Genomic DNA, 250098 nt, shown 5'->3' on the forward strand with positions numbered 1-250098 from the left:
GAGATCTAGGATTGAATATGATTAACAGGAATTAAACACATACTCATAGCATTTCCTATGACTCAGTAAGGCACTCCTAGGTATATGCCCCACTGAAATATGTACATATGTTCACCAAAGACATGTATTCTAGAACGTTCACTGCAGCCCCAATTTTAAGACCTAAAAGCTAGAAACAACCTAAATGTCCCTCAGCAATAAAATGGGTAAATGTATTGTGGTATATCCATACAGTGGAATTCTGTTCAGTAACAAAAAGGAACAACGCTGATACACACAGAAACTTGGATCAATGCTGCAGTTACAATATTGAATACAAGAAGTCAGATACAAGAGGATGCCTATTGTGTGATTCCATTTGTGTAAAGTGCAGAAATAGGCAAAATTAGTGTTTGCGGTTAGAAATCAGGATAATGATCACCCTTAGGTGGGGGCTCTGAAATGGTCTGTGTTTGGATCTGGAAGCTGGGTACACGCATGGGTCCACACGGGGAAGATCCATTGAGCTGTATACCTATGCTGTGTGCACTTTCCTGTATATGGATATTTCACTGGGAAGAAAAGACATAAAACGATGAGATGCATAAATAAGGATAGACATTAACCACATTGGGGTGAGGGCTATGAGAAGTGGGGTGGAATGGATGTGGGGAGCCAGGATGAAGGCAGAGAATAAAACGCAATGCAGACCTTGAAAGGACTGACAGCAATCTCGTCCTAAGAACCGGGAAGCGTGATTAGTTACTGCTCTACACCTGAGTTTCAAGATGCAAGGAAGAAACGGGTCCCCATCATCTGTATGTCCCTCACCAACCCATGAGAGATTCAGCAAGGTGAGCTTGATGACCAGCCCCATTCGGCATGAGAGGACTGAGGCCTGGCTTGGGTAAAGCAGCCCAGGCAGCCCCAACTCCTACCCCAGTTCTCTCTCCTTCACAGCCTACTGACCCCCCACCCACCAGTTTCTCTGAGGAGCCATCTTCCTCCCTGGCCACCTCCAACCTCCAGGGCTCCAAGGGCTGGGGCCTGTGAGGCAGGAACCTGGTGACAGCTGTAAAAATAAAAACTCACCTGCCCACAGGTGTGTGGGAGTCTGTAGGAGTCTCTGGCCTACAGACTCACCTCGCAGAGATCCCAGCTGGGCAGGCCCCAGGCAGGCTGGCCAAGTGCCTCCCAAGCACCGGTAGGCCAAGGGCTCAGCAGAGCAGAGGAGTTATTTGGGGTGGTGTGGGGTATCTGGTCCCAGCGCAGCTGTCAACACGCTCTGTGAGCTGCAGCAGGGGCTGACCGCCTGTTTTCAAACTGAGGGCCTCCTTGGTGGAGCACATATGGAAAGTGCGGAACAGGATTTGAGCTCACTGGGGTTAGCAGAAGAGATTCTGTCCATTCCAAGCACCTGATTCAAGCCTGCCCTAACAGGCACTGAGATTCAGTCTCAGAGGAGACACCTGAGGACAGGCAGAAAACTTTCATGACAGATATCTTCATGCATTACTTCTGTAATTAAAATGAATTGAAAGAAATCCTTCCACCACATCTGATGGGAATTATTCTTCCTAAGCAAAGAGCGAGCCCCTCGTTTTGAGCTTATGTGCAATTGTATCAGTAGAACATTCTCAGACAAGGAAGCACTGGGGCATCACCAAGAAACGCAGGTCACAAAATAGCTCACATAGGTTGATTCTGTTTTGGCAAATACATCAGTTAGAAATAGATTCAGCTGCCAGTAACAGGAAGCCAAAATGTCAGAGACCTCAATAAGCACAGATTTATTTTCCTATCATGTAAACTAGTCCAGAGCAAGGAAGACGAGGACTGGTATTGCTGTTCCATCACCATCAAGAACCCAAATGCCTCTTATCTTTTGGTTTCACCACTCTCTCCATGTTTCAATGTCTGCCTAATGTTCAAAATGGTCCTTGAAGCTCCAGCCATCACATTCCAGGCAGGAAGCAGAAAGAGTGGGGACTGGGGGGATTGCAGAGGAAGGAGGCAAAAGGGAATGTATCTCACAGCTGAGTCAGCCCATTTTAAGGAACGTTCCTGGAAACCTCACCTACGACCTCTATTTATATCTTATTGGTCACCCCTAGCTGCAAGAGAAGCTGGGAAATGTAGTCTTAGTAGGGCACTTGCCCCCAACAATAGAGAGGTCCCATTGTTAAGGAGGAAAGGGGGGTGGTGTGTGAGTATCAAACAGACGTTAGCTACCCTGAAGAAAAAGTACACATAGAACAAAAATTCTGGAAGGAAATAACTGCTGCATACAGAGGTCTCTCTCTCTCTACAGTCACCCTGCATGAATTAACCTGTCAAAACTCTACCAAACACTATAAAGAATTTTACTCTCTTCTTGTTACAGATGGGGAAACTGAGACACAGCGAGATACAGTCACTTGCCCCGAACCACACAGCCAGGAAATGGTAACTTCAGAACTAGAATACAAGCAGCCAATTCTTCTAGCATCTGAGCTCTCAACCCACCAAGATGCTAATGACATTATTAATAACAATGATGATGGCTAATTCTTACTGTGTGCTGGCACTGGTCGAAATATGTTGCATGGATTAACTCATTTAATCCTCACAACAACTTTATGAGGCAGGTACGATCATTATTCCATTTCAGAAACAAGGACATTAAGGCACAGAAGAAACGTGAACTGACTTGCCCAAGGCCACACAGCAAGTGTTAACAGGGTTTATTTCTGGGTAGTAGAATTATGGGTGCTTTTTATTCCCTTCTTTTATTGATACTCTGTATTATCTAACCATCCCACCATGATCGTACACTACTTAGGAAATCAAATAAAAAGAAAACACCCCTCCTGGAGTCCAGCCTCCTGCCTTCCCCCTAGCCACCTACTACCCCACCCAGAGGCCTCAGGGAGGCCTGGCCCCGCCTCCCTCCCCAGCCTCCCCTCTCCCCTCCTCAGTGCCCTCTCCCCTGCAGTCCCCGCTTCCCAAAGAACTCTCCCTCTCTTGGCTCCCAGCCTTTGCTCCTCCCTTACCCGTATCCTGGCATGCCCTTCCCCTCATTCCTGCCTGGTGAACAGCTCCCTATGGCTCCAGGCCCTGGGTCAGAGGATCCTCACCCACAAGGTCTCCCGGGCCCAGGCAGGCAGGCTCCTTCCGCTCTTCACCCACTGCACTTTGCCTAATCCAGAGGCCGAAGGACATGTTTCATCCCATCGATAAACTTGTCAAGGGCTTTCTGGGTGCCAAGCCCTGGCAGGGACACCTGCTCATTCATCCTCATAACCACCTCTCTGAGCCTCACCCTGGCCTCCATGGCCCTGCAAGAAAGACCCTGCACCCCTCTGTCCTCCTTTCCCCACTCGACCCCTGGCTGCCTCTACTCTAGCCATACTGGCTCCTCACTCTTCCCCTGACACACTGACCTTGGTCCTGTCTCAGGGCCTTTGCACCTGCTGCTCCTTCTGCCTGGAATGCTCTCTAAACACTCTCCCCAGTCACCCTCTACCACTTTCTCCAAGGCCTTAATACAGTCTGAAATTAGCCTGCTAATCCATCATCCATCTCCCCCAGCAGGATGTCAGCCCCAGGGATACAGGGACTGTCTTGGGCTCACTTGACGCTAGCTGAATATGTAAATGGAAGCTGGTACTGCTCTTTGTTCATGGGTGGGGAAGCCCAGGCCCAAATTTGTCAAGAATCTTGCTGGAGGTCACCCAGCAAATAAGGGGCAAAACTCAGAGGTGTTTTTTTCCCCTGCCTCTTACTCAAAGATGGGCCAAAGAGTGCAAAACTGAGGTTTGCCCACCTGTTCCCCCACATGCAGTAACTAGCCGACAGGAAAGTGGCTTCGCCTGGGTCCAGACAGACATGGATTCAAATCCCAACTTTTCTGCTTTCTGGGAAAGTGATGTCCCTTCTCAGAGCCTTAGGTCTCCACTCTTTGAAACGGGACTCCTACTTCTTGTTCTCAGAGGGCACCTGGGAGGGGCTCAAACTCCAACCCCCAATTCCCCAGCCCACCCTGGCCTGCCTCACCCCCTGCACATGGCTTCGGTCAATACAAGGTTGAAAACCCCCAAGGAGGGGCGGCCAGCCGGCCAGCCAGCTGGGGCCTCTGGGGCTCCATCACTAGTCACCCAGGTGGTCAGCCAGGCCGAGAAAGGACTAAGGGGGTGGGGGGCAGGAGAGGAAAGCAGAGCAGATGAGAGGTTTGGGGCCATGGAGGGGGAGGTAGGAGGAGAAGGCCTCGTGCTAGTCACTCACCAGTCGTTGGGCCAGTGCCTTCATCTCTCTGTGCCTCAGTTTCCCCAACTAGGGAAGGAGGATGATAAACAGCGTCCGAGTCATTGGATTATCACAAGGATAAAAGGCACGTAAGGCACACACGGTAACACCTGGCGTAGAGTGTGTGCTCAGGAAACCGAGGCTCTTCCCCCCTCACACCTCACCTGGCTCAGGCCTCTGCTCAGACGCCACCCACTAGGAGAGGCCTTCTTGGACCTCCCCACCCCTCCCTGCCCTACTTTCCTTCCCTCAGAGCCCTCGTCCCCACCTGTCATTACCTTGTTCTAGTTACTAGATACTGTCTGTCTCTCCCCATAAGTTGTCACCTCCATCTTGGTCACCACATGTCCCTAGCACCCAGCATAGGGCCTGACACAGAGCAGGTGCTCAATAAATGTTTACTGAATAAGTAAAAAAAAGAAAAAAACTGGACAAATAAATATCTCAGAAACAAGGACAAAACAGTCCCAGGGAGGTCTAGACATGCTTTGGGTGGAGGAGGACACACTCTTTAGGTATTTAGACGGGTAAGTCCCGCTTCTCTTTCCTACCCACAAATTCCACCATTCTTAGCTGTGCAACCTTAGACAGGTCACTTCCCCTCTCTGAGCCTGCTGGCTTGGCAGGAAAATGCCAGCAACAAAAGCCATGGCCTCCAAGAGCACACGGCCCGGCACCCAGCAGTGTCTCCAGCTTTCATTTCTGACACCCACTTCTATGCTTGGTAAGATCACCAGGCTGTGGGGCAACTACACAAGATTATGAGGTGTAAATGTGTTGTCAACTCTCCTGTCCTGAGCAAACATTGGTTGGGCTTCCCAGCTAGCCTCAGTGGTCAACCCCACTAAATGGGTCTGTGGTTAACATGACCAGCCTTCCTGGGCAGTTGGAAGAAACCAGCAAATCCATCTATGCCAAGGTCTAGGCGTGCTATTTTGCACATCATAAACACTGAACTTGCATCCACTATTATTCCTGTTCCTCAAGGCATGTCCCTGGCCTCCTCATGCTTCACCCCATCCAGCTCTCTTTCTTGTTTCCCAGCTTTTGAACGGACTGGCCCCTCCTCCCTGCAAGCCTTTAGCTATCCTAGCCTAGTGATCCATAGGGTAGGTGTCCCCCCATTTATGACATGAGTTCCTCAAGTCCTTTGGGCACAGCTCTGGCCACAGTGCTCCCACAGGCCACCAGGACCACCATCAGAGCCCTCAACCTGTTAACTAGTTCTCCAAGCCCTCCTCAGGGGTAGTCAGATGGGATTGGGTTCAAACTCCCTTAATGTTGCTTCCAAACTGTGAAACCATAAGCAAGTCACTTAACTCTGGCACTTGGGGTGCCTAAGCCCGGGGTGGGGCAAGGAGCCCTCCAGGAAGGGCCCAAGATTTGGGGTGGGGGCTGGGATGACCAGCCAGGCTCTCAGCCCTAAGCTTTCCCCAGAGACTTGGGAGTCGGACTTAGCTTCCTAACTGGCTCCACCCTTGCTCTACCTGAGCACTAACCCCGCTACTGTAGGCCTCAGTTCACTTTTGTAAAACCAGTGTAGCACCTTCCCTGGGTGCTTATTCAGATTATAGGGAGGGTGTGAGTGTGTAAAGAGCTGCACTCAACACTTGTTCTCAGGCAGCACTCAGGAAGGGAGAGGCTGGGGGTCACTCTTTGACCAGGCTGCTCCCCTCTCACCACCTCTGCGTCCTCTGGTGACAAAAATGGGTGAGCAGCACGCATCAGCCAGCTCTCCATGACCAAAGGAGTGGGGATTAGAGGTTCGTTCCTAAATGGCAACTCGCCCCCCACCAAAAGACTGAGCTACCTCCTTCCCTAGGTCCAGCCCCCAGGCTCTGCCCTTCAGCAGGTAAATCCTAGAGGCAGTTGAGCCGATGTGCTCGTGCTGACACTGGACTGACTTGGAGGTTCCAGGTTCCCATCAGTCATCAGGCCGCTCAGGATAAGACCTGTCCGGGGCCACACTGGAGGCCCAGGACCAAAGTGAGGTTATTTGTGCCCAGTGCTCTGTACAGCCCTCAGGCCACGAGCAGGAGACACTAGGGTTAGAGGGATGGTGTTTGCCTTGATCCTCAGCTCCATAACGGTGGGGGCTGAGTGTCTCTGTTTCCCATATCCTGGCCTCCCACAGGGAAGGAACATCCAGGCCTCCAAAGGGAAAGGGAGGGCAAAAGCATTTCCCCTTCTCAAACCACAAAATCAGCAGCTGCTCCCAAGATCCCAGGCTGCCCCAGGCCCTCAGCAAACTAAGCTATGAAGCCCCCATTCCACCCTCCCTCCACCCCCGAATTCCTAGAGCAGGGGGCCCCCAAACCAGTTTCTCACCCTTTTGGATTTGACAGCCAAAAGGCTGTTCCACAGCTCTAAAAGCAGGCCTTGTAATGGTAGCAACCTCTCCAAAGGTTGCTGTGAGGTTTAAATGAGATGGGGCAGGTCCAGGGTTTACTGGACACTGGCCCCTGGCAAGCGCTGGCCATGCTCGCGCTGCGCTTTAGACTCAAGTGCCAAATGCCAGGAGCCTCCCAGAGAAAAATAATAACAAGAGCAAATGCTTATATAACACCTCCTGCGTGCCAGGCACCGTGGGACACTGTACGTGTATCCACCAACCCCTCCGTCTACATCCTCAACTCTCAGGAATGCTGTCCAGGGCTGGAATAGGGGTGGAGGTGCAGTGCGAACGGGTGGGTGGGAGGGTATCAAGGGGTAGGGAAGAAGCCTCGCCTGGGGCCATTTCTGTCCCAAGCAATCAGGGACTGCAGCCCTGGGTTCACACCTGGGCTCAGCCGCCTTGAGCAGGTGAGGTTGGGCCTCAGTGTCCACAACTGGGCAAAGAGGACAAATGGCACATCTCCCACTCCTAGGAAGAGGAGTGGAAGTACAGGAACCCTTCCCCCCACTTCCCCTACCTGGCCCGGATTCTCCCCTCCCGCTGGCCAGGGACACAAACCCAAGCTTGCCACCCAGGCCACTCTCTTAAAAATACACATACACACACACACACACAATTTTCTAAACAGCCGGCCCCACTTCACTTTCCAAAAGAATCTGCCCCATCTTGGGCTCAGCAGGACCAAGACCCGTATCCCCTCCCCTTTCAGAGTCACAGTTCTGCTGGCTGGGTCCCCAAGCACTGCGCAGAGGTCACAGCCCTCCAGTCCCGTCTAGACCCCAGCCTAGCACTCAGGACCAGCCAGAGTCCCTGAAGGCCCTCCCCAAGCAAGGTTCCGAGTCACTCCTCCCCAGCACCCAGCAGCACTGAGTCACCCTGAAAGCCTGGCCCAGCACTCCTCTGCCCCTCCCCCGCCCCAGCCTGGTACCCCCATCTCCAAGCACAGGCCCTGGGGGAGTAGCAGAGGAGAAAAAGCAGCTGCAACCCCCCCCACCCAACCACCTAAAGAGCCAAAAATAATAGCAGCTCACACACACACAACAACCCCACACACGCCAGAAAAGCAAATATAAAATCATAAATCCAAAATAAAGGGGAAAAAAAAAATCAAAGCCAACTACTGCCCCCAAAAGGCTCTTTAACCATTCTCAAAAAACAAAAAAAAAAAAGTTTATTAAAAGTGTTCTTAATGCTTGAACGGAAAAGATTCCCAAATATACAGATGCCTCTTTTCTCATAGAAATAGATTATTTTTTTATAATACAAAAAAAAAGACCAAAAAAACAACAACAAAAACAAAAACAACAGCAAGAGCAACAACCCCGTAGGAACATCTTTAAGCGATTACTCAGGGCCCGGCTGACAGTTACACGTGGGTTGCGTCAGTCCCGTGTACACACGCGTTCAGCCATGTTTAAACCGATTGCATCAACTTCGAAACCGGCCCGCCCGCCAGCGCCTGGAGAGGGGTCAGAAGGAGAGGCAGAGTTTATCATTCATCTGTACACATAGACATCTCTTCTTTAAATAACACCACGGGCGGGCGGCCCATCTGCATGTGCGGTTGGTGTGGACAAAAATATAGATATATATATATAATAAAATATTAAAATTACCGACGAGCTCCCCGCGCTGCCAAGTGCCCCAGTGCCAAAGTTTTGCCGGCGCCACCAGGGGCGGGGGCGGGAGCGCGGGCGCTTCCCGGAGTCTCGGTGGCCGCGGCGCGCCCGGCAGCGCGGAGGCCGGCCGGCAGGGGGACGCGCGCGGGGGCCGCGCTAGCAGTGGCCGGAGGAGGTGAGCAGGGGTTCTGGCAGCTGCTTGAACAAGTTCCGCAGGGTGCTGAGCTCGCGCGACAGCTGTTCCACCTTCTTCTGGAGCCGCTCGTTCTCGGCCGTGAGCTCCAGGACCTTGTGCTGCGTCTCCAGGTTGCGCATCTTGGCCTTGTCGCGGCTCTTGCGCACCGCGATGTTGTTGCGCTCACGCCGGATCTTGTACTCGTCGCTGTGCTTGTCCACGGTCTTCTTGGCCTTGCTCTTGACCTGCGATGGCGCCGGCGCCGCCCCCACATAGCAGGCGGCCGGGGGTGCCTTGGCGTCTGCTGGGCTTGGCGTGCCGGGCGGGCTGGACGACGAGGACGTGGAGAGGCTCCCGCTGCTGCCGCTCGGCACCGCCTGGTAGCCGAGGTAGGCGCGCAGCGCGTACGGGAAACCAGCCGCCATGCCTGCGGTGCCGCCGCCCGGCGCTCCGGCCTCCTCCTTCCGCTTGCAGTCCGCGGGCTCGAAGCCCGGCTCCGCCTTGAGCTCGGCCGGCTGCGGTGGTGGCGGCGGCGGCGGCGGCGGGGGCGGCGGGTGTAAGGGCGCGAAGCAGCCCGGGTGCAGCGCGCCCTTGGCGGCCCCCAGACGACCCAGGCTCACGTAGCCGTATTCGGCCGCCTTCTTGCAGTTCTTGCCCCCGTAGTCGTCAGAGAAGAGGTCGGAGAGGAAGTCGTGGTGCTGCCCGGAGGAGGCGGGAGCGGGGGCGGGCGCGGGCGGAGCCGCCTCGAAGGTGTCCGTGGCCGGCGCCGGGGCCTGCGGCGCGCCCAGCGGCTCCAGGTATGGACTGAAGTCGATGGCGCGCTCGTGGTCACCGATGCTACCCAGCTCGCCGGCGGGGGGGCGCGGCCCGGGTCTGGCCGCGGGGGGCGCCGCGGGGGCCGCCTTGCCGCCGTACGCAGCAGCCAAGCAGTCCGCCTCGTAGTAGAAGTTGGCCACTTCCATGGATTTAAAGGCAGGCGGCGGCGGCAGGGGGAGACATGCTGGGTCCCAGGCCACCAGGCGTTGCATGAACGCGGGTGCCCGGGGAGGGGGCCTGGGGCTGCCCGCTCCGGCCGGCCCGCAGGTGGCGCGGCCTCCCAGCTCCGAACTGTCGCTGCTGTGTCCCTGATGCTGTTGCCGCTCCCTCCGGCGTGGCCGCTATTAGCGCGGGGGCTGGCGGCTGGCGGCTGGACCCTCGGGTGGGTCCCCTTCCCGGTCCCGTGCGCGGCTCTGACTCGCTAAAGTTTCTCCTGAGCCCGGTTATTTATAAGGCGGGCCATGGCAACGGCTGCGTCACAACTGGAGGCCGCCCCAGCCCCTCCCCAGGCACGCAGAGGACACGCTGTGGCCGCCCGAGACCCCCGGGAGGGCGGCGGTGGGGCGTAGTGGCCAGACTGGAGACCCAGAGCGCGCCCTCGGGGGTCCCTCGGCCTGGTGGGGGGCGGCATCGCCCCCTGCCCACTCCCACCCGGCGGCCCCGGGATTGGGAGCGAGAGAAGGCGCTAACCCGCCCCCGGACCGCCCCCTCTGGGCTGGAGGCTATACTAGAAGGGAGGGGAGAAACCGGGGAGGGGGCAACGTGATCTTCTTCTCCCACCCCAAACACGGCCGCGGCCCGCCCCCTGCTGGAGGAGGCGCTGGCTTCAGGATCGGCTGCAACCAGTCCCGACTCCCCACCGAAGGGACGCGCTCCAGGCGGGATGCTGGAGACCCCAGCTCTGGCTCCCGGAGAGGTGACCCATCTCCACGGCCCTTCCCTGGGTCCAGCCTCGCACCTAAACTTGCCCCCATCCCCAGATCTTGGAAGGAGGGAATTTCACACCTATGGCGACTTCCTGTCTTAAATACGAAGGCCTGGGTTTGGGGGCCTGCAGGTCAGGGGCGAGCTCCACTTGGGCCTGTGCCAAGGTCGACCGCGCCCCTCCCCTAGCCCCGCCCACCGCACCTGCCCGCCCCTCAGACCACACCCGGGTCATCTCCAGCCCCACCACAGCCCGACATGGGCCCCGGGAGGGTGGAAGGGGACAGGGATGCTTGTCTCCAACACACTGTGTGACCTTGGGCAAGCCACTTCACTTCTCCAAGCTTCAGTCCGTGAAGGTGTCGTTACTGTTATTATTATTAGTTGTATTACTGTCTCCACCACAGACTCCCAAACATAAGGCTTATTGGCTCTGGGACGCACATCATAAAGAAGGGCCTTCTCCCAGGGTACAAAGAGGCCCAGAGGCCCACAGCACACCCAAGATCACATGGCCTCATGTCCCCCACTGTTCTCAGAAGGAAAGCCCTTGTCCAGGCACCCTCAGACCTATTTGCACCCGAGGCCAAAACACCTGTTTCTGAGGCTGGTGGGGTGGGGGACCAGCCAGGCTCAGGAGGGGCCATGCAGGAGAGAAAAGGGAATGCCCCTATTTTCACCAGGTCCCTACTGGGCAGTGAGGGTGGGCCTGGACCCAGAGTTTGCTTTTTCACCCTGCCAGAAGCATGCCCTTGCTGCCCCCCTGGTTCACAGATGGGGAAACAAGATGGCCCACCTAGATCTGAATTTAGGCCTGAGGCCCTCCCTGCAGAGTGGGCTCCAGTGGCCCCTTACCCTCTCCTGAGCCATTCCGAGGCCATTTGGGCAGCTCCTGGGCCTACCCCTCTGCCACCCCCGGCCCAGGCCGCCCAGGCAGGCGCTCCCAGCCTGCCTGGTTGCTGACCCCCAGCCCACTGACCCCAGCCCTGGCCCTGGCGGGCAGGTGGACATTGCTCAACCTTCAGCATTATCTGCTGAGCTGGGGTGACCTCCGCCCTGGAGAGCTGGAGAAATGACATCTCTTGAGTGCCCTTGGGGGGGTGGGGGGCAGGGAGGAACAGGATGAAACACTGGCCCAGCCTGCTGGCTTTCTAGGCCTTCCCAGAAGCCTCTGGGCCAGGGAGGGATCCAAGGCCCCAGGGCCACCCAGCCAGGCCTCCCAAGCTGCAAAATGGGACACTCAGGGCTCAGCTTGAGGGCCACTGCCTCCAGGAGGCCCTCCCTGCCCCACCTGCTGGTGAACTTCCTTCCCAGCCCTTATCTCCAGCCACCGTTATCCTAGTTGTCTTGTCTGCCTCAGTCCCACTCCAGACTAACCCCTCCATGAGTGCCAGCCCTCAAATATGGGAACTCCTGGATCAGGCGTGCTCAAAATGTACCAGGGGACGAATGCATTTGCTGTTACCTCTGGACCAAGACCGCTGTTTCCCCAGCTCTGCCCAAGGCAGCTCCTCAGGGCTCAGCCCAAAGGTTACCTCCTCTGAGAAGGCCTCCCTGACCTCCCCATCCTAGGCCCTTGATCACTCCTTTCGCATCCCCCTGCTTCATCTCCTTCACCATTCTCAATTACAATCAACATTATCTCACCTACGCATCTTGATTTCTGTTCCCACTGCCCTCTCCCATTGTCAGCTCCAACAGGGCCAGGATTTTTGTTTGTTTTATTCACTGCGGTTCCCCCAGTGCCTAGAACAGTGCCTGGTACACAGGAGGTGCTCAATAAATGGAGGAGGCTGAGAAGAAGGTGAGGTTCCCCCCACCATTAGCTGGGCTGTGTGACCTCAGACAAGACGGCTCCCCTCTCTGAGCTTCAGCACCCACCCCCACCTCTCAGGACTCTGGGGAGATGCTGTGAGACCTGGGGAGTCTGCAGCTAATTTGTGTGTGTCCTCACACAATCTTTCACCCTCTCTGAGCCATATTTTAAGCTCTTTACATATATTAACTCATTTAATCCTCCCGATAATTGGTAGGAAGCAGGTACTATTATTATCTCCGCTTTATGAATGAGGAAACTGAGGCCCAGCAGAGCTAAGTGTGTCCCAGGTCACATTCAAGGGGTGGGAGGAATTAAAGTCTTTCCAGCCCGACCTCCTGCTTTGGGTTTGTAACAAATCATAACGGGTCTGGCCACAGGGGCCCCATTTTCTAAATGGAAAAGCTGAGGCTCAGATAAGGGCAGTTGGGGTCACACAACAAGTCAAGGGGCAACCCAGACCCTGGGAACCAGCCCCCAAGGACCCGACTCGGTCCCATTGGGGTCTTGCCCTTCTGACCTCACCTAACAAATACTGAGCCTTTTGCTTCCCACTCTGCCCTGGCCTGACAGTGAAATCAGTGGCCGTTCCCACCCCAGTGCCACCCTAGGTGTCCTGCAGGGAGGCTGCGTGCACGGGTGACGTAAGCCCTTGTTTTCACAAGGCTCGTTGCTCAACAGGCCCTGCCTGCTGCCCCACCATTAATGCCCAGCCTTTCCCCGAGGAGGGCGGGGATGTGAGCTGAACCACTATGGCCCAGAGGCCTGGAACACGCCCCAGCGGGCCTGCAGGCAGCAAGGGCCAAGAAACCAGGATCCACCTGACACCACCCACAGTGACTTCTCCCAGTTACCGTCTGGCATAGGTGTCTGTAGGAACCTGGGGCGGGGAAGGGTCTCAAAATGGCAGCCAGCAGCCCTATCCAACCCAGAGACGTGTTCAGCTTGACCCCATAGTGTTTTGCTCCAGATTTTTTGTTTGTTTTGTTCTTTAATGAATGTATTGCCAACATTTAAAAAGCAAGACACTTCACATCAAAATTCAAACTTCCAGCTTCTCTTGTAAGACCGGAAGCCGTGGGCCGGGACCACATGGCTAGGAGTGGTGGGCAGGAGCCTGGCGGGGACTGTGGAAGAACAGGCACTTCCTACCCAGATACATGCCCCTCCTCTGCCCCCAAACTGCTTTAAGAATTCCTTCTCCCAGTCTCTGCAGCTTTTCTTTAGCCCCATTTGCAGGAGGAAACCAAGGCACCTTGCCCAAAGGGAGTGCCATTGTTGCTTCCTTGACAGAGGGAGGTGAAAGGGCTTAGAAATCAGCCAGCAGGTCGAAAAATAAGGCTGAAGGGGGAACCAGCAGAGATGGTCCATGGAGATTGTCTCTAGTGGATTTGGAGTTGGGGGTTGCAAGGAAGGACTTTTGTTTCTGCTCTGTACCCTCCTGGCTGTGGCACCCCTCTAGACCTCAATCCCTGGTCTATTAAATGCGGGTAATTATATCCCCTCTCTCTTGGGCGTCTGGGCCTACTGTTCCCCCTCACACTGACCCACCTCAACACATGAGAGTGAATTACCTCCCCTTAGCCCCACAGAGGGCCTGACCTCGCAAGTCAAGATAACCTCACAAATCAGGCAGGTGGGAAACAGGCCCAGAGTGGGTTAGGACTTCCCCGACCCAGGATCACAGTGAACTGGTAGAAGAGCCAAACTTAAAAGCCGGATTTCCCCTGATTCCTATGTCCGAGATTTTTCCCACCATGCCTCCTCTTTGAGACCTCACTCAGGTCCAGTGTCCTGGGATCCGGAATTTTGGAATCCTAGGATACCCTTGGTGCTGGCTAGTGAAACTTGCCTGAGCATATGCTGCCACCACGTGGCAAGCTCTGGGAATGCAGGAGTGATTTAAATGAATTTTTTTGATGGAGGACCTACTGGGTACTTTGCTTATGGGATATAGAGGTCAGCACTATGGATATAATAGATGCTCACAGGATAAGAGCAAGCCATCGCTGAAAGAAATAAAAATGTCCAACAAACAGACGAAAGGTACTCACTTTAATTTAGTCATTCATCAAATATTTTTTGGCACCTGAGCAACGTGGTTAAAAATATTTAAAAGATGCATTCTCTTTGACTCACAATTCCATTTCTGGAAAATTTGCCTAAATAAACATTCATAAATGTGTGTAAAAAAACATTTTTGGCACTTACTGTGGCTCATGCCCTAGACACATATTCATGAACAAGACAGAAGTGATTCCTATTCTCATGAAGTTGATATTCCTCTTGGGGAAGACAAACAATAACCAAGATAAATGAGTCAACTATAAAAAGTGTTATATTCTGGTAAGCACCATGGAGAGAAACACAGCAGAGGAGGAGCATGGGGAGTGTTGGGGGATTTTATTTTAACTTTAGACTGGTCCAGGGAGGCCTCATTGAAGTGACAGGCGAGCAAAAATATGAATGCAGTGAGGGAGTGGGCCATGCAGATAGCAGCAGCGAGAAGAGCAAGTGCAGAAGCCCTGAGGTAGAAGCATGCCTGGCCCATGTAGTCGCTGTGGGTGGAGTACAGGGGAAGTAGCGGGAAATTATCTCACAGAAATAGTGGAGGCCATATCACACAAGGGTTTGTGGGCCACTGTAAAGACTTGGGCTTTTACTTTGGGTTAGTGGGAGCCATGGAGAGTTCTGAGCAGAGGAGGGACAGTATCTGACTTCAGTTCTAATGGAATCCCTCTGGCTGCCTATGACGGATGGACTGTCCTGGAGGCAAGGGCAGAAGCAGGGATCTCAGTGAGAAGGTAACTGGAGTCATGAAAGCAGATGACAGGGGACTCCACCAAGTCATGGAGGTGGTGAGAAATAGTTTGGATCTATTTTAAAAGTAGAACCTGGGACTTTCCTGGTGGTCCAGTGGTTAAGACAACACACTCCCAATGCAGGGGGCCGGGGTCTGATTCCTGATCAGGGAACTAGATCCTGCATGCCACAACTAAGGATCCCGCATGTTGCAACGAAGATCCTGCACGTGGCAACGAAGATCCCACGTACTGCAACTAAGACCCGGCGCAGCCAACAGCCAAATTAAATAAATATTTTAAAAAAATTAAAAGTAGAACCTTCAGGATTTGCTGCTCGATCCAGTTACAGAACAACCACACAATGGACCACTCTATAGTCATTTAAAGTGACAAGGTATATGACACAAAAAGTACTAGCAACCAACAGGAAAAAAGGAGATATATTTGATACATTCAAAATTAAAACTTCTGGTCAGTAAAGGACAAAATCAACAGAGTGGAAAGACAGCCTACAAGATAGGGGAAAATATTTGCAAGTCACATATCAGATAAGAGGTTAATATCCAGAAAATATAAAGAACTCCTACAACTCAAAAACAGAAAGGGCTTCCCTGGTGGCGCAGTGGTTAAGAATCCACCTGCCAATGTAGGGGACACGGGTTCGATCCCTGGTCCGGGAAGATCCCACTAAGCCGCGGAGCAACTAAGCCGTGTGCCACAGCTACTGAGCCTGTGCTCTAGAGCCCACGAGCCACAACTACTGAAGCCCGTGTGCCTAGAGCCTGTGCTCCACAACAAGAGAAGCCACCTCAGTGAGAAGCCTGCACACTGCAATGAAGAGTAGCCCCTGCTCACCGCAACTAAAGAAAGCCTGCGCACAGCAACAAAGACCCAACACTGCCAAAAATAAATATTAGGAAAAAAAAAAACAACAGAAAAACGACTCAAATAAAATTGGGCAAAGGCTTAGAAATAGACATTTCTCCAAAGAAGATACATGAATGGCCAATAAGCACACGAAAAGATGTTCACAATCACTAATTATTATGGAAATGCACAAAACCACAATGATAAACTACCTCATACCCACAAGGATGGCTACCGTCAAAAAAAAGAAAAACAGAAACAAAATAACAAGTGTTGGTGATGACATGGAGAAATTGGAACCCTTTTGCATTGTTGGTGGGAATGTCAAATGGTACAACCACTGTGAGAAACAGTAAGGCGGTTCCTCAAAAAATTAAAAATAAAATTACCATACAATCCAGCAATTCCACTTCTAGGCATATATCCAAAAGAACTGAAAGCAGGGTTTTGAAAATACATTTGTACAACTATGTTCATAGCAGCAATTATTCACAATAGCTAAAAGGTGGAAACAACACGTGTCCACTGATGTATGAATGGATAAACAAAATGTGGTCTATACATACAAGGGGATGTTATTCAGCCTTTAAAAGGAAAGAAGTTCTGACACAGGCTACAACATGGATGAACCTTGAGGACATTATGCTAAGTGAAATAAACCAGACACAAAAGGACAAATATTGTCCGATTCTACTTATATGAGGTACCTAGAGCAGTTAAACTCACAGAGACGGAAAGTAGAATGGTGGTTTCCAGGGGCTGGGGAGAGGGGAAAGGGGAGTTGTTTAATGGGTACAGAGTTTCAATTTGGGAAGATGAAAAGTCCTAGAGATGGATGGTGGTGATGGTTGCACAACGGTGTGAATACATAATACTTAATGTCAGTGAACTGTAGTTAAGATGGTAAATTTTTTTGAACTTTTTTAAATTGCCGATTGATTTTAACTGTTTACTTTGTAACATTTTTAGGTTACAGAAGAGTTGTAAAGACAGTACAGCATTCCCATAAGGTCTTTGTGCAGCCTCCTCTAATAATAGCATCTTACATAAACATGATACATTTATCAAAACTATTGGATTATAAGATGGTAAATGTTACAGAGCTACTATATGATCCAGCAATCTCACTCCTGGACTTGTATCTGGAAAAGACAAAAACTCAATTCAAAAAGATACATGCACCCCAATGTTTACAGCAGCACTATTTACAATAGCCAAGGTATGGAAGCAACCTAAATATCTATCGATAGATGAATGGATAAAGAAGATGTGGCATATATATATATATATATATATATGACTATTAGTCAGAAAACAAAAGAATGAAATAATGCCATTTGCAGCAACATGGATGGACCTAGAGAATATTATACTTAGTGAAGCAAGTCAGACAGAGAAAGACAAATACTATATGATATCACTTATATGTGGAATCTAAAAAATAATATAAATAAATCTATATACAAAAGAGAAACAGACTCACAGACATAGAAAACAAACTTATGGTTACCAAAGGGGAAAGAGAGGGGGAGAAGGATAAGTTAGGAGTATGGGATTGACAGATACAAACTACTATACATAAAATAGATAAGCAACAGGATTTACTGTATAGCACAGGGAACTATATTCAACATCTTGTAATAACCTATAATGGAAAATAACCTGAAAAATATATATATGTATATATAAAACTGAATCACTTTCTTCACTGTATACCTGAAACTAACACAATATAGTAAATCAACTATACTTCAGGGACTTCCCTGGTAGTGCAGTGGTTAAGAATCCACCTGCCAATGCAGGGGACACAGGTTCAATCCCTGGTCCAGGAACTGGTCCGGAGCAACTAAGCTGGTGCGCCACAACCACTGAGCCTGCGCTCTAGAGCCCATGCGCCACAACTACTGAAGCCCACGCACCCTAGAGCCCACAAGCCAAAACTACTGAGCCTACACATCACATCTACTGAAGCCTGTGCACCTAGAGCCCATGCTCTGCAACAAGAGAAGCTGCCACAATGAGAATAGTAGCCCCCGCTCGCCACAACTAGAGAAAGCCCACGCGCAGCAACGAAGACCAACGCAGCCAAAAAATAATAATAAATTAATTAATTTTAAAAAAGAATAACGTCATCTTAAAAATATATATATACTTCAATTTTTTTCACTGGTAAATTTTATGCTATGTGAATTTTACCACAATTTTTTTTAAAGGACAAGGTAGATCTTCATATGTCAGCATGGAGAGATGCCCAGTGGCATTGTGAGGTCAAAGAAAGGCATGGCAGAGTAGTATCCTGATAGAATCATGTTTATCTTGAAAACCTTCGCCATTAGCTAAAAAAAGTTTTAATTGTGAATTCACACAGTGTTGATGAAGGTTCGGGGAAACTGGCACACTTACACACTTTTAGTGGCTTTGCAAAGTGGTTCAACCTCTCGTTGTACTTTGACCATAGCTATCAAAATGGGAAACATCATTGGGCCAGAAATGCTGGGCACTTATACTACAAAGACACTCACACCTGCACAAGCACAATGAACACTGCAATAGCAAATCTTGTGACATAACATCAGGGGCTGTTGTTTCCAGGAACTACTCTCCAGCTGCCAAAAAGAATGGGGCAGGGGCTTCCCTGGTGGTCCAGCAGTTAAGACTCCACACTCCCGATGCAGGGGACCCGGGTTCGGTCCCTGGTCAGGGAACTAGGTCCCGCATGCCGCAACTAAGACCCAGGGCAGCCAAATAAATATTTAAAAAGAATGGGGCAGCTCTACGGGAGAGGATCCAGACCAGCACTGTCCCGCAGGACTTTCTGGGATGACTGGCATATTCCACATCTGTGCTGTGCCATGTGGGAGCTGCCAGCCACATGAGGCCACTAAGCACTTGAGGTGTGGCTCATGTGACTCAGGAACTGAATTGTTTACTTCATTCAATTTCAATTAAATTTAAGTAGCCTCCTGTGGCTAGTGATGACTGTATTGAACCGCACACATCTGGGACCATCTCCAAGGTCTATCGTTAAGAGGAAAAGGCCAAGTGCAGGCCAGGATGTGTGGTGTGCAAACCCCACGTAAATGAGGGGAGATACGGAATTGTCCTCGTGTGTTTTAGGAGGATGGAGTCTCCTACTGCAAGAGCCACAAGAAACTGGCTGCACTGGCCGCGTAGACTTCAGGGTGCTCGGAACGTTGTGTAATAACACACCCCAAAACTTAGCGGCTAACAACAACCTCCATTTTGTTTGCTCACGATCCTGCGGGTCAGGAATTGGGACAGGGCACGAGGGGACAGCTTGTCTCTGCTCCAGGGCTGGCTGCAGGCTGGAACATCCAAGGTGACTTCTCCATTCCCATGTGCGGCACCTCAGCTAGGCTGGCCTGAAGAGCTGATGGTTGCTGGAGCACGTCTGCCAGTGAGTTCTTCGTTTCCCCCGTTCTCCATTATGTAGTTTCTCCCTCCACGTGTGGCCTCTGCGTGTGTGTTATTCTCGTGTGGCTCCTGCATGTGGTCCAAGCTGTCTCTGCTGGAGTTCTCTCCTGTGGCCCCTCCAGGCGGCCTCTCCTCATGGTCTCCCCACCACAGTAGCTGCACTCCTTACACAGCAGCCGGCTTCCCCCATGGCACAGAAGTGAAAGCTGCTAGGCCTTCTTAGGCTGAAGCCCCAAACTGGCTCACCACCATTTCTGTCACATTCTACTGGAAAGGCCAGATGCAAGGGCTGGGGACTGCACAAGGGCATGCCTACCAGGAGGCTGGTTCACTGGGAGCCCCTAGAGGAAGTCCACTGCAGGAGGACGGCGAGGGTCCTGAGGTGGGAGGTGGAAGACCCACCTCCTTTTCTAACTTTAAAATGTTCACCATGGGTATGTATTACCTTATTACCATTTGTTGGAGCTTAGAAAGCCATGCATGGCATGGTCCTGCCTCCATGCCTTTGCTCCTGCTGTCCCCTCTGCCTCTACACCCTTCCCTCCCACCTCCAGCTGAGAAACGCCCTGAGAAACTTTCCCTGAATGCCCAAGTCAAATTACTCTCCACTTCCTCTGTGCTCCCTACACCTGGTGACCCTAGGATCTTATTCTGCCCCGGCTGGAGTTAGTTTTGTGTAATCTCCCTCTCCTTGGAGCCCCTCAAGGTCAGCCCAATATAGGTCATCTCTTTACACACACACACAGAGGACTCATGCAGGTGCTGAGGAGGTGCTCAGTGATTTGGGGGCACAACCCAGGAAAATACACACTAGCCTAACCCACAATCTCCCCACCCGGCTGGGCGCAATGCTGGCATCTCTGGTTGCATTTGTCTAGAGTCACCGACAGGTGACGACAGAGCCCAACCTCCAACCTCTGCAGCTGCTATGAGTAGAGAAAGCAGGTGTAGGTGGTGAACTTGAGATGTCAGACACCCCAGGGCAGGAAGCTCCAGGCCCAGCTTTGAAGAGAAATTTCCCATCCTTATTGCCCAACCCCCTCCTCCTCAACTTCAAAATTTGCTTCCCCGTCAAGCAATTGACTTTAATCATAGGCGTGACAACCATTCATAGGTGCAGCGACCTGGTTACCTCTAAAATCTTGTGCCAAGCGAAAAGCACGAGACACAAAAGAATACTCACTTATATCAGTATGGATTCATGGATTTTACTTTATTCCAGGGGTTATAAATCCATCATTACCATCATTTGTTTTGATGCTCAGATTGGCCCTGATTTGGCTAGTGTCAGCCCTTTTCAGCTGGCTCCTGTGTCCTTTTATCACGTCCCCATCATTCTTGGAGCATGTCCTTATTTTCTGACACAACAAGATGTTCCAGGCTCAACTTCTACTTTTCTTACCCCAGTCCTCGTTCCTTTCAGTGGTGAAAATCTGGGTGCTGTCCAACATTAATCGTTACCAATCTAATAGGTGTAAAGTGATAGCCCCTGGTTGTCTGCATTCGCATTTCCTATTACTAGTGAGTTTGAGCCTTCCTCCCATGCTTGTGGTTTCCTCTTCTGTAAATTGCTCTTCACGTCCATTGCCCTTTTTCCATTGGGGCAGCTGTCTTTTCTGTTGTTTGCAGGAGTTTCTCATATATTCTAAGCACTGCAGTCTTAGACACTGCAATGTCTTCACACTTAACGTCTGCCTATTAACTTTGTCTATAGGGTCCTTTGGTCAGAATTCCTTCATTTTGATATAATCAAAATGGGTTTTTTTTTTGCTTTTTATACATTTGTGCTTTTTTATTGTGGTAAAAAATAGATAACATAAAATTTACCATTTTAGTTACTTTAAGGGTACAATTTAGTGGCGTTAAATACATTCCCCATGTTGTGCAACCATCACCACTGTCCACATCCAGAAATGTTTCATTATCCCAAACGGAAACCCTGTTCCCATTAGACAGTAATCCTCCTTCCAGCCTCTTCCCCACAGCCTCTGGAAACCTCTACTTTGCTTTCTATCTCTATGAATTTGCTCAGGTATAAGTGAAATCATAGAATATTTTTCCTTTTGTGACTGGCTTATTCCCCTTAGCATAATATTTTCAAGGTCCATCCATATTGTAGCACATGTCAAAATTTCATTTCTTTTTTTTCTAAATTTATTTATTTTATTTATTTATTTTGGGCTGCATTGGGTCTTCGTTGCTGCGCACAGGCTTTCTCTAGTTGTGGCGAGCGGGGGCTACTCTGTTGCGGTGCGCGAGCTTCCCACTGAGGTGGCTTCTCTTGTTGTGGAGCATGGGCTCTAGGTGCGCAGCCTCAGTAGTTGTGGTGTGTGGGCTCAGTAGTTGTGGCTCGCGGGCTCTAGAGTGCAGGCTCAGTAGCTGTGGTGCACGGCCTTAATTGCTTCACGGCATGTGGGATCTTCCTGGACCAGGGCTCAAACCCGTGTCCCCTGCAATTGGCAGGCGGATTCTTAACCACTGCGCCACCAGGGAAGTCCAAAATTTCATTTCTTTTCATGGCTGAATAGCATTCCATCGTGTATATATAACTTCTACTAATTTTTATAATTTTGCACCTCATGTGAAGCCTTTAATCCATCTAGAATCCGCCTTTGTGGATCTCTCACTGGCCGATGGAAGTCAGCTGACCTGGAGCCTGGGAAATGCAGCCTGCAGAGGCCAGCCCCTCTGTAACTCAGAACAGAACCAGGGAAGGGCAGAACAAGCATCTGAGGGCAAGGAGGACCAATCCCTCCCAAAAATTCAGTATGAATTAAAGATCCAGTTTATTTGGGGCCACTTTCCCAGCACCATCTTCTGAACAGTCTCTCCTGGGCGGCGGGGCTGCCGTTCTTGTGTTGTTACTTCTCAGGTATCCACGGACTACTCCACCGTCACTGCTCTGCCTCGCTGGTCTATCTGTCCGTGCACCAGCACCCACACAGCTTCTACTATAATGGCATACGTCTTTCAACTGCTGATGGGGAAGCTCCCCCTTTACTCTTCTTTTCTAAGGTTGTGGCTAAGTTCTTTCCACGCCACATCTCATCAAATCCTCAAAACAGCCCCGTGTCAAGGGGTACAATCCTTATCCTCACAGGACAGGTGAGGAAACCGAGGCCTCAGGGAGGGAAAGTGACTTGATGACGTTTACAGAGCTGACAAATGGCAGAACTAGGACGAAGCAAGGCGTATCTGACTCTAGGGCTGCCCTTTGATCCCCAGCACCCAGCTGCCTCTCCCATTTGCAGTCTGCCAGGCTCTTATCTGTAAGAAGGGGGAAAGGGCTGGAAAAGCCTGCTGGGCTGGCCACTTGCCAGTTTGCTTGCATATCAGGAAGGAAAAGCACTCATATCAGGAAAGGAAACCACTGAGCATTTAAACAGAGAGACTTTCCAACAGGGAATTGGTTACAAAGATGATGCAGGAGCCCAGAAGCCAACCAAGCAATTGTGAAGAACCTCAGAATCCGCAGCAGCAGAGTCACTGCCACTGCTAAGCTGGAGGGCCTGAGGGAGGAAGCAACACTACAGTAGCCCGGGGCCTGTGGTCACTCAGCAAAGCGGGAAACACAGTGGACTGTCCTGTGGGAGTTGAAGCCGTCGAGAAGACTCATTTGCTGATGGAGATGCAGCCCAAGGTGTAAGGAGACAGGGAAAAATACTTCTCCCTTCCTCAAACCTCCAGTCTCCCACCAGGATCTCTCACTGGCCGATGGAAGTCAGCTGACCTGGAGCCTGGGAAATGCAGCCTGCAGAGGCCAGCCCCTCTGCAACTCAGAACAGAACTAGGGAAGGGCAGAACAAGCATCTGAGGGCAAGGAGGACCAGTCCCTCCCCAAGAGGACCTCCCTTCCTGGTCCCAGTTCCCACCAGGCAGTCCCCACCATGGTTCCAGCCCTGGCTTCTTGGATCTAGTGATACCACATCCTCCTGTCCCTCTGACCTTCCGCTGTAGCTCATCCTGGGGTGCCTCCTCCTGCCCTTTTGGCATCTCAGCTCTTCCATCATCTGTGTAAGCAATTCCTTGTATTTCATCTTCTGTTTGAAATGCCTAGAGTGGTCTCCATTTTCCAGACTGGATCCTCGCTAATACAGCCATGCCATAATTCAGAGAATGGCCACAGTGCTACATGCTAAGTTTGTGGACTGAGTAAAGAACCAGAGGGGAGGGCAGAAATTAGGTGTGCTGAGTCCCCAAGGCAGGGCCAATCCCAGGCACACTGTGGACCAAGCTGCAGAGGAACCACAGCAATCCCAAGGCTGACTCTGGGTCTACACAGATGCTGGGGATTCCCAAATCAGGACCCAGGCACAGCTGAGAGGCTCCATGTGGTTCTGGCCAAGGAAATCAGCTTCTATTAAGGGCCTCCTGTGTGCCTGTCTGTATTCATATATCACCCCATGTTAGTTTTCTAGGGCTGCCATAACTAAGTACCACAGACTGGGTGGCTTAAACCACAGACATTTATTTTCTCACAGTTCTGGAGGCTGGAAGTCTGAGATCAAGGTGTCCGCAGGGTTGTTTTCTTCTGAGGTCTCTCTCTCAGCTCAGAGATGGCCGTCTTCTCCCTGTGTCCTCATACCCTCTTTGCTCTGTGCATCTGTGTGTCCTAATCCCCTCTTCTTATAAGGACACCAGTCATATTGGATTAGGACCCACCCTAGTGACCTTGTTTTAATTTAATCATCGCTTTGAAGACTCATCTCCAAATACAGTCACACTTTGAGATGCTGGGGGCCAAGACTTCAACATATGACTGGAGGGGGTGAGCACAATTCAGCCCATGATAACCCCCAATCTCACAACGTGGACACTATCAGCCCTGTTTTCCAAATGAGGAAATGGAGGCCCAGACAGTGATTTGCCCAAGGCCACCCAGAGCTGGGTCAACTCAGGTCCAGGCTCTTCACCTGTCAGGCCCCAAAAAATCTCTCACTCTCTGTGATTTCCTCAGACCCTGGGAAATGGATTCCAGTCTTCCCTTTAATTCTTTTCCTTTGTGTCATAAGACAGTGATCCACCATGTATTGAGCATGTATTATGGACCAGGCTCTTCCATTAGCATTTGGTATGTTTTCTAAATACACAAGATGCCTCTTCTTCAAGCCTCTGCTCAAACCTCCTCAGGGACGCCCCCCCTCTCCGAGCCCCTTATTTGTAACAGTGCCTCCACCCACACAGATCCATCTCTTGCTTTATTTTCCTTTACAGAGTTATCAGTACCTGAAAATATCTTATATGTGTGTTTATTTTTTTACAGTCTTCCCCCAACGAGACTCTATGAGGACAGGACTCAGGTCTTGGTGTATCCCTAGCACCGCGATGAGATTCATTATAGGTGCTTAATGTTAGTTCAATAAATAATCAAATGAAAAAAAATAATTAAACAAATGAATGCTCTCATCAAATCTTCACCAGACATCTGTATGATGAGGGCCCTGGGATCATCATTTTATTAAAGAAACTAAGCCTCAGAGAAAGTCCCAAGCTCACCCAGCTAGTAGATAGTGAAGCTGGAATTTGAACCCAGGTCTGTATTCTCAACCTCCACACCCAGGCCCATCTCCTTGCCTTGGCCTTCCTTCTAAATCTCTCCCTGCTCTGTGGCTTCCCAAATGACCCTCACAGCTACCCTGAACCTCTTGTTCTGGAAATTCCAATTCCTCACTAAGCTGGGCTGCAGTATCATTTTGTGCCAGCAGGTGTCACCAGAGAATTCCTCATGGCCACAATCAGCTGTCCAGCACTCCAGAGCATGAACCTGCCAGAGTTTATTCAATCACCTTTAAGGATATTTCCAAGTTTTTGCTCCACAAACCAGTCTGAAGCTACATCCTTGCACCTGTGTTCATGGGCTATGGGGTGCGAATTTCTCTGGGAATGGATTCCTAGAAATGGAATTCCAGAGAGCAATGAACATCTTTAAATTGCATAGATTCCATGAACTTGCTAGCCTGGTTTACAACCCAGGAGTGTGGGGCCCAGAGAGGGCACGTGGCTTACCCAGGGGCATACAGCAAGCTAGTACAAGGGCCAGGTTTGAAACTGGCTCCACTGGCCATGAATTTTTCCATGCACTTGGAAGATACTTCCACCTAGGCTGAAGTGCCGTCTTTGTGCATTTTTTACATGTTTGTGGGGCTGGATCTGATTACTCCTTCTGTCATTCAATCACCTACTTGTTCATTTAACAGATGCATTGGTGAGATACAGGCTCAATGCTGTAAGAATGGCTCAAATAACAAATGTCTACAAGACAAGAAAATAGTTTACTTTCCTCTCTCACATCAATCTGAATGAAAGCAGACTTGGATGGTGGCTTTATGGTATCAGGGACCCAGACTCTTTTCTGTCTTATAGCTCTTCCATCTTCAACCAGCAGTTTCCATCTCATGGTCCAAGATGGCTGCTCTAGCATTGCCATCACATCTACATTCCTGCCAGTGGGTAGTAGAGAAAAGGAAGTAGAAGTCAACTTCTTTAAGGGCACAAACCAGATGTTTTGTGCCACTTCCACTCTCATCCTATTGGCTGGAATTAGTCATATGTCCTATATTGCTGCAAGGGAGGCTGGGAACAGTAGTCATTAGGTAACATAGCTGGGCAGCCATCATATTTTCTTCTAAAACTCGGTGATCTATTACCAATGAATATACTGTCCAGTTTCTGATGCTCATACATTTTCTGGGCACCTACTATGTGTGGGAGAAGGTGCAGCAGACTGGAAATAGCACAAACTTTGGAATTTGACTCGTCTTGGGTTTGAATCCCAATTTTGCCTTTCCCAGCTATGTGTCATGATCTCTCTGAGCCTCAGTTTCCTCATTTAAAAAATGGAGACAAAAGGGACATCCCTGGTGGTCCAGTGGTTAAGAATCTGCCTGCCAATGCAGGGGACACGGGTTTGAGCCCTGGTCCAGGAAGATCCCACATGCCGTGGAGCAACTAAGCCCATGTGCCACAACTACTGAGCCTGTGCTCTAGAGCCCACGAGCCACAACTACTGAGCCCGCATGCCACAACTACTGAAGCCCACATGCCTAGAGCCCATGCTCCACAACAAGAGAAGCCACCACAACGAGAAACCTGTGTGCCGCAATGAAGAGTGGCCCCCGCTCACTGCAACTAGAGAAGGCCCATGCGCAGCAGTGAAGACCCAACGCAGGCAAAAATAAATAAATAAACAAATAAATAATTTTAAAAAAAGAAAAAAAATGGCAGCTGCTTTTAAAATGAGCCATACCCTGAGCCACACTCCCAAGGGCCAGAGGTGACTCAGCAGAGGCCCTGCCCTCGATTCCAGTGGAAAGACATTCCAGGGCAGCCTTCTGTCGATAAAAGCTCAGAGACATGTCTGTGCATAATCCCAATGCATCAATCATGCATGAGTCAGAGCAGTTATGCCCATAAGTCATAAAGCAGCAGCTGGGCCCAGGATTCTTGGCATCCTTCCAAGCCCATCTCCCCAACCCCATTTTACAGAGGAGCAAACAGAAGCGCTGTGAGCACAGCATGACTACACTGTTTCATTTTATCAGTCTCCTCCTAATTAGGCATGGGGGTTGGTTCCACTTTGGAGCCATCGTAAACAGACTTGGCTGGGCCTCCCTATGCCTATAGGAGCAGGGTTTTCTGGGGTAGCTGGGGAAAAAGAATCGCTGGGGTGAATTGTGGATCCAGGGAGTGTGCTCCAACTGCAACAGAGGGAGGCGTCTCTCCCCAATTTACTTATAGCTCACAGTTTTTCAACCTCAGCACTACGGACATTTTGGGGCAGAGAATTCTCTGCTGGCGGGGGCTGTTCTGTGCCTGGTAGGATGTTTGGCAGCATTCCCGGCATCTACCCACAAGATGCCAGTAGCATATCACCACACCCAGTTGTGACAACCACAAATGCCTCTAGACATTGCCAAATGTCCCCTGGGGGGCAAAATCATTCCCAGTTGAGAATCACTGCTCTCAATGCACAGAGCCTGTGGCAGGGTTTATAAGCACAGATTCTTTAAGCAGATTTATAGATGTTACTGATTTTCTTCTCTTCGGACAGGTGCATGTGTTTTATCTCTTTGGAAGGGGTCCATGACTTTGGTAGTCACTGGTTTAAGAATAAAGATTTCAGGGACTTCCCTGGTGGCACAGCGGTTAAGAGTCCTCCTGCCAATGCAGGGGACATGGGTTCAAGCCCTGGTCCAGTAAGACCCCACATGCCGCGGAGCAACTAAGCCGTGTGCCACAACTACTTAGCCTGCGCTCTAGAGCCCACAAGCCACAACTACTGAGCCCGCATGCCTAGAGCCCATGCTCTACAACAAGAAAAGCCACGGCAATGAGAAGCCTGCGCACCACAATGAAGAGTAGCCCCCGCTCGCCGCAACTAGAGAAAGCCCACGCACAGCAACGAAGACCCAACGCAGCCAAAAATAAATTAATTAATAACAAAAATAATTAAGTTAAAAAAAGATTATTAAAAAAAGAATAAGGGGCTTCCCTGGTGGCGCAGTGGTTGAGAGTCCGCCTGCCGATGCAGGGGACACGGGTTCGTGCCCCGGTCCGGGAAGATCCCACATGCCGCGGAGCGGCTGGGCCTGTGAGCCATGGCCGCTGAGCCTGCACGTCCGGAGCCTGTGCTCCGCAACGGGAGAGGCCACAACAGTGAGAGGCCCGCGTACTGAAAAAAAAAAAAAAAAAAAAAAAAGAATAAGGATTTCAGGTTATTATTGGGATAATTAGTGGGATTTGAATATGGGGAATAAGAATGATATTATAACATTGTATCTGCATTGAATTTCCTGGTTTTGAAAACTATACAATGGTCATGTAAGAGAATGTCCTTGTTTTTACGAGATGCACACTAAAGTAATTAGGAGTCAAAGGACATTGTATCTTTTTTTGTGTAACTGACTCTCAAATGGCTCAGAAAAATTACACACACAGAGAAAAAGAATGATAAATCAAATGGAGCAAAATGTTGCCAACTGGGGGATCTGAGCGAGGGAGGTATATGGAAAGTTGCTGCACTATTCTTGCAACTTTTCTGTAAATTTGAAATTATTTTTTAGAAATTATTATTTTAAAAGGGTTTTTAGAAATCACCATCTCGTTTTTTTTTTTTTTGCGGTACACAGGCCTCTCACCGCTGTGGCTTCGCCCGTTGCGGAGCACAGGCTCCGGACGCGCAGGCTCAGCGGCCATGGCTCACGGGCCCAGCCACTCCGCGGCATGTGGGATCTTCCCGTACCGGGGCACGAACCCGTGTCCCCTGCATCGGCAGGCGGACTCTCAACCACTGCGCCACCAGGGAAGCCCACCATCTCGTTTTTAAAACATGGTTTTAATCTGTTATTCCCCCTGCTCCCAAGAAAAAAGTGCATGATTGTGCCCAGGAGCTGGGAGCCATTCAGGTCACAGTCCCAAGAATCTCCCAGAAAGGGTTCTCTTTGCTTTTATTTGGGTCTGTAAAATGCCCAGAAAGAAGCTCCACCCAGCATTAACAGTGGTTAGTAATGGCCCCTACCTAGCCCCAGTTTTGTTCAAATGTCCACGCCTCCCCCAGGAGCCCAGTTGGCTCAGGAAAGTGACCCCATCCCCAGATCCTTAGAAGGGCCTGAGGGGTCTAAAGGGAATCTTTTCCCCCTGCTAGTGACTGGTCCAGGAACAGGCATGGGATGCAAGGGAGCCAATGAGGAACAAGGAGCCTCCAGGATGCTTTTTTACTTGTTTTGATGAATAAAATGAACGAAGTGACTTATGAGATATCTGACCCTAGCACTCTTGGATGCTGCCCTGATAACACCATGTGAAGAAGCCCATCTAGCCTTCTGGAAGATGAGAGACCACTAACAGAACTGAGACGCCCCAGCCAACAACCAGCACACACTGCTGGATGTATGAATGAGCACAGCTGGAAGCTGAATGAAGCTGCAAGAGTGAGACCAGGTGAGACCAGCAGTGGAACCACTAGCCAATCCACAGAGTTGTAAGGAGTAATAACACGGTTTTAAGCAACTGTTTGGGGATGATGTGAAGATTCGGTGAGGTTATAACATGACACAGAAAGTGCTCAGACAGATGCTGGTCATTATTGCTGACCACGTATTACTGTTCTCATCCCCATGCCGATCACCCCCTCTGTCTTCCTCCACCTAATGAAGCTCTCCCTATCATCCTCCACCCATCTCTTACCCTGCTTCATTTCTCCACATCACCTGTCCCTACCTGACATTAGATTATCTTTTTACCTGTTTATTGTCTGTCTCTCTTGCAACTGGGAGGGTAGGGACCACTGCTGTATGGCCAGTATCTTACACAGCATCCGGCCCACAGCAGGTCTCAGTAAAGATTTGGTGAATAAGTGAATGGAGCAATCCTGATCAACATGATTTGAGGCAAGTCATGGGGCGCTCCATCCCCCAACACTGTGACACCTTGGGGTGTCCAGGTTGGGCGGCTTTGCAGCCTGCGTCTCAGAGCTAGCAGAAACTGGAGAACAGAGACCTGAAGGAGAGTCAGGGGCCAGCCACCTGACTCTCTGGGGAGCTCATGCACCAGGAAGCAGGTACAGTGATGCAAAGGCCCAGCAGTGGATGCCAGCGCGAGATGTCAGGAGACAAGGCTGGAGAGTCAGCAAGGCCTCGACTGTCAGGTGAGGGTGTGGATCTCACCCCACCGCCCCCATAGTCAAGTGTAACAAACGTTTCTGCAGGGTATCCTGCCTGGCAGGTACCCCACCTCTCACTGTGCTCACTGTGAACCTTACAACAAGCCTATGCAGTGCTGTTCTTTCCATTTCACGGAAGGAAAATAGACCCACAGAGGCTCAGAAACACAGCTGTGAGACTCCAAGCTTCAAAGGCCAGGCTCCTTCCACTGCCCATTGCTGCCCTTGGCCTTTGTCCCCATCTTAGGTGTGTAATTCTGCCTCTTCCCTCTCTTCTGACTTTGCTCTAACTTGATGACCAAAATTATATGTCATTCTCTAGGCCAGAAAAACTACTTGAAGCCATTGGACATCTCAGCTTGGGACGTCCAACCTGCACCTTACACGCAGCATGCCCAAAACAGAACTCCTGGTCTCCCCGGCTCCCCAAACCTGCTCCCACCTTCTTCACCAGCTCAGTCAATGGCGCCTCCATCCTTCCAGTGGTTCAGGCTAGAAACCTGAGAGTCATCCTCAACTTCTCTCTCCCTCACCCCACATGCCATCAACCAGCAAGTCCTGGCCACGCCACCCTCAAAATGCAACCAGAATCCACCACTTCTCCCACCTCCACAATCACCCTGGTCTGACCCTCCATCCCCTCCTACCTGGACTATTGCAGTCACCTCCTCTCTGGTCTCCTGCTTCTGGACGGTCTCTGAGTCCACCTCTCACATGCAGCCCGAGGATCCTATTAAAATATAAAGTCAAGATCACTGTACAATTCTTTACCAGAATTGCCCAATAGAACTTTCTGCAAAGGTGGAAATGTTCTAAATCTGCACTAATTCATTACCCACCAGCCACATGTGACTATTGAGCACTTGAAATGTGCAGAGTATAACTGAAAGACTGAAATGTTAATTTTACTTACTTTATTAGCTACCCTCTGTTTATTAGCTTCCCTCTGTGGGAAACAGGCACTCTTGAACACAGATGGTGGGAGTATAAATTAGAATATGATTCTAATGGCTACCTACCGACCGATAGGTTTATCTATATCTAGCAAAATGACAAAGCAGTTAACATTTGTCAAAACAACCCCACTTCAGGAGTCCAACACATCTACCTTCATATGCAAAAATGACATTAAGTAAACCATCTATAACATCCAAAGATAGGAAATGACCCAAGTGTCCATCAATAAACAGCTAGTTAAATGAATTATGGTCCAGCCACACAGTGGAATACAATGAAGTTATAAAAAATGAATGAGGAAATAATGACCCCCTAAAGCACAAAGAAAAAAATAAATTAGACTTCATCAAAAGTAAAAACATTTTTGTGCATCAAAGGACACTATCAAGAAAGTGAAGACAACCAACAGAATGAGAGAAAATATTTGCAAACTATGTCTCTGATAAGGGTCTAGTGTCCAGAATATATCAAGAACTTTTACAATTCAACAATAAAAAGACAACCCAATTGTTAAATGGGCAAAGGATTTGAATAAATTTGGATTTATTTCTCCGAAGATATATACAAATGGCCAATAAGCACATGAAAAGATGCTCAACATCACTAGTCATTAGGGAAATGTAAATCAAAACCACAGTGAGATACCAGTTCATATCCATTAGGATGGTTACAACCAAAAACAGAAAATAACAAATGTTGGCGAGGAGGTAGAACAACTGGACCACTCGCACATTGCTGGTGGGGATGTAGACTAGTACACCTGCCATGGAAAACAGCTTGGCATTCCTCAAAAGGTTAAAGTTACCATTTGACCCAGCAATTCCACTTCTAGGCATATACCCAAGAGAAATAAAAACATATGTCCACACAAAAATCTGTACATGAATGTTCATGGCAGCACTATTTAGTATAACAGCCAAAGGTGGAAACAACCCAAATGTTCATCAACTGAATGTGTAAACAAAATGAAGACTATTCATCCAATGGAATGTTGATGGCCATAAAAAGGAATGAAGTCCTACAAAATGAATGAAACTTGAAAACATTATGCAGTGAAAGACCAAAAAAGGCCACATATTGTATGATTCCATTATATTATATGATTCCATTATATTATATGAATATATATTTTTTTACTTTCAAAGCATGTGAATGTCCTACATATTAAAAATAAAATTATTTTCTTAAATATAAATCAGGTTACGTAATTCCTCTATTCAAAACCTTAGAATTCCCCGGCAGTCCAGTGGTTAGGACTCCATGCTTTCACTACTGAGGGCACGGGTTTGATCCTTGATCGGGGAACTAGGATCCTGCAAGCTGCTCAGTACGGCCAAAAACAAAAACAAAAATTAAAAGGGAATTCCCTGGCGGTCCAGTGGTTAGGGCTCTGGGCTTCCACTGCAAAGGGCATGGGTTCGATCCCTGGTCGGGGAACTAAGATCCCGCATGCTGTGCAGCATGGCCGAAAAAAACCACAAACAAACCTTAGAGAGAAGAGATTTCTCAGTTCATTTTAAGTAAAAACCAAAACCCTCTATATCCTTTCAAGACCCTACCCTATCTGCCCCGCTCCCTTCCTCTCTGATCTCACCTCTCTCACCTCCCCCTCTCTCACCTACTTCATGTCTCACTGGCCAATGTGCTGTTCCTGGACATGGCAAGCATGTTCCTGCCTCAGGACCTTTGCACTTGCTGTTCCCTTGGCTTGGAACAATTTGCCCCCAGATATTTGCACAGCTGGCTCCATCTCCTTTAGGTCTTGGCTCAAATGTCACTTTCTTGAACAGGCCTCCTCTGACTCACACCCTCACCTCCCAGGAGACTCTGTCATGTTCCCTGCTGTTTCCCTAGAACAACCTGGGCCAGATTGGTGCTTAATAAATGTGTTCAATGAATGAATGACCTCTTTGTCCATCACCCACCCTAGTGCTGGCCACTAGGGGATCTTCAGACACCAGCAGTAACCAGCCCATCTCAGCCTGCTTGGAGTTCTGGGACACATGCAGAGAGCTTAGAAAGGTGTTTCCCTGAAATCTGAAATCCAGCCCTCACCAAGGCAAGCCACCTTCATCTCCTGGATTGAAAAATTGAACTAAGCTAAAAATAAGGCAAGGCCAGCCAGTTTTGCCAGAATTCACCAGGATTTGGGCTGCAACCTGTCCCTGCCATGGAAGCACACTTTTCTTTCCTGAAGGTATAGAAGGAAACAGGGAAGGAGCATGGACCTGGCTGGGGATGGTGGCCTCCCAGGGCATGAACACCCAGGAAACACACCTGGGATGACCAGCTTTTCCTAGCAGCAGAAGAATCCAGGGCTGAAAACCTCAGAGAACCAGAACAAGGGTGGAGCCTCCAAAAGACATTCTAGAAGGGTTCTCACCTCCCCACCCTGCTCCCCCTGGGCACCTCTTGGGTCCTTCCACGGCCTCTAAAACAGCTCCCACTTGGTGACACCAGACGGAATTTATGTGAGCAATTACTGTGTACTTTGTAGTGAGCTTGACCGGTCATTTACCTGCTGAGGAAGTCAAGTCATTTGGCTGAGACTTCATTCATTCATCAAGCATTTACTGAGCCCTACGCTGATCCAGACATGGAGGTTCAGCTGTGAAGCAAGCAAGTCCCAGCCCTCAGGAGCTTGTTTTTTGGTGGCGGAGACACAAACTGTAAGTTCACTGCCTACGACAAGCACTGAGAAGACGGGGTGATGTCGCAGTGACTGGAGGAGTAGGCACCTCTCAGCGACGTGGTGAGGGGGGGCCTCTGAGGAGGCAACACCACTCGTTATCATGAGTAAAAGTATGCTGCGGTCTAGCTTGGCACGGCGCCTAACAGATATTAAGCGCTCACCAAATCTTACAGTGACTCTCATCAGTCTACTGTCTTCTCCCTCAAGAGAACAGGCGCTCCCGAGCACACAGCACGAGCTGTCACACAGTAGGGGTACGCTCGGTCCTCGTAACCTCTGCACGCGGTAGGGCTCAGAAGTCGGTCCAGTGTGAATCGGCCCCAGCCAGGGACACTGTTCAAAGTGCCCACCAAGCCCTGGCTCCCCCGCCCCGCCCAGGCGCCCTCCACTCGAGTTCCTTGCACACAATAGGCGCTTGGCTGTGCGTGCTGAAGAGACGCCCGCTTCTGGGTCCGCTGGCGCAAGACCTCGGCCCTTTGCACCGGTGAGTAAACCGAGCCCGAGGTGGGCAACGACGCTGCCCGAGTTTCCGTGCGGCTGACGACCAGGCCGGAGGCGGAGGCGGAGGTGGAGGCGGAGGCGTAGCGTGACTGGCACTGAGGCGCCACCACCCCACAACTTCCGCACCCAGCTGCGCCAGCTGCGGACCTGACCCCCGCGCGCCGCGGTTGGTTGCGGCTCGGAGGTCGCTGATTGGCTGACGTGGCCCCGGCGCGGGCCCCGATTGGCTGTGACGCGCGGCCGGGCGAGGCCCCCGCCGCCGCCGCAGCCGCGCCTGGACTGGGCGGTCATTGGGCGGCGTGATAACGCCGCGGTTCCGCGGACCCACAGCTGCTGCCGCCGCCGCTGCCGCCAGCAGAGCGCACCGGGCTGGCCGGGCGAGTGGCTATGGCGGGCGCCGAAGACGGGCCGGGCCAGCAGCCGGAGGTCGACGAGGACGAGGCGGCGTATAGCCGGCGCTGGGGCGCGCAGCATGCCGGGGCCCGCGAGCTGGCCGCGCTCTACTCACCAGGTAGGACCTCCGGGCTCCCCTCCGGGCCTGCAGTCATCAGCCTGGGCCGCGGACAGTAACCCCGGGTCCCCAATATCGGAGCCCCAGCCTCCGGCCCCGATGCAGAACTCCATCTGCGGCTTCTAACTTGCAAATAGCTCCCCTAAGTCCGGGGACCCCACCCCAGCGCCCCTTCCAAGCCCAAGGCAGAATCCCAGCCCCGGGGCTTTCTAGACAGCTCACATCACACAGCCAGGTCCGGATCCTAGCTCGGGGTACCTGCGGCTGCAAAGAGCATCCCTAGCCTTAGGGACCCCCCACCCCAGGACCCTGTCCAAGCCGAAGGCAGCCCCTCAGCCACATGCACTGACCCCTAAAAGTCACACCCTATCCCGGGTTCCCCAGATCCAAAATTCGCACTCTAGGGCCCCATCTGCACCCCAGCCAGAACCCAGAGGTAGTGACCTCAGATCTGGGCATGTCAGGCCCCCTGCTCTGGGAACCCCAACTCAGGGGCCCCCAGCTAGAGTGCCCCAGAGGCACTTCCTCCAAAGCCCCATCTTAGATTTATAGTTTCAGTCTACAGACCACCATTCCCCCACTGCATTAACTCTCATCCTATATTTTGGAATCCCCGGTGGTGAGGGCACTGCAAATCTTCCAGTTTAAGCTCCTCTCATATACAAGCCCCAATTCCAGCCATTTCCTTCCCCCATGTAGATATATTAGCCCCCTCCATTGGGACTTGGGGGTCCCCAGACTGGACCACAACTCAGAGACCCTTGCTCTGGTTCTGCCCCAGGACAAGGTCTCTGGTTTCTTCCTGCTGGGCCTACCATTTCTTTTCCAGCAAGCACCAGCCTCCACCCCCTTCTCTGACTTCCACTTGAGCCTCAAGAATCTCATTGCCAGACCCCAGCAGGGCAAAGTGTCCCCAGGGGTTAAAGGAAGTGCCTTTGAGAACTCCAGAGTCAAGTGACTGGGAGGCCCCTCTGCCTGGGTGTTGCCATCACATCAAGCTTTGTTTGTCAAACATTCTGACATCTTTCCTTTTGCTAGAGGGCAACCACCATGCACAGCCTTTGCCTGGGGTGGGCATGGGTCCACTACCACCTTTGGCTTTTTTCCCTAACTGGCCTGGGTTTGCATACCATCTCTGCCATAACTATCTGTGTGACCTTGGGCCATTTGCTTTCTTGTTGAGTCCTAGATCACCAGAGGCCTTTCTGGACTTGCAATTCCATGTTCTGGGTGTGACTTTTTTCATACCTGACTTGGGCACCTGGCCCAGGATACCATGGTTTCTTCAGCCTGTTCCCCCAACACCCAGCTTGTGGACTTAAAACCTCCTGTGCTCCCTGGGGCAGGCTGGACTTGGCATCCTGACTATTCTTCTTAGCTGTGTAACCTGGGCCAAGGCACTTTCCCTTTCTGAGCCTCAGTTTCCTCACCTCTAAATTGGGTACAAGATAAAGTTTATCAGTTCCTTAGTGTCGCTGGGAGGAGGAAATGAGATCGTCTACCTTGGTGCAGTGCCTGTGATACAGTAGGCAATCCCTATTATTAATCCAATAGTCTGACCCTCCCTGTGAGTCTTGGGGTAAGCTCTCTCACCTCTCTGCTTCTCAGACTTACCACCTGGGAATCAAGGGTAAGGATTCAAAGCCTGCCTCCTTTGGTGTCCAGCTATGCCCACTCAAGTGAACCCTGCCCACCTTCAACCAAATCATAACCTGGGCATTCTGAGCTTCCTCAATGGACTGCCATCTTCTCATTCCACCATGATTGCATCTTTGCCCAATTCTGGTATCCCCAAGTGCCCCTCACTCTCTGAAGAGCAGCCACTGCAGGGATTTAAGGCTGCAGACAGTCTCCTGGTGCCCCAAGCCTGCAATCAGAGGCCTTATCTCCTCTTACCCTAGAGTTGGGGCAGGGCAGGGGGAGTGCCTGGAGAGGGGGAGTGAAGGAGGAAGAGACTAGTTTCTCCAAATTCCATAGACCTCCCTCTGCCCGTCTGTGTCCCTTGGCCTTGAGGAAGAACCTCAGTCTCTGGGCCTGACCTATAAAATAAGGGGCCAGGCTGAATACATATTGAACACCCTCATCCCATGCCCTGTTCTAGGATTTGGGGGCAAAGCGATGAATGAAACAGGAAAAATGGAGCTGGCCTTTTTAGTAAACCCAGTAAATACGGGAAATATCTTACTTGCCCAGTGGTGGCAAGTGCTGTGGAACAGACATACAGCAGAAAAGGGAAAAGTGAAATGTTGGGGACACATTTTAGAGAGGGGGCAGTTAAGGCCTCACTGAGCAGGTGACAATTGAACAGCGACCAGAAGGGAGGGACTCCTGAAGATATTTGAGGAAGGATTGGTCCAGACCAGGGACACAGCAAGTGCAAAGGCCCTACGGTGGGAGCAAGCCTGAAGTATTTGCAGGACACCAAAGAGGCCTGTGGGCTGGAACAGAGTGAGCTGGGGGAGAGTAGGGAATGTTTCTGGGTTCCAGGACTGAATTCTTGAGATTCCTGGGGCCAGTGATGGGTTGGCACCATGACAACTGGCAGCAATAATACGGCAGTTAACAGAGTTGACATTTATTGAGCACTGACTATGTGCTGGGCACTTCCCTTATGTGCTCTCATTTCATCCTCACTACAGTTGTCTCAGGGGCATCCTGGTATTAACTCCATTTTACAGGGGAGGAAACCGAGACCCCTATAGCCTCCTCGTAGCCCACCCCCGACATGTGTTCTTCCTAACGTTTGTCATGCCTGGGATTAGGCTTGTGTCTGCCCCCACCAGAGGGGAAGGTCAGCAAGGCCAGGGGCGGCATCTGTTTGGCTTGCCTGAAGTGCCTGCACCCTGTCCACCTTTAAGACTTTCCCTGGGGCTTAGCAAAGAGTGGTGACCTGCCCACAGTCACACAGACAGTTAGCAGGACCAGAATGAGAACACTGGTCGGGGCGTTCTAGGTTCTGTGTTCCGAATCTTTGCTGTGGAAGTGAGCCAGCCCAAGTGCGTGTGCAGCAGGGGCACCAGTGTTCCAGGTCAGCAGAGCAGCACGTGTGCAGGGCTAGCGGCAGAGACAGTGGACCTAGCGTCGGCCGAGAGCTGTGAGTTGTCTGATCAGGGCAGCCTCAGCCTGATCCCATGGACCCTGAGTGTCTGGCCAAGGAGTGTCTGACCCAAGCACTCCCCCAGGTCCAGGGAGCCACAGAGGGTCCAGGTTAGGGGTTTGCAGCACCACCCCACCCTCTGCCAGGTGCCGATGTTTGTGAAGGGTGGGTGGACTTGGCAGGTCTACTCCAGTCTCACGGGCAAGCCTGGAGGCAAGGCAGGTGTCCAGCTTCCCGGCAGGTGCCAACTGACCTCTGGCTATGTGGGTCCCACTTCTCAGGTACCTAGACTCCAGGGGTGGATCTTGGGGGGTCACCAGAGCCCCTGTTCACCCACCCTGGCTAACTATGGATGCCCCTGCCCTGTGGGACACAGGGACTCTTAGCGTGTGGTGGGGGGAAGGTGGAGGGTGTCAGGAGTGCTGGGTGGGGGTCCTGGCCTATAGTCCCAGAGCTGAGCCTGGATTCTGTCCCCCAAGACAGGCCTCCCTGAGGCCCCTTCCCTGGCCGGGCCTGGTCCCTGTCATGCTCCTGGCCCAGCTTTCCCTCTGTCTCCTTCAGTCAGTCTTGTTCATTTTCCATTTCTTTGTCTCTCCTTCTCTCTGGCCATACTCATGTTCTCTTTGTTACCTTATAATCACTCCCTGTCTCTGTCTTCCTCTTCTCTCTGTTTCTCATCGATTTTTTTTTAATTTTTATTTTCTTTATTTATTTTTTATACAACAGGTTCTTTTTAATGATCTATTTTATACATATTAGTGTATGTATGTCAATCCCAATCTCCCAATTCCTCCCACCACTACCACCCCGCTGTTTCTCATCTTTCTGTGTCTCTGATTCCTGTTCTCTCCCATCTCTCTCTCTCTCTTCCTCTGTGTCTCTCTGGTCTCTCTACCTCCTGTCCCCCCACCTCCCTGAAGCCGAGTGTCTCCTAGTGGTGGCCAAGGACCATCAGAAGTGCAGGTTCCAGGGCTTGTCTGACTGAAACCAGAAGAGTCGGGCCTGATACCAAGCCTTTGGCTGTGGCCTGTCCCCAGGCAAGCAGAGATGGCCTGCCCTGCACCTCCCAGCCCTCCCAGCCCTCCACACACAAGCCTGGCCCGCTCCCCAGGCCAACAGGCAGTCACTACTGTCACTCAGCCCAGATCATGGACCCTGGCCAGGCCAGGGGCTGGCTCAGGGAAACAAGGCTCAGCACTCTGCCAGAGGTGGCCTGAGCCCTTCTGTCCTGAGGAAAGTCCTTCCCCTCCCTGGGCCTCAGTCTGCACATCTGTGAAGCGACACCATTTAGACCACCTGACCACGCAGTCCCTGCCAAGCAGACTGTCCATGCTGTGACTCTGGTGATTCTCGAGGGACTTTGGACAACACACTTCATCTCTCCAGGCCTACTTTCTCCTTCTGAAAGATGGGGCAAATAGCCCCCAGCCCATGGCGTACGGCAGGCAAGGGCTTGTTGGGATCGTCCCTGACACTGTCCCTGGTATGTAGTAGGTGCTCCATGAAGGCCGCTTATTATAATAGATGTAGTTTTTATGGGTCATAGTTGAGGCACTTGTTCTGCAGAAGGATACCGAGGCCAGAGAGAGAGTTTAGATGGGAAAATATTCAGATTTTGGGACATTCTTTGTGGCAAGGGGAGAGAGCTGGGCTATCTTTGGAATCAGGACAGCCCCAAACATCCAGGCTAACGAGCTCAGGATCCAAACCCAGTTTTCATTTTTACCCGCAGAGCCTCAGTTTCCTCATCTAGGAAATTGGGATCACACAGTAGCTCCCTGGAGGGACTGAGACTTGAATGAGAGACTGAGAGACTATGCCTTGGGCTTGAAACCTCAGGTGACTGCAGGGACTTGGCCAGGACTGCCACCAAGGGAAGCCACCCAGTATGAGGCTGCAGGGAGGGGAGAGGACTGGGGTCAACAAGGAGCTCTTGCTCCGTCTGATGGAGGCAGGCTTGGGCTGGCCAGAGCCCTATGTTCTCAAAGGAGGTAGTTTCGTGTGATTTATTTTTTTTTTTTAAGTGTAGCTGATTTTTTCAAAACTAAGAGCAAAATATGACAGAGGGAGTGGGTCTGCAGCATCTCTGATGCGGGCTGCACCCTGTACCCCAGCCCATAATAGGCCTCAGTGGGTGTTAGCCATTGTTGTTGTTGCTGTCCCTACAGGCTGGGTGGCAGCAGATCAGTACTGAAGAATCACCTGTCCCTTACCACCACCCCTCCTGGCTTCCTGCTTCTGAGCCCCAGGTCCTGGCCACACACAGGAGCTGCAAAAGGGAAGGCCCTTCTGGGCCTGGTCATGGTGACCCCAGGTGGGGGCCCCTGGGGTAGCATAGCCCCGTGGCCCAAGGGAAACAGCCCCTGACTGCGAAGTAAGCAGCAAGGGGCTTCTGCATCTGCGGCTGTGTGATGCTGTTGGGATCCTGGCCCTTTCTGGGCCTCGGGGTCCTCATCTGTATGGGAGGGGCTGAGGGATGTGACCCTGGGCATGTCCTTTCCCTCTCTGAGCCTTGGTCTTTTCACAGGGCAGCTGTCCGGATTCTGGCTCAGGGCGCAGTCTGCTGCTCTACAGCCCAGACAAGGCCCTTTCCCTCTGAGCCTGTTTCCTGTCAGGAACAGTGGGACGCCTCATACTTCCTTCTCACAGTGCTTCAGTGAGGGGTGCCCAGAGACAAAGCCTGGCAGTCTTTCTCTAGGGTCGTGGTTGGGAATTTGTTCATTCCACAAGCATTTATTAAGCAACAACTGTGTGCCAGGACCCTGGTGAGCAGGCCAGGCGTGGCCCTAGGCCTCCTGAGCTCACATGTAGGGAGGGGAAGACAGATGTTAGACAGGCAGTGACAGTCCCTCATGATATGGGTCCCATGTTGGGGGAGCCTGGGGGTTAAAGGAGGCATCATGGATGGCTTCCTGGAGGTGGAGGTTACAGGTAGAGATATGTAAGAGCAGATTTGTCCTTGGGACCAGCTGCCTGAGAAAACAGTATTCCCAGGGGCCCTGTCACACGTTATATCACCCACGTGGTCTTTTTATTTCCTTTTGCTTTAATAGTCTTTTATTTACTTATTTATTTATTTATTTTTGGCTATGTTGAGTCTTCGTTGCTGCACGCGGGCTTTCTCTAGTTGCGGCAAGCGGGGGCTACTCTTCATTGGGGTTCGCGGGCTACTCATTGCTGTGGCTTCTCTTTTTTGTTTTTATTAGTGTATTTGTTTTATTTATTTATTTTTGGCTGCGTTGGGTCTTCGTTGCTGCACGCGGGCTTTCTCTAGTTGCGGCGAGCGAGGGCTAGTCTTCATTGCGGTGCGTGGGCTTTTCATTGCGGTGGATTCTCTTGCTGCAGAGCACGGGCTCTAGGCACGCAGGCTTTAGTAGTCGTGGCACACGGGCTCAGCAGTTATGGCTCACGGGCTTAGTTGCTCCGTGGCATGTGGGATCTTCCTGGACCAGGGATCGAACCTGTGTCCCCTGCATGCAGGCAGGCGGATTCTTAACCACCGCGCCACCAGGGAAGTCCTGCATTCACAAATTTTAAGTTCAAAAGGGAGTACGTGAAAAAGTCTCGACCGTATAGGTTTTTTTCCCTTTTTTCACATAAATGGCTGTTTAGCACTTTGCTGTTTGCACTTACCAGTTTGTCCTGGATGTCCCTCCATAGCCACACATTAACAGTCACCCAGGCTTTTTTCCTAGCTACAGAGATGCCATAAACCAAATTAATTTGTCTGAGTCCCCCGGCAATGGACACAAAGGTTATTTTCAAAATTTCTATACCTGCAACAAAGCTGCAGTGAGTGGATCAGCTCGTCTGAGCTCACGTGCTATTAAAACAGGGGCCAAGATTTAAAGAGACGATCTCACACCCACATCCTGATTGCTGGCTTCTCTTGAGAATTAGAAGGTCTGGCCTCCCTGGGCCCACACTCCCCCTTGGCAATAGTCAGCCAGTTAGTGGCTACTGCTTTAGAAAGGGCACATGTGCTGTGGTGTTCCACTGTCCCCACCCAGCCCACCTCACTCCTTCAAATCACCTGCCTGGCCCCTGGAGTTTGAGACCCTTCATCGGCACTGCCTCTTCTCCCTGTGGCTGGAGCCCTAGAGGGGATAACCAAGGCCTTATTTCTCCTGAATTCCTGACTCATTGCCTGGAGCCCTGCTTGATGGAGGTTGGGCGGGGTCTGAACCTCCATGATTAAAAGCTGTCTGTAGCCTCTGCCTCCAAATAATTACCTACAAAAGGGGACAGGTGATGGGATGATGACAGTTAAAAAAAGAAGCTCATTAAAATTCCTTCACATGTCTCCAGAGAGAGCCCAAAGGGGCCCAAGAGACCAGTAGTCTGGTCCTGTCTGCCAAAGAATCAGCATGTGCAAGGCCAGCTTCATGGGCATCAGACCTGTGCACAGGCGGCCTGCGCTCAGAAGGGCCCCACCAGAAGCGCTTGGTTTAACACACCCGGCCCTGAGTGTCTGACCTTCAGCAGGCCCCTCCCCTTCTCCAGGCCTCGGTGACATCATCTGTGAAATGGGCAGGCAATCCCTGCGTTCAGCCTGTAGTCAGCACTGCAGACTCAGAAGACAGTCGAAGAGCCCCCATGGGCCCAGCTCTGCCTGGCTTTGATCCTTGATCCCTCAGCCTTTGCCACCCGCCCTGCACTCACCTCTCGCCTCCTCTCCCTGCAGGCAAGCGCTTCCAGGAGTGGTGCTGTGTGGTGCTGTGCTTCAGCCTCATCGCCCACAACACGGTCCACCTCCTGCTGCTGGCTCACTGGGAGCACACACCTCTCGTAATGCTGGGAGTCGGTGAGTGCCCGCAGCCCTGCTGCCTGCCTCGGTTTCCCCAGGGGTCAGGGACCTACCTAGTGTCTGCGCCACTCTGATGGCGACTTACACGTGTGTGTGTGTGTGTGTGTGTGTGTGTGTGCTTGTGTGCACACGAATGGGGTACAGGTTGTGGGAACCCTGGCTCCCATCTCAGTCGGTGGCACCTGTGTCCTTCCTGTCACTTCCAAAAACCTGGGTGTCATCCTCAGTTCCTTTCTCTCACATTCCACTCCAGAGCATCAGCAAATGCTCTTGGCTGTCCTTTCAAGATGCATCCAGCATCCATTACTGTCCACCTCTACATCCCCTCCCTGGTCCAGCACCACCCTCCAGCCTGGACTATGGTGGAAGCCTCCTCCCTGGTCTCCCCGCCTCCACCTCTGCCCCGCACTGTCCATTCTCCACAGGCAGCTGGGAGAATCCCATTGGATCCTCCGTGAGGTCACGCCACTGGCCTGTTGTCCCCTGTATACTTAGAATAAAACACCAACTCCTCAGCACGGCCTGACCCCAGCCCCGCCTCCCATCATTTCCTTCCTCTCCTCTGGCTCACCCTGCTGCCGCCACAGTGGCCTCTCGCTGTGCCTCCACCAGGTGCTGTCAGGCACACCGCTAGCTCAGGGCCTTTGCGCATGCTGTTCCTGTGCCTGGAACTCTCTTCCAGCAGGTACCTGCGTGGTTCCCTGCCTCGTCTAGGTCACCTCCTCGGGGAGGCTCTCCCTCAACAATAGCAGCCCTGCCATACACCATCCCTCACCCCACTCTGTTATACAGTCTGTTTCTTTGTTTGTTACCTGTCTCCCCCACTCAAATATCAGCTCCCTGAGAGTAGGGATTTTTGTCTGCTGCTGTGTCCCCAGCCCCAAGCACAAAGCCTCACACAGTAGGTGCTCGGTAAATATTTATTGAATCAGTGAATGAATGAGCTGCAGTGTATTAGTACCTGTTGAGTGTTTTCCATCGGTCAGTCCTCACCCATCCACAGACTGGGGGGGTGGAGGCCGCAGTTGCCATCATTTTCCAGACGAGGAGACCGAACCTCAGAGAAGGGACCGGCCAGAGTCACACCTCAAAACAGAGAGTACGACATAGTTCTTAATTCACTGTCTCCACTCCCAGGTCCTGGAGTGACTCAGTTCCTTCCTCTCCGCACACCGCCCCTCCCCTCTTCCCTCTAATTCAGGTGTTCATCCCTTCCCCCACCCCGGGCTCCCAGGCTGACAGGGCAGCGGCTGTGCCCTTGGTCCGCCTAGCCAGCCCCAAGTGTTCAGCTTCCACAGTCGCATTAAAAGCATTCTGGTCGCCTAAGCCAGTAGCGCTCAGGCCAGCTAATTGAGCCATCTGGGTCTGGGGTGGGGATAAGCGTGTGCTGGGGGCGGACCAGCTGAAGGGGAAGGAGGTTAAGCCATCTAGTGCCAGGGAGCCTGGGCCCCGCCCACAGGAGCCAGACATGTCCCCTCTGCCCAGGGGTGAGAAGGACCTGCACCTCCAGCCTCTCTGCCTTGGAGCAGCACATTCAAGGGCAGGGATGTAGACAGTGTGAGCCCCGACGCCCCATCTGGGGGTGGTCACAAGCAGGCCCCTACAGTCCTGGGTTCAAGTCCCAGCTCTGCCACTTCCTGGCTGTGTGGCCTTGGGCAAGTGTCAGTGCACCTCTGAGCCTTGTCTTCCACATCTGGAAAGTGAGACTGCTCACAGCCCCTGCCTCCTAGGGCCTTTGTGAGGGCAAAATGCAGGTGTGCATAACTGCTGAGAGGGCAGCAACTGAGTAGAGGTGAGGAGGGGACACCACCCAACATTCACTCCCCAGGGCTCAGACCTTCTGCCTCGACGGTCAGTTTAACAGTGGATATTTCCCAAGCCTACCGTGTGCAAGACCCACGCTGGGCTCTTTTAACTCTTGGCGGCAACTGAGTGAGGAAGGTCTGATCCCTGTGCTGTGAGAGGCCAGGTGACTTGCCCATCGACCCTAACCTGGGCAGCAGCAGAGTCTGGGATTTTATATCCAGACCTGGCCGGGGACTACGCAGCCTCCAGTTGGCACTAGGAGGAAAGGGTGTTCTAGGCAGTGGGCCCAGTCTGGGCAGAGGATCAGTAGCACCAGAGCCCCAGGTGTACGTTGTGTGAACCAGGAGGGTGGGCACCCCAGGCAGGTCGCTGCCTCCCTGGTCGGTTGGGACCAGACCCAAGAGACTTCGCTCCTGCCTGTGATAGCAGCCCTTCCACCCAGCACCTTTGCCTCTGGGCTGATAAGGGCAGACAATCCCCTGATAGTAGTGTTTGCACAGTTCCTAATGGATTTAAGTAGCTGCCCTGATTTGTGTGTTGACATGCCAGAAGTAAGGGCACCGTGCCAGCCTACACAGCCCACCTGCTGCTGTCTCCCAAGAGGTTCTGGTGCCCCTGGCAGGCCCCAGAAACCAAGGGAGCCAGAAGCCCTGAAAAGGTGCCCAGTTAATAAATACAGACAGATGATACAATCCTGGGTAGCAGAGTCAAGATAGGGGAGCTGGCGGCGAAGAGGAGAGGTAAGAGGTCAGGGAAGGCTCTCTGGAAAAGTGACATTTGCACAGAGACCTGAAGGAGGTGAGGGAGGGGAGGCAAACAGTTGTCCCTGGGGTGTCCCAGGCAGAGGGAACAGCAAGTGCTGCAAAGGCCTTGAGGCTGGGGTGAGCCCTGAGCATTTGGAGGATAGAGAGGAGGCCCGTGTGGCCTGAGAAAACTGACCAAAGGAAAAGTAGTTGGTGGCAGCTGAGGGACAGCTGGGGGCAGTGGGGGCAGGTCGTGTAGGGCCTTGAAGGCCATGGTCTGGATTGGGGGTTTTATTCTACAGGCCGTGAGAAGCCACTGGCGATTTTCCCACAGGGAGCTGACATCACCTCATGCTGCAGGGAGGACGGATGGGGGCAGGGAGGGCCAGAGAGGAGGTGAAGGTGGTGGCCCAGAACCCTGCAGGGCAGTGGAGGTGGTGAAAAGTCGTCAGATTCTGGGTGAGCTGTGAAAGATGAGCACCAGAATGTGCTGTCAGGTTGGCTGTGGAGGGGAGGGGGGAGGGGTCAGTGGCCTGAACTACGGAAGAAGGGACCGGGAGGAGGTTAGAGGACCCGCGTGAGGGCAGATGCTTGGGATGCCTGCCTGAGGGCCAAGGGAAGGTGTCGAGCAGGAAATTGGAAATCCGGAAATCTGGGTGTCCTGAGAGTAGAGATGGTGTTTGAAGCCCAGATGCTGGCAGAGGGCCCCGGGGTGGGGCGGAGGGACTGTGTGCGAGCACAGGAGAGGCCCCCCGAGGCCTCCCGTGCTTGGGACGGGGAGAGGAGGAGGAGCCAGCCAAGGGGGAGAAAGGGGAACTGGGCAGGCTTGCACAGGCCGAGAGGAGAATGTGTTTCCAGAAGACTCGGGGATCAACTGGGAGCAGCCAGCTGAGCAGAGCAGCAAGATGGGGCAGCGAGGGGACCACCGGATTTGGCCCCGTGGAGGTCATTAGTGACCTTGACAAGGACAGTGTGAATGAGTAATACATGAGTGGCCCCGGGAGCCCAGAGCTATTTGCCGCACTTGGGGAAACTGGAGGGAAAGTGTGAGGGCTCTGAGCCAGTGCCTAAAGGAGTGAGTGGGAGTTTCTGGCAGACAAATGGGTGGGTGGGGGGCAGGGGTTCCAGGCAGGGGGCACAGTGAATGCAAAGGTCAGCACTCGCAGGGCCCCAGGTCATGGCCAGCCTTGTAGGTCAGGTGCGAAGTCTCCACGGATCCGAGCTGAAAGGTGGTAAAGACAGGCTTTGGCCCCAGGACTGTAGGGACCAGCCTTCAGCAGTGTCTGCCTCTGTCTCAGCCCCTCTGCCTCCACACCAGGCCTTGAGGTGGGCAGGGCGCGAAGAAGTCCTAGCCAGGTGACCTGTGGGGAGATGGAGGCCCCAAGGGGCCCAGGGACTGTCTCAAGGTCACCTGGTGAGTCAGGGTAGCCTGGAGTGAATCATCATCTCCTATGCTGTCCCAGTGTCCTGCAGGCAGGGTGGTAACTAGGCCCAAGCTGCCCCCAGAGTGAGCCAGCCACCAGGCGCTGACACCAGCATTGGGACAAAGAAGCTTCTGTGTGCCCGCCTCCGCCACCTCTACCCCCATTAAAGAGGACTTGGGCAGCAGGCCTGAAGGCCTGGAGTTGCTCCTCTAGAAACAGCCACCGCCCATAGATCACAGAGCCATTTCCTCCCTTAGGTGGGGGGGGGGGGTGGGGGGGGTTGGGGGGGTGGGCTCTGTCCCTCCAAAAAAAATTCCTGATGTCTGCCTAAAGCCCACATCCCTCCCTGCTCAGCAGCCTGACAAGGCCAGGGGCTTGAGGCTCAGAGAGAGGAATAATATTTAACTACTAACTGTAGCTACATTCGGGGAGCACTTGCTATGTCCCAAGGATTAGCCCACTGTTATTAACTGACTGCAGTTAAGTAAGTACCATTAATGTCCCCATTTCCCAGATGTGGACGTGAAGGCTCAGCATCATCATGAATGGCCCTCGCCTTGGTCTCTGGCCACTCGCCAGCAGCCCTGACCACGCAGCCCTCACCCTTCAGGTCTCTTTTCCTCCTCTGGCACGTGGGGTGTGGTGGGGCCTATCACAATGGACGTGATGTGAGATAATACACGGTTTTTTTTGTTTGTTTGTTTGTTTTGCCACATCTAGTGGCACGCGGGATCCTAGTTCCCCGACCAGGGATCGAACACGTGCCCCCTGCAGCGGGGGCACGCAGTCCTAACCACTGGACCTCCGGGGAAGTCCCGATACACGTTTTTTTTTAATGGACTTTATTTTTTAGGACAGCTTTAGATTTATGGAAGACGAGCAGATAGTACATCGAGTTCCCATATATGCCCTGCCCCCAATTTCCCTTATTATTAACATCTTATCTTACTGTCATACGTTTGTTACAATTAATACACCAATATGGATACATTATTATGAACTAAAGTCCATAGTTTATTCAGATGTCCTTAGTTTTTAGCTAATGTGCTTTTTCTGTTCCAGGATCCCATGCAGGATTCCACATCACGTTTAGTTGTCACGTCCCTTGAGGCTCCTTAGCTGTGAGAGTTTCTCAGGTTTTCCCTGTTTTCAGTGATCTGAACAGTTTGGAGGAGTGCTCGTAGGATGCACATCTGCTGGAATTCGTCTGGTATTTTTCTTAGTGGGTTATGTGTCTTGGGGAGGAAGCGCTCAGAGGTCAAGTGCCATTTTCATCACCTCGTAGCAAGGGTATGTACCGTCAGCATGACTTATCCCCATGATGTTGACCTTGACCACCTGGCCCAAGTGGTATTTGTCAGGTTTCTCCCCCACCCCCGCCCCGCTTCTGTACTGTATTCCCCTTGGAGAGAAGTCACTGTGTACAGCCCATATTTAATCTGTGGGGAGTTATACACCTGATGATGCACTTTTTAACACCTTTGACAAAGCACCCAGCACACAGGAAGCACCCCAATGTTAACCGTGATCACAAAACGTTTTTCTAATATTGTTTTTATTATCACTGTTATCATCTGTAAGGATTAAATGCTTAGGACTGCTTAGGATTAAGGAGATAAGATGTATAACCAGCTTAGGACTGGCCTGGGTACAGTTTAGGGATTAAGGGAGATAAAACGTTTAAGGTTCTGGCACAGAGCCTGGTAACTATAAATGCTCAATAAATGTCCAGTAAAAATAAATAAATAAATGGATGGATGGATGGATAGATAGATAGCTGACATCTCTACCCTAAGAAGATGAGGGCATAGATCTTCACACAGGCTTGTGAATGCATGTTCACAGGAGCCTGAGTCATACCAGCCCCAACCTGGAAACAACCTAGTCATCCAAGAGCAAAACGGACAAATGTCCTGTGGTACATCCAGATGGTGGAATACTACTCGGCAATAAAAAGGATGAACTCCTGAGACACACAACCACATGGATGACTCTAGAAGCATTATGCCAGGGAAGGAAGCTAGACCCAAAAAAGCACATACCATGAGAATCAATTTGTATAAAGTTCTAGAATTGGCCAAACCAAAGTATAATTATGGGAAGCGGATTGGTGGTTGCATGGAACAGGGGTGGGGAGGCACTAGGGGGACTGCTGGGGGGCTGCGTTCTCCTGAAGGCAGCATTTAGGGGCAGGATTAGTCCAAGCTGTTGGGACAGGGGCTCAAGAGGCACCTTAGCTGACCCTTCGCTGTGCAAGTGAAGATGCTGAGGCCCAGAGGGGGCAAAGGGCTTGCCCAGGGTCACACAGCAATATGGTAGCAAGAGATGAGGCCCCCGACCCTTGATCTAGCTCCCCCTTAGCTCTTGGCCACAGTGCCTCTAGTCCCTCCTGGTAGACGCAAGGCAGTGTGTCCACAGCATCCTGTGTAGTTTGCAGTAGGAGCTCTATTAATGCCCCTGGACCTACTGAGGTACGGATTAAGGGCGTGAAAGCATGCTGGTTTTGGAGGCTGGTAGACTCACCTCTTCCCATCCCATGGCTGCCACTTCCAAGCCATGGGACCAGGGGTGATGCTTCAACCTCCCTGAGCCCCTTTCCTCATCAGAGAAGTGGGGAAAATAAATGAGGCTGTCACCTCAGATGGTGACAAGTGCTGTGAAAGAAGTAAAGCAGGGAGATGTGACCGAGAGCACCTGCCTGGGAGGAGGGCTTCGCCAGGGGGTTGGTGATGTTTGCTCTGAGCTAGAAGGCTGAAGCGGAGCCAGCCACTCGGGGATCTTCAGGGAGAGGGTGGGGTGCCAGGTAGAGGAACAGCAAGTGCAAACGCCCTAGGCTTCGCCAGATTCCCCAACCCCTTCCCCAGCCCAGGTCCACCCTCCCAGCACCGTCACTAAGGAGCATGACTCCCTAGCCCTGGGCGGGGCCTTGTGTGCACTGGCCTTTGAGCCCTGCCAAGCCTTCCCCTCTCCCCAGCCCAGCCACCCATGCAGTGTCACCCCCTTCCCCGCCCTGTCCTTCGGCTTCTGCATGCCAGGAGGTGCTGTATGTCTCCACGTGGCGGCCCACTTGTCACCAGGAACTTGCAATGTATGCAGCTGTATCTCCCCTGCCCCCCGCCATCCCTCCCATGTTTGGCATATGTGGGGTGGATGCTCCAGGGCCTCTGGAAAGCCTTCATTCACAGCCACCCATGACTCGGGCCCACACACCAGAGCTGCACGTCCACAGTGACCCACACACTCACTCTTGCTCCCTCGCGCATGAGTCCTGCTCTCCAGGGAGGCATCTAGGGGATTTTCTTAGCCTTCACAGTACCTCAGGGCCCTGGTCCCCCGTCACCAAGGGGCTATGGGACCTAGCAGAATTCGAATAACCTTTAAATGGCCCAGCTGGCCCTTGGACAACCAGTTCACACCGAGAAACAGTCTGGGAGGGGAGGAGGGGGGGTTGCCTGAAGTCACGTGACCCAGTGGGCTGCATTTACCAGCACTTAAAACTGCATTTGTTTTGTGTATTTGTTTACAACTTCCTCCCCCCACCCCCACCCCCATATCTCTGTCCCAACGACATGAGCTCAATGTCTGATGCACCTCTGGCTCTAGAGCTTGGCACACAGTAAGTCCTCACAGAATGTCGCTTGATTGAATGACTGAATGACAACAATAATAATATGTATTGAGGGCTCACTATGTGCCCCACACTGTACTTAATGCTTCACATTGATTCATTCAACAAATGTTTACTTACTGAACCATATTATGTGTGAGTAATTGGAATGTAGCCAATGTAAATGCAAGACTAAAATCCCTGTCTTTGTGGAGCTGATATTCTTGTAGGGGAGACAGTAAACAAACAGAAATGAAGTCCAAGGTGATAGGTGCTTGGAAAAGAAGATAGGTGCTAGGAAATGCTGGAAGATGGGAATGGTTACAATTTTAGATCAGGTGTCCCCGGAGGACCTTTGAGGCAAAGATCTGAAGGAAGTGAGGGAGTGAGCTGTGTTACCTCTTGGGAAAGAATGTTCCAGCAGAGTGAAGAGCAAATGCAGAGACCCAGAGGCATGTAGGGGTGTGTAAGGGAAGGGGAATATGCCAGTAGGGCTGAGACACAGAGGGAGGGGAGCGTGATGGGGGTGGCACTGGTGTGTTACCTTGGGCAGCTTGCTGGCCACTCCACCTCGGTTTCCGCATGTGGACAGTATCGTGGTGCATCCTTCTGTGTTACATTTGGACCCCAAAGCAGGTTAAGAGCCCAGCTCTGCCACTTGCCATCTATGCGACCTCAGTCTAGTTATTTCTGTTCTCCAAGCCTCAGTTTCCGCCCCTATAAAGTAAGAGTAAAAATGGTACCAACTTCTAACAGATTGTGAGAATTCGTTAAGATCAAGCATGTAAAGCACTTGTGTCTGGCACTGAGAAAGTGCTCGATAAATGGTAGCTGCTGTGGTTTTTTTTTTTTTTTTTTTTTGCGGTACGCGGGCCTCTCACTGTTGTGGCCTCTCCCGTTGCGGAGCACAGGCTCCGGACGCGCAGGCTCAGCGGCCATGGCTCACGGGCCCAGCCGCTCCGCAGCACGTGGGATCTTCCCAGGCCGGGGCACGAACCCGTGTCCCCTGCATCGGCAAGCGGACTCTCAACCACTGCGCCACCAGGGAAGCCCTGCTGTGGTTTTTTTAATCATCATCATTCGTATCCATCTAGAGGAAACTGGGGCACAGAGAGGTTGAGTAACATGCCCAGTGTCACACAGCTAGTGAGTGACAGCTTGAATGTGAGTCCAGATGTAACAGCACGTAACCTCTGTATTATACTGAACCCTCAAGTGAGCGAATGGTTTGGGGGTCTCTGAGGGGACTCCACTCCAGTTCTGAACAAATTCAGAACGAAGACAAGGAAAAGGCTGCTGGAGGGCAAATTATCACACTTACTGTTGATAAAAGTTAGGTTGCGGGGAACGTGGCTTCCATGTGGACCTAAGGTACTTCCCGACACCAAACCCCAGAAGGACATTTTCATCTGGTTACCAGCAGCACTGGGGCAGAGTGGGCTTCCCTACATGGGGCGATTGGGGGTCAGAGAGAAAGGGACAGTTGGCTCTTAATAGGGAAAGGTTGGGCTGATCTGAGCATGCCCGGTTTACTCTCTCCAGACTCACCGAGCAAATGAGGCCCCACATCTCCCTGGGGAAGAGCAAGTAAAGGGACAGATTGAGGCCAGGAATGTTATTCCTGAGACTCCATTCACAGGGAACAAAGTGTCCCAAGTAGAGAAGGGACACCTTCTGCCCCAATAAATGAGTGAGCGAGCAAGTGAGTGACTTCCTGATTTGGGGTGGGGAGTGGGCACCCCCCCAGCTCATGCTCTTCTTGTCCACAGTTGCAGGGGCTCTCATTGCTGACTTCTTGTCTGGCCTGGTGCACTGGGGAGCCGACACCTGGGGCTCCGTGGAGCTGCCCATCGTGGGGAAGGTGCGTATGTTGACCCAGTCCCGAAGCCCAGCCCATGTCCTCCAGGAGGAGGTCGGGCTGTCTGACCTTGGGTGAGTCCCCTTTCCTCTCCGAGCCTGTTTCCCTATCTGAAAGATGGCAACTGTGGTTCCAGCCTGACCCCCATGCCCCTCCTCCAAGACTAGAACAAGAATCCCCTGGGGTTTTCTGGAAGCATCAGGCGTGGGACAGAGAGCTTTGATACATGTCCACCTCACCGGAACCCCTTGAGTTTGGGGACCACGCCACATTTTATTCTCCTTTGCCTTCCCTGCCACACCTCACTGTTTCCATTGAACTTTATCTTGAGTCAGTCTGACTTTTTTGATTGTGGTAGAAAATCTGGTACAGACTTAACCAAAGGAAGGTACTGACTCATGTAATGAAAATTTTAGGAGTAGAGCCAAATTAGGGCATGGCTGGGTCCAGTGAGACGGACAGACCATATTCTTTGGACTCAGTCCCTCTCCATGTCTGTCTCCACTGGCTCCACTCTCGTGTAGGCTTTCCCCTACAGTTCATACAGTTAAGGTGGGGAAAGGTGGCCAGGATGGCTCACAGCTGCCTAGACTTCCATCCTCCCAGCTCAGTGCCCCCAGTAGAAGAACTCCCCTTTCCCATAGTTTCGGCCAGAGTACCATGGCTCATTCCCATTGGCCCAGCTTGGATCACACACCCATCCTTCATCCAGTCACGGTGGCCAGAGGGATGGGGTGCTCTGATTGGCCAGGCCAGGGTCCCCGTGCTTACTCTTAACTAGGGGGCGGAGGAGTCAGCCCATTGGAACAACTGGTACTAAAAGAAGGGGAGGCTGTTACCAGAAGGAGGGGCCTGGACGTTGGAAAGAAAGAAAGGGTCCTGCCTGTCACTGGGAGGAGCCTCCTCAATTGTCTTAGGGTAGGAAAGGAGGGTGGAGATTGTCTCCAAACACCCCCATAGCCCAGGTCAGGAGACTGAGGCCCACAGGGGGGCAGTACCAGCCCAAGGTCCCCACCAGGTCATTTCGACCCATCTTGCACTAAAGCTGTTAGACCCAGACCCTGAAGGCTGGGTGGGATCTGCAGCAGTGACGTGGTGGGACAGCATCTCAAAGGCAAGGAGGTGAGCCCGTGCGGAGTGTGTGCAGGAAGTCAGGGAGAGTGGCTGACCACCATAGGCGGACTGGTCGGATGGATCCCCTCTCCCGCCCCCCCTACCCCACCCAGGCTTTCATCCGGCCATTCCGGGAGCATCACATTGACCCGACAGCCATTACGCGGCACGACTTCATCGAGACCAATGGGGACAACTGCCTGGTGACGCTGCTACCACTGTTAAACATGGCCTACAAGTTCCGCACCCAGAGCCCAGGTAAGAGTGCCCCCTGGTGGGCCTTCAGGGAGCCATTGGGGACAGGCACACACGCACCCCTCCCATGAGCCTCCTGTAGCTTGTGTGTGTGTTTGCCCCTCACTGTGTTAGAAAAATTTTTAGTTAGTTTCCATCATGTAAAATTGGGATATTTGACATAAAGATCTGTGTTTCCAGCTTCTCTTGAACAATCCGATCTGGCCACCCTGGGTCTTTGTTCCCACTTGGCTGTACTGGGCCAGAGCTGAGCCGCAGGGGCACCCCCTTAGACAGAGATGCACGCTTTCTACTTTGCCACAGTCCCCACTACTCCCTGCTGTCCAATGCCTGGCCTGCCTTGCTCATTTGAATTACCTCCCTGGCCCTGAGGGCTTCTGGTTTTGCTGTCTGGGCTTAGTGGAAAGAGTATATGTAGCCTGCCAACCCAGTCCTGAGTTCAGACCTCTGCCCTGACTACTATCTGGGGGAGGAAACTTGTGCCAGAGCAAGTCACTTCACCTCTCTGAACCTCAGCGACCTCGTCTGTCAGGTGGGGGATGAGTCCTTCCCCTGTGCCAGATCCTGTTCTAACCAGTTGACACGGTGCTGATCTTTAGAGCAGCCCCGCTGCGGGGAGATGTGATGAGTGTCTGTGGTGTTGGGGGTGCTGCCCCGCCCACCTCCTCTTCCCCAGTGGGGACACCCGTCCCCCAGCTGCTGTGAGCATCCAGCTGCCCCTTCTGAGAACTGCCAGGGCAGGTCCCGCCTCTTCCCTTGGGATAAGCCTGAAGCCAGTGACAGAAAAAAAAGCCTGCGAAAGCGAGCCCCCTGGCCTCTGAGTGGGACCAACTCTATGGAGTCATTAATATTTCAGACCCCCACCCCCACCCCAGGATCAGGCTGAGACAAGACTCCCCCCACCCCATCTTTGCTTAACTCTTCCCCTGCCCTGTCCTGCTTTCCTCACTCCCTCAGATGTTTTTCCAGAAGAGAGGATTTCCCGCCCCCCCCCCACCCCCACCAGTCAGATAACTCATGTGCACATGAATCCTTGTCTCAGGCTCTGCTTCTAGGGAATCTGGACAAAGACTTACTCTCATTTCGTTGTTGAGGAGCTTGAGACTCAAAGAGGTAGAGTCGTTGACCCAAGTTCATACAGTTAAGAAATGTCAGAGCAGGGGGTAATTCCCTGGTGGTCCAGGGGTTAGGACTCCGCGCTTTCACTGCCGAGGGCCCAGGTTCAATCCCTGGTCGGGGAACTAAGATCCCACAAGCCGCGTGGCATGACCGAAAAAGAAAAAGAAATGTCAGAGTAGGGATCTGCACCCAGCTCTGCCTCATTCCAGAGCCCGCATTCTTAACTATTACCTATGCTTATTCCATTCTGCCCACTGAGCAGAAGAGGAGACTGAGGCCCAGAGGGGAGTCTGAGCTTGCCTGTGTCCACTTGGGAGGTTGGAGAGAGGCCTGGGTGCTATCCTGGGAAGGGAGCTGGGCCAGGCTGGCAGTGGGCCCCCACCCTGTGGACAGCTCTATGGGGCCTATGGTCACCACCCCCCTCTACCCATGCTGCAGAAGTCCTGGAGCAGCTGTACCCCTGGGAATGCTTCGTCTTCTGCCTGATCATCTTCGGTACCTTCACCAACCAGATCCACAAGTGGTCACACACGTACTTTGGGCTGCCGCGCTGGGTCGTCCTCCTGCAGGACTGGCATGTCATCCTGCCTCGTAAACACCATCGCATCCACCACGTCTCACCCCACGAGACCTACTTCTGCATCACCACAGGTGCGGCTATAGGGTAGCGTGGAATGGGCTGCCCCCACTCTGACTGCAGCTCCATCCTTAGGATCAAGGGGCACAGGTCACAGTGGGAGGTGGTGCAGTCCTGCAGGAACATTCTCTCAGAACACACGTTTCTTGAGCATCTACTATGTGCCAGGCACTCTTCTAGGTGCCAAGGACACAGCAGTAAACAAGACAGACACACACACACACACACATACCCCCTTCATGGAGTTGTGATTCCAACCACCCATCCATCCAGCAGATATTTATTGAGCACCTACTATGTGCCATAGCACTGAACAAAACAGGCAAAAATCCCTACCTTTATAGCATTCACATTCTAAGAGGGGACATTCCAAGCACTAAAAAACAAGTACTATATCTGATTGTCCTAACTGCTATGGAGGAAAATAATGCAGAGGGTAGGAGAGGGAAATGGGGAGCTTCACCCTTTAAATAGGGTGGTCAGGGAAGGCCTCGCTGAGAAGGTGACATTTGAACTGAGGAAGAGAGTCATGCAGATCTGGAGGAAGAGCTCTCCAGGCAGCAGGAGCAGTAGGTGAAGGGCCTTGGAGGCAGGAACCACATGCCTGGTTTGTTTGAGGAGCAGCAAGGTGGCTAGTGTGGCTTCAGTGAGAGGCGTGAGGGGTAGAAGGGTCGGAGAGATGGCAGAGTCCAGGTGTGAGAAATGCTGTGAGGGCAAACAAAGCAGGGTGAAGGGCAGAGAGTCATGGGGGAAGGGGGCATAGCTGTTGATAAAGGAGATCAGAAATCTGGAAAAAGGGGGGGTTCCCTGCAGATAAATGGGGACAGATCAGTCCAGGCAGAGGGAACAGCAAGTACACAGAGGCCCTGCGGCAGGAACAGGTGACCCAGGAGTAGTAAGGAGGCCCACATGCTGTTGGTAGTTAATGGGCCAGTGCCAAAGAGGTGAGATGAGGTGAGGCGACCAGGTTTTCCAGGGGCAGCTGGGTATCTTTTTAAGGTTAAGTATACCACACGTGCTGTTAAGTCAGACCAACTTGGGTGTAGCCTTCAGCTCCTCCATATGTGACTTGCGGAGGCTTACAAGCCTCCCTGGTTATTGTTTTTCTCATTCACAAGATGGGGCTACAGCTACCTCCTTCACATACCAGCTCCCAGGGCTGGGGTGTGAGTGGTAAGGTGGCAGATGCAAAGTGCTTGGCACATAGTAGGTACCCAGTAAGCTACAGCTACTGGTTTGGGGGCAGGGGTTGGGGTGTTTGGTTTGGTTTTGGGGGGGTTTTGTTTTGTTTTTGTTTCTTGGGGACTTTTGCCTTTCTGGAAGCAGAACTGAGAGCCACAAAAAAACATTTTTTGTACACCCTAAAGTCATGCTTTCTAGGAGCAGTTGGAGGGGTTAGAATTTAGGCTGTTGTGGAGATCATTTAACTGCTCAACCAGAACTGGGATCAGTCTTGGCTTGGCCATATACTAATTGGGAAACTCTCTTCCAAGGCTCAGTCTTCTTTTTTTTTTTTTTAATTAATTAATTAATTAATTAATTTTAATTTTGGCCGTGTTGGGTCTTCGTTGCTTCGTGTGGGCTTTCTCTAGTTGCGGGCAAGCGGGGGTTACTCTGTTGTGGTGCGCAGGCTTCTCTTGTTGCAGAGCACGGGCTGTAGGTGCGCGGGCTTCAGTAGTTGTGGCTCGTGGGCTCTAGAGTGCAGGCTCAGTAGCTGTGGCGCACGGGCTTAGTTGCTCCACGGCATGTTCATCTTCCCAGACCAGGGCTCGAACCTGTGTCCCGTGCATTGGCAGGCAGATTCCTAACCACGGCGCCACCAGGGAAGTCCCCAAGACTCAGTCTTCTCATGTGGAAAGTGGGACTAATAATAGTATGTACTTCAAGGTTCAGGTGGTAGACTGTAATACAGATTAAATAAGATTATGAGCACTGTTCATTGAGCACCTACCATATGCCAGGCATCATCCTAGGCAGTGGGATCAACAGTGAAACAACATGGGGTTCTACTGTTTGGAGCTGACATTCTAGTTGGGAGTTGGAGATAAAAACCAACACAAAACAGGGAGGCGACGAATTAATGAGATTGGTTACAGGTTATCATAAAAGCTGTAAAGAAATAAGAAAGGGTGACGTGACAGGACAGGAGCACTGCTAAGCGGTAGTCAGGGAAGGCTTCCTGGAAGAGGTAGCATTAGAGCCAAATGATAAGAAACATTGCCTCCATGCCTGGCATATAGTAAGCACTCAATAAGAAGGTGAATGAGGGGATGAAAGCATATCTGAGCAGCCTCTAAACCCATTGGTGGGAAGCCCCTGTCCCAAAATTCCTCGGTCAGTCCTTGTCCCCTGCACCCTGCAGACTTACTCTGTTCCTCCCCTGCCCGAGGCAGGGCCAGCTCTCTCTCTACGTCTTCTCACTACTGCTCTCCCATTCAACCCCTCCGCACACCCCCCTGCCCTGTTTCCACTGCAGGCTGGCTCAACTACCCTCTCGAGAAGATGGGCTTCTGGAGACGCCTAGAGGACATTATCCAGGGCCTGACAGGCGAGAAGCCTCGGGCAGACGACATGAAATGGGCACAGAAGATCAAATAACTCCTCCGGGCCACCACCTCGTTGCCAACCTTACCCAGCTCCCCCAAACCGAAGCCATCTGCCAAATTCCAGCCTCCTTGCGCTGGCCCATCCAGGTGGAGAGGACAACTCCTGGGCTGGGCCCGGGCACCCCCAGCCCACCCCTTGTGACACAGAATACTTGAGCCACTGATTTTTTTCATTTCCTTTTTTTCGTTTTCTTTCCTTGACCCCTCCCCAGCCACCTGAACTGCTCTGTCTGCCAAACCTGACTCTGCAAAAAAAAAAAGAAAAGAAAAAGAGCCCCACCCTGCCAGCCATCCCTTGGGTTGAGGAGAAGTTCACCAACTCCCCACACTCCCACCACCCCTTGCCCCACTGGGCAGCCCTTCAGTGTGGCTGGTATTGGGGCACTGAGTCGTCTGTTCCTCTTTGCCCTCAGTGGTCTAGGAGCCCCCAGGCACACCTAAATGTCCCTGGAGCATTACCCTGCCATGGACCTGCAGACTGACCCCCAAGGCCTGGGTGGATAGACAGCCCCAGTCACCACCTTCAGCCTAGCTTGTCCACCCAAGGATGGCAAAGTGCAGCAAGGGTCTGGGGGCAGCTGGCCAGACGAGGCTGGAATTTCCTGATCAAGTCTGGATCCCCCTTCTTCCCCACCCCTCCCCCATCTGCCAATGTGATTTCAGCCAGAGCTGATGTTTCTAATCAGAGGATGTCTTCGAAGGGCACAGCCCCTGCAAAGGGTCTTTGTCATTTGGAAGGGGACACAGTGTCCTCTCTGGCCGGGGGTATGTCAGAGAAGGAAGAGTGGGGCTTTTTTGTTTCGGTTATTTTTTTTTTTTAACGGTGCTTGCTTGTTTAATGTAAATAATAGAAAGCCTTAATATCTTTTCTGTAACACGGAGTAATATTTTAATGTCATGTTTTGGATGTACATAATATATTTATAACAAAGCAGCAAGAGTCTACTTAACCTCGCTGCCTCGTATTTCCTGGTTGCCTGGGGGAAGGGAAGTAAGGAGCCTGGAGGGTGAGGGCCCACCCCTACCCTATTCCCAGCTTCCCTTGCAACGCTGGGCTAAGGATGAGGTCTTTGTCATCTAAGACAGTGAATCACTGTCGACATCTGCTCCAAACACTTTTGGAAGGGACCCGTGATTTGATGAGGAATGGTCTTCATGCAGAAAATCATGGTGATAGAGTAACAAAGGCTGATCCTTACGGGTGAATTCCTTTGGCAAATGTTTATCGGCACCTAATGTGTGCCAGGCTCTGGCCTGGATACCGGGGCATGGAAGTGAACAAACAAGGATTTACCCTGATGGAGCTGACCTCCTGGGGAGAGAGACAATAAACTTAAGTAAATGCACATGGACATTCAGACAGTGATTTGTAAAGAAAATTAAACATCTTGGGATTATATCAGAAAGGCAGGGTGAGGCTGCTTTGGCAGGGTGGTCAGGGAGGGCCTCTCTGAGGAGATGACATCTGAGCTGAGACCTGGAGGAGGAGATGGAAACAAATGGGGAAAGAACTGGAGGGAAAGCCTTCCTGGCTGGACAAGTGCAAAGGCCCTGAGGCAGGAACAATCCTGGGGTTTGTAAGAGAGTGTGGCTGGATGGGAGTGAGCAAGGGGAAAGTGGAAGATGAGGTTTGAAAAATAGGAACTAGTTGTATGGACCCTCACAGACAGGCAAGTCGGGAGACTGGACATTTTAAACAAGTATCTCATTCATTCATTGAACAAATATGAGGCATTTCCTATGTGCCAGGCACTGGGATTCAGTAGTGAACACAACAGATTTACAATCAATATCTAGTCTGGGCTAGATAGTTGCTATAATAGTAACCAGGAAAAACAAAAACTTGTTGGGGACAGAGAAATGATAAAAGACTCTTTAGAGCAGTCCCAGATAAAGTTTTTTTTAATGTGACCCATAACTTCATTTTAAAGTTTGCTCGCCACTAGACTTGATTTTTAACTGTCTGAGGGGACCACAAAAGGAAGGGGTATTAGAATTCTTCAACTCTAAATGACAGAAACCATAACTTAAGCAAAAAATTAATAGCTAAAGTAATTTTATGAACTCATATAACTGAAAAGGTCAGAGGTGTTTCTGACTTAAGGTTTGGCAGGACGCAGGGGCTCACGTGACTCATCAGAACCTGGTCTCTCTGTCTAGCTCTGTTTTTCTCTGAGTTGAGACTTGACATTGGACCAGCTCAGCTCCTCAGTAGAAAAAGTCTCCCTTCCCAGCAGCTGCAGCAAAAGCCCCAGGGCAGGCTCTTATTGGCCTGGATTGGGTCATGTGCCTGTCCCTGAACCAACTCTGTGGTGGTAGTGAAGTGTTCTGATTGGCCACGGCTGAAATATCCACCTGGAGTTGCAGAAGTGGGATCAACACTTCCCAAGTCACAGGATGAGAGGAGGGAGGGATGGTTCCCAAAAGAAAAGGTGCAGTGGGTGGGGCAGACAGCCAAAATCAGTACCAGGTAAGCAGCCTTGGGGCTGCAGGGTTTGCTTTCCTATTCCCAGGCTCTGCTGGGGGTATATTTCTAGGCCCTACCAATGTTTTAGTTCCCCCAGAAGCCAGCAAGAACAAACAGCGTGAGTCCAGAGAGGTGAAGTGACTTGTCCAAGACCACACAGCTAGTGAGGCAGAGCCAGGCCTCACACTCAGACCATCTTGCTGCTCCTGAATCCCAAGGACTGGAGAAATACTTTTCAAAACCAGAGGGACACATGTTTGGGGTCAGGTCTGGGAAAGTTGGGGTCATTTGTGAGATGGGAAGATTCCAAAAAGTCCCTATTGAGGGCCGGGGAGCAGGAAATGCTAATACCTACTGAACACTTACTACAGGCCAGATGCGGAGAGCTCCGTGCGTGGGTCCCCTTAAGCAGTCCCTGCAGCTCTGAGAGGTGAGTACACTTAGCCCCATTTTTTCCAAATGAGGAAACAGGCACAGAGGTCAAATAACATACCAAACGTCACACAGATGGTAGGTAGCAGGGCTGGAATCTGAGCCCTGATCTAACGCTGAGCTCTAGCAAGCTTTCACACGCACCTGCAGCCCCAGTGGAGGGAGGGAGGTGAGGAGGCAGGTGGCCAGTGAGAAACGTGTCTCCTATGAGAAAGCAGCAACACATCAGGATGAGAAACAGCAGCTAACACTGAGGACTGAGATGCCCTGGAGACATCAGGCCCCAGAGGGCAGCTGCTACTCAGATCAGTTGAGTAAAGAGGAGCCAGAAAATCCAGATTTGTTCAATGCTGGCTCCGTTCTTTAAACATACCGTGGGCAAAACAGAACAGGTATATAGGCCAGTTTCTGCCCGTAACTTCCCAGCTGGTGCAGGGACGGCCTGATTTGGGGCGGATTTGTGCTGCTATCTGGTGGTGGAGTGGGGCAGGTGGCAGTGCAGAGCAAATACATGGGTTTCCAGCTCCACTGGGAAACGTCACGCATCGCCCCCCCCCCTTTGCTGACTTGTCCTTAGAGGGGGTCTGGGCAGGGCGCCTGCTCCCAACATTAACCCCACCCTCTTCTGATAAATCTAAAAATTTCAAGCTAACCTTTCAAACATGATTTTGTAATAGGTAATGCATGCACAAGGTAAGGAATAATAAACAATACAGGGGTCAGCTGACTGGCCAGTAGACCAGATCTGTCCCACCTGTTTTTCTACTGTCCCCCATTAGCATTTTCTTTTTAATAGTGGGAGGAATAAAGAATATTTCCTAACACACGACATTCAAATTCAGTGTCAATCGTAAAGTTTTACTGACACACAGCCATTCATTTGCATATTGTCTATGGCTGCTTTTTCAATACAGCAGCAGAGTCGAGACCAAACGACTCACAAAACCTAAACTATTTACTATCTGGCCCTTTACAGAAAAAAATTTACCAACTCCAGGTCTAGAGTGCTCCCCATTCATGTTCCCCCAAGCCCTCATTTCTCTTCCCCATCATTTTGATAAGACCCTTGCAAGTCGCTTACATAGGCACAGAGTCATGTCTGTCCCCCCTCTTTTCACACAATAGGTAGAATGTTATATACACAGTTCTGCACCTTGCCTTTTTTCATTTAATATGTTTTGGGGATAGTATATATCAATGCTTCCTTATTCCTTTATACAGCTGTATAACATTCCAACTTCAGGATGGACCTTTCTTTTTTAACTCATCGCTCGTTGAATTTTGAGATAATTTTCATTTTGGGGTAATACAAACTGCTGTTTTGTGCATCAGAGAACTTAAGTGTTTGCTCATAAGGGCCAGTAGACCTGAGGGGTCAATTTCTGGGGATCGAATTGCTAGGTCAGGGATGTCTGTGTGCTGCATTTTGATAGCTCATGCCAAAGTTGCCTTCCACCAAGGCCGTGCCCATTTAAACTCTCAGAACTTTTGAGAGTGCCAGTTGCCTCACACCCTTGCCAACAAAGAGTGTTATCGAGTGTTTTGTTCTTTGCCAATCTGATAGGTGGTTTTAATTTGCATTTCTCTTACTGTATTTCATTGAATCTAAGATATCATTGATTGTACCATCCATCCTGATTTCAGAGATGTTTGAATATAAAAATTTGCGTCTTAGAATCACAGAAATACAATATGTTGAGTGAGATTGGGTATCTTATCACATTTCCTTTCTCTGTACATGTTCTTTTCTGATTTTGCGGGGGAAGCAGGACAGTAATGGTTAAGAGCTTACGGTTCAAATCCCAGCTCTGCCACTTACAAGCATGTGACTTTGGGCAAGTTACTTAATCTTTCTGTGTCTCAGTTTCCTCATCCGTGAGATGGGAACCTAACTCATAGGGTCATTGTGAAGATTAAATGAATTAATATACGCAAAACACTATGTTCCTGGAACATACTAAATGCTCCATACACGTTTGCTATGATTATCATCTTTCCTTTGGGATCTCTTTTTCTTAATGAGTTGCAAGGGCTCTTTATAAATTAAGGAAACATCCTTTTGGTTTTCCCCCCATCCCAGACCCCTGGTTTTTACTCCTTTTTCATTGACCACAAAACAGATGATACAAAATTCAGACATTATAGAAATAAATTGTATAGGAAGAAGCCAATGGAAATGACCCAGATGTCCATCAATATAGGAATAAATTAATTGTACCATTACCCCCCACCTACCCACTCCTATCCCTTTTTGGTTGTGTATTTTAGCAACTACATCAAACATTAAATATCTTAATGCTATACTTCAGACACACCCCAGGGGGGCATAACTCCATGTATGTGCCATGAAATGCCACGAATAAATGTGTCACACATCCCATCCACCACAGACCCCTCCCCAGGGATTCTCTGTCTTCTGGGTGCCCATGACCCTTCCCGTCAACAGTTCCTCAGCTTTACTTTCTGTAGTTTGTATTATAAAAACTATAGCATGAATTTGGGGTTTTTTCTTAACTATGAATTGGAAATATAAACATAAAACTTTATAATGTTATCCACAACCTCGCTACTCAAAGTGTGGTCTGTGCCTCAGCATCGGCGTCCCCTAGGAGGCTGTGGGAAATGCAGGATCTCAAGCACCCCTCACCCCTACAGAATCAGAATCTGCATTTAAACAAAACTGCTAGTGACTTACCTGCACATTAGAGTTTGAGAAGTATTGCTCTAAAAAATGATATTGTAGGTCTTGTAAAGTATATTGCATTTTTTACATTTTCAATATACTTTTTCAAGTTATTCATGCCTTTCACATCTCAGAGATTCCAGAACTCCCCGGATGTTTTCCCACCTTGTTGAGAACAGTGTTCTTGAGTGAATGCTGTGAACAGTCCAAGTCCATATATCTCTTTCCTGGAACACTGTGCCAGCTTCCTTGGCTGTAGATAACAACTTACTTTTAAGAGCAGTTTAAGCAGTAATGACGTTTATTATCACGTCTTAAGAAGCTTACAGGTAGGCAGCCCTGGGATTTGTTCAACTGCTCAACTACATCATCCAGGTCCTATCTAGCTCTTGCCATCTTTCTGTGCTGTCATCTTTGGTGTGTTGGCTTTTCAGCCTCAGGCTTGTGCCTCATGGTATCTATATGCTTGCCACAGCTCCAACCATCATAACCTCATATATAGAAAGGAGGAAAGGGGACAAAAAAGGCTTTCTCCCCAGCTATTTTCAGAAGAGGGAAACTTTCCAAACACCTCCTCCCCAACTCCACTGGCCAGAAAGAACTAGATCACAGGCACACCCCTGGACCAACCACTGACAAAAGGGAATGGCAGTGCCTGTGATTGGCTTGGATTCACACCTGGACGTTCAGCCTACTAAGCAAAATCAGGCTTCTGTGAGCACGGAAGGTCATGACTGGACTGGCAGTCAGTAGTGTCCAACACACCTCCCCTCTGGACCCCTCACCTCCAGTCTTGCTGCCGCCCAATTCAATTTCCTTGAGGCAAGAGGCTGCACTTTGTAAAAACGCAAACCCGCCTACGTTTTGCTTCAAACTTTCAAGGCTTCAGCTCCCTCACCACACAGGAAACATCAAGTGCCCCAGAGTTAAAAGAACTGGATTACAAACCTGAATTTACTCCTTTCTTGTGTGACCCTAGGAAGGCCATCTTACTCCACCGAGTCTCAGTTTCCACATCTGACAAATGTGGAGATAACAACAGCTACTTTGCAAGGGTCATTGAGGAAATAATAATATTGTAGTAATAATGGCAGCAGCTAATACTTATATAGCACTCGCTCTGTGTCAAGCCATTTTCTAAATTCTTTAGTTCTATTAGCCATTTTAATCTTCCCACGAATCCGATAAAACAGGACTCACATCCGCGACAGCTGAAGCTACCAGCTCAAGGGCAGAGAGGGAATGGGGCGCACGGGCCAGAAGAATCCCGCTCTGGGGACTGGTGGCGACCACCGGGGAGGGGGCGGAGCCTCTCCGAGAGCGCTTTAGTACGGGGAGGACTACAACTCCCAGCAGGCTCCGCAACCCTATAATTACATGCTGGCCTATAATTACCAGCATGCCTCGGGCTGCCGTGCTTAATCTAGTCTTCCTGCGAGGCGATCTGTGTAGAAATTCGCTTTATCGTCAATTTGCTTGACAGAAATTCCTCAGGGGAACCACGGAATCTACGCAAGTAAACATTTATGAGCATCTTGGATAAGAGGCTTGTGTTTTAATCGTCACTCCTCCACCTGTTATCTCTGAGTCTGTTTTCTCACCTCTAAATTGGGGATATTCCTAGGAGTTGTGGCACAGAGTTGTGAAGATTAAAAGGTGGATATGACAGCTTGGTAAATGTCAGCTCTTCTAGTGTCCCCTTCTCTCTCGGTGCCAAAGCGTTTATCAACGCATTTTATCCCCACAGCAACCCTATGAGGTTGATACCGTCATCCCCCTTTTCAGAAGGGGAAATTGATGCCAGGAGGGGTTCAAGTCCCTTGCCTCAAGTCACACAGCAAAGTGAGTGGTGAAGGAGGACTCGAACCCAGAAAATTTCACGCCAGAGGTGAGTCCACCTTAGGAGCCCAAATGCTTCCCACTTGCTGTATGACTTTTTACAGTGACCCAAAGTCCAGGGCAAATATCTTCTGTGCTCTTCAAGGTAAACTTGAATCACGTGATACACGGAATAATGTCAAGATGATTCCATGTGGCCAGTGCTGGGAAGAAGATACACGTGGCACTTGGAGCGTCAATTATGGCTGAATTTGACCTGGTGGGAGAAATCAAGGAAAGTTTCCCTGAGCGGGCAATGACTGGGAACAGCACAGGCAATGGCCGTGAGGAGGGAGAGGACATGTGTTTCAGAGGCCTTGAAAAGGGCCAGTGTAACTGGAGAGGTACAGCAAGTCTCAGAGGTGCAGGCAGTGCCAGGGAAGGGGGAAAGTGAGGCACCCAGGGTGCAGATTTTAGGGAGGCTCGCATTTGAAGGGTGGTGCAAGTGCAGAGCCTGGATCGGAGAGTGAAAGCCTCCTTAAATTTGGCGCCCTAGACCCCTCACTGACCCCATCCTAGTCCTGGCCTAGGTGCAGGGCATTGTGGGTAGGGTGGTTAACCATCCTGGTTTGCCCTGGAGATTCCTGGTTGTTGTCCCAGCAAGGTCATACTAGGCCCCCTTTCAATCTGCTGATTGTCATTGTTGGATGATAATTCTTTGGTCACTCAATTTGTAGAGTCTGTATTTTATCCCATGGGAATGGGGAGCTACTGAAAGGTTTAGGTGAATGGAACATGGGGGCAAGAATGGAGGCTACTGGGATCATCCAAGTGGGAGACAAGTGGATGGAGTAGAGAGATGCTTAGGAGGCATTCTGTAAGAACAAGGTGATGAATTGGATGCACTGGGTGAAGGCTTCCAGCTTCCTTGTTCCTCTGTATTGAAAGTCCTGGTCATTTCTCAGCCAGTGTTCAGCTGTGTTGCCTTGAGGCAATCCTTTCACCTCTCTCAGCCTGTTTCCATATCCATATAAGAGCTTCTCAGACCATTTGTCATAGAGGAGTCACTTCTTGGATTTAACATTTGCAAGTATATGTTTCCAGGGCCTTTGCACATGCCATTCCCTCTACCTCCTTCTCATCATTCAGGTCGCTGTTGAAATGTGACTTCCATAGGAGGCCCTCCCTGACCACTTCTTCTCTGGTTTACTCTCTATCCTATTATAGTTATGTTTTCCCCTATTTGTTTATTTGCTTCCTATCTCCGACTAAAATCTAAGCCCATGAGAGCAGGAGCTTGCTTCTTCAGGGATGTATATCCATCCCCAGCACCTATGACAGCATCTGGCACATAGTAGATGCTTAGTAAATATTTGTTCGATGGAATGAATGGATTGAGTGAAAGAGTGAACGAATGAATGAATGAGTGAATGCTTTCCCTGCCACCTTAATGCCCCAAATCATTTAGCTGCCCTTCTACAAGCCCCTTCTGGCCTGGGAGCATCGATCTTGGAAGCAAGACATCTGGCTTGGGTTCAAATTCTGACTCAATCATTTAACAGCTGAGTGTAGATAAATGGCTTAACCCCCCTGGCCTTCATGTTTCACTTTAAGCCCGACCTGGTAGAGATGTTGTTGTGAGGATCCAACTAGATAGGAAAATGCCCCAGGCAAAATAGGTGCTTTTTATTCATTTATTTTTGCAGTACGCGGGCCTCTCACTATTGTGGCCTCTCCTGTTGCGGAGCACAGGCTCCGGACGCGCAGGCTCAGCGGCCATGGCTCACGGGCCCAGCCGCTCCGTGGCATGTGGGATCTTCGCGGACCGGGGCACGAACCCGTGTCCCCTGCATCGGCAGGCGGATTCTCAACCACTGCGCCACCACGGAAGCCCGAAATAGGTGGTTTTTAAAAATATTATAAACTTGCATCTATTTATTTATTTATATTTATTGAAGTATAGTTGACTTACAATATTGTGTTAGTTTCAGGTGTACAGCATAGTGATTCAGGTTTTCGGTTTTTGGCGGGGATTTTTTTGCAGATTATATTCCATTATAGGTTGTGACAATAGGCGCTTTTTAAAAGCTTTCTTTTCTTTTTCTTTCACAGTCACACCCTTCCAAGTCTGATCCCCCTTGCCCTCCCCACCAAGCACCTCAATACCTCCCTCGCACCAGAGCCTGCAGGGCCTTGCAGGTTGCTGGGCCCTCACGCACGCAAACATTTCCTCTCTCTAAAAGGGCAGGAAAAAATACCTTCCCGGCAACGGGTCGCGCAGTCAGCGGAGCGGGCGTCAGCGGAGGCGTCTGCGTGTGCGCACACGCATGCGCGGAAGAGCCCGGAGAACGGGTGGGGGGTGAAGAAGGGGCCGGCCTTTGAGCGACAGCGACGCAAGATGGCAGCCACCACGGGCTCGGGTGAGCGGGGGCGCCGGACCCGGCCGGCCGAGGGGGCATGGGCTCGGGCCGGGGGCCGGGGACCCGCGAAGGCCCTTGCTGCGGGGCCAGGGCCTCTGCGATGCCTCTGTCCCCTGGGCCCCGTGGCGGCGACTCAGGCGGCCTGAGTGGGGAGGAGGAGCAGGCGGTGGCCGGAAGCACGGGCGGGGGCCTGAGGGGCCTGTGGGACCTGTGGGCGGCGCGGCGAGGCCCAGAGGCTCCCCCGGGCGGCGTGAGGGCCCTGCTGAGAGGAAGGGCCGGGTCCCGCGGCGCAGCGGAGCGGCCAGAGCGGGTGAGGGGCGAGCCCAGAGGCACTGCCGAGGAGATCGGGGCTGGCGGCTCTTTAGGGGAGATCGAGGGGTCCCCTTGAGAACGAGGAGGCGCCCCAAAATGGATGGAAGTCCTTTATTTGGGTGCTGGGTGTCCGGGTGGGGGGAGGAGCCTTGGGATGTCCGTTTGGCGGGGACTTCGGAGAAGCCCCTCAGGATGGATGAGGGAAGAAAACAGCATCCTGAGGGGTGACTGAGAGGATCCCCCATTGGTAAAGGGCAGGGCTTCAGTGTTAGTTTGGGGGATTGGGTTAGCTGAGGAAATTTTTATGTTGATTAGAAAGGAAGAGTCTTGGGGTGGCTACTTTGGGGGGAATGAAGGGCATCTCCATAGGATACGTGAGAAGAGGAAAGGGATTTCTCAGATTCCAGAGGGATTTGGTTGGAGCAGCTGAAAGTGAAATGACCCCATCGTTACCAGGCCCCTAGTTTTGGAGATAGATGTTAGGTTTTAGGAGGCAAGCTCCGAGTAGGGCGGTTAGTGGAAGCTTGCGATATTGGGTGAAGAACAGATGAGTTGGGAGCCCTGGAGGTGTCTGTCTGGGGAAGGGAGCCCCATGCAGTGGGTGAGAGTGGGAAAAGGTCAGGTTTCAGAGATGTTCTTTTTAGAGAAGAAAAATCTCCTTTGTTGGGTGAGGAAAGCGTACCCTAGGAGTGTCTGTTTTATGGAGACTGTCTCTCTCCCACTCTTTCGGGTGTTGGTAACATATGGGAGTTCAGCTCAGAAGTTCCCCAGTGGCTGGATGGGTTATGGGGAGAGGAACAAATAAAATGGGAAGTTTTGGGTGACTGGAGAAGAAAGCTGAGGTACAAGAGGGAAGGAGGGGGCTACGCTGTGGGCCAGGGGGAGTTCTTCCAGGCCCTGGTAGGTAAAGGGAAGGAGCATTGGTTTTGAGACTGGATTCAGTGTCCCTAAGATGCACCAGAGGATCAAATCCTGAAGGATCTGTTTCAGAGCTAACACTCACAGCTGGGCATCAGGGGGTGGACTCAGGTGGCCTTCTGAAAGAGGCAGGGTGATGATTGTCTGGGGAAGGTCCCGCAGAGGGGCTCATGAGGCAAGAGAGTCGGATTCTGGGAGTGCAGAATTTGGGAGTAACAGAGTGTCCCCCTTTTGGTGAGGAGGGTGTCCCCTGAGGTGCCTGGCAGTGAAATTGGCCAGTGAAGTCCTCCCAGATGAGGTGACAGTGGGTGACGGCTGATGGAGGAAACGAACAGGCCCACCTGCCTGGGTACTGAAATCCTCCAGCTGTTCAAGGCCGCAGCAGCACTGTTAGGAGAGGGTTGGTGACCCAAAGCGAGCAGGGTGAGGGGAGTCTGTCTTTCCAGGATGTTACTCCTCTAGTATCCCGAGGGGCCATCTTTGTTTGATTGTTAGAGTGGGAATTGAAGGAATTGGAAGTAGGGGATCTGACTGAAGTCACCTACCCCAAGCTGCCTTTTACACTCGAAGCAGTGGGGTCTTCCTGGAGGATGAGGAAACCACACATCTTTTTCCTAGGTTTGGTTTCAGTTGGAACAGTGCTGAGTCAGTTCATTTACAAAGAGACTGCTACAGACATTCTCAGAAGAGAGAGGCTGAGTCAGGCCAGACTGCTGTGGGAAACGTCTCATGAGAATAACACCCCTGCCAGGTTGCTCTGAGCTGGGGGTACACTGTGCCTGCAGCAGCCAGCGTTGTGATGGCTTTGCAGCTCAGCCCCTTGGCAATCACTTGAGATTGGCTACCTGTAATCCGGTTTAACAGCTCCTTAATTCTAACTTCTTGAAGCCCTGCCAGTTGAAGAGTGCTTCATAAATGCTGTGGTGGTCAGATAAACCATCGTCAGCTGCTGTCTAGTGGCATGCAAGAGCACTTGGCATGGTTTAGATAACATGGAAGAGGTTTTGAGGTGCCTTAAAATGGGCTTCCCAGGGGCTTCCCTGGTGGTGCAGTGGTTGGGAGTCTGCCTGCCGATGCAGGGGGCGCGGGTTCGTGCCCCGGTCCGGGAGGATCCCGTATGCCGCGGAGCAGCTGGGCCCGTGAGCCATGGCCACTGGGCCTGCGCGTCCGGAGCCTGTGCTTCGCAACGGGAGAGGCCACAACAGTGAGAGGCCTGCGTACCGCAAAAAAAAAAAATAAAAAAAGGGCTTCCCAGAACTCCTTTGTCTGTTTATTCAGCAGGTATTTATTAAGAATTTGCTGTGAATAGTGAACAAGATGGACATAACCCCTGTCCTTGAGGAGCTTCTATTCAAGTCAGAAGCCCATTAAAGGAGTAAATAATTAAGATTTCAGATAACAGTAAACGCTATGAAAGAAATTGTGTGATGTAGTATCTGGAGAGGTGGTCAGGGAAGGCTTCTCCAAGGGGGGGTATTTGAACTGAGACAAATGATGGAAGGCGCCAACAGTGTGTGTCACAGGCAGGGGATGGGGAGGCTGAGTGGAAAGGCCCTGTGGCAGGACTGAGCTTGGCATGTTGAAAGTACAAGCTAAAGTCCTCCGTGTGCAAGGGAGGCTTGTTAAAGAGATGAGTTGGAGAGAGAGATGAGTTTGGATTTTATTCAGTGTGGAAGAAAGCCATTGAACAAGTACCTGGTCTGAAGTAAACGTTCAGTAAATGTTTGTTGAATGAATGAATGAGAGTCTTAAAAAGAGAGGAATGACAAGATCTGACCATTGCTCCCAGGCAGTAAGAGGAGTGCAGAGTGCTAAGGGAGGGAGCAGAAAGATCATATTTGGGTTAAACTAAAATGAGTGTACAGGCCTCTCTGCTTTCTAACCCTGAGAAGTCTTTCAGGTGTGGTCAGGGGCCCTGAGGCCTTCCTTAGGTTTAGAACAAACCTCTTGATTAATCTGTGCCCCTGGTTGCCAGGAAACAGCTGTGAAGCCTTTGAGTTCCTGTAAGGGCTGAACTTAGTTTTTTGTGGTCACTGCTTTCAACACTTGGTGACAGCAGCTTCCCACCTCCTTTGCTTCTGCAGTGTGTGATTTCCCCATAGATCTTAGAGGGGTGGAACTGTGGAAAACCCACTGGAATCCTCAGGATGCTTGTGTTGTGACAGGTGACTTCCTCCTGCCTTGGCCAGGATTGCAGGGCCTCAAAGAGTAGCCCTTGGCTACCAGATCTTTCCTCTCACCCAGCATCCCACAGGCTGCCCTGACAGTAAACCAGAAACGGAGTGCCAGCAAAGTAAGCCCTTTACATTTTAAATTCGCATACGTTGGAGTGGCCGCATACACTCACTCCTCTTATGAACATTTAACCAGATGGGCAGTGGAGGTTAGTAGTCTTCCATTCCATTCAAGGGAGTTGCCTAGAAAGAACTGGAGCTGGCAGATGAGAACTGGTAGTCTCTTAGCTGGTCTCGTTCCCGTGTGTCTCACTGTGTGAGCATCTTCTTGTGCCAGTTGTAGCTAAGTGCCTTTTGTACAACATGGGCCCTGCTTTCGTGAGAACGTCTTCATGTTGTACGCAGCTGAAGAAACAGCAGTCTGCTCTAGTGATCGAGGGGAAACGCTTTGTTGGGCCACTACAATCTGTTGTTCCTCTTATGGATTGCCAGGGTCAATTTGATGATCATGATTTTCCCTTTCACAATAACTTTAAAACCACCCTCTTCCCCCCACTATATTCTCTTCCTCCCTCCCTCTCTCTCAGCTGAAGTGTAGCTCTACAGTAGTTTGATAAATGTAGAATAGAGAATATAAAGTCAGAAATCTTTTTTCTTTCTTTCTTTCTTTTTTTTTAAAGAGTAGACACCTTTATTTATTTATTTTGGGCTGCGTTGGGTCTTTGTTGCTGCGCTGGGCTTTCTCTAGTTGCAGTGCTCGGGCTTCTCATTGCAGTGGCTTCTCTCGTTGCAGAGCATGGGCTCTAGGCGCACGGGCTTCAGTAGTTGCAGCATGTGGGCTCAGTAGTTGCAGCATGCGGGCTCAGTAGTTGCAGCTCACGGGCTCTAGAGTGCAGGCTCAGTAGTTGTGGCTCACGGGCTTAGTTACTCCGCAGCATGTGGGATCTTCCCGGACTAGAGATCGAACCCTGCATTGGCAGGCGGATTCTTAACCACTGCGCCACCAGGGAAGTCCCAGGAATCCTCTCTTTCATTCTGAAAGGCCCTAGGGAAGTATAGAGCAGCACATTTGGTGAAGTAGAGATGTTAACACTGTTACTTTTATATTACGTAAAGTGGTTTAGAGGTTTCCTAGTACTTCGACTTAACCTGCTATGTCATCTCATCCAACTCTCCACAACCTAGTGAGCTCACCAGGGGAAGTATTGGCCTCCCAATATTCCTGAAGGAGATTGATGGCTGCCTGAGGAGTGGTGACACTCAGATTAGAGCCCAGGGGCTTTTGACTCCAGTTCCTTCCCCAACCTGCTCCAGTGCCTTAGGAAGGAAATGGAAAGGCATGGATTCAGGCATGTGCTCTTCCTCAGTCTTGGCATATTTAATCTTGATGAGAGAACAGGCTTTAATGAGAAGCGTCTGCCACCTGTAGCAGGAACTCTTTTTATAGCATCCCTGGCCACATTTTACCCATTTTGGGTAATGTGCTGTCTAATGAGAGTGAAGGCCACTTCTTGCTCTTGCTTATACTTTACACTCAATAACTCAACACTCGTTGGGCTTAGGGCCCCCTCATGTCATGTACAAAGTCAGTCCTTGTCTTCATTGACATGCAAGCCCTTCAGACTTCTTTTTAAGCTGCACTTCTAAGGCTAACTATGGGTAGACACTGTATTAAATACATCATCTCGTTTCTGACAGCAGCGTTTTGAAGCAGGTATCTATTGTGAAGGTGAGGAAACTGAGGCCCAGAGAGGAGAAATGACTTGCCTGCAGCTCAGAGCCAGTGACTTGCAAACCAGGGTACAGAACTGGGACAGCTCTGCTCCAGGACATATGCCCTTGTCCATATTAGCATTTTTCCAGCCCCCCGTTGCCTGTTCTCCAGCTAGGCATCTCAAGTTCCTTCAGCCATTGGCAGGTCTGTTGACATTCCTGCCTTGGCGGATTAGTTCTTTCATGGGTGGATAGTAATGACACCAAGTATGATTCTTTCTTCATTGTCACGTTCACCCCATACAAGTTCAGTAGGTGTAACCCCAGAATAGATGCCAAATCCTCCTCCTCTCCATCGGCATTATTGTCGTTCTTGTCCTACCAGTACCACCTTTCTCTTGCCTAAAAGACTTCAAAAGCCTCCTGCTTCCAGTCTTGCCCTTTTCTAATCCATTCTCTGTAGAGGAGGCAGAATGGTTTTTTACAGACAAGAAAACAGAAACTGCCACTCTCTGCAGAAAGCCCTTCCTGCTGCACTTAGAATAAAATCCATCTCTTTCCCATGGCCCACAAGGGCCTCCATGGCCTTGGCCTTGCCTACCCCTGAGCTCACGTGATGTGCACACCTGTGCCCTTGCTCTTCCCCTTTTAGGAATGCTCTGCCTGCCTGTGACTGCCTGCTTCTCCTTCTTCAGGTCTCAGCTCTCCAGAAAGTCCATCCCTGCCCACCCCTTTCAATATAGTCTTCTCACTCATTATCACATCTCTGTTCTGTTCTAAAGTGCATAACCTTATCTGAAGGTTCCTTGTTTGTTTTTCCACATTTCTGTGCCTTTGCAGTAGGGCAGGAATAATCCTTGTTCTCTGCTATGTCCCTAGCACCCACATAGTCCCTGACATAGAGTAGGTGCTCAATAAATATTGAATGTTGCAATGAATTAATCCAGGTTCTCATCTTGATGTAGCCAAATATATAAATTTGACATATTTGGAGAAACATTATATCTGATAGGGCAGAAGCAAAAGTGCCTGTTCAGCTTTTCAAAAAGGAAAGCTCTTGTCCTGATTAGTTGGCATTTATAGACGGACTTCAGCATAGAATTTACTCTTTCTCTCCTTCCCTGACTGTCCTGAGGCACTTACCACACCCTATTCTTTGTCTCCACCCCTTTCAGATAAAATTTGATCTTTGGCCTTGGTCACCCTAGCAGCAGAGAAACACAGGGTCTTGCATCTTGTCACCAGCTGTTTGTTGTCACATTGTCTAGACTGTAAAGAATGATGGATTGCCGCTGTTTTTTCTCCCAGATCAGTGATTCTCAAACTAGTATATATTAGTATCACCTGGGGGGCTTGTTAGATTGCTGGGCTCCACCCTCAGTTTCAGATTCGATAGTTCTATGGTGTAATGTATTGTAGTGTTCTGGTGTGTGGCCTGAGAATTTACATTTCTAGCCGGTACCCAGGTGATGTGTAGGCTGCAGGTCTGGGGACCATACTTGGAGAATCATTGTTGTGTAGAAGGAGAGAAGAAATATGCTCCTCTGGACAGGCCCTAACCAGGCACCCAGACTGCACTGCACTTGCCAGTTGCTCAGAAACAAAAGTTACCTGCCCCTGACTTCATGCCCACTTTTCGAGAACGTTTAATCCAGGTGCATCACCTTCCAGGCCTCCTTATTTTCAGAATGGTAGCAGCACCAGACTCCTAGCTCAGTTCACTGTCTTCCCTGAATGGGCAACCAGACCAGTTTCAACTAGCAGCTTTCTTTCCCGGAGAGACCTGTGAGGCTCTGCCATTTTAAATCAAGACCCAGGCCAGGCCAGGGTTTTCCAAGATTGGCATGCTGTAATAGCCACTGCTTTGTGACAATGCTTTTCCCAAAAAGATGTTTTAAAGGGCTTCAAAATCCTTTTTGTACCACAGATATTTTAATATGTTGCTGTGTTTCAAATTACTGCATTAAATGTTTTACTAGGACATGGTGTAAAACCCTATCAAATATTCATACTTTTTAAACCTGGTTGTCATATTTTCTTTGTAATATCCTGCAGCTGCTGACTTTTCAGTTTATATTTAGCCAGGAGAAAGACTGGCTGACTTTTGATACTGACACAAATCCAGGAAAAATCCTTCTGGAAAAAAGAATTCTGAAGTAACAGGAACAAATGTTTTCTTTTTAAAAATCTTGGGTTACTGCGTTATTTTAGCACCTTGGTAGAGTTATCTTAACATTTTCATAGCTAACCTTTTAATAGTTATAGTTTATTAAGATTAACAAGAGTCCATTTTTACATCCTCTATTGCCTCTTGAAGCTGTTCCTTCAGCTGCCTTTTAGGTGTCAGATTAACACACAAATTTTAGGAACCTTAAAATTTAGCTTGATTCAATGGATTAAAGTGCCATAGGAAGAAAATATGTTAGAGTATCACTGAGTTTTTTTGATCTGTTATGCTTCTGGTTTTTGACATATCTGGATTTAATTTTTAATATATTCACTGAAGTCTTTTGTTTAACGTGTCATGATTTTGAGCTTATTCTCTCCATTTGGGATGGAATGAAGTCCTCCCTGTGACTGATACACGTACAAGGTCTGCAGGAGCTCTGAACTCCACCAATATTTGGATTTATGTCCCTGGGGTAGCCCCTGAGGTTCTAGAACAAGGGTTATTTGGAGTCAAATGTTCTTGCTTTGTAGAAAATATTGGAGTTAGGCCATTTGGAGTTAAATGCTCTTGCTTTGTAGAAAATATTGATATATTAACTTTGTATGCAGTTTCTAAATGGTTTGAAATATCAGTAACATGCTTTCATATATATTTTATGAAACAAAGTTCAATTTGTAATGAAGAATCCTTGACTTGTGTGGTGTGGGGAAAAAAAACAGTTTTCCCTCATTAAAAAAAAGTTTCTCTAAAAGTCTTGATCACACTTCATTAAAAAATAAAACTACTGGGCTTCCCTGGTGGCACAGGGGTTGAGAGTCTGCCTGCCGATGCAGGGGACACGGGTTCGTGCCCCAGTCTGGGAAGATCCCACGTGCCGCGGAGCGGCTGGGCCCATGAGCCATGGCTGCTGAGCCTGTGCTCCGCGACGGGAGAGGCCACAACAGTGAGAGGCCCATGTAACGCAAAAAAAAAAAAAAAAAAAAAAAAAAAAAAAAAAAAAAAAAAAATAAAACTACTTATCAAATTTTAATTATCTCAAAACAAAGAACCTTATCTTTGTTAAGGTATCTCAGTTATATGGTATTTTGGCCACAGTAGACCATATGAGAGGTTACAGTAGGAAAGGAAGAGGTACTGCCTTTTCTTCAATCGGGAAACATTTATTGAGTACCATTACATGCCAGGTAGCATGCCAGATTCTGGGGAGGTAGAATTGAATGAGTCACAACTCTAACTTGAGAAGCTCCAAGAGTGAGTCAGACAACAAAAAAAGAAAGAAAATGAAATTTAAAGAAGAAGAAAAGGTACAGCACAGACATTGTGTGAACGTAAAGGAGCATGGGGCTGGGGGTAAGGGGGCTCTTAGAGGACCTCCGCAGACTGCCCAGCTCCGAGTTGAAGATTTGTGTTTCTTCTTAAGATCATCATGTTTAAAATTTAATGTATAACTTTTCTTGGGCTATTTGAAATCCATACTAAGCCCCTTTGATAATCTTTTTAATATTAGACTCCCTTTTAATAGTGCTATGAATGTTTCCCTGCTGTATTTCCAGAAATAAACCAGAGTTAGAATTTTGTGACGTTGAGCATTATTCATTCTGAAATAACATCCCTAGCTAACACCCGGCCACCATTCATTTATTCAGCAAGCGTTTGAGTGCATGCTTTGGCAAAGCACTCTTTGACGTATTGGAAATTCAGCAGTGAACAAAACAGATGAAGTTTTATTCTCAGGGAGTTTATGTTCACATGGGAGAGACAGACAGTAAACAACTAATGAAGTGGAAGAGAATACACTTAAAATGTCAAGTGGTAATGATGCTGTGAAGAAAAATAAAGCAAGTAAGGGAATGGGAAGTTGGAGCTTAGATGAAGAATAAGGGAGCCAGCCAGCCAGCCAGCCAGCCATTCCCAGCTCCGGGACAGAGAATTCTGGGGTGAGGCAACATCAGGTGCAAAAGCAAAGTCAGGTTGCCTCTTCAGGAACTTCAAAAAGGATGGTATGGCTGAAGGAGGGTGAGGAGCAAGGGAAAGGGTGGCAGGAAATGATGTTGGAGAAACAGGTAGGGCTCTGTAGGTGAGGTAAGGAGTTTGGATGCTAGTTGTAAGGGAAGGCCAGTGGAGGGTTTTGAGAAGGGGAGTGATGGGATCTAACTTAACAGTGGTTGCAGTGGGAATGGTGAAGATGATTGTATTGGGGATATATTTGGAAATGGGTTAGGTATGGGGTATAAGAGAAAGATCTCTTATCGTAACTCCAAGATTTCTAGCCAGAGAAATCTGTTTGTGCTATATACTGAGATCAAAGAGTGGGTACTTTTTGTTTTTTGAGGAGTGCAAGGGAGTTTTGTTTGGAATTGTTTTAAGTTGGAGAGGCCTATGAGGCATATAAACAGAGATGTGTAGAAGGCAGTTAGTTGGAAATATAAACTGGAGAGTTATTAAGCTTCCTTGGTCTGGGTAAAATCACTTGGGGAGTAGATAGGAAAGCAGCGGTCAGTGGGCTGTGCCCTGAGGCCTGGCAGCCAGTGTTTGGAAGTCAAGGGGGTGAGGCCGATCAACTAGTGAGGTAGGAAGAGAGCCTGAGGCTAAGGGAAGAGAGTTACAGGAGGGAGTTATGGGTGCTGCTGAGAGCTCCAGGAACTTGAGGTAGGGGCTGAGAACTGACCACAGAATTTGGCTAGAGGGTGCTGCTTGGTGCCCCTGACAAGAGCAGTTTGGGTGAGTGACTAGCTAGAAAAGCCTGATTGGAGTAGGTGCAAGTAGAGTGAAGAATTGCAAACAAGGGGTCTAGACAGCCCTTTTGAGATTTTTTGCTAAAAATGAACAAAGAAATGAGTTGGTAGCTAGAAGGGGATATGGGATCAAGTGAGGGTTTTTGTATTTTATACTACGGTGGATAGGACAGTGCCGATGAAGGTGATTCAGCCTCTGTCCCAGGTATTACACAAAGTGCTTTTATAGGTTTTACCTCATTGCTTCTTCCTCACCACTTGTAGAGGTAAAGAGTATCGGGATCCCTGTTACTCTGAGGGTCAAGGATAACTTGGCGTAGTCACCCAGCTAGATTGCTGGAAAGTTGCAGAGCATGGATTTGAGCCTAGGTTCCTGGTCTTAACCCTCTGCTGAGAGATTATAGAATTTTCTCTAAATTATATTCTGACTCTTATTTGTGGGAGGTAACTTCGCCATTCCTCTGACCAGCCTTTTTAAAATAGAGTAGTCGGGACTTCCCTGGCGGTCCAGTGGTTAAGACTTCACCTTCCAGTGCAGGGAGTGCGGGTTCGGTCCCTGGTCGGGGAGCTAAGATCCCACATGGCTTGCGGCCAAAAAAACCAAAACATAAAACAGAAGCAGTATAGTAACAAATTCAATAAAGACTTTTAAAATGGTCCACATCAAAAAAAAAATCTTAAAAAAAAATAATAAAAATAGAGTGGTCAACTAGGTATCCTTACATTTGTGATTCTACTTCCGTGGCATCTAAAGATCGTTTATGTGAGTATACACATACGGGGAAGCATGGGTTGACTTTGTGTTTATCTTTTATAAAATGGAGTGTACATACCTTTTTATCCTTTGCTCAGTTTTTTTATTTTTCAACGAATATTTATCTAAAGACTACCATGTAGAGGCCAGTTGTTTTAATGTTTTTTTTATAAAAATGGGAACTATCACCACAGTCATGCAAATTAATATGTGCTGCCTTAAATCTCTTTAACATCCCACCTACCTCAGCTTATAAGAAGTTTGATAACTTGTTCCGTTGTCACAAGTATTTGCTCTAAGCAAATGCTTCTGGCTTTGTATCCTGAGATGTTAGTAGTAACACATCCCTAACCTGGCCTCTAATCCTTCAGCCCATCCTGAACATTACCTGGGAGATTTGCCTTATTTCTTGCCCTGCTCAGAGCCTTTTGCAGCTCCCCACTAATTACCCTCAGGATAAAGTCCTCTTAGTAACATGGCCCCACCTCTTTAGCTTTCATCACATTCAGAGGGGTCTATGACCCCCTCAAAGATTAAGAAACGTTGCCCTATGATTATATTTCTCTCATACATTCTAATACTGTTTTGTTTTATTGAACTTTGTATGTGTATCTTGTTTCCATAGTGAGACTTTATACTCTGATTGGGAAGCTCCTGTTTTTATTTCTTTCATAGCCCCAATAAGGTCTAGCATGGTGTTGGATAAGTGTCTGATAATTATTGTACTGAAAGAAAGTGTGTGTACATATATATTACTAACAAATTTATGGGTAGGGAAATTTTGACAAACAGGTAACAAGCGTAGCTAACATTTAAAAAAATTGCAGTCCTGAAATGTGTGGATTTTGCTTGTAAAGGTGGAATGAGCTCAGTTTTACACATATTAAACATGGTGAACCCTAGATAGTTCCTTACTAGATAGAGTTCAGTATACCAGCTAACCAGATGGTTCCTTACTAGATAGAGTTCAGCTACCCAGGTGCTAATCAGCCACTTCTATTTAAATATTTAAAAAAGCTAAATGAATCACTGCATAATTTGTAAATTTTTGGAGTTCCTGATTTCTGCTAGCTGTAGTTATTCCCCAGACTTCACTTTTAATCAATTTTTGAGTGAAAATAAAAGTTTATGGCTTAGGAAAAATGAATTAAAAAGTAACAGTCCTCTTTAAAAGCTATCCAGGGACTTCCCTGGTGGCGCAGTGGTTAAGAATCTGCCTGCCAGTGCAGGGGACATGGGTTCGATCCCTGGTCCAGGAAGATCCCACATGCCATGGAGCAACTAAGCCCATGCGCCACAACTACTGAACCTGTGTGCTGCAACTACTGAAGCCTGTGTGCCTAGAGCCTGTGCTCCACAACAAGAGAAGCCACCACAATGAGAAACCTGCGCACCGCAACGAAGAGTAGCCCCCGCTCACCGCAACTAGAGAAAGCCCGCGTGCAGCAACAAAGACCCAATGAAGCCAAAAATAATAATAAACAAATAAATAATTTTTAAAAATAAAATGAAAAAAATAAAAGCTATCCACTTTGTGGACTTAAATTCTTCGAGATTTTGCTAAATAAAGGTTAACTGAGTACTTAACTGCCCAATGCCAGATTACAACGTTTATCAACCTTTACTTACCCTTACCCTCAGAGGGTTTAAAATATCCTCTGAGCTAAACCTAGGATATTAGGGCTTAAAGGGATTTTTGAGAACAATCAGGTGACCTCGGATGTTGCAAAGTGGTGTCCCATAAGCAGAATCTGACCCATAGACATTTGACCAGGGCAAAGGCGTGACTGTCCCCTTTAGAGAGGATGTGTATTCTCCAGCTCACCTCAGTTCTTAACACTTCCTGTTGTTTTGAGCCAGACATTAAAGAAATCTGCAAAGCCATACCACTCTTCTCACTAGTTTAATTCTATTCTTTGGAAAATATAGTTATATGTTATTTATCTTAGCACATAATGGTTGGTTGTGGTTAGTTGTAAATGAATTAAGTATTTTTATAATTTCTCAGTTTTAATTTTCTAATTTGGTCAATATCAATAGCTATAACCCACATAAACAAAGGCTCTTTGAAGTCTTCAGTAATTTTTAAGAGTGTAAAAGGGTCTTGAGACCAAAAAAGCTGAGAACTGCTATTCAAATGGAATAAATGCTTATCATAATTAATCAGTATATAGTACAATTATTCTGATATTCATATGTATATTCCAACTCCTGCTTGGAATATTTCTAGACTGCCTAATAGATGCTGGCCAATCCAGAGTTTTTCATTTATTAAGCTGTTTTGATGCCTATTTTATAATTGAATCAAATTGAATCATCCTGTAATGTCAGTACAGAAGTAACAACGAAAAGCTGACTTTGTCCTCTGTGGTGCTCATTTACTGTTCCAAATACTAACCTAAAATAAGTTTAAGTGACTCATTTGTTGTTGTGCAGTTGTGTATATGAGCTTTGCATGCTTTGTTTTTAAGTAATTAAATGTCTCTAATCCAATGGAAATACCTGTTGGAAGTGCAAGATTCATTACTAATATAATATTTTCCCCTACTTCAGAAGTAAAAAAATCAAGCGTCAGAAAGATATGTTGAATTCACTACCTGTTTTGAAACTAATAGCAGTGAGCTTGTGATATTTGGATTAAGGGGGACTTCCCTGGTGGTCCAGCAGTTAAGACTCTGCTTCCAGTGCAGGGGGCGCGGGTTCGTTGCCTGGTCGGGAAACTATGATCCCACTTGCCGGGAAGTGTGGCCAAAAAATTAAATTAAAAAAAAAAGATTTCCTAATCAGACCTGGTTGTTAGATGAAGAGGGAACATTTCCACCTATAAGGATGTTCTTTGCTAAAGTTTACAAGAGGAACAGTTACACCTGAAATAATTAATCCAACCTGATTTAAAGATCTGACACAGGGCTTCCCTGGTGGCGCAGTGGTTGAGAGTCCGCCTGCCGATGCAGGGGACACGGGTTCGTGCCCCGGTCCGGGAGGATCCCACATGCTGTGGAGCGGCTGGGCCCGTGAGCCATGGCCGCTGAGCCTGTGCATCTGGAGCCTGTGCTCCGCAACGGGAGAGGCCACAACAGTGAGAGGCCTGCGTACCACAAAAAAAAAAAAAAAAAAAGATCTGACACAAAAAATAGCACATTTGGGGGAATTCCCTGGCAGTTCAGTGGTTAGGACTTGGCACTTTCACTGCTGGGACCCCGGGTTCAATCCCTGGTCGGGGAACTAAGATCCTGTAAACCGAGGAGCAGCAAAAAAAGAAAAGAAAAGAAAAAAAAAGCACATTTTTTATCTTGCCAAAGAGAGCAACTTGAAATAGAGGTCACATGTATAACTTCATTCAAGAGTGAAGGGCTGGGCTTCCCTGGTGGCGCAGTGGTTGAGAGTCCGCCTGCCGATGCGGGGGACACAGGTTCATGCCCCGGTCCGGGAGGATCACACGTGCCGCGGAGCGGCTGGGCCCATGGGCCATGGCCGCTGAGCCTGCGCGTCCGGAGCCTGTGCTCCGCAACGGGAGAGGCCACAGCAGTGAGAGACCTGCGTACCGCAAAAAACAAAACAAAACAAAAAAAAACAGTGAAGGGCTGGGCTTCCCTGGTGGCGCAGTGGTTGAGACTCTGCCTACTAATGCAGGGGACACTGGTTCGAGCCCTGGTCTGGGAGGATCCCACATGCCGCGGAGCAACTAGGCCCGTGAGCCACAACTACTGAGCCTGCGCTCTGCAAAAAGAGAGGCCGCGATAGTGAGAGGCCCGCGCACCGCGATGAAAAGTGGCCACCTCTTGCCACAACTAGAGAAAGCCCTCGCACAGAAACGAAGACCCAACACAACAAAAATAAATTAATTAACTCCTACCCCCAACATCTTCTTAAAAAAAAAAAAAGTGAAGGGCTTAGCCATGGGAGCTATTGTACTTTGCTGTTGATCATTTGACTTGAACAAGTTTTGGTAACACTAAAGAACACAGACCACTTAAAGTTAGTCACTTAGGGAATACTATGAAGTGAGATTCCCACTCTCAGAGAATCCTTGATCCTTATTTCAATCAGGTGTCACATAACTGAAGCCCTAGAGAAGGTGAAGAAGCATGACTGATGTAACTTATCTGGGGAAGAGTGTTCCAGGCAAAGCGAATAGCAAGTGCAGTTTGGTTGACATGGTTCCTAAGTGTTGTGTTGATCAAATGACACAATCATGGTTGTTTGTTTGTTTTTTTAACATCTTTATTGGAGTATAATTGCTTTACAATGGTGTGTTAGATTCTGCTTTATAACAAAGTGAATCAGTTATACATACATCCCCATATCTCTTTCCTCTTGGGTCTCCCTGCCTCCCACCCTCCCTATCCACTCCTCTAGGTGGTCACAAAGCACCGGGAGCTGATCTCCCTGTGCTACGCTGCTGCTTCCCACTATCTATTTTACGTGGTAGTGTATATATGTCCATGCCACTCTCTCACTTTGTCCCAGCTTACCCTTCCCCCTCCCCCTCCCCATATCCTCAAGTCCATTCTCTAGTAGGTCTGCTCTTTATTCCCATCTTGCCCCTAGGTTCTTCATGACCTTTTTTTTTTTTCTTAGATTCCATATATATGTGTTGGCATACAGTATTTGTTTTTCTCTTTCTGACTTAACTTCACTCTGTATGACAGACTCTAACAACCCAATCCAAAAACGGGCAGAAGACCTAAATAGACATTTCTCCAAAGAAGATATACAGATTGCCAACAAACACATGAAAGAATGCTCAACATTATTAATCATTAGAGAAATGCAAATCAAAACTATAATGAGATATTATCTCACACTGGTCAGAAAGGCCATCATCAAAAAATCTACAAACAATAAATGCTGGAGAGGGTGTGGAGATAAGGGAACCCTCTTGCACTGTTGGTGGGAATGTAAATTGATACAGCCACTATGGAGAACAGTATGGAGGTTCTTTAAAAAACTAAAAAAACTATCCCACCCAGCAATCCCGCTACTGGGCATATAGTCAGAGAAAACCATAATTCAAACAGTCATGTACCACAGTGTTCATTGCAGCTCTATAAATAGCCAGGACATGGAAGCAACCGAAGTGTCCATCAACAGATGAATGGATAAAGATGTGGCACATATATACAATGGAATATTACTCAGCCATAAAAAGAAATGAAGTTGAGTTATTTGTAGTGAGGTGGATGGACCTAGAGTCTGTTATAGAGAGTGAAGTAAATCACAATCGTGGTTTTTTAAAAAAATCGGAAAATATGGAAAGGGGCGGTTGGAACCACCCATAATCCTTGCACCTAGAGATAACCAGGTTGCACCTAGCGATAATCTATCCAGGTTTCTTAAAATGTCACTTAACATCTATATTAGTTTACTAGGGCTGCCATAACAGAATACCACAGACTGGGTAGCTTAAACAATGGACATTCAGAATTCTGGAGGCTAGAAGTCCAAGATCAGGGTATCAGCAGGTTTGATTTCTTTTGACTTGCAGGTGGTTGCCTTCTCACTGGGTCCTCACATGGTCTTTACTCCATACAGATGTGCATACCTGTTGTTTCCTTGTGCATCTAAGTTTCCTCTTCTAGTAAGGACACCAGTCATATTGGATTAGGGCCCACCCTAATGGCCTCATTTTAACTTAATCACCTCTTTAAAGGCTCTGTTTCCAAATATAGTCACATTCTGAGATGCTGGGACTTAGGTCTTCAACATATGAACTTGAGGAGACACAGTTCAGCCCATTACACCATCTGTGAACAAGTACGTCAGATATCTATCAGTCTTCCTATCAGTACAATTCTGTGCTATTTGGATATTCATTTTTATTAGTGCAGACTTATAAAGTAACCAATAGTAACAGCAGTAGTAATGCACAGTGATTTTTTTTCTCCTAAGCCAAATTAGGATTATTAAAGATTTAACTCTTTCTAAACAAAAGGCATTGAATTGTCTGGTTTTTTGCTTATAATGTCACAAACAGCCTTCAGTTTCGCATTTGCTGGAGGAGACTTAATCCAGTATAAGTGAATAATCCAGTTGGCTCTTCTGTGGATAAAAAATGCCAGTGTTTTCCAAACGGACCATTCAAGAATGCTTTCAGATTTTTCCTGTTTCCTTTCAAGTACCATCTGTGCTATTTAATATTTTTCTTCAGTCGGCTGACTCTTTTGCTTATGTTTATTTTAGAAGGAAAATTTTAACATAATCATAAAGGGGAAATTAGTTTAACATTACTTGCCCTAAAAAATACATGACTGTAAAATGAAGTGTTCACTCATGTACCACCTAAATAAAGCCTGGTAGCAATAGTTGACTTCTCTTTCTCTCACACTTCATAGGCAATCTGACAGCAAATCTTACCAGCTCACACCCCTGAAATATTTAAAACTGTGCTACTTCTCACCACCTTCACTGCTATCACCCTGTTCCTTCACTGTTAACACCTGTGATCTTTTGCTGGGATTATTGCAATAGCCTTCTGGCTGTTTCTGCCCTAGCTCCCTTCACTGTACTCTTCATACAGCAGCCAGAGGGATCCTGTTAAAAACAAGTCAAAATCCTGTCATTCTTCTATTCAAAACTCCAGTGGCTTTTTAACAGTTGGAGTCCCTAATTTCCTACTTCCATCTCACTGACTTGGTTTTAGCTCACTTGGCATCTTTGCTGTTCTTTGACACTCTGGGCAAGGTTGTACTTCAGGACCTTTGCACCTGCTCTTTCCTCTGACTGGAAGACTCTCCCCTCAGCTGCCAATAAGTCATGTTCCCTATTTAAAATTGTAACTCCCCCCACCAGTACTCTCTGCTCCAGAACACCACCATCTGTCATACTACATAACTTGCATAATTTGTATTTGTTTCCTTCTAGAATGTAAGCTCCATGAGGGCAGGCATTTTTGTTTTGTTCACAGCTTATTTCTTGGTGCCTAGAAAAGTGCCTGATTTCCTCAGGTATTTATTCCAGTTGAATTAATAGTAAGATGTGTTCCACACTTTGGGAAATACTGAGATACACAGAGAACACCACCCACAGTCTTGAGTCCCTCCAGTGGGTCTTTCTTCATAATCATATGTTAAGTGCTGCTTGGCTCTGAGTCTGGCCAGTTGGAGGCTCAGTAAAGAAAGCTTGTAACTTGCCTGGATCCTGAGTTTTTTCCTGAGGAATAGTCTAAATGCCAGGGGAAGAGGTGAGTGCGGGGAGAGGTAGGCAGGACTGGTTGGGAGACTAACATCCCCATCTGGGCCCAGTACCTAGACTCTGTTCTGGAAGACACCCAGAAGCGGTGCAAGCCTCAGCCTGAACTTAGGTGCAGTGGCATGAACCTGTGAGATGTGTTCGTGTGTTTGCTTCCATGAGCTACTTTGCAGGCTTTGGGATTTTTGGAAACAGGTAAAGCAGAGAACTGCTACCCTCTTAGCTTTTCACAAGAGAGAAACTATGACTTAAATATTTGCAATTTTTCATCCTTGCCGCCTTCTGTTGACTCTGAGTTGATCAAGAGGACACTGTTGTTACATGATAGGGCCAGGGCGTCTGTTCCTCCTAAGGTAGTTTGAGACTCGTTCCAACAAATGAGCATGCCCTTAGATTCAGAAATGTAGAATAAGAACAAAACAAAAGAAATAGCCTCTTTTCTTCCAAGGCACTTTTGTTAGCACTTTAATTTTCATCTCAAACTGTTGGGCCCAAATTAATCAACATTTCGGCTTGTAAACCCTTTATGAAGTTCGTCAAAGCTCCAGGGTTGGGGGTGGGGTGTCTTTCTAGGTTTGGTCATCCAGCCCTGGTGTAGTCGACACTTCACCTGTAACAAACCACGTGCCCCTTCCTTCTGGTTGTGCTGGTCAATACAGATAGCTTCGTAAGCAGCAAGCTTGAGGTACGACAACTTACAGAAGTTTTTAGCACATAAGCATCTTTATTCTAACCTAGTGATAATGAGCAGCTAGCTCTAGGCTTACAAGTTCCCCTGGAGTTGCTAGTATCTTGAATTTCTTTCCATTTATTTTAGGAGTAAAAGTCCCTCGCAATTTCCGACTGTTGGAAGAACTCGAAGAAGGCCAGAAAGGAGTAGGAGATGGCACAGTTAGCTGGGGTCTAGAAGATGACGAAGACATGACACTTACAAGATGGACAGGGATGATAATTGGGCCTCCAAGAGTAAGCGTCGAGCTACCGCTATAAATGTCAATGTCTTAAATTCACTGTGCCTCCTTTTAAAAAATATTAGCCTTATCACGGAAAAAGCTCACCAATGGTATATTTTCTGAAATGTGGCTATTCTTTTTTGACCAGTTTCAGTTTATATATTTGAACCTCCTCTGATGCTGTTTAATCCCTCTAAATGGTAAGCAAAAACCTGTTTAGTCTCATAGTGTGAATTTACATGACAATGTAGACAGTGAGGTTTGAGGTAATTGTACCCTCACGTAGTTTAGAACAAACTCCTGGGCTTATCAAATAACAAGGCTCCAGGTACAGCCAGCATTCCTGAAGACAGTGTCCAACTGAACTTCGGAAAACCTTTATGGTTGTGGTTTTTATTCATTGTTTCCCAGTCCTGCCATGCGTCTGTATCCTAATTCATTGGGCCATTCAACAAAGGGTTATTGCCTGCCTGGTCTGTTCCAGGCTCTGTTGGGCCCAAAGACCTTTGCGAAGAAGACAAAGACAGTGGGGATGGGGAACAGGACCCCTCTTTTAGAGCTCTGTGATTTTTCGAGCATTCCCAGTCTTATAATGCCCGCTAACCTTTTTTTGTGGCACATAGTAAACCCCCCAGAAATGCCCTTTAATTCTCACAAGAGCCTGTTGTAAGGTGCTTCTGTTGGGTAGCTGCATTCCATCTTACAGATGAGGAAGCCGACTTGGAAAAGTCAGGGTACTCACACAAAGTCACATAGCTGATAATTCCCAAACCTCGTCTCACTCCAGAGCCTGTGCTCCTAACCACTGTGCTATATTGTCTCCTTCCTATTTATATTTTGAGTTTTCATCTGTTCCCACTATAGAATTATCTAGTGTTAAGTAGCAATTTGATGTAGGAGTGAAGAAATAGATTCCAATAATGTGACACTTGTTTCAGACAAGCGGTAGGAGATTCTGCCTGAGTGTAGCAGGCCCTTTCCTGTGTCTGCTTGTGCTTAAGGGTGATGATGTTCGGTCATTCTTTTCACCTCGTGCAAGGCTCTGCACCAGCCTCTGGGAGATAGAAAGACACATGGGATGTGGCCCTGTCTGAAAAAAGGAAGAGTGTGGTGCTCGCTCAGTGTTAGGACTCTTAGATTGTCATAAACACTCATGATGAATGACTGGCTTTGATATTTAATGTTACTTTTTGAATCATTTTTGTGACCCTGTAGTTTTGTTTGGGGGGTTTAAAAAAATATTCAATCTGTTTTTACTCATTTCTTGATCTTTTTTTAATCTATGAAAATCGGGGTTTTCTGAATCTATTAAATACTGGGAAAAACCTTGATCTAGAAGGCTTGTTTCTTCATAAAGATCATTTCTTGCTGTCTCTGAAAGTCCACTGTATAGTGATGGCTTCCTTCACTGCATTCTTATCTTCCTAAGAATGGTTTAGGTTTTTTGAAGATGAGAACTATTCTTCCCTTCTCTTTACTCTCCAGAGCACCTAGAAATGACTCAGAATGGGGTAGATGTTCAACAGATTTGTTAACAGACTGATCTTTAGGTTCTAACAAACTAAGAATGAACCAGCGTACAACATTGTGAATGCACTAAATACCACTGAATTATATACTTAAACAAACAAATGAATAAATAAAATGAACACTAAGTTCTGTTGAAAATATGCTGTTCCACCTAAAACATCTTGGGTTACCCTGAGTTTCAGTTTACCTCTTTCCAAAGGGGACTAGCTTTTAATGAGTAGCTACAGTATGCAAGATACTTTCCATATGTCCTTTACATCCTTATTTTTTTTAATTGAGACATAATTCACAAACCATAGAATTCACTTAACCATAGAATATACTTTTAAAGTGTACAGTTCAGTGGTTTTTATTATATTCAGAATTGTGCAACTGTCACTAATTTCAGAGCATTTTCATTACCCAAGAAAGAAACCCCATACCCTTTGGCAGTCACTCCCATTCTGCCTTCTACCCGCTCACTCCTCACCCTTGGCAATCACTGTTTACTTTCTGTATCTATGCATTTGCCTGTTTGGGACATTTCATGTAATTGGAATTAATATGTGGTCTTTTGTGACTGGCTTTTACTTAGCATGATGTTTTCAGGATTCGTTCATGTTATAGCACTTATCAGTAGTTCATTCCTTTTTATGGCTGAATAATATTCTTTTGTATGGATATACCATATTTTGTTTATCCATTAATTAATTGATGGACATTTGGATTTTTTCCACTTTTTGCATATTATGAATAATACTGCTATGAACATTTGTGTACAGGTTTTTATGTGGACAGATGTTTTCAGTTCTCTTAAGTATATACATAGGAGTGGAATTGTTGGATCATATGATAACTCTGTTTAACATTTTAACCAACTGGCAAACTGTTTTCCAAAGTGGCTGCACTGCACCACTTTACATTCCCACCAGCAATGCGTGAGGGTATCAGTTTCTCTGCTCCCTCACCAATACTTGTTATTGTGTCTTTTTACCCTTATAGTTTCTATTGCCCTGGCTCCCCAAGGTTAAAAGCAAAGTCATAAAAGGAGCTACCTGCTTCTAGGTGCTTCCTGTGACCAATCTGTTTTATGATTAACATACAGGGTATATGCTGTGCATCTGGAATATCAAGCTAATTATTAAAGCATCTAAATAGAGCTCTGAGTAACTCATGTCCCTGTTGTATTTTTGTTGTTGTATTACTCAAAATCCTCCACCAGTATTTAAAAGGCATATACCATATGATCCAGCAATTCTGCTAGGAATTTACTCAGCTTTTCTTGAATGTATTGCCCAAAAGCCTGTATGTACAAAATTATTTCATGCAGTGTTTTCAATAGTAGCAAAATATTGGAAAGCACCTCAGTATCTTTCAGTGGACCATATTATATACTGTTTAGCTTTTCAAAAGAATGAGACAGATTTATATGTGCTGAAATGGAGGATCTCCATGATATTTAAGTGAAAAAAGGTACAAAGCAGTATACAGACTGTGCTGTCACTTGGGGTGGGGGTGGGTGAGGGAAGAGGAAGAGGCCAGACATATACTTGTGCTTCGAATACTTTTGGAAAACATAAAAGAAGCTGATGACAGTAGTTGCCTTCAAAAGGGATTGCTGGCTGGGGTCAGGGTGGAAAGGAGGCTTATTTTTCACTGTATTTTTGTACTCTTTATGCTTTAATCATATGTGTGTGTTAGCTATTTGAAAAAAAAAAAATAATATATATATATATATATCTTTTTTTTGAAAGCAAGTCCTCCAAACCTAAAAGTAAAGCTTCCCATCCAAGTGCCTCTAGCAAAATTCTGGCAAACATGTGACTGTCCACAGCATTAGACGTGGAGTCTTTCTACTCTGACCGTGAGGTGGTAACACTAGCCAGGTTATAGAGCAAAGTTTCTCAGCCTTGGCACTATTGGCATATTGGGCTGGGTCATTCTTTGTTTTGGAGCTGTCCTTTGCATTAGAGGATGTTCAGCAGCATCCCTGGTGTCTCCTCACTAGATGCCAGAAGCACCTCCCCAACCCTGTTGTGACAGTCATAAATGTCTCCAGGTGTTGTCTGACTCCCACCACTTCAGGAGTGGGACAGGGACAGAAATTACCCTGGTTGAGAAGCACTGTTAATACCTCTGGGGTTCTCCAAGATAGTGTTTTTATGTGTGGGTTAGAGTGTAGGTGTGTATTTGTACACATACTTATCTAAAAGTATTGTATGCATGCTTAGGAACAAACAGAATTCCAGGAGTGTGTGAAGTAAAAGGAAAGTGATCCTTTCCCCATTTCATTATACTCCCCACAGAATAAAAACTGATCATTTGGTGTGTGGTGTGTTTCTACTGGCATTTGCTGTGGGTACACAAACAAATACATATCCTTTTTAATAAAAATGAGACCTTGCTATGCTTAATGTTTTGCAGCTTTATTTTTTTTCCCCCTTAGCAGATGGTGGACATCTTTCCATATCAGTGCATATTGATCCGTCTCTTTTTTAAAAGCTTTAAGTTACATGTCTGATAAATGAATATATTCTGGTAAAGTTTTTCAAACAGTACAGAGTAAGCAATTCACTTTGTTCCTTTTAATTCTTTATGTCAGTCAGGCAGAGAAACCATACTAGGTATTTCAACAGAGAGAATTTAATATAGGAAGTTGATCAAATAGGTGTTGGACTGAAAAAAGCCAAAAAAGCACGCTGGGGGAACACAAAGATAACACAAAGCAATCAACACTGCCTGGATCTGGGGGGATGGGTCAGGAGAGGCTGGGGCCATGGAAACCTAACACTTGGAGGACAGATACCCTCTGCTGTTAGTTCCTGTGGGGCCCAGCAGAGCTGCTTGGAGGAGCACTGAAAGGCCAGAAGCTGGAGACCAGAGACAGCTCTTGCTGCCAGGATGAGGGCCTCGTGCCAGACTGACATTGGTGGGAACAGAAAGCAAATGGGAAGAAGCAAATGCCTCCCTTCACCTTTTTATTTTCTATTAGGATTGTGTGGTCAACTCAGCAGTTTAGTCTTTAGGCTGTAGAATATTCAGGTGGCACTATGATTGAATTAGAGAAATGAATAATCAATATTGCCTTCAGAGGGACCTATGGCTCACTCAGAAGGATACCCTGACTGATGGGAAGAGAGTTTTTGTACAGAGGAAAATTGTATCTTGTCACTGTTCAGAGGGGTGTGTGCAGGTGCTGGTTAGTAAGCGCCAAGCCCACCTTTCCCTGCTCTGCTTTGGATCCTGGGGCTGGCACTCTGCAAACTACATTTTTCCTTTGTCAGCTGGCTTCCCGTTAGGCTCCACCGATCAGGACACAGGAGAGAGCCTGTAAGGCGGAGAGAAGAGACTTATTCCTTCCTGTTTGCCTCTTGTTCTGTCTGCGCCACTCTGGTAATTGCCCTTCATCCTGGCATCAACAGTGGGTTCCAGCCTCCAGCTTTTGGGGGCACCCCCAGCATCAGCCTCGCAGCACCCCCTCCTTAGAGATCTGGGTTCAACTCTGATGCCCTCTTCCTCTGAGCCTCTAGATCTGATCAACTCCAGCTTTGTTTCTTTGCCCCCCCAGCCTTCAGGGGGAACAAGGGGAATAATAAGCCTTAGCTAACCCAGAGGTGATACCTGCTCCCTGCGGTTACTACCTCTGTGTTAGTTCAGGCTCCTCTTCTAAAGCTTTTTTCAGTCCAGTGATACCTGTTTAACCGATTCCCTATATTAAATACTCTGTTAAAATCCTAGTGTAGTGTCGTTTTTTCCCAGCTTTTCCCGAACTTTCAAATCCCCACTTTCCTCCCCAGATTAACTGTGAACAGTAGTTCGATGCGTCTCCTCTCACACCTCTTCCTGTACATTTACCACCTGTCCATGTCCTAAGTTGTTGAGATCTTCTCAGGCTCTACCTGGTCTCCCTTTTTTAGAGGGCCCATCCTTTATTCTAACATAGCATATGCCCACATTGCACATTAAACATACTTTTTATATAACTGTATCAGATTTGAACTGAGTAGTGGTTGACTAGTTCACCTAGTGTCATCTTTCTTTTATATATTAATTTAGATTTTGTGCTTTGCATATTTTTGCAGCCAATACCTTTTTCCTTTTCTCATATCTCATACATCTTAGAAATACATTTTAAAAGAATGAAATTTTGCCGTTTGAAACTACATGGATGGACCTGGAGGGGGTTATGCTTAGTGAAATAAGTTAGACAGAGAAAGACAAATACTGTATGGTAACACTTTTATGTGGAATCTAAAAAACAAACAAATGAATATAACAAAACCGAAACAGACTCACAGATACAGAGAACAAACTAGTGGTTACCAGTAGGGAGAGAGAAGGGAGGATGGGCAAAATAGGGGTAGGGGATTAAGAGATACAAACTACTGTGTATAAAATAAGTAAAGCTACAAGGATGTATTGTATGTACAGAGAATGTAGCCAATATTTTATAATAACTTTAAATGGCGTATAATCTATAAAAATATTGAGTCACTGTGTTGTACACCTGAAACTAATATTGTCAGTCAACTATACTGCAATATAAATAGATAAATAAGCAAACATTCATTGTATTTTATAATACTTTCAGATTTACAGAAAAGTTGCAGAGGTGGCGTAGAAAGAAAGTTCTGGTATACACCACCCTACCCCAGTTTCCCTTACTGTTAACATATTAGTACAGTACATTTGTTACAACCAATGAACCAATATTGATGCATTATTCACTGAAGTCCATAATTTATTCAGGTGTCCTTAGCTTTTACCTTATGTCTGTTTTCTGTTCTAGAATCCTATCCAATATACCACATTATGTTTTGTTGTCATGTCCTAGGCTCCTTGTGCCTGTAACAGTTTCAGGGTTTTCTTGGTTTTGTTGTCCTTGACAGTCTGGAGGAGTACTGGTCAAATATTTTGTAGACTGTCTCCCTGTTTGAATTGGTCTGATGTTTTCCTCATGATCAGGCTAGGATTATCTCACATATATATTTTAGGCCCAAGAAAAGTTTGTGATCTCTAGGCTCTGGGCATGTAGTGATCAATGGATGAAACAGCCTATGTACACATAAATATATCCAGACTTGGTGGGAGGTGTCTTTCTGCTTCTATAGGTTGTTCATAATCTGCAACTTGCTGGCTATACCAAGAGCTATGTCTTGGCATCCTTTGCAGGGGTGTGTGCGTGCGTGCACGCATGCGTGTGTGTGTGTGTGTGTGTGTATGTCTGGGCCTCAGCCTTTGAAAAGGCTACAGAGTATCCAGTTACAGGAGTATGCCTTATTTGTTTAGTCAGTCTCTTGCAGGTGGACATTTAGATTGTCTGCAGTATCAAAAATAACTAAACCGTGCTTCACCTTTTTGTACGAGTCCGTCTGTAGGAAATTCCTAGAAATGGTCTTGCTGGTCTAAGCACTCCTGTTTCAACATGTTGATAGGCACTGCCAAATTGCCCCATGAAGCTCAAGCCATGACAACAAAGTTGTTCCATGATCAAATAATGAATCTTAAAGAGAGCAGTGTTCCTCACGGAGACAGAATGTTCTAGCAATTCTCCTTCAGGCACATTTCCTTTCTTCAATGAAACCTTTTTAGCAGGTCCTTGGAGCCCTCGTAAACAAAAGAGAAGAAAACCAGAACCTCATTTTCTATAACAGTTTTGCTTTGGGCTTTTTCGTGACCCTTCAGTGTCTCTGCTCACTTGACTTGAGGCACTTTTCACTGTGTTCCAGTGAAATTGCCAGTTGAACATAAGTGGTGAGAAATTCAATATTCCTCTTGTTCTAAGTTGGTCATAGCATGCATGTTCTTATATTAGGCTTTCATAGTGTCAAGAGTAACGTTAAGATTTAATCTATGTAATGATCAGAGTCCTATTACTAAACTGCTTACCTTCTTAACCATTTTGATGCTGTTGTTAATAGAGTGATCAGTGACCTCTTATCAACACTGATAAGCCAAAAACCATGCTGGCAGGTGAATAAATCGGCTCATCAGAGCCTCCAAAATGTAGTGTCAAATATTTTAACAGACTTTGTGATTTTGGTAATTACTGTGAGCCCCCAGGGACTTTTTTATGTAAGAAATTGTCTTTGAGTTGTGTGACAAAGCCAGTGAGCAGGAATGCAGGACACACCCAGAGATGAATTTGGGATCCATGCAGTCAACAGATATTTATTGAGTGTGAGACTGTGTTAGGCTCTGAGGCTGGACCTTTTACCATATTTTCCATAAATCTGTACAGAAACCGTGCCACTCTCCGCTTCCTGCTTGTTATGTTTACTGAGTGAGTTTTTCTTTCTCTGAGGAAACTCCTTAATTGCAACAAGGTGTTCCTTTTATAAAAGCGTAAAGAGCAACATTCATTCATTCAACAAACAGCTGAATATCAGTTCAGTTGAGACCCCTGCCCTCCTTGTTATGAGTTTAGTGAGGGGTGTCAGACACAGGACTAGGAGTCAGTCTTCAGATGAGGGGTCAGGAGGACGCTGAGAGGAGTGACCTGCAGTGTGCGGTGGGGCAGCTGGTATCAGGGCCCCAAGGAGAGAGGACCTGGGGCTGGATGAGGAGGGAGAAGAATAAACGGAGAGAAAGGCAGGGGTGCACAGGGTCCGATCCAGGAACTGGGGCTTCCTTTCTTAGGTCACCAGGAAACCATTGGAGGGGTTAAGCCACAGGAACGGTTTCTGGTTTTGAAAGGTCAGTCAGGCTGCTGTGTGGGGAGCAGATGCTAGGGGAGCAAGGGAGAAGGCAGAGACTTGGGGTGATTCAGATGAGGTGCGGTGGTGGAGGAAAGTGGGTAGGTGTGGGATCTCTTCTGGAGGTAGAAGCTGAGACCATTTGACGATTGGGAGGTAAGGGGTGAGGAAGAGGGGAGTCGTGGCTGGCTGCTAGGTTTTTGCTTTAACTGCTGGATGGTGCTGCTACTTATGAGGGAAGAAGAGAGGGGGGCATCTTGAGGGTGGGTGGAAATCCAGAATTGATTTTTGATTTTGTTATAGGCTGGGGTCCCTGTTAAGTGGATGTGAAAAGTTTCTATGAGTATATTAAGACTGCCTTCTGAATTTTAAAATATTAATATATGTCCCAGTTTTTAAATTAGGGACGGGCCACTATTTAGACACAATGTTTTCAAGCATTTAAATCACATCTTCTTTAATTTATTCCCCCCAAAGACCGCTAGATGTCACTGTTTACACAAGAGCAATTTCTCATGCAGTATGCAGTGAGGAAGGGGCACTGGTGCCTGAGAGGGGAACCCAGAGAAGGGTGGTCCTTGCCCTCAAGGGGGCCAGTCTGATGGGGAGCTATCACCCCCTGGTGTGGTCTTCAGACACGCAAATGGTGATAATGCAACTTCATATAAAACAGAAAACTTGTGAAGTAGCCTTCCGTTTCATATGATGTTTGAACTGGGTCTTGAAGGTTGTGAAGTAGTTCAGGTGCGGGCACGGCACTCTAGGCAGAAGGAACAGCCTGGGAAAATCAGCACGTTCTGCTGTTCACTGGGTGGAAGTTAAAGGGAAAAGTTCATTGGCTTTAGGGGATCGGACCTTTCCAGTGTTTCTCAACAGAGGCACAGTTAGCATTTGGAGAAGGACTATTTTTTTCCGGTGCAGGTCTGGCATCCTTGGCTCCCCACCTCACATACTGAATGCCAGTAATCTCTCAGGTCATCGTAAAAACAGCAGGGAGAGATGATGGCACCTACAGCTGAGATCCCTTTCACAGAGCACAACCCCAAAGTGGTGATGAAGTGGGAAGCGACTCTCCTGTCTCTCCCCCACCCCCACCTTGTGCTTCATTTTGAAGTTCTCTCAAGAGTTACCTGTTCTGTGTTTTGTACATGGTGGTATTTAATGCACTGGCTGATGATCCCCGCATGAGTAGACATCTGGTGTGACTTCCCAGAATGAAGAATGCCTCTGACAAACCATTTCCCAGAGCGTAGAAAAATTCACATAAAAACAAGTCCATCTGATTGGGCTTAATAATACTAGCATGAAACTTCAGTGATAACTAGCTTAAGTGTTCTGCCTTCTTTATATTCCCCCCCAGGCCAGGATTCATATACACCAGTGTAAGGACTAATTACTGCTAACTTATCAAATAACAAGTAGACTTTGTGTAATGGAAGCAGATGCACCAGTTCTGCAGTCAGGAATAAATGAGGTTTCAGAAGTTCTACCTTTTTGAATTCTTTGTAATTGCCTGACATGGCTGTACCCTTTTTTTTTCCAGACAATTTATGAAAACCGAATATACAGCCTTAAAATAGAATGTGGACCTAAATACCCAGAAGCACCCCCCTTTGTAAGATTTGTAACAAAAATTAATATGAATGGAGTTAATAGTTCTAATGGAGTGGTAAGTTGTTTTTCCTGCCCCTACTTGTTCTCTGGGGTTCTCTGAAAAATGCTTTGCACTTTAATATTATCAGGGGCATTTTGGGCCGGAGTCCATATGTTAATTGGTTATTTGATGATAAAATACAGTGTAGTATGAACATGTGCAGATTTGGGGTGAGGGCCTGTTTCCCAATTGTGTTTAACTACAACTTACGTGGCATTTACTCTGGCCTGTATTTCTCAGCACTATGCCGGTCACTTTGAGATAAGAGCTCATTCAGTCCTCCTGATATACACCCAAGAGGTAGAGAGGTGAGGAAACCGAGGTGAAAGGTCTTGCCCAAGGTCACACTTTTACCTCATGGGCCTTATTTGGGGACGACATACTATTTTTTTCCTCTAATGGTCTTGCTTTTTAAACTTATTTTTACCACCATTTGCACTGCCATAAATGGAAACCAGTCTCATTTGTCATAAGAAGGCAGTAACAGCAATGATAAATATTACAAAAACAAAAGAAAGTTGGTAAATTCTTCCTCCATATGTTGCTTGCCAAAGGTTTTTGAGCCTCTGAGGCCTGCTCTCTTGTTCAGAGGGGAGATCAGCAAGTATTAAAGGGTGCTGCATATTAGCATTGCATGAGCTAGTAAGCCTTCTGTTTTGAGGTATTCAGAAGACTTGAAAGAAAATTGAAAAGAGATGAGCCTTGTTACTGTGTTCAGTGTTTAGTGTTGTCTTTGAGTTCCACCTGAAGTCCTGAACCCAGGACTCAACTCACACTTTGGGAAATTTCTTGGGGAATGCTACACTAACTTGAGAGGGTATGACTCTGAGGAAGGCCCTTGTCATCAGAGCCTGGGTCCTCGCCACCCGTTGCTTGTGCTCTCCCTACTGCCCTGTACCTCTTCATCGTCCACGACCCGGGCGTAACGTTGAGAGAGGACAGGCCCTGAGCGGTAGCAGCAGCCAGCCCAGGGGCAGCTCAGGTCGTTGTTTCAGAGCCGGTTGGGTTGAGTCTCACCAAGTGTGAGTGCCATTTCTCTAAAGGTGGCTTTACTTATTCATAATTTCCTTCTCCCACACAGTGAGGGTTTGGGACACAAAAAGGGAAAAACAGACTAACTGGAGGGAGGGAATCCTGTGGGTATTCTGCATGTCAGATACCACTGTGTGATCAGCATGTTCAACTTGAAAAATGCATTTTACTCACGTTTCTGCTGTAGCTTAGCTCCAGCATACAACTTTTCTTTTGTTTGAGAGCCTGACAGTACTTTGTTCTTTGTTTGCCTTTCTGTAGGTGGACCCAAGAGCCATATCAGTGCTAGCAAAATGGCAGAATTCATATAGCATCAAAGTTGTCCTGCAAGAGCTTCGGCGCCTAATGATGTCTAAAGAAAATATGAAACTCCCTCAGCCTCCTGAAGGACAGTGTTACAGCAATTAATCAAAAAGAAAAACCACAGGCCCTCCCCTACCCCCCATTCGATTTAAGCAGTCTTCATTTTCCACAGTAGTAAATTTTCTAGATACGTCTTGTAGACCTCAAAGTACTGGAAAGGAAGCTCCCATTCAAAGGCAGTTTATCTTAAGATACTGTAAATGATACTAATTTTTTGTCCATTTGAAATATATAAGTTGTGCTATAACAAATCATCCTGTCAAGTGTAACCACTGTCCACATAGTTGAACTTCTGGGATCAAGAAAGTATATTTAAATTGATCCCCATCATAACCGGTGGGGCACATCTAACTCAACTGTGAAAAGACACACCACGCAATCACCTTGCTGCTGATTTACATGGCCTGGGGTCTCTGCCTTCTCCCCTTCCCCTCCCCCTGCCTCCTCCCTCCCTGCAACAGCCCTCCAGCTTGGGGTGGCTTCTTAGAGTAGATGTAAGGGTTTCAGGTCACAGCCTGTGGGACTCCTGCTGGGTGTGGGGGATGCTTCGTCTGCACCCCTGGTTTCTTTCTTTAAGTCTTAAATGCTGCCCCCCTTCCAAGCCACCATCCTCTTCCCACTCTCCACTACCACCCTTGGCCGAAGCATAGATTGTAACCCCCTCGGCTCCCCTCTGAAATTGGCCTTTGGTGAGGAATTCAGGGCTTTCCCCATATCTTCTCCCTCCACCTTAATCGAGGGGTGCTGCTTTGTCCTTCCTCCTCCTCAAGTCCCTTTTTGCACCATCACCACCCAACACTTTCCATGACACTTCCTTGCTTTGGCCAGAAGCCATCAGGTAAGGTTGGAAAGCATATCTGACCTCCCTCATTTAGTTTTGGAACCACACTTACTTACTCTCCACCAGCCTGGGAAATGAATATTGGGTTCTCAGCCCTGCCACCCTCTGCTGTCATCATCAGCTGATACGTTTACTTAGCTCAGGTTTTGATAAGGTGAACAGAACAGTCACCAGGGTCACAGACCTGCCAGCTCTCAAAGTCCTTGGTGGTTAAACTTGGAGAAAGGCCACAGAAGACACTTGTAAGCACACACGATCCCTCTGAATGAATTTTCTTTTCCTGTAATTGCTTTAGCTTTTAAAAATTGAAGAAGTTTTAAACAGGGCTCTCATTTGGTCATCCTTGCAATCCATTTGGGTCTAGTTTGGAATCTGACAACTGGAACAAAAAGAACCATGAACTCGGTGCACACTTTGGTTTCGGTGCTGCTGCTTCTCTCGGTCCTCAGCAGGGATAAGAAAGAACTCGGTGTGCACGGCAGATCCCCGGAATTCCTGGCCAATGGCTGCGTTTTTCCACTTTTCTGTTCAGGACCACTAAATGCTGAGATGTTGGACGCATACCGAAATAAAAGCAATTCATTGTGTTCTAAGGTTTTTTTTTTTTTTTTTTAACTTAGTGTTTGTGTAAAGCCACCTTTTGAAGCAGCAGCTATCAAGTCTGAAAAGCAATTGATGTTTCCATTCATCTTTTTCTGGGGAAAACCTTAGTTCTAAGGATTTAACATCCTGTAAGTAAAGTTTAACATAACAGTATTCCATAGCTAGACTTTTTATTGTCAGACCATTGCCTGATTTTAATATAATAAAAAGTGTGCGTTAATATTTAAGAAGCTGTGCTCTTCCTCTTGGCATATAATTTATTCAGTAATAGAATTTAATGTCTTTGGGATTCAATTTGACCTCCTAAAGCAGGGGTCGGCAAACGTTTCCTATGATGGGCCCAAGTCAGTAAATATTTAGGCTTTTTATCTTTATTTATTTCTTTTGGCCATGCCGCACGGCTTGTGGGATCTTAGTTCCCCGACCAGGGATTGAACCCAGGCCCTCGACAGTGAGAGCGCGGAGTCCTAACCACTGGACCGCCAGGGAATTCCCAAATAGTTAGGCTTTATTGTCCAAGAGGCAAAATCAAAGAAATTACGTGAGTATTTATGTAACAAGAGAGAAAACAAATTTCCACAATTTTTTGGATGAAATTCAAAACATCATAATTGAGTACAGTTTTTATAATGTTACAAGTATACTAAGAAGAATGAAATGCTTTTTTTTAGGGGATAACATTTAATTGGGATTCAAAGTATTCCCTGTTATCAAATCTATTGCAAATGTTCATCTATGAAAATCTTTCTTCATTTGAGGGGCCGTATGAAACCAGGCAGTGGGCCAGATTTGGCCCATAGACCATAGTTTGCCAACCCCTGCCATAAAAGATTGAGTGAAAAAAAGGGTTGTGGTTTCCCCTCTTTCCTTTGATTTAAGTAGCTTTGTGGGGGGCTTCCCTGGTGGCGCAGTGGTTGAGAATCTGCCTGCCAATGCAGGGGACACGGGTTCGAGCCCTGGTCTGGGAAGATCCCACATGCCGCGGAGCAACTAGGCCCGTGAGCCACAACTACTGATCCTGCACGTCTGGAGCTTGTGCTCCGCAACAAGAGAGGCCGCGACAGTGAGAGGCCTGCGCACCGCGATGAAGAGTGGCCCCCACTCGCTGCAACTAGAGAAAGCCCTTGCATGGAAATGAAGACCAAACACAGCCAAAAATAAGTAAATTAATTAATTTTAAAAAAATTATAAGTAGCTTTGTGGGACCCTAGCTGCTAAGTCTCCACTAGTACCTACTTAGTGGCTGGAGGTAGTTGTCTTCTGGTTGGAAAAGAAAATAGAATTTTCCCCTGTGTTTCTAGTGTTTGAAACAAGAGTTTTGATCTGATTGACAGTTTGTCTACCCTCTCCTGTGTGAGGAGTGGGAACATGTCGCGGCTGTTTTTACTTAGGATTTGCACTTCTGCTGTGGTCCCAGCCACCAGTAGGCACCACCTTGGTGTCCTGTGCCAGGAGCCGGGTCGTCCCTTGTGGCCGTTGGGGCTGGACCTGACTTCATGGAGGGTATCGGGTTGTTCCTAACATGCCACCCTCCAGAAAGTGCTGCCAGGATTTCTGCCAAATGGTCCTTAGGAATCCGTCCTCTGGGGCGGGTCGCTGCCTTTCAAGCTCCCCTGAAAGGGGATCGGGACGGAGACATCTGTGGGCTCTTCACCCTCAGTCAGTTCTCTCAAGGGAGAAAGAAGACGGGAGATTCTAGAATTATTTCAAAGTTCTACTGGAAAGCCCCAAAGCAGAGTCAGGGCGGCAGCTCTTCTGTGCAGTGACTTCCAGAGAGGAAACAAGTCCCATCTGAAATCCGAGACTCTGCACCTGTTACCCTCTTAGTGAGCTACAGGGAACTGGGCCTAGAGCTTCAGGAACTCAATCAGAACCTTCTGTGACAACCGTTTGAACCTTTGGTCTGTGGTTATGTCCCACAGTCGTGTGATTTGCTCCTTATCTTTGCTGGTGCGTTCACAGGTGGTCTTAAGTTTACAGCCTAAACCTAGGGCAGAGAAGAAGCGCTCGTCTGAGGTGCAGAGAGAGCACTTCTTTCGCTGGGTGGCCACTGATCCCCAGCTCCTGCCAGGTCTTTGCTCTTGAGAGAAAATACTTCCACTGTTCCTTTTCACTGTGCAGAACTGCACGGAGCGGAGAGGTCTTCACAGTGACCTGACAATGCTGGGGGGAAGCACCCCCCTTCTGATTGACCTACAGCAAACCAGCAAGGGCTGTCCACTGCCACGTGACCTCTGACCACGACCTTGTGGTGAGGGCAGTGCCCTTGAGCTGCTTCTCTGCTGAGAAAGTTCTTAGGCCCTTCGAGTGGAGGTGCCACCGCTGCCTCCAGTTGTGCTGTAGCAACGTGGATTGTGTTGAGTCAACGGCATGGGCCCTGCGGAGCGTCTGCTCCTCTGTCTGGCTACCAGCCAGTCCCTGCCTGTCCTCTTGCCCTTCCCCCCCATGGCAAGTGGACACTCAGTCACGTTCCCTTTCCTTGCCTTTGCCTGATCCACAGAACCCCGTGAAGGACTTGGGACATGGTGTCAAGGACTTCAGCAGAGGAGAACATTCTAAGGAAGGGCAGCATGTGAAAGCATCTCTTCTTTCCACGTGAGAAATGAGATACTGGGGTGGGCTCTATGGGCAGCATATGGCTCTGAGCTATAGGGGTGACACCTGGGCGTACCTCAAAGGCTTTCTCATGGCGATTACATAAAGTTGGCTGCTGTGTTTTAGAGCTGTTGGTACGTTGGCTGCAGGTGGCCTTGGAAGAGGGGACGTCTTTGCACTTAGTGCCAGCCTCGCTGCTGCTGGCCCTGGCACCGTGAACAGGAAGGCACTGTCCATATCTTTGGGGTTCCGGCACATGTCTGATGAAGGTGCTCCTCGGTGCTGGGGATGTGGGCTGAGTGAATGCCGGATCTTTTTTTTTTTAATTGGAGTATAGTTGATTTACAGTATTATTAATATATTAATTTTAGGTATAATCTTTCTGATACAGATTTTTATGTGAAGTCTCCCAACATTAGTGTGTCAAACTGATACACTTTTTTCATTCCCATGTAGAACAGTACATCGCAGCTTGCAGGTCACAGTTGAGGCCTCCAAACATAAGGCTCCATCACCAGCTGTATCTTGTCCTCCCAAGGTTGTCATCTTGGTGGTCTTTGACCTCTGGGAGGCCTGCAGTCCTGGAAGCTTTGCCCAGGGACGTGCAGTGGGTCCCCAGAGCGTGGGCAGCACTACCTGTGGCCCAGGTGGAAGGTGCCAAGTAACACTGGGCTGCCGCCGGATCCCCGGGAAACAGACCCACATTTCATTGAGTCTGAGATGCCGTCCGCTGTGAGATGCACCATTATTTTATGTACTACCAAGAAAAAAAATGCTGCCAATCACAAGGGTAAGACGCTACTGATCATAAGGAGCGTCCCAGTTCCAGAAACGTTCAGGCGTAAAAGTGTCCATTTTAGGTTTGGTGAGAAGTAGGGTGTCTTGTCAGTTGTGATAAGGACAGGGGTGGCAGCCACCCAGGCAGTGAAGGACAGAGACCACACCCCATCCCCTGCTAAAAAAATTAACCTGCCCCTTACACTATGAGGAGAAATCTGAGCTGGAGACCCCGTTTTAATTTTTACTAAAGAGAGACTACATGAACCTAGACTGTATTTCAAACAACACAAGGGAATAGAATGGAAGATGAAGTTCCCGCCGCTTCTGACCCATCCTCTCAAGGTGAAGCCCTGAGTATTTGGGTCCCTCTGACATCAAGCACGCATGTGCAAGCCGTGCCCCCCTCCCCCTCTCCTCACCCACTGTATTTTGTTGTTGTTGTTAATGTAACTGGGAATGTGGCCTCCACTTTGCTCTTGCTCCAGACCTTTTTCTCTCTAACAGAACCTCTCAAGGCCCCTGCAGAGCCGCATCTAGGGAACCGCCCTGTAGTTCTGAAACAGCTGCTGAGCACCCAGTACACAGTGTGCCAGCCCCAGTGACCAGGGCCTTACTGGTGACGCTGAGGTCGCCTCTGACGTTTTGCTGCTGCACACCAGCCTCAGGGCACGTGCGCCTACATCAGTGGAGCAAAGTCCCAGAAGTGGACTTCTCCATCCAAGGACGTGGGCATTTTTAATTTTGTCATTTTCAAGTTGCCTCCTCCCACCAACAGTGTAGGACAGGTTACTTCTCCCTTTATGCTCACACTTCTTCGCCAGCCCATCTTTGAGCTGAACACGCTATTTCAGTTTCATGTGCATTTTCTTATGTGTGAGGCTGTCTTTTCTTGAGTTGAAAAGTCCTTTTTTCCCTCTCATCTTTGTTACTTTTCCCTCCTGATTTGTAAGGGTGCCTTCCATAAAGGAGTTCTCGCTGCCCGAGACGGTCATTTGAAGCATACACAGATGGCTCTTGTGTGGCTTGGCAGGGTCAGCCGATGGGTGGCCACCTTCACCGGCCACCGAGGACCCTGTGGTACAGTAGCTCAGATCAGAAACCCTTCCCTGTGGTCAGTTGGGGACGTTTTCAGTCCCTCCTCGAGGCCTGTCCACTCCAGCGTCCCATGGATGAGTAGGGTTGAAGATAGGCACCTGGCCAGCAGAGTGGCTTCCTGACACCACCCAGAGCTGCCTGGGTGACGTTGGTGTGTGTTCTGTGTTCTGATGTGTACTGCCCCCAGCAGGGCTTTGAAAAGTGCAGACCATGTGCCAACTAAGTTGGCCAGTGCGCTAAGTTGATACTTGATACTTGCTTCCAAAAGCCAGTTCTCATGTCTACCACCATCTTCCTGGCCCAAGTCCCCGTCACCTCCCAGGGCTCTCAGTTCTGTCCCCATCCCCCACAGGCCACTTCCCACACCTAGGATGTCTTCCCTCTCGGCTCTGTGGGGCTGACTCCCATCACTCGGAATGCAGGTCATGCGTATCCTCCTGAGAGAGGCTGGGCCCCATCTAAAGTAGCCACGCCGTCTCTCTGTCCTCACTGCCTGTGTTTTGTTCCTGGCAATTATTAATATCTAACAAGCTGATTTATTGGGTTAGTTATTCCTCTTTCCCTCACTGGAATGGGCGTCATGCAGGTAGCTGCCTCATCTGGCTTATCCACGGCTCTGTCTCCAGTGCCGAGGGCAGTGCCTGGGACGAAGTCGGAATGTGTTCAGTGAGCACGTGAATTATTCTCCAGAGCGGGGCCTCGGCCTTCCTCTCCAGGCCATCGGCAGTGATGAGGGAAGGGTCCCGGTGGGCCACCATGTACTAAGTGGACTGTGGGGTAGACAAACAGGTGGAATGGCTAAGGAGCGTGGCAGTTTGAAGACACGAGTGAGGGAACGGAAGTGAGATCTTCACGGAATCTCTCTAACTCAGGGGATCTCAGCGCATGACCCGGAGTCAAGTGCGCCAACCCCAGCTCCGCCTACAGGCTGTGTGGCCCTGAGCAGTTTCCTTAGCCTCTCTGTATCCACTTCATAGGATTTTTTTTTTTTTTTTTTTTTTTTTGGCCGCGCCCCGCAGCAGGCGGGGTCTTAATTCCCCTCACGGAGGAGTCCCAACCACTGGACCGCCAGGGAACTCCCAGCAGGATTGTTCTAATAATTACATGAGGTCTTACGCGTAGTGAGATTCTCACAGTCCTTGGCACACAGCAAACCCTTTAAGCTACCGTTAAATCACCCCGTTCCACCGAAGTGAAACTCCCCAGGTCTCCCGGCGCCGGGGTTCTCGGTTTGGGCTCAGGTCTGCGCGCCCGCTCTGCGCCAGCAGAGGGCGCTCGCGCGCTGCAGACTAATGCGCCGGTTTGGAGGGGTTGGGCACGGCTGGAGTGGAAGAGGGAACAGATGTGACCTCTGGGCAAGGAGGCACCACTTCTGAGCTGGCGCTCAGGCGTCTGGGTGTGTGCATTTGGCGCAGAGGGAGCCTGCAAGAGACCCGGGGAGGGGGTGCACAACCACCGCCCAACCCCATACCTACCTGGAGGACCCAGTGTACCCGCGTTACCAGCCCACAGTTTACCCAGGTTGAGCTACGGTCCAGAAGGCCGTCGCCAATGGCGCCCAGCCTGGGTGTTCATGGTGGGGTCCTGCAGCTATGCCAAGGCGGTCTCTGGCTTCAGGGGTCGCCAACAAATGCTTCAGGGGCCTGATGAGGGCTGCTACAAACTGGGAAACTGAACTTTTTGCCTCAGGAAGGAGGGCTCAGGATGGCCACATCTTTCAGTTTTTTGAGAGAAAAGCCAGACATCAAGATTTAGTAAAATATCTTGGGCTTCCCTGGTGGCGTAGTAGTTGAGAGTCCGCCTACCGATGCAGGGGATGTGGGTTCGTGCGGTCAGGGAAGATCCCACATGCCGCGGAGCGGCTGGGCCCGTGAGCCATGGCCGCTGAGCCTGCACGTCCGGAGCCTGTGCTCCACAACGGGAGAGGCCACAACAGTGAGAGGCCCGCGTACCGCAAAAAAAAAGATTTAGTAAAATATCTCAATTTTTATGGTGTCAATGGATTAAAGGCTTTTTAAATTTTAATCACCAGTTACTACCTCCAAGCTACCTTTTAACTCTCCCTTGGAGAAAGGCATTTTGAGGAAAAACCACGTCCCCTCCTTTCTTCGCCTGCCCACCCTATCCTCCTCCTTCAGGCCTCAGTTTACAGGTCACCTCCTACATCTGGGTTAGGAGCCAAACCTTATCCCCGAGCTTTCCCAGTGGAACTTTCATCCACTGATTTGTTTGTTCATTCATTTATTCAACAAACATTTATTGAACATTTTCTATGTGCTGATCTCTGTACTGGAGTCACAGCAGAGAACAAAACAAACCAAAAGTCCCTGTCTTTTGAGCTAACATTGGAATAGAAGAGACAAAGTGAATTCGCAATGTCATTTCAAAGCATGAAGCACGTACCTGAAGTACCCCAGTAAGAGCATGGGATGGGAAGGCAGCAATGGGCAGGGAGGGCCTTTCTGAGGAGGTAACTCCAAATGTGCAGAGGAGCTTCTGTGCCCAGAACCTGGCAGGGTGGACAGTTCCTGGTGAAGGGAACCACAAGAGCAAGGGCCCTGGGGTGGGAAGATACATGTCACCCCAGGATGGATCAGTGAACACATGGATGTGCTGTGCCAGGCCCTGTGCCGGGCACTGGGGAGGCAACAGCTGATGAATGAATGAACAGACCCAGGGCTTGCCCAAATCCAGCTGCCTCTGCTCTGGTGTCAGCAGCTTGGTCACAGGCCTCTCCCCATACACTCTGGCCTCATACACAGCCTGGCTGGAAATTTTCCAGTCCCATCTCTGGCTGGAAAGGCCCTTGCACAGCCCCAGGTATCACCCCCCCAATCTGGCTTGAGCCCACTTTTTTTGTGGCCTAAACACTGGGCCAGAGTCCACGTGGCTTATCCAGGGGTGTGGGGTGGAGAGGGAAGCTGAGCTGATATCTGACTTCCCTGGGCCGGGGTGGGCAGGATGTCCCAGGAACATCAGGCCTTTCCAGAGGAAGGCAGTGATCTGGGGGCTACAGAAGCCCCCACCCCACTTTTGCCCTGGGCCGGGGTCCAGCCCGGATGAAATGAGATCTTTCTTAAAGGGTGGCAAGGTTGGCACATCCGGTCATGAACAGCACACAGAGCGAGGATACATCTGTCTTGTCTGTCTGACTCTTGCTCGTCCAACAAGTATTGTGAGGGCATCCTCTGTGCCAGGCACTGGGGCTGCAGAAATGGACAGGACAGAAAATCTCTGCCGTCATTCCAGGCATGGGAGACAGAGAGTAAAGTAATAATGAATAAAGAAGATAATTTCACAACTGGATCAGGACAATAAGAACAGTACAGTGATGGAATTCCCTGGGGGTCCAGTGGTTAGGACTCAGCACTTTCACTGCCGGGCCTGGGTTCAATCTCTGGTTGGGGAACTAAGATCCCACAAGCCGAGTGGCGTGGCCAAAAGAAAAGAACAGTACAGTGAGCTGATGTGGTAGAGAGGAGAAAGGGTGGGAGCTGCTTTACATGGGTGGTCAGAGATGACCTCTAAGGAATGACATCTGAGCTGAGTGCTCACTGGAGAAAGAATTGGCAGAGGGAGCAGCTGGTGCAAAGGTCCTGAGGCAGGCATGAGCTCAGTGGGAGAAAGGAACATCAAGGAAGCCACTGTGGCTGGAGCAGAGTATGTAAGTGTGTCGGCTGTAGGATTGAGGAAGATGAGATGGAGGCAGACCCCTCAGACCCTCGAGGACAGCTGTGATGGGAAGAATGATAGTGGCCTCCGCATAGGGTGATGTGAGGGTTAAATGAGACAGTACAAGAAAGTGTCTAAAACACAATATAGCGATTATTATTACTATTATTATCAATCACCAACATCCTCCCTAGGTCTGGGCCTTGGGACCATCCTAAGAAGGGCTGTCCAATCTTTCAGGTTCCATCTGTGGCTTGTAGCATAGCGGTCGCCCCTGTTGGCCCAGTTGCCCCCACCAGGGCCTAGGGGATGGGAATGAACACTGCCTGGCACGAAGTGATGGCTCAGCCAGCTCCAGGAGTCCCTGAGGGGCACCCCAGCCTAGAGCAGTGGTCTCCCCTCCCAAGGAGTCATACCCTGCTACCATGCCCCAGCCATTCACAATTGGGGGGCATCTCCCCCAGCTTGGTCTAAATCCTAGTACCCCTGGGTCACCCTGAGCTGATGATTTGACTTTTCTGAGCCTCAGGCAGGGCCACCACCTGCCCAGGCCAGCCCTGCACCCCACCCTCAGCCCCCGCAGTGGCTCCGGCGCCCAAGCCATGGGTTCTTTGGAATGTGATTATTTTTCTTCCCAGATAATTCAGGCCAGAAGACGGGGCTGGCCACTTCCGGCCACACTGTTCTCACTGCCTTCCTGACCTTTCTCACTCCACAAACTTGACACTGTGGTCAGAAGCCTAAAGCCAGACCCAGGAGCCCCCATGCCTCCCCCTCTTGCCCGGGCCCCTGATCATCACCCAGCTCTGGGAATCTGACTGTAAACACCCAGGACCCCCAGCTGCCCCTTTCTCACAAACCCCACCTGAGAACATGCTTACCCAGCCATGGATGTCAGGGAGCGTTGCACTCTACAGTTTACAGGGTGATTTCAAACCATAGAGCTCCCTGGAGCTTCCCAGTTAACCCAGGGACACTTCAGCATCCACGCTTCCACATTTATTCATTCAACAAGTATTTAATGAGCACCTACTGTGGGCCCAGTGGATACAGCAGGGAGAAGAACAGGCAGAAACACCTGCCCTCATGAAATTGACATTCTGGGTGTGGTAATGGTGTACGGAGCAGGGAGAAACAATAAACAAGTGAAAATTCAATTATGTAGAATATTGGTTGGTGATCAATTCTATGGAGGAAACTAAAGCAGGGTGGGGAGTGCTGGTGATAGGAGTAAGGCAGGGAAGCCCTGATATTTGAGAAGGTGGTATTTGAATACAGACTTGAAAAAGGTAAGGAATTGAATCATGTGGACAGCGGGGTGCGGGGCGGGAAGAATCTTTCTGGCAGAGGAAACAGCCAGTGCAAAGGCCCTGAGGCAGAAACATGCCTTATTTATTGGAGAAACAGCCAGGAGGCCAGTGCAGCTATAACAGAGTGAGTGAGGGGGAGGAGGGAGAGGATGAGGTCCAGGAGACAAGGCACAGATCGTGCAGGGCATTGTAAAGATTCACCTTTTCCTCTGAGGGAGATGGGAGCTGTGTAGAGGAGAAACAGATGTGACTCAGGTTTTCACGAAGTTCCTCTTGCTGCAGGCCGTGGGGCAAGGGTGGAACAGGGGACCAGGGAAGAGATGGAGACAGACCCCAGGTAGGGAGGTAGGGAGGAGAGGATGGGACCACCCTGGGCATTCCCAGGAGAGCAAGTAAGAAGTGGGTGGATGCTGACACTGTGTGTCATTGATTAGAGGATGTGTGTTTTTTTCACATGGTGTCTCCACTGACCCCACCCTTCCCAAAGGCCCTGAGGTGGTAGGAGATGCTAACAATGCTGGGTGACCTTGGGCTGTTTGCTGGCCCCTGAGCCTCAGTCCCCTCAGCCTGACCACAGGCCATGACTCAGAGCCCTGAGTCCCCCCCCAAAAAAACCCAGCCCCAGGAGGAATACTTTAACCTCCCTGCTCACTCCCAGCCCAGGACCGGATCCATTAGGCTGACGTCCTGTGACATTTTTACCCAAGGCCAGTGCTTCCTGTGAAACTATAGATATGTGACCCTCAAGCCTGGCAGAGCAGTGACCCTGGGGGGGCTCTGAGCAAGGCCCAGGGAGGCAGACACCAGCCAGGCAGGGCTGGATCTGCAAGGGCTGTGTGTGGTGGTCTCCACACCCAACACAGCTCTGTTCAGATTAATCACAAAAGCAGCACCCGTGACTGGACACTTGGTACAGCCAAGCACCTTCCTGGCCCGAGTTCCTGGAGGCCAGCACAGCCCTGGTGCGGGAGGAGGGCGGTGGGCAGGGACCCTGAGGCTCAGAGAGGGATGCCATTGGCCCAAGACACACAGCTGGTAAGTGGATGATGGGGGCTCGAATGGGCATCTGAGCAACTCAGGATTATCTGCTCCACGGCCAGGCTGCAAGTCAGTTGCAGCTGCTACAGTCCTGACCCCTGGGGGGCCCTAGAGAAGGGTGCAGGGGTCCTTGAATCTGAGGAGCAGTCAAGAATGCCGTGTGTGTGTGTGTGTGTGTGTGTGTGTGTGTGTGTGTGTGTGTGTATGTAGGAAAAGAAATCCAGAAAGAAACACTCCAGTATTCTAACACCCTCACTCCAGCCAGTTCTGGACAAGGGGCTGCCCCCTCCCTGGGACAGTTGGCAGTGTCTGGAGACATTTTGGTTGTCACAACTGTAGGGGTGCTACTGGCATCCGATGGGTAGGGACCAGCGGTGCTAACTATCCTACAGGGCACAGAGCACCCCCAGAGCAGACAGCCAGCCAGCCAGTCCACAATGTCAGCGGTACCAGGGAGGAGAAACACTGGCTCCAGCCTGTGTGAACAATGGGGGTGGCGGGTGTATTTCTTCCCTTTAGCTTGTCCTATTTTTTAAAGAGAAGTGATTAAGAGTATGAGTATGCAGCCAGGACTGGGGTTTATATCGCATCTCCCCAGCTGTGTACCCCTGGGCAAGTGTCCTTATCTTCCTGATCACTAGCTGTGCCGTGGGAGCACACCCACCTCCAGCGGCTGTGGGAAGATTCAGTGAGACGATGTCTGTGAAGGGGCTGGCTCAGTAGACCCTCAATTCGGGAGAAGTTAATGTTTGTGTCGTTAGGAAAAAATAATAATAATATGCCCAAGGGCTGGGCCAGCATGTCATATAAAGTCACTCGGGTCGCCCTGACCCAACGCTTTGAGGGAAGGATTGTTTTTTATCCCTTATTTGGCAAATGAAGAAATTGAGGGGGATTCCCTGGTGGTGCAGTGGTTAAGAATCCGCCTGCCAACACAGGGGACAGAGATTCGATCCCTGGTCCGGGAAGATCCCACATGCCGTGGAGCAACCAAGCCCACGTGCCACAACTACTGAGCCCACGAACCACAACTACTGAGCTCGTGGGCCACAACTACTGAAGCCTGCGCACCTAGAGCCCGTGCTCCGCAACAAGAGAAGCCACCACAGTGAGAAGCCTGTATACTGCAACGAAGAGTAGCCCCCGCTCGTCGCAACTAGAGAAAGCCCACGTGCAGCAACAAAGACCTAACGCAGCCAAAAATAAATAAATAAATAAATAAAAAGAAATGGAGGTACAGAGAGGTTAGGCAATTTGCCTGATGTCACACAGTAAGGGGCAGAGCAGGGACTGGAACGCTCGCTTCGAGACCCAAGTCCCCACCTGTCAACCACTGGCTCTCTCACTGCCTCTAATATCAAGTAAACGGGCATTTTCAGTTGGGTTTTCCCAATTGTCTTCTCTAAAGCTTGGGATGATTAAGTCTTCGTTGGAATTCAGATCACTGCTAAAATGACAGGTGCCCCTTGTATTTGGCCACTACCCTCCTGCCTGGGCCCTAGACACCCTGCTTTATGGTGGATCCCAAGAGAAGGGCCAAGACCCCTGGGGATTTCACGCCCCCTCCTGTCCTGAGCCGACTTCAAAACCCTCCTTGTTGTGAGCCCTGCTTTGATTTCAGGCATTTTATGGGCATGAAATCCAAGCCTTGGTCCTTCTGAAGATACGGTGTTCCTCGGGGGTGGGGTGGTCTTATAGGGCCATTGGACAGGCCACGGGGCAGGGCTTGGGCTTTGAAAGGATCTGAGGGAAAGTCTAATCACCCCTTTAGGATCTGGGGCCATGTTCTGGGAGAACAGGACCACAAGCGCACTCCTCTTAGCAAGCACCTGTGGGCCAGGTGCCCTGCCAGCCCGGGGCAGGCTTCATCTCATGCACTCTCCATAGCAGTTTCCACGAAGCCCGTGATATTCCCCCCAAGTACAGATGGGGAAACTGAGGCTCAAGGAAGAGCAGCCACTCAACCATCACTCAGCACAGAGCCAGGGTCTAGGCTCCTTCCTTTGCATCTCGCCACCTCCCTCATTCCAGAGGCCACAGTGAGAGGGACTAAGGGCAGACAGGTGGACAAATTCCCTCCCAACGTCCTAGGCTTTGAGCTCTAATGGACGGTGCTGAGAGTTCCTTGGGTGGACAGTCTGCGGAATATCCAGAAAGTGGGGACAAGCGCTGGCTGCAGCGTATCTGAAAGGCATCAGCATCATGGGTGGTGAGGTGCCCAGAACCTCAGCCCCCGGTGTCCAAGCTGGGTGTGGACATGAGTTTCTGGGGATGGGGTGGGGGTGGCACCTGCAGAACCTGATTTCCTTGTCACTTTAGCTGGACGACTTCAACATCTCCTCACACCCACCCCCTCACTGGCTGGACGGCCTCTAGCTCCCTCCACCCCGAAATCCAAGCAGGTACCCCAGTCTGCAAAGCCAGTCATAAGGGATGAGGGCAAACAGCCATCTGGCCACACCCGACTGGCCCTGGACCACCCACCAGAGCTGAGCTGCTCACGGCTCATTCTTCTGTTCCTGTTCCATACGAGGAACCTGTATGTATTTTCTGCAGCTGCCGTAACAAATTGCTACAAACTTGGTGGCTTGAAACAAGAGAAATGTATTCTCCCATGGTTCTGGAAAATTCCAAAATCAACGTGTCAGCAGGGCCATACCCCCTCTGAAGGCTCTAGGAAAGAATCTTCCCCTGCTGTTCCAGCTCACGGGGGCTCCTGGCGTTCCTTGGCCTGCAGACGCAGCCCTCCAGTCTTGGCCTCCATCTTCACGTGGCCTTCTGTGTGTCTGTGTCCTCTTCTCATAAGGACACAAGTTGCTGGCTTAAGGGCCCCCCAGTCCAGTATGATCTCATTTTAAGATCCCGGACTAATGATATCTGCAAAGATCCTGTTTCCAAATATGGTCACATACTGAGCTTCTGGGTAGACGTGAATTTGGGGGGGGACACATTATTCAAGTCACTACAAGCACCTACTGTGTGCTCCAGGCCCTGGGGACAGAGTAGTGAACCAGACAGGGCAGGCTCAGCCCTCATGGAGTTCCAGTTCAGAGGTGGGCTGGGGAGAGACAGAAACAGATAATTACAGAAATGATGGTGCAGTAAACTCCACCAGGAAATGTTGGACTCGGGACACGCATGGCCAGAGGTGGAGCCTTCGGCTGGGCTGGGGCCAGACCATCAGCCTCCCCCTAGCCGACTCGCTGCATCCCCCAGGTCTGTGCAGTGGCCTTCCTCCCCACTCTTAGTCCCCTCATACTCGACCTGGGGCCTCAGCTCAGGACTCACCTCCTGGGAGCCTCCTCGACCCCACAGGGGGCCACTCTGGGCGCCCAAGGCCCCCTAAATTTCTGCCCAGCATCAGTAGATGGTAGGGTTGTATTTTTTTAACTTGGGATTCTTCAAGTCTATTTATTTACAAAAAGAATGCTTTCTGTAAACAAATAATAATAATAATTGAAAGCATTGATAGAAAAATGCAGTGACTTTCTCCCCTCCATAAGTCCACTGTCTGGAAATTATCTGGTAGATGCACTCAGCATAGTCAATGGTACACAGTAGGTGCTCCATAATGTTTGAATACATGGATGGCCAGTACTAGGCCCTGGAGACAGTGAGATGATTAAGTGGCCGCCCCTGGGGTACAATCTCTATGCTGCCCAGTCTAGAGTGGGCACACAGGTGGTGCTCCATGAATGCTGGTGGTGGCTGGGGAGTTGCCTGTGGGGTCTCCTCCATCTTTGCTGCTGTCCCTGGTGAGGGGGCCCCTTAGTGCAATCAGGGTGAAGTATGGCTGCAGGGATGTGGGAAATTCCAGCCCATGGCCTCAGGGAATTTCCTTCTGGGCCTCCAATCCTCCAGGGGCCAGCTTTCAGCATCCGGGTCTTCTGTCCACAGCCGCTGCCCAGACATCAGGAACTTGCAAGGTAGGGTCCACTGGTTAATCCATGAGCACTTATTGAGCACCTACTGTGAGCTGGAGGTCATGTTACCTGCTCAGTGGTAAATAAGACCAGCCCTGTCTCTCCCTCATGGAGCTTGTGTTCTAGGTTGGGGGACAGACACAGACAAATCAGTAAGATATCGGGACCCAGTGCCAGGGAGAAAGAAGGCAGAAGGGTTCAGGGAGCGGCAGATATTAAATAAGGAAATCAGGGCAGCCTCCTGGAAGAGGTGACATTCGACAGAGAGTCAGAAGGGGAGGAGGGAAAGTTAGATGTCTGGGAAAGAACATTTGGGAAAAGCAGAGGAAAGGCCTGTGGTGTGAGGTTGTCTTCAGGTCCAAGGAAGAGGGAGGAACTGATGTGGCTGGAGCCAAGGGCGGGAGGGCGGGAGGGTGGGAGGGAAGGGAGGAGATGGAGCATGTCCCATGGGGCTTTGTGGCCGCTGAGAGGATGCTGGCTGTTCTCTAGATGAGGTGGGTGGGAGCCATGGAAGGTAAGAGCACAGAACAGACCTGATTTGGATCTCACACAGGGTCCTCATCCTCAGCCCTATGAATGTTGAGGTCAGATCGTTCTCAGTCGTGGGACTGTCCAGGCACTGGAGGATGGTTTGGCAGCCCCTCTGGCCTCCACCCTCCAGATGCCAGTAGCATCCCCTCTGTCGGTTGTGACAACCAAAATGTCCCCAGACATGACCACACGTCCCCCAGGGGTGGGGGGCAAATCGCCCTGTTAGCCTGCAAGGAGAGATTATCAGGGAGCGAGGCGGGAAGTGAGGAGACCTGTGAGGAAAGGTCTGCGACAGTCCGGCCTGGGAAGCTGGTGGTGGGTGTTGGGGAGAAGCCATTGGTTCTGGATCTAGTTTGAAGTAGGAGCAGACAGGAGGTGCTGACAGGTTGGATGGCGGTTTTCTGGCTGAGCCACTGGGTCCAGGAAGCCCGGAGGCGGGCTTCCTGTGTGATCTGTGTGTGATCTGTGTCGTGTGGGAATGGAGCTGGGTCTGGACGTGTGGGTCCTGGGAGTCATTGGGCTGTGGGCCTTGGTGGAGCAGGAATAAAATACCAGAGCTCACTGAGGGGGAGGGTCAATGAGAAAGTCCTGGATTTGGGGAGTTCCCTGGTGGTCCAGTGGTTAGGACTCTGTCCTTCCACTGCAGGGGGCACGGGTTCGATCCCCGGTCAGGGAACTAAGATCCTACGTGCCTTGAGGTGCAGCCCCCCCCCCAAAAAATTCTGAATATAAAGAAAGTCCTGGATTTGGCTGCACAGGTGCGGGGAGAACTTGTCACGGCCTCCCCTTAGGAAGCGTGGTATGCTGGGCCGCCCCTTACCCACATGATCTCATCTGATTCTCACAGCAGCCTTTCAAGGCTGGAGCCCTTGGTAGCCCCAGTTACAGATGAGAATGCAGGGGCCCAGAGAGGCTGATTGACTTGCCTGAGGTTACACAGCAAGTCAGGCATAGGGATGGAGAGGAAGCCAGCCCACCCCGATGCCCAAACCCTGGTCCGCATCCAGCCCCTGGTGGCGGGCTGGGTGGGGGCGGGGGTGGTTGTCAAGGGGAGGGAGGCTTTATTTTCTAACTTCGCAGTTTTCTTTATTTTCTAAAGTTTCTGCAGTGAACATGTTTGTCTTTTGCATTCAAAAGGAAACAAAACCAAGAAAGGGGTGTTTTGACTTGTCTCTTTTTAGGAGACATTCCTTGTGAGGTTGTTCCCCTGCTCACCCCACAGAACAGCTGACTGGCTCTGGGTCTCAGTTTCCTGTCGGCAGCATCGCTGGTGGGCTGACACAAGGAAACAACTTCAGGGAGGGCAAATTAGCGCGACTCTCAAGAGAGTAAATAGGACTCCTCTGAGATTCTCCTAAGAGCTGATCATCTAGAAAATACTTGCCTGAAAAAAAAAAAAAAGGAAGTACTTGCCTAAGTCCCCAAAGACATGGATGGGGGTGGGGTCCACCCCAGCATGGTCTGTGGTAGCAAAAACAGGCAACAACCTAAAAGTTCATCAAGGGGAGCCTGGAGAATAAGCTGAGGTGCCTTCCCAGGATGGAATACTACGCAGCTGTGAAAAAGAACAAGGCTGCAGGGAGGTGCCCAGGATATATTGTGAAGAGCCTGGAGCTGCACAATGTGTATCTTGATACTATCTGTAAAACAAAGACAACATAGGAAAACAACACAGGAACGGGAAGAGATGTGGAGTTGTTTGTGGATTCTCAGACAATCCCTGGAAAGTACCGGAAGACACTCTTAACAGGGGCAGGGCTAAGGGTCAGAAGCAGGAAGAAGTCTTGGTTTTTTCTTTCTTTCTTCTCCTCCAGTTGTTATTATTCATTAATACAAAAGAGTTCAGGCCAACAAAGAAAACATAAAGACTAACATCCTCACCACACAACCCAAGAAAGACACTATGGAGAGAACTGCGCCCCGGTAACCCCTCCCAGTTACTTTCCTCCCGGCTCACAGGAACTGCTGTTCTGAACCTGCAACTTATCCTTCCCACGAGTGTCTTCACTTTGCTATGCACTTAGCACCCCTTGAATTTTAACCGAGTTTTGTACTTTGTTTTCCGTGTGGGTTACCTTTCCCCTCAGGGATATAGAAAATTAATTTCAAAGAAGTTTTCTTGCATTGTCACCCCTCCAGATTGCTCCTGGAGCTTCAGTTTCCTGGAACAGAGGGCTGCACCCCTCGTCTGGGCCCCCATAGGCCCTGAGCAGAGCAGAGGAGCTGGCGGTGGAGCAGATCAAGTCCTGGGCACAGCAGCTCTAGCTCGCTCGCCGGGCTTCTGCAGGCCCGGGGCGTGGAGCCAGCAGGCTGGAGCCAGGCGGCCTCCCGGGCCTCCTCACAGCCGCTTTTGATAAAGCCCCTCTGTGCACAGGGTGGGGGGGCCAGGCCGGCTGGAGCCAGCTCACATCTGGAGGCCAGCACAGGCCTGGGGCAGGCGGCGCGGCTGACAGTGGCGCCACCCCGAGCCACACGCCCGGCACTGGGTAAACAGCCCCGCGCCCACCCAGCAGCTCACCTTTCGCCCACAAGGCTGCCTTTCTTCTCGGACCCAGGACGAGGCCACCACGAACATTCCTCCCGGCACAGGGCAGAACGGGCCGCTGACCTCGAGGCTGGGCCGAAATCTGAATCCAGGTACCAGGCGATGGAGGCGGGCGTGGGGGCTGTGGGAAAGCACCTACTATGTGCGGGGCATTGAGCTCATTTCAGGCTCACTGCTGCCCTGGGAGGGGAAACAGGTGGCTGAGAGTGTGTGCACTGGAGCCAGAAGACCTGGGTTCAAATCCCACCTCCAGCTGTGTGACCTTGGGCAAGGCACTCAACCTCTCTGAGCCTCTGTTTTGTCCTCTGTAAAATGGAAATTATAATAGTCCCTCCCTCAGCAGGTTATGGGAATATTAAAGAAGTTACCCTGGGAATTCCCTAGTGGTCCAGTGGTTAGGACTCTGCACTTCCATTGCAGGGGGCCCAGGTTCGATCCCTGGTCAGGGAACTAAGATCCTGCGTGCCACGGCCAAAAAATTAAATTAAATTTTATAAAAAGGAAGTTACCCTCAGTCAATTGCTCAGAAGAGTTCCTGGATTATAAATACTTGATACTACTATGACTTCTCAGTCACTCATTCAACAAAGCTGAACTCAGGGTGTTCTGTGCTGGGTACGAGGGTTAAGATGGTGAAAAATGGGGGATTCAGCCCTCACTCAAGGAGCTGCATCCTTGCTTAGCTGACGAGGCTACTGCCCAGCCACCCAAGGGACATCCAGGGCCAGCCTGGGCTCCAGGCCAGGGCTCCACACTCCTTTCCCTAGGGATCACAACCCATTACCTGCCTGGGGGCAGCAGGCCGGGGTCCTCGCCTCATGTGCCAAGAGGTTGGTGAGTGGAGGCAGGAAGCAGCCACATTACCTGACTTCAGACCAGGTGAAGCCTCTCCAGTCACACCAAGTTCTGCATTTTCCTGGCGGCGAGGCCCTCACCATGTCCTGTTGCCTCCATGACGGGGCAGGAACAACAACACAGCTACCTCCTGACCCTCCGTGCCCTCATCTGCCAGAGGGGCGATAGCACAGGTACCAGTCATGGTGTGGCGCTGGGGAGGCTCTGTGAGTGAGACCACGGGAAGGGAACAAAGCCTGGCACAAAGGAAGAGGTCTGAGTGGAAGCCAGGGTGGCTTCCTAGAGGAGGCCATCGTGCTCCCGGGGGTGGGGGTGGGGCGGGGGAGGAGAAGCAGGAATCAAAGGAGGCTCAGGGAGTGAGAAAGACAGAACTGAGCCCCTGCAACGTACACAGCCCGCACTGCCCAGAAGTTCACGAGAGCCAGGTCACTGTTCCAGCAATCGGCAAGGTCTGTGCTCTAGCCATCCTCATTTCACAGATGAAGACACTGAGGCCCAGAAAGCAAAACTAACTTATTCCCTCAGGGACTAAAAGCCAGAGTAGAATTTGAACCCAAGGGGCCATAATGCCTCCCTCCCTCCTGCTCTCCTTCCTCCCTTCCTTCCTTGGGTCTTTACTGCGCCCCCAACTGTGTGCTGGATTCACAGACACAAGCAAACCCAGGGTCAACCCTCAGGAACCCCTGCCTCACACCTCTGTCAACCACCAACCTGGAACCGTCCCTTGCCCCTTCTGGGCCTCGGTTTCTCTCCTCCGAGCAATGGGTTCAACTGCTACAGCCCCTTCTGGCCCAGCATCCTGACTCAGGGCAGAGGGATGAGCGGCAGCCAGGGCCGGCTGGCGGGGGCCTCCCTGCCCCAACCAGGCAGGCTGGGGGTCCTCCACCTGCTGCCACCCCCCAGTCCCCCGTGAACCTGCTCGCCAGGCTGGAGCCAGCCGCCATCTGGAGCGACGGGCTGTTTATGGAGCCAGGCGGCGGCGGCCCTGGCCCTGACCCCGCCAATCTGGAAGCGATTAGCGGCCCAGGCTGGGGAGTATTCGGAGTTCCAGTCAGTGGGTCGGGAGCCCCCCCCCCAACCCCACACCCTGCACCACCCGGAGCCAAGGCCGCTCTGGGGGTCTCCGAGGAGCCCCCTTTCTTGCAGGGCACTCCAGCTCGGACCCGCTCCAGGGCCTAGAGCTCTGAAAACCAGCAGCCGGGAGGCTGGGCCACACACAGGCCAGGATGCGGGGGTGGATGGAGAGGGTGGGCGGGGGGTGGGGGGTGGGGGGGGTGGGGGGTGAAGAGCTGGGGCCTTCCTGGAGGAAACCTCGCGCAGAATTGCTTTCTGGCATGTTTGGTTTTGAATATATACAAGTGCACAGAGGAAACACACACACACAGCTCAAAGAGCACAGGGGGTGTAAAATGCATAGAGTGAAAAGCCAGTGGCCCTCCCCTCCTCCCCTCAGGTCCCCCCTCCCCAACCAGACAAGTCGAATGTTTTCAGTGTCTAGGAGCTCCTTCTGAGGTGGTGTGAGCGTCTACACACACATCTATCTAGTTATTCTTCTTGCCTTTTTCTGCAACCGGCAGCCCACTTTACATTCTGTCCTGCCACTTCTCCCTTGGATTAATCCAATATTTCTACCACTACTGCTGCTAACAATCACAATGTTAATATGATTGCTGATTAATAACGGCAGCGGGGCTTCCCTGGTGGCGCAGGGGTTAAGAATCCGGCTGCCAGTGCAGGGGACACGGGTTCGAGCCCTGGGCCGGGAAGATCCCACATGCCGCGGAGCAACTAAGCCTGTGCGCCACAACTACTGAGCCTGCGCTCTAGAACCCGCGAGCCACAACTACTGAAACCCGTGCGCCTGGAGCCCGTGCTCTGCAACAAGAGAAGCCACCGCAATGAGAAGCCCACGCACCGCAACGAAGAGTAGCCCCCGCTCGCCGCAACTAGAGAAAGCCTACATGCAGCAACGAAGACCCAACACAGCCAAAAATACAGAAAGAAAAATTAAAGGAAAAAAATAATGGCAGCAAAGGTTTCTAGAGGACTTATTATGTGCTGGGCACAGTTCCAGGTGCTTTACATGGATTAATGAATGAATCATAAGAGTGAAGTGCTCCTATTGGGAAGTTCTATCACTCTCGTCATCCCCATTTTGTAGATGGGGAAACTGAGGCACAGCACGGCCAGGAACCTGCCCAGTGACACACAGCAGTGACTGGCAGAGCTGGGATTCAGGCCCAGGCAGTCGGGGTCCCAGGTCTGTGCTCCGAAACTCTTCACCATCCAGCCTCTCCCGAGGCTCCAAAGTAGTTCGCCATCTGGATGGATCTGGCGGTCTTGACGAGGCCTTGGGTGATGCACCATTGGGTTGTTTCCATCTTGGGCTGGTGTTAAATGTGCCATGAACACCCTCGTGTGAGGTCATGCCACATGGAACCGGGGGGAGGTCCATTCTCAGAAGGGCCTGGCTAGTCACAGGGGTGAGCGGTGCAAGGGCGGCGGGCCACTGCTCAACTGTCTTCTGTGGTGGACGGAGGTGATGCTGACACCTGATCCAGTTCCCTGGAAGAAGGGAGGAAGCCTCGGCTGCCACATCCTGGGCCTGTTTCCAGGGAAACCCAGGCCCCGCCCAGCACATCCAGGGTTCCTTGGTCTGCATGAAGCCTGCCCTCCTGTTCTCCTCTGATGGGTGGACAGGACTCCAGGCTCCCTTCCAGTCTCCCCACCTCCAGCCTCACCCCTCCGGTCCCAGCTCCATGCTGCAGCTGGAGCAAACCTTGCAAAACCTAAATCGAGTCAGGCCTCTTCCAGCTCAACTCCCATCACCCTCCCTTTCCCTCCCCTCCATCCAGGCCAAGCCACAGGTAGGTCCCCAAAGTGCCATGCCCCCTCACCCACAGGCTTTTGCACAGGCCGGTCCCTGCCCCTGGAACGCCCTCCTCACCCTTCATCTGGCTAACTTTCTCCTCAGCCTTCTGGTCTGAGCTCACAGCCTTCCCCAAGCCCCCAGACTGAGGTAGGCAGGGCCTCCCCTGATCCCTGCTGCCCGGGCCCCTGTGAATCTTAGCTTGAATCACACTGTTGTCTGATGGCTGTCTCTCCTGACGAAATGTCAGCTCCAGGAAGACAGAGATTTTTACATGTTTTATTCGTTTCGGGATCCCCAGAGCCTAGAGCAGAGACTGGAGCACAGTAGGTGCTCAAACAATTTGTTGGAAGTGTGAAGGTATGAATGAATGAATGAGTCAGTGGGGAGCAATCTGTCAGCAGAATGCCTGTCGTGAAGTGAGTGGGGTCCAGGCCTATCCCTGAGGGGAGGGGGAGGGGAGTACAGCTGGGAGAGGAGGAAATAAAGAAGGGTTTATAAAGCACCGACACTACTCAGGCACTTTCTCGTTCCTCGGGCCTGCAAGGCCCATCATACAGATGAGGAGACAGCCCCCTTCATTCGCTCCACAAACCCATCCTTCAGTCTCCAGGCCCTGGGCTGTCACCCTCTGCAGGGTGACAGCAGAGAACAAGCCAGGCACAGGCTCTGGTTTTTTAAAGCTGGTGGGAAAGGCAAACCCAACAGGAAGTGGGACAGAATGAACCAGAATTAGTGCCTGGGCACCTAAGCAACACCACTCCAGAGCCAGCCGCTGATGTGAACCCTGGCACCACCCGAAGTGACCTTGACACAAGTGACGGCTCTCTGTCCCCTCTTCTGGGTGTTCAATGACAATAATGATGATAGCCAGCACTTATGTGGCGCTTACTGTGTGCCAGGCCCTCATCTGAGCACTTTACGCAGATGGCTTGTTTATTCTCACCAGTCCTCCGAGGGAGGGACTGTTAGCATTCCCATCTTACACGTGAGGAAACCAAGGCCCAGAGAGGTTAAGTGACTTGCCCAGGGACACACAGAGGTAGGCCCAGGAAGGTAACATTGTGAAGTCACACACAGGGTCACAGATGTCAAATTCAGGATGAAGCCACCTTTGGAGGGAGGGTGGGGTCTCCCACGGTCTCTGCATGTTTCATTTCTCTCTTGGAGGTGGGAACGTGGCTGCTCGTGCATCATTTCTGGACTTTCTTTTGCAAGCAATCCGCAACAGCACATAGCCACACAGCCACGTTACGTAGAGTGACTAACAGTGGACACAGGGCTGACCTTTGACCCAGCTCTGTCTGACTCGGGGCTGAAACCAGCCTGGGTGAGGGGGCCCCTCCCGGCCCCCCTCAGCCTCTGGGCCCTCCAGGCTCTCAGTGACGCAGCTGTGGTGGCGTTTGGCAACCCGAGCTGCCCGCAGTTACGACAGCCCCAGCATCTGCCAGCAGGGGCGGGGTGGGGGGAGCCCCAAGCCTACCCCTGCCTCTGCCAGTTCGGTTGACCCCTTCTCCCAGCAGCCCCTCTCCTGGCTCCACCTTTCCTCAGAGTCTTCACCAGCTGATATCACAATTGCTGACAGTGACCAGAAAGTCAGGGAGTGCCTTGAGGGCAGGACACCTGTCTGTGCTGTCACCACTCTCTCCCTAGAACCAGCGTACAGCTGGCACTCAATAAGTGCTTGCTGAACAAACAAATGCAAAACTGGATAAATGAATTGCAACCCCTCCCTCACTTTCTTCTTTCCTCCCTTTCTGCCTTCTTTCCACAGATAGTTATTGAGCACCTACTATGTGCCAGCCTCTGTACTAGGCACTGGGAGACACAATGGTGAATGGAACAGGCAGAGAACTCTGTCCTTGAGGAGCTCATGTTCTAAAGAGGATGCTGGGACTTCCCTGGCGGTCCAGTGGTTAAGACTCCGCACTTCCAAGGCAGGGGGCGCGGTTTCGATCCCTGGTTGAGGAACTAAAATCCCACGTGCTGCGCGGTGTGGCCAAAAAAAAAGGAAAAAAAATTTAAAATATATAGAGGATGCTAGTCACCAACGCAGTCATCCTGCAAACAAAGTGCAGAACTGCAGCTGGAGAAGGTGCAGGGGGCTGAGGCTCTGGGTGCCATGGGCACCTGTAGCAAGTGGCTGGACCTCTGGGGGGGTGGGAGTGTCTCCTGGTGGAGGTGTGACCCTGCAGTGGCTCACTGGGCAACGCAAAGTTTGCATCTCCTCAGGAGGCTCAGCGAGGACAGCCGCGGGAGTGAGTGGGACACACGTTATACAAGGGGAAACCCTGGGGCGCTGACCCTGCCCTCCCATCCCGGAAGGGTCTCTGAGGAAGTGACGCCCTGAACACAGAGCCGGATCCGTGGCGACCGCGAAGAATCTTCCCTTCCCGGCAGAGGCACCAGCCATGCAAAGGCAGGAAGGCTGCCACACCCCTAGGAAGCTGGAGGCTTTGCACGGGATGCCCCCCTCTGGCCTGGCTTTCTCCTTTTGTGGAAAGGGAACAGTCGCCCGCCCACCCCCACAAGCGGGGATGCTGGTAGGTTCTCTGGGAGCCCTTTATGCGCTGGGCAAGGCACTTGATCTAAATCCTACAGGGTGAGGTGTTTTCTCCCAGTCTTCCCCGCTAAGCTGTGAGCCCTGTGGGAGAGGGCCCAGCACAGCCTGCACACAGTAGGTGCTCAGGGTGCGTCTGTGGATTAAATGAGCCAGTGAGTCTCAGATTCCTCATCTGCGCGATGGGGTAATGCTGGTGTGGCCAGGGGGAAGGAATGAACTTCACATTACAGCTTGTATTGTTTCCTCTCCCCAGTTCCTGGTGGTGGGTCAGGCCTCTGTGGACCCCCTCGAGTCCTGGAAGATGATCGTGTCTGCGGGCTTGGGGAGACAGAGAAGAGAATGTAGACTGAACAGCTCTCCAACTCCAGACTTTGAGGCAGGATCCTGAGGTACTTAGAAGGAAATGACAAGCAGCCTCATTTACAATTGAAGGAAACTGAGGTACAACAACAAAATAATAAAATCTAATGCTTACTGAGCTCTTACTCCAAGCCAGGCACAGTGCTAAGCCCTTTGACCCAAGTTCTTTCATTTAATCCCCCCAACGATCATCACTGTCGGAAGCTAATACCGTGACCCCTATTTTACAAGTGTGGGAATGAAGACTCGGGAGGTAAGTCAAGACCATGCCTCCTGTTAATGGGGGATCTGGGATGAGCATGCAGATCTGGCTTCAGAACCCAGAATCATAAACCCGGCACTTCCTGAGGGGAGGTGGGGGTAGGAGGGAAGGGATGGGGGACACCTGGGAGAGACAGACGATAAGCCCTTGTCTGGGGGCTAAGGGCAGTGGAATAAATAATTGCAAGAGTGAGGAACCCAGGGTCAGTTCCATGTTCTTCCTACCCTGGATGGCCCAGGGCAGTTTGGAGAACCCCGATTCTAGCCCACCCCAGCAACCTAGAATCTACTCTGCTTCGTTCATGCATTTATTCATTCATTCAATCATTCAGTCAACAGAAAACAAAATACAGGATGACACAGATCAAATATATCCCTGTAAACAATAAATGTAAATGGGTTGAATGGGTCTATTAAAAAACAAAGACTCATATTAGATCAAAAATCAAAATCTATTCATTTATTCATGGGCCAAATATTTATTAAATGCCTAAAAGATTCAAGGTCCTGTTTTAGATTCTAATGACAGAATGTAAAAATAAAATTTCTGTTAAAGAAGGAAAAACACTGGGGAAAGGAGATCCAGGGAGAGAGATCTGAAGGTGCAAAAACTGTGAGGCTGCAATGAGTTGGAGGATGGAGGAGCCGAAAAGGGGCCGGTGTGGTTGGAGAAGAGCACTAGTGAGCAAGCGTGGGGGCAGTGAGGCAGGCAAGGCCTGCCAGGTCAGGTCCGGAGAGCAGAGGCAGCACCAAGGGGGGCCGAGATGCAGAGGAGCCAGGTCCTGCTTACCTAGAGCTATGGGGCAGCGACCGCTCCTCACTCTTCCAGCAACCCCAGCTGGGACTCTTGACCCTTCCTCAACTGAATGCAGCCAAGATGACCTCACCCAGCCTCCTCCCAGGAAAGAAGAATTACCATGAATTGAAGGCCTACTGGGTGCAAGGCTCTGCCATGCGTGGTTTACATGCTTAATTAGCTCATTAAGTCCTGCCATCAGGTTAGTTTTCTCCCATTCTGCAGAAGAAAAAAACTAAGCCTCAGAGAGGTAGAGTGACCTGCCTGAAGCCACACAGCCAGACAATGGCAGGCCTGAAGTTTGAACTTGGAGTATCCAACACTATGGTGTGCCTTCTTGGCACTGCATAGCTGCCTCCCAGGAAATGGCAGTGGAGAGGTCTCAGCTGGCTGTGTCCTCACGTGGGTCCCCTGACCACTACGACTTCAATTCTCCATCTGGGAACCCACATGCCAGGTCAGTGTCGAGACCTGGATGACTCCCTCCCTCCGGGACGTGGAGTTCCAATGTGCTGAGCTGGCGCTTCTGATTCCACCCCGACAATGACTCCATTTGACAGAGGAGGAAACTGAGGCTCAGAGGGGGAAGTGATTCTGCAGGGTCACGGCCTTGGGACTCCCGAGGGCCTGGGACTTTTGCTGAGTCTGTTCATTGGATGCTAAGAATGAGGACCCCCCTGAAGGATGCAGAGACTTTGGGATGGGTTGGAGGGACAGGAACAAGGATACACAGGCAATAAGGGAGAGCAGGCCTGGAACCCAGGACACCAGCTCCCAGCCTCTGCCCCTCACTGCATCCTGGGGAAGGCGGGGGCCTGGTCCCTGGGTCCAGATTATTTCCTGAGAACGGGGAGGAGCCACGGGAAGTCTCCCCGCATCACCCCACTCAGGTCCTGCCCAAACAGGAAATGCCAGGCAGTCCCCCCACCCACACCCCAAGGCCGTGGGAAAGCTTTGCCTGGGATCCAGTGCTTCCAGCTCTGGCCCAGCCTCACTGGGGATCTAGACCCTAACAGGGCCTGCGTGACCTTGGACAAGGTCCTTCCCCTCTTGGGGCCTCAGTCTCCCGCTCTGTAGTCACAGAACTCTGCCACCTCCCGGCTGTATGACCTCAGGCAGGTGTCTGTGCCCTTCTGAAGCCCAGCTCCCTCTTCTGTAAAGTAGGGGACAGTACACACAGAGTGTGCTCTACCCACGGAGCCATTATCACCCCAGGCAAGGGTGTGACAGGGGAGGCCTTTGGAAAGATCCCTATGGCCCTCTGGGAAAGACGAGGAGCTTCCCTGGACTCAGGACCACACCAGGTACCTCTCTGCACCTCACTTTCCCAATGTGTAGAAGAGGCAGAGCCATGGCACGGGCTGAATCACAGGGATTGAATGCCAGGAAGGGGGGTCAGCGGGGAAGGGGTGGTTTCAGGCCACAGGGGAAGGTGGAATGAGACAGATTCAGGAGAGGTGCAGATGCCGGCTTTGGGAAGCCTGGAGAATGAGGCCTCCTGATTATTTACTGCTCTTTCCCAGTGAGAAAAGGCAGCCAGAATAGTGGAGAATGGCTGGGGGATAGGGCTGGACCCCGCTTCTTGGGGACTTGCAGGGCTCTAATAGGTGGCAGGGGTGAAGGCGGCTTTGTTGCGCCTCCTAGTCCTCCCAGGCAGGAAGTAGGTGCTCCCGGCTGCCAGGACTTGGATGGGTAGTTCCCAGAGCCTCCTTCTCAGCAAACCATGACCCCATGGAGTCAGTTGAGGCTGGCAGTTCAGAGAGGCACAGCAACTTACCCTAGGTCACACAGTAGAGTTGCCACCACTTCTTCAGACCCTCCTTAGACAAAGCAGGAGTCCCAACTATGAACAGGAATGAAGACCCCTGCCAGTTCCATGCTGGGGGGCAGCTTGAGCCCTAGACCCTGAAGAGACTTAGGGAAACTAAGGCACCAGAGAGGTCCTCTGGCTCTGAGGCACCAGATGTGCAGTGGGCTTCTGTATTTGGGTCTCTCCACCTTCCAGTGCCAGGTATGTCCTGGGGCAGAACCTGGGAAATGGGCTCAAGCTCTCTCATACCATCTTACAACCAGTGCCAAATTATAGCACTTCTCAGAAGCTGGCTTCTTTGTTGTAAAGTACAGTAGAAGGTGTGGTAAAGATGAGAGATACCAGATATGAAGCGTGCCCAGAGCATAGCTCAGTAAACTGGGGCTATGGTAGCTATTATTGTTAGACATCTGTTACCTAATCCCCCTGAGCCTCAGTTTCCTCATCTGTAAAATGGGGTTAATAGTCCCTACTACAGAGTCCCACTGAGGATTCCAAGAGTTATCCCATGTAAAGCACTTACCGTGTGTCTGGCTCTTTTTTTCCACTTCTATTCCAACATCCCAGTGCCTGACACATAGTAGGAGCCCAATATGTCTTAGCTGTATTATTATTATTTACTGTTATTATTATTATCGCCCTGACTCCAGCTGTCTGAGATCTTGGGCAACTCACCAACTTCCTGCCTTGCTCAACTTCACTTTCCTCCTTCATAAAATCAAAATACAATAGCGCCTGCCTCCCAGAGCTGGACAAGGATGCATTCCTGCATTCCACCAACACTTATTAACCGTTTTTTTAGGAACTGGGGATATAGCTGGGAACAAAACAGAAAAAAAAAAAAACTAAAAAAACCTGCCTTCATGGAGCTGCCATGCTCACAGGGCAGACAGACAACATAGATTGGTATTTTATATAGTGTGTTAGAAGCTGATAAGGGCAGGGAAAGGCAGTCTGAACACGGGCTGTAGTAGTTTTACGTGGTGAGGCTGGATGAGAACGACGGGGAGGGGTGGAGAGGGTGAGGGGAGGCCACGCTGGGCCTGTGGGCTGCGTGTGGGGGGGCGGGGGGGCTTTCTGTGTGGGGTGGGAGCCCTGGAGTGTTCTGAGCAGGGGAAGGATGTGGTCTGACCCAGGTTCCCCAGCAGAAAGTGTACTATAGGTGGATAAGGAGGGGTATGCAGGGGAATGAAGGGGGGTGCCAGGAGATGGCGGGATGCAGGGGGATGAGGGGGGAATGCAGGGGGAAGGAGGGATGCAGGGGGATGAAGAGGGATGCAGTGGGATGAGGGAGGATGCGGGGGGGATAAGGGGGGATGCAGGGGGATGAGGGGGGATGCAGGGGAATGAGGGGGGAATGCAGGGGGAAGGAGGGATGCAGGGGGATGAAGAGGGATGCAGTGGGATGAGGGAGGATGCAGGGGGTGGATAAGGGGGCATGCAGGGGGATGATGGGGGGATGCGGGAGGGGGATAAGGGGGGATGGGGGGATAAGGGTGGATGCAGAGGGATGAAGGGGGGATGCAGGGGGATGGGGGGGGATGCAGGGAGCCCCGGAGGAGGTCGCTGCAATAAGAGGATGGGGCTGAACCAGAAGGGCAGCAAAGGAGGTGGGGAGACATGGTAGAATCCTGGGTCTGTTTTCAACCTCAAATCTTCCTCAGGTGGATTTTCATCCCTCTTTGGCAGCTGAGGAAACAGAGCCTCAGAGAGAACTGGTGAGAACCCCGGGATTCCAAAGCCAGGCCAGGCCCCAGGAGGCCACGAGGCCTGGGAAGTGCTGCCCAGGGCCTTGGGCTGTGGCCCAGACAAGCTGGAAATCCTCACCTCTGGGGCCACCCCTTGCCCAGACCTGCCCATAAGGAGCAGTTGAGGGGCGCAGACCCTCACCCTCTGCTCCACAAACCTCGTCAAACCTGCTGCCTGGGACACGGCTCCTCCACTAGGGTGCCTGAGGATCGTTACCCTTACCATTAGATAAGCAAGAAACTATCAGTACAAATTACATCAGTAAACTCCATGCTCTAGGATGTTGAAGCAGATATTATCATGAACCCCAGCTGAAAGCTGAGGACAGAGTTGGGGGGGCGTCACTGCCTGAGGTCACGCAATGGCAGGATTGGGACTCAGACTCCCAGATCTGCGGTCCCAGAAGCTGAGCTCTTGTCAGTGATGTAGAATGAGACAGGCTGACAAGAGATTCCACTCAGCCCCTCCTTGTGAGGTAAGTGGGGAAACTGAGGCCTGGACAAGCTCAGAGACTGCCCTTAGCCACACAGAGACCCCAAAGCAAGTCTGAGAGGCTGCTTCCCACAAGCTGGGCTGTGCAGGAAGTGGCCAGGGCTAGGACAGGCCCGCTGCTTTGATCAGCTTTACGAGCCATGGCTGTTTATGGAGGCCCGGGCCCCTACCCCCTGCCACCTGGGACTGGGTCTTGTCACCAGCACTCGGGATATTAGGAGTCCCAGGAGAGCCTGCCAGCCGGGGTCTGGGCCCCATTTCCTCCAGCCTGGCCCTTGCCCTGCCCCTTGGCCTCAGCCCCTGGGAACAGGGCAGGAGAGTCCCCTCAGGACGGATCCCCTCACTGAGGGGCCTCCTGGCAGTTCCTCTGCAAACGCAAAACGAGCTCTCAGTCCCACCCCAAGGCCTTTGCCCTTGCAGTGGTACTGGCTGCCTGGGGCCCGCCAGCTCTTCCGTGCTGCCCCTCCTCCAGGTCGCCCCTCCCTTTCACCGCCTCAGAGGGGCCTCCCTGACCCCTGTCTAAAGCAGCTCCCACCCCGTCACCCTCTAACACAGCCTGCATTTAATTCTTCATTGCCTGTATCACTGTCTGGAGTTTTTTGTTTGGGTTTTTTTTCTTTCTGGCCACGCTGTGCGGCTTGCATGATCTCTGTTCCCCGACCAGGAATCGAACCCATAGCCCCTGCACTGGAAGCGTGGAGTCCTAACTACTGGACGGCCAGGGAATTCCCTGGAAATTTTCTTGCTCGTTCTTTTGCCTACGGCTTTTCTGCCTTCTCCCCCCAGGACAGGGACCTCATCTGTCCCACTCACTCCTGTGTCCCCAGCACCCAGCATAGTTCTGGCACACAGTAGGTGCCCAGTAAACTTTTCTTGAGTGAAAGAATGATAAACTCTTTTAGGGGGCTGAGCTGTGGGCAGCCTGAGGCCCCAAAGCACTTCTCAGAGCCTCCCATCTCCGGCCCCTCACGTGTGCCTGGAAGATTCACTGGCACAGACGCTGCACACAGAGGGGAGTTTTAGCCCCGCTTTACAGATGAGGAAACAGAGGCTCAGAGAAGTGACATGACTTGCCCAGTGTCCCCAGCGTGAAGGAGCAGGGCTGGGATTCTATGCCGGGTCCCTCTCCCCCAGCACCCCTCAGGCCCCTCCCACATTCTACCTCCCCATCCTCCCATCCCCCTCTACCCACCTCACCCTGGGCCTGGCTCACGTTTGTAATGGCTCCTGACAAAAGCATCAGAGGACAGATGTCCGATCAGCCAGGCCGGTTCTGGGGCGGGCACGAGGACACTCCCCGCCCGCCTGGAGTGATGCCGAGAGATGACAGTGGACACCTGCTCCCACACCTGCCCCTGCCTCCTCACCCTCATTCAGGCCCTTCAAGCCCCCCAACAACCACAAGGCTACAATGGATGGTTTGTTCTCAGAGACCCCAGGACGCCCGATCCCCAGCCCCTCGGCTCCCCGCCTGCACTCTGTGACCTTGGGCAGGTGGATCCCTGCCCTGGCCTAAGGAGAGAGCAGCAAGTGAGAGTTTTCCATCCTTCTGCACACACACTCTGGCAGGCTGCCTCCCCGCTCACCCTGGCCAGCTAGGGAACCGCAGGGCACAGGGGTGGGGAGCGTGTGGGCACCTGCTGAAGGCAGGCTGGTTCCTGTTTTCACAGAGTTTGCTAGGCTTCCCAGGAACCCTGGAGACAGTCTGTGATCATCCCTTATTCCAGCTGGGACAATGGAGGCCCAGACTCAGAGAGGGCAAGGCACTTGCCCAAGGTCACACAGCAAGCAAGACCAGAACCCCACTGTGTGAGTTTTTCCTGTTCTTCTAACTTGTCCCTCCTTGGTCCATCATTGTCACTATAGCTGAAAACTATACTTGCTTTCAGTTTGGCTGAAAACTTGGCTGAAAACCTACTGTGCATCAGGCATTTAGCCAGGTCCAAATTCACTGAAAAACACTCATTCAGCAGATAGGGATTTGTCAGGCACGGGGCTGGGTCTGGGGATAGAGCAGAATGAGACAGACAGGACGGCCCTCAGGGGCTGACCTTCCAGTGGGAAGACAGAGAATTAACAAGCAAGGGAAGAAACCAACTGATGATTCAGACGTGATAAGGGTGACAAATGGAAGGGACTTTAGAGTAAGGTCGAATGCAGGGCGCTCTGAAGAGGAGAGTTTTGGGCTGAAACCTAGAAAAGGAGGAGCGGCCAAGTGAAGAGGAGAAAGTGGGTCCCAGGCAGCTGGACCCCTGGACGCCAGGGCCCTTAGGTGAGGGAACTGGTGTGTTTGAGGCACAGCGAGCCAGAGTGAGGGGGAGGGAACCAGGAGGGGGGATGTCTGAGAGATGGGGGGTCATTCAGGGCCTGGGAGATGGACAAGGGGAGAAGCGGCACTCACTACCCAGAACAAGATGGGCCTCAGTTTTCTCATCTGAAAATTAGGTTGAGCTGCTCCTGTGGTTACAAAAAGACCCCGGCCCTTTAAAGAGGGTGGGGCCTGCCATTCCTGATGACTGTGGGGTCATCAGACCCCCTCCTGCTCTGGGGGGACCCTTCTTGTACCTCTCCCTCCCTGACTTAAGAAGGGTCAGGGGACTTCCCTCGTGGTGCAGTGGTTAAGAATCCACCTGCCAATGCAGGGGACAGGGGTTCGATCCCTGGTCCGGGAAGATCCCACATGCCGTGGAGCAACTAAGCCCGTGCGCCACAACTACTGAGCCTGCGCTCTAGAGCCCACGAGCCACAGCTACTGAAGCCCACGCGCTCTAGGGCCCATGCTCCGCAACAAGAGAAGCCACGGCAATGAGAAGCCCACACACCACAACAAAGAGTAGCCCCCGCTCGCCACAACTAGAGAAAGCCCACACACCAATGCAGCCAAAATTAAATTTAATTAAAAAAAAAAGAAGGGTCAGGCAGAGGAAAGAACCTGGAGCAGGAGGTTCTGGGTTCTGGGATCTTGGGTGACTTGATGGCCCTCTGGGAAGCTCAGTTTCCCCATCTGTAAAATGGGCACAGCCCTGCTCCCCACTTCCCCGGGCTAGTGGCCAGGTTTCAGAGGATGGGCTCGGCACTCAGCAGGTGCTCCATTTAACAGGGCTCTGATCTCCTTCCTTGGGGGTGCGGTGGGGCATTGCTTAACCCAGTGGAAGCTCAAACCTGCTAGGCAGCTGGACCTGTGAGCTCAGGCCCTGTCCTGCTTTGAGCTGACAGGTTCTTAGCCCTGGCTCAGGCCCAGAGAACCAGCTCCTCCACCTGCCTACTGGGGTGAGTTGCCAGGTCTGGGACCATCAGAGTGGTCACCCCTGAGATCCAGGGTTGGAGAGGCTCCAGGGCCAGTCACTGCCCACCCAGACAGGGGCCTGGGAGAACCCAGATTCCCAGCATCCAAACTGCCCCATCACACAGTCGAGGAAACTGGGGCTCAGAGAGAAGTGTCTTGTCTGAGGACTCAAAGAGACAGGGCTTTTGTAACTTATTCCACAAATAATTATTGAGCTCCTACTATGTGCCAGGCCAAAATAAACGAGCAGGGATCAGACAAGCTTCATGTTTGTGGCCTGCACAGCCCCACGGGAGAGATAGACATTGAACCCTTCGAGAGTGATGTGCACCACGCTTTGCAGAAATGCCTGGGTTTGAACCCCGAGTTGTCACTTGGCAGCTGTGTGACCTTTGGCAAATGACTTAACCGCTCTATGCCTGATTCCTCATATATAAAATGGGAGATTATAATAGCACATACCTCATAGGGTTGTTCACAGTTCTTACATAAGGAAAATGTTCTCTACAGCTATTGTTTTCTCTTTTTTTTTTTAATCTTTTGGCCACGCCGTGCAGCATGCAGGATCTTAGTTCCCTGACCAGGGATCGAATCCGCACCCCCTGCATTGGAAGCGCAGACTCTTAACCACTGGACTGCCAGGGAAGTCCCAAGCTATTGTTTTATGTTCTTTCATTTTACAGAAAGTTATTGAGTGCCTACTATGTACCAGGCTCTGGTCTGGGAGCTGAGAACACAGATGTGACCAAGATGACATATTCACTGACCTGGTAGGGGTCTAGTCTGAGCCCAGGTGTCTGACTCCCAGGTCAGCAGCTTCCAGCCCCACCGCCTCCTCCAGGAAGCCTTCCGTAATGACCCTGGCCTGCTGAGAGCTGCCTCACTCTGGGATTCTGTAGGCCAACTCTGACACCGGCCCTGCCGCCCATGGGTGCCCAGAGTCACTCGTCCAGAGCTGGCGCCTGTCTCAGGATGGAGGGGTGGGCCTAAGCACTGGCAGGATGTTTTATCCATCAAGGTCCTGACAGATGCCAGGAGACGGGTGGGGTGGAGGTGGTGGTGAGAAATGACTTTTGCAGGCAGGATAGTGCCTCCCCGTCCTGGTCTGGCTCTCCCCCAGGCAGTCCCAGCCCTCTACCACATGGGTCCTCCCCTAGGCCCGGCCACAAGGAACTGAACACAGAGAGGCCTGGGACTTTTCTAGGGCACATAGCAAGCTCCCAGTCTCAGCCAAGAGGCAGAGACCATAAACTGAGGGCCCTCGGACCAAGCCAGACCCACAGAGGGACAGAGGAGTCATTTCGGCTCCCACAGGGTTTGAAACAACTTCAATTCCTTGCCCCAGATTTCCATCAAAATCCAGACTTCCCATTTCCCATGGCAATGGGCCGACTTTTCTGCACGACAGTGAATCCTGCCCACCACAGTCCCTGCCAAGCCCTCCCGTCCCACTCTTCGCTCATTTAAGTACCTGCCTGTGCACTTATGTGTCTATGTGTGCATGTGTGTCTGTCACTACACACACATTTGTCCCTGCATACTCTTGTCTGTCTGTGCCCACGTCTACCCTGGAGCACACACTTACCCTTTTGTATGTGTGTCATCTGTGCACACAACAGCACGCGGTCTCCTCCCATGCTCTGGTGTGAGCTAAGTGTGTATAGTTGCCCTCACCACTCATGTGCACTAACTCAGGTCTGCCTTGGGGTCCAAGGAGGCCAGAGCTCCCTATGGCCCCCAAGTTGCTCAAGTACTCCACTCCCAGGCCTGCGAGTGTCCACTGTACCCACTCCACACCTTCCATGGGGGCTTCTGACTCCACAGGGACCCTGCGAGGCCTGGAGAGAGTAGGTGAGCTGAGCCCTGACCCTTGTTCTGCGCCTGAGGCCTCCTTCTGCTGCTCTGGGGCTACTTGGGTGATGAGGAGAGCGGGCTCGTGCTGGGGGGACTCAGCCTCCTGCCCTGGGGCTCAGACTCAGCCCTCCCCACCCCGACCTGTCTGAGGTGATGCAGGGCCGTTGCTGCTGCTCTGGGGTGTGTCTGCAGGCAGGGTCCTGCCCATGGCCTTGCACCCACAGGAACCCAGACACTTGTCACAGACCATAAAACGATCACAGGAACACAGACTCTCCTATACACTCATGCGCACACATACCCCCAAATACACAGCAGACACACAACACTCAACACATACCTGACACCTGACCCAAAAAACAGACATATGACACCCATACCCAATCACACAAAATCCCAGACACACAACACACACACTGCACGCACCCACAGACACCTACGAATACAGAAGCACAAACAGCCCCAAATCAGACACACAACGCCGATGCACAGATAGACACACATAGATACACAGAAATATACACCACCACACACAGACACACATCCCAGGCGCCCACATCACAGACACGCACTCACACGGGCACCTGCCATTCAAGGCCACCCCAGCTGACCCACACTGCCACCAGCACCATCGGGAGCTCTGTCCCACTTGTTCACTGCTGCCTGGCATCTGCCTCCTCCAGGAAGGCTCCCCGGATGGCACCCAGCCTGCCCATCTGACATAACCCCACATCCATCCCTCCCCTCTACTCCTCCAACAGTGGATTCCCAGGCTGTGCTTGCAACAATTTATCAATTAAACATTTTTTTTTTCAGGAGCTCCCTGGTGATCCAGTGGTTAGGACTAAGCTTTCAATGCGAGGCCTGGGTTCAATCCCTGGTCAGGGAACTAAGATCCCACAAGCTATGCAGTGGGGCCCGAAAAAACAAAAAACATCTTTTTTCACACCTAACAACAGGATTAACTAGACAACAAGGGTCCTCTCTTCACACCTGATGATCAGCCCCAGTGGAATGCATTGAGAGGGCAGGGCTAGAACCAAACACCCAAGGACAAAGCCTAGTTCTGCCCATCCTGCCCTTTAGATCCCTGTGCCTCGGTTTTCCCAGCTGTGAAATGGGGACATTTCAAAGTAATGTAAGTAATGTAAGTAAGTAAGTAAGTAATGTAAGTAATGTAAGTAAGTAAGTAAGTAACTTACTTACTCACAACAAAGTAAGATTTGCTGTAAGAATGAATGAGCTGGGCTTCCCTGGTGGCGCAGTGGTTGAGAGTCTGCCTGCCGATGCAGGGGACACGGGTTCGTACCCCGGTCCGGGAAGATCCCACATGCCATGGAGCGGCTGGGCCCGTGAGCTATGGCCGCTGAGCCTGCGCGTCCGGAGCCTGTGCTCCGCAACGGGAGAGGCCACAACAGTGAGAGGCCCGCGTACCACAAAAAAAAAAAAAAAAAAAAAAAAAAAAAAGAATGAATGAGCTGATTCCCATAAAGTCTCTGAAAAGGGAAAGGCTCTCGGCACTCGTTGCTGTTGTTAGAGTGGGTGTTACCTCCCTCTTCAGAGGCAGCCCGGGTTTGCAGCTTTTTTGGGGATCCTCCATCATGGCTTCCCCTTTTGGACTTCTGAGCTCCCCATGGGCAGGGACAGTGTCTATCTTGCTCCTCACTGTTCCAGCTAAGTAAATGCTGGTGGAATGAATGAATACATGAGGGAAGGAAGGAAGGAATGAACCAGTCCCAGGCCCTGTTACAGCTGGCCCCGCTCTGGGAGGCAGCGGGAAGACCACTTGGCAAGATCAGGCCCCAGAGAGCAAAGGCTTGGACCACAATACCAGCAGACACATCTCAGATGGTGGGGCTTGCTGCTATAAATCTGTCGGGAAAGGCGAAAATATTCTTAGAAACACTTAAATTGCTTGAAATGCATGGAGGACTTGTTCTCCTACCCCATCTCTCCTACTGTCCCCTTGGTTATCTGCTCCAGCCACACTGGCCTCTTGGTTGTTCCTTAAACACACCAGCCAAGTTCCTACCTCAGGGCCTTTGCACTTGCTGTTCCCTCTGCCTGGAATGCTCTTCCTGACCCTCAGATAGTTGTGGGGCTCCCTCCCTCACCCCCTTCAGGTTTCTGCTCAAATGTCACCTTCTCAGTGAGGCCAGTTCTGACCCCACTCCATCCCACTGCTGAAAGCAGCCCCTCCCTGTTCAGCTCTATTTTATGATCTGTCCTTTGGCTGCCACTCCTCTCCACTGCTCTCAGCACTACCTGATGCTGTTATTTGGTTTGTTGCTAGTCTCTCTGTGAACTCCCTGGGGCAGGATCTTGCTTTATTCAAAGTTGTAACTCTAGCACCTAGAACACTGCCTGGCACATATTAGGTGCTCAATAAACATCTGTTGCATGACTAAACAAATAAACACAATAGAACACAAAGGAATGGAAGGCCCTGGAACAGACTGGAACACACAGTAGAACGGAAACTGCAATGAAATGGACCTGATACACCATGACAACCCAAAACAATGCAGCGAAGCCAGGCTGACCCTCAAGGCCTCAACAGTACTGGACGGAAGAACCAAAACCACCTCCTCCAACTATTATCCAGACCCCAGTGGAAACCATCGGGGACAGGTGGCTTAGAGCTGCATTTGGACTGGGGGGGTCTTACCTCACTGCCTCTCCCCACAGCTATCCTGCTCTGAGGGCTTTTCCGCCCACTAGGTCCCTGTTCCTGTCCAGCTGGACAGGTCAGGGGTGGTTTCTGGTCTGGGCACCAGGGTACTGGCTCCTGTCTGGGGTGATTCCTGCTGACTCACTGGTCACGGCTCTGGACAGGATCCCATGGGCCTGATCACGTTGGAGGTGGGGGGACCATGGCCAGAGGGATGAGACACCAAGTCTCTGTGCGTGTGCGTGTGTGTGTGCGTGTGTGTGTGTGTGCGCGCGCGCGCCACCTGGGGAGTTGGGGGTTAGGCTGGCCACAGGCTGCTTCTCCCCTTCACTAGTGGTTTCTACTTCACCTCTCCTGCCTGCAAGGCTCTGAAAGGTCCTGGCCCCTCCCCCCAAGCCACCTCCCAGACCTGACCAAGTCCCTGGTTAGCCTCCGGGTTATGAAAGAGAAAGAGAGAAGACTTAGGGTCACCCCCCTCTCCCCAAAAAGCCTCCATGGGGGAAGGCTAGCTGGTGAGAAACTGCCCTCTGCTCAACACGGATTCAAGCCTGACTTTGAAAACCCCAATTCACTTGTGGGGCATAGTCCTGGTCCAGGGCTTGGGCCTGTCAGGACAAGGGTGATCTAGGGGGACACTGCCTGGAGGGTTGGAGGGGTCCTGATTCCAACTGAAGCATTTTCCTGACACCTCCCTCTCCGTAGCCTTCTCCCTAATCTGTCTCTGAGACAGGACAGTTCTCCCCCTAAATCTACCTGGAATCTGACCGTCTCACCACTTCTGTTGCCCCTCTGCTTAAGACCCTCCAGGGGCTGCCACCTCACTCAGAGCAAATGTCAAATCTTCACCACAGCCTGATTATCTGCCCCCCCTGTTCCCTCACTGACCGCATCCCACGACCCCTACTCTGCTTCAGCCACACTGGCCTCCTTGTTACTCCTTGATTATGTCAGCCATGTTCCTGCCTCAGGGCCTTTGCACCTGCTGTTCCCCCCCTGCCTAAAACTCTTTCCCCAGATACTCACATGGTCCCCTCCCTTATTTCCTTCAAATCTCCGTGGCATCACTTTCTGAGACAGAACTTCCTTCACCCCCCACCCAACGTGGAGACCGCTCCCTCTGGCAATCTGGCTCCACCACCTGTGCCTGATTCTTCCCCCCTGACCCTTACGACGGCCCATGTTACTGCATATTCATCAGTGCTGGTCTGTCTCATTTGGTGGCATGAAAGCTCCATGAGGGCAGGGAGGTTGCTGCTCTCTTCATTATTATATCCCACGTGCCCAGAGCAAGGCTTGGCCCACAGTAGGGGCTCAGTATCCTGGGGGCAGATAAATGAGTGAATGGATGAGCTCGAGGAATCGGGAGGGGAAGGAGGAAGAGGACACTTGAAAGCTCAGGTGGTCAGGGAGTGCCTCTCTGAGGAGGTGACATCTAAACTAAGCCTGGGGTTGAGAAAGAGCCAGTCCCTTGAAGTGTTTGAGGCAGAAGAAATAGCAAGTGCAAAGTCCCTGAGGCTGGAACCTGATCTACAAATTCAAGAAACAGAAAGAAGGTCATGAAGCCGAGTGTAGTACGCGTGTACGTGGGGGACAGGGGTTAGGGTATTTAGGGACGGAGTTTGTTGCCTATAACCCAGGACGGGGGCGCAAGGATACCACTCTGACACCGCAGGACCCCCTTCGTATCTGACTTGCTCCTGACAGATGGTTTTCTCTCCGTCCCGCCCCAAAACAGCCACAACTGCGATCTCAGCTCTCCGCCCACTCCCCAGGCTCCCCTCCCCTCCCCCTGTCCCCACCCACCTCCCCCCTTTCCCGTGGTGCTGGCAGCGCCGGGAAACTGTGACTCAGGAGTCTGGCGGGAGAGGGGCCTCCCTCCCCCAACGTCCGTCCGGGCAGGCGGCCGGGCCGGAGCCAGCCCTGGCCGACACCAAGGGCCCTCCCGCCTGACGTCCGACGCGGCTTGGGCCAGGGGTGTCCCCCCCCTCGGCAGCGCAGACACTCCACGTGGATTCTTGCTGACAGCAAGAGCGGGAATAAGAGTGGCATCCCCAGCCATGTATCCCTCCCAACTGCGTGGGGGGGTTATCCCCACGTTCCAAGGGAGGAAACTGAGGTTCAGAGAGGCTGTTACACTTACCCAGGTCACAAAGCAGAACTGGCAACCTGGGGAGGCAGTGCTGGCAGTAACCATGCCTAGTTGGCAAGTCTGGGGCAGGAGGCTGGGTGGAGTGTAGACAGACTGCGCACTTCCCCGGGCACCTCCCAGGCAGGAGGGACCTTGGGCTGCAGACCTGACCTTGGACCCGAACACCCCCAGCACCAGAATCGGGGTCTCTCTTCTCTCACTAACCCTCCAACCCACACACACTCACCAAGAAACAGCCAGGCCAAGAGTCCAGGAAGGAAAATATCCAGCAAAAGGGACACTGGGCACTTCCTGGGGTGCCTTTACGCCCCTCCCCATTTCCTCATCAGCAACCTCCCACCCATCAGCCAGTGACCTCAGCCGGACATGGTCACTTAATTTTGCAGAACACAAAACATTTTTCCCGGCCTTCCCCGAGGAAGGCTGTGGTGGGTCAGAGTGTGGGCTTCATTCAGTTCCTGACTGTCTGGGTTCAAACCCCAGCTCAGCCTCTTCTTAGCTGTTCAACCCTGGGCTGGCGCCTCTACCTCTCTGCACCTCAGTTTCCCCATCTGTACAGAGGGGTTTACAATAGAACCGCCTCCCAGGCCTGTTTCTCATGTGGAATAAGTCGACGCGCACAGCAAGTGCTCAGTAATTGTTCCTGAGGTTCTCCGAGTTTGCAAGCCTGGGTCTGTGCCGAGTTCAGCAAAGAGGCTTGGGGACCCCCGCCCCCATGCTCATATTGAAAGCTCATCTGTGAAACTTCTCAGTCACCCTCTCCATCCCGTTAGAGTTATATGTCCAAGTTAGATTTTTATTCTCTGGCGTCCACGTAACAAGCCGAGTTAGTATTATTTCTGGCCTAAAATGTGCTGTGGTTCTGGGGGAGTAATGGACCCAAGGCTACGTTCTCTTCTGATGAGGTGGCGTCCAAGCATTTCTGGAAAACTGTGCACTGTTTTCCCATCCGAAACATTCAGCGTCACCATGGATGTGGGACTTGAAGGTAGACACCGCTTCCACCCCTGAGCTGCCCAGCCCCTCCAGCCCTTCTGGAGAGGAGATTCTGGGAGTCCCTCACTCCCTTCTGCTCCCAGCCCCACCCAAAGCAAGAGCATGGGATCTCAGGGCTGGAGAAACCTCTTCCCCTTGTGTCAGAAAATAACAACATTCATAAGGATAACAGCAGGGGCAGGCTTCTTATTCCATCCTTATAACTACTATCTGAGGGAAGCTGTCTCCTTAGCACCCTTGAATGGGGAAGTGGAGGCCCAGAGAAGTGAACCAGCTTGCCCTAAGACACACAGCCAGGAATGAGCAAGGGGGATTGGAATCCAAGCAAGTCTGATAGAGAAACGCTGCCTTTTACGGCTTTCCTCAGCTTCCTCTGCAGATGGACCGGAGACAGCCCTGTCCTTGCTCTCCTTCTCCCTCCCGTTTCAGCTTGGGTTCAAGGTGGTTTGCAATCCAACGGGCCCGACTTCATCAATTCTTATCCGTGTGACCTTGGCTCACGAATTCCACTTTCTGCGCCTCAGTTTCCTCATCTGCAGAATGGGGGCAATGCACAGTCTCCCTCATTAGCATGCTGTGAGAATTCCCCAAGGTCATGGATACTAAAAAGTGCTGAGCTGGCAATTCCTCAATAAATCAAGCACAGAATTACCGTATGACCCCAGCAATTCCACTCCTAAGTATATACCCAAAAGAACTGAAAACAGGTGTTCAAAGACTTGTACACAAACACTCATAGTAACACTAGTCACAATAGACAAAAAGTGGAAACAAATGTCCATCAGTTGATGGATGAATAAACAAAATGTGGTATATCCATACAATAGACTACTATTCAGTAGTAAAAAGGAATGAAGTACTGATCCACGCGACAACATGAATGAACCTGTGAGAGGCCAGACACAAAAGGCCTCGTGTTGTATGAGTACATTCACATGAAATACCCAGAGAAGGCAAAGCCATAGAGGCAGAAAGTAGGTTAGTGGTTTCCAAAGGCTAGAGGGAGGGGGGGAATGGGGAGTGACTGTTTCATGGCTACAGAGTTTCCTCTTGGAGTGATGGAAATGTTCTGGAACTAGATGGCGGTGATGATTGCACAACAGTGTAAATGCACTAAATGTCACAGAAGTGCACACTTTTAAAAGGTTAAAATGGTAAATTTTATGTGTCTTTTAACACACACACACACACACACACACACACAAAGTGCTTAGCCCAGCGCCTGGTGTACAGAAAGCATCCAGTGAAAGTTAGCCAGGATTATTATCTTATTTCAAGAGAATCTCGTTGTACTCAGGGCTTGGGTTCCAGAGTTGGCTGGCGAAGCTTAAATCCAGTCAAAACTACAATCCACAAAACCCAGGACCTGTTTTCCCTGCCATCCATCAACGGCCCCCATGCTTGGATCCTGTGGCCACATTTTCCATGCCATGTGGCAGCCAATAGGTAACTCTGGGTGATTCTGCCCAGCTGACATTGCAATTATGGAAAAAGAAAGACAGTACATCCCTATACACGGGATAAATAGAGACTCTGATGCCACACAGCGATGAGCGTTATAAGGAAGAATGAAATGAGGGCTAGTTTAGCCAAGGTCATCAAAGAAGGCTCCTTGGAGGAGGTGACTCAGGGAGCCAAGAGGATCTCTAACTGTGACCTGCTCAGCCCTGCATGATTCACCCCCAAATCCCTCAGCCCCACCAGGCTCCCCCTGGTTCACTGCATTCTAGCAACACATTCTCTCAGTCACCTGGCTTGCTCTGTTCCCAGGACCTTTGCACGTGCTGATCACTTTGCCAGGAGCCCTTTCCCCACATCTGCCCCGGACCAGCTGCTTCTTGCTCTCTGGATCTTTTCTCAAACATCACCTCCTCAGAGAGGTCCTCCTGGACTGCCCTGCCTCAAGGGGTCCCCAGCAGTCATCTTCTGTCACTTCCCCCTGCTTTATTTCTTTCCTAGTACTTTTCCCACTTGAAATTATGTTTTTATGTGTCTATTATCTGTCTTCCCTGTTAAACCATCAGCTCCATGACAGCAAGGCTTTTGGTCTGTCTTGTTTTCTGGTGTATCCCCCTATGCCTCAAGCCTAGAACCATGCCTGGCACATAGTAGGTGTTCAAGAAACATCTGTGGAAGTAAAGCACAAATAAATGAATGAGTGAATGTTTGAGTGAATGAATGAAAGAATGCCTCTTTGCAGAGAGGATGGGGCTCTGTCCAGAAAAGGGCCAAGAGTGCCCCAAGGGCATGCAGTGGGAAGAGGGGTGACTCTAGTGGTCCCCTCTTGGCTCAGGACTTAGCCGGGGTGTCAGTGAGGCCCTGCTTGTTGATGAGGGGCTGTGGCCAAGGTAGTTCTGGTGACCACAGCCCCATCTGTCTTCCTCCCTCTGGACGCCCACTCTGCCCACACAGTGTGGGAGCTCTGCCCGTCCAGCTCCCCAGCCCAAATCCTGGCTGTGACGGCCTCCAGCCCTGGGTGACCCACAGGGACTTCCCCCAACAGGTGAAGTCTGGGGCAGGGAGAAAGTGCTGGGCAGTTACCAATCTGACCTTGTGTTCCTGAAACTGCCATCCAGGAAGTGAGTAGGGGGTGAGAGAGTCAGTGCGGCTCTACTGAAGGCCCCCCCCAGCACCCTGCCGCCCAGTGGCACTTGAGGCCCAGCCCTCAGTCAGGACGCCCAGCCCGAGTGATCCTGGGTGGGTGGGCACACTTCCCTGAGCCTCCAGTTCCTCATGAGTAAACGTGGGTGATAATTCTCGCCTCACAGGGCTGTGTGAAAAAGAAATGGAGGCGTGTGAGCAAAATGCCTCCCACAGGTCCTGCCGTGGGGCTGCACGGGATATACTTAAACTAACAGATATTGCACGGGATATACTTATACGAAAAATGTATTTGCTGTTTATCTGAAATTCAAATTTAGCTGGGCATCCTGGGGTTTTTGTTGTTGTTATGGATCTTGTTTTTGTTGGTGCTAAACCTGGCAACCTTAGCCAGGCACGAAATGTGTTCAGCGATGTTCACTGAATGAACCAACGGAGCTAAAATATATCAGCTGAAAGCAGAAACAAATGAGGGAGTGGTAGAAAGCTCCGTTGTACGGGCATTATTATTATGGTTGTCATTGCTTTCTCACTTGTGGTTCAAAAGTTCCTGCCTCTGAGAACATTCCTGCTCCTGTCCCAGGCTCAGGCTGTTGGGGGAAGTTGGGACCTGCGGAGCAAAATGACTCACCCAAGGCCCTCAGAGCCTGTTGCTTCTGAGGTCAGGCCATCTGCACCCCTAGACAGCTCCTGTCCTCCACACGATGAAAAAACCCACCCCAGCTGGGCACATGTGACCCCTCTGAATCTCAGAACAGCCCCACCAGGCTGGGACAGCTGCCCTCCCACGGTGCCGATGTGGAAAGTGAGGCCCCGAGAGGTGAAGGGACTCGTCCAAGCAGCTGGTGGCACCTCCTGGATGCTGCTTCTCATCCTGGGGCAGAACCTGGGGCCCAAGAGCCACAGCTGGCAGCGCTCCAGGCTCGGCTGGAACTGTGAGTCTCACGGCCCCATGCCTGCCCTCCCAGCCGCCGCTGGATGAGGAATTACTCAGACCCGGCTCAACTTCATGAAGGAAATTCCTCCCCCTGGCAGCCTTCCCACAAATCCCCAGCTCCATGGCCGGGAACTGCCTCCCCCAAGGCCCACTCACCTCCTGGCAGCAGCAGCAGATGTGGAAACCCAGGCTTGGCTCTGAGCTGGCAGACAGTGGGTGGCGGGTGGGGCTTGAGCCAGACACGCTCCACCAATGCAGCCAGCTCTGCATTTCATTCAGTCATTCAACAGACAGAGGCTCAGGCACCGGGCCCCTTTCTTGTGTTGGCTGGGGGGAAAAGTGGGTCAGATGATGAATGTTTAAAAAGCCCAACACACAGCAAGCGCTCAGGTATCTATCCTTCTCCTCCGAGCACCTACTGTGTGCTTGGCACCAGCCATAGGCCTGTTTGGCCTGTGAGGGGGACAGGATCACACCAGGAAATCAGAGTGAAGAAGAGACTAGGAAGCTGCTAGAACCAGCTAATGCCCTCAGAGCCTATTCTATGGGGCTTGGGGTCCCAGCGTTATCTCACAGGGTCCCCGTAGCAACCCTCAGTGGTAGGACTGTTACTATCCCTGTTACTCAAAGCAGGGCAAGACGACCAAGGCTCACAACAAGGATTAGCACTCTCTTTAATATCTCCCACATTTAGGGAGAATGAGCCGTTACTGAGGTAATAGCCATTACCTATTGAGTCAGCTCCCTTCAAGGGGCGATCATTTATTCATTCCACAAATATTTAGTGAGACCTACCATGGGCCAGGCCCTGGGGGCACAACAGTGAATAACACAAACAAAGCAAAAATTTTATACAGTACTGGTAAGAGCACAGGGTCTGGAGACAGATGCCTGGGTTTTAAGTCCCAGCTCTGCCACCTACCAGCTGTGTGACCTTTAACAAGTAACTTGAACACTCTGAGCCTCAGTTTCATTTTCTGAAAAATTAACAAGAGTAACAGTACTCACCTCCTGGGGTTGTGAGGATTGAATACATTTCTCCATGCAAAGTGCTGAACTCAGAGCCTTGTATACACTAACAGTTCAACACATACTGAGCCTTTTTCTCTGGAATCTCCTTTTCTCAGATGAGTAAACCAAGCATCAGAGAAGTTACAGCACCTGCCCAGAGTGAAAAACTAGTTGAGGTGAAACTTGAATCCAAACAGCCAAAGGAGTGAGAGGGCCCCTCCTTCAGCCCCAGCCTCAGTCCACTCCAGTTCGGAGGGGCCCAGCTCCCTAGCACCCGCCCCACCCGAGGCACAACTTTTAACCGTGATCTTCAAGGCCCTCCAAGGACACCCTCGTGCAGTGTCCCATGAATCACCTGCATTCCAATCTCCACCGGGTGTTCATCTTCACCAGCCCTGCCCCTAGTGTGCAAACATGCCTGTGTCCATGCAGGGCCCTGGGGTCTGCATTTTAATAAGAGTTGCTGATGGTTGCTGTACTGGGGCCTAATGCAGCCAACTAGGCCAGGAGCAGGGCTGAGATGGAGGTCATCCAGGCAGAGGTGAGAGCATGAACCCGGTGTGAGGTGGGCTGGAGTAAACGTTTTATTTCAGACAGGAGGGAGGGGCTGGGGAGGAAGGAAGGAAGGGAGGGAGGAAGGGGGAAGAAAGAGAGAAAGAAAAAGAAAGAGAAAAAAGGACAGGAAAGGAAAGAAAGAGAGAAAAGGAAAGAATTCTCATCTCGCCAAGCTTGCCCAAACTGAGTTTGGGGCCAGACCACAGGGCTCTCATTTCTCCCCTGATTTTTCTGCCAGAGGCAGGAAACGTTCTCCCTCGGGATGATCAGAAATAGCTGAGTTCAAAAACTAGGCTGGGTGAGAGAATTCCAGGCGAGGGGGAGGGCTTTACACCAAAGGGCTCTGTGGAGTCTAGAGGTTCAGGGCACGGCCGCTGGCGCCAGTAGGCCTGGGTTCAAATCCCTCTTCTGCTCCTGCCTGGCTGTGTGACCCTGGATTTGGCCTCAATTTCTCACCCAAAAGGAGGAACCATAATGGTACCAGGCATGGCTGCATCTAGGTATTCAGATTTCATCCTCAGCACTTGCTTTCTCTCCATTTTTCCTGCCTCCATTCTCATTCAAACTCCCCGCTCATAGAGCAAGATGAACTCCATGCTCCAAGCTTCCACTCAACCAGCAACCTGAATAGAAAGCACTTCATTGTTTTTGGTTCCAGCTAAAATCCCAGGCCTGCCTCTCATTTGCTGAGAGGAGGCAGTGCTCTGATTGGTCAGTGCTGGGTCACATGCCCTACCCCTAGGGGAAGCATACCTAGCATGTGCCACTTTATTTACAAGATCCTGTTAAGCTTCCTGACAATCTCCTTTGGAAAATATCCCTTTGGGAAGGCTTGGAGAGGTGAACAGACTGGGCCAAGTCTACCCGGAGCTGGCCTCAGCTCCTGAGTCCTCCCCCTCCACTCCTGCCCTCTCCCATCTCAGCCTCCAGGAGAGGAGAGGTAACAGGGGTGACTCATGGGACATTTGTCTTGAGAAGAACAGTCCCATCCATCTCCTCATCTCTGAGCCTGGGGGGGAAGGGTAATCACCTGAGGCCCTGAGAGGTTCAGGCACTTGCCCAAGGTCACACAGCAGGGAGAGGGGAGCCAGGGTCTGCACCTGGAACTGCCTGAGTCTAGTCGGGGCCTGGAGGCAAGGCTGGCTCCTGCCAATGGGTCCAGGACAACGGCTGGGGGAGCCAGGCCCCCTAAAAGGTGGCCTGGGTTTGAACCCAGCTCTGCCCCTTAACCCTTGTGTGAGCCCAGGTGAGATGAGTGCTTTGGTTCCCTGGGTCTCACTTGCAAAATGGCCCTAAGCCCAGGAGACGCCCCGTGGGGTTGTCAGCCTGATGCTCACAACTAGCACTTACTGAAAAGCTGTGTCCCCCGACTCTGGGGCCCCAAGCCTGGCTTCCACAGTGTGGGACCGGCTGCTGCGGTGAGCACTTTACCTGGATTAAACTTCGTGACCACCTGGAAAAAGGGAGGTGCTGCTGTTGTTGTTGTTACTATTACCTCCATTTTACAGAAGAGAAACTGAGGCACAGAGAGACATGACTTGCCTGAGGTCACACAGCCAGAAAAGAGCAGAGCAGGGATTTGAACCCAGGCCAGTCTGGTTCCAGAGCCCACCTCTTAACCATTATCCAGTACCCTGCACACAATCAAGGCCAGCTGCCATTACTGTTTTTGTCACTGTTACTGTTGGTATCTGCCTAGCTTTCTGCAGTTAGGGTCCTACCCTGAGAAGGAGGGTATGTCCAAACTTCCCAGGATCCCATCCCAAATGGCCACCCTGCTATGACCCTGCTGGGGAAACTGAGGCACAAAGCAGGCATGTATGCCCAAGGTTGCACGGCCCTGGGGTCAGCTACAGCTTCTCAAGGTAGCCTCCCCTCGAGCCAGCATCTCCTGGACCACTCCGCATCTCTCTCTCTCTCTCTCTCTGTCTCTCTCTCTCTCTCTCTCTCTCTCACACACACACACACACACACACACACACACACACACTCCCCGTGGGGCAGGGGCTGCCTCCCCCGCCTCCCTCGGCTCCACGCTGGCTGCGGGACATTTGTTACTGTGTCAGTTCCAGCTCCCGCCCTGATGGGGGGCCGACAGGCAGGGGGCTTCCTGGCGGCTCTGGGAGGGAGGAATTCGCCCCCGCCCCCAGCCCCATATGGCCTCCATCCCGGCCCATCTGCTTCCCATTGCCTGACGCGGCCACTGCGGGGCCGCCAGAGCCCGCCCGCAGGGGTGCGAAGTTTATGTGGCCGGGCCCGGAGCCGGCGGTGACAGGGCCACACACGCTCACACAGACACACACCGGACACCCCCCACCAGCCCTGATGCGTGCACGGACACAAAATCCATCCTTCCCTCCGCCGCCAAATACACCCGTGTTCTCACGCTCACACCAGCTAACAGCAAAGACCCCCAACCTGAACACTCCAGAGACCTCCAAATCCCACACAAACACACACCAGAGCCCCCCACCAAACCCTGACACACACACAACAATCCACTCCCAGAACTGACCCACTGACAAATATACACACAGACTCACACATGCAACCACTCTACACTCCCCACCCACTGACACACACCCCCCCACCCTCCCAAATGTGTCCCCCACACAAAGACACACTCACACCTACACACACACACCCTGCCCTGACCCAGATGACACCGACGCAAAACAGTGACTCACACACAGGCCCGGGTCCCAGAGAGGCCACCAGGCACAGAATGGCCACTCCCCTCCTTCAGAGCCCTGTTCCACCCTAGCATCTCCCAAACCTGGGAGGTGTTATGAGGGCCCAGACCCCGTGCTGGCCATCTGACACCTACCGTCCTGCCCCATCTTCCCTCCTAGAAGCCTGCCGAAGTTGGACCCAGGGGACTCCGTATCCGGTGCCTTTTCTAGAACACCTGAGGCTGTTCCCACCAGACTCACCTGGGCTCCTGGGCACCTGGACCATCTCCAGGAGACCTCATCATTCACCACCACCTCCAGGGGCCCACGGTGGAATTCAGGGGCCCATGAACCTGGACTGGGAAAGAAAGGTACATCTTCACTAACCAACTGAAATTCAGCATTTCCTGCTCTTACAGGTGGACTTGGGAAATGAACGTCAGCGGGACCGTGGCTTTGTCCCTCAGAAATCACATGCTGTTCCACGCCCCTCTACAGTGTCTCAGAAACAGCTTTTATCCTCTTTTCAACTTCAAAATTACCCTAGTTATTAGGCCCGATCTTATCATTAAATTCACTAGCAAAGAAATACAGCTGTCCCCATATCAAACATTCCACTAGTTCAATATAATTGGTTTTCTTTTAATCCTATACACTTTAATTTATAAATTTAAATCTAAATTTACAAACATAAAAGGGGTCCATGGCAAGAAAGCAGATAGGAGCCCCTGAACCAGGACCAGGTCCAGTATTATTTCACATTTTTAATATTATTATAGCTTTTTATGGTTAGGAACACAGTGCGTTTGGGTAGCTTGCCCAGGATCACACAGCTCCAAATGGCTGAGCTGGGATTTGAACCTGGGCAGCCTGACTCACCTTGAGCTCTATGCTATCGGGTCTGTGAAAATGCAGGGTCCGTGCCCCGCCCCCAGGGAGAGGATCCCAGGGTCTAGGAGGCCCCACCAGATACACCGCCCAGCCTGGGGACCCTGGGAACCTCCCGGCCAGCCCAGGGCAGATCCAGCCAGCTGCCCCAGCCAGAAGGGAGCCTAGCTGCCTTTACAACGTGTGAGATTTCTCACCAGTGGCAATGACAGGAAGAGCAGGCTCCCAGCTCCCAGCCCGCCTGCCACTGGGGCTGCTGCAGAAGTTGAAAATGAGCTTCCCTCTGCAGGGCCCCTGGAGGAGGGAACAGCCGGTGGGCCCTGGAGCCCTCTGTCCCCTGTCCCTCTATTCACCTGACCCTCTGTCTGCCTGACTGCAGCTCAGGAAACCTGTCCCCTACAAGCCAGAAACAGTCACCAGAAGGAAAAGGGAGGCTTTCTGTGTCCTCCACTGCTTGACACTGTCCATTCATTCATTCCTCAGACATCTATTGAGCACCTACTCTGTGCCAGCCTGGGAGCAGAGGCTACAGCTGTGAACAAAATCCCCATCCTGGTCGAGCTCGTGGGCAAGTAGAGGCCTCAGACAAGAAATACGCGAACAAAAAGATATATAATAACAAGACATAAATCAGGGCAGGGGGCAAAGAGAAAAGCCCAGGGCAGGAGTATGTTTAGATAGTGGTCTGGGGAGGCCTCGTTAAGGAGGTGACCTTTGAGTAGAGGCCTGGAAGAAGCGAGAGCTGTGGAATATCCAGGTGGAGGAAGGAGCAGATGAAGGGCCGCTACCATCTGGCTTCCCTGAGCTCTGCTTTCTGCCTTCTTCCAGTCTGAATCTGAAACTGGGCATTCAGGAGCTTGCCCTCTCGCCAATTTCCCCATCCTGGGGTCACCTTCCTTCATCCTCCCATTCCTCCCTCCCTCCCTCTCTCTCCTTCCACCCTAAGGGCGCAGGGTGTTACATAAGCACCTATGTAATTATTTGTTTCCCTCTTTCAAGGGAATGCCTCGTCACCCCCACTGGAGTGGAAGCCCAGGAGTCCAGAGGCTGGGGGTCCTGCTTCTTGCTCTTCCCCAGCACCTGGTACAGTGCCTGGCCTGTGCCCATTTGACAGGTGAGGAGACTGAGGTTCAGAGCAACACCTTGGCTGACTCAAGCTTCACCATGGAGGCTCTGCAGCTGGGGACTCAGCTGTGTCAGACTCCAGGTCCTGGGCCCATAACCTTAATCTGATGGCCTCTTCTTCAGGGACTGCCCTTATTCCAAGCCTGTCTCCCGTCTCACCGCAGGCGGTGGGGAACAGCCCCCAAATCCAAATGTGCCGTGGTCTCCTGAATACCTCAGCCTCAGCTTGCGGCTGATGAAATCATAAAGTTTATGGTACCCATAAATTACTAGTTTTGTCCAGGGCTTCCCATGTGCTGGACACCGTTGCATCTATCAGCTCATTTAATCCTCCCACCCACCCTAAGAGAGCAGGGCCCATTTTACGGAGGAGGAAGTCAAGGCACAGAGCAGCAAGGCGCCTGGAAGGGAGGAACAGCCGGCACGGAAACGAGCAGAGCCCAGGCGCACGGCGCTCCCCGCTCCCTCCACCTGCCGACCACGGCCACGGGCAGCGCGGTCCCCGGGGGCGGGGTGGGGGGGGAATGCGCGGGGGCGGAGGGCGCCCGCAGATCCCGGCTCACGTTTCCGGCCCGGCCGGCAGCCCCCTCCGCCCCCTCGCCGCCGCCGCTGCTGGCGGCCCCCTCATTAAGGCGCCTTGCCTTCCACCTCCGAATTTTCCACGCAGGGTTAGCCTGGCGACGCGCTGTCTGCGGGCCCCATAAAGGCCGCCGTGTGCTGCATTCGTCTCGCTGGGGGCCGGCGGGGGAGGGGGCCGCGGCCTGGAGGGGCGCCCGGCGGCCCGCGGGCGGGGACCTCGCCTGCTCCTTGCAGCAAGGGCCCCCTTCCCGGGTCGGGACGCAGCCTCGAGAATTCCACATTCGTAAATATCCATTTCAAAAAGGCAAACAACAACAAAAAAACCCAGCCGGCATTTATGGAGCCCTGCTAAAAGAACCAAGAGAGCTTCAGAACCAGCACGTCCTATGAGACCCTCCTAGCAAACTCAAGGTGGAAAGGCTTCTCTGAGCCTCGTTTTTGCAGGAGAGAAAACGGAGCCCAGGGACTTGAAATAAACTGACCACGGTCACACAGGAGGGTGTGGGATCATTTTAATGAATCCGAGCACAGCTCAGGCTTCTCTATGGAGCACCTACTATGTGCCAGGCACTGTTCTAGAGATTGGGATATAGCCGTGAACAAAACACAAAACTTCCTACCCTCTTGTGGCTGATGTTCCAGCAGGGGAGCCAGACATTGGCAAATAAACTAAAGTGTCAGAGGGTGGTGAGTGCTGTGGGGAAAGATCAAGCAGGAAGGGGGGCTGGGGAGTGAATGTGGTGGGGAGGGCTCTGTGGCGGGGGGTGGGGAGTGCATGTGGTGGGGAGGGCTCTGTGGGGGGGGTGGGGAGTGCATGTGGTGGGGAGGGCTCTGTTGGGGGGGTGGGGAGTGCATGTGGTGGGGAGGGCTCTGTGGGGGGGGTGGGGAGTGCATGAAATGATGCATAATAGGATGGTCAGGAGAGGCCTCTTTGGAGTCATGTGGACTTCCATTAGATAATGGAAGGGTGTTCCAGGCACGAGATACAGCATGTGCAAAGGCCCCGAGGCAGGAACATGCTTAGCCAGCATTTCTTGATCACTTACTATAGGTATCTCTCATGCATTATTTTTTTCCATTCCTTTCAACCACTCTGGCCAGTCCAGGAATCTACATAATTCTCTCTTCCTAGCTGAGGAGATTGAGGCTCAAGAGAGGTTAAGAGGCCTACCTAAGGTCCCTTAGCAGGTCAGTGGCCAAGGTGGGATTTGAACTAGGGTCGCTTGCACTCATAATGATGTGGTACATTGATGTGACATGGGCAAAGACAGGTCTGATTCTCCACCTTTTAGCACAGGGACTGGCCAGGGCAGTAGGGGAGGGACAGAAGGGAGGAAGAATTTCAGAACAGTGTCCACCCTGCATCCATTAGTGGTGGGATTCCTCCTGGTGGCTCATCTCTGTGTGAGCTGCCTGCACCTGGCGCTTACAGGGTCCTGCGACCTGCAAGGGAATTCAGAGGACAGAAGGACAGAACACTTGGTAAGTGAATCTCTGTCCTTCTGCCTGCTTTGTTTATGTCCACGTTTGTTTCAAGGGCACACACACACACACCCCACACTACCTTCCATTTCTGCTGTCAGAGAGGGGCCGGGTATCCTGGGAGTGTCGGGTTTCTCAACCGTGTCCACATCTGAGGAGAATGGGGTCCTCCCGTGAAGGATCCCCCAGTCCTGACTCCCCAGACTACACGTCAGTCTCAGCCAGCTTCTCCCTGGCTCTCCAAGCATCTCAGAACCAAGAGGCAACTCTTGACCAGTGACCCTGGCCTACTTTTCATTCTCCCCCAGCGACACCAGCCTCCTCTGCATTATCACCTCCACTGCACAACTTCACGTTTCCTTCTCCGTGCCAGCCAGGATGCCAGCAGAGTCATTTTGCTCTACCTGGACTTGCCCTGGGCATTCTTCAGAATCGCTGCGCTCATCAATATACCATGTTTTTTTTTTTTTTACTCCCATCACTTAGGAATTCATGCCCAGCTCTCCGAGAGTCACCCGTGTCACCCAGCTACTCTCCAGCCATCCCCAGATTTCTGTGTGAGTCAGTCCATGACTCAGGAAACCCCTGTTGGCTCAGACCTCGTGGGTTACTCCTTTTGCTCCCCCATTTATACAGCAGTGCCTCCCCGACGTCCTCCAGTTCCCATGCTTATCTTTCCCACTTGACACACCCGGGACCTCACAGCCACGCTCCATGATTCTCCTTTTACTTCAAGATGTGACCAAGGTTTGGGCCAACATAAGCCAGTGTCATGCCTATTTCTCCATGTCCCCGTCACAGTCACACACCCACCTGCAGAAGGAACACTCCTGCATCCCGCCCTCACACACACTTGCTCTCAGAGGAGACCAGCTAATGGCTGGCTTTACCACCCTGGCCTTTGTCACCCTTCCTCTGTGCAGTGGGACCCTCCTGCCTGCCGACGTCTTGGCTTCTGGGGTCCGTGCCATTGTGACTCCACAGCTTGCCTGTGTCCTTTTGGGTGACACTGCAGATGATGGGGACCCCGTATCCCCAGTGTACCTGCGTCACTGCTGCAATGATCCCCTTGCTTACATACGAGCAACTGGTAGAAAACAAGACCATTACTGAATCACCCTCTTCCTTCCCACCACCTCTCAGCCTCCCAGTGTCTCTCGACAATTTTAAACCATCTTTCTCTCCTCATTTGGTTTCTCACTGTCTGGCCACTGCCCCCTCTTCTGTGCTCTGCCCTTTCCCTGCCTTTGCACCTCTCTGATGGCATCCATCACTGCTTTTGTTCTTCCTCTCCGGAGGCCAGGCTTTCCTCTGTGTTTTCCCAGGAAAGGGGCTAAAAGCCCAGCTCTCTCCTAGGGGCCCCTTCTGTCCTGCCTCCTCTTCCTCCCTCTTTCCCTCTGTGTCTGCATCTCCTCTCCATTCTTCCTCCGGCTCCAGCCTCTCAGGGAACACGTCTCTATTCATCTCTCTCTGAGTCCCTGTCTTAGGTTCATATCTCTTTCTTCTCTTTTCTCACTTTCTAGCAACTCTCTCATCATTTTACTCCCTTTCTAGCCGCCCCTTCTCCAACCTTTCAAGGCCCCCTTTCTCTTTCAATTAAGCCCATCATCTTATTTCCTTCCTCTACCCCATGACCCTGATCCATCTCCAGATCCATAGATATCTTTATGTCCTTTATCTCCCAAATTTATATTCACCCTGGTCCTCCCGCCACCCATCTTTGGCCTTTATCCAACTCCACCCTGACTTTCATCTCTGCACCAGCTCTTTTCCCCATGAGCTCCATCCCCTCGTGAGCCAACCATCCCACTCTGCCTCAACCTTGTAGGGTCTTCCCCCCACTGTATGGTCTTGTCTCCCAGCCCTGCTCAGACCCCCTACTAATTCCACATCTTCTGCCCCCTCCCCTTTTGCTCTCTGTCCCTGGGCCACCTTTCTGCCCTATCCCTTTTATCTATCATACCAGCTACACACTCTCCCTTCCTAACCCCATGTATACATTTCAGCTCAGTATTAAAATTCCTGAGGGTTAAAATCTCTGTTTTCTGAACGCTGACTGAAGCTGAGTATCACCACCATGGAATGCATCTGAAAGACAAGGGGGAATGTAAAATCCTATCGGACAATTTAAAACTATCCGTCCATTTTATTATTACTATGATTAGTAGTCAATTTTAAACTTTGAGCTCATTGGGAAGATCAGTTTCTCTCACTCTGTCAGCTGCTCGGGGACCCTTTCCCTGCGCCCAGGGCACCACACTGAAGAGATGGGCCCTCTCAGCAGACACATGGAAGGCTATCACTGGTCTCTGGGTCCAGGGCCATGAATTCCCAGACACACTTTTTCGTAATATGTTCTCAAGATGGAGCTTTTACCCAGGATTCACGATTTGGGCAAATTTAAAACGTCCTTCCTTTTCAGCTACTGAAGTACTTGCATGAATAGCAATAACTATAGCACGTTGCTTGTAAGGCGTTGTAGCCTGAGGACAGGAAATAGTATAGAAAGTATGTACCTAAAGCTCTTGCAGGATATCCATGGTTCTGCAGTTTGATCGGCGAGGACAAAGGATCATGTGGTTCCTCATTTTCTCTAAATCTTCCTTCATTTTCTAAATATGCCCAAATAAGATGTTTTCCTAAAAGAGGAAATGAAATAACTGAAACTATTACATTCTTAAAGGTTATATTCTTATTATGAATTTTATGATTTGTTATGAAAGCTAGCAAACCACATAATGGTACAAGTAGTAGAATTAATGCTACTGCTCTGTTGCTATCGTTTAATTATTTATAATCATTTGCTCGAGAAAAAATGATGTTTCATCCAAAGTTATCGCTTTATTTCCTTAGTTTTGATTTCTTTGAACCTTCTTGTTTTTAATACAGTCGACCATGTTCACAATAACTATTAAAATAGGACTGTTTTGCTCCTTTACAGTAAATATGTGTTTATATCTCAAGTGACTGATCGACTTTCAACCAATAGAGCCCACAAGGAGATATTCACTCAACTGTCCTGTAGTGACAGCTTGTACATTTTGCCAACTTTTAAATTTTTATTTTTCTAAGGCCTGTAGGCTTTTGCCAATGTTTCATGATGACTTTTAGAAGCAACCAGTAAAGTGAAATACAGGCCTTGTTCATATCCCTGATGAGGTGCGACACTGACAGCATGTTCACATATTGGCAGGTCAGGCCAAGTGCGGCTGAAAATAACCGAGAGAAAAGCGCTTGGTTCTTAGGACAAACAAGGCCACTGTAAGCTTTTGCTTTTGTGTGAATACATGACACAGGAGTTTCTTAAAATAATTCTCATCTTTAACACCAGAGGGACACAGCTATAGTTCTCTCTATTCTTTATTCTATTTACTTATTTATTTTTTTATTTTTGGCCACGCCTCATGGCATGTGGGATCTTAGCTCACCGACCAGAGATCGAACCCACAACCCCTGCAGTGGAAGCTCGAGTCTTAACCACTGGAACACCAGGGAATTCCCCTCTTTTACTTATTTTAAACAATGTTCGGTCTCATTTACCTTTTTTTTTTTTTTAAATAAATTTATTTATTTTATTTTTGGCTGCATTGGGTCTCCGCTGTGATGTGCAGGCTTCTCACTGAGGTGGCTTCTCTTGTAGTGGAGCACGGGCTTCAGTAGTTGTGGTGCGTGGGCCTAGCTGCTCCGCGGGCCTAGCTGCTCCGCAGCATGTGGGATCCTCCCGGACCAAGGATCGAACCCGTGTCCCCCGTATTGGCAGGCAGACTCCCAACCACTGCGCCACCAGGGAAGCCCCTCATTTACGTTTGATCGTCGACTTCCACCCTCATCCCCACTCTCACTAATATTTCGAGTCCCAGTGTGTCCCGCCCTTTCGGAGCCTCCTCAGCCCCCAGACAGCCATGGAGGAGACATGCACTTTCCCAGCACGCGCTCCACGGGCCAGGCTCTGGTGTGGGTCTCAGAGGAGGCAGGTGAGGCCATAAAGGACACTGGCCTTCAGCTCCTCCTCTGTCAAATGCAGTGATTAGTTCTGATCACTCAGAGCTGCTGTGAGGATTAAGAAAGATGATCCGTGTGAGGGGACAGGGTGATGCTGGTGCAGGGTCACCTAATCCCCACATTTGTTCAGACACAGACCGGCTCCCTCAGCTCCACTGCCACAACAAATCAAAAATCTGATATTCCACTGAACTTGTCTGACTTCCATTAAAATAATAATAGTAATAATAATACCTAATTTTTTTTCCCAGCCTTTACTCCATTTTACCTGCATTTGAGTATTCAACCGTCATATGAACCACCTTACAGATGGGGAAACTGGGACACAGACAGAGAAGTCCCTTGCCCAAGGTCATGCAGCCAGGGAGTGGCAGAGCTGAGATTTGAATCCTAACACTTGCTCTCTAAACCACAGTGATGAAAATGATAGCAATAAAACTGCCAGCCAGTGTTGCCAGCGTCTATTACAAACTCTCTTCCGTCTATCTGCCACACATATCTGGTAAAGAACTTGTATTCAGCATATATAAAAAACTCTCAAGATTCAATAATAAGAAAAGAAGCCAATTTAAAAATGGACAAAAGATTTGAATATTGTATATCTTCACTAATTAAGATCTGTTGATTGTAAATAAGTGCGTGGAAAGAGGTTCAATGCAAATTAAACCACAATGAGAAACAAGTAAACACCCAATAGAATGGCTAAAATCTAAAAGACTGGCCGTACCAAGTGTTGGTGAAGACACGGAGGAGCTGGAAGCCTCGTGCACTTCTGGTCGGAAGGCAAAATGGTGCAGCCTCTTTGGAAAGTGGTTTGACAGTTTCTTAAAAAGTTAAGCATATACTCATCATTCAGTCCAGCAATTGCACTCCTGTATGTTTACCCAAGAGAAACGAAAACATGCGCCCACACAAAGGCTTGTCCACGTCTGTAGCAGTTTTATTTGTAATCCAGCCCTCAGGTCTCTTCCATAGAGGCCACCAAACACATGTCTGTATTAATGCCTGGAAGGCTCTAGAAGGACCTCTACCTAAAGGAATTCTTTCCCGCCCCAGGCCCCATTTTTTTTTTTTTTTTTTTGCCAACTTTTAAATTTTAATTTTTCTAAAAAGCCTTTTTGAGAACAAAAAGATTAGATAAGGACCTACGCAGTTAGACAGGTCTGGGTTTGAATCCCTGCTCAGCCATTATCACCTGAGGGGCACCTTGGGCAAATGCCTCCTTCCTCTGGGACTGAAGTCTCCTCATCTTTAAAATAGGGATGTGATAGTAAGAGCGTTTGCATCTCCCAAGGACTGTTGTGATAACCTCATTCCTGGGCTCTAGAACCGGCTGCTCCACCTTGGTCAAGATCCCCGAGAGTCTCTGCCTTTCCACAGGCCTGGGTGAGGAGGGAGAGAGTGAGCGAGAGAACTCAGCCTCCCTCCCTCCGAACTCCTCTCTGGCTCCCTAGTACCATACTCTCTGCCAAGGGCATCCACAGCCTTCTTTAATTAATTCACCACATATTTACGGAGAGCCTGCTATGTGCCAGGCACTGTACCAGGTGCTGCTCCTGGCGTCTCAGAGCTGCTGTCTGGTGAGAGAAGCTCACTGAGAAAGGAGGTGGGACCAGGGGAGGGAGTTGAGAGGGGAAGATCCGTAGAGTGCGGGGGGGTGGGGGGTTGCTGTCCATTTGGTTGCTAGCGTGAGGCATCACATCGCAGGTCAGGACTCATCGCAGGTCAGGAACACCGAGGCGGGGTGGGGGCTGTAGCGTAGATGGCTGGGGGAGGGTCCAGCAAGAAGACAATTCTAAAGACTTTCTCCATCTTCTCTCCACCACCCCTCTTTTCCAGCCAGTAGCGCTGGAATCCCTCCTCTGCTCATCGCCTCATTCAGTCGCTCTCCAACCCCACCCAACCCACGCACAAAGACACCTCCCACCCGTTCTTTCTTGGCCGTCTCTCCAGGCGGAAGCTACAGCCTGCAGGTGCCTCCTCTCTTGTCTCCCACTTCCTTTCAGTCCCCTCAGTCTATTTCCCACCCACAGCCAGGGGGAAGTCTCCCCTCCGCATAAAATCCCCTGGCAGCTTCCCATGGCTTAGAATAAAACCCAAACACCTGGCCTACAAGGCCCTGCAGGGTCGGCCCCTGCCCACGTCTCCCACCCCCTCTCCCATCTCTCCCCTCCAGCCACACTGAGCTCCTTGTCACATCATGAAGACACCAAGCACATGCCCACACCAGGACCTTTGCACTTGCAGTTCCCTCTGCCCGCAGCTTCCTCGTCCCCCTCAAGTTCTCTTTGCCTGGCTCGCTCCTGCTTTTTCACCATCTTGGGACGGCCCCCCAAATACCTCCACAGCCCTGATTAAGCTGGCGCCCTCCTGCTGTCTCTTGGCACCCTGCACCCTTTCCAGGCAAAGTCACTCCCCTCCCTGGACTGTCAGCTCTCTGAGAACAGACCTCGACTATCTGTTCTCTGCCTGAAATGGGGCCTGGCACACAGTAGGTGCTCAGTGTACATGCTGAATGCAGACAGGACTGAGCTTCAGTCGCGGGCGCTCATGTCTGGAGCCGCAGACCTTCTGTAGACCTGCCGTCTGCTCAGAGAAAAGACCCCGATGGCAGAGTCAGGGCTGAGGCCCATCGGGGGCACCCCAGCCTCTCCTTCCCAAGGCAGTGGGCCGCACCAGCAGAAATCCCCCCGGGCAGGGCAGACACCAGTTCAAATACCGGTGCCGGAACAGAGTTACCACATGACCCCAAACTCGTTTATTTCCCAAGAGACTAACTTGTCAAAATGTGTACTTTATACCTGGCAGTTGACTGCATGTCGATTACATCTTGAGAAAACTCTTACACTCATACACACACACACACACACACCTTTATGCACTAAAATGGCTAAAATGAAAACTAAGAACCCATAATAACAAAACGTTGGCAAAGATGTAGTACGGCTTGAACTCTCCCATAGGTCGCTGTGGTCCACACAAGACCTGCACAGGGATGTTCACAGCCGCCCTCTTCATTAGAACCAAAAAGTGGAAACAAACCACATGTCCGTCAACGGATGAATGGATAAACAATGTGTGGTATATCCATCCGTGGAATATTACGGGGTCATAAAAAAGAATGAAATACACATGCTACAACATGGATGAACCTCAAAAACCATCTGCTAAGTGAGAAAAGCTAGTCACAAAAGGACACGTGCTGAATTGTATGATCCATTTATACAACATGTTGAGAATAAGCCAATCCATAGAGACATAAAACAGATTAGTGGTTGCCAGGGGCCAGGAGAGGAGGAAATGGGAAGTGGCTGCTCATAGACACGGGGTTTCTTTTTCCGGCAATGAAATGTTCTGGAATTAGATGGTGGGGCTGGTTGCACAACCTTGTGCATGTACAAACACCACTGAATTGTACCCTTTAAATGGATGAATTGCATAGTATGTGAATTATATCTCAATAAAGCCGTTGCAAAAAGAAAATCCTGGTGCCACCAATTATCTCACAGCTGTGTGTCCTTGGGAAAGTCCCTTGTGCTTTCTGAGCCCAGGCTCTGCCTCTCTCACTCAAAGGATTGACCAACTCACAGCCGGTAATCAGCCCTGCACGGTAACCATCCAGGCTCTTGGTGAATAGCGGCCCCACGGGGGCTGGAGGATGGGCTGCCCATAGACACAGAGGCCGAGGATGAATTCAGCTCACGGGCAGTGCCCGGGGTGGGGGAGGCACCCGATGACACCCAGACATCACCCCGAAGCCCTCGAGAAAGTGACAGGGTGGCTGTGATCACCATGCGTGACTTCCTTCACCTGGGGACATTGCCAAGTCTTGAATGTCGTTCTTCTGTGTGTGGGTGTGTGTGTTTCTGTTTAGAAAGAAAAACACACTCTCATTATAGAAAATTCTGAGATCTCTGAAGAAGAGAATTAAACCTCAGCAACTCCGCCCTCCCGACAGAACCACCGTTGACCCCCAGGGCACACACGTCCCTCTCGGTGAAGGCAAAGATGGATAAAGATGGAGGAACTTTTTACCCAAATGGGACTGTACTTTTTTTTTCTCAGGCTGATCTGTGAGCTGCTTCTTGCACATGTCGGCTCCTTTTCAAGTCAACCTGTGAGCATCAGGTTATCCATGAAAATATTCATTGATTGACTGTAAATCAAGAGATGCTCACTGGGGGGAACAACAATAACACAGCAGTGGAAAAGGTTAAAAATTATGAATGGGGCTTCCCTGGTGGCGCAGTGGTTGAGAGTCCGCCTGCCGATGCAGGGGACACGGGTTCGTGCCCCGGTCCAGGAAGATCCCACATGCCGCGGAGCGGCTGGGCCCGTGAGCCATGGCCGCTAAGCCTGCGCATCCGGAGCCTGTGCTCTGCAACGGGAGAGGCCACAGCAGTGAGAGGCCCGCGTACTGCCAAAAAAAAAATTATGAATGAAATGCCCTCCTCTTCACCAGCACCTCAACCTACCCCCAGAGACAATCACGATGAGCAGTGGGTACACTTCTTACAGATTCTTCTTTTTCTTTTCTCTCTTTTTTTAAAATAAATGTATTTATTTTATTTATTTATTTTTGCCTGCATTGGGTCTTTGTTGTTGCGTGCAGGCTTTCTCTAGTTGCAGCGAGCAGGGGCTACTCTTCGTTGCAGAGCGTGGGCTTCTCATCATGGCTTCTCTTGTTGCGGAGCACGGGCTCTAGGTGCGCAGGCTCAGTAGTTGTGGCTCACGGGCTTAGCTGCTCCACGCCATGTGGGATCTTCCCGGACCAGGGCTCGAACCCATGTCTCCTGCATTGGCAGGCATATTCTCAACCACTGAGCCACGAGGGAAGCCCTTTTTTTTTTTTTTTCTTTTCTTTTCTTTCTCTCTTTCCTGTCAACAACTATTCAGTGAGGACTAACCACTCATGCATTCATTCATTTCATCATTCGAGAAATATTTGAAGTGCTTTTTGTGTGCCAGACATTTGTCTTTCTCCACTCACATGCTACTATACAATATATATTTTAAAGATTGTATGGACATTTATAGTAGCTGCAAAGTTCTCAGGATACGCAAGGACCCCAGTTAACACATTCAGTCTCCTGGTGCTGGGCATTTGGGTTGTTTACAGCATCCTGTTATTCTGAAAAGCTCAGGGAGGAATGTGTTTATGTACTTTTTATTTGATGATTGGGTCAAAAGTTGAACACATTTTACTGATGTGCAAAATGAGGGCTAGAGAGGACAGGGACTCATCCAGGGTCACAGAGTGAGGTATTGGTGGCACTTGGACCCACAAGGCAAGGACCGAGTTTCTTAGGAAATCCCTAGCCCAGTCCCAGCTCATCTCCCTAAGGTAAAAATGGGTTTCCTTGGGGGATTCCCGCCCTAAGCACCCTCCTGGGTGATACACGGCATTCCTTTCTCCTTGCTGTCACCTTTTCAGCACCTCTAAAATGTTTTCTCAGGCCACAGCACCAACTAAATAGAATCGGGTTTGGGAGCACTGGTTCCCCTCACCTGAGGCCCTTCCAGCTTGTACCCACAGAGGGATGGGGAACATAGGACTTCACAGAGAGTCTTCAGCTCCCCTGGGCCCTGCCATCTGGCCACTCAAGGCTCCAGGGGAGGGATTTACCTGGTGGTCCAGTGGCTAAGACTCTGCACTCCAAATGCAGGGGGCCCTGGTTCAATCCCTGGTCAGGGAACTGGAATCCCACATGCTGCAACCAAGAGTTTGCATGCGGCAACTAAAGATCCTGCATACCACAACTAAGACCTGGCACAGCCAAATAAATAAATAAATATATTTTAAAAAATAAATAAAAACTTTGCAATACCTTACTTATTTATTTATTGGCTGCATTGGGTCCTCGTTGCTGTGCATGGGCTTTCTCTAGTTGTGGCGACCGGGGGGCTACTCTTTGTTGCGGTGCGCAGCCTTCTCATTGCGGTGGCTTCTCTTTGTTGCGGGGCACAGGTTCTAGGCACACGGGCTGCAGTAGTTGTGGCTCATGGGCTCTAGAGCGCAGGCTCAGTAGTTGTGGTGAACGGGCTTAGTTGCTCCGCGGCATGTGGGATCTTCCCGGCCCAGGGCTCGAACCCATGTCCCCTGCATTGGCAGGCGGATTCTTAACCACTGCGCCACCAGGGAAGTCCCAATAATAGCCAATGTTTACAGAGGCTTTCCTCTATGCCAGGCTCGAGGCCAAGCAATTTTATAAATATTCGTTCATTTAATCTGTACAACAACCCCCAGAAGAAGGGGCTGTCCTTCAGATGAGGAAATGGACACAGAGAGGTTGAGCAACATGCTGTAGATCACACAGCAGGTAGACCATTGAGGAGACATGTGAACCTAGGCAGTCTGGCTCCAGAGCCTTATACCTGTATGACCTAGGGATGTGGATGAAATCAGGTAATCTGTGCAAAACAGATAGTGAACTGTCATGAGCTGTTTATTGTTGTTATTATTATCATTGTTATTATTATTATTTGCCTGACTGGTTGCTCTTTGCCTCACTGAGTCTTTATTTCCCTCAGTTGCTGCAAAATCCAGACAAGGCATTGTCCTTGCCCCCGCTCCCTCATTCCCAAATATCTCTCCACTGCATCCTTTCCTCTGCCTCATCTGACACCAAGAGGGCAGGGAATCTGTACTGCTGGTCTTGCTCCCTACACAGCTGCCAGTGGGATCTTCCTAAAGAATGTACTCATTCATGTTCCTCCCCTGCTCAAACCCTCCCACCCCTGCTGAGTGCCCCCAGGGTAAGTCCAAAATTGCCCCCCAGGGACTTCCCTGGTGGTCCAGTGGTTAAGAATCCGCCTTCCAATGCAGGGGACACTGGTTTGATCCCTGGTCAGGGAACCAAGATCCCATATCCTGTGGGGCAACTAAGCCCGAGTGCCACAACTATCGAGCCTGTGCGCCCCCAAAGAGAGAGAAGCCCGCGTGCTGCAACTGAAGACCCGACGCAGCCCAAAAATAAAAAATTAAATAAATAAATAAAAATAAATCTTAAAAAAAGAAAATTGACCCCAGGCCTACATGGCCCTGATCCTAATCCCAGCAGACCTCTCTCACCTGGCCCCTTCTATCCCCCTGCCCCTCTCACACAGTAACTTCTGAGATCTGGGGTGGGCAGAGATTTTGCCTAAAGACCTCTCTCTTCCAAGAACCACAGAGACAAAATCCAACTCCTCAGATCTCCTCCTAAGGGTCCCCCTCCTCCAGGCCAGCTTCCCAACTCTCCCTCAGGGTTTGTTGGGTGAATAATAAAAAGTTCCCAAATCCATTCCAGGCCCTGAGAAAGACTTGTCACACCCTTGGCTGTAAACATCTGCAGGGGGTTAAATTGGGTCTGCCCCACCACCACCCGCTGTGATCAAAAAAAAAGATATGTCCAAGTCCTAACCCCCAGATGTGTAAATATGACCTTATTTGAAAATCGTGCTCTTGTAGATGTAATCAAACTAAGATGAGGTCATACTGGATTCGGGTGGGCGTTAAATCCAGTGACTGGTGTCCTTATGAGAAGCGTGGGCTCACATTCAGAGAAATAAAGGCACAGAGGAAGGCCACGTGAACATGGAGGCAGAGACCAGTGATGCTGCTACAAGCCGAGGCTACCGGGAGCTGCCAGCAGCTGGAAGGGGCAAGGAAGGAGTCTCCCCCTAGAGCCTTGGCAGGGGGTATGGCTCAGCTGACACTTGACTTTGGACTTCTAGCCTCCAGAACTGTGACAGAATAAATTTCTGTTGTTTTAAGCCACTCAACTTGCAGTAGTTTTTTATGGCAGCCACAGGAAACTAATTTTTCACCCAACTGTGGGCACCAGAGTGGGTCTAAGGCCCTAGGTACAGACGGAAGTCGGACCAAACAAGCTCTTGCCAGGTGGGTGGTCCTGCCCTCATGGGGCTCCTAGTCTGGAAACTTCTCCTGGTCTTCAGGGACCACACAGGATACCCCACCCCACTGGGTACCGTTGGGGACTGAACTCTCTTTTCCTGGTCCTACACCACCCCTCTATCTATGCACACCTTTGGCTGCCTACCTGGATGGAGAAGGATGTGTGGTGTTTCTAGAAGACATGTTAAAGGACAGAACGGGCCCCACTATGTGAGAGAGTCTAGGCAGGCGAGTGTAGTAGGTAGAGACCCAGACTCTGTTCTACTTCAATTTAAAAAGTTTTAATTACACCCACTGCAAAGGGAGAAGGAACAAAATGACAACAGTCATAAAAGAACTCAGGGTTTCAATCCCAGCTCTGCCGCTTACTTGCTGGGTGACCCTGGACAAGTTACTTAACCTCTTTGGGTCTTGGTTTCCTCTTTCTTGAGTCAGTTGTGAAGGTTTAATGAGTTAATCTATACGAGGCACTCAGCACAGGGTCTGGCACATAGAAAGTGCCCCATAAGAATGGTGACAACGTTGTACTTCCTAGGGGCACACATATATTCTTTCATCATTCATTCAGCAAAGTTTTACTGAGTGGGCTCCTCCTGTGAGAGAGACTTGAGGCACCGGGAGGCTGGACTATGAACAAAGCAGACAAAATTTCCACCTGCGTGGAGCTGCCATTCCAGTGGGGAAGACAGTCAACAGAGAAGCTGTGGATAGTGAAATATATGGATTGTTGGATGGTGACAAGTGCTATGGAGAAAACAAAACAAAACAAAACAGGGCAGGGCATGGGGGCTGGGATGTAAAGGGAAGAGGGATGGTGGGGGAGACCAGCCACATGAGCTTCTCTGGGGGCTGAGTCTTCTTGGCAGAGGAACAGCAAGTGCAAAGGCCCTGAGGTGGCAGAGGACCCCTCGTGACTGGAGGAAGTGAGGGGGGTAGGGAAGGGGATGAGGCAGAGGTGATGGGGCCGGATCGTGCAGGCCCCTGTGGGCCAAGGTGAGGACTTTGGCTTTTCCTGTGAGTGAGATTGGAGCCATATGTGCATGTAAATATTTATTGTTTTAATCTAGAAGATATAAACTAAGCCCTTCACAGCGGGCACGGCACGCTGGAGACAGTAAAGGCATCAGGATAGGGTGTGTTGATCACATATCACTTGAGCCTCACATCTAATCTTTTCATTTTTTCTTTTTTAATGAAAGAATAAATTTTCCTAACATTTGTGAAATTGACAATTTGAAAGCAAAAAAGAGCAAGGAGGACCCAGATCCCTGCTCGCCAGAGTACCCCCCCATCCCAGCTCAAGGGACAGCCATGAGTAAGCCACCGGATCACTAATGGGGCCCAGATGTGCCCAGAGGTGGCCCTGGCCCCAGACCTGCCTGCCTGGACACTTGCACGGAGACCAGCTTTACAGCCAGTTTATTTCCTGGACTCGTTTTAAAGAAAAACCCAGGGGAGGATCTAAGGGCCTGGCCAGCCCCTTCTCCTCCCCACCCAATCTCTCCCAACCCACAGCTCTGAGCTGCTGCCCAGACAGAGGAGGGTAGTTCTTCCCTACAGTAGAAAGCAAACCAGTAAAAATAGAAGGAATGATGGAGCTAGAAAAATCACCATTTGGCAACCACCATAACAATAATTGAGTTAGGCAGAAAACACAAGTGAGGGCTAAACCTCGTGGGTGGAAGTTTGAGGAGTAACGTGATATTCACGTGGCCTTGGAAGGTCTCCCCACAAGATACGGATTAAGTACAAAAGGGGAAAAAGAGGGACTTTATCCAGGCGAAACCTGGCAGACACCACCTTAACCAAGTGGTCAAAGTTGACGTCACCAGGAATGGGACAAACTGACGTCATGTGCCCCATGATACGTTGCACTGAGAAGGATACAGCCCCACCGCTGTGGTTCTGCCTAAAGTGCACAGCTCAGATCTCATCATGAGGAAGCATTGGGAAAATCCAAACTGGGGGACGTTCTATAAAATACCTGGCCTGAACTCTTCAAAAATATCAGAGTCACAGGGGCTTCCCTGGTGGCACAGTGGTTAAGAATCCGCCTGCCAATGCAGGGGACACAAGTTCGAGCCCTGGTCTGGGAAGATCCCACATGCTGCGGAGCAACTAAACCCATGCGCCACAACTACTGAACCCGCGAGCCACAGCTACTGAGCCCACGTGCCACACTACTGAAGCCCGCAGGCCCCAGAGCCTGGTTTCCGCAACAAGAGAAGCCACCGCAATGAGAAGCCCACGCACTGCAATGAAGAGTAGCCCCTGCCCGCCACAACTAGCGAAAGCGTGCGCACAGCAACGAAGATCCAATGCAGCCAAAAATAAATAAATAAAGTTATTTAAAAAAAAAAAGTCAGACTCACAAAAGACTAAGGAAAGAGCTGTTTCAGAATAAGAGAGACTAAAGAGGACAAGTAAAGGTAACGTGGGATCTGGATCTCTCCCCACCCCCTAAAGTGCTATGGAGGGCATCACTGGGGCAGTTGGGGAAACTTGATTATGACTGTGGATTGGATAATAGCATTGCACCAACGCTAAATTTCCCGATTTTGATCGTTGAACTGTGGTCATATGAAAGAACGTTCTTATCCTTAAGAAATACCCACTGAAATACTTCGTGGTAAAGGGGCATCATGCCTACAGCTTACTCTCAAATGGTTCCAAAAAAAAAAAAAGTGGGCTTCTCTGGTGGCGCAGTGGTTGAGAGTCCGCCTGCCGATGCAGGGGACACGGGTTCGTGCCCCAGTCCAGGAAGATCCCACATGCCGCGGAGCGGCTGGGCCCGTGAGCCATGGCCGCTGAGCCTGCGCGTCCGGAGCCTGAGCTCCACAATGGGAGAGGCCACAGCAGTGAGAGGCCCCCGTACCGCAAAAAAAAAAAAAAAAAAAAAAAAAAAAAAAAGTGGGTATGTGTATGTGCCTATATTGAGAGAGAAAATGCAGACTTGCATTTGATAAGATGCCCATCAAAAGATTCCAGTTTATTGTACTTTTCGTGCAACTTTTCTGTCAGGTTGAAACTATGGCAAAATCAGAAGTTTTAAAGAAATCTAAAAAACCTGGCTCCCTGCTCTCTCCTGCCCACCTCCATCTACCCCATTCTACCCCTGCACCTGCCTAGAGATGGCTTTGATTGTTTTATTGTAAATCCTTCCAGAGTTCCTGTATGCAAATACAAACAAGAATGAATAGCATGCTCAATTCCACCCTTCTTCCCACAAAAGGGAGCATGGTCTGCATGTTATTTTTCTCACTTAGCTAAATGTGGCTGAGTGGGGGCTTGTCCACATCAGAACACAGGAACCATCCTTCTTTTTATCCCCACCCCGCTACCGGGTCCAACATCTCCTTTAAATAATCCCTAGTAACGCGCACCCACCAGCGCTCAGGTGTGCCTGGCACAGGGCTGGAGGCGCAGCTGCCACAGATTCTTCAATCCAACCATCCCCCGAGGCCTCCACCCCTCTGGGCCAGGCCAGCAGTCATCCCTCTGCCTTGGGCCTTTCACTGGCTCCCAGCTCTGACTTGGCTAACTCCATTCTCCACCAGGATGGGGGGAATCAGTGCAAAAGTAAAGCAGGCCTCATGGCTCCCCTGCTTAAAATGTCCCTGTGGCTGTCCTCTGGGCTCAACAAAATAGAACTGGCCACCTGCACAAGTGCTGCAGGATCTGGACCAGCTCATCCATCCCACCTGGTCCCCCCAGACTCTCTGCCACCCTGGTCTTTTTCGGCACCGTGGCAAGCTTATTCCAGCCCCGGAGGCTTTGCACTTGCTGCCTCCTCGAGAGGCTGGAGCTCTCTCCTCCTCCAGGTCCCCGCTAGAATGGGCACTGGGCTGCAGCTCTCCCGCCTTATTGGAGGGTGCCCTACCCCATTGCTCTCTAGTAGGCGCTCTCTTTAATTCCATCTTGGCACATCACTGTAGGAAAGCGGCTTATTTAATCACTCGTTTGTTTTCTGTCTCCCCTGCTAAAACATTAGTTCCCTGAGTGCAGGGACTGTCTCTCTGTTCAGGGCTGTAACCCCGGGGCCTAGAACAGGGCCTGGCACACACGGGGCTCATCAAAACCGATTGGATGGACATCTCTTTACAGTCTCCAGGGAGGAAGGCGCCGTCATCACCCTATTTTAGAGGCAGCAACTGGGGGTCCGAGAGGCGGAGAGCCTTGCTCCAAGGCCTTGCGAGCCAAGGGCATGAGCCTGGTACCTGACTCCCAGAATGATCGGAGCCTCGTGCACCCATGTTGAATGCCAGCTGGGAGTTTCCACGAGGCCCATCCCTCTGGGAGTGTGTGAAATCAATTATACATTCACCATCAATGTCAGCACCTACTACAGGTGGATGTATGACACCCAGGGACGTGGGACACAGTAGGCCCTCAGCAAATTGACGCCCAAACCCCCAGCCCCCCACCGACTCCCTAACTTCCCTTCAGGGAGGCCAGCTACAATTTGGCGATTGTTAGAGAAGTTTTTTTTTTCTTTTGGGAGGAAAGCTGCAAGTCATTAAGGGCTGCTCCTGGCCTGTGGGTCACCATTTCCTGTTTAGAAGAAAGAATCATCTCTCCTTTGGAACACGAAGCTCCCCCGCCCCCGGCCTGACTCTGGGGCTCTGGGACGCCTGCTCAGCTCCCCGCAGGAAACTGGCACCTTCGGCACCTTTTGTGCTCAAAAAGGACACTCATTTTCTCCTGGCCCCAGGAGGGCCCCAGAGGTGAGGTCACCATGACAGCCTGCCGTGAGTGAATTAGCTCAGCCCGGGACGGGACGGGACGCAAGCAGACCGTCTTCCCGTCCTGTCCTGTCCTCGAGCAGGAAGCAGAATGACCCCTACCCTTTGGCCTGGCTTCTCACCCTCCCGACTCCAGCCAGCCAATTTCCTTGCATCAAAGGCCATTTGGTACCCAGAGGCCAGACAGAGGTGTGGGTCTGACAGGGAGGCCGGAGTGGGGCCTGGAGCCCCTGGAAACAGGAAGGACGTCCTCTGTCCCCTTCTTACTCATCACATTCCACTCCCTCATCTGGGGGCAGCAACCGCTCCCTCCCCAAAAGACCTGCAGTGCTGGGGAAGGCCCCACAGCAGGCCTAGTTGATAAGACCCAGGGAGCTGGCTTCTCACCCTGTGGGCCTGGTCGGCTTCAAAACGGGAGCACTGAGAGAATGAGTAAGGGCCGCAGTGTAGAAACCTGCACACACAGCTCTACTGCTCACTGGCCCACAGGTGTTTCCCAACCTCCGTATCGGACAGGACATCCAGGCTCCGAGGAAAACCCATCTGCACAAACAAGGTCCCTGACAAACCCAGAGGTCCAAAGCCATGTGATGTTTAAGAGGCCAAGATTTAAGGCTGTGTCAGGAGTATCCGAGCTCCACGAATCCCTGCCCCCCTCCTCCCTCCCTAAAGGCCCTTTAAAATACCCACTCCACATAAAACCAAGTAGACTTTTTAATATATAAATTAACCACTTTATTGAATATCAATAAACCGTACATATAACTATACAAAACGTTTCCTTAGTACAAAATGTCGCTTGCAATATAAATACCAGTGTACCTTTAAAAATGTAAACATCTTCCTCCCGGGCCCACCTGTCGGGCCCCCGAAAATAGTTCCGGGAGACACATCAGTGGAGCCGAAGCACCCCATTTGGGCCCTGGACAAGTGAAGGCAATTATTCACAGTCCCTTTGGAGACGTTGTTAAATTGCCCGTGAAACAGGTGCCACCATGACAAACAGGAGGCTGAAATAGCTGCCCAGGCCCTGGGGCATCCTGGGGTCTAGACACTGTCCTTGTGTCAGGGACCACCCCCGCGAGTGCACCTGGGGGTGGATGTTTGCATAGTTAGTTGCACCTTCTGGAGGGGGTGGCCTGAGGGTTCCTGTAGGGGAGGCTGGGGTCCCCTGAGTGGGGTGGGAGCTTCTCATCAGTCTGCTGGCTTTTGTCCTGGAGCTCAAAGCAGCTGTATCCAAACAGCTCTGGATACACAAACCCACGCAGAAAGGCCAACTCCAGAACACTCTGGAGCAGCGGCTGCCAGGAAGGAGTCTCTGCTGCAAGCCACCCTCCCATCAGCTGTCCAAAGAAAGGCCCCCCTCAGAGCCCGGTGAGGCGCTCAGAGCAGAGGACTGGGAAATGGTCCTCAGAGTCCTGGGGGGCCAACGCAGCCAGAAGGCGGAGCTCAGGAGGGAACTCTGTGGCAGCGAGAAGGATGCCGGGTCCTTCCTTCTGGAGTTGGGGTAGGGCCCGGAGAGGTGCAAGGAGCCTTTAGAGTCAGCGGGGCCCCCCTGAGCAGCCTGACTCTTGGTGCTTGTGGAGCAGGGACATTCGGGAGAAGGTTCTGGAGCATGTCTTGCACTGGTACTTTTTGACATCCGAGTGGGTCTGGAGATGGGCCCGCAGGTTGGAGCGGTCAGCGAAGGCGCGGCTGCAGTGGGGGCAGGAGAAGGGCTTTTCGCCTGGGGAGAGAAGACAGGAGGGAGCTGAGTGAGACTCAGACACTTGGGAGAACAGCTGACGTCTACTGAAATCCCCACCCACCCCTGGCTCACTCCAACTTTGAGGAACTCCCGCGACCCAGAAAAGCCAGGCCATACAGTGTCCAAAGGCCTGGATTTGGCAGGGAGCGCCTGCTGCTTCCCACCGTGTGGCCCTGAGCAAGTCAGCTGGCTTCTCTTGAGCCTCCATTTGCTCATCTGTAAAATGGAGCTGTTCATCTCCCACTCATAGAGGCTGGTAATTGAGAGAAGGTTGAATCAAGTACTTTTCCTGCCCTGCCAGCAGGAAGTGCTCAACAATGATGACAGTGATGGCAACTGTGTTTGCTGAACACTTTGTGCTAGGGACAGTGGAAGCATTTTACACTATCTCATTTAACCCCACCTTTGTCCTGAGTTTAGAGATGGTGAATCTGAGGCACAGGGAATATGCAGCATCTCAGCAAGACCAAATAGCCCGACTCCAGTGCCCTTGATTTTTTTTTTTTTTAAAGAATTTATTATTTATTTATTTATTTATTGGCTATTTTTGGGTCTTCGTTGCTGCACGTGGGCTTTTCTCTAGTTGCAGCGAGTGGGGGCTACTCTTCGTTGCGGTGCACGGGCTTCTCATTGTGGTGGCTTCTCTTGTTGCGAAGCATGGGCTCTAGGCACAGGGGCTTCAGTAGTTGTGGCTCGCGGGCTCTAGAGCACAGGCTCAGTAGTTGTGGCGCACGGGCCTAGTTGCTCCACGGCATGTGGGATCTTCCTGGACCAGGGATCGAACCCGTGTCCCCTGCATTGGCAGGCGGACTCCCAACTGCTGCGCCACCAGGGAAGCGCAGCGCCCTTGATTTTAAGCACTACACAGACTGCCCCTCAGTTAAGGGGGCTGTAATGGATGTTCCTTATTAACCCCTGGATTTACTTCCTCTTGGGGACAAAGCTTAAGAGCCAGCCTTAAAGCCCCAGCCCACCCCTATCCCCCAGCAGGTCACTCCTTTATCCTGCTTCCCCATCAATTCAGATCACACTCAGGGTAGTTTCAAGTCTGTTCGTCCCCCAATCAGACTGAGTCCCACGAGGGCAGGATCCCCCCTGCCACCGACACCGACACCGAATCCATTCTAAGCTTCCAGCCCAAGGCCCAGAACCCCCAAGAGGCTACAGAAACCTTTTACCTTATGACTTATTTTTTTTAAAAAACCCTGCCTGTGGCCCTCATTCACCTGCCTGGCCAGGCTGTATTGAGAAGAGTCTTGCACTCAGGGCTGGGTACACAGTGAGAACTCAATAAATGCTTGTACAACAATAAGTCTTTTTTTATAAAGGTCTCAGAAGAGCCTGACTCCTCAATTACCACCAGAAAACACCATTCACCAACTTTTCATAATTCCTGCCCCAATCAAGAGACTGTAACTCACATTCCAGAAACGTCAAATGCTGTGTTTTGCTTTTTCCTGGGGCTGCAGCATTTCCCAAATAAAGTCAGAAGGGTAATGCATTACACAAATACTAATCAGGCTCCTACCACAGGCCCGGCACTATTCTGTAATACTGAATAGTCTTTTCCAGAAGAAACTACATTCTCCTATCCTTCCATTCCCAGCCTTATATGCCCCTAGGCCAAGGCCCTCTAGTTAAATCCCAGTGCTGGAATTGAGAGCTGGGAATGAATGAATTCCAGCAGCCTCCTGGGTGCCTGGGGCACTAGCTGAGCAGGGAGGGCGGGGTCTAGAAGTCAGATGCCTGCGGCCCACTGTGGAACCAAGTCCATGGGCTCAGTCTCCTGGGGCAGAGAGCGGGGACCTGGCCAGAGGATTGGGGAAGGGACACCTGAGCGACCTGCTCTGCCGTATTGAGCTGCCTCTGCACACCAGGCCGGAAGGGTTTGATGACCGCAGTCTACAAGGTCCAAGGGAACTTCCTCCTCACTCACACACTCCTTTGTGAACTCAGGGCCCACGCTATGCAGGTCTGGAAAAGGGGATGGAGTCCTGTAATCCCCACTGCCCCCTCACCCGCTTGGCCAAGGTGAAGGAGCCCTGGCTCCAGCCCATGGGCTGTGACTTGGGAAAGTGACTTCCTTCTCTATGCCTCAGTTTCCACACCTGTAAGATGGGGGTTATGATGGCACTTCTCTCTTAGGACTGTTGGTGGATTTACCGCCTTGACACAGGTGAAGGAAGCCCTGAGCATCACGCCTTCCCCGGCCTCCCGCACTGCCAAGTGCTCAGTGAACGTTATCTTTATGTTTCTTATGATTAGACACAAACCTGAACAAAGGGGCAGGCTTGATGGGATGTGAGGGGTGCAGCAGGAGGCAGCAGACCTCCACCCCTCGCGGATTCCCCCTCCCCACCCCAGCCACGTCTTTATGGTGCTCCTGGAGTGTGAAATCAGCACCAGACCGGCGGGACAAAGGCCGCCGAGGGGGGCAGTGTACATGCAATACTCCCTGGATTAACGTGGCCTGACACACTGCGGGCCAGCAGCTGCGGCCTGGAACAGGTGCTGGGCACCGCTGCCTCGTGCACCTGCTCCACCCCCCCCAGCCCCGCCCCCTGGGCGCACCATTACGGCACACAATGGGAGTTGATGAGGATGGCACTGGTGCGTTTCAACAGGCTTTTTGTGTCTGAGCCATGCCTTTACATTAAAATAATGTCCGAGTGGGAGGGGAAAGAAGCTGGGGGGCCCAGGGGAGCATCTGAGGGCTTCCACTCCCCCCAAATAGAGACGCCATCAGCTGCAGGCACCCAGGACAGAGGCCAGGCAATTGGACCCTTCCATGTTAAAATCAGAGCTGTTTGTGCACAAGGTAAGAGACATGGGTAGTAGCCACAGTCTGCAAGGTGTGGAGGATGCCCCCCACCCCCGTAGGAGTAACGATGACACCAGTAATGCCTGCAAAATGCCAGGCTTCACAAACCACCTCACTGACCCTCACGGCTCACTCAGAGGTCAGCCACCGGATGAGGAAATGCCAGAACTGAGTCTCCAACCTGGCCAACCTGACCCCCAAAACCAACAGTCATGACCCTTGAACCCTCTTCTCCCTCAACAGACACTCTCCAAAGAGCAGCCCCAAGCAGGGTGGCCTCCACCATTCATGTTCTGAAAAGGTGGAGTGGCTACCTTTTCTGCATTTCCAGAAAGCTAAAGACTAGAACAGTCTCCATTTCATAATTTTCTACACATTCAGTATTGCATTTTTTGAAACACCAAGACATAATTGTGTTTTCTGCCAGCAAACGTGTTCCCGGGTCTGCATGATAGGATTAAGATTATCTATTCAGCAGTGTGAATGGGGGTGGGGAGAGCAGATCTGAGAACCATGATGATATTATAAAGCGATTAAGGAGCCACTGAATCTAGACAGCCCCGTACGAAATGCTATCGTAACCCACCCTATATGATTATATTATAATCTATAATCGGAGAGGCTCAGAGCGTTAAATCACTTGCTCAAAGACACACAGCATGGAAGCAGAATGAATACCAGCTATGATTTTTGTGTGTACTGATCATGTACCAAGCACTGTCCCAGGTGATTTCTGTATGCTTTCTTTCATTTGACCAGAGCAAAAACCCCACAAGGTGTTTCTATGCTCATTTCACAGAGGCGGGTACTGAGGCTTAGAGAGGTGAAACAGCAGCCCAAAGTTTGGGAAGATCCCAAAGCAGGATTCAGAGGCAGGTGGGGAGTCTGACAAACATCCTGTCTGGCTGGGGGGCGGGTGGGGGAAGTGGAGCAGGGTGAGCCCCTTCACACCTGGCCCCAACAGCAAGGTGCTGGTTACACCTTTCCCATACCCAGCTCCAACCCATTTGGCTGAGGAACTGAGCCTGCAGAGGGACGTGTAAAATTATCTCCTTAGCCCATCTGCTTAGCTGGTGAATGAACGAATGTTTCTGCCAAACTTTTCGGAGCCAGGCCCCTGAACTCTTGAGCTAGGAGTCAGGAGACTGGGTGGGGAGGGGTCAGTTTCCACAGTCTGAAAGTAACAGCAAGCCCATCTTACAAGAGCTTGTAGCAAAAGCAGTGGGACAGTGAGAAGGGCAGCCAGTCTGCAGGGGTACTCACCAGTGTGGGTCCGGACGTGGCCCTGCAGCAGCCAGGGCCTGGAGAAGGCCTTCCCGCAGGTGCTACAGACGCAAGGCAGCGTGTGGCTTCTGATGTGCATCTTAAGGGCACCCAGGCTGATGTACTCCTTGTTGCAGTATTTGCAGTTGAAGGCCTTGCGAGACTGGGGGTCCTTGGCCACGGAGAGCCCAGCCAGCTGCTTGGGCAACCGGCCCAAGCCTGGGAAGGCAGCATAACCCTCGGCCTCCAGGGAGGAGGCTGAGGTGGAAGAGAAGGACGAAGGAGCCGGTGAGGGTGGGCTGGGGGGCTGGGAGCCTTTCCCGCTGTCCTCGTCAGACAGGGAGGTCAGCTCGACGGCCTTGGGGATCTCCTGGGGCAGAAGAGAGGCCCAGCCAATCGGCTGGGCTTGGGGTGCCAGGAGAGAGTCCCAGATGAGCGTAGGCAGTGAGGCCGTGGGATTGAGGACCTCAGGTGGTGGGATGGCTGCCAGCAGGTGGGCCTGGTCGTAGGGCTGTTGAAAAGTGAACTCTGTGAGGAGACAGGGAAAAGCGCAAGGTCAGGGATTAGATCATTCAGTCAGTCAGCAAACATTAGCCTGATGTGGGCCAGGGGCTGAGTGGGGCTGGCACTCAATGCTTAGTAGATGAATAAAAAAGATTCATGACCAGGACAGACAGGTTCCTGCCGTGGCAGAGCCCCCTCCTCAGCCAGGTCACCTGGTTCTCCCACCTCAACCTCCAGATCTTACAGGAAGGACACCCCCTTCCCCAGCTCCAACTCAAGGAGGTCATTCTCAGGTCTCCTTCCTCTTGCGGTGCCCAAGTCCCCAGCCTGAGGCAAGACCCCCAGCTCCCTGGCCCCTAATCTCCCCAGCTGCCGAGGCACCACCCCTGTCCCCCTTCCATACACATCTCTTCTCCCACCCCCTCCCCCGAATCCTGTGGACTCCGGACTCTTTCCAGCCCCAGGCCGGCGTCTATCCAGACACAAGCCGCCTCCTCTCACTTCTGTGCTCTCGGGGCGCCCCGCTTTCTCGGCGGCTAATTAGTCCCCTCAGCCAAAGACCACCGGCCTCTAAAAGCCCTCTCCCAATCTCCCGGATCCACCTGCCCCGGCCTATTCACACCCAGACTGTTATCTTTTGACTCGACTTTGGCCCCTCGACTTTGGCCCCTCCATTTTGTCCCCAAGGGCCCTGCCTCTCAAGTGCCCCCCATGCAGCCTTCGCCTGCCTCCCCCAAACTCCCTGGGGTCCGGCACCCCGTCCACTCACCTGGAGAAGAGTCGTGGAGCTCACTGTAATTGGGTCTCCGGCGGGAGCAGGCGGACTTCCTGACGAGGAAAGAGCGCGGCATGGTGGCTGAAGCAGCGGGGGGAGCCGGGTCGTGCTGGGATACCAAAAGCCTCCACACGCGAGGCCGTGCAGCTGCGCTGTGAGTGGAGTCTGGCCGCCAACTGCCTTAAGTACGACTGCCGCGGGTGGGCGGGGGCCGACTACGGCCACGCCCCTTTGTCACCTCCGCGCCAATCGAGGCGCGCCTTCGCCGGACGCCACGCCCCAAGCAGGTGCGCCGGGGTCTGGCGGGGCTCGCGCCGCGTGGCGCTGGGAGTCGGGAGGGGCCGCTCGGGCTCTGGGCCTCGGGGCTGCACTCATCACCCGGCTGCGGGCTGCCGGGGGCGGGGCGCCGGGAACCCCGGACTAGGCGGGACCCCCTTCGGGACCCGAGCTCCAGCCAGCTCGACGCGGCACGGTAGCCCGCCTCTGGCGCCCCCTGGCGCCGCGCGCCGCGAGTCTGAACACCTGACGTTGCGATACTGCCACCTCCTCGGGTTTGGGAAGGGGGTGCCTTCGCCCGGAAGGTGACTCGCAAAGAGCGTGGGAATGAAAGGGACAATACACAGTTCGGGGACGGGGAAGAGCAATGGACTTCTGCACGTGGTTGCTGACTGTGCAGTGCTACAGCCTTTTTTGCAAAGCAAACGGGCATCATCTAGAAAAATGCATTCGTTCCCTCAGTGTTTACTGAGTGCCCACTAACATGCCAGGCACTGTTACCGGAGCTGGGGATACAGCCCTGAACAAAACACTCGGGGTCTCTGCCGAAGGGTAGCTCCCTGTCCGGCGGAGGAGACAAACGAAGTAAACAGACAATTCCAATGCAAAGGGAAGTGTGCTTTGATGGGGGGAGACCACAGGGCACTGTGACAGTCAAGAGGCGGGTCACTTGACAGGGGGTCGGGGTGGGGGCACTTACCAGAGGAAGTGAAGAAATACCGAGGGGAAAGGCCTGAGGTTAGAATCAGTAACTATTTCAGAGCCACTGAGAGCAGCTCTCAGGGCTGGGGGTGGGGTGGGCAGGGCTGATGGGTCAGATCTGCCTGGCCTCCAGGGCCTGGAGGAGATTGGACTTTGCCCCAAGGGCACTGGGGAGCCAAGGAAGAATTTTCAGCTGAGGAGAGACCTGTTTAGAATGGTTGAGAAAGAGTACTCTGGGCAGGTGGGAGAAAGAAGTGGGGAAGGGTGGGGTTGAGGTGGTCTCCTCACTTGTCTGGGGTCGTCAATACTGTGTCTAAAGGACCTAAGGCTGGGCTCCAAGGGAGGCACTGACTGATTCATTGTGGGGTGGGCCCAGGGGAGGGACACTTCATCCTCAGCTCTCCTGTGAGCCCACCAACTTTGATGGCCATGCCCCGCCTGGAGTGGGGTTGTGGCACGGAAATAAATCCACAGGTCTTGCCCACGGGTTTCCACCTGTGAAGCAAGGACGATGAAAACCTGTAAGTCCCTCCACTCACCACCTAGAATGAAGGCAGGGACAACTGTCTGCTTTGGTCATCAGGTGCTGGGGATAACAGCTGTGAACAAGACAATCCTTACTAACTGGTGAGGGGAGGGTATGGTGGGGGAGACAGGCCATGCACAGTCATTACGAAGAATATAGCCTCTTCTACGTCTGTTTACTTTCAATCACGATTTTCCACATGCATCCAGAGGGAGGAGTAAGGCTGTGTCCCTCTGCTCAAAACCTCCCATATTCCTATCTCACCCAGAGTAAAAACCAAAGTCTTCACCACGGCCCTCCACCCTGCTGATCTGACCTCTGCTGATCCTGTCTTGAGCCACTCTCCTCCTTCCCCCTGCACAATGATCACCCCCTTCTTTCTGTTCCTCCACATCCCAGCCCTTGCCTACCACAGGACCTTGGCACCTACCGTTCATCTTCCCTGCCCCCTAAATCTCTCTCCCCAGATCTTCACCATGTTGGCTCCTTTTCTTTGTTTCAGCATTAACTTCACCAACTGCTCAGCCTCATTAGTAATGAGAGAAATGCAAATTAAAACCACAGTGAGATACCATTTCACACCATCAGAAAGATAAAAAGTTAAAATTTGGTCACTAGCAAGTGTTGAGGATGTGAGGGCAGCAGGACTTTCGTTCCATGCTGGCGAGAGTGTCATAGGTACAAGCCACTTCGGAAAAGTTTGGCATCAGCTAATAACAGGTGACTCTCCTAGCAATTCTACTTCCAGGCCAACAGCATCCCAGAGGTTCTCAGCCCTGGCCGCAGATTAGATTCCCTCAGGGAACACCCTAGCCTGGGCCCCACCCCCAGAGCCATCCTGATTTGATTAGTCTGGGTGGGACCCTCTGGTATTAGCATTTTAAAAAACTCCTCAGGTGATTCTAGTGAGCAGCCAAGGTTGAAAACTGCTGCCCAGCCCTAATCCCAGAAGAAACAAGAGAATATTCAGTGCACCGTGGTTCCTAATAGCAAAACAAAAACAAAAACAAAACACAAAAAGAGTGGAAACAACCGTAATGTTCTAATGTTTATCAACAGTACAAAGGGTTAATAAAGTGTGGTTCATTCCCATAATGGAACATATACAGCAATAAAAACAAACTGCAACTCCATGCAACAACAGGGATAGATCTCCAAAGCATAATGTTAAGCAAAAAGAACCAACTCAAATGCATAGTTAGTTGGATTTACGTAAGGTTCAAAATCAAGCAAACGAAACCTTTTATTGTCTAGGAATGTATATGGAGGCGGTAAAACTATAAAGAAAAGCAAGGAAATGTTTAATACAAAATTCTGGAGAGTGGTTACCTGGGGGAGAAGGTGCTCCTAGAGAGTTGTTGATAATGTTGTTTTAAGCACAGAAAGCTATTTATTAGCAGTCTTGAAACTGTAGACAGTTTAAACACTTTTGGTAAGAATGATATATTTAACACAAATTTTATGTCACCTCAAGGGAGGCTTCCCTGATCATCCCAGCCAAAGTAGCACCCTGCCCCACTTACAACGTCACTGTTTATTCCATTACCCTATTCAATTACCTTCAAAGCACTTAGTAGGGGCTCAAGTATTTGGTGAGTGACTGATTACTGGCTGTTCCTCCTCCTGGGTCACCCTGTGCGAGTTACCCAGTCTCTCTGAGCCTCAATTTCCTCAACTGTAAAAGGTGGGTGTTCTGTCTCCTAGAGATGTCGGGATGGGCAGAGTCCAGAGGCTGGTACTCAGAACACCATTGCCTGGGCCTGCCGCTCTCCATTTTCCTTCGGTCGGTCACCTGCGCCCTGGAGGAGGTGTAAGGTGGGGGAGGGGCCTTTCTCAGATCTGGGCTGTCCCCTCCCTTCCGATTGAACAGTCCCGGCGGTTTCTCCTCCCGGGTCACCCTCACAACCCTCCCTCCAAGAGGCGGCGGAGACAGCGAGGTGGGAGGGGGCTTTGGGCGAGGCGAGGCCCTGGACGGCAAGCCAGCTCCTGGAGGTGCGGTCCCGGCCTCCTTGCAGGTGAAGGCGAGGCGACACTTTTGATGCTGTGGTGTCAGGTCCTGCCGGAAATGTACTGGCTCTGCGGCTGGGCTGCAGCGGACCCGGCCGGCCCGGTCCTGCCCAACGCTCTCGCCCCGGGGCGCGGCCTTACGGCGCCCTCTGCTGGCCGTCACGTGGGGCCGGATGCACACGCCTTCAACGAGGATGAAAACTGGTACAGCTTTCTTGGAGAGCAGTTTGGGAATATCTAATACGGCCAGGAAAGGCCTCTGAGAGAAGATAAATTTGAATAAAGGCTTGCATTTTCCACGGGTGTCCATCCCCCACTAAAAGAACGATAACTAAAAATGTGATTTACAACTCAACCAAACAAAAAAGAAAGCGCCCCTCCATCCCAGATCTCCATTTCCCTCTGCAAAGGTAACTAAATATTTTTACCAGTGTCTTGTATGACCTTCCAGAGATGGTTTTTAAAGAGACAAGGAGATATATGCATATGTGAATATAATATGTACCTCCCTTTTTTATGTAACACAAATGGGAGCCTATACGCTAGCCTACTTGCTTTCCTCCCAAGTTACTATACTACGGTCTTGAAAGTTGTTCCATATCATTACATGTAGCTCCCTTCATCTGTTGCAGGGCTGCAGACTTTTTCATTGCACGGATTATACCATAATCACACAATTTATCTAACAAGGGGACTTGTGATAGGCATTTAGATTAGAATATAATTTTTTGCTACTACAAACAAGGTGGCAATTTCAATGAATGTCTTGTACACACATCTTTGACCTGAAGTGCAAAGATATGTTACAAAAAATGTTGAGGGAATTCCCTGGCGGTCCAGTGGTTAGGACTCTGTGTTCTCACTGCCGATGGCCCAGGTTCAATCCCTGGTCGGGAGCTAAGATCCCAAAAGCCATGTGGTGTGTCCAAAAAAAAAAAAAAAAGTTTTTTTTGTCCAAATGTCCAAATGTCCTCTAACGAGGTTAAACTAAATGATACTTACCAGCAGGGAGGTGGGGGCCCTTCTCGAAACCTGGTGGATGCAGGGTATTGTCAAATTTTTTTAATCTTTTCCCATCTGATAAGGGAAAGTGAGATCTCCTAGTTACAATTTGCATGTACATGATTGGAGCATTCCTTACATACTCCAAAGCCATTTCCTTTTCTCCATGTCCTGAACTATCCCTGTGAGTCTGTCCTTTGGTCACTGAGTTGATGAACTTCCTAACTGATAAATACTCTTTGTATATTACACTAACTGGCCCTGTTGATTATTAGATCATTAATCGGGTGAGTGGATCAATCAGAGCGGATCAATCAGAGAGTTAATCTCAACCGGGAAGAAGACATTGTCCACGGGAAGTTCAATGAATGAATCAAGGCTCAACCTCCACCCTTATCCTTGATTTAAAAAAACAAAACCTCTTGAGCGTCTCCCACTTGCCTGAATGCAAATAGTGATTCAGCCTCGGGCCCGGACTCAGAAGGCGCTCTGTCACCATCCCAGGATACAAAAGGCTTTCAAGGGAAGATCTTGGGTCCAAGTCCATTGGGCGTGGCCGAGTTGGGGGGCTCTAAGAAAAGATGGATAAGCCCTTTTTGTTCCCATTTACTAAGCACCTACTGTGCGCCAGGCTCTGTGCAGGAGCCTCACCCACACAGGTGTCCCTTTAGCATCCCCAAGTGGTATTTGACGCTCCTGCACTGGAGCCAAGGCCCACATAGGACCAGTTGATATGTCACAGTGCAGTCAGATTAGCCACCTGTCAGAAAGAAGGAAACTCTAGATGTAATGGATGTGGAATCATATCAAGACATGAAGTGGTAAAAAGCAAGGTGCAGAACAGCATGCATAATGTGATTCCATTTGCATATAAAGAGGGAGAAATATGTGGGTATTTCTTAGAGACACAGAAACAACCATTGGAGGGAGAACTAGAAACTGGTCACAGGCGATTGTCTCTGAGGAGGGGATCTGGGTGGCGGCCGGGCAGGAGTGGGAGGGAGGTTCTTTACTACCTGCCCTTTCCTGTGTCTTAAATTTTTTTTTAATCATTTGCAAGTATTAGCCACATTATTTTTTGGCGGGGGCGGGCCATGCCTCGCTGCATGTAGGATCTTAGTTCCCCGAACAGGAGTAGCACCCGTGCCCCCTGAAGTGGAAGCGCAGAGTCTTATCCACTGGACCGCCAGGGAAGTCCCTAACCTCATTAATTCTTTTTCTTTTTTAAAATTTATTTACTTATTTATTTTTGGCTGCATTGGGTCTTCATTGCAGCGAGCGGGGGCTACTCTTCTTCGCTGCGGTGCGCAGGCTTCTCATTGCAGCGGCTTCTCATTGCGGAGCACGGGCTCTAGGCGCACGGGCTTCAGTAGTTGTGGCTCGCGGGCTCTAGAGCGCAGGCTCAGTAGTTGCAGTGCATGGGCTTAGTTGCTCCGTGGCATGTGGAATCCTCCGGGACCAGGGCTCGAACCCGTGTCCCCTGCATTGGCAGGCGGATTCCCAATCACTGCCACCAGGGAAGCCCTAACCTCATTAATTCTTAATAGGGTAGCAAAAGTTGTCCATCATGGAGAACCTGTTAAATATATAACAGTCCAATCAATGGAATATTTTGCAGCTGTTGAAATGTTGAAGCCTGTCTATGTACATATAAACGCTCCAAGGCTCCCATCTCTCTCATAGGAAAACCCAAAATATTCACAACACCATGAGGCTCTGCAGGACTGGGCCCCTTGTGGCTCCTCTGAATTCACCTCCCCGACATGGCTCCAGCCACCACGGACCACACCAGGCATGTACCAGCCTCAGCACCTTTGCATGTGATGTTCCCTTTCTGTGGAATATCTCCCCCTCCCCCCACCCAGACGGCCAGCAGGCTCACCTCCTCACCTCAGGGAAGTCTCCTCTGGCACCACTTCATCGCCCCCCTCCCCAGCCTCTCACACTCCTTATCCCCTCTCCTTGTTTGACTTTTCTCCCCAGCACTCAGCAAATATCTGACATCGTGTATAATATTTTACTTATTTTACTGACTGCCCTTCAGACCAGAGGTTAGCAAACTACAGCCCCCAGGCCAAATCCAACCTGTGGTTTGTTTTTTATGGCTATTGAGCTAAGAACAGCTTTTACAGACAAACAGTTGCTATCAATTTGAGGAAAGGGAGTTCTACATGGGCAGGAAGAATCTATCTCCTTCACTGCTGTGACCTAAGCCTGGTTTATAGTAGGTGAGCAACAAATATTAGCTGAATGGATGAAAGAACTCATACACTTTTTTTTCTTTTTGTGGCCACGCTGCGCAGCTTGCAGGATCTTAGTTCCCTGACCAGTAATTGAACCTGGGCCCCTGCAGTGGAAGCGCCTAGTCCTAACCACTGGACTGCCAGGGAATTCCCACTTTTATGTGAAAAAAATTCAGGTGAACAGAATATCTCAGAGGCTGCCTGTTGTGCAGAACTTAATAAATTATAAGTTTAGGCCCAGACTGTACAGTTAGACCCAAGACTCTGGTTACTTCTGAGGAGGGAAGCAGACAGGGGTGGGAAGGAGATTTTTCTCCAAACCGTTTCTGAAGGGTATGAATGTTTTATTTCAGATGCATGTGTCACCATTTCAAATAAAATACTTTTTCATGAAAAAAAACCCAACCACAAAACCCAGGCAAATACTGCCTGCCTGCCGCTGAGACCCAGTTTCTTCATCTAGTAAATAGGAGTAAATAAGTAGGGTGACCAACCATCCTGGCTTGTCCAGGACTGAGGGAGTCCTGGGATGGTCCCAGGCAGCTGGGAAGAGGGGGTCTCCCGGGGTAAAAGGCAGTTGTCCAAGGCCTTGAGGGTGGTGGGTGGATGTGTGGGTGCTGAGTGGCACCCTGAAGCTAGACCTCTCCACACCTGCTGGGCCGGCATCCCACCTGGAGGTCCACTGATGTTCTAGACCTGACGCAGGTCCCTGGATCTCACTAAGGTGCAGAGCGCATCTTGCCTGGCTAATCGTGCGTCTGCCACCGGGGCTGACATCCGTTATCTATCTCGTGCGCACTAATTTGCCTTGGCAGCCTCACCCTGCCCCTAGTACTGCACTGATATCGCCCTGTTATCTCCACTTCCTGGCAGAAGGCTGAGCCTGTTTCCAGGTAAGGCCCCAGGGCCTCCTCTGTCCCCACCTGTGCCCACCTTTCGCACCTGGAGACCTTTGTGCATCTCTGGACCACTGAGTGTGGCAGATATTGCCAAGGAGGGGAAAGTGAGAACAAACTATTTCCTTAGGTCAAAGCTATCTTAAGTCTCGGACTCAAAATAAAATCCAAACCCTGCTCTTGGCTCACAAGATGCTACCTAAGCTGGGGCTCAGCTCCTCCTCTGTCCCCGCTGTTCACCTGCTCCAGCCTCAGTGACCTTCCTGCTTCCTCTTCATACAGGTTCTTTCCCATAGCAGGGCCGTTGCCCTTGCCGTGCCCTCTGCCCACAACGGCCTTCCCCAGATCTTCCCAGAGCTGTTCTCAGTTCATACATCACCTCCCAGATGCTAATGTCATCTCTCTTTCCCACTGCCGCCACATTGGTCCATGACCTCCACAGCAAGCCCTGAGTGGTAGGCAAGACTATCAGCCTCTTTTTATAGATAAGGAAACTGAGGCTCAGAGAGGTGACATGTAACAGGCTCAAGTCACAGCGAGCAAGCGATGGAATGTCCCTGGCCTAGTAGGCTAGGATACTGTAATAAATCAGCAAGACACAAACAAGCCCCTATGCTCGAGGAGCTCACAGGTGAGGAAGAGTGGTAGCAGGCAATTCGCCAACCCTGAGGGACCCAGGTGAGTCAGAGGAGTGAGACTCCAGGCTGAGGTCACAAGGATGGGCAGGTGAGAAAGGGAAGTGAGAAGACATTCCAGGCGGCAGTGACCGCTGACAACCATGATTAAGAAGCCCAGGGGCAGACGAGTGTTCCAGGATGAGAAATTAGTTCAGATGGCAGAGGCTCTGGGGCCGAGAGAGCCCCAGGCCCCTTGAGCCCACCTCCCCCATGAGGCTCCAGCCACAACAGACCACACCAGGCATGCTCCGGTCTCAGCGACTTGGCATGTGGTGTTCCCATTCTGTAGAATATCTTCCCCACAGACGGCCCTTGCAGTTTTTGAGATTGCCAGTCTTTTTTAAAATTAGAAATGTTCAACTGGAGTTTAGAAAACTATGGTTTGTTTTTAATATTTTTAGTTAACACATTAACACTTTTAAGACATATACACGCACATTACTGCAAAGCACAAAGGTGGGTTCCCGCCTAGCCCTACCACCTGTGGTTGTGTGACCCTGGATAGGTCCCTTCCCTTGAACTACAACTACTACGTAGATTGGGACCTAGAACCTGGATAAGCCAGCCCAGAAGCCCTCCTCGCAGGCACGTGTACACAGACACACACACACAGGCACACACAGACACAGACACACACACACACACTCTCACCCTCTATCTTGATCTCACCTGGCTGTTCTCACTGATCTTGGAGATAGGGTTGCCAAATAAAATACAGATACCCTATTAAACTAGAATTTCATATAAACAACAAATAAACTTTTAGTATCAGACTGCAAGGAACAGGATTCTTTACCTGAAATTCAAAATTAACTGGATCTCTTGTATTTTTATTTGCTAAGTCTGGCAGCCCTACTTGGAGACTGGCTCCGACCAGCACTTAGAACACAATCTATATAACGAGTCCCCTGCTGCTGATGGGCAATGAGGTTGCTTCTCATCTTCTGCTTACCGGGAACAATAGTCCCATGATAATCCTTGCACGAAGGACAGTGACCTCATCTACAATCGTATCTGGAGGGTGTGTTCCTAAAAGTCGCTTTGTCATTCTCTGCCTGAATTCCTGTGGCCAGGCTGTCAGGGCCTCCATGCCTCAGACCAGCTCCCTCTCAGTCTCCCAGGACAGCAGCAACCCTTCTCTATCCCAGTCTCTCCCTGCACCTTGTTCTTTCTCCTTGTCTCTCTCCATCTCTGTCTCTTTCCCTCTCTGTCTCTCTGGGAGTCTCTTTCTGACTCTCTCTCTCTCTCTCTCTCTCTCTCTCACTGTCTCACCTTGGGCATGTCTCTCTCTGTCTCCCTGGACTCTGCCTGCCTCTGTCTCTCTCAGTCTTTCTCCCTATTTCTGCCTCTCTCAACCTGTCTCCATTTGACCCGGCAGCTCTGTATATAAAATGCTTAGATGAGCAGGCAAGACATATTTGGAAGGATGCTCACTCTAGCACAGTCCATAACAGTTGTGAAAATTAATAAAGGGAAACCTCACTAAAATGGAGTTGGGAGGCCAGAAGGGGAAGCTCTCATGCATATGCCACTAGAAGCCAATACAAATCCCAACAGGGGATGTACCTTGCATCTCCGGCAGGAAGTGACACTATTTTACTAGTACTAGCAGGAGGAAGAAAGATTTTCTCCTTGCTTGACAATAGCTCGGCCATTGAGAGACTTTCACAATGCAGCCAATGACAAGGCACTATACTCTGAACTCCCAGTTTCCTCCAATGGACTTTTTGTTTATAACAGCCCCTCCCAACTTCCCCTTCTCCTCTATAAAAGAGTTTCCTCTCCTTTGTTCTACCAGACCCGCACGTGGTTTGCCATAGCTGCATGCCCTGAGTTGCAATTCTTTGCTGCTCCTGGATAAACTCATTTTGTTGCTAAAATAACTGGCTGTATTATTGTTTTAGGTTGACACAGTCAAACTGCAAACAACCTAAATACCCACTGATAAATAAAGTATGGTCCATCCTCACCAGAAGCATCATGCAGTCATTAAAAATGACACCACAATGACAGGAAGGATGTTGAGAGATATATTACGGAGTGAAAAATGCAGGTCATAGACCAGAAGCAAAGCATTTGCCCATTTTAAGTTTCAATCAAAAATATGGTGATCCAAGGACATGTAAGTATTTCATCGAAGAAATGATCCCTGGCTGTCTGGGGTGGGATGAGGAGTGGTTTCCACTTTCTTTTTCAGATTTTTCTGCTTTACCTGTCTTCTGTTATTTTTTAAAACAATAAGCGTTATCATTTTTAAGGTTGTGCATATTTGCTTTATCGTTTTATTTATGTATTTATACACAGGCATGTATTATTTTCTTCTGAACCGTTTGAGAGTAATTTGATATGCTCTTCTATGCACATCTCCTAAGAATAAGGACATTTCTCTATGTGACTGTGGTGTAATTATCAAAATCAGGAAATCTAACACTGATAAAATACTATTACTTGTTCCACAATCCATATTCAAATGTCAGCAACTGGCCCATTAACATCCTTTAGGGCAACCCCTATCCCATCAAGAATCCAACCCGGGATCATGCAGGGATCATGCAGCATTGCAGTCGGTTGCTTGCCTCTTTAGTCTTCTTTAATCTGACCTTGACATTTTTCAAGAGTTTCGAAAAATGTCCCTCAGTTTGGATGACTTGCCTGATGTTTCCTTATAATTAGACTCAGGTTAAACGTTTTTCTGCCAGGAACCTCGGAAGTGCTGCGTCCTCGAGTGCATCCCATCATGTCACCCACGGTTTGTCCCATTATCGGGGATACTAAGTCTGATCCCTTGGTAAAGAAGGTGTCTGCTAGGTTTCTCCACTACAAAGTTACTAATTTTCCCTTTGTAAATAATTTGTGGGGTCATCGTGTGAGACCAAACAGACAGTCTAGATGATTTTTATAAGCAGAAGAGTTATCCCTAAAGTCTTGTAAGAACTGAGCTTGTCCGTCTGGTTCTAACCATCAACTGAGCGCTGTCCCACCCCAGCTGCAAAAGACGTGTTGTAACACTAGCCTGTGTACAGAATAGAATTTCCTATGCTAGCCTAAGGATGCGTTTTACCTGAGGCTCTTTTTAAAAGATACAGATTCCCAGGCCCCACCCACATCTGCCAATCAGAATCTCTAAGAGAAGAGCCTGAGAACCTATTTTGGAGCAACTGCCTCCCAGGTAATTCATGTCTTCAGGGCAAGTTTGGGAAACACTTCACTTAATAGTAGTACTTAGTCATCAAACATTTACAGCTGCTAGCTGCTTGGGTGAGGCTGAGCACTGCTGGGTGGTCTCAAGAATGGAGAAAAACAGTAGTGGCACAGGGAGCTCACATTTATTAAGCACTTATTTTGTGCCAGGCCCCGTTCTAAGGCTTGATGTGGACTGTTTCACTAGATTTCCCACAACTCTGTGAGGAAGACACGTTTATTAACCCCATGTTACGGATGAGGAAACCAAGGCACAAAGAGATTAGAGTAAGTTGTTCAAGGAAATTCCCTGGCGGTCCAGTGGTTAGGGCTCTGCGCTTTCACTGCCCAGGGCCCGAGTCTGACCCCCTGGTCGGGGGACTAAGATCCCACAAGCTGCACGGCACGGCCAAACCAAAAAAAAATTGTCCAAGGTCACACAACTAGTAGTGTAGATGCTGGGGACTATGCAGTGTGCCTAAGACCATGCGTCTATTCACACCTCTATGCTGTACCACCGAGTTGTTCCTGTTCCGCTCGGGAAAATTACTCACCCTTTCCCTCCTCCACTCCATCATGTGTGTAATGGCGGGGCTGGTTAAGAGGATTTGATCAGACTGACTTTTCTGGAGTATCCTGAATGCCTGGTTTTGGTCACCTTTCAGGAGAGAGGGTTAAATAAAAATTATTTGAGGGCAGGCGCTGTGTCAGGAACCCAGGATGAGAATGGTTATCTATTGTCGTTATTCCCGTACTCATTAACGCCCAGCTGAGCCTCATATGGGACATTCAGCAGATACTGCGGAAGGCCAGGGGATATTGAGAGAGGGAAAAAGGCAAGAGAGCGTCCAGGGATCACGTCGAGGGCCTGGGCAGGTCAGGGCCCCACCAGGCAGCAGCCATCTTACCTGCCCCCAGTCTCGCCCCCTCTGCCCGGCAAGTCCTGGCTCCTGCGCTTCCGGTTTGAGGACCCGCCTCCCCGCGCTGGACAGCGGGACCAGCTTCTTTCAGGATCTTTTTGCCACCGTACCGGCCCCTAATTCTGGGCTGGAAGAGTCGCCACGGAAAGGAAGTATCATTGTAAAAGGGCTCCCTTTAGTTCCATTTCAATTCTAGGAATATTTACTGAGTATACTCGGGGTCAAGTATGGAGGAGAGTGGTGCATGAGACAGGTATGGTCCTTGCCCTCAAGAGCTTGTTAGTGTGCGAGGCAGCCATTAAAACAAGTAACTGCACAAATGATTTAATGACAAGGTGTGAGCTGCCTGGCATATAGCAGATGTTCAGGACATTTATTCGGCTAATATACATTGACTAGGGTTTCCAGACAATGGATAAAAATACAGGACACCCAGTTAAATATGAATTTCAAACAAACAACAAATAATTTTTTAGTATGAATATTCCTGGTGTTCACTTCCTAACTTGGGCAAATTACACTCCCATGCAATATTATAGGAAAGGGAGAAGGCACAGGTAGAGAAGGGATAAAAGGTCTAGATGCTTCTGTAAGCCTTTGGACTTCTGGCTTCTAGTTTCTTTATAAAGTAGGAGGTATTTACTGTTTATGAAATAGTTCTAGTTTCTTTATAAAGTAGGAGGTATTTACTATTTATGAAATAGCTACCATTTATTAATCCCCTACCACGAGGACTTAACAGCCTGTAATTATACATTTGATTAGTGTATAAATCCCCAGTGGCTAGCACAATCCTGGCTCATAATGGGTGCTGAGTAAACACCATATATATGCCTGAATATAAGGAAATCAAAAAAGTTTTTTGGCCAAATTGAATGTGAGAGCTTTTAGCACTGAAGATGAAATACTTCTAATGCCTACTTATTTTTAATTATACTATATTTAAAACAAGTGTAGAAATATAGTCTAGTCATACATTTTAAGAAATAGTTTGATCCACATCCATCTTTGACATCAGGGTAACTGACAATATCAGAGTAACTTTTAGACTTATTGAAGTGCCCCAGGCACATCCTAGTCCTATTTGAGTTGCTTGAGGGCTGGCACTTCCTGTATCTTGTGCATGATGCTAGAACTTGAAGTCTTACCCCAAGGCCTAGGTACCCATTCCTAAAACATCTGATTCCCCCACAGCTGCTCCTCTTGGAGTCTTCCCTTCAATTCAGAAAGATAACTCCACCCCCCAGTCATTCAAGTCCCAAACCTTGGTGTCATTCTCTCATGGCAACTCCTCTCTTGCTTTCACACCTTACCCTCAAAAAATATCTGACGGAATCAGACTTCAGCACCCCTATGGCTACAGGGCCCCAAGCAGCCGCTGTCTCCTGCCCGGAACTGCCAACAGCAGCCTCCCTGGTCTCTGCTTCCCCTCTTTCCCCGCTGTTGTCCCTTCTCCACATGTAGGAGATAGATCCTATTAAAACCTATTTAAATCGGGAGGGCGAAGTATTTTCCAGACATCCTACAGCCAGCGGCAGAGTGCAGAACAGAAACACGCCCATGACCTCAGATGTTCACGTGTGGAACCCTCTGCTATGATGTTTCAGGGCTGCCGCTAAGGCACCTGAAGTCGTTTCATGGAACACAGCCACTTCTTGCCTCATGGGACCTCCCAACATGGGGGGCGAGGGGGGGATTCGGCGGGGAAGGGGGTTCGTTCTCCAGACAACACAGGCCCGGTGAAGCCAGCCGGCGAAGTGTCAGAGCCGAGATCAGACCCAGATGGGACTCACTCATGACAGACAAGAACTTCCCCTTAAAAAGAGCAACAATCTTCTGGGAGCCCCCCAGACCCAGACTTTAGCAAATGGTGGTTAATGAAAACAGGCATTACAGCTTACCAGTTGGATAAATTATGAAATTTATTTATATTTCACCTTTTAAAAGCCAGAACATAACAAATGTCACTTTCTGGAAAGTCGTCTTATTAGAAATACGTGAAGTGCACTTAATACAAGGAACTCAGTTTCTTGGTGTCACCAGTGAGACCACCATCATCAGGTCCCGCAAATGAAGGTTTTGTCAAATTTCCCTCTAAACTTAGACTGAGATGAACTTCTTCCAGAAATTACAGTGAAGAATCTGACCATAACATCGGGGCCCTCCCAAGCAACAGCACATTAGAAGAAGTTACTTTGCCCCCAGAGGGCCCGTCTTTGCTGGGCCCTGGGCACGTGCAGCTCTCGCTGGCAGGGAGCGCGAGGCCCACAGCTCAGTGCACGGGCCCAGAGCCCCTTGTCATCTGAAACCTCAGCCACTGACCAGAAACAATGTCCATATTCAGACAGGAGATCTAACAAGGAAAAATGAACCTAGACCCAGATGCCTTCTGGTGGATCAGAAGCTCTGCTCCTACAGATTAGACAGCCCTTAGTCTCGTATTTATTAATATTCGTGAAACAGTCGAACTTCAGGCTTCCGAAGGTATTAGCAAAGCAAGTTTCCAGTGGACAGCTTCCATTACCAACTGCTCCCAGGAAGTGTGCTGTGCCTTCTGAACAGCGTGTCTTGTCAGAGACAGCAGCGGCAATACCAGATCTCCCCAACCCCTCCGCTTTAGAAGGCAGGTCTTCACACACCGACTTACGTGTTAAAACCAGTTTTATAAGGAAACCATTCGTGATAGAAAAGCAACACACAGTTTAATCTAAATTACCAAATAAAAGAACTAGTATCCACTGGAGCCCCCAAACTTCTTATTCATTTGAGGACTCCTTTTTGTGCTTCAAGGACAGGAACATAAGCAGGCTCCTCAGTAGAGAAGCAAACATAACCAAGTCACCGGAAAATACTTCATTAGTTTGAAAGTCAGAACCAAAAAGCTATGGCCCTCCCACCTCACTTAGCTGACCCTCCTCCCCACTTATGGATAAATGGAGTTTAACTTTCCTAAGCCAGGAACACTTACTTTCACTAAAAATATGTGGTTACACCTTTATCCTAAAAAGGCACCATGCAGGCATTTAAGATTGAACCAGTTAATCCTAAGGGTGTGCAGGAATGGTAGGAAAATATCACTAAGCAAAACTTCCAGCACCAGACCATGTTAAGTCCAGAACATTCACGCCAACAGGACGTGTGAAATGTTTCCCATGAGGTAACTCCAGCTTCTGGCAGCTGCTGCCAAGGACCAACTGACAGGAACTTGCACAGCACAGAAGGAGCTCCATCACTGATCAGATGCATTATTGCCAGAGCTCACACACCCCGGAGACAAGGAGAGGAGACGCTTGTCTCATCTGCGCTATTCATGACTCAGAAAAGGTCCTGGCTGGCTCAGAGGACCTGAGAGGTCAACATCGAACATGAGGCTCAAATGTGAAACAAGGACAGGTGGAGAAGCTGGGTTCCCTTCCAAAAAGGAGGCAGAAGCTGCAGGACGTGGCTGAGGAGCAAGACCAGACATGTGACAAGCAGGGTAAACAGTAGGGGAAAAGACCAAAGGAAAGGAGGGCTCTGATCTGGGGACCTGTTCCCCGTCGGAAGTGACCCTGTCCTAATACCACGGCTCACTTCCAGGTCTGTTGTACATTTAGGTGGAGGAGTCACACGTTTCCCGTGGAACATGTAATGGAAGCTCTGGAACACGAGCCCCAGCAGAGCCTGCTCACTGGTCGATGATGGAGCGCTGCAGCACCTGGTTCATCATGTCCTCCTCATCCACGTCGTAATCCTACGGGCAAAAAAGACGCTCGGCCTCAGCCAACTGTGCGCAGCTGCAAGAGCTCCCTTTCAGCTGGAGAAGCAGGGCATGTGAGCGGTGGCTCTGGAGGGGCCAGCTCCACAGTCCGCGATGCCGGCTGCATGACTCCGGGAAAGTGCTTGATCTCTCTGTGCCTTGGCTGCCTCATCCTGACGATGACCATGATGACGGCTCCCTCAGACGGAAGGGTGGGGACCAGAGAGCACCTGAGTGAAGCCTGGCACAGACCAAGCATTCAGACCTGGAGCGTTCTGAAGTAAAAGCAGCCTTTTTGATTCAATGAGGCAAAGCTATCTATTTGGGAATTGCAGCTGGCGTTGCTGGCTGCATTACCTGAGTCACACACCGCCCAGCTTGCAATTCCTTAGCAGAATCACTTCCATTACTTGCCTGGTTCCCGTGGGCACCTGAGCTTAAGCATCCTAAACCAGGTTCCATAACAGGTAGAAACCACACACTGAAGTGGACAAAAGTTTTGGAAAACATAAAATAAAAGCAAGCTTACTATATCTCAGTCTAGATGACTGGCCAGTTCATCTCCTTAAATACCACACAGCTGTCATTCCAGGAAGCCCATCACATCAGTGACAAAACTCACCAAGGGGGCCCACAGTTCTCCAGGTAAGAGAAGGGAGGGAGCTGTGCCACCCCCCGGGGGAAGGAGTTAAGAGCACAGGCTCCAGACTCACCACGAAAGTGTCGTAAGAAAACTGGTGCCGGCGCTGGATGTGCTCTATGAAGTTGGCGCTGCGGTAGTTAGGGTCTCCCCAGGGCATCGAGGCACATATCGGGCAAACCTTTCAATAAAGAAGCATGGTATCAGGTGCTGGATGTCTGAGCTGACATTAGCCCTCTGTGGCCTGTGTCCGGCCACCTTTCTTCCAGGACAGCTTTCCTGACCACCAGTCCAGGGCCTGGTCACATCTTCAAGTGCACATTCACATCCCAGAAGACACTGTCAGTCTCCCACTCGACTCAAAAGGCTTAGGCCATGATACCACCCATTTCTGATCCCCTGCTGAGGTGAGAACACTGTGTCAGCCTAGAAGAGCCTAGACTACGACCTTTGAACCCAGCACACAAAATGATCTAAAAGCACAAAGAAAACCAAGGAAATGACAGATGAGCGACATCCCAAGGAAGTAAAACACAGCCTTAAGTGCTATTTTTATAAAGTAAATGCTCAGATGAGGGGGCTCAGGCTAAAGAGCCTTCATACAAGAGGTTGATTTGGGCTTTGAAGAGCGGGAGGTATTTGGAAAGACAAAGAGTACATGGCAACAAGCCAATTAGTCTGGCTAGAATGGAAAATTCACCGCGAGGGGCAGAGAGGAGTTGGAGGGGGGGATAAGCAGGCATAAGTGGTCTGGCTTGCCAACGGAAACCCACCATCTACAAGGAAGATATGTGACAAAGGGGGCTGACATAAGATAAATATGAAATGGTGAAGGAGCTAGGCAGGCGGCTGGCGCTGTGGAGGAGAGCATGATCAGAACCAGAGTCTGGGGAGGAGGAGGCTTCCAAAGGGGAGGGCTGAAACACTGACATTTAAGGAGTTCTGCAGAAGGAGAGGGGCAGAACAGAGGACCAAGGGCTGAAGGACGTGAGGCTTCAACAGAGACAAAATAATCAGAGGGATTTCAAGAAGCCAAAGGAGGGGGAAAAAAAGGACAAAAAATTAGGCTGCAGTACCAGATACCACAGAGTAGTTTAGCAATATCTATCAAAATTATGAGTGTACTTAACCTTTGACCAAATTAATCCATATCTAAGACTTTATTACTATTCTTTTTTTGTTAGGAAGTGGGATTCACTGATGGGCCTCAGTGAGGAAGGGACAGGGCCAAGGTCTCATGAGTGTCTCTGTCCAGGAGCCACGATTAGTGATGTATTTGACCCCAGAGCTATCTGGGATGAGCCACTTCTCAGCCACCATGTCTTCAGATTCATCCGCATTAAACTTAGTAAATCCCCACTCCTTGGAGATGCAGATTTCCTGGCGGCCAGGGCGCCTGAACTTGGCCCTGCACAGGGCCTCAATCACATGCTCCTCGTTCTGCAGCTTGGTGTGGATGGGCATGATGACTTCGCCAAGGGAAGACTCTGGCTACTGTGCCCAAGGGCCTTCCCAAGGCACCCTGTATACCTGTCTGGAGCCTAGACTGGGGACGGCCTGAGGCCAGACACGGATGTCCACTGGAAAGGGCTGTCTCCAAGGTCCCTTAGGGCAACCCGTACAGGCAACAGGCTGCATACACTACCAAGGAGGCTGCTCTCTGCAGCCATTGCACACCGGGCCCCCATGGAGAAAAGAGCACGGTCGGCTTAACTGGCTGCAGGCTAAGACTTTATTTTTCAGACATACGTAAATACAGGCAAAGGTATGTTAAAATCTATGACAGCCTTTACAAATGTACTATGAAAAACTTCAGAACTATAGGAAAGTAGATAATAGTTTGATAAACCATCCCTTATCCCCAACACCTAGATTTAAGTTTGGCATACTTACTTCAGCAAAAAATGAAGCATTTAAAAATAGGACACAACAATTCACCCTTAACTGTTTCAGAACAGTCCTAAAAATATGTGTTTCCCTTTACAAGTACAGTACTATTTATAACCTCACCCAACGATCAATTTTTTTTAGTAGCATTTAATATCCAGTCTTTAATCAAATTTTCTGATACCATCTGGAAGTAACCTTGACGTTTATCAATAAGGGACCAGTTAAATCATGGTACAGACAAGTAATGGAAAACTGAGAAGTTCATTAAAAAAGAATCAGATCTACATGTACTGATGTGGACAGATGTCAACAACACTGGTTACAGTGTGTAGAAATGCGCTGTCACTTGCATCCAAAGGGGGACAAAAAAGGAGAACGCACATGAATCATACATTTGAAAGCTAGAAATGTCACTGGATGACATAACTGTATTTTCCACACACACAGTTGAGCACTACTCAGAGGCCAATGAGCACCCGACAGAGGTGTCTCTGATGCTGTTAAGAGAGAACTGGTTTAGGAGCCAGGACACTGGGTTCCAGTACTGGTTCTGCACTAACCAGCTTCACAATGTGGGCAATCCACTTAGCGTGGGTGGTACGCTGGTTTCTTATTCACTTCCAGAAATGAGTGCAGGGGAGACAGTGGTAGGAAATGAATTTGAGTAGCTCTATCATTTGATTTAACATCCGTTTTAGTTTTCATAATTACTAAAATAGTTGAGCTTATCTGGCTAACTTTAAAATGGAAAATGGGTAGTGGGAGCAGGTGGTGGTGTTTGTGTGTCTGTGTCTAAGCTCATTTGCTCTTGCAATTAGTAATTAGTTATTAAGAACCATAACTGAAACATCTTGAAGAAGCAGCTGAAAACCTGGCTTTGGGGTGTTTTTCATAGAACATATCATGCTTAGTGCAGACAAAGAATGTGTACTGAGCAGCTATTCTGGAATCATAGGGAAAGAAAATGTCTGGCCTCAGGCCGTCCTCAGTCTAGGCTCCAGACAGGTATACAGGGTGCCTTGGGAAGGCCCTCGGGCACAGTAGCCAGAGTCTTCCCTTGGCGAAGTCATCATGCCCATCCACACCAAGCTGCAGAACGAGGAGCATGTGATTGAGGCCCTGTGCAGGGCCAAGTTCAGGCGCCCTGGCCGCCAGGAAATCTGCATCTCCAAGGAGTGGGGATTTACTAAGTTTAATGCAGATGAATCTGAAGACATGGCGGCTGAGAAGTGGCTCATCCCAGATGGCTCTGGGGTGTGATGACCATTCCAGATTGGCATCTGCCTCAGAAACCTCAACACTCATCTATGTAATAAAGATACAGATCTCAGAAGGATGGGTATTAGTATCAAATGATGAGGCTGTTTATTTCTGAGAGAAAATAATCAGTTCTTTGTGACTGATCTCATGCAAGGTCGGCAGGCATGGTGTGGTGTTCTACTTTTACACTGAGTTTACTTCTATTATACAAAAATGACAAGTGGTAATATAATGCATTTCTCACATCCGAACATAAACTAAACTGCAAGAATATAAAAAATACTTGAATAACTGATGATACAGAGGGAACCAGGAGTCTAGGGGAAGGGGCCACAGTCCACTTCTTATTACAAGGAACTGACTACATACAAAGAAACAAATTTTAAAAATTGCAGCGAGGTGAGAGAAAACAAGGACTTAAGAAGACCAGCTGGGTCCATGGAGAATGTGATGCCAGCAGTGGACGCTGGACTCTAAAGGTATAAAGGAGAATACGGAAGAGACAGCAGCAGCTGACAAACCAAAGCCTGAAGGAAAAGAGAAACTGCAGGCTATATAGAGAAAACAGTGGATCAAATATTCCTCCCACCAATTAGACAGGGAAGATTGGGCATGTCTGAAGGAAAGCAAGTGTTAGGAGCGGGTAGAGAGAAAAGCTGAAGGTGACAGGAGAGACATGGTGGGGAGAGGAAGCCTCAGGGGCAGGGCAAGGCCCTAGTCTCAGTCCTCTGCCTGGATCTGAGGATGTGGGCAGAGAAGAGGCAGACTTGCAAAGGAGCATTTTCCTCAGCACGAGGGAATGATAAGGACACAGAAGGGGGGGTGCACACTCAAGTGTTCACAGGAACCTGGCCGGAAAGGCAAACAAGCAAAGCAGGATGTCTGTGAGCCATCCCATCTAGAGGGGCCAGCACTACTCAGAGCCAGGCAACTCTTGCCGGAACTTCTCATTTCTCAAATGTGGAGTATCAAGATTGAGAAATCTGCTAATTTTTAAAGTTTGGGGAAATGAAAATGGGTATGGGCCAGACACGCTGCCAGTCTGTGACCTCAGAGATAGATCAGAGAGCTCCTGAGACAGAACAAACAGAGAAGAAAGGAACACACACCTGGTACTTGGAACTTAGTGAAAAGCAGGACTCACCATTATCTGTGGAAAAGATGGGGATAGTTCATGCCAGGAACTTAATGAAAAGAGAGTGCCCAGAACAGCCACCAGACAGTGTGTATGTGTGCCTAGCGGCAATAGGGCCTGGCTGAAAACAGGGTGCTCGCTGGGCCAAGCCAGCCCAGTTCCCTAGTTTGGGGAGTTGGGAAAAGCAGAGAGAGAGGGGGTTCATCTGTGGAATCTGTCACAGCACAACATTAAGAGTCCAGGGAGCCCAGTGTAAAAAGTAGCTGTACTGACCAGAATTTGGACTTGGCAAGGAGTTCAATAGAGAAGATTCAAGGTATTCTCAAACAGACCAGCTGAATCTTAAGATTTAAGACAGAAAAACACCGAGTGCCATCAGGCCTAATTCTACTAGCAAAAACTCATGCAAATTCTCAAGTCTGTACACCATCTTTTACAGCAGTGGAGCTGAAGATCTGCTCATAAAACTAGCTACATAGTTCAACAGAAGCAGCGTGAGATAAATTGGAAAACAAAACTATAGAGAAAGTTGTATTAAGACCTAGTCTGTCAATCACATTAAGAGGGAAGGGTAACACTGCTGAGATGGACCAAATTCAAACTTTTTTTTTTTAAAGAAAACTACATGTCAGCCTTGATATATAAATTAAATACAAAGGACTGATAAGCACTTTCCTAATAATTTCATCTACATTCTCTTTCCCCACAACTATGAAGAAGCTACTCAAATGGCAGCTTTATGCAGACACCAGGGGATCCAAGTTAACATTACCAACAATGGGAACAACAAACATCACACGACCCGCCTGATGTATACCCGGAAGATGTAGCATCCCTGCTCGTGATCATGAAGAAACAGACAAACCCAAATTGAAGGACATTCTACAAAACAACTGGCCTGTCCTCTTTAAAAATGTCAAGGTCATGAAAGACAAAGAAAAACTGAGGACTAAAGAGACATGACACCTAAATATAACACACAGATCCAGGATTTTGGGGCCAGGGGAGATTGCTATTAAGGACACTACAATTGTTAAAATTTAAACATGAATCCCAAAGTAGGTATTAGATTGTATCAATGTTACAATTCCTGAATGTGAAAATCAAACTCACAAAAAAAATGTGGTTTTCCAAGAAGACATTTACTTCTTCTTAGGAGATATGTGCTGAAGTATTTAGGGACAAAGGGTCATGATATCTGTAACTTACTCTCAAATGGTTAGCATAAAATATGTATATAGAGTATAGTTAAGCAAATATGGTAAAATCTTATTAATCTGTGACTCTAGGTAAAGGGTACATAGAGTTCATTTAACTAACCCTGTAATTTTTCTGTTAAGTTTGACTTTTTTTCCTCATAAAAATTCAAAAAACAACAAAAACCCACATAACAAAACAAAAAACTCAAAGAGTTACTCTTACCACAGATTTGGTGTCCGTGCTATGCAACAACCTGCAGTGTTCTACAAGTCCTTCTTGATCAAAATTCTTCTCGGGACAGTAAGGACAAGGGAAAGTATAACGGTTTGGGACATTTCTGGAAGATGAAAGGCAGGAAAAAAGAAGAAACCTCTCTGTGAGTAACTTTCCACATAATTTCAATCACTGTTCCCTCCCAAAAGGAGCAAAGTTCACTCAATGTGTCATGACAGAGGTTCTGATGATCACTTATGCATCAGGTCAAATGACTGAAAATAACAGATCAGCTAATATTTGAAGCGAACATGAGAGTCCTTCTCCACACCCATCCCTAAACAAAACCTTACATCAGCTTTAGCCAGCATAACAATTATACCGCCACTTTCCAAAACTCATGAAGAAAGACGTCCACCTAAGAGAGTGACAGAGTCATTTACCTTGGCTGAAGGGACACATCCTTGGTGGTGGCCTTCACACCTTCCATGATGTAATTCTGGTATTTGGAACAGGTAGCCACATGTGCACGGATCTTGGATAGGAAGAACTTAAGTAGGAAGAATCAGAGCCCACAAGTTAGTCAGGAACTTGTACCCAGTCCAACACAGTCCCAAAGTGAAGGCAAGATGAAAACTAGACCTATATCGCCCTGGAAAACAATCTCACCAGACTTCTGGCTATGCTGATGGGACTGAAACTCTGACTGTTGCAGGGTTTCTGTTAATACCAAGGCTGATGTTTTACGTGACCAAACGAGGCTATCTGCCTCCACTCTAAAATCACTCGCAGAGAGGTCTGCTTTATTCATGATATGCTCTCTGCTCACAGAGGCACTCCAAACCCAGTGAAGTTTTTAAAGTTTTCCACACTAGCACTTAAACTAATCTCCTTACGCAAGCCAAGAACCACATTCCATTATAAGTGCGGCAAAGAAAAGTGATGATTTACGTAAAAGGGATAAAGGCTAGTAATCCTAGTTAAACAATTATATCCTATCACCAGATTGTGATAAATGATCTTACAAAAAAAACCCAGAATCTGAATTCTATTTCTCTAATAAAATCTAGTCTTTGCAAGATGGAAAGAGAAAAGAAAACCCACAGAAGAGTGCTTCATCGCAGGTGATCTAAAAAGAAAGAAAAAGTGTAAGGAATGAAGAAAGAGGAGGTAAAGGGAAGATAAACATTTCTGGAGATATAATACAATACAATCACTAATCTTTAAAATGAAGAAAATCAAAAGCATACAGAAATTTTAAAAAACTCATCATGCATACATAAAGAAAGATGAAGGTAACAGGAAACTTTATTTCAGTATCTTGAGTTTCTAAATCAAAAGAAACTACAAGGAAAAATATGTTTCAGAATTTGAGCTCTGGCTTACCATGATACTTCTTTCTGTCTTACCTCCAGCTAAAGAACTTGACCTCAAGCTGTCTATCAAAGAGCTCCCAATTAAAAGGGACGGGAAAGAGCCCTACTCAGAACTGCAGCCACTGTGTACCCCTAGTGCTAAATCACTCTGAAAGGAAAGAAATGGTAAGGTATATCCATTTTATGGCTATCCATATTAAGGTGTTAAAGTAATGAAACTAAAATGCGAGGATGTCAAATAAGTCATTAAGTAAAAAAAAGTTTTCAAAAGTGAAAAGAACTTGTAGAAATATATATTATAGTATGATCCTATTTTGTAGAAATCTCACACTTGTGTTTGTCAATGGGCAGAAAAATATCTTGCAGCCTTCTAAATTGAAGCATTTTTAAAGAGGTCATCTCTGGAGTGGGGAACAAGCCTACATTAGTTTATATTTTTGTGTTGTCTGGAATTAATAAAATCATAATGATTTAAAAACCAATAATGCTGTGTATATCTCTTTGAAAATAAAATGTTGTAACCTGTGCAGTTACAACAGATGTATGTTAAGATAAATATTCTTGACTCTAATATGGTCACACAAAAGAGTATGGATGCATTTCAAATGTTAGATATTGCTATTATAATCAAATGACTTCATATGACTTCAAATGACCTTTGCACTACAATTCCTCCTTGCCAAGTGCTAAAAAGTTGAACAAGTTTTATATCTTTAGTAATATACATTATAAAATTTCCCCTCAGGACTTCCCTGGTGTTCCAGTGGTTAAGACTCCGTGCTTCCACTGCAGGGGGCGCGGGTTCCATCCCCGGGGTTGGGAAACTAAGATCCTGCATGCCAGGTGTTATGGCCCAAAAAAAAAAAAAAAAAAAAAAATTTTCCCCTCAAACTCATTGCAGCAGGTAACTTTGAGTCACTGACTTCATTTTATATTTTAAAAAATTAAGAAATATCATTCATTATATTCTAATTAAAACTGTGTATGCTGCTTTGGGAAAATGGGTCTTTTGCAGGAAAAAACTGGGACAACTGATTTCTATGGCTTTCAAAGCTAAACTATGTAATATACTAAACCAATTCTTAAAGGAAAAAAACCCCCACCACAACCAATTAAGGTTACCAAAATGCAAACAGCACAGCCACTGCCACAGATAACCAGCATGCACACGTGCTGTTAGTCACTTAGTCACGCTCTAACTTCAGAAACGACGTGGCAACAGATCTACATTTTACCCATCTTATAGAAAGACACTGACTCTTCCGTTTTACTTCCACATACATTTTTACGGCAGCCATGGCAAGAAGTCTCTGTGCTCTCAATCTGCCGCTCGAGCTCCACGGCTCGGACGCCAGGTGCCAGAGTGCTGCGACACACCCCACAGACAGGCTTCTTCGGCTTCAGACATTCCTGCAGGCATGCAGAGCAAAAGCTAGAACAAGACATACAGAGAACCTGCGTCATGCATCGTGGAGACAAGACAACAAAAATGGATAAACTTTTAAAATGACATCAATGAATAAAAAACAACTTGCTCCCTGCTCTTGATTCAAATACTGAGTCCTTCTGGGCAAGAAAAAGGGGGGGAGGGTGTTCCTTGCAACGAACACACAGGTCCAGCAACAGAAATAAATGCAAACTCGCATGACATGGCAGAAGGTGCTACGGCACAGTCTTCAGACCTTAGCCCCTGCCGCTGAGGGATCTCGGCGGGATCTCCTGAATTTCAGTTTCTCCTCTGTGAAGTGGAGATTGTAGTACCTACTTCTAGGATTGCTGGGAGGATGGATTATGCATAGCAGACTCTTACTACAGTGTCTAGCACATATGAAATGCACCACAAACAGACGCGGCTATCATTAGAGGTGAATGCAAAGCACTATGGAAACACAAAGTCAAGAGCAACAGTTGTGACCCAAGAAGCACAGAGCTGGTAAAACTTCAGAGGCAGCATCCACGAAAGAGCCTTAAAAGAAAGAGTTCAGTGGTACAGGAGGGGAAGAATATTCCAGGCCCTTAGACTTTTATTTCCTCAGATGCATCGTGAGTGTTTAACACCTTTCCTCATAAGCAGTAGGGAGCCAGGTGTTTAAAACAAGGTAGCAACCAGACCAAATTCAGGTTTTAGAAAAATAACTCTGGCGTTATCATGGACAATAGAGTTGCCGGTTTAAAAAATTTTTTAGATGAGGAAAGGCAGAAAAGACTTGATGTAGAAGCCAAACAGATGGCCAAAGGCAAGAAACCATGAGGCAATAAAGAATTCAGGAAATGATTCAGGGGTAGAATCAGTAGGACTTGGTAATTTACTGAATTTGGAAAAGAAAAGAAGTCAAAGATGACCAACTTTCTGTCTGAAGCCTAGACAGGCGGTGATACTCAGATATGGTACAGAGAAGGAAGGAATAATAAAGCATGAAAATACCCTGGCTACATACTCAACCTGACAGACAAGATAACAAAATCTGCCAGGAAGAACTCAGGACATATAATCAAAGGTAATCTGTGCATCTGACCATTTTTTACTGTCTCTAAAAATTTCTTCCTTTTTGTTATTTAGCTAGATGTTAAATGCTGCTAGACAAAATTCTAAACCAGGATGGGAGAAAGTGAGGGGGTCTAATGATTCACAACCGAGGGCACAGTGGTGAACTAAACAAAATCCCTGTCATCATGATGCTTATATTCCAGAGTAGGGGAAAACACAAGTGTTAACTCCAGATAGTGATTAAATCTATGAAGGAAATAAAACAAGGCAAAGAGATCAGCTGCGGGGGAAGGGGGTCATAGAAAGCTTCTTTAAAGGGGTAACAGTTGAGCTGAGACCTAAAATTATGAGGAGAGCCGCAAAGACGTGGATGAAAAGAGTTCCACAGAGACGACACCAAGTGCAAAGCGGGAACCAAAAGGTAGAAAGGAAGGTCTCTGAGGCCATGATGTGGTAGACCATGGGGAGAGGATAAGCGATGAGGTTAAAGAGGCAGATGGGGGCTTATGGCCATCACTTGTTTTTACCTCTTCTCAAAGGCAGATCAATAGAGTACCCAAGAGAGCACAGAAGATCCCAGAGAGCATAATGAAATCAAACCCAGCTTGTAGATAAAAGCGGCTCAAAGCCTCCCTTCAAGCATACACCAAGATTCAGCTCAGAGATCAATATTCACAAGCCACTCTGTGCCCGAGTCATACCCGATGAACAAGCCTGCTTTTAAATGGCCCCTGTACCTTGGACTGGCTTTTAGTTTCCATTTCCTATTTATGGGCCTTTTTCTAGTTCAGCCTTCTAGATGCTCCACTTCCTGTTATAAGGCTACTTAGAAAATCCTTCTCTTGGGCACCTAGCCACCTGCCATTCTCCAGCTGTATTCCACTAAGTTGGAGGGGGATGTAAAATTCAAGGCTTGAAATAAAGTTTTATAAAGATCAATGCCCCACGCAGCCGGAGCTGCAGTGCTGCTCACTTCCAAGCACAAAAGTTAGCAAAAATCAACCAGGCAGAGCAAAAAGCACTTGGCTGGAGCTAAGGGAGACTTGGCTACCCTCACAGAGGTGTAGCCATCTGTCTTTAATCAGCATTGAGCTGATGAACACACGGAGCTAGTATGGTGAGTACAGAAAAGAGCCAAGGTTTGAATCCCAGTACTGCCCCCTGACCTCTGACCTAGGAGAGGTCCATCTGGCTCAAGGAAAACTCAAATTTTGCTTCTCTTCAGGTGGCAAATTGTGCTGGGTCAATCCTCTTTATAAATGTTAATTGTAAATGAAATCCACTGAATTAATCCAAAATTGGGTAAACATAATAATGAGGACTGATCCAAGGAAAAGAGGACTCAACCAGAAAGCTACCTAGGCTCCACTTCAACTTTCACAAAGTTTGCTTCCACCACTAATTTCTTAGTTCATTCGTTCCTTACTTGATCACTCCCCGTCCCCACCCCAGGTTTGATCTCTATAATACCTTCCCACTGCACAATGAGTTTTGACAAAAGTTTGAGCATTATTAGTACTTATTTATTATCAATTCACTGGACTGTGAACTCCGAGGGCAGAATCACCTTGTTTCCTACTGTGCCCCCAAATCTGGCACATAGTGAGCACACAAATATTTTAGCCAGCTGAACATAAGATTGGAAGATGGTTGCTCAGACACTACGCTGGGCACTTGGGACAGAAAGAGGCACAAAACAGACATGATCACTACCCTCGTGATCCCTAAGTTTTGCTCTGTGCAAGGATGGAGAAAGAAGCCCCAGGAAACAAGCAGGGAGGTAATTTAAATGGGGATGGTGACAAGGGAGGTAACTTAAACTGGGACTTGAAGTCTGGAAAGGATCTGGGATAGAGACAGGGGAGGTGCAAATGGGGCAAGAAGAGTTCCAGGCTAATTAAACTGCAAACAGGAACAGCCTGAAGCTAGAAAGAGCTTGGTGCACTTGAAGAAGCAAAAAGCAGTCAGTGTGCCTCAAGAGCCCTTGCCAGGTGCCAACTGTTCTCTGAACTGGCAAACAGACACCTGCAGTCCATCTGGGGAGAGTAGACAATGGTGAACCTGCCCTAAGTGAGCCTCAGTGCCCTCACCTGCAAGATGGCCTCCAACCTTCTTCCCCTGCTGTAGTGCTGCAGAAATAAGAATGCCCATGAGGTCCAGTAGGTGCCTATTGTGCCTACTGACCAACAGAGGGGTCCTAAGACCAATAGCAAGATGATGCCCGTGACGAGCACTGGGGAAGGCCACAGAGGAAACTCCAACTCCCAGTAGCAAGAGGAAGGTAGCCACATTCTCTACAGTTCTTTCAACTTAAGCGTCTGATGTGTGTCTGATGGAGCAAGGCTTAGATTCAAACCCAGCCAACCTCAAAGCACCTACCCCAGAGCCTATACTGGACATTTTCACACACATCTCCTTCAGTCGTCATAAGCAGTCTATTAGCAATATGGAGGCTTTATAATTTCAAATACAATGAAACAAACCTCGTACCCAAGTAGGAATGCTAACAATCCCTATCTGCCAACTCCCCACCTCTTTCACAGTGAAGGGCAGACTGGTCAGATCTACATCAAGACTTCCCTTTTGTTCTTTTGGTCTAGTCCGGCGTTTCCCCAACTGTAGTGAACATTAGCATTACTTGGCACAGCTAGACACATGACGCCATACACAGTGTACTTGAGGGGCCACGTACAGACTATTTAAGGGAAACTGACTCCCCAAGAGCCGACTTTAGACCCTACCAAACCCCCAGCAGGGTGCGACTCCACCATCGCGCGTGGGAAGGAGCCTGGTAGGCTGCCTGTAACACAGCAGGCGCTCAACAGAAGAGCGGGATACTTGGGAGTAAGCAGGGCGGAAGAGAAGACTACCCCGCCAACTTCCACGGGCCTCCAGGAACTCCATGTCCTCCCGCTCCCTCCTCGAGACCCTCCCTGCCAAGGCCTCGCTCCTCGGCTCCATTTTCCTCCCAGTCAGGCGCCCCCACGACCGGCCCCTGACCCTCCACTTACACGTGTCCACAGGGCACCTGCACCGGCTTCTCGTACACCTCTAGGCACACGGGACATGTGAAGCGGCCCAGGGGGTCGGCCTCCGCCGCCGGCCCTGCCAGCTGCGAACCACCATCACGGTCCGGCAGTTGCGCCGCCATCTTGCCGCCGCTGAGCGCAGAGCAACGGCGGCCGAGAAGCAGGAGCGCGCGGGGGAGGGGCTAGGGCGGGGCTTATGAAACGTGCGACGGGCTGGGGGCGTGACTCACGGAACGTGCGTCGGGCTGGGGGCGTGACTTATGGAACACGCGTCGGGCTGGGGGCGGGGCTAGTGGGTGGGCAGCACTTCCTGGCCTCTCTGACGGGAGGGAGGGAGGGAAATCTGGAAAATGTGGAGCCAGATCCAGAGACTGGCTTTGTGGAACAGGCTTTGTGCTCCAGCCACTGCTTCCCAAATTTAAATCGTTATTACTATTACTTAAAATTTACTTATGCACTATTACTGAATCTTTCTCTTCAATCGAGTTGTTCTTTTTTTAAACTTCAGCAAACAAATTTTAAAGGGAGATCTGTTATCACTCCCAAGCTACAAATAGAAAATCAGTACCACATTTCTACAGGACACTGGAAAAATACAATGGAAACAATACAATCTTATAAATTCATGCTGGATACTGTTGCCGCTGAAAAGGGAGATTAAGCATGAGTAGAGAGGTGCTGAAGACAGACTACCACCACACTGAGACTTCCTAGTGAAAGCAGAAGTAATCTCTATCTCCCTTAGAGTCAAACTATTTAAAATTGTGTCCACATGCCTCCTGGCCATGGGGTCCAGCTCCAGCTCTGTATAAGATGGGGAGCCTCGGGTTTGAAGAGAGAGACTAAACCTCAATCCTGAAAGGAGCAGGCCTAAAACCCAGATGTTTTGAATCTCAACTTTCTCCACTTTTCACTGCACCAAATTGGCTCTTGTATATAGCCTACTTAACAAAAGCTATATCTTTTTAAAAGGCAGGCTCTGCTAACAAGTCTGTGTGGTTTTCTTAACCAGGAAAGTCAATGATCAATTAAACTCCACCCTGAAAGGCCACAAAGCCCTCACAGTAAGGAGTCTGCACAGGACAAATAAACCACGTCTGCTAAGCCAGATTAATTGAATGCAAATTTGCGCCTCATTTGTCCCATTCTCAGTCCTCTGGGTTGATTTTGTTTGACCTGCTGGCAGCAGGAGGATTATTTTTAGCTTGCCATGTGGGCATCTTTTCACAAACGAATAACCTGGCAGGTAGGCAGCAACCCTAGAGGGCCAATGCTTATGTTTTACCATTTCTTTTTCTTGTTCCTATGCCAGGCACCTGTGCATCTGACCTCTTCCCAGCCAAAAGTGCCCTTTCTCCTCTCCAGGGATGGGGGTGCTTTAGTGGGGGCAGAGGTGTGTTGTGGGTATTTATAAGCCTTTGTGTTGGCTTTCTAGCTGCCACCAGACCCTGTGCTGAGAGCGGGGAGGACGGTGAGGGCAGGGGAGTCTCAGACCCGGGCTTCAAATCCACTGAGTGCCTCCAGTTTGGGCTCTTGAAATGAACTTTCCATGAGCTCGTACACTTAGTCACAGAGACAGGAGGACAGGATTGAAATAATACTATATTAATAGTGAACTCTTTGTGTGCTTATTATTCTAAGCACTTTCCATGAATGAATCCTCAGAGCAAGCTGTGACTTAGGTTCTACCACTCACATTTTACAACTATGCAAATCGAATCACAGAGAGATTAAATTACCTTTTAACACAGATGGAAAACCGGAGTGAGGATTTGAACCCATGCAGTCTGGCTTTGGTACCTGTGCATTTAAGAGTGCCAGTCGTTCTCAAACTCTTACGTGTATCAGAGTCACCTGGAGGGCTTCTGAAAACAAGATTTGCTGGGGCAGATCCCCAGAGTTCCTGATTCGGCAGGTCAGTAAATCTAGGGTGTGGCCTGAGGATTTGCATTTCTAACATTTTTTCCAGGTGATGCAGCCACTGCTGGACAGGACTGTACTTTGAGAACCACTAACCTACATTATACGCCCCCACCCCCCACCCCCGGCCCCCAACCCCAGCCCCGGTCAATGCTGAGACTAGACTAAATGTGCAATATCCCTTCCTGTTTTTTCTGGGCATTCTCCGTGAAAATGTCCCCACTCTCCCTTTCTTAGCTTGCAAATGTATTGCCAGCCCTCCCTCATTCCCCACAATCACACTGGCTGTTTTTCAAAAACAATCAACCTAATAATGTGTGTCAAATGAATGGATCTTTCTCCTCCCATTTTCCCTTAATGTTCTTGAGGAAAATGTTTCCCACAATCATCTCTTCCTCTTTAGTTTTTGGCAGCCTCTCTCAGATGGCCTACATCATCTAAGACCCTCTTGGGGTTCTGATGAGAGCCTGGAGTGGGGAAGGGGTCCTGCTCAAAGGCTTCGCAAACTTGATTTCTACTGCCAAGGGAGACTCATTCATTCAGGCAACAAAGAGTCCCTGTGGGCCTACTGTGTGCTGGGCCCTCCAGTGCCGGGGATATGGTGTGAGGGAGAAAGACATGGTCTCTAATAGGCAGTGAGGTAGGCGGGTGGCGATAGATGGTTTAAAAAATTATTCAACTAAATAGTGATCCTAAGGAAAATCAATGGGAAATATGCTCCTGTAATCTTTTGTTATGCCATGATCCAGTCCCACCATGCCCACACTTCTTGCCCACACTTCTTGCCCACAGAAACTGTGACATAATGTGTGTTGCTTAAGCTGCTAAGCTTGTGGTCTTTTGTTATACAGCAACGAATAACTAATACAACCTCTTCGTGGGCGATTTGCCTATAATTATCCAATTTACAAGAGCACACATCTTTTGATTTATCTTTTCTATTTTTAGGACTTTCTCCCACAGACTCGCATCATCCAATACTGTGGCTATTTACATTTAAAAATTTAAATTAAAAAACAAAATTAAAAATTCAATTCTTCAGGCTCACTAGTCATATTTTTAGAGCTCAATAGCCCACATAGCTAGTGGTTATATACTGGACACAGCAGATAGAGGACATTTCCGTCATCACAGAAAGTTCTGTGGACGGTGCTGCTATAGACCAACTCACACTGGCATGTAGGAAAGATACATACACACAAATGTCCAGGACAGCATTGGTCATAATAGCAAAGTGATTAATACAACAGATATCATTACTGGTATGTTAACTCCATGAGGAAAGGGATTTTTGCCCATTTTGTTTACTACTGTATATTCAGCTTCTAAAACAGTACCTAGAGCATGGTAGGTAACTCCATAAGTATTCGTTAAATGAATATACAGCTGATAAGGAATGATGTTTGAAATATAGTTTTGATTAAAATAACACCAGGATGCTGAGTAATGCAAATAATATGTGTATATGTTTGTGTACGATGAACAGATGTCTCTGGGAGGTAGGGTGACCAACTATCCCAATTTGCCTGGGGCTGAGGGGTTTCCCAGGATGTGAGGCTTTCAGTGCTAAAGCTGGGAGAGTCCCAGGCAGAGCAGGATGAGTTGATTACCCTACTGGAAGGATTCCAGAGAATCTAGTACAAGTGGCTATTATCAGGAAGTGAAACTGAGGGCCTGGGGCCTAGGTTCTGGGCCTGGAGCAAGACTTACTTGTCATTCTCTTCCCTATTGTATTGTCTAAACTTTTCTCTCAAGTTCACGCGTTACTTTTTGTTTTGTTTTGTTTTTGTTTTTGTGGTACGCGGGCCTCTCACTGTGTGGCCTCTCCCGTTGCGGAGCACAAGCTCCGGACACACAGGCTCAGCGGCCATGGCTCACAGGCCCAGCCGCTCCGCGGCATGTGGGATCTTCCCGGACCGGGGCACGAACCCGTGTCCCCTGCATCGGCAGGCGGACTCTCAACCACTGCGCCACTAGGGAAACCCTAAAATAAAACCTTAAAAAAAAAAAAAAAAAAAAAGATTACCAAACTGGTAAGAGAGCCAGGAGGAATTCCCATCGGAACCACTAGGGGGCGTAGGAGTATCTCACAGGCTCACCTGGCCTGGCTCAACTAGGTGATCATGGCTTCCCTTGTTCTTTACAGTTCCTTAAATGTTTACTGCCCCTACCTGTATGGCTTACTGTACTTAGCATGGAAGTAAAAACCAAAAAGACAAAAAAAAAAAAAAGACTGGGGAAAAAAAGGACGTAGTCTCGGATTGCAAGGAGTTTTATCATGAGTGACACTGGCATGTAAATGTCTATTTAGGGACTTCCCTGGTAGCACGGTGGTTAAGAATCCACCTGCCAATGCAGGGGACACGGGTTCGAGCCTTGGTCTGGGAAGATCCCACATGCTGCGGAGCAACTAAGCCCGCGTGCCACAACTACTGAAGCCTGTGCGCCTAGAACCCGTGCTCTGCAACAAAAGAAACCACTGCAATGAGAATCCCGCGCACCACAACGAAGAGTAGCCCCCGCTCGCCGCAACTAGAGAAAGCCCGTGCACAGCAACGAAGACCCAATGCAGCCAAAAACAAATAAATAAATAAATAATAAACAAATGTCTATTTAACCAATAACTTCTAGGTGTCAGGTATCCTGATAGGTGTTGGAATTATGGCAGAGAATGATTTGGATATAAACAGGAAAGACACGGGGGATGACCACGTAAAAAGGCTGCTTCCAGAAAATTGCAGTTCATCAGTCACTCCACCAGCTCATTGCTTTTGCACAGCATTTTACAATTTGTATTATATCAAGGGTCAGCAAGATCTGATAAGAACTAAAACTGAAAAATGGATATTATGGTTGCTCCTGGTAATGTCTAATCTACTTTCTGTCCTTTGGTTGTTTTTTTTTTTTTTTGGCTGCGTTGGGTCTTTGCTGCTGTGCGCTGGCTTTCTCTAATTGCGGCGAGCAGGGGCTACTCTTCATTGTGGTGCACAGGCTTATTGCGGTGGCCTCTCTTGTTGCGGAGCATGGGCTATAGGCGCACGGGCTTCAGTAATTGCAGCACATGGGCTCTGTAGTTGTGGCATGCAGACTCTAGAGCATGGGCTCAGTAGCTGTGGTGCATGGGCTTTGTTGCTCTGCAGCATGTGGGATCTTCCCAGACCAGGGATTGAACCCACGTCCCCTGCAATGTCAGGCAGACTCTCAACCACTGTGCCACCAGGGAAGTCCCTGTCTCTTTGAATTTGCCTTCAATAGGCATTTCATGTAAGTGCAATCACATGATATTTGTCCTTCTGTGACTGGCTTCTTTCACTTAGCATAATGTTTTCAAGGTTAATCCATGGTGTAGCGTGTGTCTAAACTTCATTCCTTTTTATGGCTGAATAATATTCCATTGTATGGATATACCATATTTTGTATATCCACTCATCTGTTGATGGACACTTGGGTTGTTTTCACCTTTTGGCTATTGTGAATAATACTGCTATGAATATTAGTGAACAATATTCTACTCAAGTCCATGTTTTCAATTATTTTGGGTATATACCTAGGACTAGAATTGCTAGGTCACATGGTAATTCTTTTTAACTTTTCAAGAACTACCAAACTGTTTTCCACAGCAGCTGCACCATTTTTCATTCCAACCAGCAAGGTACAAGTTTTCCAGTTTCTCCACATCCTTGCCAACGCTTGTTATTTTTCTTTTCTTTTTTTTTTAATTATAGCCATCCTAGTAGGTGTGAAGTTGTATCTCATTGTGGTTTTGATTTGCATTCCCTAATGGCTAATGATGTTGAGTGTCTTTTCATGTGCTTATTAGCCATTTGTCTGTATTCTTTGGAGAAATATCTATTCCAAATATCTATTCCAGTCTTTTGTCCATTTTTAAATTGGGTTGTCTTTTTTTTTTGTCCACGCCCTGCATCATGTGGGATCCTAGTTCCCCAACCAGGGATCAAACCTGTGCCCCCTGCAGTGGAAGCTCGGAGTCTTAACCACTGGACCACCAGGGAAGTCCCTAAATTGAATTGTCTTTTTGTTGTTGAATTGTAGGAGTTCTTTATTTTTTGGGGAGTTCTTTATATATTTTGGATATTATAAATTCTACTCTTCTGAACAGCATAAATGCAAGGTGACCAGGATTGAGCAGAATGACATCAAGCACAACCACGTTGCCCAAACATCTGAGGCCTACTGTACACCCCAGCCTAGCAAGCCCCACGAGTCTGAGTCAAAAATAATCCTAGCTAGCTTGTGTTGAACTATCACTCCGCACTGGCACCTGTATTAGCTCATCCAATCCTTGGGGGTAGTTAGTTCTATTAACCCCATTTTGCTGATAAGGAAACTGAGGCCCAGTGAGGTAACTAGCTTGTCCAAAGTCACATATAGTTGGAAATTGGCAGAACTGGGATCTGAACTCAGGCCTTTTGGCTTCTTTTCACAAGTCCCATTATTCTTTTGGTACTTCCTTACTTTCCGGCTCAATAAGATGTGCCAGCCCCACATTGTAATTTCCCTGCCCCAGCTCTGACAATCAGTTGTTTCTCCAAGGCTTGGTTCATTTTAGTGGAGAATGGTATTTAGAAAGCAAGATATGGGTGGTCAGTGCTTATTGCTACAGTGGTGTCATTTCTTTCTTTCTTTCTTTCCTTTTTTTTTTTTTTTGCCATATCGCATGGCTTGTGGGATCTTAGCTCCCCAACCAGGGATGGAACCTGTGCCCCTGCAGTGGGACCAGGGAGTCCTAATCACTGGACCGCCAGGGAATTCCCCCCCGCCTTTTTTTTTTCTAACAGTGGTGTCATTTCTCATAGGCTCACTCAGTAGACAGAACTAGGAAGTATATCTACATATAGTGTTTATAATTGCAAAATTTCACTTAAAAATTCAGAAACCTGAATATCTGATCATGATCAGCTGGGAAATTGGCAACAATCAGCTGGAGGATGGTAGGGGTTCAATAATTTTCATTTTCTCACTGAAGTATTTATTGAATGCCTACTGTGAGCCAGGTACTATGTTGTATTACATTACTACTAATTTCTGGTACTATATAGTATGAGATGATAGTACTCTAGTACTAGTTATGCCTACCTTATATGCTTGTAGGCAGTTGAGTTTCAATTTCCAGTCCTTACTTTTTATTGCTTTCTTCCCTCCAGCTGGAAGGAAAGCTGGACATGCTTACATGTTCAAGTCACTCAAAGCCCAGTGCAAATGCCACCTCCTCCTTAAGGCTGTCCCCAGTTTGTCATCTCAGATGTCACTTCTCCATTCTCTAAGCTCTCTATCCCTCTCATAACATTCGCCACCTTCTATCCTGAATCACTGGTTTTTAGTTCATCCTACTCCTAATTTATTAATATTCTCTCATTTTAAAAATAGTTATTTATTTTATTTATTTGGCTGTGCCAGGTCTTAGTTGTGGCAGGCGAGCTCCTTAGTTGTGGCATGCAAACTCTTAGTTGTGGCATGCATGTGGGATCTAGTTCCCTGACCAGGGATTGAACCCGGGCCCCCTGCATTGGGAGTGTGGAGTCTTAACCACTGTGCCAGCAGGGAAGTCCCTTAATATTCTCTTTCTGATAAGGAGGCTGTATGCTCCTTGAGGGCAAGGGCTGTATCTGTCTCTGTCCCCTAAATCGAACATCAATCCTGGCACATTGTAGGTATTCAATGAAAATTTCAGTTGGAAACAAATGCTCTCTAATGGGTGTGCTACTAGTAGTAGTGTAGTATGGCAGGTAGTAGTAATATAATTGTGAGCAAAACAGGTATACTAGTTTTGTCCTCACAGAGCTAACTGACTTCTAGGGGAGAAAGATATTAATAAAAATCATATAATATGTATTTGTAGAGTGATATAAAAAACATGATCTGTATTTGCATTATTGTCCACAGTTGGCTTCATACATACACATACATACATACGCACCCTTAGAAAATATATAGTATCAGCTGATGTTTTGTTTTCCATTTCAGGGTATGTCTCTCTTTTTTCCTTCCAAAATATGTCTTGCAGAGTTATGTAGGTTTACATTATCCTTTTTAAGTGATACATAGTAGTCATTAGTATGGCTACACCATTCCCTTGATGGACATTTAGAATGTTTCTGGGTTTTGTTTTTGCATTACAAACAATGATGCAACAGGTCTCCTTGTGCACTTATGCTTTTTCTCTGGTAGATTACAATAAATCAAATTGATGGGTCATAGGCTTGCTTTTATTTATATATTTATTTATTTATTTTGCGGTACGCGGGCCTCTCACTGTTGTGGCCTCTCCCGTTGCGGGACACAGGCTCCGGACGCGCAGGCTCAGCGGCCATGGCTCACGGGCCCAGCCGCTCCACGGCATGTGGGATCTTCCCGGACCGGGGCATGAACCCGCGTCCCCTGCATCGGCAGGCGGACTCTCAACCACTGCACCACCAGGGAAGCCCCATTGCTTTTTTTTTTTTTCATTTTTTGCTCTACACGTCTGTGTCATTAGAATTCATGCATTACTTTTGTGATTTAAAAAAAAAAACACTAAAAAATAGAAAGAAGTAGGTAGATGGTTCATGTTGTTGGCTTTTAGAAAGTAGAGGTGCCTAATCATTGTTACATGACTGTTACATAATCTGCTAATCATTATGTAATAAAATCTGAAAAGGATGCTCCCGTGATTCCATGTCACCAAGCAGAGAACTCGCAGACCTCCAGCCCTGTCTAAAAGATGAGAAACATGGCTCCCTTCAGAGACTTTGGTATTTTTCTGATACAAAATGTCACCGAGAATCAATGGCCAGGGTTTCCTACTGGTAAAGCCTTCTTAAAAATCTGTTTTCTTTTTTGCTGTCACAGAACCACAGAGCTGGAAGGGACTTATTAGCAGCCTCATGCAGTCTTATAACAGTTTCCAAAGGACAGTTTTGAGTTGTTGCAAAGGCAGAGGGTTTGGGTAGGACAGTTCTTCTCAGCTGGAATTCCTGTAAACACCATCACCTTACAGGTGATTAAGAGAGAAGCTTAAACATGAGCTGATAATAGCTGAAGTATACGAAGACCTTAAGTGATGCTCAGACAGCAACAACTAAATACAGTAATTATTGCTGTTTGAATAGCTGGTTGCTGGTTCTCCAAATGCTCTCCCATGTATTATGTCATTGACTCCTGAGACAAGACCCACTGACTTTAGCTGGGGACCCCAAGGCTGAGAGAGAATCCTGCAATCAAGCAACATCTGTTGGGCACCTTCTGATCATGTGCAGAGCTCACAGGAAACACAGATAAATAAGAAGCTCCAGGTCTGGTGGGGGGTGTCAGGTTTAAGCATATATATATATATATATATATATATATACATATATATATATGTATATATATATGTATATATATATACATATATATATATGTATATATACTTATTTATAGTAAGAGCTGAGAAAAAATATTGAAAGACAGTGTTATGGGGTGGGAAACAAGAGGAAGGTGGGTCTTTGCCTGGAGAAATCAGAGAAAGCTTCAGAAAGGATGTGCGGACTGAGCTGGGGCTGGAAGCCAAGAAAACAAGGAAGGGAAGAGGCGAAAGGAAGAACATTCAAACCCAGGAAACAGCATATAGAGGCATAGAGGCTAGAGGGGAGGAAGAGTATGGTAGGTACAGACAGCCAAGACCATGTTGGAGAAAGAGAACTTGGCATGGAGTGGGCTCTGAGTCTGGGGTAAGTTAGAGAGATAGAATGAGTGGTTCAATGGTAAATATGTTCAACAAAGTCTTGAGTATGTGCTAGGCACTTTGCAAGCACTAGGGATTCAGTGAGTGGTGAACCACAATAGCAGAGTTCACGGTCAATGTGGTGGGTGGGAGGCAAATCTATGAAGTGAAGTGACAAGCCACCAGAATCTATGCCAGTGTAGTTTACATTGCAGGTGTCTGGTGAGGTCACAAAGCAAGGAGGCAATATTTGGTTTGGTCTTCCCCAACCCTGGTTTCCATTCAAGGAAGTTGAGGGCTGAGAGAAGTCATTTCCTTTAACTTAACCAGATTCTATTATTTTATTTATTTATTTATTTCTGGCCCCACGGCAGGGCTTGCGGGATCTTAGTTCCCCCACCAGGGATTGAACCCTTGCCGACGGCAGTGAAAGCGCCGAGTCCTAACCACTAGGCCGCCAGGGAATTCCCAACTTAACCAGATTTTAAAAACAAAGTGTATTTAGATTATTACTATATGCCCACTACTGTAATAAGCTGTTTCCATACTCACTTCATTCTCACATGAATCTCAGGAGGCGGTATATTATTATTGCATCTTACAGGTGAAAAAGCTGAGGCTCAGAGAAGTTAAGTAACTAGCCTAAGGTCCTGCAGCTGGTAAGTTGCAAAGGCAAAGCTGGAACCCTCACTAAACAGCCTGTAACATCAACAGTCCTCTCAAGTCTGGATTCAGGCTCACGTGATACTGGGCACTTCACTTGCTCTTTTTAAGTCTCTGGTATTTCCACCTGTAAAATGGGGGTGAGGGATCCAATTGTCAGCTTCTGGTCAGGCGCGATCGGGAGCCCAGCTCGCAGATCATCTCGACAAGGGGAGGAGGAGGCCGCGGGTCGCTCAGTCTGAGATCGCAGCTCCGAGCTACCATCTCCAGACTACAGACCGGTTCCCATGACAACCCGGCCAGCCGCCATCCTGTGACCGAGGGCGTGCGTCACTTCCGGCATGTTTATTTCCGGGTCACAGCCCCAGCAGAGGCAGTGGGCCTTTAGGCCTCAAAGCGGGATTCCGCGGCCTCTCTGCTCACTCTTCTGCCTCCCGCTTCTTCTTCCACCGCCAGCGAGCAACGGCCTCACCCCAGCCCAGGGCGTAGCCGCGGCCGGGCCTCCCTTTGGACCCGCCTCCGAGAGACGTCACTTCCTGGTTGAGTGTTTCCGGGTTGCCGTGGCCCCGGGCTACTGGTCTCTGTCCCCTGCAGTCGGCCGGAGCTGCGAGAGCCCAGCCGGGCCTGGCTCCGGCGGCGGCCGAGGCTCCTTCTTGCTCCCCTCGGCCGGGGCGTCCTCGGTGGCAGTGCCGGGGTGAGTGCGGGGCGGCCGTGGGCGGAAAAGGCCTCTGGGGCTTTCCCCGGCGGAGGGGGCCCCCCGGTTAGGCGGGGCTCTGCCGGCCTGGGAGCGGGGTCCCTTCGCGGCCTGCGGGGGCGACGGGCGGGCCCGTCTTTTCGGCGCTCCGGGGGCCCATTTAATTCTCAGGATCCCCACTCCCCCAGGATGGCTAAGGGCAGCTCAGGAGGAATACCCCCTCTACAGCGACTAACACGGCAGGAGGACACCCCGATTCCACCGTCAGGCAGTTACCGCGCAGTGGTCCCCAGCTCACGCTCTGGCGGCATACTGGGGTTTGTACTCACTGTGTGACCTTGGGCAAGTCACTTCGTCTCTGAGCCTCAGTTGCCTGATCGGTTAAATGTGGAGTGAACCTGCCTACTAGGGCCGTGGTGGGGATGAAGTAAGATGCATGCGAAGCACAGTCTCAGGCATACAGCAGGCGTCCAGTAAATGATAGCTGCTGTTAATTAATTCACAGACCCGTGGGGAGAGCCCGAGTTTGGGACTAGGGTGTTTTTCACAACTGATGTCGCACTCAGAGGTTGTTGGAATTATCAGGCTGGGAATAGCAGTCGCCAGCTTCTGTCCCCTGCAGGGAGGGGAACCTCCTTGCTTCAGAGCCCCTCTGCGAGTCGCAGCTGCCACTGGGGAAGCCCAATTTCAGCATCGCTGAGATTATTTTCAGAGGTTTGGAAACCCTTTCTCTGAATCTCTCTGGAACTGGGTTGGGGTGTGGGGACCCTCTGGCGCTTCACAGCCAGTGGAAGGTTGCCTAGGATGTGTCTCAGGGGCCTCGGGCTGGGGATGAATGCAGAGGATTGGGGTGCGGAGGTGGAGGGGGTTGTTCTGCGCTCCCCTTGCTGCTGTTTGGAGGCCAGGGAAACTCTGAGCCTCTTGAAGCTAGACCAGGGATACATAAACCTGTGGACTGGGGCGATGCCGGGCCCAAAATAGCTTCTGTCTGTGCAGGGAGGGGGCGCCTTCAAATGCTGCTTGGAGAATGTTTCTGCTTGAATGGGCCAGCTGAGGTAAAGCCAAGCTCATGCTTTGCTATCCAGAATCATTTCAATTCCGTTTAGTGAGGTTTTAAAGAGATATAGCTTTCCTTTGAGATGTTTAAAAAATAATAATTAAAATCTACCACTTCCCTGACTGCAATATCTCTCTCTTCATTGCTTGGGGACCCGGATTATGGGTGCAGGAAGTGCTGACCAGGCCTGTTGGCTCTGGGCACCCGTCTGATTCTGTTAGGGACGTTCACGGTGCCATTTTTTTTTTTTCTTTCCGCCCCACTGGCACGTCTTGGCGTTCCAATCCTTGGGTTGCTTGGAGAAATTAATGGCTTCTGTCACCAGGCTGTCTTGGTCTCCTGTAACCACGCTGTTTTTGCAGAGAGCGTGTTTTTTGTTGTTTTTGCAGAGTGCTAGGAATAAATTGCTGGCTCTATGCTCAGAAGAGACACCAGCTACAATGCAGCCTGTATTCTCAGGAATGAATTCAGGAGGGATGATGTCAGCTGCTCTACCACTGGCCCGGCTCTGGTCGCCTCTCCTCTTGGCCCTTGAGCTTACGTCATAAATAGATTTGTGGCTCTTCCAGCCCGTGTGAGAAGATGTGAATTTTGCTACTACAGGAATTTTTAGAACTCAACTCTGCTGGCCCTGCCATAGGGCGTTCTGACTTAGTTGAGCCCTTTCAAGAAGAGCTGTCCAGCAGCAGGACAGCTTTGCCTAAAAGCAGCACAGCTCAGAGCTTGAGGCAGGGTTTTGGCCTCAGACCTAGGTTCAGATCTCAGAGCCACTTCTTCCTAGCCTTGTGACTTAGGGCAAGCGACTTGGCCCCTCTGAGCCTCAGTTTTTTCTTTTTTAACCCTGGGGTTGTTGTGTGGATTTCGTTGATTTTCACAGAGCACTTAGCAAAGGGCCCTATGTACTAATCCCTTGGTGAATGGTACTAATGGTAACAATAAATGAGTGAGATAAATGAGAAAAAGCACAGGCTGCAGGGCCGGTCAACCCAAGTTCAGATTTCAGCTCTGACCCATTCAAGCTGTGTTGGGCAGGTTGTTTAATGGCTGAGCCTTGGTCTGTTTCCTCGTAGAATTGTGAGGATTAAACTGGGTGATGCAGTTAAAGTGGAAAGCCCAATGCTTAGCACATAGTAGGACTTCAATAATTGTTAGTTTCCTTCTCTCCTTGCCTTAATTATCTTTTAGCATTCATTTTCTTTCACCTGTTTCCTCACCTACCTAGGTTGGTTCAAGATTTTTCTTAGATGGGTTTCCTATCCTTGACTTTGGGACTTTGAATACCAACTGGGCTATTTGGATCCCTTTTCCTTGTTTCTCTGCCAGCCATAAACAAGGGTGTGGACTGTGGTGTGATTACAGAGCAGCAGACGCTGAGCTTGAGGGCAGCTGACTTTGTTTAAAAAAAAAAAAAATCAGGCTTCCCTGGTGGTGCGGTGGTTGAGAGTCCGCCTGCCGATGCAGGGGACGCGGGTTCGTGCCCCGGTTTGGGAGGATCCCACGTGCCGCGGAGCGGCTGGGCCCGTGAGCCGTGGCCGCTGGGCCTGCGCGTCCGGAGCCTGTGCTCCGCAGAGGGAAAGTCCGCAATGGTGAGAGGCCCGCGTACCGCAAAAAAAAAAAAAAAAAAAAAAAAAAAAAAAATCAGTCTCTATTGGCTGAAGGCTGACTTCCTTGGAGAAAAATCACAGCAGTGTTTAGGAGACTTGATGTCCCTGTTTAAATTGTTCTCAGGTGTACTAAAAAACAGTCCCTGGGGCCAGAGGCTGGATGAAAGCTTCTTTTGGATAAATAAAAAATGGTATATGTATATGGGTTTTTTTTAGCAAGGACAGTGATGTCTTCTCTCAGGTTGTAATACAATTTTATTTTTTAAGAGAACATACATACTTTGATACTGGGCAGTAAGCCCTTTCAAGTAGAATTCAGGGCAGAGCTTTTTCTTCTCAGCTTCTGTTCCCTACTGTCCCCTACCCACCCCACATTCCCCCCACTGCACCCAGCCTAGGGCCCGGCACAGGGTAGGTGCTGCGTGCTTGTAGAGCTCGGGAATCATGGGGTGGTGGGAGGTCCACAGGTTTCATGTCATAAGGCCAGTGGAATCTGGGGTCCACCTTTTCCTAACACTGAGCTATAGACAGCACGTCATGTCATGGAGCCTCGGTTTCTTCTCGCTCTTGCTGGTCTCCCAGAATTCTGGGGAGAGCTAAATGAGAAAGTGAAGCATCATTTCGCCTGTTTTATCAAACACCTACTGTGTGCCAGGAGCTGTGTTAGGCACCATGGTGAGCCAAACAGACACCATCCTTGCCTTCGTGGAGCTTGCTGGGTATTGGCGGGAGACAGAGAGGAAGCTAGTAAATGAATAAAGTTGGTAATTTCAAATGGTGATTACCCCAGGGTAACGCAATAACGAGGGACAGGGCAAGTGGGATTTACTGAGCTGAGGTTGTCAGGGAGAGCCTCGGAGGGATGACATTTGAGCTGAGACCTGAATGATGAGAGTGAGCCAGCGACGGGAGGAATCAAAGGAAGAACATGCAGAAGGAACAACCTGTGCAGAGCCCTGAGGTAGGGACTTCCCTGGTGGTGGAGAATCCACCTGCCAATGCAGGGGACATGGGTTCGAGCCCTGGTCTGGGAAGACCCCACATGCCGTGGAGCAACTAAGCCCGTGTGCCACAACTACTGAGTTTGCTCTCTAGGGCCCGCGAGCCACAACTACTGAAGCCTGCATGCCTAGAGCCCGAGCTCTGCAACAAGAGAAGCCACCGCGGTGAGAAACCCGCGCAATGCAACGAAGAGTAGCCCCCGCTCGCTGCAACTAGAGGAAGCTCGCGCGCAGAAACGAAGACCCAACAACGAAGATCCAATGCAGCCAAAAACACATAAATGAATTAAAACAAAACAAAAAGGTTACCTGGCCTTTTAAAAAAAAAAAAAGGTCTTGAGGTAGAAATGGGCTTGATGTGTTTGAGGAGCAGACAGAACGGTCTTTGTGGGTGGACCTTAAGAGGGAAGGGAAAGACTGCTCTGAGGACCACAGAGACGTTGGTCAGGAGGTAGAATTTGATCCCAAATGGATTTGTTTGCCTTGTGTGCTCCTCAGGCCTATTTGTTCTATTTGTTCCTGAAGCCTTGGGCTTCCTTGGCAGGGCAGTGGGTGGGAGAAGGTGACCTCTCTGTGTCCCTAATTCTCCTGCATGTCTTACCCCTCACCCCACAGTTAAGACCCCTGGGTGTCTCCCCAAAACTGTGGAGAAGCCAGAGGAGTGGCTCATTGAGACATGGGTGATTTTATTGACTTCCTGATAGTTGCCAGGCTCGTAGGCCCTTAGAACTTCTGAGCTGAACTCAGATCTGCTAAAGGACTCCACAGGTCCGTCCCATCCCACCATGGCTTCTTTTTGGTCCCTCAACATTTCCCACAGCCTGCAGGACCCCACCCTTCACTCAGGCAGCAGGTGTTTATGAAGCATGTAACCTGCTCTGTCACTGTGACCCTTACTGAGTCATTTGGTCGCAATCCCTGCACCCATGAGCTTGTGGTCAGGAAAGGTAGGACGGGCGAGTGGGAAAATGCATGTCCACCCCCCAGTCGGAGATATTTGCATCACTCTGATCTTACAAGCATCCTTGAGGATGCTTGGAGGGTCTAGCACCTTCAGACACCAGAAATGTCTGCTTGTGTGTATCAAGGGCTTACTTTGAGCTGGCATTCTGAAGAGCTTTCTATAATTATTGCATATAATCCTTCCACCAACTCTGGACTATAAGTGCTATTATTAACCCCCTTTTTCAGATGAGAAAACTGAGGCCCAGGTTGAGTAGTTTGCCCAAGTAACCTAGAAAAGCAGATCCAGGGTTCACACCCAGGCGGTCCAGCTTTGCAATCTGTTTGTAACCCTGATGCTGTGTTGCCTCCCCTGGCCTGGCAGGTCCCTTCATGAATCCAGATTTGCTCCCAGCATCGTAACACCAAGAATTCTGATGGATCTGTACATGTTCTACTAACAGGTGGCCAAGGAGACAGCAAGAGTGTATAAATCCTGTGTCTCCCAGCTCAGAATGTCCTTTCCTCTCCCAACAGCGGACTGTAAAAGTCGGATATGGAATTCCCTGGCGGTCCATGGTTAGGATTACACGCTTCCACTGCAGGGGGCATGGGTTTGATCCCTGGTCTGAGAATTAAGATCCCACATGTGGCATGGCCCAAAAAAACAAACAAAAAAACCAAAGATGGATAAAGGCACTCTCCAGGACTCAGCAGCCAAAGTGGTCTTTTTTTTTTTTCTTCTTCTCGCAGTACGTGGGCCTCTCACTGCTGTGGCCTCTCCCGTTGCGGAGCACAGGCTCCGGACGCGCAGGCTCAGCGGCCATGGCTCACGGGCCCAGCCGCTCTGCGGCAAGTGGGATCTTCCCAGACCGGGGCACGAACCGGTGTCCCCGGCATCGGCAGGCAGACTCTCAACCACTGCGCCACCAGGGAAGCCCCAAAGTGGTCTTTTTTAAAAAAATTGCAGATATGATCGTGTCCCTCTTCCCCTTGCTTTGAACTGTTCAGGGGCTTCACTTGGCTCTTTGAATAAAATGTACAACTCTTTGAGACCTTGGGGATCAGGATCCTGCTTCTGCCAGCAGCTTCATCTCCTGTGACTCCCCTCCTCTCTCTGCTTCAGCCACACTAGCCTTCTTTGTGTTCACATGCCAGGCTCCTTCCCGCCTCAGGAAAGCGGGGTGTGGTGGTTAAGGGGACAGACTTGGGAGCCAGCCTGCCTGGCCTCTGATCTCAGCTCTGCTTCTTAATAGTCCTGTAACTTTGGGCAAGTTTCTTGATGTCTTCATGTCTCAGTTTTCACATTTGTAAAATGGGGATAACAGCAGTGCCTATCTCCTCGAGTTGTTTAAGAAGACGGAATGAGTTACTCCATGTAGGCACCTGGCAGGTAGTAAGTGCTGATAGTGTTAGCTCAGGGCCTTCCTCCCTGCCGACGCTTCATCCTTTGGGTCTAACGGTCACTTTCTCAGGGGCTTTTTAACCATCCCCCATCCCCATGAAACCAGGTTAGGTGCCCCAATCATATTTTTCATTTGTGAGCTCAGCAAAGTCAAGGACCTTATCTGTCTTGTTTCCACTACAACATGGTGTACCTATTCACTAAATGTGTTGAGGGCCAGGGGTTGGTGGTGCCCGGTGTAGCTCAGGACAGCTGTTTTTTGTTTGGCCTCAGCTGCTACAAGCTGGGACGTGGACCATTTCAAGGAATGATGTGCTGCTTATTCTTCCTGTTGCAGAGCACTCTGCTGGTCCAGGCAGGCGACATGTCAATTCTTTTAGCAATGTCCCTGCCGCTAACTCAGAAGCCATGGAGGAAATAAGGTAGCCCCTGTCCCTGGATCGGATCGGATGGGGAAGCCCAGTTCAATGGATGCAAAATATAAGGATGACTTATTTCGGAAGTACGTGCAGTTCCATGAAGGCAAAGTGGACACCACCCCCAGCAAGCAGCGGCCTGGCAGTGATGAGTCCCTGCGGGTGGCAGCCTCGACCCTGCTCAGCCTGCACAAGGTGGATCCCTTTTATCGATTCCGGCTGATCCAGTTCTATGAGGTGGTGGAGAGCTCTCTGCGCTCACTGAGCTCCTCCAGTCTGCGGGCTCTGCACTGTGCCTTCAGTGTGCTCGAAACGGTGGGTGTCAACCTTTTTCTCTACCCGTGGAAGAAGGAATTCAGAAGCATCAAGGTAAGGTCTAGGGACAGGCTCTCCACACTGGTCTCCCTTCTCCCTTCTTGCCCCTTCCAGTCCATCTTGAGAGGGTCTGTGCCCATCTAATCACATCCTTCCTCTGCTCGCGGGCCCCCCCAGGTTCCCCACTGCCTTTGAGATAACAACCAGAACTGCTCCTATGGCTCCCCACCTGGCCCCTCTGCCTGGTGTCATCTCTTAACTGGCTGCCCACCCCTGGCAGCTCACATCTGAAACTGAGGTTGGAAAGGTGGGCAGTACCCGGTTGTGCAGGGCCTTGGAGCCCAGGGCAGAGGGCTGGAATTCATTCTAAGTGGGCAGGGAAGCAGGCAGTGCCAGGATCAGGTTTACATTGGAAAAGAATCCTGGTTGCTGTACGGGAGAGAGATTGTAGAGGGGCAAGAGTCGGCCGGGGAGACCGTTAGGAGGCTGCTGCAGGTGTCCACGCAAGCGGAGGAAAGCAGAGAGCGGGGAGGAGGATGAACTCGAGACAGAATTCTGAATCATTCCAAAGGCAGTGATGGCTCAGGAGAGTTTCCACCAAGTCAGGCTAAGCCTAACGTATGCTTCAAACCTTTGTAGAAATGCCAGAAAGGAATATTCTCATTGCTCATGGGTGTTGTGCCTGCTCTTCCTCAAGGAGCAGAGCCGCTGCACCCCACATAGAGAGCTAGTGGCTTTGTTCCCTACGCTGGAAAAAGGAGCGCTGCGTCATTTCCCTCAGACCCGTGCGCCGAGCTGTCGGGAAGCATTAGCCTCTGCCTTCCGCAGTGAGACACTGCCGTGGAGATCACTCCCCCTTCCTCTCCCTGCGTGTTCCGGTTCAGACTTGATGGGATACGCTCTGATGCAGGCTCCGTTCGTTGTGTGCCTCAGAGAGAAACACCCACCTCTCTTTTTCTACCCCCCTTCCTTCCCCTAGACCTACACGGGCCCCTTTGTTTATTACGTCAAGTCCACATTACTGGAAGAGGACATCCGAGCCATCCTGAATTACATGGGCTACGTGCCCGAGTTGGGGACTGCGTACAAGCTCAAAGAGCTGGTGGAGACCCTCCAAGTGAAGATGGTCTCCTTTGAACTCTTTCTGGCCAAGGTGGAGTGTGAACAGATGCTGGAAATCCACTCCCAAGTCAAGGACAAAGGCTACTCTGAGCTGGACGTGGTGAGCGAGCGCAAGAGCAGCGCGGAGGACGTGCGAGGCTGCTCAGATGCCCTGCGGCGGCGGGCCGAGGGCCGGGAGCACCTGACAACCTCCATGGCCCGCGTGGTGCTCCAGAAGTCGGCCAGCGAGCGGGCAGCCAAGGACTACTACAAGCCCCGTGTGACCAAGCCCTCAAGGTCGGTGGACACCTATGACAATTACTGGGAGAGCCGGAAGCCGCCCCTGAAGACCTCGTTGAGCCTGCGGAAGGAGCCTGTGGCAGCAGACTTGGGGGACGACCTCAAGGACGAGATCATCCGCCCGTCCCCCTCGCTCCTGACCATGTCCAGCTCCCCCCACGGCAGCGCGGATGACCTGCCATCCCCCTCCCCCAACAATGGCCTTGGCTTGCTGCGCGGCACGTACTTCTCCGCTCAGGAGGATGTGGATCTGTACACAGACTCGGAGCCCAGGGCCACGTACCGGAGGCAGGATGCCCTGCGGCCAGATGTCTGGCTGGTCAGAAATGACGCCCACTCCATCTACCACAAGCGCTCGCCCCCCGCCAAAGAGTCCGCCCTCTCCAAGTGCCAAAACTGCGGTCTGTCCTGCAGCTCCTCCCTCTGCCAGCGCTGCGACAGCCTGCTCGCCTGCTCCCCGGCCTCCAAGCCCGGCGGCTTCCCCAGCAAGGCCTCCGCCCACGACAGCCTGGCCCACGGGTCATCTCTGCGGGAGAAGTATGCAGGCCAGATGCAGGGCCTCGACCGGCCGCCGCACCTCCACTCGAAATCCAAGCCCTCCCCTGCAGCTGCCTCCCGCTGTGGCTTCTGTGACCGCCCAGGGGCCGCCAACACCTGCACCCAATGTTCGAAAGCCTCCTGCGACACCTGCCTCAGCACCTACCATTACGACCCCTGCTGCAAAAAGAGCGAGCTGCACAAGTTCATGCCCAACAACCAGCTGAACTACAAGTCCGCCCAGTTCTCCCATCTCGTGTACAGATAGACTCGACCTTGCGCCTCCCTGCTACAAGGGCTACACCACTGACCTTTCTGGTTTCATGGGGAAGAAACGTTAACACGTTGATCTCAGAAGCAGAGGCCTGCACTTGACCACGTGGTTGTGGGGGGGGATCGTGTGGCCTGCTGCCCCACGTGGGAGTTCCCGTATCGACTCAGATATGTCAGCTGATGGCTGCTTTGCCACCTGGCAAGAGAGACGGGTGGCACTTGCATTCAGATTCATTTTTGCTATCACTCCCTGTTCCACTCTTTTGTTTTTGTCTCTCAAAGAGGATTTCTATCTCTGGGACTCTTGCCATGCCGACTGCTCCCACGGCAAAGCCAACTTGGACTGGGAAGGGCCCTCCAGGTCCCCTCCGAACGCCCACCTGGAGTGGTGAGCTAGAGGCCTGTTGGCTTGTGAAATGAGCCCTCCTGCCACACCGGGCCTCATCCACTGGCTCATCCCTCCACCACCCTTTCCCAAACACGAGGATCCCCGGCGGCAGCCCCCCACCCAACTTCACTGCCTCTCCCCGTATCGAAGGTGACCCGAGTCCAGGGTTCGCTTAATGTCATCCTGTTGCCTCCACAGCTCAGTTCAGCCTTGGGGTTTGTGAAGTTGGCTCTAGCTCTCTGAAGGGTGGACCTTCCACACTGGGACTGACTTTTCCCCCCTTTCTGTTGTTTGCACATGCCTCTCTTACTCTACTGTAAATAGATATTTTTGAGATTTATTTTTAAATAAATATTCAACTTGCTGTGTGTTTCAAAGTGGTTAAAACATTAACAATGTAGCTATTTATAAAAATGCCCCGGGTTCTTTAGTCTTCCAAGGGAGGGGCTCGTGCCCTTCCATCTTGTATCCTCCACTTGCCACAGCCCGAGGGTAGAGTGGAGATTGTAGGGGCAGAGGAGGAACAGAGACAATGTCCCCTGAGTTGGTGGAGAGCCACTGTCTTCCCTACAATAAATTTCTAACACCTACCTCCAGTGTGCACTTAGGGGGTTAGTCCGGGCCGAGAGGTCTGTGCGCCTGCAGACTGTGACAACCTAGTGACCATTCAGGAACCTCACCCTGTGGATCTCCGGCCTGGTCTTTGCCGCTTGCTGAGTGTGAACCTTGCACTCCAAACTTCTTGAGTCTCAATTCAGAAGGAAAATCGTTTGGGATTCCCACCACCCCTGTATCTCAGTCCTCTTCTCTTCACCTGTTTCCAGGATTCCTCTGCAACATTTGTGACCTTTTTGCACTAAAAGTGGGCAGGAGCCGGCGTGTGCCCATCAGACAGATGTGTCCTGAGGTTCTTAGCCGAGCCTCAGCGCTCCTAAACCCGAAGGCCTCTTAAACTCCTCATGTGAATTGCTGACCCTGGATTTCCTTTTGGGGTGCAGAGCAGGAGTGGGGCAAGAATTTGAAAATAAAACTGCTTCCTTGTGAACTAACAGTATATTTTAGCCATAAGTGTTTGTGATGTACAGAATGTTGTAGGAATTTACATGCAGTTGGTTTTCTGATAGAAGGAGGTATTCAGCTCTTGAGCAGATTTAAATCTGGCTGAATCCTGAGGCCACTGAATTTGCTGATGTTCTTCCAACTTAGTTGCGTGATTTTAAAATCTTCTATGGCTCTTTTTCTATATATCTAGTAGATCACGTGTAGATATTCAATGTGTATATAAAGCTGAATTTCAACCAACTTTATTACTAAGACCCACCCATTCTGGGGCATTCATCTCTGATGTTCTTCCTTTTCACGTTTCAGAAGTGTCCGTGCCAGTCCCAGTCCTGAGTTTTCTAGTTTTCCATTTCCAGACTGCTCTAGCACTACGCTAACTCTTTTAATCAACCGTGATGCCACGTAACTTACACAGCAGACGAAAGTAGGAATAACTAACTTGTCCTGGAAGAGAAAGGCCAGTGTGTGTATCATCACGGAAATACTGTGTTCGTGGACTGGAATAGGAAATGCTGTGACCATGCTCCTCGTTGTGTATCTTATTGTATGAGGTTGCTGTGACTGAGATAATACACGCTAACTTAAAAAAGCAGATGTTTTGCATTTGATTTCTACCAAGAGTTGAAATGTTGAGAGATGATTTAAAAAAATAAATAAAGTGTCTTCCATTGTTAAATGAAGTGTTTGGGGTTTTATGTCCCTCCTCCCTGCTGCTTTGAAGTTTGGGTTGCTTGGTGTTTTTTGTTTTCAAATTTAACTTCAAGAATATTTATTTAATTTATTTATTTATGCTCTTCGTTGCTGTGCATGGGCTTTCTTTAGTTGCGGTGAGTGAGGGCTACTCTTCATTGCAGCGCGCAGGCTTCTTGTTGCGGTGGCTTTTTTTGTTGCAGAGCGCGGGCTCTAGAGCGCAGGCTCAGTAGTTGTGGCACACGGGCCTAGCTGCTCCGTGGCATGTGGGGTCTTCCTGGACCAAGGCTTGAACCCATGTCCCCTGCATTCTTAACCAGGCAGGTGGATTCTTAACCACTGCGCCACCAGGGAAGTCCGGTTGCTTGGGTTTTTCGGTGTTTTTTTGTTTTTGTTTTTTTTGCTCAAGCCATGTTTAGTTCTTTAGTGACAGGACTCACATTTTTTCCTCCATTAAACTGACAAATAATAACAGCCAGCATTTGAGTGCTTATACTGTGAGCCAGGCATTTTATACGCTGAGACTTTACGTTCGTGATCTCATATAATTGTCTCAATCCTCCTAGAAGATAACGTAAATCCTGTTCTGATCCCCATCTTACCAACGGGGAAACCAAGGTGTTCAGAGTTCAGCCGTGTTTCCTAGGAGTGAGACTGCAGACTCCAGGAGAAGTGATTGTTGGTGGTGACCTGACAGGAATTAAATAACATTGAAGGGCGTTGTGAAAAAAATTAATCCCGTTTAAAATTTTTTTGATCCGTTTAAATGCCCTAAGGAGGATTCTGGTCAGTGTAATGCGAGTTTGTCTTTAACAAAGAGAAAGCAGGAGTGAGGCTGAGAACCTCTGGCAGAATTTTAGGTTTTCAGTTACCTTCTATTTAGGGCAGGCCATAATGGGGGATTACTTTAAAAATCAATTTAAGGTGTTTTTAAAAATGAAGTTTCCTGAAGCTAATATAACATTGTAAATCAACTCTACTTCAATAAAAATAAATAAAAAATAAATCATGGTTGACTTAAAAGCAAAATGTATTGCAAAAATCTTAAGAGTGGTATGAGCGCAGCTGTGGTTTGGGACATCCTGTCTTTATGCACTTGTGGGGTGTCTGTGCCACCCTGCTGACCACTCTGCAGGGTTGGACCCCACAAAGCCACTCAGCTGTCAGGGAAGAGACTGAATGGTTTTCTCCATCTCATTCACTGGCTGAGCAAATATCCAGGCCTTGGACCAGACCAAGGCCCAGGTACTGGGTTTGGTTTTAGTGACAGCATAGGAAATGGCACTGCCATCCTGGCTACCAGGAACAGCAGCTTCCTAGAGATGAACACCCAGCCTGGGAGAGCAAAGGAAGCCAGACGCTCACTCCTGTATCTAAAGCGGAGCAGAGACTCTGAGCAGATTGCTTAATTTGTATATGTAAATGACAAGCATATTTAAACATCCTCAGGCCCACCAGTTGTACAAGATTAACATTAGCCTTGCTGCCAGCTCTGTACCCCACACGACATTGCCAATTGGACCCCAGTCTCTGCTCACCCTTTCTCCCTTGGTAATAGAAGCCTTAAATTTTAGACATCTAGCCATCCAGAATAAAGACTGCCTTTCCCAGCCTCTCCTGCAGCTGGGCATGGTCATACGGTTATGTCTGGTCCCTAGGATGGAAAGATAACTGTGCGTGGCTTCTGAGACATGTCCTTCAAAGAAAGAAGCTTGTTCTTCCCACCCTGGCTGCGCTGGCTGGAATGGAGCAGCCATGTGAGACTCTGAGGCAGAGGCCAAGTGAAGGGGGCTGCAGTGAGTAGCTGGAAGAGGCTGGGTCCCTGATGCTTAGGAAGCCACCATCATACCTGGCCTGCCCCACCTACCTTCAGAGTTTTATATGTGAGAAGTAAACTTCTGTCTTGCTTAAACCACATTTTTTCCATTTGCTCATCTTGGAAAGCTTTTTATTTACAAAAGAAGTGAGACTACTCTAATGATGCCTCATGTAGCAGGACTTCAACAGCTCAACGGTTAACAACTTCTGGCCAATCTGACTTTTTTCTGTGCCTGTCCATCCACTTTCCCCACTCCTAAGTTTCTTAGAAGCAAATTCCAGACATCTGTTTCACTTGTGAACATTTCAGTACCTGTATCTAAAAGACAAGGACTTTTAAAACAATACCATGATCACATCTAAATTTTTATGTTTCTTAATTGTAACAAATACCCAGTCACTGTTCGCAGGTCCAGTTGTCTTATAAGTGCATACTTTTAAAACTGTGTGTTTGCGTTGGGGCCCAAATAAGGTCTCACGTTGTTGCAATGGATAGATCTTTAAATCACATTTATCCTAAAGGCTGTCCCTATAGAAGGGCATTTTCCTCTTTCTCTTCTTTTCCCTTGAAATGTATTTGTTGAAGAAATCGGATAGTTTGTCCTTTAGTTTGCCAGAGTCTACATTTTGCTGATTGCATCCCCTGCTGTTGTTTATCACGTTCCTCTGTTCTCTCAACCTCCTGAAAATTGGCAGCTGGCTCTTCTTTTTTTTACAGTTTCTTACTGTTTGTTTGAACGTGTTGTACAAAAGTAGAAAAATAAACATTTCTTCTGCAGCTCCATAAATAAAGCGTTAGAGGAAATAAGGCAGGGTTGGGGTTTAGTGCATAAGTAAGGTCTGGGTCCAGGTTTTCAGATATGCAGGTCTCCACTGGCAACAATTCTCAGGTCCCTTATGAGGAGGCGGAAGAGGTTGAATGTGACAGAGGCCTTGAGACATCCTTGGGACTCCTCCTTTGTGGCCTCCTGGAGCCGGCACAGCCAGTGGTGGAGGCGGCCCGGGGCTGGGATTCTGCTGTGGGCCGAGCCGGGATGCAAGCCTGAAGCTCGGAGTGGATGTGGCGCAGCGTGTGCAGCGGCTGGTCCAGGATGACCCCCGAGGACGAGTCTGCCACAGCACCCAGGACCTTCAGCGTCCGGTCTAACTCTGCCTCCAAGGCCACAGGGCGCTCCCACACCTGCCGCTGCCTCAGGTCCCGGGTCCTGGGGAAGCGGTGAGAGCTGCAGCTCCAGTTCTTCAGTGAGAGCGACTCTTCTAAGGCATCCTTGGCTTTCTTGAAGCCCTCCAGCTCCCTTGGCAACAGAGATTGGAACCAGCCCATATGGCAGCCCTTCCCGGTTGTGGTGGGCTTGGACGTGGGGACTGGGCCTGCTCTGGCCAAGTCCAGCATCACAGTCACCAACACCAGGACCCAAGCTGCAGCCATGGCTAAATCCCAACTGCTTGTTTGGCCCCATGGCTCTGCTTTTAGCCAGGTTCACTGGGCAATCCCAGCTGATGTGTGTAAAGTGAAAAGGCACATGGAAATAGGAATCTCCACTTTGATGGCAAAGGCACGAGTGTGGGGGTCCGGTCGCCGAACCAGGTGAGCCCGGACCTGTGCCAGGAAGGAAAGAGATACTGAAATTCAGTCACAGGAGAGAACTTTGCTTCTGAGAAGTCCCTGTGCCTGGAGAATCTCAAGGTTAGGACTCCCAGGGGCAGCCTTTAGCTCGCTGACTTTGGGGAGCCTCCGAATGAGGCTGAGGCAGGTGGAGGGATGGGAAAGTGGCTCGAGGACTCTCACAGTGGGGTAGGGACCTGGCGGGTGTGGGTGAGGCTGCCTGAGTGGCCGAGAAGGGGCATCCCTTGAATGTGCAGAAGTTTTAAAGTTTGCTGTGGTCCCCTTTTCTACTTTTGCTTTTGTTACCTATGCTTTTGGTGTTATATCCAAGAAATTGTTGCCAAATCCAACGTCATGAAACTTCTCTCTGTTTTCTTCTAGGAGCTTTTTAGTTTTAGGTCTTACATTTGAACCTTTAATCCGTTTTCAGTTTTGTGTATGGTGTAAGGTAAGGGTCTAACTTCGTTCTTTTGCATTTGGATATCCAGTTTTCCCAGTACCATTTGAGGAGACTGACCTTTCCCCATTGAGTGATCTTGGCATCCCTGTTGAAGATCTTTTGACTACATACATGAGGGTTTATTTCTGGCCTCTCTATTCTGTTCCATTGGACCATATGTCTATCTTTATGCCAGTACCACACTATTTTGATTACTGTAGCTTTGTATGTAATGTGTTTTTATTTTTATTTATTTATTTATTTATTTATTTATGGCTGTGTTGGGTCTTCGTTTCTGTGCGAGGGCTTTCTCTAGTTGTGGCGAGCGGGGGCCCCTCTTCATCGTGGTGTGCGGGCCTCTCACTGTCGCGGCCTCTCTTGTTGCGGAGCACAGGCTCCAGACGCGCAGGCTCAGTAGTTGTGGCTCACGGGCCTAGTTGTTCTGCGGCATGTGGGATCTTCCCAGACCAGGGCTCGAACCCCTGTCCCCTGCATTGGCAGGCAGATTCTCAACCGTTGCGCCACCAGGGAAGCCCTGTATGTAATGTGTTTTGAAATCAGGAAGTGTGAGGCATCCAACGTCGTTCTTCTTTTTCAAGATTGTTCTGGCTATTTGGGGTCCCTTGAGATCCCATATAAATTTTAGGATATTTTCTCCATCTGTGCAAATATGCCATTGGGATTTTGATAGGGATTACATTGAGTCAGTAGATTGCTTTGGGTAGTGTGGACATTTTAATGATATTCAGTCTTCTAACTCATGAGTAGAGGATGTCTTTCCATTAATTTGTCTCTTCTTTAATTTCTTTCAGCATTATTTTGTAGTTTTTGGTGTACAAGTCCTTCACCTCCTTGGTTAAGTTTACTCCTAAATATTTTATTCTTTTTGATGCTATTGTAAGTGGAATTGTTTTTGTAATTTTCTCTTCAGATTGTTCAGTATTCGTGTATAGAAATGCAACTGATTTTTGTGTGTTGATTTTGTATCCTGCAGCTTGGCTGAATTCATTTCTTAGTTCTAACAGGTGTGTGTATGTGTGTAATCTTTAGGGTTTTCTACATAAGATCATGTCATCTGAGAACAGATATAATTTCACTTCTTTCCAGTTTGGATGCTATTGATTGATTGATTGATTTATGCTTAATTGCTCTGGCTAAGACTACCAGTACTATGTTTAATAGAAGAGGCAAGAGTGGGCATCGTGGCCTCTTCTAAAGGAAAAACTCCGTCTTTCATCACTGAGTATGAAGTTAGCTGTGGGGTATGTGTTTTCATATGTGGTTTTTATTATGTTGAGATAGTTTCCTTCTATTCCTAGTTTGTTGAGTGTTTTTTATCATGAAAGTATGTTGAATTTTGTCAAATGCGTTTCATGCATTGATTGAGATGATCTTGTAGTCTTTGTTCTTCATCCCGTTAATGTGCTCTATCACATGGTAGTTGACTTTTGAGGCTTGCTCAGATGTGGGTATGATTTTTTTTGTTGTAAGAATACTTCATAGATGTTATTTTCTTTCATCAGGAGGCACATGATGTCGAGTTCTCTCCCTTTGGGATATTAATAGCTGTTAAGGCTGTTACTCAGGACTTAGATCCATTATTTCATCAGAGCATGCAAAATGGAGATATTCCAATTCTAGTCTTGTTTGGCAACTGGAATACTTCTATAAAAAGAAACTTTTCTGTGGTGGTGTGACTCTATACCTGGGACAAAACTGCATGGAGCTAAACACACACACACACACACACACACACACACACACACACAGGACAGCACATAAAACTGGTGTAATCTGAACAAGGTCTATGCCAATGTCAGTTTCCTGGTTGTGATACTGCTTTATAGTTGTGCAAGATGTTACCCCTGGGAGAAACATGGGTACATGAGACCTTTCTGTACTATTTTTGCAACTTCCTATAAATCTATGAATTAAAAAAAAAGTTAGACAAAGAAACTTCCCTCATCTACTATTTGACTACCAGTGATATAGTTTAAGAAAAGCAGGATAGGGACTTCCCTGGTGGTCCGGTGGTTAAGACTCCATGCTTCCACTGCAGGAGGCACAGGTCCAATCCTTGATCGGGGAACTAAGATCCCGCATGCTGCATGGCCAAAAAAAAGGTGGGGGATAGATGCGTACCTCTTTGCCTTTATTTATTTATTTATTTATTTATGGCTGTGCTGGGTCTTTGCTGCTGCACGCATGGGCTTTCTCTAGTTGTGGTGAGCAGGGTCTACTCTTCGTTGCAGTGCGTGGGCTTCTCATTGTGGTGGCTTCTCTTGTTGTAGAGCACAGGCTCTAGGCACACGGGCTCAGTAGTTGTGGCTCGCAGGCTCTAGAGTGCAGGCTCAGTAGTTGCGGCGCACGGGCTTATTTGCTCTGCAGCATGTTGGATCTTCCCGGACCAGGGCTCGAACCCGTGTCCCCTGCGTTGGCAGGCGCATTCTTAACCACTGTGCCACCAGGGAAGCCCTCTTTGCCTTTATTTTTACTTAGAATAATGAATTGATGCCTTAGAATTCCCCAGCAGTGACTGAGTTTTTAAAAGTATATTATTATGAACTCATTGATTTCCATATATTTTAAGTATTTCAATCCATTACGTGATTACTGTTATTGATGCTCAAATTCCTGTCTTTGTTCAGTCAGAACCTCTTCAAGCTGGCTCCTGAGTCCTGACCTGACCCTGAAACCTCTGATTGCTTCCTCTCTGTTTGGTATGACAAGGGGCTCCATGCTCATCTTTGTACATTTCCTGCCCAACTCCTGGGCTCAGATGTTTCTCCAAAGAGCCCTGGGTCCTTTTGCTGTGAAATGACATTTGGATACCAAAGTCCGAGAGCTAAGGTTGCTCACTGCCTCTGGGTTGGTCATTGTTTCCAGGTCTTTTCAGTGAGCAGAGCTAGCAACAGGTTTATATCTCTAAAAACACAAAGTACGTTGTAAGTTCATACTTATACTTAAATTAAAATTCAGGACCACAGGATTTTTGCTCAACCTCATTTCTCTTTTATTCCCATGCTGAGGATCCTGGTTCTCAAGGGGTCCAGGGAAGCCACTACTAGTTTTGATTTTGTCACCATAGCTAGACCTGATCCTGAAAGGAGGGAGTCACCTGGGACAACCCTTGGAGAGCATCTCAGTTACTCACCACAGAGCAGGGAGAAGGACTAAGGCTCAGAGAGTGTGAGGAGCCTTTGCAAGTTTGCACATATGATTAACTCCTGGTTGCCCATGGCTCTGTTAGGAAATGAAATATCAGGGATACAAGTGAAGCCAGGGTAGGTGTCATGTGGTTCAAATGCAGTTCCTCGCCTTCCTTCCCCTACCCCAGAGGAGCCCTGGATCCTGGGGTTGACTTTTCCAGCCTTTCTTCACACTCTGCTACACTTGGCTGCATCCCTAAGCACTACTGTTTCACAGCATCATTTTGCCTGGTTTTATATGTACTTATTCACCTGCAGCTTTCTTTCTCCCCTCCTTTCAGTATTTTGAGATTTATCCATGTTGATATGTTATTCTAGTTTCATTCATTCATCCATCCATCCGTTCTTGCTGCTGTATACTGTTCCTTATATTACTGCGCCACTGTTTAATCCATTCTCCTAGTGGGAAACAGCTCGTTTCCAATAATTTGCTATTACACATATTCTTGTAGGTGTCTCCTGAGTATGCATGACTGTGTAAGAATTTCTATAGGGCGGCGTGGGCAAACTTTTTCTGTAAATGGTGATAGTGAATATTTTTGGCTTTGGGAGACAAGAGGCAAATATATATATATATATTTATATTTATATTTATATATTATTATATAGATAATATACAACAAAGAAAACAAATTTCCACGAATTTTTTATTAAAACATTCAAAACTTTATGGACATTAAACTTTGAATTTCATATAATTTTCACGTCGTGAAATACTGTTCTTTTCAATTTTTTTTTCCAACCATTTGAACACGTTGAAATCCCAGGCTCAGCTCGCTGGTGGTACAGAACAGGAGACCGGCTGGGCTTGGGCCTCAGGCAGTGTTTGCCTCTCCTTGCTCTCTAGGGCTTAAACAGAGGAGAGGACTCGCTGGATTGAAGGGTCCCAGGCGTCTTTAACTTTACTAGGCACTGCCAGGTGCTCTTCAAAGTGAATTCTATCAATTTAGACCCTCACCAGAGCATGATGAGACTTCCTATTTCCCTAGTGCTTTTTTTTTCCTTCACTTTAAAAAAATCTTTTTAAAATTTATTTTTAAATTCTTAAAAATTTTATTGAAATATAGTTGATTTACAATGTTATGTTAGTTTGAGGTGTCCAGCAAAGTGATTCAGTTCTGTGTGTGTATATATATACTTATTTATTTATTTTTAGATTCTTTTCCATTATAGGTGTACTGAAGATATTGAGTATAGTTCTGTGTGCTATACAGTAGGTTTTTGTTGCTTATCTATTTTATATATAGTAGCGTGTATATTTTACTCCCAAACTCCTAATTTATCACCCCCTTTTCCCTTTTTGGTAACCATAAGTTTGTTTTCTGTCTGTGAGTCTGTTTGTTTTGTAAATACGTTCATTTGTATCATCCCTAGCCCTCTTGAAATCACATCAGATCTCTCCATTTAATGCATTGCTCCTCTAGTAATAGTTTCATTTATAATCACATTTTGAAAAGTGAAGATAGCACACTGTATGTTCCTTATTATTGAATGAAAGTTCTTTTTGAATTTTATTTACTTTTTATACAGCAGGTTCTTATTAGTTATCCATTTTACACATATTAGTATACATATGTCAATCCCAATCTCCCAATTCATCCCACCACCACGAGCCCCCTGCCACTTTCCCCCCTTGGTGTCCATACGTTTGTTCTCTACATCTGTGTCTCTATTTCTGCCTTGCAAACCAGTTCATCTGTACCATTTTTCTGGATTCCACATATCTGTGTTAATATACGATGTTTGTTTTTCTGACTTACTTCACTCTATATGACAGTCTCTAGATCCATCCACGTCTCTACAAATGACCCAGTTTCATTCCTTTTTATGGCCGATATTCCATTGTATATATGTACCACATCTTCTTTATCCATTCGTCTGTCGATGGGCATTTAGGTTGCTTCCATGACCTGGCTATTGTAAATAGCGCTGCAGTGAACATTGGGGTGCATGTGTCTTTTTGAATTATGGCTTTCTTTCGGTATATGCCCAGTAGTGGGATTGCTGGGTCATATGGTAATTCTATTTTTAGTTTTTTAAGGAATCTCCATACTGTTCTCCATAGTGGCTGTATCAATTTACATTCCCACCAACAGTGCAAGAGGGTGCCCTTTTCTCCACACCCTCTCCAGCATCTGTTGTTTGTAGATTTTCTGATGATGCCCATTCTAACAGGTGTGAGGTGATACCTCATTGTAGCTTTGATTTGTATTTCTCTAATAATTAGTGATGTTGAGCAGCTTTTCACGTGCTTCTTGGCCATCTGTATGTCTTCTTTGGAGAAATGTCTATTTAGGTCTTCTGCCCATTTTTGGATTGGGTTGTTTGTTCTTCTAATATTCAGCTGCATGAGCTGTTTATATATTTTGGAGATTAATCCTTTGCCATTGATTCATTTGCAAATATTTTCTCCCATTCTGAGGGTTGCCTTTTCGTCTTGTTTGTAGTTTCCTTTGCTGTGCAAAAGCTTTTAAGTTTCATTAGGTCCCATTTGTTTATTTTTATTTCCATTACTCTAGGAGGTGGATCAAAAAAGATCTTGCTGTGATTTATGTCAAAGAGTGTTCTTCCTATGTTTTCCTCTAAGAGTTTTATAGTGTCTGGTCTTATATTTAGGTCTTTAATCCATTTTGAATTTATTTTTGTGTGTGGTGTTAGGGAGTGCTCTAATTTCATTCTTTTACCTGTAGCTGTCCAGTTTTCCAGCACCACTTACTGAAGAGACTTGTCTTTTCTCTGTTGTATATCCTTAACCCCTTTGTCATAGATTAGTTGACCATAGGTGCGTGGGTTTATCTCTGGGCTTTCTATCCTGTTCCATTGATCTATATTTCTGTTTTTGTGCCAGTACCATACTGTCTTGATTACTGTAGCTTTGTAGTATAGTCTGAAGTCAGGGAGTCTGATTCCTCCAGCTCCGTTTTTTCCCCTAAGATCGCTTTGGCTATTCGGGGTCTTTTGTCTCCATACAAATTTTAAGATTTTTTTTGTTCTAGTTCTGTAAAAAATGCCATTGGTAATTTGATAGGGATTGCATTGAATCTGTAGATTGCTTTGGGTAGTATAGTCATTTTCACAATATTGATTCTTCCAATCCAACAACATGGTGTATCTCTCCATCTGTTTGTGTCATCTTTGATTTCTTTCATCAGTGTCTTATAGTTTTCTGAGTACAGGTCTTTTACCTCCTTAGGTAGGTTTATTTCTAGGTATTTTATTCTTTTTGTTGCAATGGTGAATGGGATTGTTCCCTTAATTTCTCTTTCTGGTCTATCGTCGTTAATGTATAGGAATGCAAGAGATTTCTGTGCATTAATTTTGTATCCTGCAACTTTACCAAATTCATTGATTACCTCTAGTAGTTTTCTGGTGGCATCTTTAGGATTCTCTATGTATAGTATCATGTCATCTGTAAACAGTGACAGTTTTACTTCTTCTTTTCCAATTTGTATTCCTTTTATTTTTCTTCTCTGATTGCCGTGGCTAGGACTTTCAAAACTATGTTGAATAATAGTGGCGAGAGTGGACATCCTTGTCTTGTTCCTGATCTTAGAGGAAATGGTTTGTTTTTCACCATTGAGAATGATGTTTGCTGTGGGTTTGTCATATATGGCCTTTATTATGTTGAGGTAGTTTCCCTCTATGCCGACTTTCTGGAGAGTTTTTATCATAAATGGGTGTTGAATTTTGTCAAAAGCTTTTTCTGCATCTATTGAGATGATCATATGGTTTTTATCTTTCAATTTGTTAATGTGGTGTATCACATTGATTGATTTGCATATATTGAAGAATCCTTGCATCCCTGGGATAAATCCCACTTGATCATGGTGTATGATCCTTTTAATATGTTGTTGGATTCTGTTGCTAGTATTTTGTTGAGGATTTTTTCATCTATATTCATCAGTGATATTGGTCTGTAATTTTCTCTTTTTGTAGTATCTCTGTCTGGTTTTGGTATCAGGGTAATGGTGGCCTCGTAGAATGAGTTTGGGAGTGTTACTTCCTCTGCAATAATTTGGAAGAGTTTGAGAAGGATGGGTGTTAGCTCTTCTGTAAATGTTTGATAGAATTCACCTGTGAAGCCATCTGGTCCTGGACTTTTGTTTGTTGGAAGATTTTTAATCACAGTTTCAATTTCATTACTTGTGATTGGTCTGTTCATATTTTCTGTTTCTTCCTGGTTCAGTCTTGGAAGGTTATACCTTTCTAAGAATTTGTCCATTTCTTCCAGGTTGTCCATTTTATTGGCATAGAGTTGCTTGTAGTAGTCTCTTAGGATGCTTTGTATTTCTGTGGTGTCCATTGTAATTTCTCCCTTTTCATTTCAAATTTTATTGATTTGAGTCCTCTCCCTCTTTTTCCTGATGAGTCTGGCTAAAGGTTTATCAATTTGTTTATCTTCTCAAAGAACCAGCTTTTAGTTTTATTGATCTTTGCTATTGTTTTCTTCGTTTCTATTCCATTTATTTCTGCTCTGATCTTTATGATTTCTTTCCTTCTACTAACTTTGGGTTTTGTTTGTTCTTCTTTCTCTAGTTCCTTTAGGTGTAAGTTTAGTTGTTTATTTGAGATTTTTCTTGTTTCTTAAGGTAGGATTGTATTGCTATAAACTTCCCTCTTAGAACTGCTTTTGCTGCATCCCATAGGTTTTAGATTGTCATGTTTTCGTTGTAATTTGTCTCTAGGTATTTTTCGATTTCCTCTTTGATTTCTTCAGTGATCTCTTGGTTATTTAGTAACGTATTGTTTAGCTTCCATGTGTTTGTGTTTTTTATGGTTTTTTACCCTGTGATTGATTTCTAATCTCATAGCGTTGTGGTCAGAAAAGATGCTTGATATGATTTCAATTTTTCTTAAATTTACCGAGGCTTGATTTATGACCCAAGATGTGATCTATCCTGGAGAATGTTCCATGTGCACTGGAGAAGAAAGTGTAATCTGCTGTTTTTGGATGGAACGTCCTGTAAATATCAATTAAATCTATCTGGTCTATTGTGTCATTTAAAGCTTGTGTTTCCTTAGTAATTTTCTGTTTGGATGATGTGTCCATTGGTGTAAGTGAGGTGTTAAAGTCCCCCACAATTATTGTGTTACTGTCGATTTCCTCTTTTATAGCTGTTAGCAGTTGCCTTATGTATTGAGGTGCTCCTATGTTGGGTGCATATATATTTATAATTGTTATATCTTCTTGGATTGATCCCTTGATCATTATGTGGTGTCCTTGTCTCTTGTAACATTCTTTATTTTAAAGTCTATTTTATCTGATATGAGTATTGCTACTCCAGCTTTCTTTTGATTTCCGTTTGCATGGAATATCTTTTTCCAGGACTGCTTAATTCACTGGTCCGACAGTGTTGTTAACAACGCAGGGCCTCTGTCTTTCTGCGCAGCAGGTTGGTGAGGCCTTCCCTTGTCTCAGAATTGCTGCAGCACGTCCGAGCACTGCATCCTCACATAATGGGAGGCAAAGGCCAGACCATGGGAGGAGGGTGCTTCCCTTCTTTGAGTGACTGTTTGAGTGTGAGGAAACAGTCCTGGAAATTCCCTAAGATGTTGCTTCATTCTTCTGCCGGAATTGGCTCAGAGGCCCATTCCTCAGCATTCTCAGGCGAGGGGAGTGGAATGACCATAAATGGCTTCATCTCCCCTCAGCTCCCCTGGGAGTCGAGTGGAGGTCATGGGGCCCTCAACTTTGTGTGTGACCGTCCCCTGCAGCTTTCTGGCCTCCAAGGAAAATACTTCCTCCCTGGTTTGCTCCCCTTCACCCTGAGTGCTTTTTCTAGACATTGAGAAGGTTGAAATGTGAATGAAAATACCCAGTCCCACTCAGGCTCTGCTCACCTTTACTACCAGGGTTCCATTTTGTCCAGGCTGACACTCTGCTCATTTCCTCGCCTCCTCTGCAGCCATCGGTGGCCTGGGGAGATTCTGCTTTATATTTGCCAGAGGCCCATCACTCCAGTGCCACCTGTCATCCTACCTGCACGGTTTCATTCGGGTGGAGGAATCCTTCTCTGAACCCAGGTCTCCGTCACAGGGGGAAGGGAGCTGAGGGCCACGTGCGCCTCCTACCAGCGCTGCTCCCTGGCCAGGTTCCCTGCCTGACGCCAGCAGGCATTGGTTTGGGTGTGCAGTTAGCAGTCCAGGTAGAGGAAGGGTCCAGGATGTGATTTATTCTCCCCCCACCCTTCCTCCTTTGGCCTGGGGGTGGGGATGCATTGCAGGGTGGAGAGGAACTAAGAGCCCTGGTTCTGGCCTCCCTGTCAGGAGGCTCGTGCCTGGGGTCAGGACAGGTTCTTCTGCCTGGTTTCATTTATATCACATGTATTTTTTGTTTGCACCTGTTACCGTAAGTAGCTTCAGATGCCTTCTGGAAGCATGAGAGAGTATAAACAAATGGAGCCTCCAGACTCCCCACAGATACCGCCACCAGCTTCCATCTGACTCGCACGGCCGTGTGGGTTCAGAGCCTGGTTTCAGTCAAAGGCCTACCAGGGGCCAGTCTGCAACCCCAGCAGGGAGAAGGGCGGCTAGCCAGTCTGCAACCCCAGCAGGGAGGAGGGCGGCTAGCCCAGAGAACCCCAGGGAAGACAAGTCCCTTGCACCTGTGAGGAAGCAGCTGTGGCTGGAGGCTGGAGGCTGGGCCCGAGCTGAGCCCTCCTGCTTGGCCTCACGTCCTCCTCACTGAGGGACTGTGTGCTCAGGCCATTCAAGATGGCTGTCTCCTGCTCTCTGCATATCCCCTGCTCGATCAGCCCCTGCTTCCCTCACGTGACTATCCAATCCTCTTAATCATAGGGCTCAATTAGTTCCTGGTAACCGAGCCCACCTGACATCAATCTCCCTGATGTGGTGAGGACTGCTGCCATGCCCTGGTGTCCTGTCCGACGGCTGCTGCACGCCGTGGGGTTTCGCTCCAGGACCGTTTGTTAAGATCCCTCTATCCAACAAACCGTTCATGTCTCTGTTGCTGTCTCTAGGCTCTTCCTCTGGTCTCAAGGCTGGGCAACTACAAAGCTTGTGGGCCCGCGGGGTCCAGCCCAACAGGGACAGAGGCAGGAACTGGGGCCCAAAGCCCGCACTCCTGCCCACTAACCACTGCGTTCTGCCAGGCTTCTGGCCACGAGAGCCGGGCAGGCGTGGACAGAGCCGAGTCTAGGGGGGCGTGACCCAGGCCTCTGCAAAGCCACGGAACACAAACACAGAAAGTGGGTCTGGTTCAGCAGCATTCATTTTTATTTCTAAATAAGAATCCAGTGACATTACTGTTTTTCATCCATTTCTGAATTCTTTAAAGAGTCCAGTGAGACGAGGTAGAGGCTCCAGCAGAGCAGCTGCAGGTCCCTCCACCTCCGACCCACCTTCGCCTCCGCAACCCGCAGCCCCACCAAGAAGAGCAGCATATTTCTCAGGAACCAGGACTAACGGCTGCCTCTCACATCTTACTTGGGGGAGGACAAAAGAACAAGCCTGACCTTCCCAATAGTCCTTATATCAAAAAGCTGTACTTAAAAAAATCCTTCATTTTTAAAAAGAAAATTACTCAAAAGAATACAAGATTCTGATTAATCTTGAGAACAAATCAAGCTTTGCAGGAGCTGTACTGGAGAAAATGCTAACGCCTTTGGTAGCCACGAACCCTGAGTCAGCCGAGCGAGCGAGGAGCCTTCCCCGGCCCATGGGCCTCCGCGGCTCCTCAGAGCAGCGCTGGGGCCTGGAGAAGTGGCTCTTCCGCGTGGCTGACCAGCTCCTTGGACAGGGCCCATAGCGCTGACAGGTGACCTTTCTCTTGACCACCGAACCGCACAATCCCCATGGATCCCATGGCCACGGGCCCGCGGCTGCACTCAGCTCTCTCGCCCTGAAGCCAGGACGCTCACGCAGAGAGCAGCTGGGAAAAGACCAGCTCCCGGGTAGGAAAGCCACACATTGTTTTTCCCTCTGGGATTAGGGACTGTGTCGGCTGGGGTGAGAAAGGGTGAAACGGGGTGAGGGAAATTAGAAAGTCTTCTTTCGTAACATGGGCAATGATGGTGGAAGTCCCTGAACATCTAACTCCGTTTGTGTGAGAAATGACAGGAGACTAAGTGGAAGGGAGTGTGGCTGATTATCCAAAGCCGTCACTCTGACTGTGGTGTTTTCATTTAAAACATATTGCCTGGGGCTTTGGAGACCGGGTTCCTGGTAGAACAACTTCTTAATGATTCTGGCTGCTCTACCAGGAACGTTTCAGATAATTTCCTACCCACCACCCAGCAGGAGAATCACATGTCTGCATTCTGCAGGGAATGAGGAAGGAGGAAAGGATCTTTCCTCTTTTTTTGGCATTTGAAGTCCTAACTGACAGTCAATCATTGCTGTTGAGAGATTCCTCCTCCCACCAGAATCAGGGGTCAGTTCTAAGGCCACCCTAAGCCACGCCTACACCTTGCCGTTCGATGGCCCGGACTTGGCTGAGGAGAAGCCGGTCACCACCAGGCCCCACCCTCACTCTCCCCACTGAAGCAGAAGAGGGATTCTGGCTGTGGCCTCCCCGCTTGGGACTTTGCCACGTGTGTGGACCCCCATGGGAGTGTGGACCTGAGACCCCGGAAGGCCACCTTAGGTGAGGGCTTGAAGGAGAAGGCTCCCCACTCACCAGCCTTTCCACACTCCACTGCACACAGAGGAGTCTGCAGGCAAATCAGGGCCTCCCTAGGCTGACTTGGGGCACTCAGGGGCTGCCAACATTCTGGGCCCCTGGCCTCATGTCAGCCGGGGCCCAGCAAGCATTCCCAGTGTGTGAAAAGAGGCAGCTGGCCAGGGGGACAGGGTCTGCCCCTGGGCTGAATGAGCACCAGATGATGGAACTGAGCCACCTTCTGCCTGGCTCTGTTCCAGCTCAGCCTGAACTTGGTCTCTGGGGACCTAGGAAAAGCCAGCTTCTTTTCCTGTGAGGCCTCACACTCCAAGCCTCTGAGCATGGTTAGTCCCAGAGGTCCTACAACCACAGGGCTGCAGAACACGTGGTGAATTCCAAGTCCAAAATCGTAGGGCCTGCTGCGGAGGGGCTGCTGGGGGAGCCTTGGGGTGGGGCCTTAGTGCTACAGGACGCCCCAGCTCCCCAAGACGGCGTGTCTTCAGAGTTCACTGACTAGCCAACCAGCTTCCCCAAAGGCACGCACTGACCCTACAGCCTTCACCTCCTCCTAAAGTATTACCTTCTCTTTGTGCTATACTTCTCCTGTCCCATGGCCTAGGCCTAAAAGAAAACATGTGTGAAGTCATAGTTATGCTGGATATTTTTAATCTTCTAGGCATTTATTCCCCCAACAATAGAATTATTAGGAATGCTAAAGGTAGACAGCAGCAATTTTTGATTCTCAGGCAAAGACATCTGAAAAAAGTCCACCAGAAAAATCTCTCTTGATGGGCTTTGGCCTGTTCAAAGGTGAGCAGACAGATGGCTGAGGCACACGGGGCGCCCTCCTCGGCGGGGGAATGCCCTCCCACGCTGCTAAGCCACTACTTGGCCAGAAGAGGGCAGGAGCAGCTCATGGGACGCCCAGGCTGGCGCTGCTCCAGGCCAGGCAAGACTCTCCCCCAGCCACCTCCACACAGCCAAGCCTTGGGGACCTCGCCCCGACCCCGCGTGCTTCTCTACTTACTGTCACTCTCAGGTCTCAGCTAAAAGTGGGAGGACAGGTGGGACCTGGTGACAAAGGGCAGTCTGAACTGAGAAAATCCTGTTTTCATTATTTAATCTATGAACTCACAGCCCCCCAAAATTTTTTTCCGGCAGGCTATTGAGTTTACAATGCAACTTACAACTCGGAGATCAGACTCTGAATTTCAGGGGGAAAGTCAGTTACTTATGAATTGGAGAATGAGAGAACAATCTGGCCTCTGATCCCTGCCCCCTCCCTTATGGACAAAGGTCCTCTCCCTTTGACCTCTTCTCTCTTCCACTAAAAAGAAATAGGAAATGACGGAGACTGGAATTATGCATGGCATTAATCTTCCAGTGGGGATATTAGGTGAAGTAAAGTAATACTATTTGGCTCAAATTATGGGGTTACGGTGGGAGATTACAAAAAGAAATCATATTTTAGCTCTATCAAGTACCAATTGACTTTTCATGCATAAAAAGGAAGCCATGTGCCCTCCTGCCTGACTGGCTTTACGCTTACACTTCTGGGGCAAGGGAAGGGGTTAGGGCAGGGGTCTGGCCTCGTGGGCTGGGTACACGGGTCCTGGAGGGTCCCGAGGTCAGTCCTTCCTCACATCCAGAGCCACGCTGCCTGAGGCTGAGAAGATGGAAACATATTTGCTGCCAGCCCAAGGTCCCTGCTGGCCCACTGTGTCCGAAACAGAACCGACGACGTGCACATGATGAATTAAACCACGCCAGGGGGTGCTGAGTCCCAACGCTCCAGCCGAGACCGAGCCACATATGGAAACTGCCAGAGGCCTGTAGATGGGCACAAGCAAGCAGGTAAAGACTTGTTAAAGGGCCGGAGAAGGGGATGGATGCGGGGAAGTCAGAAGCTCCATGTCCTCTGGACGTGATTGGCAGCTCCTCACCTTGAGGTGGCCCAGGGGCCTGGACCATGGGGCCGGGGCAGGGGTGTGTGCGTGTGGTGTGTGTGTGTGTGCGCGTGTGTGTGCGCACGTGGCCGGGGCAGGGGTGTGTGCGTGTGGTGTGTGTGTGTGCGCGTGTGTGTGCGCGCGTGGCCGGGGCAGGGGTGTGTGCGTGTGGTGTGTGTGTGTGCGCGCGTGTGTGTGCGCGCGTGGCCGGGGCAGGGGTGTGTGTGTGGTGTGCGCGTGTGTGCGCGCGTGGCCGGGGCAGGGGTGTGTGTGTGGTGTGTGTGTGTGTGCGCGTGTGTGCGCGCGTGGCCGGGGCAGGGGTGTGTGTGTGGTGTGTGTGTGTGCGCGTGTGTGTGCGCGCGTGGCCGGGGCAGGGGTGTGTGTGTGGTGTGCGTGTGTGTGCGCGTGTGTGCGCGCGTGGCCGGGGCAGGGGTGTGTGTGTGGTGTGTGTGTGCGCGCGTGGCCGGGGCAGGGGTGTGTGCGTGTGGTGTGTGTGTGTGTGCGCGTGTGTATGCGCGCGTGGCCGGGGCAGGGGTGTGTGTGCGGTGTGTGCGCGTGTGTGTGCGCGCGTGGCTGGGGCAGGGGTGTGTGTGTGGTGTGTGTGTGTGCGTGCGTGGCCGGGGCAGGGGTGTGTGTGTGGTGTGTGTGTGCGCGCGTGGCCGGGGCAGGGGTGTGTGCGTGTGGTGTGTGTGTGTGTGCGCGTGTGTATGCGCGCGTGGCCGGGGCAGGGGTGTGTGTGCGGTGTGTGCGCGTGTGTGTGCGCGCATGGCCGGGGCAGGGGTGTGTGTGTGGTGTGTGTGTGTGTGCGCGTGTGTGTGCGCGCGTGGCCGGGGCAGGGGTGTGTGTGTGGTGTGCGTGTGTGCGCGTGTGTGTGCGCGCGTGGCCGGGGCAGGGGTGTGTGTGTGGTGTGTGTGTGCGCGCGTGGCCGGGGCAGGGGTGTGTGTGTGGTGTGTGTGTGGTGTGCGCGTGTGTGCGCGCGTGGCCGGGGCAGGGGTGTGTGTGTGGTGTGCGCGTGTGTGCGCGTGTGTGTGCGCGCGTGGCCGGGGCAGGGGTGTGTGTGTGGTGTGTGCGCGTGTGTGCGCGCGTGGCTGGGGCAGGGGTGTGTGCGTGTGGTGTGTGTGTGCGTGCGCGTGTGTATGCGCGCGTGGCCGGGGCAGGGGTGTGTGTGTGTGGTGTGCGTGTGTGTGCGCGTGTGTGCGCGCGTGGCCGGGGCAGGGGTGTGTGTGTGGTGTGTGTGTGTGCGCGTGTGTGCGCGCGTGGCCGGGGCAGGGGTGTGTGCGTGTGGTGTGTGTGTGCGCGTGTGTGTGCGCACGTGGCCGGGGCAGGGGTGTGTGTGTGGTGTGTGTGTGGTGTGCGCCTGTGTGCGCGCGTGGCCGGGGCAGGGGTGTGTGTGTGGTGTGTGTGTGCGCGCGTGGCCGGGGCAGGGGTGTGTGCGTGTGGTGTGTGTGTGCGCGTGTGTGCGCGCGTGGCCGGGGCAGGGGTGCGTGCGTGTGGTGTGTGTGTGCGCGTGTGTGTGCGCGCGTGGCCGGGGCAGGGGTGTGTGTGTGGTGTGTGTGTGGTGTGCTCGTGTGTGCGCGCGTGGCCCGGGCAGGGGTGTGCGTGTGGTGTGTGTGTGTGTGCGCGTGTGTGTGCGCGCGTGGCCGGGGCAGGGGTGTGTGTGGTGTGTGTGTGCGCGTGTGTGCGCGCGTGGCCGGGGCAGGGGTGTGTGTGTGGTGTGCGCGTGTGTGCGCGCGTGGCCGGGGCAGGGGTGTGTGTGTGTGGTGTGCGTGTGTGTGCGCGTGTGTGCGCGCGTGGCCGGGGCAGGGGTGTGTGTGTGGTGTGTGTGTGTGCGCGTGTGTGCGCGCGTGGCCGGGGCAGGGGTGTGTGCGTGTGGTGTGTGTGTGCGCGTGTGTGTGCGCACGTGGCCGGGGCAGGGGTGTGTGTGTGGTGTGTGTGTGGTGTGCGCCTGTGTGCGTGCGTGGCCGGGGCAGGGGTGTGTGTGTGGTGTGCGTGTGTGTGCGCGTGTGTGTGCGCACGTGGCCGGGGCAGGGGTGTGTGCGTGTGGTGTGTGTGTGCGCGTGTGTGCGCGCGTGGCCGGGGCAGGGGTGCGTGCGTGTGGTGTGTGTGTGCGCGTGTGTGTGCGCGCGTGGCCGGGGCAGGGGTGTGTGTGTGGTGTGTGTGTGGTGTGCTCGTGTGTGCGCGCGTGGCCCGGGCAGGGGTGTGCGTGTGGTGTGTGTGTGTGTGCGCGTGTGTGTGCGCGCGTGGCCGGGGCAGGGGTGTGTGTGTGGTGTGCGCGTGTGTGCGCGCGTGGCCGGGGCAGGGGTGTGTGTGTGTGGTGTGCGTGTGTGTGCGCGTGTGTGCGCGCGTGGCCGGGGCAGGGGTGTGTGTGTGGTGTGTGTGTGTGCGCGTGTGTGCGCGCGTGGCCGGGGCAGGGGTGTGTGTGTGGTGTGTGTGTGTGTGCGCGTGTGTGCGCGCGTGGCCGGGGCAGGGGTGTGTGTGTGGTGTGTGTGTGTGCGCGTGTGTGTGCGCGCATGGCCGGGGCAGGGGTGTGTGTGTGGTGTGCGTGTGTGTGCGCGTGTGTGCGCGCGTGGCCGGGGCAGGGGTGTGTGTGTGGTGTGTGTGTGCGCGCGTGGCCGGGGCAGGGGTGTGTGCGTGTGGTGTGTGTGTGTGTGCGCGTGTGTATGCGCGCGTGGCCGGGGCAGGGGTGTGTGTGCGGTGTGTGCGCGTGTGTGTGCGCGCGTGGCTGGGGCAGGGGTGTGTGTGTGGTGTGTGTGTGTGCGTGCGTGGCCGGGGCAGGGGTGTGTGTGTGGTGTGTGTGTGCGCGCGTGGCCGGGGCAGGGGTGTGTGCGTGTGGTGTGTGTGTGTGTGCGCGTGTGTATGCGCGCGTGGCCGGGGCAGGGGTGTGTGTGCGGTGTGTGCGCGTGTGTGTGCGCGCATGGCCGGGGCAGGGGTGTGTGTGTGGTGTGTGTGTGTGTGCGCGTGTGTGTGCGCGCGTGGCCGGGGCAGGGGTGTGTGTGTGGTGTGCGTGTGTGCGCGTGTGTGTGCGCGCGTGGCCGGGGCAGGGGTGTGTGTGTGGTGTGTGTGTGCGCGCGTGGCCGGGGCAGGGGTGTGTGTGTGGTGTGTGTGTGGTGTGCGCGTGTGTGCGCGCGTGGCCGGGGCAGGGGTGTGTGTGTGGTGTGCGCGTGTGTGCGCGTGTGTGTGCGCGCGTGGCCGGGGCAGGGGTGTGTGTGTGGTGTGTGCGCGTGTGTGCGCGCGTGGCTGGGGCAGGGGTGTGTGCGTGTGGTGTGTGTGTGCGTGCGCGTGTGTATGCGCGCGTGGCCGGGGCAGGGGTGTGTGTGTGTGGTGTGCGTGTGTGTGCGCGTGTGTGCGCGCGTGGCCGGGGCAGGGGTGTGTGTGTGGTGTGTGTGTGTGCGCGTGTGTGCGCGCGTGGCCGGGGCAGGGGTGTGTGCGTGTGGTGTGTGTGTGCGCGTGTGTGTGCGCACGTGGCCGGGGCAGGGGTGTGTGTGTGGTGTGTGTGTGGTGTGCGCCTGTGTGCGCGCGTGGCCGGGGCAGGGGTGTGTGTGTGGTGTGTGTGTGCGCGCGTGGCCGGGGCAGGGGTGTGTGCGTGTGGTGTGTGTGTGCGCGTGTGTGCGCGCGTGGCCGGGGCAGGGGTGCGTGCGTGTGGTGTGTGTGTGCGCGTGTGTGTGCGCGCGTGGCCGGGGCAGGGGTGTGTGTGTGGTGTGTGTGTGGTGTGCTCGTGTGTGCGCGCGTGGCCCGGGCAGGGGTGTGCGTGTGGTGTGTGTGTGTGTGCGCGTGTGTGTGCGCGCGTGGCCGGGGCAGGGGTGTGTGTGGTGTGTGTGTGCGCGTGTGTGCGCGCGTGGCCGGGGCAGGGGTGTGTGTGTGGTGTGCGCGTGTGTGCGCGCGTGGCCGGGGCAGGGGTGTGTGTGTGTGGTGTGCGTGTGTGTGCGCGTGTGTGCGCGCGTGGCCGGGGCAGGGGTGTGTGTGTGGTGTGTGTGTGTGCGCGTGTGTGCGCGCGTGGCCGGGGCAGGGGTGTGTGCGTGTGGTGTGTGTGTGCGCGTGTGTGTGCGCACGTGGCCGGGGCAGGGGTGTGTGTGTGGTGTGTGTGTGGTGTGCGCCTGTGTGCGTGCGTGGCCGGGGCAGGGGTGTGTGTGTGGTGTGCGTGTGTGTGCGCGTGTGTGTGCGCACGTGGCCGGGGCAGGGGTGTGTGCGTGTGGTGTGTGTGTGCGCGTGTGTGCGCGCGTGGCCGGGGCAGGGGTGCGTGCGTGTGGTGTGTGTGTGCGCGTGTGTGTGCGCGCGTGGCCGGGGCAGGGGTGTGTGTGTGGTGTGTGTGTGGTGTGCTCGTGTGTGCGCGCGTGGCCCGGGCAGGGGTGTGCGTGTGGTGTGTGTGTGTGTGCGCGTGTGTGTGCGCGCGTGGCCGGGGCAGGGGTGTGTGTGTGGTGTGCGCGTGTGTGCGCGCGTGGCCGGGGCAGGGGTGTGTGTGTGTGGTGTGCGTGTGTGTGCGCGTGTGTGCGCGCGTGGCCGGGGCAGGGGTGTGTGTGGTGTGTGTGTGCGCGTGTGTGCGCGCGTGGCCGGGGCAGGGGTGTGTGTGTGGTGTGCGCGTGTGTGCGCGCGTGGCCGGGGCAGGGGTGTGTGCGTGTGGTGTGTGTGTGCGCGTGTGTGCGCGCGTGGCCGGGGCAGGGGTGCGTGCGTGTGGTGTGTGTGTGCGCGTGTGTGTGCGCGCGTGGCCGGGGCAGGGGTGTGTGTGTGTGTGTGTGTGGTGTGCTCGTGTGTGCGCGCGTGGCCCGGGCAGGGGTGTGTGTGTGGTGTGCGTGTGTGTGCGCGTGTGTGTGCGCGCGTGGCCGGGGCAGGGGTGTGTGTGTGGTGTGTGTGTGCGCGCGTGGCCGGGGCAGGGGTGTGTGCGTGTGGTGTGTGTGTGTGTGCGCGTGTGTATGCGCGCGTGGCCGGGGCAGGGGTGTGTGTGCGGTGTGTGCGCGTGTGTGTGCGCGCGTGGCTGGGGCAGGGGTGTGTGTGTGGTGTGTGTGTGTGCGCGCGTGGCCGGGGCAGGGGTGTGTGTGTGGTGTGCGCGTGTGTGCGCGTGTGTGTGCGCGCGTGGCCGGGGCAGGGGTGTGTGTGTGGTGTGCGCGTGTGTGTGCGCGCGTGGCCGGGGCAGGGGTGTGTGCGTGTGGTGTGTGTGTGTGTGCGCGTGTGTGTGCGCGCGTGGCCGGGGCAGGGGTGTGTGCGTGTGGTGTGTCTGTGTGTGCGCGCGTGGCCGGGGCAGGGGTGTGTGTGTGGTGTGTGTGTGTGTGCGCGTGTGTGTGCGCGCGTGGCCGGGGCAGGGGTGTGTGTGTGGTGTGCGCGTGTGTGCGCGCGTGGCCGGGGCAGGGGTGTGCGTGTGGTGTGTGTGTGTGTGCGCGTGTGTGTGCGCGCGTGGCCGGGGCAGGGGTGTGTGTGTGGTGTGTGCGCGTGTGTGCGCGCGTGGCTGGGGCAGGGGTGTGTGTGTGGTGTGCGTGTGTGTGCGCGTGTGTGTGCGCGCGTGGCCGGGGCAGGGGTGTGTGTGTGGTGTGTGTGTGGTGTGCGCGTGTGTGCGCGCGTGGCCGGGGCAGGGGTGTGTGTGGTGTGTGTGTGCGCGTGTGTGCGCGCGTGGCCGGGGCAGGGGTGTGTGTGTGGTGTGCGCGTGTGTGTGCGCGTGTGTGTGCGCACGTGGCCGGGGCAGGGGTGTGTGTGTGGTGTGTGTGCGCGCGCGTGGCCGGGGCAGGAGTGTGTGTGTGGTGTGTGTGTGCGCGCGTGGCCGGGGCAGGGGTGCGTGCGTGTGGTGTGTGTGTGCGCGTGTGTGTGCGCACGTGGCCGGGGCAGGGGTGTGTGTGTGGTGTGTGTGTGGTGTGCGCGTGTGTGTGCGCGTGGCCGGGGCAGGGGTGTGTGCGTGTTGTGTGTCTGTGTGTGCGCGCGTGGCCGGGGCAGGGGTGTGTGTGTGGTGTGTGTGTGTGTGCGCGTGTGTGTGCGCGCGTGGCCGGGGCAGGGGTGTGTGTGTGGTGTGCGCGTGTGTGCGCGCGTGGCCGGGGCAGGGGTGCGTGCGTGTGGTGTGTGTGTGTGTGCGCGTGTGTGTGCGCGCGTGGCCGGGGCAGGGGTGTGTGTGTGGTGTGCGTGTGTGCGCGTGTGTGTGCGCGCGTGGCCGGGGCAGGGGTGTGTGTGTGGTGTGTGTGTGCGCGCGTGGCCGGGGCAGGGGTGTGTGTGTGGTGTGTGTGTGGTGTGCGCGTGTGTGCGCGCGTGGCCGGGGCAGGGGTGTGTGTG

The 250098-nt window shown here is 50.0% G+C and overlaps 7 protein-coding genes, 1 long non-coding RNA gene and 4 other non-coding genes across 19 annotated transcripts; 7 read left to right on the plus strand and 5 right to left on the minus strand.

Moving 5' to 3' along the window:
* Positions 1-7803: 7803 nt before the first annotated feature.
* On the minus strand, positions 7804-9935 carry CEBPB (CCAAT enhancer binding protein beta). Its single transcript, XM_032604825.1, has one exon. It carries the CDS (start codon positions 9478-9480, stop codon positions 8434-8436), a length of 1047 nt encoding a protein of 348 aa, XP_032460716.1. The 5' UTR covers positions 9481-9935; the 3' UTR covers positions 7804-8433.
* Positions 9936-34198: 24263 nt separating this feature from the next.
* LOC116739922 (transmembrane protein 189) lies at positions 34199-58457 on the plus strand. 2 transcript variants are annotated; one of them, XM_032604826.1, is made up of 6 exons: positions 34199-34435; positions 42217-42336; positions 51689-51780; positions 53004-53148; positions 54703-54915; positions 57378-58452. In XM_032604826.1, exons 1-6 carry the CDS (start codon positions 34312-34314, stop codon positions 57497-57499), a joined length of 816 nt encoding a protein of 271 aa, XP_032460717.1. In that variant the 5' UTR covers positions 34199-34311; the 3' UTR covers positions 57500-58452. The 2 variants fall into 2 exon arrangements, with proteins under 2 accessions (XP_032460717.1, XP_032460718.1); XM_032604827.1 differs by lacking the exon at positions 42217-42336 and having other exon boundaries at positions 34202-34435; positions 57378-58457.
* Positions 58458-67185: 8728 nt separating this feature from the next.
* Positions 67186-99171, plus strand: UBE2V1 (ubiquitin conjugating enzyme E2 V1). 5 transcript variants are annotated; one of them, XM_032604829.1, is made up of 4 exons: positions 67188-67327; positions 86112-86260; positions 95995-96120; positions 97399-99171. In XM_032604829.1, the coding sequence occupies exons 1-4, from the start codon at positions 67306-67308 to the stop codon at positions 97543-97545; spliced, it is 444 nt and encodes a 147-aa protein (XP_032460720.1). In that variant the 5' UTR covers positions 67188-67305; the 3' UTR covers positions 97546-99171. The 5 variants fall into 5 exon arrangements, with proteins under 5 accessions (XP_032460721.1, XP_032460720.1, XP_032460722.1 ...); XM_032604831.1 differs by having other exon boundaries at positions 67284-67327; positions 86112-86447; XM_032604832.1 differs by lacking the exon at positions 67188-67327 and adding an exon at positions 67502-67637.
* Positions 99172-100071: 900 nt separating this feature from the next.
* Positions 100072-123623, plus strand: LOC116739925. Its single transcript, XR_004345742.1, has 4 exons — positions 100072-101539; positions 116028-116525; positions 122390-122700; positions 122974-123623. It is a non-coding gene; the product is annotated as an uncharacterized LOC116739925 (long non-coding RNA).
* TRNAG-UCC lies at positions 114492-114564 on the plus strand. Its single transcript has one exon. It is a non-coding gene; the product is annotated as a tRNA-Gly (tRNA).
* TRNAG-UCC lies at positions 116811-116883 on the plus strand. The gene has a single exon. It is a non-coding gene; the product is annotated as a tRNA-Gly (tRNA).
* Positions 123624-160619: 36996 nt separating the features above from the next.
* Positions 160620-160692, plus strand: TRNAW-CCA. Its single transcript has one exon. It is a non-coding gene; the product is annotated as a tRNA-Trp (tRNA).
* Positions 160693-168352: 7660 nt separating this feature from the next.
* On the minus strand, positions 168353-174895 carry SNAI1 (snail family transcriptional repressor 1). Its single transcript, XM_032603766.1, has 3 exons — positions 174740-174895; positions 173467-173994; positions 168353-169361 (listed from the first exon to the last, which is right to left on the minus strand). Exons 1-3 carry the CDS (start codon positions 174819-174821, stop codon positions 169177-169179), a joined length of 795 nt encoding a protein of 264 aa, XP_032459657.1. The 5' UTR covers positions 174822-174895; the 3' UTR covers positions 168353-169176.
* A 14179-nt stretch (positions 174896-189074) lies between these two features.
* RNF114 (ring finger protein 114) lies at positions 189075-204301 on the minus strand. Its single transcript, XM_032605767.1, has 6 exons — positions 204127-204301; positions 199909-200059; positions 197695-197801; positions 197261-197375; positions 191627-191734; positions 189075-190907 (listed from the first exon to the last, which is right to left on the minus strand). Exons 1-6 carry the CDS (start codon positions 204264-204266, stop codon positions 190842-190844), a joined length of 687 nt encoding a protein of 228 aa, XP_032461658.1. The 5' UTR covers positions 204267-204301; the 3' UTR covers positions 189075-190841.
* LOC116741094 lies at positions 193142-193276 on the minus strand. Its single transcript, XR_004346062.1, has one exon. It is a non-coding gene; the product is annotated as a small nucleolar RNA SNORA70 (small nucleolar RNA).
* Positions 204302-214798: 10497 nt separating the features above from the next.
* On the plus strand, positions 214799-226200 carry SPATA2 (spermatogenesis associated 2). Of its 3 annotated transcripts, none has more exons than XM_032606462.1 (3): positions 214799-215123; positions 221470-221917; positions 222843-226200. In XM_032606462.1, the coding sequence occupies exons 2-3, from the start codon at positions 221582-221584 to the stop codon at positions 224067-224069; spliced, it is 1563 nt and encodes a 520-aa protein (XP_032462353.1). In that variant the 5' UTR covers positions 214799-215123; positions 221470-221581; the 3' UTR covers positions 224070-226200. The 3 variants fall into 3 exon arrangements, with proteins under 3 accessions (XP_032462353.1, XP_032462355.1, XP_032462354.1); XM_032606464.1 differs by having other exon boundaries at positions 214858-215123; positions 221470-221863; XM_032606463.1 differs by lacking the exon at positions 214799-215123 and adding an exon at positions 215171-215440.
* A 2686-nt stretch (positions 226201-228886) lies between these two features.
* LOC116740656 (interferon lambda-1-like) lies at positions 228887-229461 on the minus strand. The gene is given in 2 exon segments (XM_032606453.1): positions 228887-229035; positions 229038-229461. Coding segments are annotated over 2 exon segments (573 nt in total).
* Positions 229462-250098: the final 20637 nt, after the last annotated feature.

This window comes from Phocoena sinus, chromosome 15, assembly GCF_008692025.1.
Source record: "Phocoena sinus isolate mPhoSin1 chromosome 15, mPhoSin1.pri, whole genome shotgun sequence".
Classification (NCBI taxonomy): domain Eukaryota; kingdom Metazoa; phylum Chordata; class Mammalia; order Artiodactyla; family Phocoenidae; genus Phocoena; species Phocoena sinus.

Bases quoted from the DNA above. Each gene is read 5' to 3' on its own strand.
- SPATA2 (XM_032606462.1), top strand. From the start codon at position 221,582: ATGGGGAAGCCCAGTTCAATGGATGCAAAATATAAGGATGACTTATTT. The intron at 221,918-222,842 runs GTAAGGTCTAGG...TCCTTCCCCTAG, and splicing joins AGGAATTCAGAAGCATCAAG to ACCTACACGGGCCCCTTTGT.
- LOC116739922 (XM_032604826.1), top strand. From the start codon at position 34,312: ATGGCGGGCGCCGAAGACGGGCCGGGCCAGCAGCCGGAGGTCGACGAG. The intron at 42,337-51,688 runs GTGAGTGCCCGC...TCTTGTCCACAG, and splicing joins TCTCGTAATGCTGGGAGTCG to TTGCAGGGGCTCTCATTGCT. The intron at 51,781-53,003 runs GTGCGTATGTTG...TACCCCACCCAG, and splicing joins AGCTGCCCATCGTGGGGAAG to GCTTTCATCCGGCCATTCCG.
- CEBPB (XM_032604825.1), bottom strand. From the start codon at position 9,480: ATGCAACGCCTGGTGGCCTGGGACCCAGCATGTCTCCCCCTGCCGCCG.
- UBE2V1 (XM_032604828.1), top strand. From the start codon at position 67,365: ATGGGCTCGGGCCGGGGGCCGGGGACCCGCGAAGGCCCTTGCTGCGGG. The intron at 67,638-95,994 runs GTGAGGGGCGAG...TTTTTTTTCCAG, and splicing joins CAGCGGAGCGGCCAGAGCGG to ACAATTTATGAAAACCGAAT. The intron at 96,121-97,398 runs GTAAGTTGTTTT...GCCTTTCTGTAG, and splicing joins TTAATAGTTCTAATGGAGTG to GTGGACCCAAGAGCCATATC.
- RNF114 (XM_032605767.1), bottom strand. From the start codon at position 204,266: ATGGCGGCGCAACTGCCGGACCGTGATGGTGGTTCGCAGCTGGCAGGG. The intron at 200,060-204,126 runs GTAAGTGGAGGG...GTCTTGTTCTAG, and splicing joins CAGGTGCCCTGTGGACACGT to CTTTTGCTCTGCATGCCTGC. The intron at 190,908-191,626 runs GTGAGTCTGGAG...TTTTGCCCGTAG, and splicing joins TTTCTTACGACACTTTCGTG to GATTACGACGTGGATGAGGA.
- SNAI1 (XM_032603766.1), bottom strand. From the start codon at position 174,821: ATGCCGCGCTCTTTCCTCGTCAGGAAGTCCGCCTGCTCCCGCCGGAGA. The intron at 173,995-174,739 runs GTGAGTGGACGG...GTCTCCTCACAG, and splicing joins GCTCCACGACTCTTCTCCAG to AGTTCACTTTTCAACAGCCC. The intron at 169,362-173,466 runs GTGAGTACCCCT...TTCTCTCCCCAG, and splicing joins CCACGTCCGGACCCACACTG to GCGAAAAGCCCTTCTCCTGC.